This window comes from Zingiber officinale, chromosome 8B, assembly GCF_018446385.1.
Source record: "Zingiber officinale cultivar Zhangliang chromosome 8B, Zo_v1.1, whole genome shotgun sequence".
Classification (NCBI taxonomy): Eukaryota; Viridiplantae; Streptophyta; class Magnoliopsida; order Zingiberales; family Zingiberaceae; genus Zingiber; species Zingiber officinale.
In genome coordinates this window covers 29,227,330-29,481,069 of record NC_056001.1, presented here as the reverse complement: position 1 = coordinate 29,481,069, position 253,740 = coordinate 29,227,330, and the positions used below count along the sequence as shown (strand labels likewise).

Genomic DNA, 253,740 nt, shown 5'->3' with positions numbered 1-253,740 from the left:
CTCGGTCCAACCGACCTACTAGGTCTTCCTGTCTCTCGGTTGATTCAACCTACTAGAACTTCCTTGCCTCTCACTCCAATTGACTTACTATGTCTTCTTTGCTTAGTCACACAATTAGAGTCTCTCTACCTGGCGTCTGGTCCTCTTGATTCGGACACGGGAACCCCTACTTCCTTTGATCGAGGTCAATATTATACTCACATTGCTCGATTTTATCATTACTTTTGTGCACAGTCAGCAATTAGACCTTCTGGCAGTGACATGCTATTGTTCACTTTGGACCTAAGCCCTCGTGACTTTATTTTTGGGCTCTACCTAAAAGGTCTTATATCAATAGAGATATCTTCCTTTTTTAAACTCATCATCTTTTCTATGTGCTTCCAATATGAGATTTTATTTGTAACCTACAATCCCAATAATCTATCGTGTATTATGAATGTGAATGTTGATGTGAATGTGAATGTTATTGAATGTATCGTTGAATGTAAATAGGATAAAATCTCTCAAATAGGAGAGGTGTTGTTAAAATTTTACTGAAAATTAGTGACAAAATTTATTTTTGCTGCTAAATTATCATAAATTAGTGACGCAAATAAATTTTCAGCGGTTAATTTAGCGACAGAATATTTACTTTTGTCACTAATTTAGCGACAGAAAATATTATTCTGTCGCTAAAATAATGGCAATAATTTTATTTCCATCACTAAATCAGTGACGGGAATAAATATTCCGTTGCTAATGTTAGTGATAGACTTTTATTTCCTTTGCTAATATTAGTAATGGAGATTAAATTCCATCACTATATTTAGCGATAGACCTTTAATATCGTCGCTAATTTTTACTGCAGAAATTAAATTGTCTCTAAATGATGTCACTGATCAAAATAATTATGACTTAAATTTTCGATCGTTAATCGTTATTCTCTCTGTAGTATTCGATTGTCTCAAGTGAGTCTTGTGTGAGAATCGAATCCTTGTTATTCAAGAGAAATGCTCAGTCTCTTACTACCACACCATGCCCTGGGGTAGCATATCTTTTTTATTGGAATCATTATAAAGACGTTTAATTTTCATTTAATATTATTAAAAGAATATCCCCTCTCATTAATATATATTTTACTTTTTGAAATTGTTTCATTTTTTATACTGCTGTAATAGTTACTAGATCATAGCTATTATGTAATTATAGCCATTATGATCATGTAACTACTACATAATTGTAGTCATTATGATTTTTGTAATTGCTAACAACTATATAATTATAATGGCTATGAGACAATACTATATATGTTAACCGATGTTTATAAAAAACAAAGTATCAGCTATGATTTATAGCTATTATAATATAATTGAGACCAATATCAAGTATTGTTGATAAGAGATAAAGTGTTTATATTATGATAGTTATATAAGTGTCACATAGTGTTATTAGTATTGATAAAATAGTATTGTCACAATATAATATTGACAAATATTGATCAGAGATTAAATGTAGCAGCTATGTACTATAATTGCTAAAACACAACATTATTAGTATTAGTTAAAATTGAGGTGGCTATAATAAATTGAAGTGGCTATATTATAACAATTATAAAATCGTAGTTATTATAATTATATACACTTATGGATTGTAACTGATATAATTATGTAGTAACTGCAAATTCATACCTACTATAATAATGCTAAAAGTAAAGGTAGTTTTAGAAAAAAAAATACTGACGCAAAATAAAATGTTCTCATAAATGAAAGAGGAGCAACATTTTAACAATTCCTATAAAAAAAAAATGCTCTTTTGATTTTTTTTGCCCAAATATTTTTAACAATCCTAATGTATTTGAACCACAATGGGCAGTCTAATCAAGCAAACTTGACCATAACAGTATAATATGGACGGTAAGTGAGCTACCTCTGAGGATGGATGGAGTATACTTTGTGATTTCTTTTCAATTTATATAATCTGGAGGTGGACTATGAGGACAACTAATTAAAGTGAACATAATCATCTTTTATTATAAAAGAAAATGGATGGAGCAAGAGATAAACAGTCAACTTAGAACGTTAACTACTTGAAAGAGCGACCTTGGAGTTTGATGGCCTTGTCTCACTATTAATGTATGAGAGACATAGAAATGTGCTTATGGACCATTGCTCCTACTCAATCTGACCTATGGTCAGTATTGAATATGTGTTCAGGATTAGAGACTTGATTGAGTTTGTTTAATCATGATGGTACCTCACTTTACATTTAGATACTATGAAGTTTTGATTGATTGATTAAAATATGATGACCTAAAGGCGGGCAACTCTATCTCTCGATCGTTTTCAGATATGCTATTCATGTTGACTCAACAATAGTACTTAAGATTCTTTGCCGACAAGATTGCATTGAATCAATGATTATCTCTAGCTCGTTCATACGATCTATCAACCGTAAACTTTATCCTCCATCCAACTGCCTATCAAACGAGTTCATAAACACCTATTATAGAGACAAAGACCCTTTTACCTTTTTTCCAAAAGCCAATTAGGCACCCACCCATCTCGCTTTCTTGATGCTAGATTTTCCTTCGATTGTTATCTTCATAAAAGGATTTCGATGTCTCATCAACTATTGAATCGCTAATAAATTGATGAATAGATTCCAAGTAAGACGATATTCTTCCTATAAGGATTATAAGTTCACAAATAAGCATGTATGCATCATTAAACAAACCTAACTAAAATGAGAAATTACGTTGGGTTTCAATCCATGTCCTAAGTCGCGACAAAAACCCTACCAAACACAAGCAACAAGTTAGATGGATAGATAGATAACGATAAGAGATAAGAGATTCTCGACTCAATTAATTCATTACATGACTTCATGGTTTCTAAACTAGAGATTGATTGAATTGGAAAGATAAAGAAAAATGATGGAGGGATAATATATACAAATATATAAAATCGAAATTAGAGATTAGTAGGGTCCATAGGGTGAAGTCTATTCATATGAAACAAAACTGACCTAATACCAATTTATTATATATTATAAAAAATATATATTAATTAACAAAGTTAAATTGTGTAAGATAGAAAGAATAATTTATTTGCCTATTTAAGTTGCATTGTGACATTTGTTTAGGATGCTTATATTCTAAGTTAAATTGTGTTACATTGTCATCATTATCCCAAACATAAGGTCCTATACAACCCTAATATTTCTTCAATCAAACGAGCATCAAAATTAAAAGGATGTTTCATTTTTTTTATTTATTATCAAAAAAATGTCCCATCCCACATTAGTCTATTTTTTATTTTTTAAATATTCTGTTTTTTTTTATATTATTGTAGTAACTATGATCCATAATTGTTATAATTATATAGTTATAGATCGTATGTGCTATGAATGTATAACAGTTAGATCTTGTAATTGATGTAATATAATATGATCAATATTGATCAGAAATGAAGTGTGTTTATTGTAATAGTTTCAATTCATAGCTATTATAATATAATATTGATTAGAAATGAAGTATTCATATTGTAAAAAAAATTGATAAATCAAATAACACTGAATCTCATACGACTAGCAGCGTGAATTATTCATATTGTAGCATGATTAAATTATAACTACTATAATATATATATATATATATATATATATATATATATATATATATATATATATATATATATATATATATATATATATATATATATATATATATAGATAGATAGATAGATAGATATAGATATACACCGTTGATATCTTTCACAACGCACGTGGATGCCTCTCACACACGGAGGCACTTCCAATGATCGGGGCGCACCTCCCCGCATGAGAGACACCCACGCACGTTGCACACACGCATTATGCACGTGTATTGGGCAGGGTAACATGAGGATATATATATACACGAAATATTTATGCTCTGAACCATGGCATGTGGACGTCGTTCGTGCCGGTACCATTTTCATTTTTTTATTTGTTTGATTTTTTTGGTTATATATATTTTTTTATTTATTTAGAGATTTAAATATATAACATAGTTTAATATTTTACTGGATTACCCTGTATTACAAAACGAATTATATATAACCTGTGGATTCAATCAGATGGGGTTCGGGGCATCTGGAATTGATCAAAACACCCGTGGATGACATGACCCAGGTACCTGGACTCATTTAGTAATTTTTTTAATTTTATTTTAGAGTATATTATATGTATTTAGGGTTCAAAATTTTAAAATTTAAGGGGGCGTTTGGTTTAGAGGTTTTAGGAATGAGGGAATGAATTCATTCCCAAACCTTGTATTTGGTTGATGGGAATGAAATCAAGATTTTGAAATGAAATCCAAAAATTTGGGTATGGATGAAACCCACCCCCTCCCTTGGGTTTTGATGGAATGAGAATAAAAATTAAGTTTGGACGAAAATACCCTTAGTATATTTGCTCAATTTTTCTTTCATTTCACTCTTTTTTCTTGTTCTCTCTCATCATACTTTCTTTCTCCTCATTCTATCATCATATTTTCTCTCTCAACATACTTTCTCTCTCCTCATTCTCTCTCATCACACATTCTCTATCATTTTCTCTCTATATTCTCTCTCATCACACACTCTCTCTCATTATTTTCTCTCTCTTCATTCTTTCCTAATTTTTAATCATATTTCCTCTCTCATCATATTTTCTCTCTCATCATATTTTCTCTCTCCTCAATCTCTCTTATGAGGTGTTGCCACCAATAAGGTCTGGGGTTGAGTTATAATGTTCAAGATAAATAATTTTATGTGCTCATGAGGTATAATATATGTATTTAGGAGATTTTGGATTTAAGATTTAAGGAATTTTTTATTTTTAAGAATTAAAAAAATCGAGGCCCATGGATTAAATCCAGGCGCCTCGATCAAGTTTTTTTTAATCATTTTTTAAAATAAAAAAATGAATAGGGACGCCTAGATTAATTTCAGACACCTAAAAAATTTGTTACGGACCATTCCGTATTGAACGGTTGGTAGCATCAATACATTACATTACATTATATATATATATATTATTTTTTATTTAGTTTTTGTAATTTAAAATAAAATTTTCTTTATAAAAATTTTAGGAGTATTTTCGTCTCAAAGTATAAATATCGAAGAATATTTTTGGCTAAAAAATTTCGTTAATCCCAGAATCAAGAAAAACCTTACTTTCCTAAGGTTTTTCGATTCCAAGTTATATGCCCCTTTTACCTATGTATTAGGTACGAATTATTACTTGGAAATCATCGATTATCTAAACTATAAACAGAATTTTCTTTAATCATCTTTTTGATAGATAATCAAGATTATCAAGGATAATCTCAATCAAATACATCTTAGTATTTAGGAATTGGGTTATAATATTAAAATAAAATACAAATTGATTTTTTTTTAAGATTTACATGAGGTATACAAGATAAGGTCTAGGATAACAAAAACTATATATGCCAACTTCTAATGATCTTATCATTATCATTATTGTAGGTATGTATTATTTCACTTCCTCATTATTGTTACAATTCTCTTGATAAAATTCTATCTTGTTTTTTCTCTAGCTTTTAATATATATCTATATATCTTTATTGAGGAAAGCTTTAAAAAAAAAAAAATTGAAGCAACGCCTGTCGCGGACGAGGTGGGGGCAGATCTTCTAGTCCATAAATTACGGACCAGGGGATAGTCCACTACATGTGGACCTTTGATTTGAATAAACCCCACTTATTTAAAGATGGGGTCCATTCAAATCAAAGGTCCAGATCAGTGGACCATCCCCTAATTTATAATTTGCGGACCAAGAGATCTCTGCTGGGTCCGCATGCTACGGTCCGCAGCATGTATTTGCTGTATATATATTACAATAATGATACTTTATAATTTATATCATGGAGCAATAACGTCATCGAGTTATCCTTCTGGCCCAAATAAGAAATAACGTAACATGTGGATCATGCCATTGCTTAGTTGTATTAACAATTATAGACAAAATACTGTCATCGGATTATGATGCCCTAATAGAGTATTTTTTTTTTTTTATTTCTTAGAGCATCTTTATCACTATTATAATACCTATTATTTCATCACCAAAAGTATGGAGTTTATTGTTATATATATATATATATATATATATATATATATTATTTATATTTTTTAATATTAATATGGATTATTTATTATCTTAACGTCCATTCAATTCTTTTAAAATTATATCATATTAAATAATTATATTTTAAAATATTTAAATTATTATTATTATTTTTAATAATAATATTATTAAAAAAAATAAATTTACTACTTTGGAAAGAAATTAAAATGTTTAGGGTTTAAAAAAAATATATAAATAAGAAAAGATAAGAGAGGGGCGTTCATCCCTCTGAACACCCCCCTCTTTATAATGTTCAAAATGTGAAACCGTTACATCAGCGGCCTCTCTAGAGCCGGTCCCACGGATATGGATGGAGGTAAATGTAGATACATAACTGAAAGCGCATAGTCGGGATGCTAACCCCAGGCAATAACATCCCGAGGATCGAACCCTGGACCTTTCAGCCACGAAACCATGCGCCCCTAGTTGTGCTACGCCCTGGGGACAAATAATGTTTAGTTACTATGAAGTGAGGTGTTAAATGAGTATTTTAATAACTATTTAATATCTCATTATAGATGATCTTAATTATTTAAGAATTAAAATTTAACTTTTATGAATTAATTTTTTTTTAATGGATGATTAATTTAAATGTTAGAATGATGAATCATCTATCATGAATCAGATTTATTTTGATGATCAATTCAAAATTCTTATAGAGATATACCTGTCGGATATAAAATAGAGAAAATACTAATAAAAGTGTTTTTTAATTCTAAAATACATTAAAAAGAGATATTTTCATTGACTGCGAATTTAAGAGTTTTTTTTTTTTTTTTCAAAAAAGTCATTGGGCGGAGGTAAATCTAAATATAGATCTCTTGCCCAAAAACCTAGGAACAACAAGATTCGCCTGTGGGTCCCACCTCCGTCTTTTGCGTCAACCTTTTGCTAAAATGAGTGCCACCGCCGGAAACTGGACGGAAATGTAGGGGTGTCAATTCGGGTGGGTCGGGTCGGGTTGGGTCGGGTTGGATTTTTTTTTATTTTTTTTAACCCAACCCGAACCCGACCCGAACCCGACTTCAACCCAAAACACCTAAACCCGAACCCGAACCCGACCAACCCGATCAACCCGAACCCGACCCATATAACCCGAAAATCCGATTCAAAACGACTTTTTTGGGATATTTTCCCTATAATTCTTCACTTTTATCTCAATACTCCATCATTATCATACAAACATGATATTAATATACATAAAAACATCTAAATTTTTAAAATAAAATTTGATTTAACCCCAAAAAACCCCACAAAACCCTATATTTAAGTCAACCCGGGTCAACCCGAACCCGACCCGACCCAACCCGAAAATATTTAACCCTCCAACCCTCCAACCCGAACCCGACCCGAACCCGAAAATGCCCAACCCGAACCTGATTTTTTTCGGGTCGACTCGGGTTGGGTCGTCGGGTCGGGTTCATTTTTGACACCCCTACGGAAATGGTTCTACTAAAAAATATCATATTATTTTAACCTTTTTAGTTATTTATTTTTTATAATCAGATTTTATCCTATTAATTTTGAGAGCACATGATCTGCCCTTTTGATTCATCAATTAAAATTTTAATCATAGTTTATACATAGTGGTCGACCTTCATAATATTCGTCCATTCAAATTCATCTGATCCTCTTATTTTACCACTTTAGTGAGAACATATTTTAACCTCTTTAATTATATGATAAGGTCATGTATATTATCTTATTGTAACTCTAAAATTAATAGTTTATTTTGTTGCACACAAATAATTTTTTGTCGGAAATTTTAAGAACTTAGCTAAATTTAAAATTACACAGAATTTAAATTCAATTTACAGTTGAGTTGACCTGAGCAGATGATCTCAGACTGCTAGCAGGGGCTGATTTTTATCCAAGTTCCAACCTCAGAGTGACTGAGTGAGCAGAGCGTCCAAGCAGTGAGGCCGGTCAGACGAGGTAGACAGGCCGAGCAGGAGTGGCCGGTCGGACGAGGCAGACAGGTCGAGCAGTGCAGACAGACTTGGCTGTCAGAGAGGTCGGCCGGGTCGAGTAGACAGGCTGGTCGGGTGAAGCAGGCCGACCGAAACAGACAGGTCGGGTGAAGATCTCGAGCGGGCAGAGAAGTATGTCGGTCAGACAAAGAGAACGATCGGGCGAGCTGACCGAGGTCTGCGAGTCGCAGTTTCCTTGAAACAAATTTGTCCACCTCCGGCTGTGCTTTGAGGCTTACAAAAGTCGTCTGTTTCCCAGGATATCCGACCAAGTACTGGTGGTCACGGCGAGCTGAGTGGTACTCGAGCAGGAGTTGCACGACAGATGAGGAGGAAGAAAAATGGAGAGCTTTGCTTTTCTTGCTATATCTTCTGCCTATGATCCGAGCCTCCTTATATAGGAGCTAGAGTTAATGATCTTTTCATTGCCTGATCCGGTATTCGTGTGCGCAGGTCACATTCACATACAGGTTCACACACAAGTCAACTTGGTTCAGTGTAAATCTGGACTCTAAATTTGTACCTCCCCCTTACACACCCACGCATGAGAGAGAGTCTCTCCCTATGCATTTGTTCATAACCTCAATGTATGTGAATCAATATTAACCAATAAAATTATTTTGAAACTTCCAATGTGAAACTAAAATCTCATTCACAATAAAACCTCTTTCCTTTTCTATTTCTTCTCGATTCGACCATTCACTTATTCAACATATTTACCATGAAGCATGGTGGTAGAGGGAAAAAAACTAATCGAAGAAAGGAAATGAAAGAAAATAAAAAAAAAAATAGAAACAAAAGAGAATTAGAGAAATGAAAACACAGAAGGAGAGAAAAGAAATTAAAATGAGAATGATAGATGAGTCTCCTGATGGTTTGGTTTGTGCACATACACGGTCACTGTAAGTTTGCAAACGGTCGTGATCATAATTACATCTACATCAATTTTCTTATACAAAGTATATAATTTAGAATAAAAAATTATTTTATTAAATTTAAATATTTATTTTTTACTAAACCATATATTTTTTTCTTTATTTTTTCTCTTTACTTTATGATGTTTAAGGAATGAAGTCCTTTTTTAAATTTAAAAAAACATTATTCATAAATATAAAATTTTATTAATGAATAGGATAATTAATGTAAAAAATTTTTAGCTACTCATTTTAAAATTTTAAATAGAATAACTAATATGAATACTTCGACGGTAAGCTCGTGACCATGATTCACAACTATATATATCGGGGCCTCAACCCCGCTAAAGAGCAACTTGTGATTGTAAATTTCCTGTTCATAGTAGTTGGTTATTTTAATATATATTTGTTTAATAATTAAAATATCCAACTTTTGGAATCATCCTGATGGGAGTTTATAAAAATAGTTTGCTCTATTCCTCATGAGTTTATAAAAATATTAAATAATATTAAAAATTATGATATCTTTAATTTGATGAATATATTATAAGATTATTATTATTTAAGAATTTAATGATGCATTAATAAACTTTAGTGATAGAATGTTTGGTCTAAAACTATATATATTTTTTAAAAATCGATCAAACTGTGAGGACGTTCAAAAATACTCAACATAAATCTAATAAATCGATTTTTTAATCTAATAAATCGATCATCAGATAAATTTTAAAAACACAAGTGAATCCTAACACGACACACCAGTGTCATCAGTAATTCAAACTGTGAGGACGTTCAAAAATACTCAACATAAGATTTGAACCCTCACTATATTGAAAATCATCATGGTAGTTTTCCACTGCACTGTACCCCGAAAGGTACCCTAGCCTGAAATGGATTAGGGATTGCGGAGGAGGGATCGGGAGGATATAAAATCATATGGGCCATATTGACATAAGGCTGATGTCACGTAATTTTCTTTACAATGAGCCAATAAGGAAGCAGCACATGAAGTCACAGGCCATCCTTCTCTCTCTTTCGTCCTAATCGACCCGGTCCATGGAAGAGGAGGCGTTCGCCGTCGCCACCGCCGCCTCTGCTTGCTTGGACGGCCTCTTTGTCGAGAGCGGCGCAATCGGAGGCGGAAACGGAGGTGTTGCTAAATGGCGACCCCCACCGGGTCGTCTTCTGAAGGGGCATCAACCTCCGGAAGAGGTCTCCGGCGATGCAACATCGTCGGTGTCCAGCGACGAGCCGCCGTCGGTCAGCGGCGTGGAATTGGCCGACGACACAGCGTAAGTAATTAATTAATTTATTCTAGTAAATTAATCGAGAAGGGATCTCATTGTACATAAGTGAAACATGCGGGGTAAAATGTAAACTTAATTTGTATTGCAATAATAAACACCTCTTTGTTAATTATTTGAAAAAAAAGGAATTCTTCTTCTTTTTGATTCTTTAGATATAAAGAATTTGAATTTAGATTTATACACAATTAATTACGCGTATTTTTTGTTTATAAAAACTTGTTGATCTAGGACATTCAATGTGAAATATATTTTTCTTGTGTTCTTTAGGAAAAATGAAAGTAGTAAAAAGGAAAGGAAGCAAACATGCCGACAACCTAGAGTTGCATTCATGACCAAAAGTGAGATAGATCACCTTGAAGATGGATATCGATGGAGGAAATACGGGCAAAAAGCCATTAAGAATAGCCCATTCCCAAGGTCAATTTTATTAATTAATCCTCTGAAATTTAAAGTTAATGATTCATTTATCATGATTTATAAGATATAATTAACTTTTTTTGTAGAAGTTACTATCGATGCACAAATACTAAATGCCAAGTGAAGAAAAGAGTGGAGCGGTCGTATGAAGACCCTAGCATTGTCATTACCACATACGAGGGCCAACATTGCCACTACACTATCTCTTACCCTCGTCCTATCTTCGCCGCACTTCACCTTCACAACGCAATAACTCATCATCATTTCGATCCACCATTGGCCTTATCATCGCCTCGCGTGTTTCCCCCATCATTGCAATTCTATCATGACAATCATTGTTCAGATCAAGCAATCGAACAAACCCAATTCCATGAAGCTTCATTGAATTCGACCTCCATTGATGAAGGTCTATTGGGGGATATCGTGCCATCCACCTTGAGGAATAGATGAGCAAAGGATTACACTTCGGTATGTATTTATTTGTATTTGTATCATCAACTTCTAATATAGTTTGGCTAGTTAATGTATATGGTTAAGATATTATATGTCATATGTGTTTTAAGGAATAATGATGAAGTTTTCGTTTTTATATTTAATTTCTGATTATTGATTTTATATAAATATTTTCTAAACTAATAAGTACAATCTTTGCAGGTCAGGATATGATGAACTCAAAATTATAGAAATTAACTAGTTAATTAGCATTTGTTGTTTATGTGTTAACACAATATATTGGCTGCGTTTAATCTTAGCAAAAACTAATTGTATCTGGATTTCTTCTAATTTTCTTTTAGTTGTTGATTTTACTATGCTACTTTTGATGAGTTTTGTTGTAAATTTTTGTTCCTAATAGATTAGAATGATGACTTCTCGACGCACAACTATGAACGTCGTAGCCATTTTTCGTAAGTCTTAATTTGCCTTGCCCTTCGGATACTACAATAAAATTGGATAGACTTGTATGACTTGCATTGCCAAGAAAGGATCTTTAGTTCACACAACTAAGTGGCCAGATTGTCGTCAAAGTCTACTCTATTTAAGTGTGTGGTTTCGATAGACACTGTTTGTGAAGATGAAGAAACATGTTACACAAATAGAGAGGGAAGTTGTTGGTTGTGAATTCGCAATTGAACTCCAAGTGCCAATAAGCCTTGTTTGTCATGTGCATCATTCCAACATTTAGTTACAAAATGGAGATCGATTGAGGGATAGATTCCGCTTACTTGGATCAGCATCTAATAAACTCTTTCGAAGAGCACCACATGAGATTGAGAAGGATTGATACTTAGCCAGACCATAACTTATCCTGGATTCGATTCAGTACTCTGAAACTCATGAAAATATATGATAGCTCCCAATAGAAGCAGTTGTATCAATCTGATCCAATTCTGTATTGAAGTGAGATCTTTTCTGCATTGGCTCCAAGTTGCAATATTTTGAGTTGAAGTTCTGAATTACTTGTCGGTGGTGTATGAGCTTCCAGGGTGCTCCAATGCTGAGGTTGACGAATGACACCATACATTCTATAGATCTATTTGTTTAATTCACACCATTCCGTATGATTCTAGTCCTTCCAAGTAATCACATCCTATGATACTTTGTTGATTCGAAGAATTGTAAGTGATGCCTCAGTTTGCAAAGTTCCCGCAAGTCTTCCATGATAAAGCAAGCATCAATCTCACAAAGGTCTTGCTGTGCCAAAAATGAATTTGCCTCCGTGAAATATGCTGAAACAGCATAAACGGCGCTGATGTTAAATCTTTCAACCTGAAAATTCTGAAGACAGTGAGTTTAATCAAGGATTAATCAACACACAGAGTATTACAGAAATTTTACAACTGTCACGTTGATGAATTTTATACCAATAGCGAAAAACATTCATTTCAGCTCAATTGAAAACGAAACAACTCAACTCTAGAAAAACTTCATACAAAATCAGAATTAAATTCATGTCAATCAGATGAAATACTGCCCGCCTTGGTACACAACTTTACATGATGAACTTCCATTGTTTCTCGAAAGAGATCAAGCATCATCAATGAACTAGCCATAATCTGTTTGTATCACAGGCTCAAGTAATAGGAAAACATGCCATCACTAGCAATGTGCACTACTGATATGAATCAGAATCGTAAGCATGTCATGAACTGAAGACTTCAGCTGTATAAACAAACAAGCAATTTCAACAACATCCCACATGGGCCTTTAAATCTGTATGTTTCATGCTCCTGATATGTGAAATTTGCACAGTCCTTCACTTTGATCTTTTTAGTTACCACGCATATCAATATAGCGCAATTGTGTTCATTTCCAATTTTTTTATACGTGGAAGAAGTAACTAAAAGATCAGTGATGGTAGAGAGCAACACATAAGAACAAGTGAAACAATTTTTTTTTCCAAAACACACACACACAAATATAATCAATGAAATACAAGAAACTTACCAGTTACCTCTTTGCTCTCTTAGATTCAAGTCTTGATTGGAGTAGCTTTCTAATAATGAGCATATAATTCTGAAATCTAAGGATAGCCATACAGTACTTCTTCAAGTATTCCCACTCGAACTTTTTTCTCATGAAACTTCAAATTGTTTTACTTGGTCCTTTCAGCCAAACCAGCATCTTTGACTATAATCTAAAAACCAAGAACAAGATCAACCAAAGAATGGTTGTATTATTTATTGGCAACTAATTGTCATTCTAGGCCAATTTTGATCTCGTTGTGAAAAGAAGTGTATAAATAGATGCTATCCAAATGCTTATCCTTGTTTGAATCAAGATATTAGAAGCTGTGGGGATTACAGAACAAACTTTAGACAGGACTTTTCTACCAGAAATCCCCACAGGAGCAATTTCCACCATTAAAATGGTGAAACCGATTCGTGTCTCGAGCAATGATTTCCCTACCAGTGATCTTTGAAACTATTTTAAGAAACGAATGACAATCGCCACAAACTCTAAGATTCTTGTATATCCTGATTGGGATTCCACTGGGCAACTCAATAAGCCCAAAACCAAGTGCCAATCTCTCACTGTGATATCTTAATAACTTCTCCTTTTGATCTGCCTCAACATCATGAAGATCATATTTAACCTCAAGTTTGTATTCTAGCCGATCAATCTCATTCCTAAGGTCCTCGAGTTTAGCATAAACCTCGGCTATTCTTGGATGGTGGTTCTCCCCAACGATGAATATGTGAACCTTTCCTTTAGCATTTATCCAACTCTTCCCTATTTCCTTTTTTGCACTGCTATCCTTCAAAAGCTTCCGGGCTGTGGAAACTCCTCCCCATTGTTTGTTCGCAGCATATATGTTAGAAAGCAAAACAAGATTTGCTGCGTTATCAGGTTCAAGCTCAAAAAGATGCTGAGCAGCGACTCTTCCCAATTCAATATTACCATGCACACGACATGAATTAAGCAGGGATCCCCACATGGATGGAATAGCCCTGAATGGCATACTACTAATCAATTCCCAAGCTTCATTAATCTTCCCAGCCCGGCCAAGAACATCGACCATGCAAGAATAGTGAAGGGCATTAGGTCGAACTGCATTACCTTTCAACAAAAGATCAAAATAGCCACGGCCATTTTTGACTAAACCCATGTGACTGCACGCAGACAGAACAGATATATAAGTAACTTCATTCGGCTGCAGGCCTAGTTGCTGCATTTTCTCAAACAGTATCATGGCTTCACAAGGTCGGGCATGTTTGGAAAATCCTGTTATCATCGCATTCCACAGTATGATATTCTTTTCTTCAATATGACCAAATACTAAGTAGGCATCGCTTATGCAACCACATTTTGAGTAGAAATCGATGAGAGAGCTAGCCACAAAGAGGTTAGAGCCAAAACCAGCTCTAACTACAATTGCATGGAGCTGTGTTCCTTCTGTAATTGCTGCAAGACTAGCACATGCACAAAGCACGGCAGAAAGTGTGAACTTTGTCAACTGCACTCCCTTCTTAACAGAGAAACCAAAAAACGAAATCGCTTCCTCGAAAAGACTATTCTGCACATAGCCTGCAACCATAGAACTCCATGTGACAGATGATCTGTTGGTCATTGCATTGAAAACAAACTGGGCGTCACGGATCATCCCGCACTTAGCATAGACATCAACCACTGCAGTGCAGACATACACATTGGAATCCATGGCAACTTTAAGGGCCAAAGCATGCAACTGTTGGCTTTCTGCAATAGCAGAACTAGCAGCACAGGCGCAAATCACACTCGATAATGTGAACTCACTCGGCAACGTGCCTTCTCGACGCATCTGCAAGAAAACGTTGAGAGCCTCTGTGCCCTCTCCCTGTTGGGAATGGGCGGCAATCATGGTATTCCAAGTGACCATACTTCGTTGGGGCATCCTATCAAACACCTGACGAGCCATATCGACGATACCACATTTGGAGTAAAAGTTGATCAAAATGTTGCAAGTAAGAACATCTACGAGCAAACCAGATTGAAGTGCTAAACCATGACAACACTTGCCTTCTCTGATCAGTCGATCCCTTGCGCATATTTGAAGGAGTCGCTGGATGTTGGAGGATCCGCCGAAGTAGCCGCTGCTGCAGGAAACTATTCCCAATCCCTTGCTTGAGGTTTCTGGTAAAAATCCAGTTTTGGGGAGAAACCCATGGAATTTAGGGTTGATAGATCGCAATCTCCAGCGTTTGGAGATCAGCATTCTCGCTCTCTGCCTTTGCGGTGGATTAGCATTACATCGAATTGTAAATTGTAATTAGAGAAAGTTTCACTTTGCTCCTCTAAATATTTCAGGAATTATATTTTACCCTCAAGCCCAAATCATAATTAAGTTTAAATTTAAATAAAAAATTAGTGGTAAAAAGGGCGAAAAAACAACATCAACATCAAGCCTCATACTATATATGCATCATAATAATTGCCTAGGACATATCTAAGTATAGCTAAGAAAAAAAATACAAGAATTTTTTAAATTAATTGATTAAGGTAAGAGTGCTAACTGAAATTACAATTCTTCGAATTAGTAATTAATTTATTAACTAAGATATTTTTTTTACTTGATAATAATAACTTTATTCATTTTTAAAATTTAAATTTAAAGTACTGATCATGTCATCTATATTTGAATTAGATCTTCCTTTTAATATCATCAAACTTTATCCTTTAACATATCATCATCTATATTTAATTTAATTTAATTTTTTTTTATTATTATTAATTAATTTTTTTATCTTCGTATTTTTTTTTAAATATTTCTCATAATTTAACATTATCTAACTAGAGTATTAATTGACTATTTAAATATATATTTGTACCATCTTAATATTCTTATTTTTTATCATATTCATTTTGTATATTACACTTTCATTTTCACATTCTTATTTTCGTAACTTTCAGCTTGAGTCAGAACTCTCTCTCTATATTATAAAAAAATCTTAATAAAAAAGATGTTTATAAAATAAAAAATTAAAATAAGAGAGTTTTTTTTATATATTCAAGGCTAAATTGTTCAAACAAAATTTAAATAATTTGGTAAACTATAAATTGAAAGAAACGAAATAATAAACCGGAATGTAATTAACCTTTCCATCAGCATTTAATGGTTAAATAAACCGATAATGCAATCATTATGGTGCTAATTATTTGTTTGCTATTTATTGCAACCAGCGCCCACTATGAGAAAAACTAGCCGTTGTGCCTTCCCCTCTCCCTAATCCATCAACGTTCGAGTTCCAAATCCCCACTTTATACCTCTTCCTCCTCCTCTTCGATCCTTATCTGCCCGCGATCGATTGAATTCTGAGTGAGAAATCGCGGTCATGGCGACCTCCGCAAGGCGATCCCAAGCTCCCAGACGCCAAGAAGCTGGATTCCGGAAGCTCTCGGAGAACGTCGACCCCAATCTCCTACTATCCACACCTCGCCGGAGACCGTCTTCGAGGTCGCCAGCAACGAAGCCGGCGAAGCAGATCGAGTTGACCCCGAAAAGAGAGGCCTTTGTCACTCCGAAAAAAAAGAGCTTTTTGACTCCGCAGAAGGGTTTGGAACCGAAAAGGTGCCCTGAGGAAGAGGAAAGAAGGGGAAATGTGGAGAGGAGAATCGGTGGCGAGGTGGAGGAGAAAAGCTCGGAAGGAAGCTCGAAGGCGAACGCCATGAGGCGATTGATACTGGAGGAGGCCATGAGCAGCCTGCCGGCGCACGGGGCTGGGCGGGTTATGTACCTGGTGAAGACTTTCGAGAGGCTGCTCTCAATTCACAGGGAATCTGAGGGGGAGAGCCGTGGAGGAGAAGAAGACACGAGAAAGGTGAAGAATTGGGCTTTGCCCGGCATGGACTTTCGACCCAAAGCCAAGGCCAGTGGATTCTCCCCTTCGCCCGTTTCATGTTCAGCGGAATGCATAACTGGAGATTGCCCAGAAGAAGGTTCTTCCGAGGATAGCAGGTCAGTACAATATTATGAAATCTTAATTGTCCCGATAGCTTTAAGGCTGTGGAAGATCATGCAACTTCAGTACAGATATGGAGCTTATGCTGTTAAAAAAGAGCAAACTTATACTTTAGTTTTGATGTGTAAAAAACTTCTGCAATTGCATAAGATTTCATGGCATATCTGAAGTAGAAAAATTGTACTTGTACATGCTCTAACAATTTTGTTCTTGTAGATTGAGCAGTGGAAGCAATCGATCTGATGAAGGGAAAAGGAACATGCCAAATGTATTCAACATTGCTTCATTCCTCTTCGATATTGCTTTGTTCTATATGAATCTTATTGCATACTATGCTTCTTTTATGTAATTTTCATACTTTTTATAGATGCTGAGGTTGAGCTAATTGATGTTCTCGTAAATTTCCATCTTTATGTTGCAGAGCAATGGTTCGTCAAGAAGAAGCTGGAATAAGAGGCTCAAAGTGAAAACCCCCCTGCCTTTCAAGTTGAGGACAGAGGTACGTAGAACTAGTCCTTCGTGGGGTTCGTTCATTTATAAGGTTAGTAGAATACAATGAATGCTACTTTCTTAAGTTCCCACCTGTATGAAGCATAACCGAGTTCCTTGACAAGTAGATACAACTCTAAGTGAAGGATACGATACATGATAAAGTTTTCGCAAGTATTCCATATGCTGAAGGGCACTATGTTTTTTGTGATTTGGCATTTGTCTACAAGCAACACACTGTATTTGATTGTCATAAATATACTGGCATGCTTCGTACAATTCAATTTAGTGAACAATCTTCTGTTCTAAAATATATAGGACCCTTCTTGTGTGAAAGAATGTCATTAATCATCTGTAGTTGGTTTTCCTTTACATCTGTTGGATATGCACGAATCACACATCATTTAGGCAAATGGATAACCTTGTTACAAACTTACAAATTTGATCAACCAAGAAGTAGGATAGCTCTTGTTCGGATGAATATGATATTTTATAGATGAGAGTAGATCGAAGTACATTGTGGTCTAAGTAAGACTAATCTTTACTATGATGTTACTGAATGTTCATCGTGCAACGTGTGACCTGTTGCTGATATTGCTGCCCGAAACAACACGGAGAAATCAGTTTCCCTCCTGACAAATATAAAAACTTTCCAATTTTTAATCCTGAACTGAGATGGGTCGCAACCGTTCCAAATTCTATAGTGAAAACAATATATTTAGTGCTTCCTCAATTTTACCCCTCATTTGTTAGTTCAGTGTTTGATTTTATTTTTTTTCTCCGTATAACCTTGCAGCAGAGGGGAAGGTACAAGGAAGAGCAGTTCTTCAAGAAAGTGAAGGAAATGCTCATGGAAGAGGAGAAAAAACGCATACACATTGCACAAGGGCTCCCTTGGACTACTGAAGAACCCGAGGTGCGAAATTTCTTATTTGTTTTTCCATTCCCCTTAAGCGAAATTTCTCAAACTTGGAAGGCCATAACTTAGTTGTTCTGCCATGAGTTTGATTGTATCCTAAATGTGAAATTTACTTTACTTTCATTTCTTAGTTCTCCTCAATTGATGTTTTGTTTTGATGAGATTGAATTTAAAACTGACCAAGTTTTCATGTAATGTAGATTCCAGTAAAACCTCCAATAAAGGAACCAACAGAACCACTTGATCTTATCCTCCACAGCGATGTGCGTGCTGTAGACCGTGCTGAGTTTGATCTCCATGTAAGTTCACTGCTGCACAATAGAAACAACAGTTGATCGGTAATTTTTTTTCTGTTGCATAGAGCTAATTGTGGGTTGTTAATCACTTTGTCAGATTGCTGAGCGCATGAGCTTCCTTGATCAAATCAAAATGGAGAGAGAAAGGCTCCTTAAGGTTTACATAAAATGGAAATTTTATCTTTTGCAATTTGATTTTCTTGATAATTAAATTTAAAGCTGTCTGTTTAGCTGCAAGAAGACGAAGAAATAAGACAACTTCGAAAAGAACTTGTTCCAAAAGCTCAACCCATGCCTTACTTTGACCGCCCTTTCACCCCCAAGAAGTAAGTATCCATCACTTGGCTTTCAAAATATGCACTCAGCACTGATATTTTACTATTTTGATCATTCAATTTTTAATTATATCTTGTTTGTTTGCACCGCTAAAGATCATCGAAAGCACGGACAATACCGAAGGAGCCAAGATTCCAAATTCACCGGCTGAAGGAACCTTGAAAGAATTCAAACCTGTTCTCACATTCGCTTCAAAATTGGTAGTAATTATTGTTTGTATAGGTCTCAGAAACAATTGGAGTTTCCAATTGCTGTTGGAAAGGGTAGGAAAATGTCTTCATTAATGAATTTTATTAACAATTTTCTAGTATTATGATATTGTTGTTTCATGAAAGATGTAATCAACCTCAAATATTAAAGTTGAATATAGATATTATTCTACGACCTTCAATTTTCTTAGATCTTTTGTATGTTTTAAAAAGTAAATGGTTTTTTTTTTTTGAAGAATCATGGAAAAAGACTTGACATGAATCTAATAAAAGGGTTATAAATGAACTAAATATTTATAAATTTGATATTTATTTTGATAAGAATTTATTTATGTTTGCTCAGTATTTAAATGAATAAACTTCAATAATGTATTAAATTAAATGAATAAGTTTAATCATATTCAATTTGTTAATGTATAAACATTGTTTTGTGATTATCAAATTTGTAAAATAGATAAAGAAACTATTGAAATAAATAAATAAGTTTATAATATCAATTCCACTAATCAACTAAACAAATTTTAAAATATAAAAATTTTAAACAATAAAAAAAATTTGTATTGAGAACTCGATAATAAATAAATAAATCAATGGAATATATTAAAAATGGTCCAAGAACCTATAAGCTCATAAAAAGGAGTTAATTACCTCGACATACGAGGTAAACTCCTCTAACCACCCATAAAACAAACACACAAACAAGTATACCGACACACTGACACAAGTTATCCACGGCTACTTACAGACCTCGACATACGAGGTAAACTCCTCTAACCACCCATAAACAAAAATATACATAAACAAGTATACCGACACACTGACACAAGTTATCCATGGCTACTCACTTTCAACGCTGGTCCACAAAGCAATATACATATATTTGGATCTTGCAAAGCATCCTATCAACATCCGGAGCTATCCTCTCATAGCGACATCTTTTTGTGATTAACACCTTTGTAGTGCTGCCCAAGGGTCTAAAATAGCACTTTTACCGAACGAATCTCATAATTGATCGCTATCTATTGTTTCACCTTGTTCCATAGAGCACAAATGATAGAGCACTAAAAAAACAAATGATAGAGCACTAAAAAAAACAAGTAGTCGTTTGACTTATCATGTTGTCGACAAAGTAAGGAACCTCAAGCACTCTAAACAAATTAAGCTACAATTAAACTTGGACCAACCTCAAGAGCATAACAAAGAAACCAAATCAAACTTTTTTTTACAACTGGGCATCCGGATTTTATAAGCCAACTAATCTTGAAATAGATGATCCGACCCCAAATTCCACCTACTAGGTAATAAATCTAGGAAGCGAGGTAGCTCACATCCAGCTTTACAAGTAGTTCAATTATCATCAATGTACCCTAAGTGGAAATTAAATTCTAATTGTTTGGGAAATGCATCTTAACTCTTGCCACCACACCAAACCTTGTGATAGAAATTAAATCAAACTCGAACAATATTTAAACAATTTGATTCATTTTAGATTTGATTAATAATAAGTGAGGTTCGATTATTAACAAGTGAGTCGTGTGTTAGAAAATTTGTACAAGACCATGTAAATAAGCAAATAAGGTGCCACTAAGATTTATTGCAATCTAACAGAAATTCTTTGAAGTATATCATACATTTCTCTCAATAAGACATTGTCCAAAACCAAAACAGTTTAAATCAATCCAAACCATCATCTACTGACGTTTGGTAAACACAAAAGTTATACTAAATCCTGAAGTAAAAAGTTTCTTAATTGGAAGAGTTCCAATAAAGTAGTAACTAGACACGGCCAGCCACTTGATCGAGATCCCGCTGTCCCTGAGAAGTGATTTTTCTTCCACTGCAGTAGATAAAAGAACACATTAAGATGATAGAACTCGACCCCACGATAATAATATTGAAAAGGAACTAGCAATTTGTTAAACTAGCAAACTCATTGTTTAGGCTCACAATACAATTCAAGAAGGCTCTAACTTCTATATAAGACAGCTAAAATGTGCCATGAGAAGACAGACATGAAAATGCTTACCCTTTAGGATGGATCTCAATGATATTCATCACTTGCAGTTGCTGCAATATGTGGCGGGCGATTGCCCCACTGCTCTTGCAGAAATGCGGCGGGCGACTTCCATTCCTCTTCCGGCCTCCATAAATTTTCTGAAAGCCACCTACTCCAATGCCCTGCCTTAAGTAAATTTTGCGGGCCATTGAAGCTGTGAGAAAAGATAAAGGGTGAGACTGGAATGTATGACAACTAAGCTTCCCACTAGAAAGGCAAATCGTATAGATGTAGTCGTGTTCATGTTACCTGCTCTGATATAGTACCAGTCTGGGTCATAAGGAGCAAGCTCCTTGAACCTCCCAGTTTTTACAATATCAGTCCACTCGGGAAGCTCAATCTATCGAGGAATCAAGACAGAAATAACATTAGCAAGAACATTATATGGGTGGAAATAAGAGTGAAATGAAATAAAAAGAACAATTTTTTTTGAGAAATTAATTCCATCATTTCCTCTATTTTACTTCTTCAGTTCTTCTTAAAGTGGGAAATAAGATACATGCATTCAATAGACACAAAACAGCAAATACTTATCCTCTCGATAAGATAATAACTCTTTTCTTTTTTCCTCTTCAGTTAAACTATTTCATCTACTTTCTAACTCCTCCACTTCAAGTAGACACAAGGAAAACATTAAAAGAAAATAACAGTATCCTGGACCTCATATCAATATCTATCTATTTGTATAATAAAAAAGAACAGGTTTTCTAGTATTCGAGTAATGGAATATATATCTTAAAGATGGAGCCTAAGAAATTACTTGAAACCAAATTACGAATTACCTGGATATTCTGAGGGAAGGTGAAGTTGATTAAAGTAATCAAATAGTGTAAAAGCATCTTCACCTCATATTTAATCATTATTATCATCAATTCTTTGATCCCCTGGCAATATCTATCTATTTTTTAAAACACTGACAATTTTTTGATCGCCCTCTAGACCTTAAACTTTCCAATCCAATAGATTTAATAAGTATAGAACCTATTGATCTCCTTTAAACATGTTAAAAACGTCTCAACCTTTGCTTCTGTCAATTTACCACTTAAAACTCCAATTTTTGAGTCATTTCTTGTTTCAATCAGATCGTAGGAAATCCTATTCTCACATTAAACCGACCAGAAGAAAATAATTACATAAGCATATAAAATGGACAGAATTATGATTGACAAATTCTGAAAACATAAATCAGCATCCAGGCAACTAGGAATCAAACACAAAAAAGTCGCAGCATTGGCAAAGATTTATCCACCGTATAACAAAATCAAAATCATCGAAGAATAATATCTGAAACTCGATCAATATATAGAAAAGAACCACAAAAAAGGATCTTTGAAGTAGATTAACAAAGCAAAAGGAAATTGGACCGAACCTTGCCAGATCTCTTGAGATGGGCGGAGTAGGCCTTGACGAACTCGTGAGGCGAGACATCCTTCACGGTCTTAGCCACCTGGTTCTCCATGCCGCTGTTCAGTCTCACCTCCTCTTCCGCCGCTACTTCGTTAACAAATCAGGAACAAACCTAGGGTTTCTAGAGCGGAAACAAGGGATTCATTTATATAGAAAGCAACGTATCCATTTCACTTGAATGGATTCGGATTCTTGCCATGAGAATTCGGATCCGGATCCTATTAACTACCGTTTGGATTCAATCATTCAATCATATACAAAAGGTATATAGAAGTCCTTTTTTTTATTTTTAAATTGGAATCGAGTCAAATAAATTAAATAGTTAAAATTTAAATAATAATAATATTTTTTTTCAAAATAAATTGAATTGAATCGATTTCATCAATTAATTTGATTTAATTATTCTTTTACTCATTTGGTTATAGGGGTATGAAAAATTCAGTTAAATTAATCCAACAAATTTAATTTAAAAATTTATTTTGATTATTTCAGTAATTTATTTTTTTTTTCAAAATATCTATTTTTTCTATTAATTCTGTTCAATTTTTATTTTAAATTTTCTTATTCAATTAAATCGAATAAACTAAAATACATAAAATTAAACCAAAAAAATTCCTATAATAAAATCATAGTTAAAAAATAAAATAAATTTAATTTTGATTAAATCCATCAATGGTAAAAAAATAGTTAATTTGATTTTTTATTGAATTAATCGATATTTTATTAGTTTGATTTGTTCAATTTTTACTAAAAATTTTGATCAGTTCAATTAATTTGAAAAAAAAATAATTTATTTAATTTGGTTTAATTCAATTTTAACTATGACGAAACTTAATGATGAAATTCAGAGAAAAAATGAGGAATATAATTTTCTATATGTAATGAATATAATTTTCTATATGTATATTACATATGAACGTTTTCATTTATACACATTTACATATGTTAATTAAGGGAGAGATCCATCCTAGGATGTAGCGTAGACGATGGACGTATGACATCTCTAGCGTAATGACGAGGGGTAGATTCTCAGGAACTGATGGCTTGAGGTTTACCTCACCATGTGCCTATGGCCTGTGTACATGCATTTACCTCTTTCCATATCCATGGGATACTAGGATGCCGCTAAAGTAGCGGATCTACTTTTTTTCATTATTAAGGAATTGTCCGCAGAGGAATCGTACAGCGAAGAACCAAAGCACACCAACTATCTTGCATTGATAGCGTACGAACCAGACTCTAAGAGCAAATCAGAAGACGGGTCCGAACCCGGATCTAGCCACGAGTCCACACTCATTTCCAAAGGTTCTGATGAGATACATCTTAGTTTAAGCAAAAAGTTTTTTAAGATCATTGCATGTTTAAATAAGAAATTAACTAACTCTGAAAATAAAATAAATGAACTAACAAAAGAAAATAAAATGCTTAATGAACTATTAAAATCAAATTCAACGACTGAGCTGATTCAACCTGAAATCCCAACTCAAGTTGCAAAACTTGAGGAGGACAATTTCAGATTAAAAAGTGAAATAGTCGAACTAAAAGAATTACTAGAGAAATTCATAACAAGATCTAAGTATCTTGACGTGATACTTGGATCACAAAGAGTTGTGTGCAACAAGTCTAGACTAGGATACAAGTCTAGCTCAACCAACAAAATCTTTATATCCCTAGTAAACCAAAATAAAAATCAAATTAAAACTTGGGTTCTAAAAGCGTGCTTAACCACGCGAGTAGGACTCAACCAATACTACGTATCTAAAAAAAAATATACTATTTAAAACCAAATAAACAAATTAACTCAAACTCAAATCCAATGAAGCCACATAAAGCAAATTAAACTAAGCCTAGATCAAGGAAAAACAAAATTAAGCCAAACTCAAATTATAATCAAGTCTATTATAATAAACAACACAAATCAAAACTTAAAATCTAAATCTAAAAAATAGTTGGCACTTCCAAAAATAACAACTTACCCAGATGGGTAATTAGAACTAGTCTAAAAAGGGACAAAAGTTTAACTTGACCAATAGTACTAGTGAAGTTTTGGATGATAGTAAGTTAGGAAAACTCTGTCTATGCATGTCTAGAAAGATATGACTTCGACCTGGTGCATTTGACTTAGTGGAACTAACTGAAGCTACCCCTTACGGATTCTAACTAATTAGACCAAGTTTTTTGTATTAAGTTCAGTGGATAGGACTATTTGAAAACCCTCGAAAGCATGATTACTCTAATGATGTCTAGGTGACTCACCATAGCCCAGAAGTTTATCAAAGAATGTCTATTTGTTGAACCCAAAGCTAAACTTGAAACTAACACAAAGTTAAACTAAATACTGAAATTAAGCTTAATTCATCTCACAAAATCATAGGATTCCTTGATTAAAAATATACATCGGATGATATGGCTAAGACATAAAATTATAATTAAATTAAAATTCAAATTCAAATTAAAAATTCAAATTCAAATTAAATTAAAATTTAAATCAAATTAAAATTCAAATTAAAACTTAAAATTAAATTCAAATTAAAAAAAATGCGCAGACGCCTACCAAAGGCGCCTCCGATCCCATCGGAGGCGCCCTCGGGAGGGCGGGAATATTCCCGCCCAAACTGACTGAAGGTGCCTTCAGTCGGTTGAAGGCGCCTTCCATAAGACATAGAAGGCGCCTTCAACACTTCAACCTGGTGTTGAAGGTGCCTTCGATCCAACTTTTTCCAGCGAACAAAGTCGTGCTCTGCTCACGATTTTGGACACAACAAGGCACCTTCCAGTCGCTTTCTCTTGCGATCTTTCATCTCCAAACCTCAAAAATGCCTCCTAGATATACCTTAACTCAATATATCTTATCAATACTTAGTTTACACATATTTTCTTTATAAATTTGTGTTAATATGCTTGTTTAAAATTAGAAAAAGATGGCATGTTGCCCTTAGCCCTAGTAATGCTCCATCTGATGATGCTAGGTTTCCCTCTGAGCGGCTTAGGCTAGATTTTCTTAAGCATACATATGTTACACTAAAATCTAGATACCTAAATAGAACTTTCTTCACCCAGTACTGTGCTCCTATTAGAGAGGTTATAGATTACTACCAGTTGGGTAAGTTAGTTGACTACAGTCATTCAGTAAACCTAGATTTGTGTGTCTAGTTCTATAATAATTTAATTAAGATAGATGACCTGACCTATTCCACCAGAGTTGTGGAAAGGATTTTCACTTTTCTCCCACTTGTTATATGATAGTTTAGGACTTAGGAGATCCGCATATCCATTTTTGTGCTACCCTAGTAGGGATCTGCCATTGGCGAGCCCTACTCCCACATTACATTAGATACTATCTACATGTATTTTTTGGGGAGGAGAAACTATCTATAGTGATAGACTTTAGGTCACACTCTCTTAAGATCTAGGAGTATATCCTATATAGAGTCTGACCACATGTATTTTGTCGATCACATCTCGTGAAGTAGCGATGATGCGACCCTCCCACTCCTTCTTTTTGTATGCCCTTTGCCATCGTCTAGACATTGATATTACATTACATATGTTTCATAATGTCATTCATGCGTCCAGTCTCGCCACTAGGTTACAGATTCATATGCCCTATTGTCACATACTGACATACATATTCTCGACCATAGGGGTAGATATAACCCAGGGTACGACCACCTCCCTTAGTGCATATGACAAGATCGGGCAGCGTCAGTTTGCATTAGTACATATACACATCACTGCTCAAGGGGGACTAGCCTGGAGAGTGGGACCGCAGTCAGATATACCAGGCGAGGATGAGGACGAGTTACCCTATGAGAAGATGCTAGCATTCACGGTCGAGGAGCTCTTTGGATATCCTTTGACTCCGACGCAGCCCTCAACCTCGACCCAGCCCTCGACCTCGCTATCTGTCGAGGAACAACTGGCTCAACTCAAGGAGTCCTCCGCACAGTTACGGCAGTCAGTCTCGAATGGTTTAGCGCTATTCGGGGAGAGATGACTACCAGCTTCTCCACTCTCCGGGAGGAGATTACCACCAATTTTCAGCAGATCTTGCGGACTGTGCGCGCACCTGAGCAGCTTCCACTTGCTGACGATGGTCAGATTTGATTATGTTTTTATACACTAAGTAGCTAACTTTACATATATATATATATATATATATATATATATATATATATATATATATATATATATATATATATAGCTACTTTTTTCAAAATTATTTTCAAATGATTTACAAATTTTAAGGAAATATCCTTACCTATATTTTTATAAAAATTTCTATTTTCTTAGCATTTCAAAAATTAATTTTAGCCTTAGTCTAGATCAAATCCATAGAAAGTATGTTCCTATAGATTTAGGACTTGAGCATCTCACAAACACATTAAAACTATCTTGATTGTGTATTTCAAAACTTAGAACGGCGTGAGATGCATAAGCATATTGCCTAGACTTCAGATGCTTATATCAGTGTATCAACGCAAGTCTGGGCGTAAAATATCAAATTCATAGTGATCAGATTATGCCATCCACTATTAGTCAAACATTAACTGGATACAATCACTTAACCTGACTAACCAAGTGAACACTTCTATCCTCTAATAGTTAGTTAGTAACTAACGATTAGACACTTAAGGATAATTTCTAGTTGATTAGATTATTTTCAATTAATATTAGGTTCAGGGGAGGATATTTTAAAACGACTTTCAAAATATTTATTTTATTTAAACATACTTATATTTTAAAAAAAACTCTTTTTCAAAATGCTTAATTTTTTAAAATCATGTTTAAAGTTGTCTCATGTTTAAAGCATTTGAAAAATGTTTTTTAAACCTTTTTTTTTAAGAGTACTTTGAAAATCTAGAATACTTTGAAACTTATTTTGTAAATTTTTTTAACAACTATTTTTAGTTGTATAAAAGTTAGATTTCAAAAACTTTCCTTGGACGAACTTCTAACAATTTTTTATTTGAAAAATAAGTCTTTTGCAAATTTAATTTTTCAAATGATTTGAAAAAGTTTAAATTTCTTAAACTCCCCCGATAAATACTTACTCTCCTTACTTTACTTAGCATTGCTTTACTTATGTTTTTTGATGAATGTCAAAAGAGGAGGGTTAGCGATTAAATTAGTAAACAAAAGAAATTAGAATAACTTAAACTCTAAAAAAATTAGGAGAACAAAACTAATTGTCTCAAACTTTTTTTTTGCTTCTCCTAATTTTTTTTTTTGCTTACTTTGCATAGTTTTTTTTCCTAACTTAACTCAGGTTGTCATTGCATAAAAAAGGGGGAGATTGTTTGTGCAGTTTGCACTAACAATCTAACTAAGATTTTGATGAATGACAAAATAAGTTAAGTTAGGTATTGTTGTGATCTAACCACTTTACCAAGTGTACAGGAGTTAACCAGATATGTCAACGGGCCGACCAGATATCTGACACAAAGTCCAGATAGGTCAACAGACCGACTAGATATCTGGCAAGAAGTCCAGCTAGGTCAACGGGTCGACCGGATAGTTGGTGCAAAGTTCAGCTAGGTGAACGAGTTGACCAGATAGTTGGTGCAAAGTCTAACTAGGTCAATGGGTCGATCGGATAGCTGGTATGAAGTCCAGATAAATTAACGGGCTGATCAGATATCTGGCAAGAAGTCTAGTTGGGTCTGCGAACCGGACAACTGGTAAAACGATAAGTAAAGGTAAGTTACTAGAGAAGAGTGACTAAGTGAGGACACGTCTCGATCGAGGGGACAGTAGGCGTCGATCCAGGTTAGGTCCATTTCGAATCCCTAATCTGACACCTTGACTAGTTTTTGGTTCTGGGAGGATAGAAACTAATTACTACCACTTATTATTGTGCTAACTTTATTTTGTAGGGTAGATGTTTTGTCACGCCCCCAGAAGAGTCCCTGTCCGAGAAAATTTCGGCAGCGTCTCCCCTGTACGGCGGACAATCAAAATTTTCTACAAGCACTAAATACTCAGCCACAGGCGGCTGGAATAATAACAGTAATGAAAATCAATCACCACGCAGTTTATATATATATATTCAGCCTCTGGCTGACACAACCACGCAGTAATAATACTCTGACTCGAAATCAACCCTACTCAACTACACTCGTAAAGCCCAAATCCGATTTTTTTCTTACCTCTTCTGCCGTTCAGGCAGGCATGTAGTAGAGTAAATCCAAATCATACGAAAAGTTCATCCAACGGAAAGATTCCATACAATATCCATATGTAAGTCCAAAACAAAACTAAAATAATGTCTGATAGCGAAAAGCTAAAATGAAACAACTCAAAAACCAGCAGCGGAGTAGCACTACGTGCAGTGGGGACTAGCGACTGGAACTCCCTCCTGACAGCATCAACCTGAAAATAACAACAATGGAGGCGGGGTGAGTCCAACACTCAGCAGGTACAGTTGATATGCAAAGTAAAGAAATAACACCTAACACTAATCATGCGTACAGTCTCCTGATATAAGAAAGATATAAATATGCATCTGAAGTAAACAGGAGAATGCTGTACTAACCAGGTCCTGAGTATAAGGTCAAACAGTCCGAGTGGTATAGGAATCCTGTATGCATGTCAAACATAGGTATCCAAACAATATGCAGCATATAAATGCAGCAACCACAAACACAAACAATAAATGCATCATGCATATGATGCCAATGATGCGTCCTGGTCACCCCTGACGCCAGTCGATCATCTCATACAAACGTGAGGCCGAGTGGGTAGGGCTGTGACAACCGTGCACTCTGTCGTCACTACTCCTGATGAGTGACCGAGTGGACGGGATGCTGTCGGAGTACACCTATCCTCCTACCCCAAATCATAGATGGGGGAGCGCAATGCTCTCAACTCCCGGTACTCAAAGACGGGGAGGAATCCCTGCCGGATAACACGTTGTGTCACACTACCCATGAGCGGACCAACGGTGCCTATGTAAAATACCGGCAAAATCGACGACTAATGATGAGGGAATGTTCCATAATCTGGTAGCGATGTTTCAAGAATAATGGAGTGGACTATCGCACAGCATGCAATCATGCAAATGATGCATGGCAATAACCATATAAACATCCTGACCTAATCCATATATATATAAATGTGCACCCTAGGTCAAAGAATCATATCAAATCAAGGTACACAGAAGGTATAAAAACCTAGGTCCTGAACATGGTCAAGCATGGCATATCACTACCCCTATAAGCATATATAAACAGGTAAATATACGAGATGCAAAACCAATCAATCAATCAAGCATGTAAGATTTGGGTAGTGATTAACCGAAAACAGATAAGAAACACAATTAATGCAACATGTTAATTTAATTACTAAGCATATCAAATGACATAAGTCAAAAGTACCCGCCTCCGAAAATAGAAAGGTCCAATCCGATATCGAGATACTCGTCTCGCGACCAGTCCTGTAATAACCACATTTAATTTAGCTACATACATATCACATAGCTAAAGAAAATTCCTTATTTACCAGAACCCTAATTCGTTCCACTATAAAATTTGATTTAGGTCTAAACCTAAATCAACTTAAACTCTTCCAAATACGAACCTGATACCAGAACAAATTTATACACCTTACCTCTAAACAAACCATTAGATAGAAATCCAAAAACCTAAATCCAAGTACTCATGAACATAATTACTACACCTTACCTCTTCCTCACAGCCCCTCTTCTGATGATCCTCTGCCAAGACCGTTGCTACTGGCAACCAGGTGAATCGCTGGACCAAAGCACACCACAAGCAAACCGGATCAAAAATAAAAATCCTTGCACCTACTAAATTTCCAACCAAGCAAAACCTCACCGTGGACTTGATCAATGGCAAAGAGCACTAGGGCACAACACAGTGGAGGAGGCCGACACAAAGGAGATCGGCAAAGGCTCAACTGCTAGGGCTGAGGAAAGCTTCGGCCTCTGTGGTCGGCGTCGGCTCTATGGTCGGCGTCGGCTCTGTGGTGGCGTCGGGTACGCACGGCTAGGGCACTGGTGGCCGGTGCTAGGGCTGTGGAAGAGGGGGAAACGAACGGTGCTCGGCGTCAGCGCCGGTGGGCAGAGAGCAGGCGGTCAAGCGGCGGTGCTAGGGCTCCGGCAGAGGAGAGGAGGAAAGGGAGAAGAAGTGGCCGGCGTTTTTGTGCTCTCGGAGAGGAGGAATCCGCCGGCCGGCGGTTAGGGCAGAGAGGAGGAAAATCGGCGGCGTCGGGGAGAAGGGCTCGGGCTCGCGGAAGAGGAAAAGAAACGAAGGAATAAAAATAAGGAAAAAGAAAAAGAAAAGAAAAAGAAAAATAAAACTTTTCCTCATTTAAATAGGATAGTCTAAACAGGCTTTTCCGGGCCCCGTTTTTATCCCCGTGAACTTATCCGTACGAGCTCCGAAAAATTCCCAAAAATTTCGAAAAATTCCCTTAATCATATTCGTCTATTTCCGGTATTTTACATGTTTTGTTATTAGACTTACACATTTTACAAGGCAAAAAGGAGGAAAAGCCTTCGGATGAACAGTGTCCGAAGATGCCTTCAAGTAGTGCCCGAAGATGACGTCGGAGTAGATAACACACAATACTTGGTGTTTGGAGCAGATAACGCATAGAATTTGCAAGATAAAATTTATCTCATTGGAGGCGCCTTCAACACCTATGGAATGCGCCTTCCATGCTCTTTATAAGCCTACTCGCCCAAAGTTTCATCAACAATACATTTACGAGCTACTACGCATTTGTCTGAGCTTCCGACTACTCTTACTTCCTGATCCTACTCTAGAAAGTCTGTTTGCCTACGAACTACACTTCTGGGACATCCAAATCATCTCCGGCAGACCGACAACAACACACTGAGCTCTCTAATTTGTTGGTAACCTTTTATTAGTGTTGCATTCTTAATTCTACTGCTTTAAAAGGGAAGTGTAGGCTGTTACACTGTCCCCACTCTTGTACTCAATTCCCTCTTGCGGAGGTACCGAAAGAGGCTTTTAGTGGATTACCCATTGATAGGTCCGCGGAACCTGGGTCTTGGAGTAGGAGTCATTGAAGGCTCTGAACCAAGTAAACTGCTTGTGTTCTCTCTGTGCTCTTTATTTTCGTCCGCCTATTTCTTTTTCTGCTCCGTATATTGAGTTCTTAAAAAAGAAAAACACCAATTTTTCAAAATCACGTGGCCCCCCCCCCCCCCCCCCCCCAACTCCTCTCACATGTGTCTCAATCCAACAGGTTTGTGATGGAAGGTTTAGAAAAGTCAGTTCAAACAACCGACCAATCTTACGCCCTGCTCCAAGGATCTTGCCCATCTATGGATCATGCACATTACAATCATTACTCAAAATGATAACTTAAAGCCAAGGTTACATAATTGTTCAATAGATATTAGATTAAGGGATGATTTTGGAACAATAAAAGTATCAGGTAAAGACAAAGTAGCGGTTTGAGTAGTGTCTATACTTTGAACATGTAATGTAGTATTATCAACGGTGTGAGAAATATGTGAAATAGATGGACTTCTAGAAGACGTAAAAATAGAGGATTTAGAAGTCATATGATTGCAATAACCATAATCAAAGAACCATGAGATAGAAGTACCTGAAGTAACATTTAGGGTAGGGGAAGATACAGTACCATATGGTTGGAGATGTTGGAGAAGTGACTGAAGGTCTTTAAAGAAGAATTCTGGGGAGGTACTCTCTATTGAACTATCCGTGGCAATAGCAGCAGCAGAAGAATAAGATACAGGGTGAAAAACCTTGGATGATTGACCTTGTGCGGCATTTTTGTAGATCAATTTTCTGCATTCAGAAATATGATGTCCAGGCTTTTTGCAATAATTACAGGAGCCTCAGTATGATTTTTTTGATAGAATGCTGAGGTGTCTGAACAACCAAGATAGTGTCAACTGAAGATACACACTTTTCTAAGTGTAAAGCATGTAAATGAGTCTCTTCGATGATTAACTCCTTAATTACAGTGTTGAGGTTTGGCAAGGATCCTCGATGAAAAAGAGAACTTCTAATAGACTCAAAGTCATCTCGGAGAGTCATCAACAAGTGCCAGATATCTTGATGATCACGAAGATTGTTATAGATGGTAACTGCGTTAGTACTTGGCCATACAAGATCACCAAGTGCAATATGATTCCAGATTTCTTGTAATTTTGAGACATAGTTATGACTTGTTTGTTCTAGTCGTTGCTGCATTTGATGAAGTTTCCATATAGCTAAAATTGGTTGACAACATCAGATGCAGAATACCGCTTCTTTAAGAAATTTCATACCTCTTGAGCAATATCAAAATGTCAAAAGTCGAGCTTAATTCCCTTAGCATAAGTATTTTGAAGCCAAGTCAAAATTTGGTGGTTCATGCCATCCCAAGTGACCAGACGCTCTGTAAACATATATTCTGCTTTATCTAGCTTTTGTGTGGGTTTAGGTATTTTACCTGTAACAATGTGCCAAAAAAGTCTTCCTTTACGCAACTACACATTTCTTCAGCCCACAAATCGTAGTTTGTTCCATCAAATGCAATATTAATAGGATGGGGGGTGTATTAAGAAAGTTTAGAAGCTTCCATTGAAGTAATAAGCACACAGCGAAGATCGGCATAAGGGGAAGAGACCAAGACGATCATTAGAGAAGACTACTGACGAAGGGAGCAATGTTAAGAGCAACCCTCAACCAACTTCCAATACATGGTTGTCACGTAAGACGAATAATATTTTGGATAAAAGAAAGAAGCAGGTAGAAAAGAGAAGAGGGTTGTTCAAATCTTTGTCTTGTTATTGGTGTGAGAAAACGTTGCTTGAAAAAAAGAGGGCATCAGTGACTGAATTTTAATGCTCTGATACCATGACGAAACTTAATGATGAAACTCAGAGAGAAATGAGAAATATATTTTTTTTATGTATATTACATATGAGCGTCTTCATTTATACATATTTACACATATTAATTAAGGAAGAGATCCTTAATTAATTATAGTTGACTACAATTATAATTTATTTCCATATATACACTCATGTTAATTAAGGAATGTTGGGATCTAGCACCCTAAACATGCGAAAGCGCAGTGAAAAAATTACTAGATCCTCTATCCAGCAGATCCATGCGAAGGGAAGAAACATTTTCTGATAATAATCTATACTAAGCTACATGATAGGATTATACCTTTGTTGCATGCCCTTCGCAATCCCGACAGCAACCTTTCTTTAGATGCAGATCTCAGTGCGTTCAAGCGTCCGTGCCTCTACGGTATCCACACGAACAAGTCTTGTCTTTGCTTGTCTCACAAACAAAGCAAGATGGAGAAGAAATCACAAGGTTGTGCTAGCAACCAGAATGGTGATTTCGGCCAAGAAGAGGAAGGAGGAAGAAGAAGAATGCCAAGAGTCTCAACACATGAAAACTTTAGAAAACTTATGAAAAATATCATCCAAAATGATATTTATAATCATCCCATGGTATACCAAGAGTCTTCACCCTTTCATCTTCTAATCTAATGGCTCAAAATTAACCATTCAATCCAATGGTTCAATTTTGACCATTCAACTTCCTTGGTGAACTCAAGTTCACCCAATGAGTCCAACCCATTGATTCTTAAGCAACTCGACTCAGTCCAACAATTGAATCCCTTTGAGTCTAACTCAATGAGTCAAATTCGGATTACACTTAATCCATTGATTCATCACATGAACCCATCTCCATATCAACTTGTTCTTTGTGTGTGACCCTATAGGTTCTCGTAACGTTGGCAATATACTCAAATCAACATTTGCGATACATAGACAATGAGTGACATATAGCAAGACATCATTGCGACCCAAGTGACGAGAAAGTCTAGATCCGACCTAACATGTCCGTGGCTATTATCTTGTATGACTTGGTCCCTCTATCCTTGATATCTAGATTGATCAATGAGGCATAGACTGTGTCATCCTCTTATCAATCTTTGTGTTTCTTGATCTCCAAGTAGACACACTTAATCAAATAAGCTCAATATCTCATATTGACTTATTTTACGCATGACCATGGTTTCTTGTGTCCTACTAATCAAGGGGCCCACAGATATCGCTTCCATCATATGGAAGTGATAGATCCCATCTACATCACTCAGATCCCTACGCATAATTCATTGCATACCCAGTGATCGACTTTATAGTCCACCCTGTTTCGGGTGACGTTTGACGATACAAAAGTATACAACTCCTTATGTAAGGAACCGTAGTGACTTCAGGTCTAAGGAATATTCATACCAATAGTCACATGAGAATATTTATGACACTCATACGACGATCCATGAAACATTCTCATGGCGGGTCATTCAGTATATATTCTCTAATATATACCTATGTGCCAACCTGATATCTCATATCCATGACTTGTGAGATCAAGTCATCCGTTGACCTACATGCTAGTCTCAACGCATTAATATTGTCCTTGTATATTAATGCTCAACTAGGGATAATTAAGAGCAATGTTCTCTATAATATCTCACTACCAATTCAACTAATTGATGTATTGTAGATAAGAATCTACTACCCAAGGACATTATTATATTAATTCAATCGGCATTGAACTAAAATAAATATAATAACCAATTTTACCTTTTATTAATAATGATATATGATACAAAATGAGCCATCTATAATCATCTCATAATTAGTACTAGGGCTAATACTAACAAGAAAGAGATCCTTAATTAATTATGATTGATTACAATCATAATCTATTTCCATTATACATTAATAAACCAAATACTCACCTAAGCACGATCTATAGGACAGACCTAACTTGAATAACTAAATTTACAAACATTTTAAAAATAAAATAATAAATATATAAATATATAAATATATAGAGATTTATAAAAATAAAATATATATATTAATTTTCTTTTCTTTTATTATTTTATTTAAAAAATTTTAAAAAAAAACTCAAACAAGTTTGCGCTATGTTGACCACTGGGAGTGAGTTAAGGTCGGTTACAATACAAAAGTTTGATTTTTTTTTTTTCAAAAAAAATATTAGCTAATTTTGTTTAATTAGTTTCATCTTAATTTTAAAAGTTCAAATTTGATTAAATTCCTAATTGTTAGGACATTCTAGGAGCTAGAGGGAGGGGGGTTGATTAACTCCGTCCGCTTCATCGATAATGATTTACAATAAAAGACTCGAAGCAAACGCTAACGCCTTAATTTTCTTGGTATCCACTTCAACTAGGCGACTAATCCAAGAATCCGGCCCTCTTACACATCCATTATGAAATAACTCCTTTTCGAAAATACTACGGAGGTGGAGAAACCTTGTACAAACTCTCAACAAGAATGTAATACCAACAAGAAGTAAACACAAGAATATAAATAGAAAATCTCTTCTTGCTTGATCTCTTGTAGCTTGTAAACACCTCTTGAACCTTGGAAGTATATCAACACTTGTCTCTAAGAAGCTTCAAGAACTAGCGACAATGGCGGAGATGATATCAGAGAGAAAGGTTGCAAAGAGATGTGGCAAAAATGCCATTTATCTCCGCACTTTAGGGTTACCAATTGATTGGGCTTGATCCCAATTGATTGACACGTCAAATTCCCATTCAAACCTATGCAATGGCTCTTTTCTTCTATTCTCAATCGATTACTCAACTTCAATCAATCACCTGATTGATTAAGAAGGCCACTTTTTGTCACAAGTTTCTCCTCCCAATCGATTATATAATTGATTCAGAAACTCACTATTTGTCGAGAAGAAACACTCTCAATTGATCACATGATCAATTGATAGCTTCAATCAATCACCTAATCGATTCAGAAGCTCATTGTTCACTCACAAACTCTTCCAATTGATTACCCAATATATTGGAGAAGATCTTGATCAATTACTCAATCAATCAAGACACTTTCTGCACTTTTCTTCATTAACCAATCAATTACCTAATCGATTGAGCCCCTAATCGATTGATAAGTAGTAAAATGTGTAGAGCTCTAAATGAGCTCCGTTTTGCATTCGAGATGACATCATTCTGATATCCGAGTCAAAAATTATAACATTCAAAAGTTTGCTACGTCGGAATTTCCTTATTTCATACCAACTCCCTGTTAGACTTACAATTGCCAAGTGTTCGATCAACCTTTAACTAACTTGGACTTTCTCTTTGCAAACTCTCCATTATACTTTCGATCATTAAGTGTGGTTTTCCTTGTCTCACTTGGATATTCCTCTTGCCTAACCATAGTTAGACTTTAGCTTGCCAACGTGCGGTTCTCCATGACCCACTTGGACTTCCAAACACCTGGTGTCCAATCAGCCTTTGACTTACTTGGATTTTTCAATACTTAACTTCACTCATCAGGACTTTTTACCATATAAATTCACTCATTAGAATTTCCTCACTGCCAAGCTTCACTTACTAGGACTTTATAATTGTCTGACTTCATTTGAATTTTTCATCTATCTGACTTTACTCACCAAGACTTTTCACTGCTCGACTCCACTCATCGGGACTTTCCACACTAAGTATCCAGTCAACATTGATCCACTTAATTTTTTTCTTCTGTTTCTTCTGCCAACTATCCTATTGGTTTTGTCCTTACCTAACTTCCAGTTATGATTTTCCCAGTCAAGTATCCAATCAACCTTGACCTACTTGACAATTCTTTCACTTCAAAACTGATCAACCATTGACCAGAGGAGACTTGCATAAACATTCTCCCTAATAGACAATTGCACCTGCAATCTTCATATATTGTCAAACATCAAAATTCAAACTTGATCAAAACTAGTTAACTTTTACACAGGGACAATTGCACTAATAATCTCCTCCTTTTTGTGTTTTGACAATACATTTAAGTTAGACTCATCCAATAACCCCAACTTCTTTTTCATGTAAAAGCATGAATGAGGGTTTTCTATGTTCTCCCCCTTAACATGAGGGTTTCACATTCTCCCCCTTTAAATATGAAGAATTTCCTAACTTAAACCCACATTCTCCTCTTTTGGCACACATCAAAAATCTTTTCTCAAGATTTATCCCACTTGTTGTTCACAACTTCATTTATTATTCACAGCATCACAATGAATGCCCCATACCCTTCATTGTCTTTCAATGCTCATCCTTGAACACTCAAAATAATAAAGATTCTCAACCTTCCATTGTTTCCTTATTCCAAAAATAAAATTTAAATAATGTCTTTAAGGAGAAACTTTCCCTTAAAACATGCATCAAACTTCTATCATTGTACCAACAATGACTTGGGATTCCTAATTCTTTAGGCAACCTAAAATTTAAAGTTTTGAGATTCAAAATTCAACTTTAAAACTAAACCTCCTCCTAAACTTCAAGTTAGTCCCTTTTACCCATTCATTTCATGTTATCATTAAGAAAACTATCTTGAAATACTTATAAATATATTTTAGAGGGTTAGGGATAATTAACACGACTGAATGTGTCTTTATAGACTAAAATTAGATCATCTAAACCAAAAAATAGTCTTCCTAATCGATTGATTTCAACTACCAATCGATTCCGGCATGTTTTAATCGATTGAAGTTGGGTTTCAATTGATTACTGTCACCTTAATCAATCAGCTGATCAATCAAGAGGGCTTCTGCTCGTCAAAATCCCATTATCAATCGATCACTTGATATATTAACATATCTCAATCGATCACCTGATTAATTGGAGTTTCTGAATTCTGAATTTCAATTTCAGATTCAATTTCAGAAATTTATAAATAATTATACGATTATCGAAAAATTATAAAATTTTATATAGACATTACTTATGTTATATAATATCATGAAAAAATAGTTTTCTATGAAAATAACTTTCATTTTCAAAGATTGATACAGGATTAGAAATTATTAAAAAACTTTAATGTTTCACTCTATTTATATCTAACTAATCAATATTAATTCCTATCAAAAGATGGACTTGACCAAGGCTTTCCAAAATGATTTTGAAATAATTTTCAAAATATAATTTACAACCATGTTCCTTAGGCTAAATGTACATGACTTATACACTAGTTTTCTCAATGATTGGATAACACATAATATATGTATTTTGATGAAACTGAAACTCAAAAAGATGCATTAAATCAATAATTTGATTTTTGTTCATTCTTCTAGCATCTCACTTGTATCTAATGTGTATCCAAATGCATATAAGTCAACTTATAAAAAAATGTAGATCCGCTACATTAACGACCCCCCTAGTGTCGGCCCCACGGATATGGAGGGAGGTATATGCAGGTACATAGGCGTCAGGCGCATGGTGGGGGTAAACCTCAGGTCATCAGTTCCTGAGAATCGACCCCTGACCATTACGCCAGAGATGTCATGCACCTACCATTTGTACTACGCCCTGGGGCACATATAAGTCAACTTATAGTTCTTGTGAGATGTGGATATTGCTTTTTGCTAATCTAAGAGATCATACATTTCTAACTAGGCATTTTAAGTTTTGATCATTCACCTAGGATATCACTAGATAATAAATGTCACTGTCTTTAATTACAAGAAATTAAAATAGTACATGATAATGATTGTGACATATACTGCATGCATATTTCTCAAATAAATTCTAAGAATAAATCCTAGATCTATCATAAGTGACATGGTGCATGTATGAATGCGTCAAAATATCATGACAAGATTCATGTGTGATATGATGACATGTCATGAGATAGGGCATACAAAGCATGGCAACTTTAGCAAAAAAAAAAAGAAAATTATACCTATATTATCTATCTAAGTGTCTCTATCTTTAATTTATTTGCTAAGTCAAAAATAATCCTAGATTACCCTCATCTCCCAAGAAAATACAAAAAAATATCAACTTGGTATTTTTTTTTTTATCTTATTTGTGTCAATTTTAATTAAGTTCAAATCTTTAAATTTTGACATATTTTACTCTTCCAAAGAGTAAACATTAACTTCTCATTTTCAAGGTGTAACAATACCTTAAAAATGTCCTCAAAGTGCCAACTTCATCAATGGTTGGGTTAACTGCCCTTTCAATTAGAGTTGATACTCTCTAAACCCATTTATGGTGTAGATAACACAGTTTTAGGAACCCAAAATTTATTAATGCTCCTTGGGTGTGCTAGGTACTCGCTAGACATAACTTCTTTAGTTGCCTTTCTAATGACCATCTTAGGTTTTTTTAGAAGTCTTGGTCACACAAGTCTCCTTAAGGTCAATTCTAGGGATAACTTCCCTTGTTACCTTCTTAGCGACTTTTTTAAGCTTCTCAAAAGCCTTAGTCACATTGGTCTTTTCAAGGTTACTTATAGGGATAACTTTCCTTGTCACCTTGATTTGACTGCTAGACCTAAGATTAGTTCCATAACTATATGGAACTACTCTATGGTATGAAACCACATCCTTCTTAGTTTAAGGTTTATATCCCAAACCTCTATGGCCCCATTGAATGTCTCTTGTTTATTTCTTCTGAAATTTTAACCATTTGACCTTATAAAGACATTTTCCATTCTTTTAAAGTTCTTTTCTAATTTATCAAGCATTGACCTCAAGACTTGATTTTCCATCCTTAAATCCTTAGATTTGGATTTTTCTTGATTGCATTGGATACTTTTATTTTTAAGCCTATATCTAAAGTCCTTAGAATTTTTGCCTTGATTATTTTATACTTTCCTATCATTAGGTGAGATAGTTCTAGCATGATATGATACATATTTTTTCTTAATTCTATTGTGCTTCATATTTTTATGATAAATAGCATTAAAATGATAAAAATTATTTCTAACATGCTTCTTATCATGATTAATATAAGTATCATTAACTAGTGGTACATTAATTTTTTTTTGGAAGCTCCCTCTTGATCTAAGCTTCCTTCTTGATTCTCGACCGAAATCTTCTTCCTTAGACATTGATTCTGGTAATGTCCCTTTTGATTGCAAAGAAAACATATAATATGCTCCTTGCCTTTGCACACCAAGGCTTGTGTCTTCTTTGACTTCTTCTTAGCTTTGGATGCCACTTGGCCCTTCTTCTTGGTCAACTTTGGACATTTACTCTTATAGTACCCATTTTTCCTACACTCAAAGCAAATAATATTATTTTTATCTTTACAAATTAAAATTTTTATACCTTTTCTTGTAGGGGAGGGACTTAATTCTTCACCAATCGATCCGAAAATTGAAGCTTCTTCTTGTTTCGCTGTTGATGGTCTATGCTCCCCCTCAATCCTTGAGATAGATGCCTCTTCAATTTCTTCCTCAGATGTTGAGCATTTCTTAACCACTAAATCCTCATGTACATAAAACAAAGAGTATTCTTATTTACCTTTATCTTTACACTCTCTTGAGGATGGATCTTCTTCAATTTCTTTTTCTTTGGATGTTGAATATTTCTCAACTTTTGAATCTTCTTCTTCTTAATCTAATGAGTCTCCCTCTTTGGATTTGTCTTGATTTGGTACAATGGAGGAATCTTCATGAATCTTTGCCAATTTTCTCTAAAGCTCCTTGGCATCTTCATACTCTCCAATTTTTCTCAAGATGTTAATTGACAATAAATTGACCAATAATTTGATTATTTTGTCATTGGTCTCACATCTTTAAATTTGTTCCTCGCTCCATTTGCTCTTCTTGAGAATCTTTCCTTTGTCATTTGTTGAAGCTTGAAAGCCCTCCATTAGAGCAAACCATTGCTCAATCTCCATCATCAAAAAATTTTCGATCCTTAATTTCCATAGATCAAAGCTTGCCGATATGAATGGTGGCGGGGCTCTAGTATTATATCCGAGTCCATCTCAGAAATCCATTTTGAAGTTAAGCTCTCTAGATAAATTCTTTGACTTGTTGGCTTTAGGACTTTAACTTCTTCTTCTTCCTCTAGCTCGTTATCCTTTCAAGCGATGAGTTGGGTGAAGAGCAGACTCGCTCTAATACCACTTGTTAGGACACTTTGGGAGCTAGAGGGGGTTAATTAACTCTGTTCGCTTCATCGATTATGATTTACAACAAAAAACTCGAAGCAAACGCAAATGCCTTGATTTACTTGGTGTCCACCTCAACGAACTGACTAATCCAAGGATCCGGCTCTCTCACACATCCACTATGAAATAACTCATCGGAAATACTCCGGAGGTAAAGAAACCTCGTATAAGCTCTAAACATGAATACAATACAAATAAGAAGTAAATACAATAATACAAATGGGAAACCTCTTCTTGCTTGATCTGCTTGATCTCTTGTAGCTTAGCTTGTAAACACCTCTTGAACCTTAGAAGTGTAGTAACAATGGCCTCTAAGAAGCTTTAAGAACTGACGACAATGGCGGAGATGATATCGGAGAGAAAGGTTGCAAAGAGTTGGGCGAAAACACCCTTTATCTGCGCACTTTAGGGTTCCCAATCGATTGGGCTTAATTCCAATCGATTGCCACGTCAAATTCCCGTTTAAACCTGTGTAATGACTCTTTTCTTCTTCTCTAAATCGATTAGCCAATCGATTACTCGGCTTCAATCGATTACCTGATCGATTAAGAAGCTCACTGTTTGTCGCGAGTTTCTCCTCCTAATCGATTACTTAATCGATTGGGAAACTCATTGTTCGCCGTGAAGAAATACTCTCAATCGATCACATGATCGATTAACAGCTTCAATCGATCATCTAATCGATTTAAAAGCTCACTGATCAATTACTCAATCGATCAAGACACTTTTTGCACTATTCTTCGTCAACCAATCGATTACCTGATCGATTGCGTCCCCTAATCAATTGCCTGATCAATTGGTAAGTAGTAAAATATGTAGAACTCTAAACGAGCTTCATTCCGTATTTGAGATCATCTCATCTAATATCCGACTAAAAAGTTATGACCTTTGAAAGTTTGCTACATCGAAACTTTCTCGTTTCATATTAACTCCCTATTGGACTTACGACTGGCAAATGTCTAGTCAACTTTTGACCCACTTGGACTTTCTCTTTGCAAACTCCTTGTTGGACTTTCGATCACCAAATGCGGTTCTCCTTGATTCACTTGGATATTCCTCTTGCTTAACTGCAATTAAGACTTTACCTTACCAACGTGTGGTCTTCCATGATCCACTTGGACTTCCAAACACCAGGTGTCCGGTCAACCTTTGACCCACCTGGATTTTCCAATGTCTGGCTTCACTCACCAAGACTTTTCACCACCTAACTTCACTCACTAGGATTTCCTCACTGCCTAACTTCACTTACTAGGATTTCCTAATTGTCTGGCTTCACTCACCAGGACTTTTCATTGTCCGACTTCACTCACCGGGATTTTTCATACCAAATATCCGGTCAACATGAGTCACTTGGTTTTTCTTCTTTTGCCAACCATCCTATTGGTCTTACAATTGTCTAACCTCCAATTAGAACTTTTACAACTAAGTATCTAGTTAATTTTGACCTACTTAATTACTGTCTCACTTCAAAATTGATCAACCTTTGACAAAAGGAGACTTATTCTAATATTTTTTCAAATGAACAATTACACTTATAATCTTCATATATTATTAAACATCAAAATTTAAACTTAGCTAAACTTGTCAACTTTAACCCAGATAATCATACCCACGCTAATTTGTAAATCACGTCCACCGCACATGCATCGAAGAGCAGTTGATCAATCCATTGCTTGATTGATCAATAATAATCTATTTAATTAATTAGTTCAATTCTTAATTGATTGTTTAGTTTTACCTAGCTAGATCAACCTGCTTTAACACTAAACCTAGTTAGCTAGGGACAAAATTAGGATTTCCATGGCGGATTAAGGGCTTAGTTTATATAGAAAGCAATACATGCGCTTATAAATCCTTAATTATCCAATTCACTGTTGCTTATAAATACTAGAATCATATTTTTTTTTAATGTCGAGTAACATTGATTATTTACAATATAATAAATGCTGTTTGATTTAATTATTTTTTAAAATTTGAAATGAAGATCAGACAGAATAAATCAAACTATTAGAAATTTTAAAAATAAAAATAAAAATAAATTTTCAAATAAATTGAATTGTTCCAAATTCTATCGGTCAATTAATTTGATTTAGCCTTGATCTTTTGCTTACTCAGACCTAAGTCCCAATTTGAATACCTAAATATACAAACATTTTAAAATAAAATAGTAAATAAATAAATAATATTTTAAAATAAAATAGTAAATAAACAAATATCAATTTATAAAAAACACATAAATATTTTTTAAAATTTCTAATATTATATTTTTATTGTTATTTTTTAAAAATAAAAATAAAATGAGATAAGTCAGCTATGCCTGATCCAATTATCAACCAACTTTAACACTAAAATTTATCAACTTTAAAAACAATGACCGTCTAAATGTAACACTTTTCAATTTAAGCCAACGATCAGTAAAAAATTTTAATAGAACAAAATTGATTACCTCTAAAATTAATCTATTCAAATAACTGGATATAAAATTATAATTTATTCTAATGATCAATGAATCGATTACCTCTAAAATTAATCTATTAAAAAAACTGAATACAAAGTTACAATTTACTCTCATGGTAAATAAAAAACTATTATAAGACAGAATCAATTACCTCTCGAATTAATCTATTCTATGAATTGGATACAAAATTGAGACAAACTAATCTAAAATACAAAATTATAACAAACTAGGCCACGCAGAGCTTATTGACTTTAGTCCGAATTAAAAAATGAGCTTAAATTTTTTAACAAGCTCATAAAAATATTCTCAACCTTAATTTAGTATGCAACTGAGTAAAAACAAACAGAAAATAAAATCATAATAAGCATTTAGATAATTTATCCATAAATTATTCATAAACTTTACTCATGAATACTAATTTTGAGCTTGCTATTTTTTTATAATTTAAACTTTAAAATAAATATAAATAAATTTGATTTCTTTTTTCATGAATGATTGTCATTAATGGTTTCACCACCACAGATAACTGGATGCAGACTGATACATTGCATATAGAGAAATAAGAACAAATAAAAAGCTGAACTGAAACAAGCAGCAAGATGTGGAAAGTATCAGATGCAATTGCCTAACTGCCATGCTACAAAAACAACTGCCAACAGAAACTGAGCAGATGATCCTATGTGCTTATCACAAAAACTCCGACAGAAAGGCTTACATGCATTGTAAGTGATCCCTATAAAGCATCCAAAAAACCATCCTAGCAATATCCCGTAGGAGCCCTAGCGAGCAACTGTAAAGAAAGTTGCATTTCGCACAAAATTTCACAAAACCTAAATGAGCAGAGATAGGCTTCCGGGTACCATTCTTATCCTGATAAAGTGTACAACCAGGCTAGGGATATCCTGAAGTGGCCCCAGAGAAAGAGTAGAGCGAAGAGATAGGGGCACGTTGCAGCCTGCTTGACACAATTGGATCTTTGCATCCTGATGCTGGGAGGCTGATAGATTGTTTGTTGATTGTTTGCTCTGGAATCAGACTGATCACTCCCTCTCCCACTCCCACAACTGCAGATGCAATGGTAGTTGCTTGGTGGGTGAGCGCAATCGCCTTTTGCCCAGTGGTAGTCGCTTGGTAAGAGAGGGTTGGCTGGCATTGTCTCACGAGCCTGGAATTGGGAAATGAAAAGTTTGGTTGAGCACCAAGATAAATTCAGATACCATCATTAGATTATGATTTTGTAATATGTTAGGCAACAACAAAAACAACAAACCACTTATTTGGAGCCAACTATATTATTAGAAATATTTTGAGATCCAATTTCTTAACACTCCTAACTATACGACACCTTCCTCCTGAATAATAAATCTATGATGCCTAACTGTTGTGCTCTCTATAAATTCAAACCTGAGTCTTTTTCTAATTACACTTCCATCAACGATTCCTTGTGGATAAATACACATGGAGAATTAACTTAGATATAACTTGTTAATGCAAAAAATAAAAAGGAGGCTTAGGTTGACCTCTTAATGTCAATCTTCAAAAATAAATTCTAAATATTCCAAAGAAAAAGCAATGAACGAAGCAGAGATTCCCATTAAATATTATGAATGCTAACTACAATCCTCTAAATAAATCATTACTTTCAACACCTACTTTGATTGGCCATTTCAATCAAACCCAAGAACCTATAATTTATAAGAAAGGCCACACCTACATTTCAATATCATACAGGAAGAAAACACTTGTTGCAAAATTGGGATAAATCCGATATAATCAACAAAATGTGAAACAAAACATATAAATATCCAACAAATTTCAGGAAACAGCTGATAATTGCATTACCGTTCGCAAGTATGGTTTTGAGGATAGCAAGCCCAAGAAGCCTCTGTTTGAAATGGACCGGCTGCAGGTGTTATGGAATGACCATTATAAGAATCTTTTGCATCAACTTCACGAATACATCCCAAATCCACAGGTGCTGAATGTCGCAGATGACCTGACCTAAATGGTTTCTCTGGGAGTACTTCACGAGGCAGATGAGCAAACCTATATGGGTCATCAGACTTGTATGAATTCTCAGGTGGCAAATGAGGATTCTTGCATTGTTTATGATCTAACCTATACAAATCCTGGGGTGGTAAATGAGGATTCTTACATTGTTTATGATCTATCCTATATGAATCCTCAAGTGGCAAACGAGTTGCACGTGGTAAACGAGTTGCACGTGGTACATAATTTAACCTATATGAATCCTCAGGTGTCAAACGAGGAGTTGCATGTAGCCCATGATCTAACCTATATGAACCTTCAAGTGCCAAACAAGGAGTTGCATGTGGTCCATGATCTAACCTATATGAATTCTCAAGTGGCAAACGAGTAGTTGCATGTAGTACATGGTCTGACCTATTATGATCCTCGGATGGCAAACGAGGAGTTGCTTGTGGTACATGGTGTAACCTATATGGTTCCTCAAGTGACAAAAGAGCAGTTGCATGTGGTGCATGGTCTGATCTATATGGATCCTTGGGTGGCAAATGAGGAGCTGAATATGACACATGGCCTGACCTATATGAATCTTCTTTGGGTGGCAAATGAAGAGCTGCATCTGGCACATGCCCTGATCTATATCGATCCTTAGGAGTTGAATGAGTGGGACGGTGACGACAATCCTCAACATATTGAAGAGGTGGTGATGTATGTCTCAAGGGTGAATGAGCTGAATAATGATGATCCTCAATATAATTTTCAGGTGGAGGTGCCTGTCTCGGAGACGAATTACATGAATGACGATGATCCTCAACATATCGAAGAGGCGGTGATGTATGTCTCAAGGGTGAATGAGCTGAATAATGATGATTCTCAATATATTTTCGAGGTGGAGGTGCCTGTCTCAGAGACGAATAACATGAATGACGATGATCCTCAACATATGTAAGAGGTGGAGTCATCTGTCTAAATGTATCCTCCTTTACAGGATGGAACAGTGAGAACAATTTACTTACCTGCATTTTGGTTTATATGACATAAAGATGAAAAATAAAAAATTCTATTGAAATCATAGGCACTAAAGGTTACACAAGGCCAAAAGTTTGCAGTACCTGTTTTGAATTAAGCTCTGGAGTGAATTTTCCCTTCGAGTAATAGTTTTCTTGAATAGCATGTTTAAATGATGTCTCCGGAAGTGGTAAACAATCCATATAAACCTTGAATTTCACCTGTTCCAGACAAGAAAATAAGCAATAGACTTGTACTCATAAGATAGATGGTGAAGCATCTGAATTAACATTTTTGATAGAGCTCATAAACTTTACTTGACATATCTAAGCTATAGTGCAAAACAAAAGACAAAAAAAAAGCCTTGTTCTGGCAAGATTAAGGCTAGGATTTCCAAATCCTTGAGAATGTTCATTTGTTCAACAGCCTCAGGGATTATCCCAATGAGTATAAAGCAACAAACCAAGTGATTCAGCACTAGATCAATAGTCACAAAGAGAAATCAACCAAGACATTTTGTTCTACAAAAATGAGCTAACATAGGGGATTAAGTTTGTTTTTTTTAAAAAAAAAATCAGCCCAAAACTCAACATCATATCAGACAAATTCTCACAAAATTTATGTAAAATCAATGTTTGTTGTTGTATGTTGCTTTCTGAGATTTTCATTTACATTGTTGTCTACCTTTTTGCGTCTATTATCATTTTTTTCTAAAATAAATGTGTGTCTAAATTTTTTTCAAATCTATCATCTATAGCTCTGATACGATATCAAAATAATAATAATGATGATTGACCAAATTGCAAAGAAAATGATAATAAGCAAGATTTCTGTATACGATTTTGCTTGCAACATCCATATGCTAAACAGAGTAGTAGGCCCATAAAAAAAGCATCTTCAACAAGCTAGAGAATAAAAACATCAAGAACAAATGCATTAGCAACTCCAACCAGATTAGTTACCTGGGCTGGAAAGGCACCTCCGAAGGCCTTCCGCGACAGGTCCATCCCTCCATGGCAGATGGCCTTGTAAACCCCATAAAGAAGCTTGAGATCGAAGTCAAACAAGAACAACTTTGTGCCTGGCTTGATATTCTCGACGGCCTTTTGTCTACCCGAGGGAAGCCCGAAAATATGGGACCGAAAGCACTCAGGTTTCGTCTCGCCACTGCACATGAAGATGAATCCAGAGAGATCCTCATGGTGCTCCATGTTCTTTCTAAGGCACTTCACCCTGCTGTTTCCAGCGGAAGAAGTCGCCACTACGTCCGCCAGCGCAGATGTAGATCTACTCCACCTCCGTTTGTCCCCATTCCTTCTTTCCTGCTTTAACTTCTTCGAAGAGGTCAAGAATGCAACTCTCCTCTGTTGATCCTGCTTCTCCACCCGCAGTTTAACCATCTGATAAGAAGCAAAATCAGTAACAGCAAATCGAAAGCCAGGTGAGAGAAGCACAAGGCAAACCAGTAGAGGAGCGGCAAGGATCGCCGGAGATAACTAAAACCCTAATTGGATTCGCGGCGACGGGTCAGTTCGTGAAATAGACTGAACGTCGAAGCGCACGAACGGATAGGAATGGGCCGAGATCAGCGGAGTCGTCAGACGGACCACGTGTTCCAAGCATGAATCCAGATTATCTTGATTGTGATTACGAGAAGAGAAAAGGGTAACTCTGCAAAAACCCTTATTTTGAAAAAAAAAAAACAAATAAATTTACTTTTCTTTTATACGAAACTTCAAAAATACTATTTTCAGCACAAATTGCAACGGAAATCTGATAATTAGATATTTATAAATATTTAAATATCTGATTATACTTGCTAAATGAAATTGTGAATAATAAAATTATAACAGTTCACTACAAAGGATGATTGCTAAAAGATGAACTCATCAACTCAAAATCAAATAGCAAAAAAAAAAAAATACAAGGTTCTCTTTTTATGTAAATAATAAGAAAGATATATATAGTTTTAAAAATTTTTCTAAGTAACATGTTCACCTATAATTTGATTTCTAAGATACCATTGTGTGTTCCACCCTACAACTGTTTTGTATAAAATAATACCATTTTAGAATTATTTTATACAAAATAATATTAGTGTTTTGTATAAAATAATACCATTTTAGAATTATTTTATACAAAATAATATTAGAACTATAGATGATCTTATAATCACAAATTCAAATTATAAAAAGAATATTTCACAATATAAAATAAAACTATGATCTTGTATGAAGGCGATGGAAACAACGCGCTGGGTAGGCAGCTCTGAAATTGACTGAAAGAAAACTTTGAACTATAGAAAAGGTTGATGAGCTAGAACATAAGGGGCTCTAGGTATCTTCTTCCTTTTTGTACACACCAAAAAGAAAGTCAACAGAACGTTAGTGCAAAAATCAGGGAATGAGTCTCTGGCGCAGACACTTCGACGCTTAAGTCAGTAAGGTGGCCAAGCGAAAAGTGGAGAACATGAACAGTAGATGCTAATACGTAATTAAGCGTACTAAAACATAAAGCATACATTGCCAACGTAGAGAGCCCTCTTTTTATATCACCACTTATAACCTCGACAATAATAAGACAACAAGGAATATTCGTTGCCAGAAAATGTTGGACAATAGAAAGTGTACAATTCTTCTCCAAGGAATATTCTGTTATATGTATATGAATAATTTTTGTAACATTCACAATAATGATAGGAGCTATACAGTCATCCTCATAAGAAGGTTCTATTGCAGGTATGTGTCAGACAATGGCGTAGCTAGGATTTTCACTCAGGAGGGGCAAAGCGACAGAGTCGTCGAATGATGACGGTGATGCTGGCAACAAACAACGGTATTGGCTAAGCGAAAGAAATCAATTAAGTAAATTTCACCTCAATTAAAAGGTATTTTTTTTATGGAGCATCGGCGAAGCGACGACGTTACAATGACCATGCAACAAATGACAGTAAAGATGGTAGTAATCAGTATCCGGTGATAGCGACTTGGGCTATAACGGCAGCGACATGTCGCGAAAGATTTTGTGGGTAAAATTAGAGTTAGAAAAAAGAATATGAAAGAAATTATAGGAAGAAAAAAAAATGAAAAGAGGAAAATAAAAGTTCGGGATTAGAGGAGGAAGAATAAAAACAGATAAAGAAAAAAATTGACTTGGGAAAAGAGGAAAATGGGTTAGGTTGAAAGAGTTTTAATTGGATTTTTTTGCTAAAAAGACGAGTGATCCGGTAGTAAGAAGGGGCCCCCGCCCCGAGTGAGGGCGATGACACGTGAGAGGTCAACGGTCAACGCCGTGAGTATTCGACCGAACGGACGTGTGTGTGTCCGATTCTGTATTACAGCTCGGTCTGTAGCCGAGCTTTTGATGCTCAGAAAACTCAAGCATGACTCTTGCAGGAAGGAATGAGGGCCGAGCGGCCCCCCGCTCGGTCGAACGGGGAATGCAACCTCAGCCCGGCAGACATGGCTTCTTCGCTCAACGAGACGGAACCAGGACAGTTGGATGATCGGCTGAGCGGACATCACGCTCGACCCGACCTGTTAGCTAGAGTCCTAGAGCCAATCATTTGATGATTGTATTTTGGACTTGTTGTATTATATTCTATATAAATAAAGGCATTTGGTTTTTGGTTATTATACTTACTTGTATTGGTGCCAAATAAACTAAGTATAATAACGTCCTTGAGTAGAAGATTCTCACCTATATCAATCGGTTAGTTGAACCGATAGTGAGATGATATAGGGAACACTACTCTTAATCATTCCTAGTCGAGTATTAACATTCAGGGACAATGTTAATGCAATAAGACTAGCATGTAGGTCAACTCGATGACTTGATCTCACAAGTCATGGATATAGAGATATCAAGTTGACACATGGGTATGCATTAGAGAATGTATACTGAATGACCCGCCATAAGAAAGTATCATGGATCGTTATATGAGTGTCATATACTTTCTCATGTGGCTATTAGTATGACTACTAGTCCTTAGACCTGAAGTCACCATGGTTCCCTACATAAGGAGTTATGTACTTTGGTTTTGTCAAACGTCACCCGTAACTGGGTGGACCATAAAGGCGATTACTGGGTATGTAATAAATTATGCGGAGGGATGTGAGTGATGTAGATGAGATCTATCCCCCCTATATGACGGGAGAGACATCGGTATTCTTGATAGAGTGAGACCACGAAGTGCATGGCCATGCCCAAATGAGTCAATATAGGATATTGAGCTCATTTGATTGAGTGAGTCTACTTGGAGTTCAAGATTTAGATTGATTAGAGGATGACACGGTCTATGCCTCACATTGATCAATCTAGATGTCTAGGATAGAAGGACACTTGTCATATATTGTGAGGAGTCACAATTAGTAGTCACAAGGTGATGTTGGATCTCAACATTCTTGTAACTTGGGTAGTAATGATGTATTGCTAGATACCGCTCATTACTTATGTTTCTAAATGAGTTTAGGGGCATTGCCAACGTTACAAGAACCTATTGGGTCACACACAAAGAATAAGTGGATGGAGATTAGGTTCATATGATGAACCAAGAGGATTAGATTCATTTGATGAATCAAATTGGATTAAGAGTAATCCTAATTGGGCTAATTGAGTTGGACTCAAGTTGATTCATGTGTTCAATGAGTCTAATTTAGATTATGACTCACTGAATCAATTTAATTAAATGAATTAGATTCATTATATTAAATTGGCTTGAATTAAATGGTTCGATTAGATCAACCATGAGAGAGATTAAGTCAAGTTTGACTTGACTTGAGAGGGAGATGAAGAGTCAAGTTTGACTTGACTTTATGCCACCTCATTGGTGAGTTGGCATTAAGTGGACCAATGATGATACTCCACATCATCATGATTACTTTAGTGAAGTGCCACCTCATGGGAGTTACCAAGAGTTGTGACTCTTGGTATCCCATGGAGGTTACAAACCACTTAATTAGATGAAAAGAGTTTCATTTTGCAAGTGTAACTCTCATTCAAGTGATCTTCCTCCTCCTAATCTCTCTTCTTGCTCCTTCTCTTCTCTTGGTCGTGGGTTTCAATCAAGGGAGAAGGTGTGTGAGTTGTGTTCCAAGAGAATAAGGGAAAGTGAAGGTAACAAAGGAGGATACTACTAGTGAGTGTATAAGATTCCTTTTTGCTTTCTCTCTTTTCTCTTTTTTAAATCCTACCCGAGAGCCCAAGAAGTGCTAACACACTTGTGGTGCTCTCTTCTCCATCCTTGAGTGTTAGAGAACACTTCTTGTTCGTGTGGATATCACTAGAGAGTTGTCTACGTTGACAACTTCGAGATCCGGCGTACCTTGGACTTGCGGGATTTGCGAGGGCACGCATCGAAGGTATAACATGTTTTTCCTTTGTAGATCTACTGTAGATCATAGTTTGAAACTCGTACTCGTATTTTCGAAAGTTTTCTTCGCTCTGATACCACTGTTAGGTTTTTCGGGGTTTCAGTGGCATGGGTGATTCGGGGTTTCCGCAACGCGAAAAGCGATTTTCGTGGCTTGAAAAACCCAACAGTGGTATCAGAGCCACGTGCGAAGGCATGTATGAGTTTGTTTTTGATTTTTTATGAAAAAATAGCTTCTGTGATTTTCTGTAAATTTAGGTTTTTTATAGTTTTTTATAGGTAATTTTCTCGTAGAAGTGAAGCATAAGTGTTTCGGCACTTGTAGGCTTCCGCTACCGGGAAGATTTTTCCAAAACGGCTTGGTTTCGCCCCAAATATTTTTGGGACAGCGGGCTAAGGCGCTGTTAGATCGCAAAGGAACCCTCGCGATGGTTAGATCGCGGGTAGGGGCGCTGCCCCTGGCCCCGCAAGGGGATTCGCGTTAAACGGAACCGCCGGGAAATTGAACTTGTAAAAATTGTAAAAATTATAGAAAAATTATAGAAAATTATAGAAATATATAATTTTGAATTATATATTATTTTTGTGATAGTCATGACCCAAAGACCCAAATTGGATTTGGAAATGTGTTGTAATTCATAATACGGCCTACGTGCCGTTATGTGATGTGCGTGCTGTATTTATTTTATTTTATTTTCACGACCTACGCGTCGTGCCTTTCTCTTATATTCTAGTTGTAAATTAGATTTAGACTCGAATGTAACTCGAGTTTCAAAATTGTAATGTAATTTTTGAAGTGGTGGAAGGTCCACACGAGACGGAGTTACGAGGAGGCGCGAGCAACACAAGGTGGTCAAACGAAGAAGTTTGAGAAGCTGTTGACCTTAGGTTGACCATCCAATCTTCTCATTGGCTTGAGAAGATCGTAGTAGGGCCATGACATAATCACAAAATTATTTGATTAATTATTTAATTAATTGTTTTGTGTGTATGTGATACATGCTAGTTAATTAAGTAATTAATTAGTGCCTTGCGATTATATTAGATCTAAATCGTGCACATGATGCACCCCACGATTAGATTAGATCTAAATCAAGTATTTGATACGCATCATCATTTAGATTAGATCTAAAACGCGTCAACTCGTAATGCCTACCATGCCGTGATACCTACCACTACCTCGATCGCATGTTGTTGTTGAATCTGCCAAAGCAGAGCAACACATACTATCTTGGTAGGGTACGGAGGGACAATCTTGGTCCCGCCTATCAACGCATGGGTGAGTACAACTCAATTAGATTGAGTATTCCTAGTTAACTCGGTTGGATCGAGTATAACTATAGGCATTCTTCCAACGGTTGGAAAGATAGGTCAAAATCACATATATATTAACTCTCGGGCGTATTAGCCAAAGCTAACTCGAGTTTTAATATAAATGCGGATTTTGATCCTATAAACAAGAGTTGCATAGAGATGTAATTGGTAATCGTTACCTACCGATCATACTAAGTCTTGGGCGTATTAGCCAAAGCTAACTCAAGGGTTAGTATGATGTGGATCTTGTCCCACATGAATTATAGAATTCAGTGGGAGCATCATTTAGTTAAAGGCCTAATTAAATGATTTAAAGAATATGATATTTATTTCTACACTTATTTCTGTTGTAGAATTTCCATGACGTCAAACACGAACAACTTCTCTCTGCGTTCTGTCCTTAAGAAGGACAAACTCAACGGAGCAAATTTCCTGGACTGGTACAGGAACCTGAGAATAGTTCTCACCCAAGAACGTAAACTGTACGTTCTGGAGCAGCCCATTCCGGAGGCTCCTCTTGCCACTGCCACGCGAGCAGACTGAGATGCTTACAAGAAGCATCAAGATGACGCATTAGATGTGTCCTGTCTTATGCTCGCGACCATGAACTCTGAGCTTCAGAAGCAACATGAGTTGATGGGCGCTTACGATATGGTTGAACATCTTTGTCACCTATATCAAGGACAAGCGAGGCACTGGAAGAGGAACTCCAAAGAATACCTGGAAGATCTTACGAAGAAGAGAAATAAGATTTCTACTTCAGGTATACATGTTATAGAAGTCAACCTCTCTATTTCTTCATCGTGGGTATTAGATACCGGATGTGCTTCGCACATTTGTACTAATGTACAAGCGCTGAGAAATAGCAGGGCATTGACGAAGGGTGAGGTAGACCTACGAGTAGGCAATGGAGCACGGGTTGCTGCTATTGCTGTAGGAACTTACTATCTATCTCTGCCTTCTGGGCTTGTACTAGAATTAGATGATTATTGTTGTTATGTGCCTTCTTTAACTAAGAACATTATATCTGTTTCTTGTTTGGATAAGAAAGGTTTTTCGTTTATAATAAAGAACAAATGTTATTCCGTCTATTTAAACGATATGTTCTATTGTAGTGCACCTCTGATGAACGAACTCTATATTCTAGACCTTGAGAGCCCTATCTATAACATAAATACCAAGAGGTTCAAGTCAAATGACCTGAACAAAACCTATCTCTGGCACTGTCGCTTAGGTCATATAAATGACAAGCGCTTATCCCAGCTCCATAAGGATGGTTTGCTGGACTCATTTGATTTAGAATCATATGAGATATGTGAGTCATGCCTACGAGGCAAGATGACCAAAACTCCCTTTAGTGGGCACAGCGAAAGAGCGACTGATTTGTTAGGACTCATACATAGTGATGTATGTGGCCCTTTCAATATCGCTGCTAGAGGCGGTTATAGGTACTTCATCACGTTTACTGATGACTTCAGTAGATATGGTTATGTGTACTTGATGACATGTAAGTCAGAATCCTTTGAAAAGTTCAAAGAATTCAAGAATGAAGTACAGAACCAGCTTGGCAAGAGTATTAAGATTCTTCGATCCGATCGAGGTGGAGAATACCTTAGCCATGAGTTTCGTGATTATCTAGCAGAGTGTGGGATCCTATCCCAACTCACTCCTCCTGGAACACCACAGTGGAATGGTGTATCCGAAAGGAGGAATCGTACCCTATTAGATATGGTGCGATCTATGATGAGTCACACAGATCTTCCGACATACCTTTGGGGTTATGCTCTAGACACGATAGCTTTTATACTCAACCGAGTTCCATCCAAGGCCGTGATAAAGACACCATATAGGATATGGACTGGGAGAGATGCCCAGGTGTCTTTTATGAGGATTTGGGGTTGTGAGGCTTACGTTAGACGTCAAGTCTCAGACAATTTAGGGTCCAAATCCGACAAGTGCTACTTTATTGGATATCCCAAGGAAACTAAGGGATATTACTTCTATATTCCCAATCAGCACAAGGTAGTTGTGGCAAAGACTGGGGTCTTTCTAGAAAGGGACTTTGTTTCTAGAAAGACTAGTGGGAACGCGTTCGATCTTGAAGAAGTTCAAGATGCGAACAATAGCACTGATGCCTTGATGGAAATTGAACTGGAACCACAAAGTGTTGTGGATGATGATGTTCCACAAAGAGTTAAGGAACAACAACCAGTTCAAGTAGACATACCTCTTCGCAGGTCTGATAGGGTATGTCGTCAGCCTGAGAGATACTCATTTCTCTTGTCTAACCATGATGACGTTATGCTCATAGAGGATGAGCCTACCACCTATCAGGAAGCTGTGATGAGACCAGATTCCGAGAAATGGCTAGAAGCCATGAGATTCCAGATGGAATCCATGTACACCAACCAAGTATGGACTTTGGTTGATCCACCTGAAGGGGTAAAACCCATTGGGTGCAAGTGGGTCTTTAAGAGAAAGTCTGACATGGATGGACTTATCTATAAGGGTCGCTTGGTAGCTAAAGGTTTCAAGCAGATTCATGGTATTGACTATGATGAAACCTTTTCTCCAGTAGCGATGTTTAAGTCCATTCGGATCATGCTTGCTATTGCAGCCTACCATGACTATGAGATATGACAGATGGATGTCAAAACCGCGTTTCTGAATGGAAACCTACTCGAGGATGTGTACATGACACAACCTGAGGGTTTTGTAGATCCACAGCATACTAGCAGAGTATGCAAGCTGCATAGGTCCATTTATGGACTAAAGCAAGCTTCTCGGAGCTGGAATATTCGATTCGATGATGCAATCAAACAGTTTGGTTTCATCAAAAACGAAGATGAACCTTGTGTCTACAAGAAGGTTGTAGGGGACATAGTTGTCTTCCTCATATTGTATGTGGATGACATACTGCTCATTGGGAAGGACATCCCTATGCTTCAGTCTGTCAAGACCTGGCTAGGGAGTTGCTTCTCAATGAATGACTTAGGTGAGGCATCTCGCATTCTAGGGATACAGATCTATAGAGATAGATCTAAGAGATTGCTTGGCCTAAGTCAAAGTACATACATTGACAAGGTACTCATTCGGTTTGCCATGCAGAACTCCAAGAAGAGATTTCTGCCGATGTCACATGGCATGAGTCTTTCGAAGACTCAAGGTCCCTCTTCTAGAGAGGAGAGAGACCGCATGGATCAGATCCCTTATGCCTCAGCCATAGGATCGATCATATACGCTATGCTATGTACTCGACCTGATGTCTCATATGCTTTGAGCATGACGAGCAGATACCAGTCAGATCCAGGTGAAAGTCACTGGATAGCGGTCAAGAATATTCTTAAGTACTTAAGAAGGACTAAAGAATATTTCTTGATATATGGAGGCAATGATGAGCTAGCTGTAAAGGGTTACAGTGATGCTAGCTTCCAGACCGACCAGGATGACTATAGATCGTAGTCGGGATTTGTGTTTTGCATTAATGGTGGTGTTGTGAGCTGGAAGAGTTCGAAGCAGGACACAGTAGCTGATTCTACAACAGAGGCCGAGTACATTGCTGCATCAGAGGCAGCAAAGGAGGCAGTTTGGATTCGCAAGTTCATCACTGAACTTGGGGTGGTTCCTAGCATTGCTGACCCTATTGAACTCTATTGTGACAACAATGGAGCTATAGCACAGGCGAAGGAACCTCGCTCACACCAGCGGACCAAACACATACTACGACGCTTCCATCTCATTCGAGAGATCATCGAGAGAGGAAATGTGAAGATTTGCAGAGTACCTACAGAGGCTAACATCGTAGATCCCTTGACCAAGGCTTTAGCACAGAGGAAGCATGATGGTCACACTAGGTCATTGGGGCTTAGAGCCTACACTGATTCACACTAGTGCTAGTGGGAGATTGTTAGCTAGAGCCCTAGAGCCCTAGAGCCAATCATTTGATGATTATATTTTGGACTTGTTGTATCATATTCTATATAAATAAAGGCATTTGGTTTTTGGTTATTATACTTACTTGTATTGGTGCCAAATAAACTAAGTATAATAACGTCCTTGAGTAGAAGATTCTCACCTATATCAATCGGTTAGTTGAACCGATAGTTAGATGATATAGGGAACACTACTCTTAATCATTCCTAGTCAAGTATTAACATTCAAGGACAATGTTAATGCAATAAGACTAGCATGTAGGTCAACTCGATGACTTGATCTCACAAGTCATGGATATAGAGATATCAAGTTGACACATGGGTATGCATTAGAGAATGTATACTGAATGACCCGTCATAAGAAAGTATCATGGATCGTTATATGAGTGTCATATACTTTCTCATGTGGCTATTAGTATGACTACTAGTCCTTAGACCTGAAGTCACCATGGTTCCCTACATAAGGAGTTATGTACTTTGGTTTCGTCAAACGTCACCCGTAACTGGGTGGACCATAAAGGCGATTACTGGGTATGTAACAAATTATGCGGAGGGATGTGAGTGATGTAGATGGGATCTATCCCTCCTATATGACGGGAGAGACATCGGTATTCTTGATAGAGTGAGACCACGAAGTGCATGGCTATGCCCAAATGAGTCAATATAGGATATTGAGCTCATTTGATTAAGTGAGTCTACTTGGAGTTCAAGATTTAGATTGATTAGAGGATGACACGGTCTATGCCTCACATTGATCAATCTAGATGTCTAGGATAGAAGGACACTTGTCATATATTGTGAGGAGTCACAATTAGTAGTCACAAGGTGATGTTGGATCTCAACATTCTTGTAACTTGGGTAGTAATGATGTATTGCTAGATACCGCTCATTACTTATGTTTCTAAATGAGTTTAGGGGCATTGCCAATGTTACAAGAACCTATTGGGTCATACACAAAGAACAAGTGGATGGAGATTAGGTTCATATGATGAACCAAGAGGATTAGATTCATTTGATGAATCAAATTGGATTAAGAGTAATCCTAATTGGGCTAATTGAGTTGGACTCAAGTTGATTCATGTGTTCAATGAGTCTAATTTAGATTATGACTCATTGAATCAATTTAATTAAATGAATTAGATTCATTATATTAAATTGGCTTGAATTAAATGGTTAGATTAGATCAACCATGAGAGAGATTAAGTCAAGTTTGACTTGACTTGAGAGGAAGATGAAGAGTCAAGTTTGACTTGACTTTATGCCACTTCATTGGTGAGTTGGCATTAAGTGGACCAATGATGATACTCCACATCATCATGGTTACTTAAGTGAAGTGCCACCTCATGGGAGTTACCAAGAGTTGTGACTCTTGGTATCCCATGGAGGTTACAAACTACTTAATTAGATGAAAAAAGTTTCATTTTGCAAGTGTAACTCTCATTCAAGTGATCTTCCTCCTCCTAAGCTCTCTTCTTGCTCCTTCTCTTCTCTTGGTCATGGGTTTCAAGCAAGGGAGAAGGTGTGTGAGTTGTGTTCCAAGAGAATAAGGGAAAGTGAAGGTAACAAAGGAGGATACTACTAGTGAGTGTATAAGATTCCTTTTTGCTTTCTCTCTTTTCTCTCTTTTAAATCCTACCCGAGAGCCCAAGAAGTGCTAGCACACTTGTGGTGCTCTCTTCTCCATCCTTGAGTGTTAGAGAACACTTCTTGTTCGTGTGGATATCACTAGAGAGTTGTCTACGTTGACAACTTCGAGATCCGGCGTACCTTGGACTTACGGGATTTGCGAGGGCACGCATCGAAGGTATAAAATATTTTTCCTTTGTAGATCTACTGTAGATCATAGTTTGAAACTCGTACTCGTATTTTCGAAAGTTTTCTTCACACGGATCCAATGGCTAGGGGGTTTCGGGGTTTCCGCGATGCGAAAAAGCGGTTTTCGCGGCCCGAAAAACCCAACACGGCCATGATAACAGCTAGCAGTTGACTGGCCGAGCGGCTACCCCGCTTGGCCCGATAGCAGACAAAAGGAGCAGCTGGGAATATCTTCCTAGGGATTAGTGCCACCGACAGGCTGCGTGGCGGGCAACATGGTTAGGCAGAGAATCGTATAGTGGAAGTTTTCACTATCACGTAAGGGATATGCTCGGGCTATTAAGGTATGACGTTAGGCACACTTTTCTGACACGTCCATTACAGGTATGCTTTGAGGAACGTACATGCCTCGGGGAGCATGCACACGCCTTACCTTTGGGAAGCCCTATATAAGAACCCCTAGACTTCGACGGAGGTATGGACACATCTCTAATGTAGCTATAGTTGCTCTACATTCTGCTCCTTGTTTTCTTACCGTCGAGATCTGACTTGAGCGTCGGAGGGCCATCGTCGGGAAACCCCTCCTTGGCTCGGCGCTGTGTTTGCAGGTCCACGTTAGCGGAAGATCCGCGCTTTGAGGAGTCTTCATCCAGTCAGCGGGAGCGTCATCCCCAGCATCCACCTCTTCGTCTCGGACAGGATCAAATTTGGCGTCATCTGTGGGAACGCACCTGAATCTGAGCCAAATAGATGGAAAAAGCTGGAAGTCAGCACACTGTGATGCTCTCTCAAGAGGAGCTCGACGTGCTCATACAAGCGCGAGCACCCAAGATAATAGAGCAACAACAGAAGACGCTAGCCGATCAACTGGCGCAACAAGCAACCTCAGCATCTGGAGGTCGAGCGACGCACGAAGACCGGTCGGAACAACTCTCCATATAGGGCCAAAACAAGGGTCCGACCGACACTTAAGTAGAGGCGCTGCCCGCCCCGATTCCATTCCATCGGGTCTTGTTCCAGACGCCATCTGAAATCGCGCAAGCGAATCGAGACCGGTCTTCATCAGACGAAGCTCCCGCTCGGGATGCGAGAAAGGGCAAAGCGCCCCGAGCTGACTCATCCCCCGAGCGGATCAACCGCCAATTCTCCGTAGTAATTCTACAGGATTCTCTGCCAAGGCACTACGCACCCTTGGCGATCGGCGAATACAATGGGTCGACTGATCCGGACAACCACCTCAGTAAGTTCGATAATGCCGCAACCCTTCATCAATACACAGATGGAGTTAAGTGCCGAGTCTTCCTCACTACGTTATCTGGCTTGGCACAACGTTGGTTTCGAAGATTGTCGGACGGGTCGATTCAGAGCTTCAAGGACTTTCGAACGGCATTCCTCCACCACTTCGTGAGCAGCAGGCGCTATCAGAAGACTAGCGTCAATCTGTTCTCTATGAAGCAAGGGCCGAGAGAGACTCTACGGGACTACATTCAACGCTTTAACCAGGCGGCCATGGACATCCCCACGGTCTTGTCTGAAACTATGATGCATGCCTTCACCCAAGGACTCATTGACGGGGACTTCTTCCGCTCTCTCATCAGGAAGCCACCCGCGATTACGACCATATGCTGAAGAAGGCCATCAAGTATATCAACGTGGAGGAAGTTTAGGCGGCCCGAAGGAAAGAAGCGCCATCAGAACCATCGGTGCACGCCGAACGAAGGCTGCCGATTAGGCACCAGCCTCCGAAAGGGCCCCGAGCCGATGTGATACGACCGCATCAGGAAGCAAGGCCACACGCCGTCCAACACGTGGCTACCGAACGACCAAGGCCCAAGGGAAAGGTATGGACTCCTATGTTCTGTACCTTCCATCAATCGGCAACCCACGACACCCGCGACTGTCATGGAGTCCCTGCGGTCGCTCAGCCAACTCCCAGGAGTTATCGCCGTCGTTCGCCTTCCCCCGAGCTACGATATAGGCAGCCGAGTGTCGGACGGTCAGAGGAGACCAGGCGGTTACTAGAGTGGCAGCATCATCATCGAGCAAGGAGTGACGACCACACCCAAGCCTCACACGAGCGAGTCAAGCACTCCGCTCGGGAGGAGGAGAATCGAAGCAACGCCACTCGGGGTAAGATCAACATCATAACTGGTGGACCAACCAACGGAGACTCCAACCGAACCCAAAAGTCATATGCTCGGCGATTGGAGATCCATGCTGTAGGATGCAGCCAAGAGAGGGCGAGCGGGCCCGAAATTAGCTTTGGCTCTAGGGATCTTGATAGGATTGAAGTGCCGCACGACGACACCCTCATCATCCGTGCGGTAATTACCAACTACACTATTCATCGCATATTTATTGACACAGGGAGCTCGGTCAACATCATCTTCAAGAAGGCCTTCGACCAGCTCCAGATCGACCGGGCCGAATTGCTACCGATGATGACCCCTTTGTATGGGTTCACCATCAATGAGGTCTAGCCAATCGGTCAGACAAGGTTGGTCATATCACTCAGAGAGGAGCTGCTCCGGAGGACCAAGACTACCACCTTCATCATCGTGGACGCCCGTCAGCATATAACGTCATTCTGGGCCAGCCGACCCTCAACGAATTTTAGGCGGTAGTCTCTACCTATTGCCAGAAGATCAAGTTCCCCGTGGAGGATTGGGTCGGGGAAGTCAAAGGAGATCAACTGGTTGCTCGGCGCTGCTACGTCGAGATGGTGAAGGCGGAGGCTAAGTCCGCTCAGAAAGTTCCTCGACTCGAGGTAAACGTCATAACCGAGAAACCTCCTACTTTAGTTTATGAAGAGAAAGAAGAGGTGCAGATACACCCGGTCGGTCGAAGGTAGCGACCTTCGTAGCGTCTGACCTACAACATGAGCAGAAGGCCAAACTGATTAGATGCCTTCAGCAAAATCATGATGTCTTCGCCTGGTCCACACATGAACTACCCAGCATTCCCCCGAGCATAGCGCAGCACGAGCTTCACGTCCGACCGGACGCCAGGCCGGTGAAGCAGAGGAAAAGGGACTTCAGTGTCGAGCAGAATTAGATCATCCGAGCTGAGGTAGAGAAGCTATTGGAAGCCGACCACATCCGAGAGGTCCAGTTCCCGAGCTGGCTCGCGAATGTGGTGCTGGTCTCGAAGCCTGACAACAAGTGGAGGGTTTGCATCGACTTTCGAGACCTCAACAAGGCCTGCCCAAAGGACTTCTACTCACTGCCGAGGATAGACCAGATGGTGGACTCCACAGCTAGGTGCGAGCTGATATGCATACTGGACGCATATCAGGGGTATCATCAAGTGCCGCTCGCCCGGGAGGATCAGGAGAAGGTGAGCTTCATCACGGCAGACGACACCTACTGTTACAACGTGATACCGTTCGGGCTAAAGAATGCCGGGGCTAGCTACCAGCGGCTCATGAATAAGGTGTTCCGAGAGCAGATCAGACGAAACATGGAGGTATATGTCGACGACATACTCATCAAGTCCCTCCGAGCTGTCGATCTCTGTGCAGATATAGAGGAAACTTGCCAGATGCTCCATGCATACGGAATCAAGATGAACCTGAGCAAGTGTCTGTTCAGCGCAAAGGGTGGAAAATTCATCGGCTATATCGTCATCGAGCGGGGCATCGAGGCGAACCCTAGTAAGGTGAGGGCCCTGCAAGATATGCCGCCACCAAGGAATTTGAAGGAAGCTCAGTGCCTCACCTGTCGGATAACTGCCTTATCTCGGTTCATCTCCAAGTCTGCCGATCGGAGCCTTCCTTTCTTCAAGATACTACGCTGAGCTACCAAGTTCCAATGGGATGAAGAGTGCGACCGGGCGTTTGAAGAACTAAAAGCATATATGAATTCCTTGCCTGTGTTGGCTAAGCCAACTGCCGACGAGCCGCTTCGCATTTATTTGTCCTCGACCGAGCACGATGTCGGCTCGGCGTTGGTGCGACAGAATGACGAGGAACAACCAGTGTATTTCCTGAGCCATATTTTAAAAGATACTAAATCCTACTACACTGGTCTTGAGAATCTTGCCTTTGCTTTGGTGCTCACCGCTCGGAGGCTTCGTCCATATTTCCTCGTGCATACAATCGTAGTGATGACCAACAGCCCTCTGGGAAGAGTCATCCTCAATCCAGAGGCGTCCGGGCAGCTGATCAAGTGGACAACGGAGCTTAGTGAATTTGACATACAGTATCAGCCCCGAACAGCCATCAAGGCACAATCCTTGGCAGACTTTGTCACTAAAGTACAGAATCTTGAGCCAAAAGTCACTTGGAGGATATATGTGGACGGATAGTCCACTCAGCAAGGAAGCGGAGTCGGTGTACTACTGATCTCCCCCTAAGAAGAACAGATGCATCTGTCCGTTCGTCTAGAATATCGGGCAACCAACAACGAGGCCGAATATGAGGCACTCATAGCAGGCCTACAGGCCGCTCGGCATGCCAGAGCGATCAAGGTCTTGATTCACTCGGATTCCTAGTTAGCCGCTCAGCAACTCACTGGGACATTCGAGATAAGCAACACTCGACTCAAGCTCTATGCTGAGGCCTTTGAAAAGCTAAAGGCCAACTTCCGGGAGGTGGTTATTCAGAAGATATCCTGAGCAGAAAATCAATTGCGGACGAGATGGCTAAGCTAGCCAGCTCCATATCACCGATTGTTATATCACAGCCGATCGAGCAGGTATCTCTGGTGGCGCACATCGACCGAATGGAAGGACTCACCTTCCTAAACGATTAGAGGATAGCGCTGATAGAGTTCCCGTGATCAGAAACTATGCCGTCTGATCGGGAGGAAGCCCACCTATTGAGAAGGAGGGTAGGAAGATTCACGCTGATTGGAGATCAATTGTACAAGAAAGCTTTTTCCCGACCCCTGCTCAAATGCGTCGGGCCAAAGGACATCGACTACATTCTACGGGAGGTACATCAAGGAACTTACGGAGCACACCCAGGCAGTCCGTCATTAGCCAAAAAGATATTGCTGGCCGGATATTTTTGGCCAACCCTCCAAGCAGACGCCGCTTGGACAGTGTCCACCTGCTTATCCTGCCAGAAGTACCATAGCCTCTCACACCGACCCACGGAGGAGATGAAGGCGGCCGTAGTATCCTACCTGTTCAACCAGTGGGGCGTGGATATAGTGGGGCCCTTTCCCATGGCGAACGGCCAACGAAAGTTCCTGCTCGTTGCAGTAGACTACTTCTCCAAATAGGTCGAGGTCGAGCCGCTCGCGAGAATAACCAAGCAGATGGTTAAGAAATTCATCTGGTAACACATCATATGTCGATTCGGAGTCCCACGTTAGCTCATCTCCGACAACGGAAGACAGTTCGCCGGACAACATCTCAGAGAATGGTGCGAGGGGTACGGGATTCAGCAGGCTTTCACCTCCGTAGCATATCCCCAGAGCAATGGACATGCTGAAGTCGCCAATTGGGAGATTCTGTGAATTCTTCGAGTTCGGCTCGACCATGTCGGAGGCAGCTGGGCAGACGAGCTTCCTGGCATGCTATGGGCAATCCACACGACTCCAAAGGAGGGGGCGAGAGTGCCCCCGTTCCACTTGGTTTATGGAGGAGAATCAGTCGCCCCTGTTGAAGTCGGAATTGAATCCGATCATGTGCAACAGTATAGCGAGGACAACGCCGTGCGAAGACTCCTGGATCTGGACTTGGTGGACGAGGCACGCACCAAAGCAGCTGTCCAGCTAATGGCCTACCGATAGAGGATGCACCAGAACTACAACAGGAGGGTAATACCTAGATCTTTTCAGGTCGGCAACTTTGTATGGAAGAAAGTGAAGCCAGTCGGCGACATCACCAAGCTGGAGGCTCCTTGGGCAGGACCCTTCAAGGTCGTGGAAAAGCTCTGGTCGGGCGCTTATTACCTAGAGGACGAGGACGGGCGGAGGCTAGAGCGTCCGTGGAGTGCAAACCACCTCCAGCCGTACCGAGCTGGATGAAAGGTGCGCTGATGTAATTAATGCCATGTTATCTCCGTTTTTTCTACGTCCTTCGGCTGCAAGATTAAAATCAAAAGCAAGCGTTCACAAAGTTATTGCCGAGCGGCCAGCCCACTTTGAAGACTGTCGTGCGGTGACGTTAAACCCCCGAGTCGAAGCGGCGACTATAAAAACCTCGCCCTGAAGACCGTCGAGCGGCGACATTAAACCCCGAGTCGAAGTGGCGACTATAAAAACCCTGCCTTGAAGACCGTCATGCGACGACGTTAAACCCCAGAGTCGAGGCGGCAACTATAAAAATTCCGCCTTGAAGACCGTCAAGCAGCGACGTTAAACCCTAGAGTCGAAGTTGCGACTATAAAAACCCCACCTTGAAGACCGTCGAGCGGCGACGTTAAACCCCAGAGTCGAAGCGGAGACTATAAAAACCCCGCCTTAAAGACCGTCGAGTGGTGACGTTAAACCTCAGAGTCGGAGCTGCGACTATAAAAACCCCGCCTTGAAGATTATCGAGCGACGACGTTAAACCCTAGAGTCGAGTGGTGACCATAAACCCAAGAGTTGAGCGACAACTCTAGACGCGGGCCCGAAAGAGAGATGAGCAAGTATAAAATCGAAGGTCAATCGGCGACCCCAGGGTTAGAAGATGACCACTGCGAATGTAGCAGTGATCAAAATGCAAAGTGTGTAATCCGCCTGAGCCTATACAATCAAATACTGGCGAGAGAATAGGCAAACAGGGGAAACTAGAAAAGGAATTCATTAACAAGCCAAAAGCCTCGCCGAGCGGCAGGCATACATATATAACTTCAAAAAAGTTTCATACATATCGGAGCCCTCACACACACAAAATCATTCCAAGTAATCGAAGATCTCGTCGGGGATGGTAGTGATAAGCTCGGCGCAGTCCAAGGCGGGGATAACCATAGCTTCAGGGAGGTGACCTTTAGCCTTCAAATATGTGACCATCGCAGTGATGGCTAGATCGAACGCACTAACGAGCCGCTTGCATGCCTTTTCAACAAATTGCTCCGAGAGGATGTAGTTTTGCCTCATGACAGCAAAACGGCTCAGCTCGACATCTTGATACTCTTTGAGAGCGGCACGAGAGGCTTCAAGGGCGTCTTGCAAGGTCTTCAAGTCCGCCCGGAGAGTGGTCACCTCCACCGATCGGTCGCTCTACTAGGCATCCAGAAGATCTGCCAACTCCTTGACTCTCTGCTCTAGGGCCCGAGCCTCCACGTTCTTCGCATCCAGGTCGGCAATGACCCTATTCTTTATGGTTGCGGCCAACTCGAGCTTATGGTTATATGACCGGACTTGTTCCTCAAGCCGACCCATCATTATCTGTCGATCAGATGAGGTTTTCCGCTCGCCCTCCAGGAGTTTCTTGATTTTGGCCAGGTCGGCCTAAAGCTTGGCATATGATGGCCCTCGGGAGGGGGTTCCACCAGAAATTTTGAGCTTTTTAAGCTCCTCCTCCAACAGCACCAGGCAGTTGCTCACCGCCACGCTCTCCACCCAAGACTACAGCCGAGCGGAGAATGTCAACACCGAGTTAGAGAAAAAAAGGATAAAACATGAATAAATAGAAATCTTACTCCGGTAGCCATCTGCCTATGGTTGTTACCCAGCAGACCGGGAGGCATGGTCACGACGCGTACTCGAGCGTCCTCCCATACCTTGGCGAGTGGAACGCGAATAGTTATCTGATGTTCCGGGGTTGTCGGTCAATCAACCTGCGATAGATATTCTTTCATCGAGAGATGCAAAATCACCTTTATTGACCGTCGTTCGCTCGGGGTAGATTGAGCGGACGCCAAAGGGCCCGAGGACTGGCCGGCCGAAGCAGAGTGGATGCCGGATCACAAAACTCTTCGGCGAGCGGTGGACAGAGAGCTGATAGTCTGAACGGCGAGAGGTTCGGATGGCAGCTTGAACTGAGAAGGAGTTCAATCAGAAGATATCGCCTCAGTTTCGGGAGCTACCGGAGGAACGCCTATTTGTTCGGACGCATGCACGGCTGAAGCGGCTGAGCGGGAGGATGTGCCCGTTCGGCGACGTTTGCGACCTACCAGCGAAAGCTCGTCACCGGAAGACTCAGACCCCTCGATCCGAGCAATTTGCTGTGCCCCGGAAGGTGCGGTCTCCCCCGCCGCTTCAATGTGGGAAGTCTGAGCGGTGGACCCCTCGCCAGCAGTTGGAGCTGCTTCACTCTCACCCTCGTGCGAATCGACTGGCGTGAGGCCGAGCTGCTCTATCTCCTTAGCTGCAGCTGCCTTGACATCGGCAACCTTGAGCTTCATTAGGTCGAGCACTACCGATTTCATCATAGTGTCAGCTGCAAAAGAAAAAAGGAAAATCAGTTAGATCCAAAGAGAAAAGCAAGGGGAAATTCCTTACCAATGCCGCTCGGGAGACTAGTTCGGATCGGGCTCAACCTGAACATGTACAGGACGCCTTCTGGCAACAGCTTGTGGATGTCGAATTTCAGGCCGACAAGCATGTTGGCCGCATGAAGGTACTCCAGCCGAGTCTTATACCTCTTCAGCTCGGGCGGAGGTGGCAGGGTGGTCTGCCATTGGGTTCGAAAGTGTGGCAGCCCGGGAAGACACAAGTAGAAAAAATAATCCTTCCAGTGCTTATTGGAGGAAGACATTTTATCGAAAAAGACTAAGTTAATCCGAGACTGAAAAAGGAAGGTGCCCAGCTCGGACTATTTGGGGTAGTAAAAGTAATGGAAAATCTGAGGCTTAAGGGGGGTGTTGTGCACTTTGAATAGCACGACCACGCCACATAACAGGCGGGAAGAGTTGGGAACAAGCTGGGCGAGCGAGACTCGGAAATAGTTGCAAACCTCGGTGATGAACGGATGGATGGAAAACTAGAGACCGACCATGAACTGGTCTCAGAAGAAACAAATAGTGCCGGTCGGCGGGTTGTGTGGCCGATCGGACGGACCGGCCAAGACAATCTCGTGGTCGAACGGGATGTCGAAAGCGTTAATAAGGTGCGTCGCGTCACCCGCATCAAACCTGGTCTCCATGGTGGTATACTAGAGACCAGGGACGGGGTCGACTGACTGGGAGGAACTGGTCATGATCGGTAAACAAAGGAGAAGAAGAATTCGCTAAAGAGATCACCAGAAAAACAGAGAGCAGGATAGACAAGAGGTTCACCGGACAAAATGGCAGAACGCCGGAAAATGCTAAAGGGCGAGAAAGGAAGAGGAAGGAACAGAAGTGGAAGCTTACAGGAAAGGGAAGCACTGGAGTAGACAGTCGGGGATCGCCGGAGCACTGAACACGGACAGTCGCCAAAGCACACGAACACGAAGGCAGCAACAATGAAACAGAAGTAGGCGTAGCGGCTTTATACAGATTGGGCTCAGCTGAGCGGAGCCGTCCGATCTAGGTCACGAGAATTGACGCACGCATCCAACCGTCGAATTTAAACCGCCGCACGTCACATTACCTCTAATGCGCCGATCGCATGATGACGGCGATGGCACCACGTGGCATTCACCTACAGGGGCACATTTAATGAGCTCCATTACCGGGCATGGCCACGTGCTTGGTTTATTGACGATGATTTGCACAAATTCTGAGGAAATCCGGATGATGTCAACTTTGACTGCCCGCGGACCAGGACCTGGAGCGGTGAATTTTGCATAAGTACCGACATATGCTTCGCCGAGCGATGACAGGGAGCCAATCGAACCCTCTTCAGCAGCACGACCGAGCGGCCAGCAGAGCACTAGACTAATTTCGTCTAGTCAATTGGACTTTCAACCTCCTTCGACTAGACTTGAAGGGAAGACATGTGATTCGGTAGTAAGAAGGGGCCCCCGCCCCGAGTGAGGGCGATGACACGTGAGAGGTCAAAGTCAGCGGTCAACGATCAACGCCGTGAGTATCCGACCGAGCGGACGTGTGTGTGTCTGATTCTGCATTACAGCTCGGTCTGAGGCCGAGCTTCTGACACTCAGAAAACTCAAGCATGGCTCTTGCAGGAAGGAATAAGGGTCGAGCGGCCCCCCATTCGCCCGAACGGGGAACGCAACCTCAACCCGGCAGACATGGCTTCTTAGCTCAGCGAGATGGAACCAGGACAGTTGGATGATCGGCCGACCGGACATCACGCTCGACTCGGCCATGATAACAGTTAGCAGTTGATTGGCCGAGCGGCTACCCCGCTTGGGCCGATAGTAAACAAAAGGAGCAACTGGGAATATCTTCCTAGGGATTAGTGCCACCGACAGGCTGCGTGGCGGGCGACATGGTCAGATAGAGAATCGTACAGTGGAAGTTTCCACTGTCACGTCAGGGATATGCTCGGGCTATTGAGGTATGACATCAGACACGCTTTTTTGACACGTCCATTACAGGTATGCTTTGAGGAACGTGCATGCCTCAGGGAGTGCGCGTACGCCTTTGGGGAGCCTAATATAAGGACCCCTAGACTTCGACGGAGGTATGAACACATCTCTACTGTAGCTATAGTTGCTCTACATTCTGCTCCTTATTTTCTTACCATCGGGATCTGACTTGAGCGTCGGAGGGCCATCGCCGGGAAACCCCTCCCCGGCTCGGCGCTGTGTTTGCAAGTCCACGTCAGCGGAAGATCCACGCTTTGGGAGTCTTCATCCAACCATGCTTTGAGGAGTCTTTATTCAGTCAGTGGGAGCGTCATCCCCAACATCCACCTCTTCGTTTAGGACAGGATCAACGAGAAAGTTTCAAAATTTATGACTATTTTTTTTTAAATTTTTTTCTCACCGTATTAGTATTTTCCTTGAATTTCAGAGGGTGCGACCGCACCCCCTGAATCTTATATAGCTACGCCCCTGGTGTCAGATATCAAAACATTCCCTGGTGAATAACTGTTATTCTCTGACATATTATTACAATTCCATGACAATATTGTCTCCGGGAGATAGCCCGGCCAGACCTTTAGCCTACCGAGGTAGCCCGATCGGATCTATGTCTGACCAGGCTTATAATTATAATTGTCTTATGCATTTACCTTGAGCACATATATATAAAACATGAACAGAGTCTTGTAAACCTGGCCGACCTCATGTGATAGGAGATTTGTACCTTTGAACGAGAGTTGAATCCTATAAATCCGACTAGGCATAGGGCTGGTCGGCTATATGCCCGTAGACTCTGATGCCGAAGATCTGATAATTAATGAGGCACCAAGTCTCGTAGGTTTAGCCAACACTAGGACCGACCGACCGTTTGATTGGAAACTAACTCTCAAGGAAAAGGGAGCTCTACCCCATAAGTTCGACCAACCATACATCCGACCGAGTATATGAATGCTCAATCGGTGATATGCTGAGTGTTACCTTATCCCGCTGAGTATTCTGGCAATAACAGATAGCTGAGAACTGGGGGACCATGCCCTATAAGACTGAACAACCCTTGTGGCGGCCGGCTATATGCTAGGAGATCGATTTTGTAATGCTAAATAACTGCATGCTGAGTGCCTTGGCTATTATAAGTTCGACCAAATCTTAGTTCGTCTAGTTATATGTTAAGAGACTGCCTTTGAAGGGTGAGCTATCTGGTATACTCAACCAACACATTAAGGTCGATCGAGTTTATTCTGTATATCTAGGTAATGAGTGGAGAGACAAATCCCTTAAGTTCGACCGGCGTTAGGGCAATCGATCATATATTGAGACTTATGATTAACAAATGGGAAGTCAGGTCCCTCAAATCCGACTGGCTCTAAGGCCGATCGACTCCATGTTAGGTACCTTGATATTGAGAAGTGTAGTCTCTTAAGTCCATCTAGCTATTATGTCCGACCAGCTCTTAAGTCCGACTGGCTCCATATTGAAGGCCTTAGCGGTGAGGGTGACTTGTTCAACTGTATACGCTCTGACCCTAATGTTGATACAGTCTGACCTGGCTGTTGTTTTGATGTTGACACTGATTTAAGTTTGTATCAGATATTAATTAATGATCAAGGTTGATCATGTGGAAAGGAAAAGTCCAAGTACGGATACTTGGCACGCGAAGTCGGAGAGGGCTCGGTAGCTCGTTCTCTGGACTAGGTCAGAGAGGGCTCGGTAGCTCGTTCTCTGGACCGGACGAAGTCGGAGAGGGTGATAAACCCTAATTTTGTCGTGAAATGGGTATCAAATAATTTCACCGAATCCCTTTCTACACTAATGTAGTATAGGATAACTCGGATCGTCTCTCTCAAGGAATGTAAAGGGTAGAATGATAGTCTTAGGATCAATTATTGTTGGCTTGGGGTTTTCTGGATAAATTGAAGATTTCAGAATTGACTTTTGAACAAAGAGAAGAAGAAAGGACCTAAAACTATGCTACATTTGTAAATTCAACTCATGGAAATTAACAAACAAAGAAGCTAACTAATCTAAACTACTGCATTGAAAGAAATGACAAACAAGAACAACCTAATGCAACAATTAAGCAATTCTAAATTGTGTAGAATCAAGAATCAAGAACAGTGGCCTTAACCGAAGGTTTCAAAGCAATAGCAAGGAAATTTGAATCAACTATGCATTGATCAACTACAACAAAATAACAATTCAATCAAAGATAAGGAAACTAATTAAACTAGGAAACCCTAGCTTGGATCTGATGTGTATCGGAGGAAGAACTCAGTGATGAAGATGAGATAAATTCGGCTGGAAATGGATCAAGATCAGAGGAAAAGAAGAAGCAAACACTTATGATGGTTCAGATGCGTGCGGAGTTTCAGGGAAGAAAGATCGCCGGCCAGAAGACACAAGAATCGGCTGAGACCGCCAGATTCTTCACCTTCTCTGCTTCTTCTTTCTCGCACAAAGTCGCGGCAACAATTGCAGCCAGATCTGAAACAGGAGGATAAAATGGCATCGCCGGTTGCTGAAGGATGGATCTCAGTTAGAGGAAGGGTCACCCTTGACCTCGTAGATCACCGGCGGTGGAAGATCGGAAGCTCTTGAGAAGGATCCCCTCCTCTGTTCTTCACGTGAGAAGTTGATACTGTAGCTAATTGACCAAGGAAAAGGCGTTGTAGCTTCTCCCTTTTAAACCAGATCTGAGATTTGAATGGACGGACAAGATTTCTCCGAGTATAATCCAACGGTGAGATTTGATCTAAATCTGATCCAAAGACTCAGATCTTCATCAAGGGTCCTGATCTACTCTCTCCTAGATCGGATGGACCAAATCTTTAATGGATGGCTTAGATCTCTCTTAATCTTGAATGGACGATCCAGATTACTCCAGAGCTTGATCTCTTCATGTAAGCTTGGATTCGTGTTCAATCTGGTTTGGTCAACCTCGGATCCATGATCCCTTGATGCCTACAAAGAATATAACCAAATATTAGTATCAAATACCACAAATATGATATAATTTACAATTAAGTCCATAAATGACTCTAACTCATGAAACATGGTGTAAACATGACTTTAACATATGAAAAGATTAAAATGTATGCCTATATGGATCAAAATATCATGACAAAATGATAATTATCAAATTCCTCCACACTTATTCTTGCACGTCCCGGGCAAGTAAACAAAACAAAGAAACTACTAAAAAACATCTCCACAATAATTCCCTAGCAATACCTAGAAAATAATTAAAGGAATTTAACTAAGACCATCTAAAGATCACAAACAATCATGAATTCAATCCAAACAATAATCAGTATGTATGGTAGTTTCAATCCAATTGAAAAATTGAGCAAATTTCAACCTCACAAGGTATTTACCTATTCTAGCCCTCACACTCAAAACATGTGTATAAATGGAGCTCAACTCAATGTCACTCACGACACTTCACTACCATAAGCTTGCTTATTTTCTTATTCTCTACCACTATAAAACATTGCATACATGAATAAAAAGGATTTATCAACAAGAATTGAAATGGAAGCAAAAAGAGCAATTGAAGTGGATGAAATAGACAAAAGAAAAGAATTTTCATGAAGAAAATGAGAAGATAAGAGTATTGGAGGAATATACTTGATGAGTTGATCATTTTGATGTGAAAAGAGATGTAAACCATTTGTTTTCATCAATTCAAAATACCAAGCTAACCTCCCCTTCAATTTGATGACAATCCAAAATTCTTGATACTCTTTCTTCACATTTGATACACTCTTTTGATGTGCCATTTTTTTAATTTTTTTCTCTCACTATTTTTCCACTTAAATTCCAGCATTTGGAAGCTCAAAAATAATCTCAAATCATGAAGAATAATTCCCTCCCCCACACTTAAAACATTGTCCGTCTCGGACAATGAAACACACATCACACATTCAACAATTTGATACTTTCCTTGTCATTCCCTTTGTCTTCCTTCATTCTGCAGATTTTATCATGCATTAAATCCCAGATTCAGCATTGCCATTTGTAATATTAACTTAGCTTACAAGCTCAAAGAATTACAGCTTCCAAATGATTCATGGCTTTAGAAACAAATTCGGATTCATATTTCAAGTAGTTCCACATTTTGTTTAATGTAGAAGTTAGTGAACTCCTAAATTCAGCCTTTACAATATCATGAATTACAGAATCTCTGAATTCCAACTTCCTAAGCACTTTCAGCTGGAATTAAATTTTGAACAATCATTTTTGACTTCAAAAGATTATAAATTCTGACTTCAGAACAATACAGCAGCTTCCTGCTCATTGATCAGGAAATCCAAAAGTTTGGAGTGGACTTAATAAAAATTGGGCATTATTAGAAATTAAATCCACTAAAACTACATGCCCTGTTCCATGGAAATCTTCATACAAAGAATTTCAGAAATGGTTGGCACATAACACATGTAAATTCTTGCTCCTGATCAGAACAGAATTTATGTTTTTCAAACTTCAGAAATTCTGAATTTTTCTTCTCTGATTTCACTTTCTTTTCACTACACTCTTCATTGACCCAATTGGCAAATAAACTCATGTTGTATTAGTAGAAAACCAACTTTGATTCAATGTAACAATAACAGCCAATTAGCTTAGAATTCTCAGTTTGTTTCAGCAGCACAAAAACTTGCTCCTGACCAGCAATTAGGTTGAAAATATCCACTTCTTTAACTAACAGTTTTTTATAAGCAACAGAATAAGCAATTGAAGTTCCTGATAATTTTCTCTCTATAAACATTTCTTACTTCTTGATAATTTCTCCTATTGTTTTAAAGTTGACCACCTTTTATTTCCTGATTTCAGAAAATCCAGATTCAGTCATTCAGGATGCAAACTCAGCAAACATCTTGCATCACAGAATTCAGCAACACTCAGCAAAGCTGCTACCACTTCAACTAATTCTACAACTTATGTACCAGTAACAAAATCTAAAAGAATTTAAGCTGCCGGCTAATCAATTTCTGAAACAGAATTTCAGAACTCAGAACTCAGATTCAAAACTGTATTCTGCACTACTTCTCTATTTCTGTTCCTGTTATTACTGAGGTTTTCTTCAGTAAATTCCATTTTCTGCAAGTTTCTGCATTCTTCCAAGTTTCTGAATTTATAACCTCAAATAACACCTGACCCATAACAATGTATCTCAGCCACTCAAAATCAGAAATTTACAGATCAGATTTTTAACTCAGAGGGTAAACAATCAGCAACCCAAATGGGAGCATCACAACAATGTTCCTGGCAATTACACCCACTAACTGAGTGAAATTGACACTAGTAGATAATCACGGATTGCTAAGAGCTTTCCAAGCAAATCAGTACTAAATTGGATACACAGATTTTCTTCTCAGAAATCAGATCTATCCATGGTTGTTACCACCATCTAAGTTACTCCTTTCCCTGATATCATTTCTGAACTTTTGATACTACACTCATTAAAAATTATCTAAATTTTTGCACCTCACAGAATACTGCATTACAGATTTGTACACCCATTTGTTTTCTGAAATCAGCTTCTGGAAATTTTCCAGGTCTTCATCACAAGGAATTTCGGAAGAAAAGAATACCAAATGACATTGAAATGTCCAATGCTTAAATCACATGTTTCACTGTATTGAAATTCCCGAATTCAGGAACAAATTCAAAAAGAATTGACACTGATTTCATGAATTCTGATTAAATGCTTCAGTTTAAGAACTTGGAACTTGGCAACAAATTTCCAAATTCAATGTATCAAGTTAAAACGTGCCATTTCAGATCTCAACTTAATGAATTTGCAGAAATTACAAAGTATAAGATAGACATGCAGCTCTCAGTGAGGTTTCCAAATTTGATAGTCTTCATTATCTTCCATTCCTGCACAGCAGACTACTGATTTCAACTTTGTATCAATCTGTCACGTTTAGTTACACAAAACTTCAATACTTCTTTCATTTTGTCTCTTAAGACTCTTCACAATGCATAACCTAAAACTTCCAAGTTTCTACAGTTTCTGCTCATTACAATTTCCTTCTCAAATTGGCATAAAAAATGTCAGCATAATTTCTGCAGAATCTGCATTTTCCAGGTTGCTGTTTCTACACTTAACATCAATTGCCACTGCTATGCTTCTCCTTCTCTTGATGCTACTTTTGAATCTTTGATACCTTTGTTTAGTTTCAAAGTGCTGCACGCTAATGCAATTATTGTCTATTTGCTTCTTGTACCAGAATTCCAGAACAGTTGCAGAATTCAGGATTCCTGATTCAACAGCAGATTTCAGAGATCAACTTTTATGAATTTAGTATCAGAATTTAGATTCTTGAATTTGATTCGTTTTGCAGCACCAGTAACTTGGTAGTGGAAGATTCTTTTGGATTTAATTTCTGATTAGCAACCTGCAAACAACTTGATATGCCACAATTTCTTCAAGTGATTTCCTTTTAATGAATTTTCCTGCATTTCAGTTCTGGATATGCTTCATTGTAAGAGAGACTATGAACCCATCACAGATACTAGGCTCCCTTTGAATATTAGACTAGCTCTTTCATTAAAAATAAGAGTAGAGGACTAATTCCAGCTTCAAATTCAGCACCAAAATTCAGTAAGTCAGCCTCACAAGCTCAATTTATAGCTCATACAATTATTTAGATACTGATTCAATTCTGAGCAACTGTTACATCAAGCTTCCATTCCATTAAAGCAATAAATCCAATTATTTTTGTTCTCTGAATCCAGAATTTAAGGTAATTTCAATACTACCAAGCTACAGTTCACAACCTTCCTTTTGAATTCGTACAAAGATCACACAAGAACATTTGCTTCATGAAACCTTAGGAATTATGATGCTCAAGATCAATTCAAAGAATAATTTCCAGAACTTGCAACTAACCTTTGATATAAGCAGAGATTCCACACTTAAAACTTCTCATCCATCCAAGGCAATCTAACTCATCAAGTATTCTTCCAAAACTCTCAATAAAAGAATGACAAGCAAAGATTATTAAGAATTAAAATGCTAGATGAGAATGTATAAAGAAAATTGTGAAGAAAGGAATTGGAAAGTATGAAGGGGAACAAAATTGACAAAATCCTCAATTCCCATGCACACAAATGCTATTGTGACTTTGAAAAGAAACTAAGCAAGTTCTAGAGTTTCAATTGCCATGAGTGCATGTCACACAAAATAAAGTAATGAAGTATAGGCTAAGGGTGGTCCTCTCTAGGTAATTTCATGCAATCATGCCTAATTGATCAAATTGGAATCCACCACCAAATTAACCAATATCATGCAAGAAAAGCATCCAATCATGTCAAATGACCCTAATTGATGATCAAATTTAAGAAGCTTTTACCATCTTAAAAGTATAACTAGAAAAATTTCATGGAGAATTTTATTTAAAATGAAATGCTATGTAGACTAAACAACATGCAAAGTATAGAAGCAAAATGCAAATGTAAGGTATGAAACTAAAGAAAGGTATAGAGCAAAAATATAAAAGCAAGGAACAAACTCCCCTTAATTCCGGGTGGTTGCAAACGATTAAGAATTAGAATCCACGCCGGTATTGAAATGGTTCTTGCCGGTGGTTGGAGTCGGTTAAGGTACAAAATCCACTTTGGAAGTGGAATATTGTGTATTGAGGTCAAGACCTCTCCTCCCACCATATGCTCCTTGAAAATTTGCCCCGGAGGCTGAAGACGGTTCAATTTAAGCATCTACTCCGGAAGCTTATAAAGATGGAAAGTAGACATCCCTCGCAAGCATATAAGGTAAGAAAAAGATGTAACAATATTAGTCCCTATAAAGCATGTATCAAGAAATGTATCACATCCAATAAAGTCAATTAATGGTACCTCTATGAAATTTTCTAATAAATCACAAGGAATACTAACCTTGTCATGTTGGAAGGTACCTGGAGGTTCTGGAATGGTGACTATGACCTCCTCATCATGAGATAATAGCTCAGACTCTAGCTCAGGTGGTGTATCTAAGGGAAGTGATTCTTGAGGCTCTGCTTCCACAGCATAAGTCCCTACACTCTCATCATCAACATCTGGTTCAGGTGATTCTTGGGGTATTGCTTCCAATATGCAATCCCCTACACTTACATCATCATCTACATCAGTACCTACATCATCAATAACATCTGCAACAACAATATCAATAGAATTAGAATTCCTTACAACTACAGAATCATAACAAGAAATACTAGAGGAGTCCTGTGAAGTAATAAAATCAAGATCGGGTCTGTCAAAAACACTAAAATCCCTCTGCTCAGACACCTCTACATCTGTAGGGAAGGTCTCATTAACTCTTAAGGTAACCGGTTGTCCATTTCTAAATTGCTGAGGATTGGCTGCCATGGTTTCCAAAAGTTTCATGGCTTCATCAGGAGTTTTATCAATCAAGGGCCCTCCACTAGCTTTATCCACCATGTACAAATCAAACGGCAACAATCCATCATAAAAATGTAAGATAAGCATTTGATCGCTGATTTGATGTTGAGGACAACTGGAGTAAAGTTTCTTGAATCTCTTCCAATATTCATGCAATGTCTCCTCCTCGAATTATTGAATACCACGAATCTTTTTCCGCATAGCTATATAATGATTCTGAACTCTCTGTGGGCTTCGATATGCTGGATATGAGTCAGTAAACTGACTATGTGCAACCTCAGACCTAAAATTTGATTGATCCACAGGTGGGTAGTACTGATGTTCAAGCTGATAGAACCAAGTCTGAGGCTGATAGTACTGATAATATGGATCCATGGTCAAAAAAATTTCCTGCTCTTACACTGAAACACTAGCAAATAAAATCAGAAGACACAAGAGCATATAATATCAAACACATGGATATATGAACATGAAAGCAATTGAAACAATTTTTTTAAATTTTTATGTAAAAAGAAAAAGAAACAATCCCAAGGTATCAAACACCACTACATTCCCCGGCAACGGCGCCAATTTGATAAACCCTAATTTTGTCGTGAAATGGGTATCAAATAATTTCACCGAATCCCTTTCTACACTAATGCAGTATAGGATAACTCGGATCGTCTCTCTCAAGGAATGTAAAGGGTAGAATGATAGTCTTAGGATCAATTATTGTTGGCTTGGGGTTTTCTGGATAAATTGAAGATTTCAGAATTGACTTTTGAACAAAGAGAAGAAGAAATGACCTAAAACTATGCTACATTTGTAAATTCAACTCATGGAAATTAACAAACAAAGAAGCTAACTAATCTAAACTACTGCATTGAAAGAAATGGCAAACAAGAACAACCTAATGCAACAATTAAGCAATTCTAATTTGTGTAGAATCAAGAATCAAGAACAGTGGCCTTAACCGAAGGTTTCAAAGCAATAGCAAGGAAATTTGAATCAACTATGCATTGATCAACTACAACAAAATAACAATTCAATCAAAGATAAGGAAACTAATTAAACTAGGAAACCCTAGCTTGGATCTGATGTGTATCGGAGGAAGAACTCAGTGATGAAGATGAGATAAATTCGGCTGGAAATGGATCAAGATCAGAGGAAAAGAAGAAGCAAACACTTATGATGGTTCAGATGCGTGCGGAGTTTCAGGGAAGAAAGATCGCCGGCCAGAAGACACAAGAATTGGCTGAGACCGCCAGATTCTTCACCTTCTCTGCTTCTTCTTTCTCGCACGAAGTCGCGGCAACAGTTGCAGCCAGATCTGAAACAGGAGGATAAAATGGCATCGCCGGTTGCTGAAGGATGGATCTCAGTTAGAGGAAGGGTCGCCCTTGACCTCGTAGATCACCGGCGGTGGAAGATCGGAAGCTCTTGAGAAGGATCCCCTCCTCTGTTCTTCACGCGAGAAGTTGATACTGTAGCTAATTGACCAAGGAAAAGGCGCTGTAGCTTCTCCCTTTTAAACCAGATCTGAGATTTGAATGGACGGACAAGATTTCTCTGAGTATAATCCAACGGTGAGATTTGATCTAAATCTGATCCAAAGACTCAGATCTTCATCAAGGGTCCTGATCTACTCTCTCCTAGCTCGGATGGACCAAATCTTCAATGGATGGCTTAGATCTCTCTTAATCTTGAATGGACGATCCAGATTACTCCAGAGCTTGATCTCTTCATGTAAGCTTGGATTCGTGTTCAATCTGGTTTGGTCAACCTCGGATCCATGATCCCTTGATGCCTACAAAGAATATAACCAAATATTAGCATCAAATACCACAAATATGATATAATTTGCAATTAGGTCCATAAATGACTCTAACTCATGAAACATGGTGTAAACATGACTTTAACATATGAAAAGATTAAAATGTATGCCTATATGGATCAAAATATCATGACAAAATGATAATTATCAGAGGGCTCGGTAGCTCGTTCTCCGGACTAGGTCAGAGAGGGCTCGGTAGCTCGTTCTTCGGACTAGGTCAGAGAGGGCTCGGTAGCTCGTTCTCTGGACCGGACGAAGTCGGAGAGGGCTCGGCAGCTCGTTCTCCGGACTAGGTCAGAGAGGGCTTGGTAGCTCGTTCTCTGGACCAGGAAGACCTTAGGGTTTAGGGTTGGAAGGCTCTAAAACTAACACAGGGACATTGGATCGGTCTGTTGACCGATCCAGTAATACTCTGGTTGTCTGGATCGGTCGACAGACCGATCCAGTGATACCTTAGGTATCTGATCGGTCTGTGGACCGATCAGAAACCACACAGAAGCTTTCTGTGGGTTATCTGATCGGTCTGTGGACCGATCAGTTACCACACAGAAGACTTCTGTGGGCTATCTGATCTGTCTGGTGATCGATCAGGAACAAGCGACGAAGACTCAGAACCGTAAGGGGACCGGTCTGTGGACCGATCCACACACAGGCTGATCGGTCCACAGACCGATCAGAGTCTTCCCAGACCGATCAGGATGAGTCCTGATCGGTCCAGAGAGCTATGGATCGGTCTGTTGACCGATCCACAACATGTCGTTTGTTTCTGCTGCTTCTATGATATTTCTGATTCACTTCTGATTCACCTGATCAAAACATCTGCTGTGAGATTTTTAAGTTACAGGTTGCAGGTATCGTGCCATTGGTTAATTTCAAATGAAGCTCCATCAGAAGAATAAGAACAAGTGCCCTTTATGCTGCATTTCACTGCAAGTGATGCATTTCGAGCTTCAACGTTCACTGGCCGCGATCAGTTGGACTCTTGCTCATTGGTTCGAGCTAGGAGACACCAGTGAAGACCATGGATGGTATTGGTGTGGGTTCAGAGAACCAGATGAGAAGGAAGAGTGATTGGCGACGCCTGAGTTGGTTGTAGTGATTCGACAGAGGTGACAGTGATTCGGGACAGTGAGAAAGCAGAATAAGAAGAAGGAAGAAGAGAGGTTTGAAAATGTTCTGGAAAAACTCTCTCTATCGATCAAGCAAGAGGTTGTGTGTTGTTGAGCTCTTGGCTGAAGACTTCCTTCTGTCTTTGCGTGCGTTTTGCTTCGTGGCTGTAAGTTTCATTCATTCAATCCTTTAGCCACTGAACTCTGTAAGTCATTGTGCTTTATTTTCAAATCTATTCTGTGACTTTTGTTGAGAGGTTACTCCACCGAGAAGGAGAAATACTTAGCCGGAATTTGTCCAGGGTGTGATCTACCGAAAGATCAAGGGATCGTCCACCTTACGGACACGCCGAGGAGTAGGGGCAAGTTATCCCCAAACCTCGTACATCGTTTTGTTAGTGGTGATTGTTTTCCTTCCTTGCATCATTTTTCTTTTTGTTTATTTCCGCTGTGCTAACAAAGTTTTGTGAGAAAATTGATTGAGTTTTAGAGGAGGCTATTCACACCCCCCCCTCTCTAGCCATCCGAAGGTCCTAACAAGTGGTATCAGAGCGAGGCGCTCTTCATCCGGATTAACACCCTAAAGAGCAAGAAGATGACTATGAAGGAAGGTTTTAGCACCAATCGTCCACCCTACTTCGACGGAGCGGACTTCCAATATTGGAAGAGCCGTATGGAGTATTATCTCAAGACCGATATCTCCATGTGGTTCTCAGTCAAGGAAGGATTCACACCTCCGAAGGACGAAGAAGGTAAGGAACTAGAATCGTCGAGGTGGTCCGCCGAGCAAACTCGCAAAGGACAAGCCGATGCCAAGGCGGTGGTCACCCTACAATGTGGGATAGCCAAATATCAACTTGTCAAGGTAGGTCCGTTTGTGAGTGCAAAGGATTTGTGGAACAAGCTCATCGAGCTCCAAGAAGGAACCCGAGACTCTCGGATCGCCAAGAGAGACTTGTTCCTAAACCAACTACAAAATCTCACCATGAAGGAGAGCGAAACGGTAAGTGAACTACACGGAAGGTTCAAAGAGATCATCAATGGTCTTCATTCCGTAGATGAACGCGTAGAGAATCGCGATCTCGTAAGGTACGCTCTCAAAGCCTTTCCGAGGAATGCCTTGTGGTCATCTATGGTAGATGCCTACAAGGTCTCCAAGGACCTTTCAATTGTTAAGTTAGATGAATTCTTTTGTGAAATGGAACTTCATGAATTTGCTAACAAGGGTCAAAAAGAGAAAGGTATTGCTTTAGTTGCAGGAGAAAAGAGCAAGGATGGAAGAAGGAAGAAAGAAAAGAAGAAGGAGAAAGAAATTCCTACATCCTCATCCTCCTCCGAGTCCGATGATGAAGGCGGATCATCATCAAGCGAGATGGTCAACTTTGTGAGAAGAATCATGAGAAGGAGCCGGAGATACAAAGGGAAAGGTAAGTCTATTGATCAAAATATTGATAAGACTAACGTTACATGTTATGAGTGTAGCAAGAAAGGACACTATCGGAGCGAGTGTCCAAAACTCAAGAAGAAGGAAGAAAGGACCAAGAAGAAGAAAGCTCTCAAAGCTTCTTGGGATGAATCCTCCTCAAGCTCATCGGAGGAAGAGAAGGAGAAAACCACTCGTCAATTAGCACTCATGGCAAGGGAGGAATCGGAGTCCGGAAGTGATACATCAGCCGCGGCTTCATCATCTTCGGATGATGAAGAAGTAACTTCTCCACATTTAGAAAAATGCTATAAAACTATTGCACATTTATCAACTTTGCTTAAGAAATCAAAAACTGAAATCAAATTATTAAAAGAAGAAGTAGAACACTTGAAGACTCTTAGGGAAGATGAGGTTGATGACCTTCATCAAGAGCTTCTTGAGGATGAAAACAAAGCTCTAAAGAGTGAAGTTGAGAAACTCAAGAAAATGCTTGAGAAATTCTCAACTAGCTCTAAGACCTTAGATATGATTCTAAATGCCCAAAGGGTGGTCTACAACAAGGCTGGATTATGATATCAACCTAAGGAGTCTAGTTTCATTTCCTTAGTGTCTAGAACCCAATTTCATAGATCACATGCTTCTAGGGTTCATGAGACTAGGATGGGTGTGACCAAGGCATGGGTTCCTAGGTCTTTCATTGTAGATGCATTAGGTCCCAAGATTTGGGTACCTAAAACATCTATCTTTCGTGTCTTGTAGGCTTTTGTCAAGGGGGAGCATCTATCAACTTGGTTTGTTGATAGTGGATGCTCCAAGCATATGACCGGGGACAAGTTACTCTTTACTACCCTTCAAAACAAAAATAGAGGTAATGTGTCTTTTGGTAATAATGGTAGTCTTAAGGTTATAGGAGTTGGAGATATTCAAATATCCGAATGTCTTCAAATCAAAAATGTCCTTCTAGTCAAGGGGATGACTTTTAATCTCCTAAGTGTCAGCCAATTGTGTGATACGGGTTACACAATTGAGTTTCATTTAAGTCAATGTCTGGTCAAACACATTGACACACTTGACACGGTACTAGTAGGCACAAAGGTAGACAACATTTATCAAGTATCTTTTAAAAGTGCTACTAATGGCTCTGCTAAGTGTTTCATGTCAAAAGAAAAAGAATCATGGCTATGGCATAGAAGATTGGCCCACGTAAACATGAAGAATATTCGAAAGCTGGCCAACAGAGGATTAGTGCGAGACTTACCAAGCATCAAGTATCAAAAGACAAAATTATGTGATGCGTGTCAAAAGGGTAAGGAAACAAAAGCGGCTCATAAAGGTAAAAGTGTTGTAAGTACATCTACTGCTTTAGATTTATTGCACATGGATTTGTTTGATTGCAGTAATGTTATTTCATTGAATGGGAGTAGATACTGTTTAGTGATCATTGATGATTTTACTAGATATACATGGACCTTCTTTTTAAAAAATAAGGATCAAACCATAGATGTTTTTGTTTCTTTTTGTAGAAGAACCGAAAATGAAAAATCAACAACAATTAAAACAATTAGAAGTGATCATGGTGGAGAATTTCAAAACCATAGATTTTTAGAATTTTGTCAAGAAAAAGGATATAGACATGAGTTCTCTACTCCAAGGACCCCACAACAAAATGAGGTTGTGGAGAGAAAAAACTGAGTCTTGCAAGAGGCTGCACGAAGCATGCTTAATGAGTACTCATTACCGAGCTACTTATGGGCTGAAGCGGTAAATACCGCTTGCTATGTGCAAAACCGAGTCTTGATACATAGGTTTTTAGGAAAGACTCCCCATGAACTTTGGTTTAGGAAACCCCCTACAATTAAACATCTTAGGGTGTTTGGTTGTAAGGTGTTTATCTTGAACACCAAGGATCATCTTGGAAAGTTCACGGCTAAGGCTGACGAAGGGGTACTAGTCGGGTACTCTCTCACCAGCAAAGCCTATCGAGTCTACAACAATAGGACTAAATTGATTGAAGAGTCCTCGGATGTAGCATTTGAAGAAATCCCTAAATCAAATGATCAATCAAGGGATGAAGGAGAAATTCAATTTGAACTTAGAAATCTAAGTTTAAATGATCAAAACATAGAGAGAGTCGAAGTTGACTCCGATGACGATGAGCAAAGGCAAGAGAGAGCTCAGTCTGATCATTCACCTGATACTGAGCCCTTGCCTGTGTCTAGTGAGATCACTCATGAGGCACCGCCAACACCAAGGCGATCTAGGATAGCCTCTAGTCATCCCCAAGACCAGATTGTGGGAGACATTCAACAAGGGGTTAGGACTAGGTCATTCTTTAGAAATGAGTCTAATGAGGTCGCCTTGATCTCAGAAATCGAACCAAAATTAGTTGATGAGGCATTGCACGATCCTGATTGGATCATAGCTATGCAAGATGAGTTAGGTCAATTTGAAAGGAGCCAAGTGTGGGACTTAGTTCCTAGACCTAAGAAGACCACCATTATTGGAACCAAATGGGTCTTCAAAAATAAGTTAAACCAAAAGGGAGAAGTCGTAAGAAACAAGGCAAGACTTGTAGCCAAGGGCTATAGTCAAGTCGAAGGCCTCGATTATGATGAGACTTATGCTCCCGTGGCTTGATTAGAGTCCATTCGTTTAATGCTAGCTTTTGCTGCACATAGAGGCTTCAAGCTCTATCAAATGGACGTTAAATCGACCTTCTTAAATGGTTTCATTAAAGAAGAGGTCTATGTTGAACAACCACCGGGGTTTGTGAATACCGAAGCTCCAAATCACGTGTACAAGCTCAAGAAAGCTCTTTATGGGCTTAAACAAGCACCTCGAGCATGGTACGAAAGGTTGTCAACTTACTTATTAGAAAAGGGTTTTGTAAGAGGTCAAATAGACCCAACACTATTTCTGCGTAGAGATGGTGAAAACATATTTGTAGCCCAGGTGTATGTCGATGACATAATTTGTGGCTCAAATAACAAGGACTATTTGAATGAATTTATCACTCACATGGAAAGTGAGTTTGAAATGAGTCTGGTGGGAGAATTGACATTCTTCCTTGGACTTGAAATCAAACAAACTCGAGATGACATTTATGTCCATCAAACAAAATACACTCAAGAGATGCTCAAGAAATTCAAAATGAGTGACTCTAAGGAAGTATCCACTCCAATGGCGACAAACACTCGCCTTGACAATGATGAGAATGGAAAACCAGTTGATCTAATGCAATATAGAAGCATGATCGGTAGTCTTCTATATCTCACAGCTAGTCGACCAGACATACTTTTTGCTATGGGCATGTGCGCTAGATATCAAATCTGTGCCAAGGAATCTTATTTAATTACAGTTAAGAGAATTCTGAGATACCTTAAGGGCACAATTAGAGTAGGTCTATGGTACCCTCGTACAGAGTCTTTTGACTTGATAGGTTATACCGACTCCGATTATGCTGGGTGCAAATTGGATCGGAAAAGCACTAGTGGAGGTTGCCAATTTTTAGGTTCATCATTGGTTAGTTGGTCAAGTCGGAAGCAACATTGTGTTGCTCTCTCCACGACCGAGGCTGAATACATTGCCATGGGAGATAGTGTATCACAATTGTTGTGGATGATCCACACTCTAGAAGATTATGGGCTTTCGTATAAGGGAGTGCAAGTGTTGTGTGACAACATCAGCATAATAAACCTAACGAAAAATCCAGTCCATCATTCAAGGACCAAACACATTGAAGTGCGCCATCACTTCATTAGAGATCACGTAGCTAGGGGAGACATTGCACTCACATATGTTGAGTCAAAGTCAAACCTAGCCGATATTTTCACCAAACCTCTTCCGGAAAATGAATTTAGTCATTTGAGGAGAGAATTGGGAATGCGTTTGGCTCAATAAACCATTGGGACCCATCATGATCAATAAGGACAATTAACACAGCAAGAGAAATTGGGAAATTAATTTGGGCAACTTGGGGACATCTCACACAAACTATAAGGTTTAACAAATTGTTTTTGTTTGCTAGAAATGGGGTGAGATGCGAGGATCAGCCGAATTATTCAAAATGTATCATGCATCCCTTGAATAATTAGGTTGAAGAGACATAAATTGAGTATGGGAAAGACCATTACATAATTCATGTGTATTTGGTTCCTAGATCTTACTCATATATTCCAACCAAGGAAACTTGGTTGGACCTTTACCTAGAAAGTATGTAACGTTGGTTAATGGACTGTTTGATACATTTGAATGATACTTTTCATGATTTTGATTGAAACTAGGACAAGTCCTTGAAAGAATGATAGCAAGTTGGTTATATTTTGACAAACTTGAAACTGAACATAACAAAGGTCGAAAATTTCAGTTTTCAGGCCTTAAGTTGTTTGTATTCTAAATGTCTGAAACTTTCGGGCAATAAACAATTTCAGACCATAATCTTTAGGAAATAGTTATGCATATAGATTCTTCAGGTTCTAGGTACTGAACTTGGAAGTTTTCCTGGAGAAACTTCTACGAATTATCGAACATCTCTACGAATTTCAGTTACTGAAATTACTGGAGAAATTTAAGTATCAGACACTGATTGGTCTACGGACCGATCTCTCCACCCTTCTGTGTGTAATCTGATCGGTCCAGGGACCGGTTAAGTTTATTTTGTACGCCAAGAAGAGTCATCTGATCGGTCCGGGGACCGATCAGGTCAGCCTGGCACGCAGAGCCCGCTACTGATCATTCTCTGATCGGTCTACAGACCGATCAGGAAGTTCCCTGATCGGTCCAGGGACCGATCAGTGACTACTGATCGTCTCCTGATCGGTCTACATACCGATCAGGAGGCTCCCGGATCGGTCCAGAGACCGATCAGGAGGCTCCTGATGTCTCCTGATCGGACAGCCGTCCGATCATTTCATCATCTGTACACCCATCAGTAAACCCTTAAATCTTCCCGATCCTTTCTTTTCCCGTTTCACGCGGAAGCCCTAGCCGACTCTTCCTTACTCCTCACTTCTTCTCCTCTCTTTGCACGCCGGAACCCTAGCCAAAGCTCTAGCCATCCGAAGCTCTAGCCATCCCAGCAGCCACACGATACTTCAATGGCACCAAGGTAACTCCTTACTTCTCTAGAACTTGGCATTTCGGTTTCATTTCTCACCATATCTGTGCTTTTTGGTGTTGGTGGCTCCGGTGCTCACTTACTTGACCCATTATATCACATTGTTACACCTTAGGAAGAAACCAGTGGGTGAGGGGAACTCTAAGTCACCTGAGAAGTCTAAGTCTAAGGCTCCCTCTCGACCTCAACCATCTGTCTCCGGGAGATTTTCAAACCACTAGTTTGAGGAAGATTTTAGACAAAGAACCTTTAAATTACTCCCTTGTAGGTCTGTGAATCGAAAATTCATGGACGAATTTTGTCCAACTGTGTCAGAAATCATTGCCTACTACAAACTTGATACACTTGTCTATTTAGAACGAGATATCAACTATGACTTAGTATCGGAGTTTTATAACAATCTTCATCAAACTAATGATGTAAGTTATAAAACAAAAGTTGCTAAGCGGACTCTTGATTTCAGTTTCTCAGCCTTCTTTGACTATCTAGGTTGCCGGAGGTGTTCCGAAAATGTCTTTTCGATATATCCTGACCTACCAGACCCCCTACCCTCACCTTTTGATGTTACACCTAACTCCGTCTATGAGTATTTCTTCAGACAACCTAGACCGGGTGGGCTAGATGAATTAGATGTTGATTTTCCTACTTTTGCAGCCTTGAGATTATCTCCTCAAGATTACATTCTTTTTAAAATTGTCACGAACTGCCTTCTGCCTATCACATCTAAACCATTGTCTGAGATCCGACCATATCATTGCCTGATGCTTTATGGATTACGTCGGCGTCTCGACTTTGACATCATGTCCAACATCTACTCTTCGATCATCTCCTATAGCGAGCCAAACAGCTTCACGGTTTATATGCCTAATGGGCATATAATTACAGATTGGCTCGAGACCCTTCAGATTGATGTTTCCAAGGGTAGAATAGTCAAGATGGTCAGGCAGGATTGCAGACTTGGGAAGCGGGCATTTTCCAAGTCTGGCATCATAGGACAGGATGGGGACGTTCGGTGGAAGGATGGGAGAGCACTAGGTGAGTTACCACGGGGACCTCCACGACAGGTTGCTGCTGCTGCTGCTCCTCTTGCTGACGATGGAGAGGCAGACCCTGATCTACGCTGGCAGATCGCCGAGCTGGAGAGTCGCTTTGATCGGCACGATGAGCTGTTGGTTGTTGAGCTCCACGGGCTGCGTGTCCGGATTGACCAGCGCTATGATGAGTTACGCAGTCAGCAGTTGGCGACACATCAGGCGATCATGGGATGGATGGCCAGATACCCACCTCCGTAGGATTTCCCAGGCTATCCATCCTCGAGCAGCGGCATGCCACCTCAGGGACCCACTCCTCCCATTGATGATGCTGATGCTCCTCATGATGAGGAGGCTGACTGATACACATTCTTCTTTGATGTCATTTTGACCGTCTATGTTTTGGATGTTGTTTGTTGGATATTTATGTCTGACCTGGATACTTGCTGATTACATCTATTTATGCTGTTCATTTTCTTGTTTTTCTTTATGTTTCACTTCCTATTGGCTATTAATGTGCTGTTCGTATGCCATGTCTTGTATGTCTCTTATCTCTTTATTACTGTCTTATAATACACTTAGAGGGCACTTTCGGTGGATTAAGAGAAAGACAGTATGGGTTAAGGGGGAGTCCGTTAACGTCTTCTTACCTAATTCGCACCTTTTCGGTGTTTGACAAAGGGGGAGAAGATAACTAAGTTTAGAGATAAATGGAAGTTTGGCTTGAGGGGGAGGGCCTTGATTCTCCTATCCTTACATGGTGTTGTATCTGTCTTAGGGGGAGGATCTTGATTCCCCTAAAATTAGGGAAATATGAACATTTCTGATCTAAACTTAAATCGTGTTGTCAAACAACAAAAAGGGGGAGATTGTTGATACAGTCTGACCTGGCTGTTGTTTTGATGTTGACACTGATTTAAGTTTGTATCAGATATTAATTAATGATCAAGGTTGATCATATGGAAAGGAAAAGTCCAAGTACGGATACTTGGCACGCGAAGTCGGAGAGGGCTCGGTAGCTCGTTCTCTGGACTAGGTCAGAGAGGGCTCGGTAGCTCGTTCTATGGACCGGACGAAGTCGGAGAGGGCTCGGTAGCTCGTTCTCCGGACTAGGTCAGAGAGGGCTCGGTAGCTCGTTCTCTGGACCGGACGAAGTCGGAGAGGGTTCAGTAGCTCATTCTCCGGACTAGGTCAGAGAGGGCTCGGTAGCTCGTTCTCTGGACCGGACGAAGTCGGAGAGGGCTCGGCAACTCGTTCTCCGGACTAGGTCAGAGAGGGCTTGGTAGCTCGTTCTCTGGACCAGGAAGACGTTAGGGTTTAGGGCTGGAAGGCTCTAAAACTAACACAGGGACATTGGATCGGTCTGTTGACCGATCCAGTGATACCTTAGGTATCTGATCGGTCTGTGGACCGATCAGAAACCACACAGAAGCTTTCTGTGGGTTATCTGATCGGTCTGTGGACCGATCAGTTACCACACAGAAGACTTCTGTGGGCTATCTGATCTGTCTGGTGATCGATCATAAACAAGCGACGAAGACTCAGAACCGTAAGGGGACCGGTCTGTGGACCGATCCACACACAGGCTGATCGGTCCACAGACCGATCAGAGTCTTCCCAGACCGATCAGGATGAGTCCTGATCGGTCCAGAGAGCTATGGATCAGTCTGTTGACCGATCCACAACATGTCGTTTGTTTCTGCTGCTTCTCTGATATTTCTGATTCACTTCTGATTCACCTGATCAAATCATCTGCTGTGAGATTTTTAAGTTACAGGTTGTAGGTATCGTGCCATTGGTTAATTTCAAATGAAGCTCCATCAGAAGAGTAAGAACAAGTGCCCTTTATGCTGTATTTCACTGTAAGTGATGCATTTCGAGCTTCAACGTTCACTGGCCGCGATCAGTTGGACTCTTGCTCATTGGTTCGAGCTAGGAGATACCAGTGAAGACCATGGATGGTATTGGTGTGGGTTCAGAGAACCAGATGAGAAGGAAGAGTGATTGGCGACGCCTGAGTTGGTTGCAGTGATTCAACAGAGGTGACAGTGATTCGGGACAATGAGAAAGCAGAATAAGAAGAAGGAAGAAGAGAGGTTTGAAAATGTTCTGGAAAAACTCTCTCTGTCGATCAAGCAAGAGGCTGTGTGTTGTTGAGCTCTTGGCTGAAGACTTCCTTCTGTCTTTGCGTACGTTTTGCTTCATGGCTGTAAGTTTCATTCGTTCAATCCTTTAGCCACTGAACTCTGTAAATCATTGTGCTTTATTTTCAAATCTATTCTGTGACTTTTGTGGAGAGGTTACTCCACCGAGAAGGAGAAATACTTAGCCGGAATTTGTCCGGGGTGTGATCTACCGAAAGATCAAGGGATCGTCCACTTTACGGACACGCCGAGGAGTAGGGGCAAGTTATCCCCGAACCTCGTACATCGTTTTGTTAGTGGTGATTGTTTTCCTTCCTTGCATCAGTTTTCTTTTTGTTTATTTCCGTTGTGCTAACAAAGTTTTGTGAGAAAATTGATTGAGTTTTAGAGGAGGCTATTCACACCCCCCCTCTCTAGCCATCCGAAGGTCCTAACACCTAATTGCCATATCACCTTGATTTTAACTGCCACCTTGCCTTGACTTTGACCATCACCTCACATTCACTTTGACTGCCACATCACCTCTGGGCCTACTTATAACATATCACATCACTAGCTTCTCCTTCAAGTCTAGTTGAAGGAGGTTTGTAGATGATAGACTAGACCCAAGTCTTATTTCCTCCAAGTCACCCCTATGATTTATAAATCATCAGTGAATTTTGGATGGTTTCCCAAAAGACCTTTTTAGTAAGTTTTACTAATTTTATATAGTTATTTCTATGTATTGAGCCCTATGAGGAGAGGGCATAGAAGCCAATTGTATACATATATTGACAATCATTAAATCGTACTTGATCTTTTGTATGTTTGCACAATTTGTTGCCAACTCCTTTGTGCTTGTAAAATAAACTCCGAGTGAACATCACTTAATAAGAAATTTCCAATACCTCGAAGATCCAAAATTTAAACGTGTAAGTGACTCTATTTATATTTCAATCGGATAGAATAATTTGACCAGGCAATATAAGAATCTAGAATATAGGCACGAGAGCAAACTCTCTTATAACCCGATCGAATGGCTCGAGAGTTTGGAATATAGATATGAAAGCAAGCTTGCTTATAACTGAGCTAAAAGGGTCAAGAGTTTGGAAAGAGACGCGAGAGCAAGCTCGCTTATAACCTGATTGAATGGTTTGGGAGTTTGGAATATAGACGCGAGAGCAAGCTCGCTTATAATCTGATTAAATGACTTGGGAGTAAAGAATAGAGGCACGAGAGCACGCTCGCTTATAACCCCGTCGGACTGCTCAGGAGTCTGGAATATAGGCACAAGAACATGCTCGCTTATAACCTGGCTGGACGACTCAAGAGTTTGGGATATAGGCGCGAGAGCACGCTCGCTTATAACCCGGTCGAATGGCTCGGGAGTCTGGGACAAAGGCACGAGAGCACGCTCGCTTATAACCTGACCGAATAGCTTGAGAGTCTGGAATAGAAGCTGAAGAGCAAGCTCGCTTATAACCCAGCCGAACGACTCAAGAGTTTGGAATAGAGACACTAGAGCAAGCTCACTTGTAACTCGACCAAATGACTCGGGAGTTTAGAATAGAGGTGAGAGAGCAAGCTCACTTATAACTCGGCCAAATGACTCAGGAATTTGGAATATAATAGAGACACCAGAGAAATCTCACTTATAACCTGACCGAATAGATCGGGAGTCTGGAATAGAGGTGCAAGAGCAAGTTTGCTTATAACTCTATCGAATGACTCGGGAGTCTAGAATAGAGACGCGTGAACAAGCTCACTTATAATCCGGTCAAATGGCTCGGGAGTCTAGAATAGAGGCACGAGAGCAAGTTCACTTATAACCTTGTCAAATAGCTCAAGAGTTTGGAATAGAGACGCAAGAGAAAGCTTACTTATAACTCGACTGAATGACTCAGGAGTCTGGAATAGAGAAGCGAGAGCAAGCTCACTTATAACCCGACTGAACAGCTTGAGAGTTTGGAATAGAGGCATGAGAGCAAACTTGCTTATAACCCGGATGAACGACTCAGGAGTCTAGAATAGAGGCGCGAGAGCAGGCTCGCTTATAACCCGGTCGGACGACTTAGGAGCCTAAGACACGGGCACGAGAGCACACTCATTTATAACCCGACCGAACGACTCAGGAGTATGGAATAGAGACACGAGAGCAAGCTCGCTTATAACCCGGTCGAATGTCTCGGGAGTCTAGAATAGAGGCGTGAGAGCAAGCTCGCTTATAACCCGACCGAACAGCTAAAGAGTCTGGAGCATAAGTGTGAGAGCACTCTCGCTTATAACCTGGATAGATGGCTTGGGAGTCCGGTGTAAGTACCACGTGATAGTTTTGGTGTAATTAACCAAGTCAAGTTAGGTTCTGCTATATTTGATCCATGTGTCTAGGTGTGCAGGAACTTAGAAGTACAAGAACTTGAGCGAAAGACACAGCTAGTGAGAAGGATGACACGGAAAAAAGTCTATAGGGTCAGTGCGTCCAGAGAATGAGATGCCGCAGAAGAGTATGCTGGAGGATGAGAAGGAAGCGCGCTACATTTATGAGGGATGAGAAGTCAGAGCAGAAGATTGATTGAGGAGAAAGTCAGAAGATGGGTTTAGATGAGCCCAATTCTGATTGGCCGAGATCACCCAAGCGACCGAAGAAGGCACCAGACTAGTTAGCGAAGGCTGACTGATCCGGGCACCCGGATATGGTCTAGGCGCTCAGACCTCCAGGGTGCCCAAATGGGCACCTCAACTCTGCAGATCAACTTGGTGCCTGAATGAGCAACTATTCGAGAGCCTAGAGATGGATAAAATTTTATCACTTGGCAGTTATGTAGCTGTTGCGTGGAGATAGAGTTTTGCCATGTTGGAGACGCCCGAAGAGGGTCCAAGTGCCTGGATCGTGCTACGTCAGTAAACATTCAAATTCAACCACTGGCTATAAATAAAGCCCTGGTCTTCATCATTTCGGGTAATACACTTTTGTACTTCGAAATCTATTTTGTTTTCCATTTCTGAGCTTCATTTTCATGTACAAGGCTTCTCCGCCTCTGATGTTTTGTTTGAGAAGGAGATCTTCATAGTGAGCCTACTTTCCTTGGAGTAACAATCTCCTGATTGCAAACCAAGTAAAATTATCTATCTCGTACTCTTTTAATTCTATTATATTTTTGTTAAGTGTGTAATTATTTAAGAGCAATAGTTTGAGAAAGGTATACTTATTTTTTATTGTGTAGGGCAATTCACCCCTCTCTTACTGGCCACAAGAGACCTACAATTAGTATCAGAGCCCAACTGCTTCAGAAGGACTAACGACAGACTGAAGCACAGAAGACGATGGCCGAAACAAGCATCCACTCGCTGAAGTTCGAGGGATACTTCGTTCACTGGAAAAGAAAATAGTGGTATATTGCAAAACTAATTTCGATATCTTTCTAATTTTAAAAAATAATTTCACAGTACCTACCAACAACAATGACGAGTTAAAGAAAGAAGAAAACTGGACAAAGAAGGAACAAGTCAAATTTGTGGCCAGCGAAAAAGTAGAATTCGATCTACTAAGTGTGCTGTCACTATAAGAAGTCAACAGGATCAGAGTCTACAAATCTACAAATGATCTCTGGAAAAATTTCTTGGAGCTTCACGAAGGATTCTCATAAGCCAAGCTCGCAAAAAGAGATTTATTTTGGAATCAATTGACAAATATTCTATTGAAGGAAGGTGAAACAGTCCCTCAACTACACGTCAAGCTAAAGGAGTTAATTACCGAACTCACAAATCTCGAAAAAAAGGTAACCAACCTAGATTCGCTAAGGTATGTGCTTAACGCTTTTCCAAGAACACCAGAATGGTCAACTCTAGTAGATGCATATTATACATCTCTATGGATTTAAAGGTAAGTAATCTAGAAGACTTATTCTCTACATTTGAAATTCATGAATCTAGGTATGTAGATGTAAAGAAGGAGGCAAATCAAAACATTGCCTTAAAGGTAAAAATAGATGAATCAGATTCTGAAACATCCCTCAACGATGATGAAATGACATTTATTGTAAGATTTTTTTTTTAAAAAAATAGGTCTAATAAATTCAATCAAGTGCATGCCAAGAAAAGAAAAATAAAAGTGAAATGCTATTACTACAATGAAGAAGGCACATCAAAGACAACTGCCCAAAACTGAAAAACAAGAACAAGGAAAAAAAGACCAACCCAGAAAAAGTACAATAATCTAAAGGCGACGTGGGACGAAACGTCGTTAGAGTCAGAGATTGAAGCCCATGTTGGACTTGCGCAAATGTCAAGTCACCTAGAAGATGATGAAGCAAGCTCATTTAAAATGAGCTTCGAGATCATTGATGAAGGGGGAGCAACGTTAAAAGGAAGCAACACTATAGGGGAGTATCAGATAACGAGATCGACAATGTAAGTCAAGTACAATCTCTACCTCCTGACCAGTTATACAAGTTTATTAAAATACTATCTAAAAATTCTTGTCAATTAGAAATGATAATAAAATATTATTAAATGAAAATAAAGTGCTAAAAGGAACCTTAGCAAAATCTCGTCGACTAGAAGTCGACAAAAAAATAAAAAAAAATAAAAAATTAAAAGAACAAATAGAAAATTTAAAGAATTCTGCATATTCAAATTTTGTTACTTCAAATTTTAGAAATTATCAAGAACTAAATTGACATTTTAAATATCAGCCAAATTAGAAAATTGTCACGAAAATATGTTCTTAAAAAATTTCTGATATAGGAACCTATATTGGGTTTGAAAATCATGCTTAAATTAAAATCTTTATGCATGTCTTATTTTTATTTTTTTAAAATAATTTTTGCTTAAATAGTCTAATATATTTTAAATAAATTGTTTCATATAATTTTTGTTTAAAATTAATTAGATCTTAATTTTTCTGAAAAAAAGGATTTTATTATTTATCAGTAGAAAATTTTAAAATTTTTTTGACTATTATATTATTTTTTATAATTTTTTAAAGAAAAATAATTTTTTTAATTTAAAATTATTTTACAAAGTTATTTTCGAAAATTTTATTCTTTTATAATAAAATATTATGTACTCTATTAAAAACAATTTTTTCAATTTTTTTTTTTGACCATTATTGAATTTTCTATAATTTTTATCAAAATACTAACTTTTAATATTAAAAATTCTCGAACATTCAATTTTTGATAATTTATTTTTTCTATAAAAATACTTGCTATTTTACATTCTCAAAAAAAAATTTCATAATTTTTTGAACTTAGAAACTATTTTTAAGTATTTTTAAAAAATATACATTTTTCTAGAGAAAATAATTTTTTACTACTTATATGACTTTCATTGTTTTGTGAAAATTTTATCACTATTTTGTATATACCTATTTAATAGTTACAAAAAATTTTAAAATTTTTTAACAAATAAAAATAATTTGGAAATTATTTTTTCTAAAACTGGTTTATAAATCACAAAATTTAGATTTTCGAAATATAAACTTTATAATTTTTATAAATATTAATCACGATCTTTTTATCCCTTAGAATTTGTTTCAAATTTATTTTCAAAGGATACCCCTATTTTTAATATGATCAAAGGGGAGAATTATAAATTAAGTGTAGAAGGAGGTACATTTTGATTTTGCATTGCATAACATATTTATTAATTGCAAATTATTTACTCGTTATTTTACTATTTTTTGTTTTGTTTACCCTAACTTAATTTAGATTGCTCACATCAAAAAGGAGGAGATTATAAGTACCCTGTGGTAGTTTTGGTGTGATCAGTCAAGTCAAGTTAGGTCTTGTTGTGTTTAATCTTTGTGTTTAAGTGTGCAGGAACTTAGGAGCACAAGAAGTCGAGCGAAAGATACAGCTAGCGAGAAGAATGTGTAGGATTGAAAAGCACTAGAGAGAAGGGGGGTGAATAGCGCTCGTGGCTAATTCGTTCATTTCGTAAATACGTAGCGGAATATAAAAGTAAACTAAAAGCAATCGCTAACACTTTTGGTTACTTGGTTCAGAGCTTGTGTCGACTCCTACTCCAAGGTCCGCGATCGCTGATCACTTTTGGTGGGCAATCACTATAAGCTCGAAAATCTTTACAAGATTAATTACAAGTACTGAACTTAAAAAGATTATACCGACAATAAAATATTATGGAAGTAGTTGTCGATTGTCGGAACAACAACTGAGCGTCGGTGAGTCGTTTCGGCGTAGAGCGCAGCTTCGACGATTGCTTGTAGAATTGTTTTTATCCTGCTTCTGCTCGAACTAGGCTTAAATAGCTCGTTGAGGGCGCCTCCAACCTCCATAGGAGGCGCCTTCAGCCAGGATTATCCCCTTTTCCGCGGTGCCGATAAGCTTCGTTGCCTAGGCTGCTTATCCACCCAAAGGCGCCTCCAAGCTCCATGGAGGGCGCCCTCCATCCAGCGTCCAATGCGCTTTCCATCTCCTTAGAAGGCGCCTTCGCTCCTTGCTGCGAGGCTTTTATCCAAGGCACCCGAGGCGCCTCCAAGCTCTATGGAGAGCATCTCGGGTACTGTTCATCTAAAGCTTCCCTTGGACAACTTCATTCTTGCAAGACATATTAGTCCACAAACAAAGTATACCCCGTAAAACCAATTTAGCATAATAAAATACAAATAATATAAGTATTTGATAGTCATCGGATTGTCTAGTTCTGACTTCGAATTTGCCTCCGAAAACCCTAGGTCGAATCGACGCCTACTGCTCCCTCACCGGAGAACGCGTCCTCACCTACTCCACTTAGGAGAGTTTACCTGTTGCCAGACCGGTCCTCCAGACTGACTGGACTTTTGCTCAGCGTCCGAGACTCCCGGTCTTCATGCTGGACGTCCGCTCCACGACCCGTCTAGACTTCCATCCAGTTCACAACACCAGGATTTCAACCTAGAGTCCCCGACTCTAGGATTTTGTCCGAAGCTCTCGACCCGCCAAGACTTTTCGCCTAGGGTTACCACCCCCTAGGACCTAGGGTTATCACCCCTAGGATTTTTCACTTGCCTAACCATAGCTAGGACTTTTGCCTAAGAACACTTAGGACTTTCTTACAAGCTCATTCAAACTTGTTAGATCACAAGACAACTTAACTTTGGACCCTATGACATAATCAAAACCTAGGTTCGATAGTCGGATGCTTCCCGCACCACCAATTTCCCCCTTTTTGATTATGGTAACACGGTTCAAAGTTAAGTAAAACATAAATAAAGTTTGCAAAAAACTCCCTTATGCTCCCCCTTTCATAAAAGTTATGTTTAAATTCTTAACTTTGATTTTCTCTCCCCCTTTGACATAAATAAAAAATAATACTAAGTAGAGAGAGGGTAGTTTTACATATAAAGATAGAAAAAAATATTTATTCTATTTAACTTTAAGCTTCCCCTGAAGGGTAACACTTAAAAAACTTAGTTAATTTTTAAGCGTTTGAAAGTGAGTCAATCTTTTTTTTGTAAAAAAAAAAATTTAGCTAAACTTAGCTTTTGAAAATAAATGCTTTGAAACATATTTAGCTAATTTAAAAATGCTTTGAAAATACTTAGCTTTTTTCAAAAAATAACTTAGCTAAATTTTAGCTTTGAAAATAATTATTTTGTCAAGTACTTAGCTTTCAAAAGAAGTTGATAAGAACTTAGCTTTAATACTTAGCTTTATAAAGGTTTTGAAAAAGGCTTTCTTAAAAGTACTCAGTTTAAAAAGAATTTTGATTAAAGTTTAGTTTAAAAAATTTGATAGAAATTAAGTTAAGTACTTAGCTTTTTTTTAAAAAAAAAAGTTGATAAAAACTTAGTTAAGTACATATCTTAAAAAGTTTTTGATAAAAATACTTTTGACTTTAAAAATATTGTGATAAAAACTTCAGCTTTAAAAAAAAACTTTAGCTTTTTTTTATAAATATTTTGATAAACACTTAGCTAAGAATATTTTGATAAAACTTAGCTTTTTAAAAAAAAATTGATAAAAATACTTAGCTAAGTAAATGAATTCTTTGAAAAATAATTAAAAATATTTTATCCAAAACTTAGTTTTTTTCAAAAATAATTTATTTTTCTTTTCAAAAATAGTTTGAACTTCCTCTTTTAGATAAGTTTATCTTTAGAAAACAATGTTTTAACAAAATAAAAATGAATGTCTTAACCTTTCTTTCACTCCCCCTTAATTAATTTCAAAAACAAATGAATGCTTTTTAGGGTATCCTAGAGTCCAAGCATGTAAAATAAACATAAAAGTTATTACTTATTTTTCATCTCACCCATTCTAGGTTATCAAGCATGTTCAGCTTATGAGTATGTGTGAGACGGAGTTAAGTTTATTTTAATTTTATCAATATTTAAAAATATTGAGATTTTAAAATATAAGTTTGAATTTTCAATGAGTTTAAATTTTAGATTTTAAAATATGAGTTTAATTAGATTTAAACATTTGATAATAATTAAAATTTTGAAGATTTTGAAAATATATTGAAAATTAATTATAAACTTACATATTAATTATGATTTGAAAATTAATAATCAAATAATTAAGATTTTAAAAATTTATTATGATTTTAAAATTAATTATTATTTTGAAATTAATTATGATTTTATAAATAATTATGATATTAAGTAAGATTTTGAAATTAATTATAATTTTATAAATAATTATGATTTTGAAATTAATTATGATAACTTAATTGAATTAATTTTAATTAATTTGGATTTGGTTAACTATTTTAAACCTAGGTCCATCTCACTCTTTTCTAAATTATCAATCAGGAAATCTTATAGTTGTTTTTGTGAGATGGTTAATTTCATCTTCAATTTAGATTACAATCTAAAGATTGATTTATATTTGAGTTAGACTCAGGTTTTTATAATTAGTTAATTAAATATTTATTTCGATGATTGGCTTCCAGGCTGTGGCGAGACACTAAATCTTCTTGGGTATGAGATCATCCACTACTTCTAAACAGAGTCTTTCAAAGAAATTAAATATTTAATTTCCTTACAGTAACTCCTAGGTTTAACTAGCCAAGTGTAAATTAAGCCTAGGTCCTTATTTAGCCTAGTCTAAGCATGTATAATAATGGCAGTAAAGTAAGCATCAAACAAATTTATTTATCAATAAAGATGGTCTTTCTATTGGCTCCCCCTGGATCATAGTCTCGATAGATCTATCAAGGTAGTGGATTTGATCCTTGAGGATCAAATATTGACCAAGTCCAACTTGATTAATCAAGTTTGACTTGGGGACCCATGCTTGAACTAATTTTCTATTTGATCAATTTAATAATGATAAGTAGGATCTAAATATTTGTTTGACCTTGAATCCAAGCCCAGTTCGGTTGTACACGACCCTTTGTTTTCCAAGAAACATATCAAGATTCTTGGAACCCAAAGTGAACCATTCCAATGAGTCCTTGAGTTCTTTGACTTGAGTTTTCAAATTAGAATTTTCTTCCTGAACTTGCTCAGTCAAAGAACTTAGGTTAGTCTCCTCCTTAAGGATTGTTATCTCCTTTTGGAGTGACTTGACTCGGGCATTGGATTTGGCCAATTTCTTTAATAAATATGAAACTAAATTTTATAAATCATCTACGTTAGTACCAGAAATTAAAGAGATTATAATGTGATTAGGTCATTCGGAAATGGATACGGATCCGTGGCTTCTCTCGGACTCGGTTTACGATTCACTCTCGATATCAGACTCGGACAATGTGATTAAACACAACAAGACCTAACTGAACTTAGTTGACCACATCAAAACTACCCCCGGGTACTTACAATCTCCCCCTTTTGATGTGCATCAACCCAAATTCAAGTTAGGAAAAAAATATAATAAAATAAAAGTGATAACAAATTGCTTGCAAAATAATAATAATAAAAAAAATAAAACTTCTAAATCTTCTAAATCCTAACTCCCCTTGAACTTATACTTATTTCTCTCCATTTGATCACATCAAAAAAATAAAAAAAAGATAGTTAAAACTTTGGAAAAAGTAAAGTAACTGTTAAAAAATTTTCAACATTTTTCTAGGGGTACATAACAACGATAATATTTTTCAAAAATAAACATAAAAATTGAGACAATTTCTATCCTAATAATTAAGAATAATTGGAGTTTAGTCTAAAGATGATTTTGGAACCCAATATAGGTTTCTACCTACTGAATTTACTAAAAATTTAGAAGGTGTATAATTTTTAATTTTTTTTAATTTGTCCCTGATGATTTCTAATGTACCAATTAACTCTACCATTATTTTTTAATGCTGATTTCCGAAAGATATTCGAATTCAAATATGCTTTGTCATTTTCTAGTTTTTCTATTTGTGCTTTCAATTTTTTATTTTTTATTTTTAGATTATCAAACATATCTAAGGGGCATGACTTTGCTAAGTTTAATTTTAACCTAGCATTATCTTTTTCTAATTGTACTAAGTTCTTTGAAAGTATTTTAATAAATTAAAAAGACTATTTGGGAGATAGTGCACGTACCTCACTTACCTCGTATTCTAATGCTCCTCCTTCATCGTTGCTTTCCTCTGATGATCCTCCCTCTTCATCAATGCTCATTTCTGAGTTGTTTTCATCTTCTCCTTAGTGGTCTACTATTAGAGCTAGCCCAGCGTAAGCTTCAATCTTGGACTCAGAGGACGATGATTTATCTCATTTGGCCTTTAGATTCTTATGCTTTGATCTTGTTGGTCTTTTGCTCTTGTCATTCTTTCTTTAGTTCTGGACAATCTTCTTTGATGTGCCCTCCTCCTTGGCAATTGTAGCATTGAACATTTCTTTTGCTCCGAAAGTGCTTCTTTGCCTGTGGTTTATTAAATTTATTAGATTTAATGAATTTACTAAATTTTCTTACCATTAGAGTCGCTTCGTCTTCATCAATTGACGCTTCGGAGTCTAGATCGTCCATTCTTACCTTCAAGGTAATGTTCTGACTAGGCTCCCTTTTCATCTCTGCACATCTAGATTCATGAAGTTCAAAGGTGGAAAAAAGATTTTCTAATGAATTAACTTTGAGGTCTTTAGATATATAAAAAAAAATTTAACAATAGAGGTCCACTCGGGAGTCCTAGAAAATGCATTTAAAGCGTACCTTAATGAATCTCGATTCATTACCTTTTCTCCGAAATTTGTCAGTCTGGTGATGATTTCTTTGATCCTTAATGCAGATGTGCAACTATTTCGCTTTCTTCCATTCGAAGGTTCGTCAGTTGGTTCTGGATCAAGTCCCGTCTCGCGAGCTTTGCTTCAGAAGTTCCTTCGTGTAGCTCCAGGAACTTCTCCTAAAGTTCCTTTGCTGATTCGTAATCTCCAATCCAATTTTCTTCCTGGGGTGGAAGTACGCTGAGTAGGTGGAACTCGGCTCGTCCGTTCGCTACGAAGTCTGCTTGTTCCTTCTTTGTCCATTGGTATTGTTCCTTTACATTTCCTTTGGGTCTTTGGGACTACAAAACTATATTTAATTATCAAAATAATTTCAAATTTAATTTTTAAAAATACCTCCATGAATTTCTTCCATAACACGAATTCTCCCTCGAACTTCGGCGAGTACATACTCGGTCCGGCCATCGTCTCGGTACTTCATTCGGCAGTTAGTCCTTCTGAGGCGTTCTGACTCTGATACCACTTGTTGGTGTAGCGGGGCCGGTAAGAGAAGATGAATTGCCTACAAAGAAAAATTACCCCTTCTTGTTCTTTTGATTTGATTAGTAGCATAATAAAAATAACAATAATAACAGAAATAACAATTTAAAAAGAGTAGGTAAAAGACATGAGTTTTACTCGGTTACAACCTAGATGGTTGTTAATCCAAGGTATTGAAAAGCACTAGAAGATCTCCTTCGTTGAAGGCGGAGAAGTCTTTTACACACGTTAACAGCTCAAGAATGACTAGAAAAGTTAATATAGAAGTTGTCGTATTTTTCCTAGGTCCAGGGTCTTTTTATAGCCCTTGGAAAAACTTATCTGAGGCTGGAAGGTGCCCTCAATAGGGTGGAAGGCGCCTCCAACGTGACAAATTCTATCCATGCGAAGATAAAGTTTATCTTCGCAAATGGTGGTTGTTTGCCCAGTCTAAGGTGCATTCAAGGGGTTGAAGGTGCTTCCATAGAGGCGCGAAGGCGCCTTCCTTAGTTCCTCCTGAAAGGTGCGAGGGCGCCTTCAATACCATTGAAGACGCCTTCAGCAACTGCTACCGAGCTCCAAATTTCTCCTTTGGTTCTTCCACCACTCTGCTCACTTGGATGATTTTGGCCATCCGGAATAGGGCTTACCCAAACCCATTTTCCAACCTTCTCGAGTAGGCCTCCTCCCCGGCTTCTCATCCCTTGAACGCCGCGCACGTCCTTCTCGTCCACCGGTGTACTCTTCTGTAGCACCTTGTCCCTCGAATGCACCGAGCCTGTCGGCTCCTTTCCCATGACAACCTTCTCGGTAGCTATATTTTCCACTCGACTTCTTGTGTTCCTAAGTTCCTGCACACTTAGACACAAGCATTAAACACAATAAGATCTAACTGAACTTAGTTAGAGCATGCTCGCTTATAACTCAGTCAAACAGCTCGGGAGTCTAGGACATGATACGAGAGCACACTTGCTTATAATTCAGCTGGATGACTTAAGAATCTACAATCGGAAGGCTCAGGAGTGTGAGACATGGCTCGAGAGCATGCTTGCTTATAACCCAACCGAACGGCTTAAGAGTCTGGGATATGGTGTGAGAGTATGCTCGCTTATAACCTGGTCGAATGGCTCGGGAGTCTGAGACATGGTGCGAGAGTATGCTCACTTATAACCTGGTCGAACGGCTCAGGAGTCTGAGACATGGCGTGAGAGCATGCTCACTTATAATTCGGCCAAACGGCTTGGGAGTCTAGGGCATAGGCATGAGAGCACGCTCTCTTATAACTCGACCGAAAGGCTCGTGAGTCTAGGATATGACACGAGAGCATTCTCGCTTATAACCTGGTCGAATGGCTTGGGAGTCTGGGATATGGCGCGAAAGCATGCTCGCTTATAACCTCGCCAAACGACTCGAGAGTCTGGAATATAGCATGAGAGCATACTTGCTTATAACCCGACCGAACGGCTTGGGAGTTTGGGACATGACGTGAGAACATGCTCGCTTATAACCTGATCGAAAGTTTCTAGAGTCTGAGATATGGCGCGAGAGCATGCTAACTTATAACCCGATCGAACATCTCAGGAGTATGGGACAGAGGTGCAAGAGCAGACTCGCTTAAAACCCAGCCGAATGGCTCAAAAATCTAGAATAAAGGTGCGAGAGTAAGCTCATTTATAACCTGACCGGACAACTTGAAAGTCTGGAATATGGGGCTTTTTGAAATAATTTTGCCCGTATTTTCATTAAGTGCAAGTTTTTCACATGCGACATTAATATATTATAGGCGTACTCTTAAGTCCTGTAAGACTGCAGATGATTTGCACTCCAAGGCCACTCTAACTTCTTTCTATCTACATCCTAGAGGTAATAGTTGTTGGTACCCCAAGGTGGTTTTGATGTGATAAAACAAATTAAGTTAAGTCCTAATGTGTTTAACCCTGTGTTTAAGTGTACAGGAACTTAGGAGCACAGGAAGTCGAGCAAAAGAAGTAGCTAGCGAGAAAGACGACACGGGAGAGAGCCAATGGGCACGGTGCGTCTGAGGGACGAGGTGCTGCAGAAGAGTACACCGGCGGACGAGAATGGAGAATGCAGTGTTTCCGAGGGATGAGAAGCCAGAGCAGAAGATTGCTCGAGGAGCAAAAGACGCAACTGCCCGAGGGACGAAAAGCTGTGGAAGAGTACGCTGGCGGACGAGAAGGAAGCACGCAACGATTCCAAGGGACGAGAAGCCGGAGCGGAAGCTTGCTCGAGGAGAATGTCGAAAGTTGAATTTGGGTGAGCCCTATTCCAGATGGCTGAAATCACCCAAGCGAATGGAGCCGGAGCGGAAGACCAGGACCGAAGCAAGCAGAGTCGAAGCTGGAGGCCTGGAGCGAAAGTCAACAAAAGGTTGACTTTCACCTTTGGGGTGCTCGGAACCATTTCGGGCGTCCGGAGTAGTTCGAGGCGCCCAGAATCATTCCGAGCACCCGGAGTAGTCCGAGGCGCTCGAAACCATTCAGGGGTGCCCGGAGTAGTCCGGGGCGCCCGAAACCCTTCCAAGCGCCCGAAACCCAAGTTTTAGCCAAACTCAACGTGGTGTGTATTGTTGCATCAGGGATAAAGTTTTATCTCATTCCAAGCGTCTGGAACCCTTCCAGGAGCCCCGAATAGGGCTATATAAGCAGTCCTACTCCCAGAAGTTAAATAATAACGAAAAATAGTGAAACAACACTTGTAGACACTTTCTGTTTTAGCTTTCTATTTTTGTGTTGTCATTGCTGTAAAGAGGCTTCTCCGCCTGAAGGAGAAATTAGTATGCTTTACTTCCTTGGATTAACAACCTCTCCAGTTGTAACCAAGTAAATTCTCGGTGCCTCTGTCTTTTAGTTTCTTTATCCTTCTTTTGCAAGTGTTCTTTTAATTAAGTTATTTGTTCGAGAAAGGTCTGTTTGCTTGATTTGTGCAGGGAGTATTCACCCTCCTCTAGCTGGTCGCCAAGGGTCCCAATAAGTGGTATCAGAGCCAGGACGTTTCAGGAGGACTAATTACCAAACGAAGCACATGAGATAGCCGGACCAAGCATCTACCCACCAAAGTTCGAGAGGGAGTTCACGAACTAGAAAAAGAGAATGGAGGTATTTTTTAAAATAGATTCCGATTTAGTATTAATAATGAAATTTGATTTTGAAGTACCCGAAGGCAAGGAAGAGTATCAATGGACGAAGAAGGAACAAGTCGACTTCGTGACAAACGACAAAGTAGAGTTTCATCCGCTGAGCGTCCTACAGCCATGAGAATTTAACCGGATCGGAGCTTACCAGTCCACCAAGGAGCTCTAGGAAAAATTCCTAGAACTTCACGAAGGAACCTCAGAGGCGAAACTTGCAAGACGGGACTTACTTCGCAATCAGCTCACCAACCTTCGATTTGAAGAAGACGAAACCATTGCACACCTTCACTCGAGGATTAAGGAGCTCATCACCAGACTTTTGAATCTCAGAGAAAAGGTAAGCAACCGAGATTCATAAGGTACGCTCTTAATGCATTCCCTAGAAATACGAAATATGCATCATTAGTATATGCCTACTATATCTCTAAGGATTTAGAATTTGCTATCTTAGAAGAGTTATTTTCAACTTTTAAAGCCCATGAATAGAGATGTGCAGATACAAAGAAGGAGCCGAAGCACAACATTGCCTTTAAGGCAATGATGGACGAATGAGATTCAGAATCCTCTCTTGATGACAACGAAACAATAATGATGGTAAGATAATTTAAAAAATTATTTAAATCTAGAAAAGCTAGCCATCTACAGTGTAGAAAGAAAAGAACAATCAGATGCTACCACTGCAATGAAGAAGGGCACATTAAAAATAACTGCCTTAAGTTAAAGACCAAGGACAAGGACAAAGGAAAGAACAAGAAGCATGTCCAATCTAATAAGTACAAGATGCTAAAGGCGACGTGAGACGAAACGTCGTCCGAATCAGAGATTGAAGCTTTCTTCGGACTTGCGTTAATGGCAAGCCATCAAGAAAACGAAAGCGAAGCAAACTCGTCCAAAATGAGCATCAAAAGCATCAATGAAGGGGGAGCTATATCGGATGAAAGCAACAGTTCAGGGGGAGCTACGGATGATGGGATCAAAAAGGTAAGTCAGGTACGATCTCTGCCTCTCGATAAATTATTCAAGTTTATTAAATTTTTATCAAAAGATTGTTGTAAGCTAGAAAAAGAAAACCAAGAGTTAAAATCAATTCTAGCCAAATCTTGTCCATTAGAAGAATTTGATAAAATAAAATTAAAAAATGATAATTTGTAAAAAGAAATAAAATACTTAAAAAATCATGCATGCTCACATAATTAAAAAATTAGGAAATATAATAACTTAAATTGGTATTTTAATTACCACAAGGGATAAATTAGGAAAATTTCTCAGAAATATATTTCTAAAAGATTTTTAATCAATCCAGTTGGAAGGAACCTATATTGGGTTCCAAAATCATTCTTGGATTTAAAAAAACTTTAAAGTTAGGGCTTTCAGAGATTAGATTAAATATTTGATTTCCTTAAGGGGCTTTGTCTAGAAAATTGTTGTTGCTCCAATAACCAAGAAGGCCTAGTGTCTCGCCACAACCTAGAAGCCAATTAATGAAATAAAATATTTAATTGTCTAACTGATAAAGCATTTAATTGTAATTAATGCTTTAAATAGTTACTCAAGTATTTTTTTACTTAGAATTTTTTTTTTTGTAAAACTTAAAGATTCTAAAATTATTACAAATTTTTTTAAGTGATATCAAAATTATTTTTAAAGTTTTTAAAAACTTGATAAGTTTTTTGAAATGTTGGACAAACAGAGTTTTTTCTAAAACTAAAAACTTTTTTATTTTTGAAAAGTTACCCTTAGATTTTTTTTTGGTACTCCGTTTTTTATGAGATCAAAGAGGGAGAAAGGAAGATTAAGTCTAGGGGGAGGTAGCTTAATTCTTTTTTTCACTTTTTTGCACTTTATTATAAAATTTATTATTTTTACTTTATGTTGATTTACCCTAACTTAACTTGGGTTGCTCACATCAAAAAGGGAGAGATTTTTGATACCCCAAGGTAGTTATGATGTGATTAAACAAGTTAAGTTAGGTCCTGTTGTGTTTAACCCTATGTCTAAGTGTGCAGGAACTTAGGAGCACAGAAAGTCGAGCAAAAGACGTAGTTAGCTAGAAGGACGGCATGAGAGAGAGCTGATGGGTTTGATGCGTCTGAAGGACGAGGTACTGTGGAAGAGTACACCGACATACGAGAAGAGAGCGTGCGGTGTTTCCAAGGGATGAGAAGCCGGAGCGAAAGATTGTTCGAGGAGCAAAAAAACGTAGCTATCTGAGGGACGAAAAGCTATGGAAGAGTATGCTGGCGAACGAGAAAGAAGCATGTGGCGATTTTGAGGGACGAGAAGCCGGAACGGAAGCTTGCTCGAGGAGAATGCCGGAAGTTGGGTTTGGGTGAGCCCTATTCCGGATGGCCGAAATCACCCAAGTGAGCGGAGCCAGAGCAGAAGACCTGGACCGAAGCAAGCAAATCTGAAGCTGGAGGCTCGGAGCGAAAGTCAACAAAAGGTTGACTTTCACCTTCGGGGCGCCCGAAGCAGTCCGGGGCACCTGGAACCCTTCCGGGCGCCCAGAACCCAAGCTTTAGCCAAACTCAACGTGGCGTATACCATTGCATCAGGGATAAAGTTTTATCCAATTCCAGATCCTGGAACCCTTCCAAGTGCCCCGAGTAGGGCTATATAAGCAACCCTGCTCCCAGAAGCTAAACAACAACAAAAAATAGTGAAACAACACTTATAAACACTTTCTGTTTCTGTGTTGTCATTGTTGTAAAGAAGCTTCTCCACTTGAAGGAGAAATTAATGCGCTTTACTTCCTTGGATTAACAACTTCCCTGGTTGTAACCGAGTAAATTCTCGGTGCCTCTGTCTTTTAGTTTCTTTATCCTTCTTATGCAAGTGTTTTTTTAATTAAGTTATTTGTTCGAGAAAGATCTATTTGTTTGATCTATGCAGGGGCTATTAACCCCCCCTCTAGCCGGCCGCCAAGGGTTCTAACAATAGGAGCCCGAGGCAAGCTTTTTCCCTACCTTGTATGATCTGCCCTACTGTGGCTCTAGTTTGTTGACATCGTTGACCAACTTGATCTACTTCCAGACCAAGTCTCCCATCTGAAAAAAATCTTGGAATAACTCTTTTATTCAAGGTTCGTCTCATTCTTTAGCGGTATGCCATTAGCTGCGCCATCGCTTTATTTTTGACTTCTATCATATCAAGCTCCATACGACGTCGACTGGCATTGCCTTCGACATATAGCTGCTTTAGATCGGACTTCACACTAACCTTTACAAGGCAATTGCTTCACCACTATAGACAAGATTAAAAGGAGTTATACCTGGTGCTGCTTATGGAGTGGTGCGGTATACCCATGTAAATCAGTATCGTGGTGGTTCACGAATGATGTTAACTTCCATCTACTACTTTTCCGGGCAGCACTGACCTCGGTCTTGATGATATCCCCATAGCACTTCCATGCTATCAGCTGATTTCCTTTAACTTCCCCCACCTGGTCATCCATGGGGAATTTTATTTTTTAGTAGAAAGCTGAAACAACTATCCAAAATTCATTAGGGCTAGCTGGCCCAAAATGACATTATATACTGAGGGTGTGTCCACCACAATAAAAGTTAATTGACGCGTTCTCATTAAGGGCTCTCCCTTAAGGATGTGACCATCTTAATCTGGTTGAGCAGTTGAACCTCGTTACCTGTGAAGCTGTATAGTGGTGTCATCATGGATTGGAGCTGGCTCTCATCAATCTATAGCTGCTCAAATGCCTTCTTAAAGATGATATTGACTAAGTTGCCTATGTCAACAAGGGTATGGTGTATATTACAATTGGCAATAACAGCTTTAACTATTAAGCGTCATCATGGGACACTTCTACTCCCTCCAAATCCTTGGTCCGAGACTAATCTCGGGCCCTTATGCTTGCTCCCTGCTACAACTGACAACATGGATCTCCAATTGACGGGTGATGTGAATAAATATTATGATCGTTTATATATGTTTTAACATACATTCACTTGCTTTATGCGTATGTATTCTTTGCATGATCGTCTCTTTTATCATATACTCATCATGAATACTCTTTTGTTCAGAGATCTGCTCTTTGTTTGGTTTTGTGTTGACAGGGATAACTTTAGGAGAAAAAACAGCGATTGTCGACGCACTGGAACGAGGCAGAGAACACGGTCGTGCAACCTCGCATGGTCGTGTGGCCAAACAGAGAAAGAACAGTGCACGGTCGTGTAAATCTTGCATGGCTGTGCGACTAAACAGAGATGGACTCGTGCATGGAAGTGCAAACCTGCATGACCGTGCCCCCCACGACAACAACCAAGCAATGCACGGTCGTGCAATCCTACAAGGTCGTGTCCCAGAAGCAAGGCTCCAAATCCACACGGTCGTGCCAATTGGCACGGGTGTGCAGCGCGGCCAGAAGTAAAAAAGGGCACAGTCGTGCCACATCCACACGGTCGTGTTGCGGCGTCGTGCCCTAGCCTATAAATAGGGTTTTAACCCTTCTCCTCGTGGGGGAAGCGAGCCGTCAAAGGGAGAATTGCCTTGGTGGCATTCCACGTCGTCCAGGACCTCCGTCCAGCGATCCTTCATCACCACATCAACTCCGAAAGCAAAGGATTGGATCCGAAGATCACTCGTGGTCGTTGGATAAGAATCCTTTCTCTTTCTCTCTTCTTGTTTGAGGATTCTATGCTTGATTACATTATGTCTTCGGGTTTTTCTCCGGCGTCTATAGAGTAGATTTCTTGTTCTAAGATTAGGGAGCAGTTGTGGATTGGTTTTGATGTAAGACTCGTATTTATGCCTTTATTCATTGGATGATTTCGCTTGCTTTGTTTCAATTACTATGCATGAGATTTGTTGCGTATTAATTGATTGTGTAGGAATTGCTAACCTCGTAGAGAGAGTATCTTAGGTCGTATACCCAAGGAGCCCTAGTGACAGGGGTAACCCGTTCATGGACATCTAGGGTATCTCCTTGAAAGGAGAGATAACTCCTCCACAAAGAAGTGAGAGACCAAACCAAACCCTTATTTCTATCCTTCATGACACCAATTAGAGTTGTGTTATTGTGATCTACCGAGGTACCCTAGTGACAGGGGTTAACCGTAACAGAATTTCACAGGGATCTTCTCTATTTAGTGCTTAAGGATGGTTGCTTTAGCTTCCGGCGAATGTATGTTGATGGGCAATGAGTAAAGGATAGAACATGATACATCAATACCACCATAATGAAACCGAACTCCTAGAACTCTTCATAAATCAAGTTAATTACTCTCTTCACTAGTTCTCATTTTCGCTTCCCAATCTCTTTTCTTTAGCTAACTTACAACCATCAGTAGTTTAGCTAATCCTAAGTGAACCATTGCTAGTGCTTATAATCAGTCCTCGTGGGATCGATAATCTTTATTACTGACGACGAATCCGTGCACTTGTGAAATCGTAACAAGTTTTTGACGTCATTGTTGGAGACTAAGTTGCCTCTGTTAACAAAGGTATGGTGTATATTACAATTGGCTATAACAGCTTTAACTATTAAGCGTCATCATGGGATACTTCTACTCCCTCCAAATCCTTGGACTCGAAACTAATCTCGGACCCTTATGCTTGCTCCCGGCTACAGCTAACAACATGGATCTCCAATTGACGGGCGTGTGATTTTCTCGCTCAGTTGGAATCTCCACCAGTCGGGCCTCCCTCAATCATACCAATATCCCCCCAAGTGGCATTATTATGGTTTTCCTCTTGCCGCATCAGGGGATGCTCTTGGTGCACTCAGGCGGGGGCCTGTACCCAGTTCTCTTGTTGCTGGGGCGTTCTTTGGTGCCACTCAATGCCCTGGTATTCCCTTTAGGGAGGACCATTCGGCCATTGGTAGCGTCGACAGTTAGGAGATGACGAACGATGGCGGAACCCTTGGTTGGACACCTAATGCTTCTCCTGATTGTAGTGATAACAATCTTGAGTGTTGTGCGTCTCTGCCCGATGATATGTATACAATTTTGGAGCCTATTTAGAGGGTTCAAGGAATCACATCCACTCAACCTCCACATGCTGGACAGCTTGCGGCCGTGGCTCACGCTATTGTGTTGGGGCCTTGCCTGGGGACCCTTGTGAGAAAGAGGAATGGGAGCTCGCCGCTCTAGAGTAAACACCAAAGTGGGTGTGGGGATCTCCTTCTTCTGAGCTGATTGGGCCTCTTTTACATTAATATACTTGGTCGCTTGGCCAAGAAGATGATTAAAGTCTCTTAGGGGCTTCTTAATCAGGGAGCGAAAAAACTCATTATCTATGAGCCCCTTAGAGAAGGAGCTCACTAGAATCTCAAGGGTGGCTGAGGGGGCATTCATGACTACTTGGTTGAACTTTTTGATGTAGGCCCTAAATGTCTCCTTGGGTCCCTACTTGAGTGGAAACAAGCTTAATGTAATTTTGTGGTACCTGCGACGACTAGCGAAGTAGTAAAAGAAAGTCGTGTGAAAATCCTTGAAGCAGCAAATGGATTCAACAAGAAGCCGATTAAACCATCTATATGCCGAGCCAGAGAATGTGGTGAGGAACACTCAACACTTTATATCATCCGTGTATTGGTGAAGGATGGATGCGTTCTCGAACTTGAGGAGGTGGTCTCTTGGGTCAGTCGCCCCTCCATATTCACCTATAGTCAGGGGTCTAAAGTGGTTGAGTAGTTTATCCTCCAATACTTCTTGCGAGAATGACATACTGATCTATTTAGGAGAGCCACTAGGGACCCGAACTTTTCCCTTTCGTGGATCTCAAATGGGGGCATCTCCTGAAGATGATACTTGGGGCCTCTCTTCTGAGACCATTTCATCGAACGGGGTGCGGGACAAGGCTCGGTGATATGCAACCGGGGAAGGTGGCACGGGCGAAAGGTTGACGGGATGAGTGGATGGTTGTACTTAACCAGTCGTTGGTGGAGGAGGAACCGGTTGGAACCTCGTTGGGCCTTCCACTCAGATCCCCCACTCAGCTTGAGGGTCCATCATGGATGCAGCCAAGTCATGCAGTACAGGAGTTGCGGCTGCTACTTGTTGTTGATGTGCTAACTTCTGTGCTCAAGCAGCTAACAATATCTCGAAATCTTCTTGCGACAAGGTGATGGTAGTAAATCGTCTAACTTTTTTCATTTTCGCACTTCAGATTTAAGTGGAGTTCCCATAAACAGTACCAAATTTGATTTTGTCTGAAGACGGTACAGATAGAACGTTGGGCATGGGGCTATGGAGTTGATTGGGAGAAGACTTCAAACTAGAGAAAGGCTGATGAGCTAGAGCAAAAAGGGGCTCTAGGTATCTTCTTCCTTTCTGCTCACACTAAAAAGAGAGCCAATATAACGTTAGAGCGGGAACTAGGGAAGGGACCGAAAGGGTCCTTGGCATAGATACTTCGACGCTCAAGTCAGTAAGGTGGTCGAGCGAAAAGTGGAGAAGATGAATAATAGATGGTAATGCGTAATTAAGAATACTAAAACGTAAAGCATACATTGCCAACGAAGAGAACCCCCTTTTATATCACATCTTATAACCTCCGCAATAATGAGCCGATAAGGAATATTCATTACCAGAAGATATCTGATAATGGAAAGTGTGCAGTCTTCCTCTAAGGAATCTTCTATTATATGTATATAAATAGTTTCTTGTAACTTCTGCAGTAATGATAGGAGTTGTATAACCATCCTCATAAGAAGGTTCTGTTGTAGGTATGTGTCGGATATCAGAATATATATTTCCTCGTAAATAGCTATTATTCTTTGGCAGATTGTTGTAATTTTCTGACAATGTTGTTCTAGAAGGTAGCCTAGCCAGACCTTTAGTCGTCCGAGGTCCCAACCGGATCTATGTCCGACCAAGCTTATAATGGGAATTGTCTTATGTGTTTGCCTTGAGCACATATATATGAAACAGGAACAAAGCCTTGTAAACCCGCCGACCTCATGTGATAGGAGTTCTGTACCTTTGAATGAGGAGTTGAATCCCATAAATCTGATCGAACATAGGGTCGGTCGGCTATATGCACGTAGACTCTGATGCTAAAAATCTTATAAGTAATGAGGAGTCAAGTCTCATAAATCCAACCAGTACTAGGACCGACCAACCATATGATGGGAGACTAACTCTCGAGAAAAAGGGAGCTCGACCCCATAAGTCCAACCGGCCATACATATAACCAAGTATATGAATGCCTGACCAACGTTATGAATGTTCGACCAGCAATATGTGAGTGTTACCTTATCCTGTTGAGTTTTCTGGTAGTAACAGAGAGCTGAGAAATGGGGGACTATGCTCCGTAAGACCGAATAACCCTTGTGATGATCGACTATATGCTAGGAGATATTGTGATGCTCAATGACTGTATGCTGAGTGCCTTGGCTATTTTAAGTCTAACTTGATCTTAGTCTGTCTGGTTATATATTGAGAGACTACCTTTTAAAGGGTGAGCTGTCCGATATACCTGATCGACGTATTAAGATCTGCTAGATTTATTATGTATACTAGTGTGGTCGTACACACGCGTTGCGTGTGTAATATAATAATATATAAATTATTTGGGTCTTTGAAAATCCGAATTATTTGGATTTTCTAATGTGTCAGACTCATGCAATAGTGGCTAGAAAATCTGCAATAGTGGCTAGAAAATCCCAGTAACAAACTATTGTAACTGGCTTCCTTGCAAAAAATTATTTTAATTTAATATTATACTTGTCTTAGTAAAAAAAACTAAGAAAAGTATATTTTTTAACATCGTCGGCCTAAAATATTTATAGAAGCTTCTTTGATCATAGTGTTTTCAATTCTAAGATATGAGACTAAAGAGAATTATATTTTTTTTATATAAAACAACCAGAGAAAATTAATGATGAGAAAAATTCATAATAATACGCTGTAGCTGAGTCTCGAACTCTAGATCACTGATTGTTTCGCTTGTGGAATTACTAATAAACCTTGGAATTATTTTTAGTGTAAATAGAAAAAGGACATTAACGTAAATGCATTTTAGGCTTTACCAAAGTTAGTTAGTAAAGGGGGGAGATTTTTAATAAAATAGTAAGATATAGGTAATGAGTAGAGTGACAAATTCCTTAAATCCGACTTGCATTAGGGTCGATCGATCATATACTGAGACTTATGCTTAACAAATGGAAAGTCAGGTCCCTTGAATTCGACCAGCTCTAAAGTCGATCGACTCTATGTTAGGTACCCTGATACTAAGGAGTGCAGTCTCTTAAGTCCAAGCTATTAAATCCAACCGGTTCTTAAGTTTGATCAGCTCCATATTGAAGGCTTTAGCAACGATAATGACTTGTTCAGCTATATATGCTCCGACCCTAATTGCCATATTATCATATTATTTTGACTTTAACCGTCATCTCACCTCTACTTATAGCATACCACATCAATCTATAATAGACTTCATATAATCCCATCCTTCTCTGAAACCCAATTTCACAGACCGAACAATCCTTTTTTATAAAATATCATCCTCTTTGAGCTGCTTTGACTAAAACTTCTTCAAAATGAAGCAATTTTTATAACTTGAGTCAAAATTGCTCCAAGATGAAGCTATCTTGGAGCCGTTTTAAATCGCGACCTTACCTTCCACCCAATTTCAACCTCATTGTATCCGACGACACCCTCTTTGTCTCTGCAGCATTTGCAGCTACCAAGTTCGTGTCGAGCTTCTAGAAATCCAATTACAATTTCAATTCTGCTCGTTGAAGAATTTCTATCAGTTTACAGAAATAAGCATCTTGTTGTAGAGGCTTTGCATGAGTCAAGAATTCAGTTTACAGAACCAGGTTGATGGATTCGTTTTGCCTCATTGGATTTGAATTTCTTTCCAGAATCTGACCGACCAATCGCCGCCACAGGTGACGAAGGCGGCCTCAGTCGGCGAGTGGTCGATCCAACGCGGAGAGCCTGAGTGATTCGATGGCCACATCGCCACCTTCTCGGCGGTGAGAGCATCCCAAATGACAACCTGGATGGAAGTTCACCTTAGCAAAATTCAGCATATGAGATGCAGCATGAGCAAACTCACCTCATTGTTTGGCTCGTCGATGGATAGAACAAACTCTTCGGTATCGTTGAATACAGCCTGCGATCGCAACCAAAGTTTCGATAGCACATGACAATGCACTAAGATAATAAGGAAACTCTACGATTTGAGCTAGTTGAGTAAGGTTTTCCAAATATTGCTTTTAACTAGTGGCATGTGAAAGTAGAAAGAGTCGCGAGTTTCGAAAAACACCAGGATGATCGACCAACCTGACAACGCTGTTGTTTATGTACTGCTCCCAAGTATTGCTTAACGAGTCTTCCCGTTCCAACTTCCCACAATTTAACGGTAGAGTCCTTGCCACAAGAGAGGATGAACCTGGAAGACAAATCATTATCATACATTACAACATAAGCGTGTATGGATCATCCAATTTCAGATAAGGCTGGCACAAGAACTTCAAATGATATTCAAGGTTGTGCAATGTCTCGTCTAGTCGCCAGCCATCAAGAGGTGACGATTAGTTATATCTTGGTCTACTAATCCAATGCCACCACTTCCACAGATTGTTTTTTGTTGTTGTTGTTATTTACGAAACTTTTGCGAGAAGTAAATTTAACATATAGATCAAAATTCTGTACCTTTGGTCTTTGGTGAAACTCGCACTAGTCGCCTCCATTGATCCATGCGCACTGACTATGGGGCGAATACATTGTGCAGTGACTCCATCCCACACACCAAGAGAACCATCTTTCGATGCCGTCACATACATGCTGCCGGTCGATGAGTACCTCACCTACAAAATGTAGATTTGATTCAGGCTAAGGGAAACTGCCGTTGCGTTAGATGACTCGAGCCAGAAACAACATGCCTGGTTGATGGCGGCAATATTATTCGGGTCATGGGCATTTGCAGTTAAGTAACACTTGAAAGTATTGATATCGTACAAATGGGGAATTGGATGATCAGTCCCTGCAGAATGAGAATGAACACACACCATTATCGTGAATATTAACAACATATGATCGAGTGTGGCATCGAATGATCAATCCCTGTAGAATGAGAATACACACAGCTATCGTAAAATATTAACAAACGATCGGTAAAAAAAAAAAAAGGACAGCCCGATGCACGAAGCTCCCGCCGTGCGGGGTCCCGGGGAAAGATCCATTCTACGCAGCCTTATCCTGCTTTTTACAAGAGGCTATTTCCAGGATTTGAACCCGTGACCTTTTGGTCACAAACGATCGATAAAATTTGTAGATTATATAAAAGAAAAACTTGGGCTTCCGGCTAGAGGGGAGGTGACAGACGGCTAAAACTATACGCAAAACATAACTAGATCGAATGATTAATTTGAGTGTGTGAGACGATATCTTATCAGAGATAGCTGAAGCAAATACAACGCACGTAAAACAATAAAAATGAATAATGCTAACACAGGGTTTAACATGCTTCGGAGGCTTCTACTCCACAACTCTTTTCACATCGATGTGATCCCAAGGGAGAACAAAAGTGAGAACATCAAGAGTAGTAGAGAGCAAAACAAATCATACGTCTCTGCTAGGATGTAAATAAGAACAAGGGCAAAAGTAGGGTTACCACAAGAGCTTGAAACTTGAAAGATTTTGAAGCCTTAAATGAAGCCAAGTTCTTGAAGATGAGCATGAAAATAGAAAGAGGCGAAACTAGCCAGAGATGTTCAGGTAGTCATCTAGCAGAGATTATATGCATGCGAAGTAAACAACAAACAATCACATGATATTATACAAAAGTAATTAAACGAAAAGTTCAATAATTTAAAAGTTAAAACAGAAACAAACCTGCCAAAAGATATTCGCCGGAAGGATGAAAAGAAACAGATCTCACATTGTGAGTATCCTGTGTGCACAATCAAATAGAAAAGGCTTGATTCATGTCAACCAAATGCAATTTGAATTGTTTGAAAAAAGAATAAGAAAAAGACCAACAGAACCTGGATAACTCTGACAGCTCTCCTTGCAACTGTCTTAGAGAAATCAAAAAATCTGAAATGGGCTATGAAAGTTCATCAGTATATAAATAAAATCAAGAAATCCCCATAAGATGAGTAATCAAAACAATTATCTACGCGGGGCATAAAAGAGGTCAGAGAATTCTACTTTGATAAAGAAGTGGAACACATAAGATGGCAAGACTTGCAGTCAATTCTTACGATTTTGATTTGATTGCTCAAAGTTTTGATGGGAATCCAATCTCTCAACATCAACAAAGGGACTTAGAAGATAATAAAACAAGAGCAAAAATGATAAAATATTGTTCATTGTCAAATGCTTGAAAACAGAAGTGTGTATAGTGATATGGAATAAAGTTGCTTTAGAGCAGCTGTTATGTAGACATGAGTTTGAACGTTGGGTCCTTGGAAAAAGCATAAAACTTATTGATTGAGAATGAAGCCATCAGTATGTTACAGCCTTAAATAATAGAGTTCAATAATAGCAGGACAAGATCCATGCAAGCCAGGCCGAATAGTTGAGACTCATGATTAATTTGCTACCATATACGGCAACTCAAAAAACATGGTTTACAGAGTCAAAGCAGCATCATATAACTGGAGAGAGGCATTGGCAATTTGCTGATCAATAAGTGAACTCTAAACTGAAAATAGGGTTTCAATTTAAATGTGATAGTAAGAAAACACGTCAGAGAAGTTAATTAAAATGCATTGAGAAAATTGAGATAAATGCTTGTGGTTACTGGAACAATTAAATAAATAATGTTTTAAACACACATTAAATAATTAGTAGTCCAATCGACACTCCAGAAAATAATGTGCAGCTATTGAATGTGTCAAAAGAGAAATACGAGGTAGATAAAGGTAAGTACAATAAGATCAACAGGGCACTTACTAAATTAATAGTGTGACCAGAGATTAATTGTGAACAAAATTGGTTGCTCCTAAATTGATAAGCATAGGCAGAACCAAATGGTGGAATGAGGAAAAAAATTAAGGTTAGAAGAGGAATGCAAATTACTGAACTGAATCATTTGCGTGATAGCAGGATAAAATTCATCTAAACTCTTTGATGAATGGAATAATTTTAAGACACCCACAATGACTTTACAATTAAAAGGACTAGTGCAGGAAGGCTTTGGTACACCAAGTACATTCAATAGCACAAGATATCAACACACTGCAGTGAATTCATGTACACACAAAAAAAGGCAAAAAAAAAAAAAACACATACTTGATTGTGTTGTCCTTTGCCCCTGAGATTAGTATAGCATTCTGTGGATGGAAATCCAGATCATTGATTGGCTGCAAAGCATCAACAGGATTGAAAATATGTAAAGAAGACACACACAAGGAAAAATGTTCCCATCATATTATTTTCCTACAGGCCCAAGATATTCAGCAAATCTTAATTTTGTATCTATATCATCTTATTGAGCATAATTTTGTAATTAATAATAAAAGAATTAGTAATAAAAGAATTAATAGCTACAAGTGTGCCATTCAAAGAAACTCGATGCCATAACATTTAACATGTAATTACACCAGAAACTAATGCACTATGACAGATGAGGTTACTTGTGAATGATCGTAGAACGTCCGAATCACAGGCCTCACAGGACCATCCCTGGCATCTGTAAGCATGCTTTGCTTCGTTTTTGAAACCTATAGTAAGTACAACTATACGAATTCAGAAAACAGAATAAGGCCACCATTAACACAAGCCAAAAAGAAGATATAGATGAAATATTGAGGGCAGAGGGAGACCTCAAATAACTTAATGGATGTGTCTGAACTTCCAGTTGCCACAAATCGCCCATCACGACTAAATCTCGCACATCTGGCTACATTCTGCAGGAGATACATTGCATATCTTTCTAAAATTGATTTGCATTTAGTATCAGTCTTTGAATCAAATTTCTAACCAAGCTGAACAAAAAAATGTGCATACATGTGAATGAATATGTTTACAGGAATGAGAAAAATTATTATTATAGCCAAGAATTCCCTATGGAGTTGCACCACGGTATGAGCCAAGAATATGATGGTTGAAACAATAAGGCTGTCTATAAAGAGTCGAAGACATCTCAAATGAAATATATTGCAGAATGACAAAAATAATAAAGTTTGAAGTGGTTTGTATGGGAAAGTTTCAAAGATTTATCGAGGAAAAAAATGACTAAGATTGTGTGTTCCTGTACAATTAAGATTAGGTCTAGACCACATATACATAAGCTAATGGAGGTTGAATCAAAGGATACTGACAAGGAAAAACACTATTGTAAATAGAAGCAAGGGAAAGTTACTTCATGTGCACTAGCCCTCATTTCAAGAAAATTCTGAGAAGTGATTCTTTAAGACACCCTATGATAAAATACAAAATAAAGGATGATTTAGTGTAAGATTAATTTCATTATTGGAGGTACAGGGGAAAAAGCAAAGTTGAAGAGGTAGGTAACCATTCTTTATTCTTGTTCAAACTACTATCTTCTATAATCAAATATATGAGAGCCAAACATCCCTTTTCTTGATTTTGTTCAATGTTTTAGACGTATGCAACTATAAGAAACTAGTGAATGGATAATATGGAAGTAGTATAATATTATAAATTAATTGAAAAATGTTTGTGATGAATTATCATTGATACCTTATGATCCGAAACATGTTTTGTTTCATGCTTTGGAAAAGTCTTGGATGAACCCTTTGTGTTGTGCATGATACTAAATAAACACAAACAGGAATATCAAAGATCAGTCTCGTACACATCATTCCACATGATAGAAAATTCAATATCAAGAGTTACAGTTGCAAGTGGCCAAGAAAGAAAATACTAAATTAATTTGTTCATATACAAATAAACTGCCATTACATTTCACCATCACATGTAAATGTCACAAACAAGGCAAAGCATTGTAAGTGTTACTCGCCTGAAATCTATGGCATTGCTTCCAAGAGGCAGTGAGCCATGTGCAGCCGGTATCCCTGATGCAGAATTGAGTAGAGAAGAAAACGAAACCCCCCTCGAAACTTCCTCCCTCTCCACTGCAAGACCCTGTGGACGCATCAGAGTTTGAAAGCTACAAGTTTGTTAAGCAAAGCATGATGAACTATATAAACCGTACCTTGGCTACAAGTTCAAAAAGCCTATTTGGAGGCACGTCCGTGTTCAAAGGAATCATGGTGGCTGAAGCAGCTGCAGCTGCAGCCTGGCACACAAGTTGAAACCTTTTACCAAAAACAGGATTCAAGGAGGTAATCCGGGAAGATGGGAGGCGATTTACCTGATTAAGGTTGTTGTCCCGAAGATGGGCGACGATCAGCTCATTGATCTGGCGGAAGAGCTTGCCTTCCTGAAGGGTCTGCTCCAGGCTAGCCTCCATTCACCTCGAAATGCTAAAGAAACAAAGAAAAAGGGGATATCTTCCAAATCGAAGCTTCCCACAGTCTGAGAAGCTCAACTGTAGTCTAAAACTTCAATCTTTTGCCACCCACGAATAGCTATGAAGCTGGAGCCCTAAAACACCAGCGATGAGGCCGCAACACGAATTCTTTCAGTTGCACATTTGCATGATCGATCTAAATGCTAAAGATTAGATCAACTATTGATTCCATTCTGCTAGAATCTCCCCCTTTCTAAAACCCTAGTATTGTACGATACCGACGCCGAAAGCCGCCAGGACCAGGTAATCCAAGCTTCCAAATTTTCATTTTCGTCCTGTAAATTTTATTTTTTCTATTTTTGGAAGATAATAATATTATTTTCAATATCATATAAATTTTAATTTTTGCCCTTTTATTTAGAAAATTATCCGCTAAAGGAATTTTTTTTACCAAAAATAAAATAGAATGTAAAAGTTCCTTCTGCCAAAGCTTCAATGGAGGAGGGTTTGCTTACTGCCTCGGCGGGACGAGGATGATGAGGGCCACTGCAGGACGGGCGTCGATCTTCTCCACAACGGAGGAGCTGCGGAGGGCGGCCGATCGCGATTCCTCGACTCGGTGGCGTGGAGATAGGTTGGCTTCGGCGAGAGGCGGCGCGGTGGTGCCGCTTGCCGTCTGCCGCCGTACCGCCTCCGTCGAGGTCAGGTACCGGACGGGGAGCGCCGCCGTATCAGGTCTCCCTCTCTTTCTCTGTCTCCCCCGTGTGTCGGATTTTGATGCATCGGATCGGGTGAGCTTCGACCCGACTGATCCGTTTAGGGTAAATACTTGAATAGTGTCCACTGACCATTGTCGGGCCTCCACCAACCTCATCGAGATCTAGATCCATCCCTGTCTCTGCTCCCTCATCCCCTCGATCTAACTGCGACGCTCTGTCGGTCCTCTTTGATTCCGTTGCTGCGAGTTCAATTCGATGAGATAGCACACTCATTGGCGTTCTTTCCTTCTGTTTCGGTGGATATTCTTTCAATAATTTTACTTCCCAAGAATTTGATGGCTAAGAATGGGAACTTTCTTCTTTCACGAATTTTATAGCCATTGTAGTTTACAATAACATGGAAGAGCTTTTTCTTTCTTTATCTTTGGTCTTTTGGTTTATCTGATGTAGCTTAAAGCTATCATTTTTGTCTTTTGGATCCATTTTGGCTGATTTTTCTCGTCTTTTCCCATCCTTTTTTTTTTTTGTTTGTTAGAATGTGTTCCATTTTTTTAGCCGATATGAAATAGATCAATGATTTCTGTAGGTTTTTATCATCTCTGCCATACAGAACTAGTTGGAGTTTATGGCTCAACCTCACAATTAGCCTCTCTTGATGAACGTTTTGAATAATATGAATTCATTGTTGAATCTACTTTCTTAACTAGTCATTATATCTTTACGCTCGGGGTGAACCGTGGATCTCTTATGGTGGATTACCCCTCTTGGCATGGAAATGTTTAGGCATTTGCATTCTCTCTTCAGGCATGGGCTCATAGGCTTTGTCCATTCAAATAGTCAGATAGGTACTTTATATATAAGAGACACTCTTAATTTTTGTTAACTAGAGCTTACAGATTATCTCTCTTTGGTTAAAAGCTTTTGTCTTTGGTTAAAGCTATCATTGTTGTCTATAGGTTCTATTTTGGCTGATTTTTCTCGTCTTTTCCCGTCCTTGTCTGCGTCAAAGTTGCAGTTTTTCTTTATTTATTTGTTAGAATGTGTTCCATTTTTTTACCCGATATGAAATAGATCTCTGATTTCGGCATCTTTGTTTATCATCTCTGCCATACAGAACAAGTTGGAGATTATGGCTCAACCTCACAATTAGCTTCTCCTGATGAACATTTTGAACGACATGAATACATTGTTGAATCTACTTTCTTAACTAGTCATTAGATCTTTATGCTCAGCGGTGGACCATGGATCTCGTTTGATGGTGGATTACCCCTCTTGGCATGGAAATGTTTAGGCATTTGCATTCTCTCTTCAGACATCGTCTCATAGGCTTTGTCCATTCGAATAGTCAGATAGATACTTTATATATAAGACACACTCCTCTTAATTTTTGTTAACTAGAGCTCAGATTATCTGTCTTTGGTTAAAGCTTTTGTCTTTGGTTAAAACTATCATTGTTGTCTATAGGTTCTATTTTGGCTGATTTTTCTCGTCTTTTGCCATCCTTTTCTGTGTCAAAGTTGTAGTTTTTCTTTATTTTGTTTGTTAGAATGGGTTCCATTTTTTTAGCCGATATGAAATAGATCTCTGATTTCTGCACCTTTTTTTATCGTCTCTGCCATACAGAACAAGTTGGAGTTTATGGCACCACCTCACAATTAGCTTCTCCTGATGAACATTTTGAACGATATGAATACACTGTTGAATCTACTTTCTTAACTAGTCATTAGATCTTTATGTTTGGCGGTGGACTGTGGATCTCGTTTGATGGTGGATTACCCTTCTTGGCATTGAAATGTTTAGGCATTTGCATTCTCTCTTCAGGCATCGGCTCATAGGCTTTGTCCATTCAAATAGTCAGATAGGTATTCTTAATTTTTGTTAATTAGAGCTCACAGATTAGCTCTTTTCGGTTACAGCTTTTGTCTTTTGCTATGTTGCAGGATTGGACTTTAGAACCTCGAGATCCACCGACTTTTGCTGGAAGCTATGTTCCAATTTCCATTCTTCTCCAGAATGTTATGTTCATTCTCCAGAACAAGAAGTAGTGATTGCTCTAGGAAGCAATGTCGGCGACAGAGTCCACAATTTCAATGAGGCCCTGGGAATGATGAAGAAATCGGGCATAAGTATTACAAGACATGGGTGTTTATATGAGTCGGAGCCTGCTTATGTGACTGACCAGCCATTTTTTCTGAATTCTGCTATTAGAGGTACAACCAAGCTTGGACCTCATGACTTGTTGAAAGTTCTTAAACAGATCGAGAAAGATTTGGGACGGAAAGATGGAATACGGTATGGTCCGAGGCCAATCGACTTAGACATTCTTTTCTACGGGAAATACAAAATTGAGTCTGAGTACCTTACAGTGCCACATGAGCGAATATTTGAAAGGCCTTTTGTTGTGGCTCCTCTTCTCGACCTATTAGGATCATCTATCGACAATGATAACGTGGCATGTTGGCATTCTTTCTCAGGACAAAAGGATGGACTATTTGAATCATGGGAAAAACAAGGTGGTGAACCATTGATCGGTAGCAAAGGATTGAAAAGGGTTTTGCCAATTGGAAATTCGGTATGGGATTGGTCAAGGAAAACACACGTGATGGGTGTTATAAATTTGACGCCTGATAGTTTTAGCGACGGAGGAAAGTATCTAGAGCTCAAAGCTGCAGTTTCACAGGTCAGGTTGTTAATCTCAGAAGGGGCAGATATTATTGATATCGGAGCTCAATCTACACGTCCTAATGCAAGTCGGCTTTCTGCCGATGAAGAACTTCAGAGGCTTATCCCGATATTAGATGTAGTTACTAAAATGCCCGAGATGGAAGGGAAGCTATTATCGGTGGATACCTTCTATTCTCAAGTTGCATTCGAAGCAGTAAATAAAGGAGCCCATATTGTCAATGATGTCTCCGGCGGACAACTCGATCCTGAAATTCTCAAGGTAGTAGGAGATCTTGGGGTTCCTTATATTGTTATGCATATGAGAGGCGATCCATTAACCATGCAAAGTCAGGAAAATTTACAGTATCATGATGTTTGTGGGGAAGTTGCTTCCGAACTATACGGTCGGCTGCATGAAGCAGAATTGGCAGGTATTCCGATATGGAGAATCATAATAGACCCGGGCATTGGCTTCTCGAAGGATACACAGCAAAACTTAAACATAATCACAGGTCTTCCTTCGATCCGGAGAGAACTCAGAAAGAAAAGTTTGGCCGCTTCACATTTGCCGATCTTGTTTGGACCATCTAGAAAAGGATTTTTAGGCGAGATATGCAACCGTAAGAATCCCATCGAGAGAGATCCTGCTACCATTGCTGCTGTAACAGCAGGAGTTTTGGGAGGCGCAAATATAGTCAGAGTGCATAACGTCGGCTATTGTTTGGATGCTGCAAAGGTCTGTGATGCATTGCTTGGACAACAAAGTTAATGGGCAAGCATAAGATGAAACAGTGACATGCTTGAGGCTCTACAAATAAAATAGTCTTTGGCTGCTATCTCTCGTCGACGTTCATCTCTGGTCTCTATGTTTCTTTACTCTTGTTGTTGTTGTAGTTCTGTTTTCTCATCAGACTATACTGGAGAGATGCTAGAAAAGTTTGTCTAACTCACAGGATTGTTGAAGTCTTGAACAGCTCGGTAACCACAAAAGCAAAAATTGCATGTTGGGCTAAATAAATGGCAAAAAGTAAAAGGTCGCTTCAGTTTTTTTTCCAGAATTATCAAAGGGACGTATTTTTTTTTTTTTTTTGAATTAAAGGGACGTCATACCTCACTAATAAACAACGATAATTATTCAATTGTCATTTAATATATTATTCCAATATTATTAGATCATGTCATCTAGTCTCATCAGTTAATTATATGAATAATAAAAATCTGTGTTATATTAGAGTTTCATTTGATGAAGTCATCATTTTAATAATCTCTGCAGGTAGTCTTACACTCCTTGAAGAACATTTACCCTATAGTAGAGGCCTTTTATACAAAGAAAAAAAAATGATTAACTAGGTAATGTCAAATTTGAGATGGTCGATTCGGTCTTATGAAAGTTTTTTATCGGTCATCATGATAATTCGAGAAGTACTCGCAACGTACATTTTAGGAGTCCTGCATCCTTTAATTACGTGTCTCATTTGGAGGAAAAATTTCTATAAATTTATTATAACTGGGACTCGAAACACGAGTACTTTTTATACAAAGAAGATTAGACATTCAGTAAAATATTTAGCCTCCATAAAAAAATTGATCCATTTATTAAAGTAATTATTCATATAAAACTAACTGCACCTAAATTGTAACTAAATCTTATAGTAATTATGATTTCATAATTATTATAATATAAATATTATTGAATAATATAAATTTTTATTAAAAAATTATGAAACAGATATAATCTTATAATTACAATAACATAAATATTATTGAATAGCTATAAAGCAGATATTATTGAATATGTTAAATCTATTCGACACTATATTTAATGTGTTGATATGAAATAATTATGTGTGTGATATGAAATAATTATATAAAAATAGTGTAATAAAGAATCGTTGAGTCGGTACCTGAGGATTAAACATAAATATAAACAAAGGACACACGTTTTGATGCTTTTTGAAAAAAAAAATGTCCTTTTCATTTTTACCTTAAATAAATAGTATTTACCTTCTTATGCTGGCTGAAGTTTGCTTCATCTCTAAAGTCGCATTTGGTTTACTCTAAGAATAAGAATGGATATGAGTTTAAGTGTTATTTTTAAAAATAATATTTAGTTAGTTAAATATTTTTAATTAGAATGAATTTAAAATTTTTTTTTTACTCTTAAAGAAAAATAAAAGAAAAAATTATAGATGAGAGAAAGTTAAATGTGAGAAAAAAAGTATAATGAGAGAGAAAGTATGATGAAAAAAAAAATGAAAAGAGAGAAAGTATAGTGAGAAAAAATGAGGAGAGAGAGCGTGATAGAAGAGATTAAGGAGAGAAAAAGATGAGAGAGAAAGTGTGTTGAGAAAAAATGAAGACGTTAAAGTGTAATAAAAGAAAATGAGAAGAAATTGAGGAGAGAAAAAGTACAATGAGAGAGAAAGTGTGCTGAGAAAAAATGAAGACGGGAAAGTGTAATAAAAGAAAATGAGAAGAGATTGAGGAGAGAAAAAGTATGATGAGAGAGAAAGTGTGATGGGAAAAATAAAGAGAGAGAAAGTGTAATGAGAAAAAAAATAAAGAGAGAGAGTATGACAGGAGAGATTGATGAGAGAGAAAGTATGATGAAAAAATGAGAAGAGAGTGTGTAATGGGAGAGAAATTGTAATGAAAGAAAAAGTGTGATGGAAAAGAATAAAGAGAGAAAAAATGAGGAAAGAAAGTGTGTGATGGGAGAATATAGGGAGAAAATGATAGAGAATGTGTAATTACATTGAGAGAGAAAGTATGATGAGAGAGTGAGGAGGGAGAAAGTATGGTAAAAAAGAATAAAGAGAGAGAAAGTGAAATCAAAGAAAAAATAAACAAATATATTAAGAGTATTTTTATCCAAAACTTAATTTTTATTCTCATTTTTATCAAAACCCAAGGAAAGAGATAAGTTTCATCAATACCCAAGTTTTTAGATTTCATTTCTAAATTTTGATTCCATTCCTATCAACTAAACATAAAATTTAAGAATAAATTCATTTCCTCATTTCTAAACCCCTAAATCAAACGCCACCTAAATTATATTCATGTATTCAGGTCCATTCTTCTTCAATTATTTTCTTCACAGTGTGATATAACAACAACCTTATGGATAACTTTTCGGGATACTTCTTCCTGCTGCTGCAGGTAAACCAATTTTCAGACTTTCTCAGATTTTTCAGCAATTATAATTTGTGAATCATGTGCTTTCCATTTCAAGTGTTCATGTGAACTTTAGTGTTCACATCCACTTAAGAATCAACATAATCTTTACAATGGTTGGAATTAATATTCCTTTCAAAAAATGAATCACATGAGCACCACTCTTGCTAGAACTTGAACTAAGTCGTTGACTATCTCCTTCATGTTGGCTCTAGAATAATTTGACGGGGACGCTGGGACGAACATATTTATCTTTTACCATCATGAACTAAACCGTTGATTACCTTTGAACTATGATACAACACTAAGAGGTGAGAATGAGACGGACTTTTAAGCAATAAAGATTTAAATCTGACTCAAATATATTATGTCTAAAAAGTTTTAAAAAATTATGATACTAAATGTCAATCAAGTCTGATATGCACTTTCGGATTTATCCGGAGGATCAATAAATTTTTTTAATAAACTTAAATTGATTATCTACATAATTAATCAGATTATAAGAACCACATAATTAATTAAAAAAAAACTAAGCTGCTGATAGAAACTTAAGTTGAAGCCCTACCGTAAGTCATTTATAAAATAATACTACTACCTTTGATATAAAAATCTAATTTTAGTATAATTTGTTGATTTTTCTAAACTTCCTATCCACCAACTTGATTCATTTATTAAATAAGAGTACATTTTATAATATTAATATACGTTATATTTGGGTAAAAAAATAAAAAGTCAAAATAGTTCTCTATTATATTTTTTATTCTTGAATCACTAAAAAAACAATGAATTAGGGGGACAAATAATTTTTATCCCAAATCATAACAAATTTAGCAATAAAAAAAAAATTCATCCCAAATTAATAATGAATTTTACAACCAAACCAAATAATTGTGTTCCATAAAATTTCATCGCACATTTCATTGTAGTTTGGCAACGAAATTTATTTTTTGTTCCAACTTCGATGACAAATAAAATATTTATTGGCTATTTTGCGATGAAAATGAGATTCGTTTCAAATTTTGCGATGCATATTTTGCGACAAAAAAAAATTGTCACAAAAACTTAAGATTTTAATGAACACAAATATGAGATACATTCAGGTCAAATTTGGAATAAATCCAGGTATTCGTTCCTAAATATGGGACGAATTCAAGATTCGTCCTCAAATTTGGGATGAATCTAAGATTCGTTCTCAAATCTGTGACGAATCCAAGATTCGTTCACAAATCTGTGATGAATCCAAGATTCGTCTCCAAATCTAGGACGAATCTAAGATTCGTCCTAGATTTCAAAAAATAAAAAAATAAAAGAAAAATCAATCGAAAGCCATAAATATCGATCTAAAGATGTCAGAATTTAATGAAACAAGTTTCTATGGATTTCTAATTTTCTCCTGATCAAAAATATGTCCTCATTCATAATTTTAACTTAATATATTGAGTGTGGTAATTTTTTAACATGAATATGACCTAATTCATGTTAAAAAATCACCACACTCAACATATTAGGCCAAAATTATGGATGAGGACATATTTATGATTAGGAGAAAATTAGAAACTGATAAAAATATATTTCATGGAATTCTGACATCTCTAGGTCAATATTTAGGGCTTCCGATTGATTTTTCTTTTATGTTCTTATTTTTTAGAATCTAGGACAAATCCACAGATTCATCACTAAATCTTGGACAAATCCAAGGATTCATCCCAAAATCTAGGACGAATCCAGGGTTCATCCTAGAAGTAAAAACAATAAATAAATAAGAATAAATCAAAAGCCCTAAACATCAACCTAGAGTTGTCAGAATTCCATGAAATAAGTTTCTATCAGTTTCTAATTTTCTCCTGATCATAAATATGTCCTCATCCATAATTTTGACCTAATATGTTGAGTGTGGTGAATTTTTTAACTTGAATATGACCTAATTCATGTTAAAAAAATCACCACACTCAATATATTAAGTTAAAATTATGGATAAGATATATTTATGATCAAGAGAAAATTAGAAACTCATAGAAACTTATTTCATGAAATTCTGACATCTCTAGGTCGATATTTAGTGAAACATATATAGTTTACTATTAATTAAGTATGTTAATGTTCAACGCATGTTTGGATATTATTAGTGCGGTTCGCACTAATGGTCTAACCCGGATTTTGATGAATGATAAGTAAGTTAAGTTAGGTTCCGTCGTGATCTAACAACTTGATTGAGTGTGCAGGAAATCCAGCTAGGTCAACTGGACAACTGGATAGCTGGTACGAAATCCAGCTAGGTCGACAGGCCAACCAGATAGTTGGTACGAAATCCAGCAAGGTCGACGGGTGACCGGATAGCTGGTATGAAATCTAGCTAGGTCGACGGACCGACCAGATAGTTGGTACGAAGTCCAGTTAGGTCAACGGGCCGACCTGATAGTTGGCACGAAACCTAGACAGGTTGACGGGCTAACCAGATATCTGGCAAACTGGTAAGTTAAGATCGATTGAAGGGACAATGAGTGTCGATTCAATTTAGGTCCATTTGGGATCCCTAAGCTGGGACCTTGACTAGTTCCTGGTCCTGGAAGGACAGGAACTAATTATTACTCTGTATTATTATTAAATTGCCCTAATACTTATTTTGCAGGGTATTTTTGGACTAACATTATTTTGCAGGGCAAAAGAAGAAAAGAAGAAAATTGCCTTCGGATGAACAGTGTCCAAAGGCGCCTTCAAGCAGTGAAGGCGCCTTCGTACTGTTCATAAAAGGCGCCTTCCATGACTATGGAAGGTGCCTTCCACAGGATAAAATTTTGGTGTCGCAACGGATAAGTCCCGGACTGTTCAGGATCAAATTTGCCTCATTGAAGGTGCCTTCCATGCTCTATTTAAGGTTGCTCGCCCAAAGCTTCTTCAACAACTGCTACACGAGCTACCACTCATCCGATTAAACTTCCGACTACTCCAAGCTTATGCTACGACTCTGTTGCAAAGCTGCTGCACCTGACGACAGCTCCAAGAACTTTCGATCAAGGCTAGCAGCCTGACATCGACACGAGCGCTCCCACTTCGATCTCCAAAGTGTCAGTAAATTTTTTGTGAAATTAAATACTGCAAAAGGACAAGTGTAGGGTGTTGCACTTGTTCTAACTTTCCCTGTACTTCGATTCCCTCTTTTGAAGGTATAGGAAGAGGTTTATAGTGAATTATCTATCGATAGGTCCGTGGGACCTGAGTCTTGGAGTAGGAGTCGTCGAAAGCTCCCAACCAAGTAACCCGATTGTGTTCCTCTCGTGCCTGCTTTTCGTGTTTTTCTTTTCCACTGTGTTCGCACTCTGATTTTAAAACAAAGAAAAGAGAATTTTTGAAAACCATGTGATTCACCCCCTTCACGTGCATAATAGATCCAATAAGTGGTATCATAGATGGTTTTGCTCTGATTTGGTGCAACCACCAATCAAGCTGAGGGAATTGCCATTTTTTTTTCTATCTGAATTGGTAAAACTTTACCTATTCAGATAATTGTTTTCGTTCGGTTTTAATTTGAGATCAGTGCAACACCTCTCAAATTTTTCTATATTTTATTTATCTCAAACATTGTTAATTCAAAACCAAGTCTTGGTATCTCGTTTTAGTTTTTCTTTCTATAGTTGTGAAATAACACAACTTGAAGGGTACAACACCGTTCGTCCTCCCCTATTCAATGGTGACGACTTCCCTTACTGGAAGAAGCGGATGGAGGTGTACCTAAAGACCGACTTCGACCAGTGGTTCAACATCACCAGAGGCTACAAAGCTCCCGTTGACAACGCCAGAATTACAATGGACCTGGAACATTGGAATCCGGAAATGAAGAAAAAAGCGCAAATCGACTTCAAAGCTCTCAACACAATTCAGTGTGAGCTAACGAAAGAAGAGCTGAATCACGTCGGCCCACATGAAAACGCAAAGGAACTTTGGGACAAGCTCATAGAACTGCATGAGGGAACCAACGATGCTAAGGTAACAAAGAGATATTTATTTTTAAATAAATTATTTAATGTCAAAATATAGGAAAGTGAGACTGCCAGTCAGCTGCATGTGAGGATAAAGGATATTCTCAACGGACTCCACACAATCAGCCACCAATTAGAGAACCGGGATATGATAAGGTATGCCTTAAACACATTTCCTCGAAATGCACTATGGGCATCCATCATGGATGCCTTTAAGATTTTGATGAACTTGTCAAAGTTAAAATTAGATGAATTATTCTGTGAACTAGAACTGCACGAATAGATTAACGCCAAATCCGAGAAAGGTCTTGCTCTTATTAAAGGGTCATCAAAAGACAAGTCCAAATCCAAACCGGAACCTAAGGTCAAGTCTGACCCAGACACAAATGATGAACACCTAGTGAACTTGGTAAGAAAAATATTCACCAGGAGAAAGAAGAATTTCAACAAAAAGGACTTGCAGAAAATCAACTTCACCTCCAACTCCAACAACAAGAACGTAACCTGCTTCAGATGCAACAAGAAGGGGCACTACAAGATCGACTGTCCGAATTTGAAAGAGAAGAAGGCTCTTAAAGTAACATGGGACGAATCGTCAGGGGAAGATTCAGACAACGAAGAAATGAAGCATTCCAACTACCTCACACTAATGGCGTACCAACCAGAATCGAAAAGTGAATTAGAAGACAGGCCCGAGCCCAAGTCGAGCCACGAGTCCATACTCGTGTTCGAAGGTATCGATGAGGTATACTTTAGTTTAAATAAAAAATTCTTTAAAATTATTGCATGATTAAATAGGAAATTAAGTACTTATGAAAATTAAATAAACAAACTAACAAAAGATAATGATAAACTTAATGAACAATTAAAATTGAACTCAACAATTGAATCAATTCAAATTGAAATCCTAACTCAAATTGCAAAACTTGAGGAGGATAATTTCATATTGAAAAATGAAACAGCTAAACTAAAGGAATTACTTGACAAATTTACAACTAGATCCAAGTATCTTAACATGATACTTGGTTCACAAAGAGTTATGTACAACAAGTCCAGACTCGGATATAAGCCCAGCTCAACCAACAAATCTTTTATATCTTTAGTTAACCAAAATAAAAATCAAAGTAAAGCATCGATTCTGAATGCGTGTCTAACCACACAAGTAGAACTCAATCAATATTACATACATAAAGATAAAATTTATTATATAAATCATAATAAATCATCTCCCTTAAACTCTAAAGTTAAATATTCAAAAATAAATACAAAACAAAAGAAAAACCTTAAGTTATTCAAACCTAACTTAAACAAATACAATATAAGCAAAAATTATAATCAAGTATACTATAATTATAAAAGTAATCGACACAAACTCAAAATGTTCAATAATTCAGGGGGAGGCTCCAAATTAGTTGGCACCTCCAAAATAATAACTTACCCGACAGGGTAATTAGGACTAGCTAAAATAGGGACAACAGTTTAACTTGACAAAAGTACTGATGAAGTTTTAAATGATAGTAGATTAGGAAAACTATGTCTATGCATGTTTAGGAAGATATGACTTCGACCCGATGCATTTGACTTAGGCTGCGTTTGGTAGCCTGTAATCTACCTTGTAATGTAATCCAGATTACATTACAAAGTCGATTATTTTGTTTGGTTTGATTTAAAACTTGTAATGTAATGTAATCTGGATTACAAAAGGTAGTGAATATTTGTATCCTGGATTACAAAGCAAATGCTATGTAATCCGATTACATTACGAGGTCATTGTTTCACCAAAGTTGAAATGCCGAATATACCCCTAGTCTGTTGTCGACTGCCGCCCGCCACCGGTCGCCGACCTTCATCGCCGGTCACCGGCCGCCGCCGGTCGCCGGCCGTAGCCGGTCGCCGACCGTCGCCGGTCGCTGGCAATCGGCCACCACTGTCGCTGCCAATCGTCGGCCGCCGATCGCCGTCCGCCACCGTTGCCCGCTGGTCGTCGCCCGCCGTCGCCCATCGCTGCCGATTGGCGAAGACGGTGGCCTGCTGCAGCGATCGACGGTGGCGGCGGTAGCTGGTTGCCGATGGCTGCCGCAAACTCCGACAGAGGTGTGGCGATCGCCGATAGAGGTCACAGAATATTTTTGTCATTTTATAATAATATGAATTACATTCCTTATAAAAAATAATGGATACCAAACAAAAGAATGTAATCACCTTTGTAATCAAAGATTACATACATTACATTACCAAACGTAGTAATGTAATCAAGATTACATTACAAATTTGATTACATTACAAGCTAGATTACATTACACGCAACCAAACGTAGCCTAGTGGAATTAACTGAAGCTACCCCTTACAGGTCCTAACTAATTAGACTAAGGTTTTGTATTAAGTTCAGTGGATAGGACTATTTGGAAAACCTCGAAGACATAGTTACTCTAATGATGTCCAAGTGACTCACCATAGCCAAGAAGTTTATCTAAAGAATGTCTGTTTGTTAAACTTAAAGTTAAACCTGAATCTAACACAAAGTTAAACCCAACCCTGAAAATAAACTTAATTCATCTCATAAAATTATACGATTTCCTGATTGAAAAGGTAGATCGGGTGAGATTCCAAAAGATTTAAAATTAAAAATTAAATTTTAAAATTAAAAATGGAAATTAAACTTAAAAATTAAAAATAAAAATTAAACTTAAAAAATAAATTTTAAATTAAATTTAAAAATTAAAATTAAAATTAAACTTAAAAATTAAATTTAAAATTAAACTAAAAAATTAAAATTCAAAATTAAACTTAAAATTTTAAAATTAAATTAAAATTTAAAATTTAAAATTAAATTAAAATTTAAAATTTAAAATTAAACTTAAACTTAAAAATTAAATTTTAAAATTAAAATAAAAAATTAAACTTAAAAATTAAATTTTAAAAATAAAATAAAAAATTAAACTTAAAAATTAAATTTTAAAAATAAAAAAATAAAAATTAAACTTAAAAAATAAAAATAAATAATAAAATTTTAAAAAATAAATTAAAATCATAAATTAAACTTAAAATTAAAAAATTAAAATTAAAATTAAAATTAAACTCAAAATTTAACTTAACCATAAAATTAAACTCAAGATTTTAAAAAAATCCTAAAGGTGCCTCCGACACCATCGGAGGCAGCCTCAGGAGAAGCGGGAAAATTCCTGCCTAAGCGGTGGAAGGCACCTTCCATGAAACTTTAAGGCGCCTTCGATCGTTTTTTCTCTCAGCGAACAGAATTGAATTCTGTTCACAAATTCGACATCAACAAGGCGCCTTCCAGCCCGATTTTCTGAACAACTTCATCCTCAAAGTCCCGAAAATGCCTCCTAGGTATACCCTACCTCAATATGTATCTTCAATACTTAGTTTATATGCATTTTTCTTGTCTATTTATGCCTATATGTGTATCAAATTAGGAAAAGACGACATGTTGCCCCTAGCACTAATAATGCTCCATCTGATGATGCTAGGTTTCCCACCAAGCGGCTTAGGCTAGATTTCATTAAGCATATATATGTTCCATTAAAATCTAGGTAGTTGAATAGGACATTTTTTACCCAGTATTACACCCATATTACACTAGTCATTGAGGATTACTAGTTAGAAAAACTGGTTTACTATAGTTATGCAGTAAATCTTGATTTATGTGCTCAGTTCTATAATAACTTAGAACCGATAGATGACCTGACCTACTCCACCAGAATTAGTGGAAAGGATTTTCACTTTTCCCCTACTTTATTATATACTGGCCTAGGACTCAGGACATCTGCATGTCCATTTTTGTATTACCCTAGTAGGGATCTACCATTTGGTGAGCCCTACTCCCATATTACATTAGATACTATCTATATGTATTTTTTTGGAAAGGAGAGAGTACTTACAATGACTGACTTTAGGTCACTCTCTCTCAGGGTCCAGACTATATCCTATATTGAGTCTTGACTACATTATATATATATATATATATGACCCAGGGGAGGATTACTTCCCTTAGTGCATATTACGAGTTTGGTCAACGTCAGCTAGCATTAGCACATATAGACATCACCGCTTAGGGGGCTCTAGCTTGGAGAGGTGCGCCTCAACCAGCCGTACCAGTCGAGGCCGAGGAGGAGTTTCCACCATTTATTCTAGCCGAGGGAGAGGAGTGGCCAGAGTTTATAGCTGAGGAGATGTTTGGGTATGCTCCGACTTCGAACCAGCGTTCAACCTCAACCCAGCCCTGGACTTCTCTATCTTTCGAGGATCGACTTGCTCGACTTGAAAAGTCCTTCGCTCAGTTTCAGTAGTCAGTCTCGGATGGTTTCAGCACACTCCGGGGGGAGATGACCACTGGATTTACTTCCCTCCGAGACGACATGACCACCAGATTTAAACAGATTCTTTAGGCTCTGTGTGCTCCTGAGTGACCCTTACCACCACCTGCTGGCGATGATCAGATCTGATCGTGTTACATACATTATTATGCATTGTATATGACTTGACTCACTATTTTTAGTTAGTTGTTCTTCAGTCTAATTGTTAAAACTAGGAATGTGTTTCATAGATTAGATCAATATTTTCAATATTATTTTCAACATTTCCAAATTCTAGGGCAAAATTCTTTACTTATTTTTTAAAATTCCCTTATTTTTAGAATTTTCAAAATCAATTTTAGTCTTATCTTAGATTGAACCCATAGAAAGCATTCTCCTATAGATTTAAGACTTGAGCATCTCACCAGCACATTAGGGTTATCTTGTTTGTGTATTCCATTCCAAACTTAGAAAGGGGTGAGATGCATAGATAGCTTGCCTAGACTTAAGATGCTTATATCAGTGCATCAACATAAGTTTGGGCGTTAAATACCATATCTACAACAATCAGGTTAGTCAAACACTAACTGGATACAAAGACCTAACCTGAATAACCAAGTGAACACTGCTAACTTCTGATAGTTAATTAGTAACTAATGGTTGCACAGTTAAGGATAATTTATAGCTGATTAGATTATTTTAAAGAAATCTCAAGTTCAGGGGGAGGAAAAATAAATCAGCAAAATTTTGAAAACATTCCATTAAAAAAATCTATTTTAAAATTATTACATGTCTTGAAAAATTATTTTAAAAATTATCTCAAACAATTTTTAATGTTGCAACATTTAGTATTTTAACTTTTATCTTGGAGAACTTTAACCTTAGATTTTTTAAAGTTTTTTTAGGGAGAACTCAGTATTTTCAAAAAAAATTTGGAAAACTTTAAAGTTTCTAAAGTTAGTAGTTTTTAAAAGTATTTTTCAACCTTATTTATCTTGTGAAGATACTAATATCCAGTGTTTTAAAATTTATTCTGGAAAATATCTTTAAAATCTTTTGCTTTACAAAATGTCTTGAAATACTTTGAAAAAGTTTTTGAAAATGTTCTTTTCAAAATTTATTTTTATAATTTTTAAATAAGGTGTTTTCTTTATCATTTTTTCAAAAACGCTAAATGATTTCAAAACTATCCTTGAACATATATGTTGTCAAATATTTTTGAAATTTTTTTTTAGGTTATATCCTCCCTCAAAGTAGTCTTGAGACATATTGTCAAAAAATATTTTCTTACTTTTCCTAGATATTTTTTTTCTGTCTATTTATGTTTTTTGATGAATGTCAAAGAGGGGGGGTTAAAGGGTTAAGTTGAAACAAATCGAAATACGAATAACTTAAACCAAATCATGTGTCTATTCATACTTGCATTTTTCTCCCTAACATAATCCAAATTGTCATTGCATCAAAAAGGGGGAGATTATTGGTGCGATTTACACTAATGGTCTAATCCAAGTTTTGATGAATGGCAAGTAAGTTAAGTTAGGCTCTGCCATGATCTAACCACTTGATTGAGTGTGCAGGAAATTCAGCTAAGTCAACGGGTCAACTGGATAGTTGGTACGAAATCCAGTTAGGTCGATGGGCCGATCGGATAGCTAGTATGAAATCCAGCTAGGTCGACGGATCGACTGAATAGCTGGTACGAAGTTCAATTAGGCCAACGGGTCGATTGGATAATTGGCACGAAGTCCAGACATGTCGACGGGCTGACCAGATGTCTGACAAACTGGTAAGTTAAGGTAAGTCACTAGAGGAGAGTGACCAAGTGAGGACGCATCTCGGTTGAAGGGACAGTAGACATCGGTCTAATTTAGGTCTATTTGGGATCCCTAAGATGAGACCTTGACTAGTTCTTGATCCTGAAAGGATAAAAACTAATTACTGCTCTGTATTATTATTAAATTGTCCTATTACTTGTTTTGCAAGGTATTTTTGGACAACATTATTTTCCAATGCAAAAGAAGAAAAGAAGAAAAAAAGAAAATTTCCTTCAGATGAATAGTGTTCGAAGGTCCCTTCAAGCAGCTAAGGCGCCTTCGTACTATTCATAGAAGACGTCTTCGATGGCTATGGAAGGCGCCTTCGTACTGTTCATAGAAGGCGTCTTTCATGGCTATAGAAGGTGTCTTCCACAAGATAAAATTTTGGTGTCATAGTGGATAAGTCCCAGACTATTCGGGATCAAACTTGCCTCATTGGAGGCACCTTCCATGGCTATGGAAGGCGCCTTCCATGCTCTTTTTAAGGCTGCTCTCCCAAAGCCTCTTCAACAACTGCTATACGAGCTACCGTGCATCCGATTGAACTTCCGACTGCTCCAGGCTTCTGCTACGACTCTGCTGCAATGCTGTTACGCCCGACGACTACTCCAAGAACTTCTGATCCTGACTGGCAGATCGACATCGACACGAGCGCTCCCACTTCGATCTCTAAAGTGTCAATAAATTTTTTATGTAATTAAATACTGTAAAAGGACAAGTGCAGTGTGTTGCACTTATTCTAACTTTCCCTGTACTTTGATTCTCTCTTCTGAAGGTACTGGAAGAGGTTTATAATGAATTACCCATCAATAGGTCCGCGGGATAGAGTAGAAGTCGTCGAAGGCTCAAAACCAAGTAAACCGATTGTGTTCCTCTCGTGCTTGCTTTTATGTTTTTCTTTTCTGCTATGCTCACACTCTGATTTTAAAAAGAAGAAAAGAGAATTTTTGAAAACCACGCGATTCACCCCCCCCCCCCCTCTCTCACGTACGTAATTATCCAACAGATATTTGTCTGAAACTTAAAAAATGGAGCTATAGAGATGTCGGATTCCATGAAATAGTTTCTATGGGTTTTAAATTTTCTCCTGATCATGAATATATCCTCATCCATAATTTTGACCAAATATGTTGAGTGTGATGAATTTTTAACATGAATGAGGTCATATTCATGTTAAAAAATTACCACACTCAATATGTTAGATTAAAATTATGGATAAGGACATACTTATGATCAGGAGAAAATTAGGAACCCATAAAAACTTGTTTCATGAAATTCTAACATCTCTAGGTAAATATTTAGGGTTTCCGAATAATTTTTCTTTTATTTTCTTATTTTTTTTGAAATTTGGGACGAATCCAAGATTCGTCCCAAAAGTAAAAATAAATAAATAAATATAAATGAATCGGAGACCCTAAATATGGACTTAGAGATGTTAGAATTTTATGAAATAAGTTTCTATGGATTCATATTTTTCTTTTGATCATAAAAATATCCTCATCCAGAATTTTAACCTAATATATTGAGTGTGGTGATTTTTTAACTTGAATATGACCTAATTCATGTTAAAAAAATCACCACACTCAATATATTAGGTTAAAATTATGGATGAAGATATATTTATGACTAGGAGAAAATTAGAAACCCATATAAACTTATTTTATGAAATTCTAACATTTCTCGGTCGATATTTAGTAAAACACATATAGTTTGCTATTAATTAAGTATGTTAATGTTTAATGCATATTTGGATATTTGTCTAAAACTTAAAATATGGTGCTAGAGATGTCGAAATTCCATGAAATAAGTTTATATGGGTTTCTAATTTTCTCCTGATCATAAATATATCTTCATTCATAATTTTGACCTAATATGTTTAGTGTGGTGATTTTATAACATGAATTAGGTCATATTCATGTTAAAAAATCACTACAGTCAATATGTTAGGTTAAAATTATGGATGAGGACATATTTATGACCAGGAGAAAATTAGAATTCCATAAAAACTTATTTCATAAAATTCTAACATATCTAGGTCGACATTAGACCTTCCGATTGATTTTTCTGTTATTTTCTTATTTTTTGAAATCTGGGATGAATCTTGGATTCATCCCAGATTTGGGGGCGAATCCCTGGATTCATCACTAAATTTGGGACAAATCCAAGGATTCGTCCTAAAATCTGGGACAAATCCAGGATTCATACCAAAATCTGGGACGAATCCAGGATTCGTCCCAGAAGTAAAAAAAATAAAATAAATAAATAAAACAATCGAAAGTGCTAAATATGGACCTAGAGATGTCGCAATTTCATGAAACAAGTTTTTATGGGTTTGTATTTTTTTTCCCTGATCATAAAATATCATCCACAATTTTAACCTAATATATTGAGTGTGGTGCTTTTTTAACTTGAATATGACCTAATTCATGTTAAAAAAATTACCACACTCAATATATTAGGTTAAAATTATGGATGAAGATATATTTATGATCAGGAGAAAATTTAAAACCCGTAGAAACTTATTTTATAAAATTTCAACATATCTAGGTTGATATTTAGTGAAACATATATAGTTTATTATTAACTAACAACGCATGTTTGGATATCTATCTGAAACTTAAAATATGGAGCTAGAGATATCAGTAACACACTTAAACTTAATGCATCAAACCAAAACTCAAGAACAATTATTATTAGCCTTGGGAAAAAGACATCTACAACTTATGGCTATTTATTTAAAAAAGACAAAACCACTGGCACTTAATCTCATGAATCCAGCTGAATCCTCTGCTACTTCTAAACCATATGAAGTATGCTTACCTGAAAGTACCATAAAAATAATGGATTATGGTCAAGGATATCCACCTAGAACTAGAATAGTACCATACAGTAATAATAACCCCTTAGTTAGAACTATAGGAAAAAGAAGAGCACCTGAAATAATATTTTTTTTTGGCAAAGATGCAGTATTACTTAATATAACTGAATGTGATCTTCAGTTATATGACACATACTTAGAACAGTGGATAATCTCTGTTAAAAGAGATAATAAAGCAAAACATGAAATGGACATAGAAACAGGAGAAGCTATTATCTGACTAGGAGAAAACTACTTAGGAGATGTAGCTAGAGCAGCTTGGGAAGATTTAAAGAATCATTTCCCAGAAGAAGTAACTCGTATTGCCTCACAAGGCAATAACATTCTGAATTTTTGTTATGCTATACATAGACTTTTAACTACCTGGGATGCTATTACCGGACTTGATATTAGGCAAAAAGAAGCAATGAGAGACTTAGAACAACTCCAATTATTTAATTGAAACTACATTAAACCCTTTTGTAATGACTTTTTAGCTCTCACAGTAGTCTCTGGCAATTATTGTAACCTAGCTCTAGGGGAAAGACTATTTAGTAAACTACCAGGAGAATTAGGTAAAGAAATCTATAAATCCTGGACAGACTTATAAGTTCTAGCCTTATATGACAACATAGGTGTACGAATACAACATATAATAACTACACTGAAGACGAAATGCACTTATATTCAAATTCAAAAATAACTTAAGAACCAATAATATGGGTTATGTAGTCAAATATATACGCCTCAACAATATGGTGGTCAACAAACACAAACAAGATACAAAAATCGCCAAAAATAGAGGAATAGATTGCTAGCTCCCATACCAAAATTTACTCCTAAAAAAACTTATTATATCCGCAAAAGTAAAGAAAGAAAACCCTACTTAAATAAAGAAAAACATGTGCGGCGCTTCAAACCTAAGAAAACTTACTCGAACACAATCACTTGCTTTGCCTATCATAAACCTAGACATCTATCTTCTGCTTGTCCTAACAGAAAAAATTTGTATAGCCGAGAAGTTGAAGTCGTAGGTAATATAAATTTAGATTTAATCGAGGTCCAATCCGATATTTCCAGTACTTTTTCTATTTATTCAATACTCTCTATACTGAACTTACAAAATATACCCAACACCTCCCAAAAAGACTATTCTTTAATTAACTCCTTTTTAGATCCTACATCTTACTCTAGTACTGATGAGGAGGATCCATTCTCTGATCCACTATTCGAGTAAACTTTAAATGATTTTCAACATTTTACCCTTATGTATCATCATTTTATCCCTCAAAATCTAACTGATTTATGGTCAAACCAAAGAACCTATTCTCATGACTAGATACTAAAAGAAAGCTCTGATAATATACCTTATTTTACTTGTGGATATTATCCTTCTATTCTCCAAAGAGGTACTTGTAAACTCTACAAGAAATAATGCTGTAATTTTTGCCTCAATACTCTTTTTCAAATCAACATCCCACAAACACATACAGTGAGACGAAATACTAGAAATACTTTATTAGAATCACGGGTTTCTATTTTAGAAACTAGATTAAATTTATTAGAAATAAAACTTGCTCTTCTTAAAGACGGACCATATCCACCCTCTACATAGCCAAGCCCTTCTTCCTATTTGCAAGACCCCTATCAGGATAAGGGAAAAACCCTCTTATTCTAGATGAACCAACCAATTCTGAGTTTGTGTTTATTCAAACCCCTAGCATCTGTAATATAGGCCTCCCTATTGATATTCGAGTACAATGTACCCTCAATATCCAGGGCTATGAACTTACTTTACATGCGTTTTTAGATAGTGGCGCTACTACGTCCACTATTAATGAAGGATTACTTACGTCATTCATTCCCTCCACTTTAATTAAAACCACCAATACGCCTTTGTTAAACACCTAGTTTGACGGTCAACAACTTAGCTGTCATAACTTTGTTAAAAACGTTCATATTCTTTTTTATACCAATTGTGGCATTTTTCGCTCTCCACTTACTTTGCCTTAACTTTAGACCAGACTCATGCCTCATAAATCCATTCCTCTTATTCTTGGCCTCAATTTTCTTATTAGGCATGATCATGCCCTTTTACTCATTAAGGACTATGCTCTTTTTCTTTCTACCCCTATTATTTCACCTATTTTATTTGCATATCCTTCTGAGGTCTGTGCTGGTAAGCGTAGTGGTAGCCCTCCTGCTGAATGTGAAAACCCTACTTCTTCTACTTCTTCCTCTTGCCTCTTCCCTAAACCTTACCCCAAGAAACCAACTGTTAAGCTCTCCTAACAGGAAAACTAGTAAGACTTGGAGAAAGTCCAACTCTTTCTTTCTCCTCTGACCTGAGTGAATTTAGCTATACTGACCTTTATCCTGTAGCTTATAAAGATGTCTTTACTACATATTATCAAAATTGTCTTAAACCCTCATACTTAAACACCTTACTACTCAAGATACTTTAGATGTAGTTATCTCTAGACTTGAAAAACTAGAGGTTATAGGAGAAAATCCAACCAAATACTGGGGAAAGATAAAACGTATTGTAAACTAAATATCATCAACCTAAACTTAACCATTAAAGCACAAGATTTAAAATACATTAATTGGGAAATGGAAGAATGCAAAATGCATATTACCCAACTTTTGTCACTTAAGGCATACTCTGACTCTAGACACCGAAGTCCTGCTTTTATTGTAAATAAAAGTGCAGAACAAAAACGAGATCAATCTAGGATGATATTCAATTATAAACGCCTTAATGACAATTGTCATGAAGACGGATATAAAATTCCGGATAAGGATCAACTACTTAACAAAATTCAGAAATCAAAATGGTACTCTAAATTTGATATGAAATCTGAGTTTTTGCAAGTCAGAATACATCCTGAATCAATCCCCTAGACAGTTTTTTCCTATCCAAGATATTTTGAATAATTAGTCATGCCTTTTGGACTTAACATAGTACCTCAGATTTTTTAGAGAAAAATGGATAATATTCTTATACCCGTGACTTCCTTTATTTGTATATATATTGATGATATTCTAATTTTCTCTTGTACCAAAGAAGAATTTTTTTATATATAAAAAAGGAAGTGCTTGTTGAATTGAGTCATGGTGGAGTTTGAATATTTGGAAGAGAGAGATGGTGGCGGGGGAGGTGGGAAGGAAGGAAGAGAGTGGCGGTGTGTCTGAGCTAGTTATCGAATGTAACACAACTGGAGATCTCTGCACAAGACTTCCATTGGAACCCTCCTCTCAGAAGTTTTAGTTAACAAGATATATGTTTATAGATGCACTGATATTACAAGTAAATGTTCCTAGGACCCCAAATATTTTGTACATGTGGCACTCCTCGTTCATCTGATCATGTGAGTTTATCTGATAGGCAAACCAGATGATAAGACCGTGTACCTTCAGGTTAATTGAGCAAAACTTGGACACCTATATTATCAAAAAAAAAAAAAAAGTTTCGAACAAGAAGCACAACTTTCATATTCAAATTTTATCGTACAAAAACTAAACAAAGTCAGGATGAAGCACAATGCTGCAATGCAGTCTGGAGAGTCTAATGGAAAATTGTAAGAGCCCACAGTTATCACACAAATATAGGCAGAATTGCATGAGGAAATCTGATGCAAAAGAGCAAGCAACAGAAGTACACTGACAACCAACCATTACATGCACTGATATGCTCATTCTCATAGTACACGAGAAACATTCGGGTAATTGGCGAATTGCGAGCTAGAGGAACATTAGATCTCTCGGGAATTAACAGTGCCAGTAGGGGCATAAGATCCAGATGAAGTATTTCTCAGCGAACAAGAAATGACACTTTACGAAGAAAATGTTGGTCTCGTCAGTCCAACTGCAAAGATAGTGTGCATGGGACTCCATGAAAGGCATCAGGTTCCATCTAAATTACGTGATGACTCTGACTCACGGATGACAATGATAATGTGTTGGGTTTCATCTAGATTCCATAACGATATCCTCTTCGACTATCACATTGTCTTCAATCACAGCAAGCAGGACAGCATTCAGCATCAATTTGCCTGCATCAGGAAAGTCTTTGTGCTGTTTGAGAATGTCTTCCACTGACAAAGAAGAGTCCCCAAAATTTGGCGATTCTGAATCCACTTTCTGCAAAGGCAGTACTTCGTCAAAACTACCACCATAAATCAGTGATTCAGGTCCATAACATCTCTGCGAAGCTTTGTATAGCACTGTTTCTCTCAGTGACTCCATGGTAACTTCATCACTACAACCGACAGTTGATGCCAGAATAAGAGTCCAGTTTTCTTGGTCCACGGCAGCCCGCCAACATTTCTCCAAAAGGCTTTTGTTGGAGTTTCGAAATGATGAACTTGTCCAAGCAAAAACGTCAAACGCTTTTAAACATAGTTCTTTACTCCCTTCTTTTAAACAAATTTCGATCAGTTCTCCAGGAAGAAGAGGCCTATCGACGTCATTTACATCTACACCATCTGATAAATAGCTAATGATTTCTTCCTGCAGAAAATACAAATAAAAAGGTAAAAACCCATAAAACAAGAACAGATACCCAACATTAAATCAGTTCCAAATGCGCCTGGATCATAAACTCAGAAACAATGCGCCTAAGACAAACTGAGCCTCAAGTTTGAAATGAATTGAAAGACAGAATTGAGTAATATAACGAAACCAGGGCTCACAAAAAAAAAAACGCTCAGATAATTAGAAGGTTCAAAAGTCAGAAGCAATATTGAGAACTACAATTGTGAGAATTGTTTTTGATAGACAGCAAAGAGTAATGCACCTGCAATTTTAAAATTTGCAAATCAGCCTCTATCCGTCTGGCCTTCATCTCAAAATACATATCCTTCCCTATCAACACAGAAGACACTGCTCAAATTACAAGAACAAAAAATTTCTTTAAAATTTTATGAAAAATATGAACTACCTAAAACTGTAAGAGAAAAAACATAAAAGCTACTTATGAGAGCAAATATAGAAGAGGTAGTCAACTCCTTTTCCTTTACAATATTAGGGTTTAGGTATACTAAACAATTTGAACATTTAGGTTAAAGAGTCCACTCCTCTTTAACCTTGTGTGAAGCGAAAAAGATTTTTTTTCACAAACAATCGTAAGTCACAGTCGCAATGGAGAATATGAAGAGAGAAATCAGTCACAAATTTGCTCATACAAACTTTTTTGATCAATATATCAACCTGATAGCACCAAATATTGGGGTTGATAAAGTCTAGGCTAGAAACTAGACTTCTGCCCTGTTGGCCAGGTGTTTGCTCCTAACGACCCGACCTGACTTGAGTCGATCCGGAAAAAATCAAATTCGGATTGGGGGTTTTCGGATTCGGGTCTAGTTCGGATTGAAGGGTCTTTGAATTGGAGATTTTTGGGTCAGGTTCGGGTTGATCCGAATTTAGGTTTTAGTGGATTTTGTCGGGGTTAAGTCAAATTTTATTTTGAAAATTAAGATGTTTTTATGTATATCAATATCAATGTTAGTATAATAATAATGAAGTATTGAGATAAAAATGAAGAATTATAAGGAAAATAGCAAAAAAAAAAAATCATTTTTAATCGGGTTATTCTGGTCGGGTTCGGATTTAAGGGTTTTGGATTATATTCAGGTTTGGGTCAGGTTGAGATTTTTTATAAAAAAAAAATTTTCAACCCGACCCATCCGAATTGGCACCCCTATTTGCTCCCTTATAAAGGTTTAAAGGGTTCAAACCTTTCCAATAGCATCTCACTTAAAATAAAAGTCTAGATTTTTTCAGAATATTTTACAAAGGCATAGAAATTAGAAATATGGGGAAAATGCAAATCGGATATTAACTCCGACTTCCAAGCATATGATGAAATTTGCAATATTTGTTCCTTATTGGTAAGCATAAATTCTAACTTCAACTGTCAAGTGTTCTACTACTTTAGTGTGAATTTCCATGAAGATTTTGTTGCCAATACCATAGATCAATTTCAGAGTTTAGACCAAGGTATCAAAGAAAGCAGCTAGAGTCCAAAAAAAAAAAGACCTAAAAAACATTATTAAATTTCATGTCTACAACTGAAAATCCTGCCAGCCTATGCCCATTGGTCCCATAAAACACGACCTACAGATGCAATCAAAACAGTATTAATGACATCAAAAACCTTTTCCACAGATTTGGCAAGATGAAAGCCAATTGAATGGCTAGACTTGGCAAGTTTCACCACACAGCAAAGGATGATATAGCTAGTGTTACTAGTCTCTAAAAACCAATGACACGTCAATAAATGTCAAGTATACAGATGAATTTTCTTTTAGATGAATCACCGTATCAAAATGAAATCTGAGTCAATTTTGAATGTTGATTATCATAATTTGATTTAGTGCATATGGATCATCAGATGTTTTGCTTGAGTAACACTACATCATGATAGATTAATTGGACTAATAGCAATTTATGAACAAGTGGCAAGAAATTTACTCTTCGATTTTGAGTTTGTGAGGAATATAATTTAAGGACTAATATAGGCTTCTTTCTGTTAAATAAGGTTGAAGAGTGAGGGACTAAACCTGCAGCTGCAGCAATTTTGGAAAGATTAAGTAGACGTCTTCTGTCAGCAAGTGACAGGAACCTCTTTGTTTCAGTTGGTGATTCTTCAGCTGTTGGGTGCAAACTATCATCTGGGGATAGAGCAACCGCATGAAGAGTTTCTGAAGCTGCTGAAAATTGGTTCAGAAATATCTCATGCAGCCACAGTAGATCCTTATGTTCCTTCAAAAAAATAGTTAACTCATCTTGGAATTCTTCTCCGAGCCTCAAAAGCTTAGAGAACTGTTGGCTTGTCAGCAGCTGCTTAAAGACAAAATAGCTGAACCCTCCTTTTGGCCCAACACTCTCATGCTGCATAATTTACATAAAGAATAAGAAAGCATAAATCACCTAAAAGAATACACACAAACTGTAGCCAATGAACCCCCAAATGAATAGGGCAGTGAAAATAAATGCATTCTGATTCAAGATTATCTTCCCACCAAATTCCATTACCTAATAAAACACATTCTAAATATTTCAAGCATAGCAGATGTAAGAGAATGCAAAAGAACGATTCCTACAAGCACAAGCATATTGAAAGATTCATAGACATGCATAAGGTATTCATGGCAATAGAAAAGTCTGTTTCTGTGTCCATACCATAAGGCTCCGGAGAAGTCTGGTATCACTAAGGTCATAACATAGTTGCCACAATGTTTGGTAAGCTTCATGTCTCTTTGCAATCAAGAGTAGAGGTTCAGTGACTTCTCTAAATATGGCTTCCTTTCTGTCAAGATCATCAACGCCTATGTGTGTCTCCTGAAGAAAAACATATAAACAATTAGTAACATCCACAACTAGAAGGGATTTATTATAGGTAATGTTAATTTGTAAACATAAGACTCGAATAGGAGAAAATTTTAACAGATTAATAGCATTTATAACTTGGAAATCTACGACAGGTAAGATTAATTTGTGATCAAATTTGCAAGACATTGATGAAGAGTGAAGAGTATTAGTAAGTATGAGAGTTCACAAAGTTGCAAGACTAGTAAACTTTATGTTAGAATGTATTATTATGAACCCAAGTCTCCAAGACATCAGCCTACCAAGAAATCTCCATTACAGTCCCTTATACCTCACTCTGGAGATAGTGTGCCATGAGAAATCTCAAGTCATGATGCCATCTCACTAAGGCATGTAAGTATCATGTGAATATGTGCATAATATGTGATTCAAACTAATTTTCAGTCATAGCTCTCAGCTTGCGAGTGATACTTAGTTCTCATTCCCAGTCCTCTACTACCAAGACATTCTCATGTCAACAAAAAGAGTTTTGAACCTCTGATTTACTACATATAATATTCTGGTTTTACATCATGTCAAACTTTCCATTATAATGACCATGGTGGCAACATGGAGAATATGCACCACCCTTTTAGTTATTTAAAAAAATACAAAGAATATGTCCACTCATAAGTAATGCATCATCTTATTTATTTCTTTCAATAACTTCTGTCTTAAAACTTATGGTTGCTATTTTCTGGTTGTGAAAAATATCTGTACCATTGACATGGAGGAATTACTATGATATATGACTACAACAACAACAACCAAGCTTTATCCTACTAAGTGGGGTCGGCTATATGGATCCTTTTACACTATTGAGCTCTCTATCTCCTTCTATATCATCATCTATATTTAAATAAATTTTATTTTATTTTATTGTTGCTAACCAAGTCTTTTTTAGTCTTCCGCTTCCTCGTTTGATAAATGTGTTTGTCATAGTTTCACATCCCCTAACTGCAGCATTTATTGACCATCGAAGTATATGACCATACCATCTTAAATGTGTCTCTCGGAGTTTCCTCTCAATAAATGCAACACCGACTTTCTCTCTATTGCTCTCATTTCTTATTGTCTATTCTCGTATGTCCACACATCCACTTTAACATCCTATCTCTACAACTCTCATCTTCTACTCATGTACTCGAGCCATAACCTAACATTCAGCTCCATATAACATAGCAAGTCTAATTACAGTTTTATAGAATTCTCTTTTAAATTTTAGAAATACTTTATGGTCACATAAAACACCCGAAGCTCTCCATTTCAACCATCCTGCTTGTATTCTATGTAAGACATCTCTCAATCCCTTCATTGTTTTACAAAAATGATCCTAAATATTTAAAACTCTCAGTTTCAGACAACTCGTCATCTCATATCTTAACAATTGTCTCATTACGTCTAATATTGCTAAACTTAAATTTCATATATTCTGTCTTTATTCTACTAAGCATAATATCTTTTTCTTCTAGTGTTTCCCGCCAAGATTCTAGTTTAGTATTAACTTTTTCACGTGTTTCATCTACCAAAACAATATCATCTACAAACAACATGCCCCATGGTACTGTGTGTAATGAATTCGTCCATAACTAGTGTAAAAAAATAGGAACTTAGAGCCGATCCTTGATGTAACTCTTGCATATTTAGCACTACTTGGAGATGTAGTAGTCCTTACCGAGACATTACAGTCGAACCCTGTAACACATTCCTTCCAGGGAATAACCTAGCATTAGCACAATAGTTTAATGGATTCATTCATTGAACATTTGTCATAGTTTCAAGCTGACAACCTAACGCAACCCTCCTTTATTCGGGCTTGGGACTAGCCATGCCTGGTTTGTGCGGAGTTATGATATGACTATGACTACAAGAGCTTATAATGCTGGCTCGTATTTCTGACTCCATCTGATAATCAGTTTGTTAAGAAGATTAAAACCTCAAAAACAATATACATTGAGTCTTTGTAGTATCTAAAGAACTAGTAATATCATATTCATTGGAGAGACAAAACTTAGTCAAAACCAAACCCTAATAGAATAGGGGTGTCCACAGCCTTTACTCAAAAAGTAACTGGGACAAAATCAATTACAGATATTCATTGATCGGGTAGGAGGATAGCCTCTTTTTGTTAGCAGAGCGGTCTGATATTAGCTGGCAGTATAATAGGAATACTCTCTCCAAGAATTTCTCTAGTTATCCATTAAGTATGCTTATTGCAAGATCAGGGTATGCAGAAGTAGAAATCCAAGTTAAGAAGCCCTCCTTTTCCAGGATGTGCTACTTCAGAAATATTATAAATAAATAGTAAGCAAGCAAACTCACAAGCAAGAAGATATTTTCTATGATCTTCACTTGATTTTCTTTGTATGGGTTTGATTGTGCCGTTCTTGCTTGTGCTTGGAACTCCTAGATGGGTTTACAATTACATGGCCGGGGAATTTTTTTTTTAAAAAAAAGGATAAGGAAGTTTTAAGCACCTTATGAAATAATAGAAACTATGAAAAATTACATTCACATGCTAGGAAATGAATTACGAAAGTGCAGAAGAAGTGCATACAAACACCACCAGAACTTACCAGACACTTCAATTGGGTTAATCTTTTAGCTAGCTCATAGAGACAAGCAAGAAGCTCATCTCTCCTGCTACAGTACTCAACTATTAGAGATTGGTGTTCTTCTCCAAGTTCAATTTTAGCCGTAATTGCACTGATATAAGACTCCAACAATACATCAGTGAGTCTTTCTAACTGGGACCACATTTCTGACACCACAGGCATATCAATAGCTTCCACCTCTTTTAGGAGCTGCATAATAGAATATGCTATTTTCCAGAGGCCTGACCGAACTACATGCTGGCAGTTCCAGGGTGTTAATCCTTCAAGAGAAGGATACCAGTTTTTGTGCTCGTCTCTGTAGTGCATAGCAGCATGAATCAAAGTTGTGCAGGCATTCGATACTTCACAAGCACGTTGCACCTGTATACTGAATGGTTGATCTCTACCCACTATGTACTCAACATGTTGAGATAAGCAATAAAATAGCTCTTCTATATCAGATATTTTAGTGTAAAATACTTCCATATTATCACGATCCATAAGAAGAACAGTATTCCTTCGTGCTTTCTCACCAACTAACTGAATCAGAGTCCAAAGAGAACCAGATGCTTCTACATGGGATGGTGAATCATACAAGTGTTTTCGACTCTGACCAAGAATATTTTGTAATTCCCTTAATTGAATCATACTAAAAAGCTTTTCACCATGTTCCATAATAATTAGCGTTGAAGATCCTACGAGGAAGAAAAGGATGAATTTAGTGAAGGATGAATTTAGTGACAGCAATGTGCAGAAAAGAGGGAAACAAAGCATGAAGCTGCCTCAAACATGAATGTGATAACAGTTCCACTGCTATTCCCATAGCAAGGTTAAATAAGATATAATGATTCACAAAGCATTAGCAATGAATAAACAATCTTACTTCCATTAATTTTTAACTTTTTTCCTAATGAAGAACTTATCGTATGGTGAGAATAAGAACAATGAAAGTCAAACTGCACAACCAGAACTCTAACTCACTAAAAATAGCCCAGAGAAACCAATGGTGTAAATATGATAGAGTTGAATAATCAAGTCCATTTCTATGCACAATTGCTTTTGGAAAAAAAAAACAAAAAAAAAAAACTAGGCTGACTGAGAAATCAGACTCATTTTGGCTCTTGTGAATAAGAATTTGTTAATCTATTTTGGCATGTAATCTTGCAAAGATTTATAATTGTAACTAACTCTAAAGATAAGCTTTCTAATCAACTTTCCGGCTTTACATCAAGACATGTTTACATATGCTAGTTGACTAAAGCTTTTACTGCAACTTTCATAAGGTGTGTTTTTCTCCCTTCATGTTTTAATTGCTAAGCCTTCAGATAATTTAGCTTCTCCAAAATATTCGTTTTCTCCTTCAAACATTGGAGATTCTCTCTGATTAATTTGCGAACAATTAGGTTATTGTGTAATATAGCTAGCATCAGATACTTGGATCAGAACTCTTCTTACTGGGATTTAATTGGACTAATAACAGAAAGTGGAAGTATCAGAATAATTTGCTTGAAATTGTTCCAATTGAATTTCATTCCTGAACTTCAATATTAAAAGGTATCTAAATGATAAGAATTATGCAACCAAAGACATTGGACAGCTTGACAAGGTCAAAGAAAAGTGGCTTTCCTTGTGCACATGTAAAAGATTAAACAGTTAAGGATGTTATCTTTCAAAAAGGGCATTCAAATTTGGTATCACTCAAACGACCTCAACAAGATCCCATTATAAGTTCAAATATGTAGAATATGGAATTACTAAGCATTAAATTAATATAAGAAAATACAGTTAAATTTAGAACTGAATCTGCGACATATGATTATTAATCATTAAAGAGGGACATCAAATCATATGGAAATTTCTAAGAAGCATCTGCTAGGAAATAGTTGTAATGCTACACATTAAATAATACTTCTTATAGCACATCTGATAATTATTTTCCATGTTCAAAAGAACTTTACATGTCAAATTTCAAGGATTAGTGTCGGTTTACGAAAAACAATATGCACAGTCCCAGAAAGGACCAAAAAATCATACATATCTAATGAATTATTGAAGGTTGAATTTTCTTCACAGATTGAAAAGAAGCTATTGTGTTACATAAGTTAGTGAGTACGAATCCACAGACAGGAACAAATGAATACAACTAAGTGGCTTCATACCACATACACATGTAATATCTAAAAATAGTTTGCAAGGTCTAAGCATGTGGCATTCAACAAAGAGCATGTTAGAACTTACAGGCAGATGCTGAATGGCTAAATATGACAGATATAGTCAAAACTCAGAGAACATTCATTAATAAGGCATTAGACTTACTCTGCTTACTAGATAGTTCTTGATGACACTTGGTCAAAGTGAGAAAATGGAGATACTTCTGATGCTTCTGCTGCTTATCCAAAAGAAGTGATGACACAACAGATGAAGCCACAAATTCAGCTCCTCGGGTTGTTGTCCAGTGTTTAGCTAATGTATCAATAATAGATTTGCTTATGCGAGTAAAAACATTTGTTTCATCTTCTTTTAAAAATGCTCCTTTTTCTCTGAGATTGTCAAGTATGTCTTCAACTTCACCAGATGAAAGAAATTCATGAAAAAGACGACCTAGTAGTGCTTCAGCTTCTTCATCCTGAGCAGTTTTTGCAACTAAAGCCGCTTGTTGTCTATCACTGGGACCCCACCCTTCATAACTATGCTTTTTAGCGACGGTGTTGCCTCTGGTTCCCTGGCTTCTTTTTTCTTCATCTACAACCCTTTCATTAGAACTCCCCTTCCGAGATAAACTTCGTTCCGGAGGATCAACGGCGCCAAGTAGAATAGCCTTTTCAGGTATTGCCCAAACTCCTGCCTTTTCAGTTAAGACAATCCATGCCCCTTCATCATTGTCCTCTCCAGATGGAAAAACAGAAGCGTCAAGAACTTTCCCACCATCATAGGGTAAATCGAACTGGAACAGCCGAGTGGATCCTCTCCAATAACTGGTAACAGTTGCAGTTCCATCTCCAGCTAATATTACCACAGAACCAGATGGTTTGCCACCAACACGTATCCTTGTAGAAAATAGATATGCCTCGTCCTCAACTCGTGCTTTAGGAATTACCACTTGGAGAGCTTTCTTCTCTAGAATTCTCTCATTTGTAAACGAGCTGTTCTTTATAGAGAAACCCAGGCTATATTGCATTAATAGAAGAGAATACTGTATATAATTTGAGCTGCTTACTCGATCTTTACAAGAAGTAGCAACAAGAATTGTAAATTCTTTCCCACGGTCATCTAATTGCATATCCAGAAGCCAAATCTGCTTTTGTCCTGCTAGATCCTTTTTAATACCCAACTGACTATCATTACCAACAATTTCATGACTCCATATCTTTTGAACATTTATGCTAGGTGCGAGAACAATATTCCAATATTGAATCTCATGGTCTGTCAACACAAAGAACCGTAGACCTGATTCACCTGAGAAAGCATGTTGTGGATCCCAGACTAAAGACCTGGCATTTACAGGAGAGCTATTAAAATTACTGTTTAAAATATTTAATGAAATCATTTCCTGGTGGATTCCAGATAGTGAAAATTTGAACAGCCATAAACCTCCTGTTGCTTGACAAGCTAGAGCAAGACATTCTTGAGAATTACCAGGTATTGCAGTAGCAATGATGGAGTTAAATCTTTCTAGTCCCATTGATCTATCACTCTCTTCTAATGGTTGAGTAGCTAAGCTAACCATTGGAGAATGCGAACTTTCAGAGTAGATGTCAGACCAGTATGCCAAGGCTCCAGTTTGTCTGTTATAAAGGATGATACCAGCAGAATTACACTGCTCAAATAATTTTCTGGATGAAATGTCCCAATTGACAACACAAACCAACCAACTTCTACCAGGTTTATCCATGACATTGAAGTTCATATCTGCGACTGTAGATGGGATCTTAAGCACAATACAATTTTTGGGAACAGCAGCATCAGACAAATAGCTCCATATAAAGAGTTGGGTGCCGCATATCATCCAGGAAAGAGATGTTCCTTTATCAATACCACCAGCAAGACAGCTGTTATCTGCAATGAAGAAAACAAGTTTAATTTGTAAGGAGATCTCACAACTTGTAGCAAATGGATGATATATCAAAAATAAAACCAGAATTGAAAACTAAGTTACCGAAACCCTTTTGCAGAACATGGGCTTGTGCATTACGTACAACCTGAGGAAATTCTCCCACATAAACTGGTTCAATTTGTTTGGATGTATCTGTCCTATTTGCTTCTTTTACACTTTGAAATCTAGGTGATGAAGAAGGAGATATTAGCTGCTATACTTTGCTGAAAAAGGACAGTTAGCAGGACCAACGTCTCAGCAGTGAATCCAAAGTATGCATATGAATTCTGACTAACAAAATAAAAAGTGACACGAGGTAGATGCAAAGCACATGCAAAAGTAAAATTTGCAAAATAACAATCAAGTCAAACTCATATAATACCTTTACAAAAATTAAAATACATGTCCAAAAATAAATATAAATTCATTTCACTTCTTTAACAAAATGAGTAGTTAAGAGTATCATAGAAGTGAGCAGAAAACAAAACACGGCAAAAAAATTTCCAAACACTACCTTATAGAATGGATGGATATGTCACTTTAAGGCTTCCTAACAGGAAATAAATTTTGACTATTTATGCCTATCAGACTCTGACCAATTGCCTCTTACATCAGTTTTTTCACATCTCTAATCAATTGTTCCACTTAGGCATTGAGATATGTTCATTTGAATACTGGTGCTACCTGACAAGGTTTTCCAAGATGAAATTCAAATTGATGAAGTAATGTTCATCAGAACTTTTATGCTGGGAAATCAGGCTCATGACATTTGACAATCTTTCATAAATAGGAACTTTTTTGTATTAGAATAAATATTTAAATAAAGCAAGACTATGACCACTTCAAAGAGAACACATAATAAGAACCTTGCAGTGAGTCGATGTCCAACCAATCAGTAATTGTCACTTGAAAAAAGGTTCTTGAAATCAAATCTCAAGATTTCAGTACTCGTAATCCTGGAGGATCTTATGTGATTGTCAACCAACCTGGATGTGCAAAAAATGTGTGAATTAAGATAATATCATTTGACCACTTAGGTTAGATCCTCCAGCTAATAAATAAAGCCAAACTAATTTTTTATGTTTAAGATACAAAAATATCATCACGCACACTTTCTTTTGTGAAAAGTTTCCCAGGTTAGTGTCAAACTATGATCCAATAGAACACATTACTGACATCTTTTCTCTTTCTGAAACACAATCTCCTGGAGTCAATGACTCTCTTGAGGTAGCATCTCAGTGAACTGATTTCTAAGCTTACTCAACACCCCACACTCAATCACCTCCAAATAACAACACTTTTGTGTCCTCCCCCTGTACTTTCCCACATTTCTCCAATTGAACAAAAAGAATAACCAATTGCCACAAAACAACCTCAATCTGAACAACTGTATAGGAAGAAAAGGAGATAATACAACTAACTGGTGAGATAAATAAGTACTTAGTTTCATATCCTTTCCTATCCAAAAAATCATGCGTGGGTGACAATTATCATCATCCGCCCGTCAAGAAGCCCTCATTTCAAACAAGATAAATGACCACGCCGAGGAAGATCTACAGTAGCTCGAGATCCGGGATGAGACGTAGAAGATGACTCGGAGCGAGGGAATACCTGGCGAGTACGGAGAGGCGAGAGGACCAGGGTGCGGGCGTGCCGGTTAACGGTCGGCCGGGGACGGAGGGGGCGATGAGGGAATGGCGGGCATCTTCGATCGGGGTAGACGGGGAGTCCTGCTGGTTCCGTCCCTTCTGAGAGGTGACGCCGGCGAGATGCGGCTTCCTCGCCGCGGGGGAGAACATCGCCGGGCAGCGAGGGTTCAGTGATGAACGCAAAGGTTTTTGCCTCCGGAGATGTCGAAACGGGAAGCTATAAAGTGGGTAGTAGACGAACCGGACCGGTAGGCAAGTGGCAGTCCGCTCAGTTGAACCGGACCGGTTTTGGGAGGCAGGAGTGGAGCAAATTTAAGAGTAAAATAGCGAGAGCAAAAATATTCATCTTGACCATCCAAATCCTTGATTTTAGTTTTCCACCCAACTCAAGTATTTAAAAAAATTAAAATAGTCATAAATATTCACGAATTTAGGTAAAAATTAAACGACACCCCTAATTATTCAAATCTAAAAAAAAGGTCCATTATTAAAAAAAAAGTTAAAAAGCTAGTGCAGCGTATTATTTTAATATAAAAAAAAAAACGATTTTATTTAAAAAAATTATACGTAGAAGTTTTTTTATATCAAAAAACTATTTTTAATTCAATTTTATAGTGATTTTTACTTAATCTATTTAACTTTAAGAAATTTTAACTCGTAACTTGTACAACAAGGCCCAATGAGAAATATATTGAAGAACTCGTTGAATGATTCTGATAATTAGAGACGCCTTTTTATTTTTTGCCTCACAAATTTTAAGGTAGATACCTATTTATAATCTAACATAAATATTTAAATAATTTTTAAAAAAAATATTTATATTCTCATCTATAACAAGTCGATAATATCTGTAATTTCTGTAAAATAATCTCAGAGTTTAATTATGAGATTAAATTATTACAATAGCAAATATTCAAACACTAGCCATTTAGGTTTGCAAAAACAAACTCACAATTCAGTTGCTATAGCAGTTTTAGTCATCCGCCAACCCGATACAAGTTCTCATTTTTTTGTCGAGCAAGTCTGTAACAACACATCGAGCATTTAAGAATTTTGGAGCAGCAAAAAGTGTTCATGCGAGCATCCAAGATAGCACGATGGTGAGAATATTGGACTGGGTAGAATAAGAGTCCCGGTTAGCTCGAGCAGAATACAACACCTCAGCTGTTTGAAGCATTATGAATCAGAAGATTAAACTGGCCCAAGCTCCAATGAATGCAAAGCCACCAAACGGTGCGAGAAAAGAGTATTGTCTATCTTCGAGATATGCTGTCGCGTAGCACCTAAACAAACAACAAGCGCATGAAGCATGAATCAAATAGAAAGAAGCATCATTTCAATGGCAAGAACTCATGTCAACGAAGTAAAGGTTCAGAGAGTTGAGTTTAACGGAGAATACATGGTAATTCACTTGTGCAGAAGATTAATGAGGTAAACATCTTTCCCTTATGGATATAAACTGCTAATCTAATGATTTGTTTGCTAATTAGCATTTATGTTGATCAATTTGCAAATAGAAATTCTCGATCCACAAACAAGGAACTAAAGTTGAAAATGAAGCAAAGCATGTCTAAATTACAATTTAAGAACATCCATTAGCCCATCTCAAGTTGCCATTTGATGTTTGTTTTGTTTTTTTTTGAACTCCCAAGTTTGCATCTCCGATAGTTAATGCTCTTCTATAAAATTAACACATACAACTGTAATATCTCAAGCTTCATTTAAACGGCTTCCTTTACCATCCTTGATTGCTTTGTTTGCTAAATCATATCAATGGCCCAAAATTATAACAACAAGGATAAACTAAAATATGAAAAGAAATATGATCATAATATTGAGCTTTAGAACATCCATTATTCCATCTCAAGTTGCCATTTGATGTTTGTTTTTGTTTTTTCCCCATAGCATAGGAATAACTCCACACAAAAACTATTTGTCGCTACCCAACCTAATGGGCCAATTGATACATCAACTATTGGCCAAAATGCATAAGCTCAAGTTAATTGAAGCAAATTCATTTAGGACTAGTAAACCCTTTTTAATTAGTCCACAATTTCTTATATGGATTTACATTAGGGTAACACCAGATGATACAAGTCATAGCAAGGTGAAAATCGGATAGGCAAAATGAAATTCTTAACATAGACATAGTTTTCTAGGTCAAGAAAACAATTTTGTAATCAGTTATATAATTCAGGATACCTTTGAACGCCCAATTTTCCATCTCCTATGAAATTAACACATACAACTAGAACATCTCAAGCTTCATTTAAACTACTTCCTTTACCATCCTAAATTGCTTTGTTTGCTCAGCAGAAACCATATCGATGGATTAAATTTCCAAAAAAAACAAAAAATAAACTATGGTTTTGAAAAGAAATATGATCATAATATTGAGCTTTAAACTCAATCCATTCAATGAATATAATACAACGGAACCACATTTACAAGGGGATGAACCTAAAACGGATTGAGTCAAGGAAAATAACTCACGATCCAGAGAACGCCAGGATACCAGCAGTCAGAAGCCCTCCGAACTGCACAATGCAAAAGGAAGAAAAGGGAAAATTGTGCCGCTGGAACCGGAATGTTAAATAAGTTGATCATCCAAATCAATAGAGGACTCACGATGTTGGGGTGTTTGGCGACCGGAGCTCCGACCAAGGCAGCGGTGTGGACCAAGTGGTAGAGAGAAGCAGTGCGCCAAACCTTTAAAAAAAAAACAGTAACACAAACGAAACATGGAGACGTAGTTGGGGAAAATCTAACCCTAGCAATTTTCGAACAAATTGGCCAAATAGGGACGTGCGATGAAGAACCTCTTTGAAAGTTTCGTCTTTTGGCCGGAAGCCATGCGATCCGTAGGTCCCGAGGCCGAGAGCAGCGACCCCTGATCCGGTTGGGGAAAAAAAGGTACCAGAGAAATCACGGATCAGATTAGGAGAAACGAAGAGAACGAATCGAGGGCAGGCGACGACGGTGATGAGGAGATACGTACCGGAAATTGCAGCGACCTTGTGCCAAATCATGGGATTCATCTCGTCGGCGTCGGCGGCGGCGGCGGCGAGCGGATCCCAGAGAGAAGTAAATAAATGAATAAATCGAAACACAGTGAGGTTCTCCTTATAATTTTAATAAATATTGAGGCCTTACTGTAAAATATAGGGATCCTATTGAAATTTCTAAACTCAGCTGGTCTTTCTATAAATGAGACTTCGCCCTAAACTACCCAGATTTCTGCCGAGTCTTCTCGTCTCCCGACTGCTTGCCGACGCCGCCGGGATTTTCCAGTTCCTTCCCGTCTTTGGATTTCGCTGCTGGCGTCGTCGGGGTTTGCTCATTCCTTGGCGTCTTCCCATCGCCGCTCCTCCTCGCCACCGCCCAGCGATAAGGCCTGATCTCGCCGGATTTCACCAAAGGTATGCCTTTTGCTATTATGTTCCGATTTCAATCAGAGTTTAGTTTCTGGTTTAAGGTCGTTGTGCTCCGATTGGGTTGAAGTCACTGTGCATCAACCATGCATGTCGCCATCCGTTCCTCTATCCCTAGATTCGTGGACGGGTGGCTCTGTCTTCCATTTCTGCCCTAGTCTCCGGCAATTCCTAATTCATCTGTGTTAATGCTTGGCTGCAATGAAGCAAATTCGACAGGGAACTGGATTTAAATTGTTGGTTCTGCAAACGAAGCCGAATTTTAGGGTGTTCAAACTTGTTTAATAAGGTAATTGAACCAAGTTTAAAATGAATCAAGCCTTTGAAATACTTGTGCAAACTTAACTTGGTTTATTTTTTATGGGCTTGAGCTTGTTTGAATCCTGACTTGAACTTGATTCGTTTAAATGTTATCGAGCTCTCAATTCAAACTTGGTTTGAGTTTGAAGTTTGATTTGTTTAGATGTTATCAAGCTCTCAATTTAAGCTTGTTTGATTGTTTAAAACTTTTAGTTATTTGATTGATTATTAAGCTTGATAATTCAAACTTATTTATTTATTTTATTTTATTATTTATTTAGTATATTGATAAGAGTTTTATTAATGAATATGATTCGTGAATATTATTCACAAACGTTGTTCATAAACATTGTAACGAGCTAAACACATATGTGTTCAAACTTATTTATTTAGTTATATAGAGCTCAACTATTTGTCGACTTTTGAAAACCAATCTCAAATGGTTTTATTTGTTTAGTAATTCGTTGTTTCATTCTTTGTGGCTCCAAATTGGTAATTTTATTACATAAAGAGTTGTCATTCATGATGCCACTTGTTAACAGTGTTATAATATATGTCCATCGATTTAATACTGATATCTCATGCATACAATATCTAGTTTATCATGTCATATTTGTCAGTAGCATGATGGGAATCTGTCAAACTTCAGATTTTTGCTTGACACTGTGATGCGTTACCTATTTGATGATATATCCAGTTTTCAAAGAGACCGGTAGATGGTCTGGAATCACGAACGTAACATACTGGACATATTTTGATGAGCACAGTGTAGCCAAGATCCATTCTAAAACCTTAGCGAAGATGAAGCCAAGGAGATAATGCTTTGGCGTAACACTGTTTGTGTGCTTGCCATCCCTGTAAAACCCCTTGCATTGTTTATCATAGCAGTGAGCCCGAGCACCAATTCTGAACATTCAACCACAACTTGTATTGTACCGATGACTTCCTCTTTGTTACATACAAACTGCAGCGTCTTCTACTTACCTGTGTAAGACCGAATTCTGCCCCTGGATTTCTTTTCCTGAAGACCGACTAAAAAACCACCACTTTGTCGCCATGTACAACTTGTGCTCCATCTATTCTATGAATAGCTTCAAAGATTTTCTCAATATCATTAGAAAGAGTTTTCTATGGTATATAGTTTGAAAAACACTAGGGTTATTACTTTTGGTCTCATCAATTTTATTCTGTTCGATATCACTTTAAAGAATTTTGTTTTAGACTTTTAACTCTAATGAAAAAAGGTTCTTGAAATCAGATCTCAAGATTTCAGTACTCGTAATCCTGGAGGATCTTATGTGATTGTCAACCAACCTGGATGTGCAAAAAATGTGTGAATTAAGATAATATCATTTGACCACTTAGGTTAGATCCTCCAGCTAATAAATAAAGCCAAACTAATTTTTTATGTTTAAGATACAAAAATATCATCACGCACACTTTCTTTTGTGAAAATTTTCCCAGGTTGAGTGTCAAACTATGATCCAATAGAACAAATTACTGACATCTTCTCTTTCTGAAACACAATCTCCTGGAGCCAATGACTCTCTTGAGGTAGCATCTCAGTGAACTGATTTCTAAGCTTACTCAACACCCCACACTCAATCACCTCCAAATAACAACACTTTTATGTCCTCCCCCTGTACTTTCCCACATTTCTCCAATTGAACAAAAAGAAAAACCAATTGCTACAAAACAACCTCAATCTGAACAACTGTATAGGAAGAAAAGGAGATAATACAACTAACTGGTGAGATAAATAAGTACTTAGTTTCATATCCTTTCCTATCCAAAAAATCATGCGTGGGTGACAATTATCATCATCCTCCCGTCAAGAAGCCCTCATTTCAAACAAGATAAATGACCACGCCGAGGAAGATCTACAGTAGCTCGAGATCTGGGATGAGACATAGAAGATGACTCGGAGCGAGGGAATACTTGGCGAGTACGGAGAGGCGAGGGGACCAGGTTGTGGGCGTGCCGGTTAACGGGCGGCCGGGGAACTGAGGGGGCGATGAGGGAGTGGTGGGCATCTTCGATCAGGGTAGACGGGGAGTCCTGCTGGTTCCGTCCTTTCTGAGAGGTTTTGGGAGGCAGGAGTGGAGCAAATTCAAGAGTAAAATAGCGAGAGACCATCTAAATCCTTGATTTTAGTTTTCCAACCAACTCAAGTATTTAAAAAATTAAAATAGTCATAAATATTCACGAATTTAGGTAAAAATTAAACGACACCCCTAATTATTCAAATCTAAAAAAAAGGTCCATTATTAAAAAAAATTAAAAAGCTAGTGCAGCGTATTATTTTAATATTTAAAAAAAATCGATTTTATTTTAAAAAATTATACGTAGAAGTATTTTTATATCAAAAAACTATTTTTAATTCAATTTTATAGTGATTTTTACTTAAGCTATTTAACTTTAAGAAATTTTAACTCGTAACTTGTACAACAAGGCCCAATGAGAAATATATTGAAGAACTCGTTGGATAATTAGAGACGCCTTTTTAATTTTTGCCTTACAAATTTTAAGGTAGATACCTATTTATAAGCCAACATAAATATTTAAATAATTTAAAAATAAAAAATATTTATATTCTTATCTATAACACGTCGATAGTATCTGTAATTTCTGTAAAATAATCTCAGAGTTTAATTATGAGATTAAATTATTACAATAGCAAATATTCAAGCACTAGCCATTTAGGTTTGCAAAAACAAACTCACAATTCAGTTAATGGCAGAAAGAACGATGCAGTTCAGTTGCTATATAGCAGTTTTAGTCATCCGACAACCCGATACAAGTTCACATTTTTTTGTCGAGCAAGTCTGTAACAACACATCGAGCATTTAAGAATTTTGGAGCAACAAAAAGTGTTCATGTGAGCATCCAAGATAGCACGATGGTGAGAAGATTGGACTGGGTAGAATAAGAGTCCCGGTTAGCTCGAGCAGAATACAATACCTCAGCTGTTGAAAAAAATAATAAAAAAAAAAATAAACTTGTAAAAAATCGAATCAGATAATAATTGAATAATGAAATTTAATAAGTTAATAGTCTTAATGAAATTTTTAGAATTTTTTTAACAGAATTTTTAAAAAAATTTAATTTTTTTTTAAATTTAATTGAAGTTTGTATGGCGTAATTTAAGAAAATGAGTCTATTGGGTCGGAAAAAATCTGTTTGGAATATCAATTTATATAGGAGTTTATTGGATTAAAAAGACCTAAGTTTTCTATTAAAACCTAAAAACCTAAGTTTTTATTCTCCCCTAATCTCTCAGTCTCTCCGCCGAATTCCTTTCCTTTCCCCGTGCCTTAAGCCCGACGACGCTTCTTCCCTCTCGTCGCGACGCCGCTTCTTCCCCCAAAACCTCGCCTCGCGACGCCGCCCTCTCCATCCTTCCTGCCCTCTCTCGAGTTCTCGGACGCCTCCGGCCTTTCCTCCTCACGCGGACAGCACAGCGGCAATCATTCTCCCTTGCACGAGTATTGCGGACCATAGTCGCCGATCCTCTTCTCCCCAAGCCACCGCCGTTTTCTTCGAGCCACAGCCGCCTGCCCTCCTCCACACGTGAGCAACACAGCGTCGCCGTCCTTGTCCCCGACGCTGACCGCAGTGAGCCCCAGCTCCACCGGCATCCTTCTCTGGCCACGACGAGAGCTAGCCAGCAAGTACACAGTTCGTAGGTGCGTTAAGTCTGCATCGAAGATGTTTTCATTATACCCTATAGCCTCTGAAATGCTGGGTTGCTTTTGGATGGTGAATTCAATTCGTTGTTGTGAGGCTTCGCTGAGTTTCTTATTTTGGATTTTGGATTTCTATCGAATTTATGTGGTTAGGTGCGATTCCTATTGCTACGTTGTGTCTTCATGATGATTTAGATTGTATCTTCGGCAGATTTAGAAGTTGGGGATGTGGATTTGATGTTAGGCTCGGTTTCTCTTGCTAGCAGAATTTCTAGAACAGAATTTGGGATTGGTTATTACTTGTTTGCATTCTCTGATTTTTCTGTGAATGTAAATGTAGATTAGTTTCGAAGAGTCAGCCTCCAATGTTGCCACAGAAGAGGCCACATCCTGACTCCAAATCTAAACCTCCACCACTCCCAGAAGCTGAACAAAAAATCTACACATCGATCAAGAGCAAACAAAGCATGGGGATTTGGACAGCGGACATCAAAAGAGAAACAGGTCTTCCTAACACTGTTGTCACCAAGGCCCTCAAGTCACTCCAGAACAAAAACCTTATAAAAGATGTCGTCAATGTTCACAACAGAGCTAAAAAGATGTTCATGGCTGTGGAGTTTGAACCATCAAGGGAAATATCTGGTGGTTCATGGTACACCGATGGAAAACTCGATACAGAGCTCATCAACGCTTTGAAGAGAGTTTGCTTGAGGTATATTGCGGAGCACAAAGTCACAACAATGGAAGAAATATCGAGGTCCATAGAGGCCTCAAGAGTGCTGAACGTGCCATGTAGCATGCAGCAGTTGCTTGAGATCGTTCGTACCTTGGTTCTTGACAAAGAGATTGAGGAATTTAGGAGCAAGGGTGCAGGAGAATTCGCGCGTGTGCCATCAGGTAAGACTTGCTATAGGATCTCAAGGGGAAAAGTGGGAACTGAAGCTGGTTACTTGGCTTCAGTTCCTTGCGGAGTGTGCCCGAGAATAAGCGAATGCACACCCGATGGGGTTATATCACCCAAGACATGTGTGTACTACAATAAATGGCTCAATCTGGACTTCTAGATGTTCCCTGTCATTCAAACTTCCTTTCCTTAGGGTCGCAATGACTACAGAAAGCTGCTGCAGCAGCTGAGGATTTTTTTTTTTGGGTTCGATTGCCAACTAGATATTAACCTTGCTTGTAATTATTGTTTATTTTGCAACAAGTTAAGATCTACTTGTCAGTTATGTTCAATCAATGGAAGAAAAAGTGAGCACAAATCAAGAAGGTAAGTCCTCTCATTCACATGGTTTGATGGGGTCATCTGAACGAACTGTGATGGATTGGTCCCCGATGATTGTCTGGTAAAATGGATGTTGAAGATTCTGAGAATGGCACTATTTTGTGCGTCGAAGTTGAGCAATGATCAATCTTCATGAGCTGTTTGGTCGAGTCAATTGATAAAAAAGAGTGACAGTAACTAACCTAGGCAATTCTGCAGGACTGGAGCAAATCTTTCAACTCTATAAGAATGAGAGCTACAATGTTATATTTACAATTATAATGCACCATTTACAAGTTTGCTTGTTTACTAAGATGCAGTTTCTATGATACAAAATGGATGAGGAAATTAGATTTGAAAAGAGAATCGATAAGAGTGTGACAGCAACTTCCTACAAGGAAGAAACTCAGGTCAAGCTGTGCCGGTTATCAATCTCTCTTGTTGGTCCAGTTTCTTTATTTTGAGAACGCCTACAAGGACTTGCAATCCGAAGAAGGCACACAGAATGTATGCTGCTGTAGCAGGCATCTGCATTCAGAAACTTGTTTAGAAGGATGGAAGAAAAGAAATCAGCAGTCGCTTGTAACAGTTGGAGTGATCAAAGCTAATACCCGAACGCAATTGAAATGCAACATTGTCGCAAGGTTTACTAAACTTCCCGCTGCAATAGCCTGTCATTGGCACATTGTGATTTCAGTGTAAGCCCAGACACAGCGAAACATGAAATGAAACCAAAAAGGAACATTTAAATTACTAACGGCATTCAGTTGCATAATGAAAATTAACAGTCATAGGAATAGGTGTTAGAAATAGAGCAGCTTCTGAAAGAAAGCATCAATTTTATGCAAGTTTGTACCTAATCCAATGTTATGGTATCGTATTCAGTTCAACGAGACTATTCTGTTCGTGAGGATCTTTAAATGGCATGTCTTGTGAGACATCAATACTGAAAGTTTTAGAGGATGAATAATTCAACTGAATTGCATTTCTGCTATGCCAGTTTCAAATAGTTCGGACTAAGTGGATCCCTAGGACTGGAATAGCATTATAAAGATCAACTGACATGTTGATTGATGCAATCGTTTAAATTATTAAAAATAACAGCACATCTTAAGCAAACTTAACATCTTGCTATCAATTTGTTGATAATGGTGAAAAGGCATTCTCTGTCTCAAATTTATTTTATCTGTAATTAATTGAAAAGAAAGCTTACATTTCCAATGGTTTTCTGTACGGCAGCAACTCTCTTAAATGCTCTCTCAGATTCCAAAGTTCGCACCCGAAGCTTGAGGTCACCTTGTTCCTGTTAGATATTGTTTAAAGTAAACCTTCAAACTGAGAATTAACACGAGGGGACGAGATATAAAAATGCAATATCAAAACATTATGGTTACCAATTTTTCAATTATTTGAGCCAATTTTTCCACTCGATCAGCTTGTCTGAACAAGTTGGAGAATGCACTTGACTGTCTGTCCCATCTTTTCCTGATGTCCTATGAAATTAAACATGTAATTAGCTCAACTGTTAAATTCATGCCCAGATATGCACCAATGAATTCTAAGATAATACTGAAACAAGCTTGCCTTAACAATTACTTCAACACCAGCTTCTCGGAACTTGAGCAATTCTAAGGCATATCTGGTAATAGAGAAGGAAAAAAAATCAGATCTCAGTGATGACAAAAATCGACTAGTGTATTATCAAGATAATTTTAAGAATCACACTCACGGCTTGGCAATCTCAGTAATGTCAAATCTAGGGTCAAGGCCTTTTCCTATTCCATCCAGTACTGCAAAATTAGGAGTCACACAATTCAATAAGTTTGCATAAAGGAAGACAGCCATATGAAAACATATTTCATGATTAAAACACCTGAAAATGCTCGAACAACAAAAGTAAAAGTTGCTGGAAAACGGAAAGGTTGATCAGCAGCAATGGCCAGAAGATCCTCCCCTGATGATTAAAGCAAATTTCAGCATGAAGAGTTCGGTTGGTAAGTAGGCAATCAAAACTGAAGATTCAGAATTCATGGAATACAAACATAAAGTAGTAGATAAAGTTTCAACCTCCATGATACAAAAATTAAAAGGTCTTATTTCTCTACCTATTGCTGCTAGCCTTTGTTTCTTCTTTTCAAATCTTTCTTCTTTAGACAATTGTTTTTTGAATCCAAGTTCTGCAGTGGCCATTTCCCTCTCTTTCCTTTGGGCTACAAGGCGCTCTTCAAAACTACCATATAGAAAGTTTTAAAAAATGATGAGCTGCAAGGGGACTTAATACAAAGTTTAATTTACATGAAATTTCCTCTACCTCACCTATTAAGAAAGAACTGAGCTGTTCGCCTGACAGCTGTCATGTCGCCAGTGGGAACAAGAACTCCCATTTGAATCATTGCTTGAAGCACCTGCTTGCAATATATTTTCATAATCAAGAATAAAATGGCAATTGAATTATATAATAGATATTGCTAAGAAAAATGAAATGACTATAAAGATTTCAACACTAGCATGTAAATAGTATAGCAGCTAGCTACTCTGGTACGTCCATTACGTAAGAAAAGAAAGTTACATGAGAAAGAGATGAAAATATCACAAAATTGTTATGAGATATATTTTTTGTTTACCTTCTCATCACCGTAAAGAAATGAAATTACGAAAACAGCTCACACGAAAACAAAAATTTGCTAGCCAAATATTGAAGAAGGTGGTGCCTATAAGAAACTTGCAGTGTTTTCTTTCAGAGAGACAAGTGTTCATAATTGAATCAAAAGAAATCAAACTCAAGAATAAGCAGTAGTTTTTAGTGTATCAAGATTATAATAGATTTGCAATTAAATGAGTAATAGATAGGACAGAAGTTCACAAGATACTGACCCGGTCTGGATCTTTCTCATAAACACCATAGAATACTTCAAGTAGCCCTTCCCTAATATTAGAGCTAATGCTGCAATACCATCAGAATGAAAACTCTTAGTCCATGCAAAAAGTGATCCAATATTTTAAAGAGAAAGCAGAAACTAGGAACAGGGGCTTAAGACACAACCTTCCCATCATACCAAAGTCATAAAATATAAGCCTTCCACCATTCACATCATCCACCGCAATATTCCCAGGGTGCTGCAATTGGAAAAGTATTTGCATAAATCAACTATAATGGACATCAAGTCAGTAACATTCTGAAGGCTTATTCACGTTAGTAGCTTCTAGCATCTAGATGATGGTCAACTATTTTTTTAAAGGTGACATGCAATTTCCGCAAAGCCTACCGGGTCGGCATGAAAAAACCCATGGGACAATGTCTGTTCAAGATAAGACTCAACAGCAAAGCGACCCAACCTGTAGAGAATAGCAACATGAAACAAATAAAAGACCATTAAAATAAAATCAAAAAGGCATAGATATTCTATACTTCTGAAAACAATCAGTTTGCAGTACCTTTTCCTATCAACACCTAACTGATCTAATTGCCTTATCCGGTTTATCTTTATTCCTGGAACATATTCCATTGTGAGTACCTGCAACAGAATTACATATTGTTTGATTGACAAAACCAACTTAATAGGCTTCTATGAAATTTAATGCACTCAAAGAAATTAGGAAGTAGATATGAACCTGCGGCGTGGTGTATTCCCAGTATATATTAGGCACCTTCACGTAATCCATGTCCTTGAAGTTTTTAGAAAATTTTTCAGCATTTGCTGCTTCTTTAGTGTAATCTATTTCCTAAGAAAGCATGCAAGACATATAAGCAAGTCTCTCAAACAATATGATATTTAGCACAAAGAGTCAAGAGTCATAGAAAGAGAAACAGCTCGTAATTTGCATCGATGAACTATTAGGCAATGTCCAACAAATGGTCAGTGCTGGTCCAAGCATTAATTTGCTCCTTTGTTTCACTATTTGATACAATTCCAGTGAATATTTGGCAGCTTGTGGAGTTGCAAATCATATCATGCCGGATCAACTAGGATCATGCTTATCCAATTTAAGGAAATGGTATTGTGAAGAACATTGTTCCAAAGAAAAAAAAGATAAGGCCCAACACACGAGACTCCCACTAACATGAGGTCTTAGTATATGGTAGAAATCCTTTATCCAATGGAACTCGCATGGAAAAGAAATGGTGTCTGGCACACCTTATTAAATGCTAAGTCAATCACACCAACAGTGAACTAACTCTATACACTTGTACACCATAGAATACCCGAGTTATTGACAGTCATATGATTAAGCACTTGTTGAATACCACAAGCCAAATAATCATTGTAATACCCTAATACAGAAAAAGAAGGAAAATGTGATCATGGAGCAGGAAGACAATGAAAAGCAGATATATATTTTCACATTCCTCTCATACTTGATCTGTTTTTGTAAATTGACCTCCAACTTTTCAAAATTATCATTTTCCTCCTAGAGTTTATGAAGCATTTTCAGTTTATCTCCCAAGCTTAAAGTAAAAGTAAGTCAATTAAATTTCAGATCCACATGACAGCCATGTGGTGGCCACATCATGACATAAGGCAGAAACTAAATCAATTTTTAAAGGTACAAGGGTAAGGGGCATTACCTAAAGTGATTTTGCAAATATCAAAAAGAAGAGAAGAAAGGTGAAGTTTTCATCAAAAATATAATTTTACTCATTAAACTTAATACAAAATTGCAAAAACTTCAATTACTATAAAAATAGTAAGTTGTTAAAAAACAAGAAAAAAATAATAATTAAAGTTTAACAACAAAATGTTAAAACAAATATTGAAAAAAAAAACTTGCAGTAGTTCAATGATAAAATTTTTAATATTTTTTCATTAATAATAAGGTAATAAAATACAAATACTGCTAATCGAAAATGATTAGCTGTAGCCATAATCCATGATAAATGAGACTGAAAAAGAATGAATTTAAACAAAAGATAAATATTAACAATGATATAAGTTTTATGTTATGAAGAGTTTAATAGCTGGATAAACTTCACATAGTTGCCCTCCAAATAATGAAACTCATGGCTTGTTGCATATAATAGTGAAGGGGCATGAACCAAGAAGACCTTCTGCTGTGCTCCTGGACAACGTTGGCTTATTGGTTGAACACCCATCCAGTTGGAAAATGTTCTCAACAACACCAAAATTGATATTGGGATAAAAAAAAAGTTGATATTGAACATTTTGGTCGGATTTGCATTGGTAGATTAGGAACTAACATGACACTACAATAAGAACATTTTAAATTAATAAAATTACAAAAATAGTTTAAAATATATTAGAAAATAAAAAGTTGAAAAACAGAAATTGGCTATGCCTTCATATTGTAAAATTATTAATAAGGAGAAAATTCAAGTGAATAAAAATGTAGCATTAATCCAACAATAAAAAAAAATGGGTAAAACTAACAAAATACTAACCTGGTAAAGGACATTGGCACACTCATCATAGATTGCAACCCAGTCTCTCTTGGCACCATCTGATTTGGGATCCACCTTCTGAAGATATTCAGCAATAACCTACAACAATAGAAACAAAGTTGCAGATGAATGGCCTTCTCCAACTGCCGGAGAACATCTCTTCTCCAAAAACTCATAACTAGAGAGAAGAAAGACAGCGCATCCATTGACTGCCACAAATCATACTACTAAAGTCGAGACATAGCACACTTTGCATGGAAAAAAAAACACGAGAACAGGATGATATCCAACATGATTTAAAAATATGTTGATATCTTCAACTCTATCGTTCACACGTGTAGAAAAAGCAACAAATACCTATTGTTGAATACTTCCAAAGATTCCCTTGATTGTAAGGATCATGATTGATTTGGATTCCCTTAATTATAGGGATTGAGATTGATCTTGATTGTATTCACTTGATTGTAAAGATTGAGATTGATTTTTTCTTTTCCCTCCTTATGTATATAAATATCTACATGTAAACAGATTAATATGAATATAGAGAGATTTTTTCCTTCTCTTCTACATGGTATCAGAGCAAGGTTAACCCTTCTCTAACCTAGTTTTTCTTCTCCTTTCTCTGCCGCCACTACCAGAAACCCTAATACTGCTGAACCGCCAATTGTTGCGTCACTACCCGCCCTCTCCTTTCGGCCTCATCTAATCTATTTGATCTCACACATTGGAATAAGCAGCAGATTGAAACTTCTTGATCAACCGACTGCTTGATCTCAGGTGTTGCTGGATCACCCGAGAGGGAATCAACCAGTGCGGTTCTAATCTATTGCTACTCAGGTTTCTGTTTTTAAATTTCTCCTACGATGACGTCTTCAGATTCTAAACCTAATTTGGTTACCACTATCAAATTGAATGGAACCAACTATCTCCTATGGTCGCATTCGTTTGAACTATTCCTGGGTTCTCAAAAGAAGAAGGATCATATTCTGTCCGTCCCTCCTGACTCTAAAGATCCGAAATATTCAGATTGGATTTCAGACTACTATTCTATTATGGCTCGGCTTCCCAACAGTATGGAGGAGTTCGTGAGCACTATGTTATGTTAGTGGGAATTACCAAAGAGATGTGGGATGCTTTACGTGTCATGTATTCAAATGACAATAATGTTTCACGAGTCTTCGAATTATATGAAACTCTTCTCTCTTTGTCGAGAAGGTCAATTTGTTCGTAACTATTTTGCTACTCTTAATAGGGTTGCCGATGAAATTCTGTTATATCATCCTCTCTCTTGTGATGCTCAGACTCGAAAGAATCAGTGGGAGGAATTTTTAGCCACAAAGTTCCTATCCGATTTAGATTATACTATCACCGATTTGGGATATTCAGCTGGCAAGTGATAACATTCCCACGTTATCGAATGCTATATCTCGGGTTCTTCGTGTGACCATGGGTCGTCCTGATGTCTATTTTTCTTCATCTTCCGACACTTCGGCTATGGTTGATCGCGGTCAGGGGGTTCTTTCGAGGTCGTAGTTGCAGTCATGGTCATGGTCGTGGAACTGAAACCACCACGAAAGGTCGTTCGTGTGTTCACTGTGGTCGATCCAACCATGCCTCCAAGAAGTGTTAAGCGAAGTTTAGTATACCTAACTAGGTAAATAATACGTCTACCGAACTATCGACTCCATCACCGGACATTGGCAATCACGGTAACATGATCACATACTGATTATGAGAAATTGATTTGCTCTTCTGCGAGCATTCCCTCTGCTGCCTCATCCTCTACGGTTGTATTTGTTGTGTCTCATGATATGTCTTGGATGATGGATTTCAATGTTTCTACTCATATTACTAGTGTTTTCTCTTCTTCTTTTGTTTCCTCATCTTTATCCTCCGTCCGTCTAGCCAATGATATCTATTCTCCAATTACGGGAATAGGTGTTGTCAAACCTAATGCAAATATCACTCTTGATAATATTCTCTTTGCACCTAAATTCCCTATTAGTTTATTGTTCATAAGCCAACTAACAACAACTCACAACTGTTCTATATTTTTTTATCCATCCTATTGTATTTTCCCCGGCACTCTAAGCAATTGTATCTCCTTATCAGTGGCATTGTCATCTAGGTCAGCCATCTCTTCCACTCTTAAAAGTTTGGTTCTTGTTCAGTCTACTGATTTTCGGTACGAGTCCTGTGAGTTCAGCAAACACCATCGTACTTCTTTTCCTTCTAGAATTGATAAGCATAGTTCTTTTGCATTTGAACTTGTTCATTGTGATGTTTGGGGACCTAGTAGAATTGAGTCTAGAGGGGGCTTTTAGCATTTTATAATTTTTGTTGATGATTATTCTCGCATGAGTAGTTATATTTACTAAAAAATAGGAGTGAGGTTTCTGAGGTGTTAACATCATTTTATAATAAAATAAAAATCCAATATTCTGTTAGCTAATGCATGGTTTGCAAAATCACGATCCGGAAACCCAAAATGGATCCAGGATCGTTCAGAATCGAGTTTTGTAGTAGGATCGCAGCAGGATCGATAGGATTGTAGGATCGGAACAGAATCGGTAGGATCGGAGCAGAATTGAAGCAGGATCGGTGGAAGCTTTGAGAGGTCATAACTTTTGACTCTGATTGAACTGCGGGGCCTATAATATATCATATCAAAGATCGTTCAGAGATCTTTAATAAATTTCAAAGTTTATCCTTAACCACCCTATTTCAAAACCAAAAAAATATCATTTAAATCCTTTTCGGATGCCCAGAAGATTTAATCTTTTTTTATTATCTTTATTTCTTCTTGTTAAGGTTTTAAATTATTTAAACATATATTTAATTATTTTTGAGTTAGTTTTTTATCAATAATATTTTGTCATTTCTTTTCCCCAAAATGATGAGTTTTTGGATGCTTATTGTCTAGTATTGTGTGATATTAACCCGTCTTTAGAAGATTATTTCCGGCGTATATATTTGAATCAAAGGATTCAATATCTTTTGTTTTGTACGTTAGATGCTTTGTTGGCCTTTAATTGGATCATTTTATAAACCAAGGAAATATTTTTGGCATTGAATATGTTATTATTATTTTTTTAATTAAAACTTTATATTCTTTCATTTTATGATATGAAAATATAAATATTATTACTATGCTAGAATGGTAGTTAAATTAATAGTTAATTTAAATTTGTGCGTGTAGTAATGTAATCTGAGGTGGTGAGTGTAAATGATTGTATATATATAAAATTAGTGATCTTTTATATGTAAATGAGTTTTTTAGGTATTTTTTTCTTAATTATTAATCATGTATGATAGGATTTTAAGGGTTTTGGTAAGATCGTATGATTCTACGATCCGATCCCGATCGATCCGATCCTGATCCTAAATCGATTCTGCGTAGAATCGCGATTCTACAAACTATGGTCTTATGTATTCTTCATACCAATAATGCACTTGAATTCACTCAGAAGGTTGTGTCACATTCTGTGATTCTCAGCATAATTCATCAACCTCTTGCTCATACACTTCCCAAAAAAAAGGTGTTGTTGAACGCAAACACTGTCATATTTCAGATATAGCTCGTACTCTTCTTTGTCACATGCATGTTCCTAAGTTTTTGTGGGGTGATGTTCTCACATTCTGCTTTCTCATAAATAGGTGTCGTCTACCGTGTTACATGGGGGTATCTCTTTCTCTTGTCTTCATCCTAATAAATATCTTTTCTCGGTGTCTCTTCACGTATTTGGTTATGTTTTCTTTGTTCATAATTTTACTCTTGGCTTGGATAAATTATCTCACCGCTCTATTAAATGTATCCTACTTGGATATTCTCGCACACAAAAAGGATATCGTTATCTTGACTCACTCACAAAACACAGTTAATCTTTTTTTTTTTTTAGTCCCAACCATACTTTTCTCCACGTCTGGATCAAACACATGATACATTAGCATCTCCTCCATTACCTATCCCAACATCCATATCTCCCACTACATATGCTATGTCTAGTAGACCATTGTAGGTATACACACGGCGTGCTCGGCCAAAACCAAATTTATGTCCCTCACCTCCTCTTCCGACAACTCCTGATTCTCCTCGCCCCTCTAATATTGATCTGCCTATTGCTCTTCGTAAAGGTATTCGGTTTTGCACTACCCATCCTTTATCTAATCATATCTTGTTTAATTACCTTGGTCCTGTGTTCCGTGCTTTTGCTATTTCTCTATCATCTATAGAAGTTTCAACTTTCTACTCTAAAGCTTATCAACACTCGGCTTGGCAAACTACAATGGAGGAGGAAATGTTTACCCTTATCTCTCATGGTACGTTGGAGTCGTTGGCTGCACCACCTTCTGTTGATATAGTTGTCCATCGTTGGGTGTTTACTTTGAAATTAAAGCTAACAGTACTATTGATTTATACAAAACTTGTATGGTGGTCAAAGGATTTACACGAACTTACGGTGTTGACTACTTTGAGACATTCTCTCCTACTGTCCGCCTGAATTCTATTAGAGATAAGTTCTCCTGTCAATCAATCTTGGTCACTAGAGGTGAAGAATGCGTTCCTTTATGGCGATTTGCATGAGACCGTTTTTATAGAGTAACCTCCAGGGTATTTGCTATGGGGAGAATGATATTTATGGTCTTAAACAAAACCTCATAGCCTGGTTTGATAAATTCAATAATATAATCGGAGTTGTTGGCTTCAAACAGTGCAAATCTGATCATTCTGTGTTTGTACGATAGAGCACGAATGAGATTATTATTCTTATTATTTATGTTGATGATATCCTAATATTCGGGAGTGATATATGTCGGATAGACGAAACTAGTAAGTATTTGTAGCAACACTTTATGATGAGGGATATGGGAAGTCCTAAGTATTTCTTGGGAATTGAACAAATCTGGAGTTTTATTATGCCAACGGAAGTATGCTACAGATTTACTCAAAGAAACTAGATTGCTTTGAATGAAGTCGGTTGATACGCCTATGGATATCAATTCAAGTGTTTGGGATGATAATGGAGAATTCTTTAAGGATAAGGCAAAATATAGACGACTTATTGGAAACTCATATTACTTAACAATAACGAGACCTAACATCTCTTTTGCAGTTGGAATAGTCAGTCGTTTATCGATAAGTCGAAGCAAGTTCACTAGGATGCCGCTATTAGGATTCTTAAGTACATTATGAAATCTCTAAGAAAAGGGTTGTCATTTAAGAGAAATGGATACCTAAAGATCGAAGCTTATTTTGATGTCGACTATGTTGGATCTAAGACCAAAAAATGGTCCACTTTTGGATATTGCACTTATGTAGAGGGAAATCTAGTGATATGGCGAAGTAAAAAATAGACTGTTATTGCTAGGTTGACTGCCGAAGCTGAGTATAGAGTCATGGCTGACACTGTAACCAAGATGTTATGGCTAAAGAATTTGCTTGAAGAATTAGAGTTCACCTACAATGAACCTCTTCGTGCTATTCACATTGCCAGTAACTCGATTTTTCATGAGAGGACTAAGCATTTTGAGGTTGACTGCCACTTTATTCGCGAGTGTGTAATGAGCCAGAAAATTACTACTCCATTCACATCATCATCCAACCAAGTCGCCAATGTCTTCACTAAAGCATTAGGTGGAGAACAATTAACTTTGTGACAAACTAGATATGATTGACATATATGCTCCAACTTGAGGGCAGTGTTGAATACTTCCGAAGATTCCTTTGATTGTAGGGATTGAGATTGATATTGATTGCATTCCCTTGATTATAGGGATTGAGATTGATTTTTTATTTTCCCTCTTTATGTATATAAATACCTACATATAAGCAGATTACTATGAATACAGAGAGATTTTTTCCGTCTCTTCTACACCTATAAATTAATAATTTATACCACAGAAATTGATGTTTCTCGGGGAAAGTTCACCTAGCTTTGTGCAACACGTGACACGAAATATGACAACAGATGACAATTACCAAAAACAAGTTATATTCCGGTAAAAAGTAGTAAGTGTTGTCCTTTTTAAGTATTGTAGCAATTAAATCCAGTTCCCATAGATTTCTCAAATACACGCTGGCATTTCTACCAGTTACAAAAAGAGAAACAAATGGAAGAACTTCTGTGATTATTATTGTCACGCTGACATTTCTAGCATTTCTTACAAGAGAGAAACAAATGGAAAAACTTCTGTCATTATTATTGTCTATATTGAATATGCAGGGAAACATTCTTGAAGCAGGAAAAAAACCTAAAAGGCCAAAGCCCTACTACAACTCTCAATTTCCATAATAAAAAAGACTTACTGCATGGACAACATATGAGGCTAAGAATATGATTGGTATTTTCCTCACGAGTAAAACAAGTTCTGAGAGAACAATGGAAAGCAATTATGATCAGTGCAGGTAGATTACCAGCAGTATTGAACTACAATGGCATTCTAGTCTATGTAATTTTAAAGTCAGACCATCTAAAAGGCAATATGACTTTGAGAACCCATATGGTGAATTATTGAATAGAAATGATCATTGCCAGCCTAGATCTAGCATATTTTACAGTTACACATCATAAAAATTGATTCATAAGTTTCAGAGATCTTAGAGAGGATGAGATGGACTAATTTAATAAAATAATTAGTAAAGAATTGCATAAGAAGTAAAATACAAATTTGAACAATTGAAAAAGGACTAACCCTCAAATTCTTTAGATCAATATCAAATAGATCCTTGAGGCCTGGCCTTTGTACTTTAATCACAACTTCTTGGCCCTTCAATTTTGCACGATGCACCTGACCTAAAAATGCAACAAGCAAACAACCGATTAAAGATTTATTTATTTTTTTAACAAACTAACTCTTTAAGTTCCACAACCAATTAAATGGAAACTGATTACCAAGACTTGCAGCTGCTATTGGTTCATAATCAAATTGGTCAAAAATATCATCCAAAGGAGCTCCAAGTTCCTCTTCAACAATTGAGATAGCAGTTGCTGAAGGGAATGGAGGGACCTGATCCTGTTAAAAATAAGTTTGTAATACATATTTAGTATAAAGGAAATCTCATGAAATTTGGCATAGTTTTTATTTTTATAAAAAAAAAAACTATTATCATATCCCTCAAAAAAAAGTAAGATATAATTTCATTATTCCGAGTAAAGGGGATCAATTACACAAATTTTATAATCTGTCCAAAATCATATATATGACGGCAGTTTATCTTTAAAAACTCCATTAAACTAGAAAATCTAAAATCTTACCTGAAGTTCAGATAGTTGATCAACATATTCTTGTGGAAGAATATCCACCCTTGTAGAAAATTGTTGCCCTACTTTGATGAATGTGGGACCCAATCTGAGAATACCCTCCTTTAGCCACTTAGCAAGGGCTTTTCGCCTCAAAACTTTTTTCCCCTCTGTCATTCCTCCTGCATATTGCCAATGTATGTTTTAAAACACAATAGACATCTCAACTGAATAACCTAATAACTCTTAAGAAACATGATCCTTGTTTCTCTAACTCTTCAGTCCATAGTATAAAATGCCAATATGTGCTGATCGGCACAGGCGGAATTTACCATTCCGCCTGCCGACTAACACAGCACATAGCATGGAACCGTGAGACCTCTTTTTTTTTTCTCCGAGGAAGAACCATTTATATATATTTGAACAAATCTTTAGCCAAAACAGCAAAGTCATAGATTCTATACACCATGACAAACAACCAAAGTAGAAAGGCAAATACATGATTACAAGAAAAACATTGCAAATATGGGTCACATTTAAGGAGTACTATATGTTTTTTAAGAACTACTTAAATTTGGCCTGTATTTTTTTTTATCATTCTCTAAAAAAAGTTTTCTGAAAAAGAATGCATAACTCGAATATAAATTAAAAATCCAGCATAAAAACATTTAAGCATGCTGTCAGAACCAAATACACATATGCACCAAGTTAAAAGGGACTAACTATGCAACCATAATAGTATAGATAATATGTGCATGACATAATCTTGTGGTGTGATATTAAGCGTAGTATCATTCCAACATACAGCTAATACATAAGAACAATGATAGTATACACACCAATGTGTAATGATAAGAGATTCAGATACTTAGATTTAGCTTACACCCAAAGAGTCAAATCTCATCTATTACATCAAAAGAATCTACTATCATGAAAATATATATTCTCAAATTATTTATTCTAAACAAGAATTCAAGAAACACACCTCGATAAGAGAACTTCTGGTTGTTGAGCCAAGACTTGAAAATAAATGCAAAAACAAAACCCCATATCTCCAAAGTTCGTTGTATAGTAGAATAAGTTTTAAACCTATTCCAGCGCCCCCCAGGAGAAACAGAGACCTGCAAGAATGGGAAAAAAAACATCAGAGGAATAAAAAGAATTCAAGAACACTGAAAATTATAAGATTGATCAGGTGGAAGATAGTCAAGCTGTTAGGATTCAGTGGTTCATTTCCTGCTTGAAAGATAATCACCAAAGAGGTCCAAAAGTAATGAGAGAAATCGAAGATTTTTATTTGGGATTGTAAAAGGTCCTGCAAACCAATCAGATTTGTGATTACTTCAATGATGATAAAATTGTAGTCATAATAGTGTTAGCAGTTAGCACCAATATCATCAGGCACCTTACAAAGCAAGCATTCATATTAAGCTTGGTCATGATAAACACTAGGATCTTTTCTAAAAAAGGAAACTATAGGATAAGCTGAGTGATTCAGTCATAACATAGGGCAGATTTAAAATGGTTGCCAATGAAATAATAATGGATGGTCAGAATTACTTTATTTGTTGAAATGATACTTCCAACAACATCAAAAAAGAGCAACATTGTCCTTCAAAATAATTTATCTTCAAATTCACATATCAACATGTTTACCATTTTATTTATTTTCCATCTGATTTCAAAAAATGATTGCTACTATTTCACGAGAAGGCCACGGTTAGGTGGCTCAAAAGTGTAGGAATTATTGGAAATGAAGTTTCTTTTTTTTTTTTTACAAACGAATAGTAGTGATAAGTAAATATAAATACTTGAATGTTTGGAAATGAAGAGGTTTCTATCCTTCATTACACTGATGCCTAGGTGCCACCCTCAATTCCCCATTTTGCAATTATGAGATACCAAAACTTGATCAACAATACCAAAGAGGTTCATACCTGTGGCTGTTCCTCTCCCTTCTTGAACCACGCATCCTCCTTTCCAATCTCCTCAACTCTCTTTTTCCTCTTCGTTTCCTGAGAACCCCCATCCACTTCTGCATCGGTTGCACCGTTCCCAGTTCCGTAACTCACCAAACTCCCATTGCTCGAGCCGTTACCATTCAGTATTACCTCTACGCCGGAATTCTGTCTCCCGTCAACCACCTCCGCGTACTCTAACCCGCCTCCGTGGCCATTCCCGTTTCCCAGGTACCGATCCAGGTCGCTGGGGATGTCGGCTACGGCGACTCTATCTTCTGAAGCCGACCGCGCCGCGAATCGGAAGATAGGGCACCGGAAACTGAGCTTCCGGAACGGGTGGTACCTGACGGGAGGAAGAGGGGGGAGACGGCTGGCTACCTCCGGACGGAGGAACAGGATTTCCGGGAGTAAAGGAGGCGAGAAGCAAACCGACATGGGTAGATATCGGCGATCGGCGACGGCGGCTGCGGCGGAAGACCCGAAGGGAGGGCGAAGTGGAGTGGAGCCGAGCGAAAGAGAGGCGAGTGGAAAAGACTGATGCAGAGGCAGAGGCAGAGGCAGAGGCAGAGAGAGAAGAAGTTGGCGGATGGCCACGTGGCAGGATGGACGAGGGATCGTCGATTCTGACGTGGCGAGCAACCATTTGTTCCTGGACGAGACGGGAGATGTCGTTTGGATTTTTGAAAAAACTCAATGGCAACTCAAATTGATACCCTCCCGACTGGCCAAACAAAACAGCGGGCCTCACTTAAAGCGAGACGTCAGAATCGTGGGTAGGAAACCGGAACATACTGACTTGGCAACGAGCGATAAAAAAAAAAAGAGAGAAGGCTCGTGGGGTCAGCGTGGGGTCTACCTCTCACTTGTGGTTCAAATAAAAGTGCTAAATACCTAAATTTAATATATATTTTAATATTTTCATGCAAATTTTCCCCAAAAATAATACAGTCACTTGTTAATGTTATTTTTTAAAAAAATTAACAACTATTTAAAAATCGTGTTTTAAAAAACAGTTTTGAATTTATTCCATATTTTTAACGTTAAATAGTTAATAACTGTCGATCAAATATCCGGCACGTGTCCCATTCCATCCTCTCCCTCTCCGCTTCCGCCATCCGCCAATTTCACTTCGGCTCCAGTCGTCGGATCTGGAAACTCCACGGAATTATCCGCTTTCAATGGCCTCGCCGCTCCTCTTTTGGCCGCCTCCGCTCTCGGCGGCCCGGCTGAGGGTTTTCTCTGCGAGAGGCAGTGACCTGCTGCTTGTTCGACGGGTTGCCGTTTCCTCTCGCGTCCCGATCCTCTGTGAACCCAAACGGGTGCCGATACTTGGGGGCGGAGACGGCGTGAAGCATCTCGCTTCTACCATCGCCTCCACAGCGTGCTTCTTTAGTGCTGACGACGAGCAGAGGCCCGCATCTTCCGGGGATGAGCAGGTATCGTCTCCCCCCTCCCGTTAGTGGATTCGAATTTGATTGAGGTTTCTGAGGTTAGAATGTTGTGGGAATTTCACTTTGCAGTTCGGATTTTTACCCTTTCTTGCAGAATGGGTCGATTTTGTAAATTGAATAGGGTTTAGGATTTCTGGGAGTAGATATCTTAACACTTTTTTTCGATCCTGCGTGTTTAAAAATGATACGATCTTCTGCAAAAAAGAGTCATTTTTTAACCGTTCCATGAGATTTGTCAAGCTGAAATAGTCTTCTATCCTATGCATTCCCCATAAAACTCTTTAGTTTGCACAGGTTTCAGAGGTGAAATGGCGAGTCCTCCATCGGTGGGATGTGCCTTGGAGCTGGTCGACTATTACACTTACTATATTGGCATGCGGACTGAGGTATATACCTTTATAGCATTTGTTTTGTGGCTTTTGCTAGTTTTCATCTACGTTTCAGTTCTTTTAAATTTCTGGATCTTTTGGTAAAATTGACTTTGAAGTTATTGGATAGTCATAATTCTTTGTTCTCTTGAGCCTTGAGTCCTTTGTGAACTTAAAATTCTTGTAAGATGTGATCATGTAATTAAGACTGACTCATGAGATAAAGTTACTGACAAATATGTTTTGATTTTTTTTCTTCTACTTGTCTCCACCAGTTGAAATAACTTGTGATTGTTTCATAATTACCAACTCATTGAAACTGAAAATTTTCCAGACAGCGTTCTCCTTACAGGGTCGTTAGAGGCATCACTTCTTCCATATTTTGGTTTGGAAGGCAGGGAAATTAGTTTGGATCAGAAAGCAGAATTGTTGTTTGCTGGCCAACTGTATGTGTTGATATCCTCAATCTCTGGAGACGTTTCTTTGGTATCTGTTAGAGTTCTGCATCTTGAAATGATTTTTATTCTTCAAATATTAATTGGACAGATCTGTAACAGCCGTTGTGCTAGGGGTGATTTTTGGCATCACCAAGAGCTTTGAGCCACTTCCAAATGATCTGTTTCGCTATAGTGAGTTCTTGTGCATCTTTTGTCTCTTGCCATTGTACTTGATCTAAGATCTACATCTCTACAGTACATATAAATAGCTTCACAATACTTCTATGTGGATCACATTGCAAGAGAACACAAGCAATTTGACATTTTCTAAAAAGGAAAAAAGCAAACTTCTATGAGACATTGCTTGGAATAATACGCAAAATTCTTTATGGATTTTTTTTTTTTGTCTTTGTTCTTACCACGTTTGGAATAATACTGCAAGTATTTCTTGCATATAACTCATGTAACTGCTCTTTCAACATATGCCACCAACTAACATGATTACTGTAGGAAGCACACCTCTTATTACATGCATCACAGTATGGCACTACTTGTTGTTTGTGTTTTCAGGCGAGCAGCATGCAAAATTATTCTCCAATAAATAGACAACAATGAAAGAAGAAATTGAAAGATGCTTTTGAACATCATTTGCTGATGGATATGTTATTAAATTCTCAGATCTTACCAAACCATTTGATCTACGGGATGGCTGGCTCCTCTGGGCAGGTATTGGTCTCCTAGGTGCACTAATTGCTATCGCTCTCACTGGTACGACCCTGAGTATATTTCATGGTGAAAACCCACAAAGAGAGGTTAGATATTATTGTCTATGATCATATGTTTGGATGGTTAAATGAAATCATTTCTATTATCTGCTTTAGTTTTTCCTAACTTTTATAGTATTTAATTTACTTCCATAATGGTCAGGAATTTTCATTCCAATTGCAAGTTGTCATAAATAGTTCAACCTAGTATTAGCTGCAGAAATGCTATGGGGAATTTTATTGGCTATAAGAAATCTATTATTTTCTCAAAATTGATTCAAGCTACAAAAGTTCATAAAGAATGTCGATTGATTGTGAAACAGTTTCTTGGATTATGCACCTAAATAGCCAAATAGTAGGCATGGAATGAACCATACCATACTCAACATGAGCAATATACACATAAAAGGCTTGGCAATCAGCCTTGCATATGAGCTAACTGTGCACCAGTTAAGCAGGCTCATTTGCTTGGTGTTTCAGTTTGAATCAACCCATTCATTTCTGAGCTAGAATAGGTTGCGTGCAGCTCGTCCCGTTTAAGACTTCTACTAAGTGGTGCTACAAAGAGTTTTCTTTTCATCCTTTGTGTTCCAAATTGTCGTTATTCCATGCACTAGAAAATGCAACCACATACAAAATTCTACTCTTAAAAATGAAGATTTTCTTATAGATTTCTTTCTAGTGTCAATTTTGGTAAAAGGAAACATGACTTGATTTGTTCCTTCACACGGTTCTTTTCTCATGTTTCTCTGCTTTTCTTAGTTAAACTTGTTCTTTTTCTTTCTACTTGTGGATTAGGATAATTATATGTTTCCATTTTGGTCTGAATTTTGCAAAATCTTGGTAATACTTAGGTAGCAAGCTTACAAATTGTCTTGCAACAGTAAGGCTCATATTATAAGTGTCCACAACATATGTTGGAACCAAGGTTGTCAAATTGAGGTTCATATCTATAAGCATTTTTGTGAATTATTGAATCATAAATCATATTGGATCGTGGATTGTTATTTTGTGGACTATTGATGATGGGTAAGTTGGAATTATTCACAACATATGTTGGAACCAAGGTTGTCAAATTGAGGTTCATATCTATAAGCATTTTTGTGAATTATTGAATCATAAATCATATTGGATCGTGGATTGTTATTTTGTGGACTATTGATGATGGGTAAGTTGGAATTATTCAAAGTATTGGAAATTTTTTTGAAAAAGTAACGTTTTGGGAATAAACTGAAAGTCTCCATTGATATTGGTTTTACACTTGAATTCTCAACAAATTATTTTAATCTATTGTCTTAACTCTTAACCTCCATTTATATATACTCTTTCGTTTATAATCTCTCAGCCACACGATTTACATGTTATTTCATAATGATTTTAGAGATTCTGAATTTATTGCATAATTTGGTAGCAAACTGATGCCTTAATTCGCTTATTGCCACTGATTGGTTCTTCAGGTGTCAGGTATTGTTTCTTGTAGTTTATTTCTTAACTAAAGATTAAAAAAAATTATAAAAAATCTAAAAAAAAAAGTTAAAGGATAAAATGACTAACTATTTGAAATCCATTTTGGCAGCACTGCATTTCTTGTGGCCACTACTGGGATTTTAGCCCCAGTTCTTGAGGAAACTATCTTCAGGGGATTTCTTATGGTGTCGCTAACTAAATAGTATATTTCCTGTCCTGCAATTTCCTCTGCTCATTTGCTTGTTAATTCCAATTCCCAACATAACTATGTTGATTACCTGTTTATGTAGGAATCTGTTACTTATATATGTTATTATCATTTAGCTGTTTAGTTGTCAATAAAATAGATGCATCATTTCCCTTCATTTATTTCTACATATATTTTTAAGATTTTGTATGGCTTAGTTTGATTTCGCACGAGGAAATTTGATTTGAGCTTTAAATTGATTCATTGTTGGACAGCATTCTGAAGAGTCAACTATAGTTTTATTACTCAAATCTCATGTCATGCTCCTATCATAGATCTGTGCATTAGCCCTAGATGTAAAACTGAATATGATCTTTTGAACTAGAGAATTATCGAGACTTAATCTGATATAAATCAGTAAGGATCAGATGGTGTTCTGACTTGATTTGACTTACTACTGCTTTAACGTACTAATGCTTAGAGTTCTTTATGACACAATTTCAGTTGAGAAATTTGCAACATCGAAAACCACTTTAGAAATTTGATTTGTAGATAGAGATAATTGCACGTTCTAATTCTTTGGAAGCATCTATTGCTGTATGTTTTGAGTTGAAATGGTCTCACAACCAAAGAGACCGAAAAGTAAAGAAAAGTGAAGTTTGGGAAAGGATAACTAGATAAACAGAAACTTGATCACAAACTAAAAAGTTCGTTTACTAGTTGCCTTCCTAGAACATACTCTAATTCATCCAGTTTGAATATTTCATTTCCTTTTTATGCAGCTTGCCAACACCAGCTTCTGTGCTTATAACTGCTGCAATATTTGCCATTGCTCATCTCACACCAGGAGAATTTCCTCAGCTGTTTGTTTTAGGTAGTAATTTTGACTCAAGTTGTTCAGTTCTACAAAAGAAAGATGGCAAAACATCTATCAAACCCAACACATTACTTAAACACTTGGATCGACAAGTTAATCTTGGAACTACTTGAGCAATAAAAAGCTTTGATAAACTTTTTGTTCACAAGGTATGGACAAACCTTGTGAGATTTTTGTTAATCTTAATTAACTGTAAGAAACTTCCAATAACATTTTACAAACTCACCATATTACGGGAAGATTGGTGTCTTGCTCTAAGCATATTAGAACAAAGTAGGAATAGGTTTAGTTATCAGTTTAATAGACGAACTTAAGGTTCTTTGACATTCTTTGGTCATAATAAATGTTTTTTTATGTTCTGTGGCTTTGAACAGGGACTGCTTTGGGGTTTTCATATGCTCAAACTCATAATCTACTAACACCTATCACAATACATGCACTATGGAACTCCGGAGTCATCTTATTGCTCACATTCCTTCAGGTATTTCAGCATATGTGATTTAGTTTCTTTGTTTTTTTGCTCAACTTTCTCTTTTCTCATTCATGCTGAAATATTTTGTTGGTGTTATGTTCACTCCTTTTGAGATCTTGCCATTGGGGGTGTAATTTCCGATCTTAGGTATTGGCAAAACTCACATGGACACATTCTTTTAGCATCTATCTGTCTCTTGGAAAATGCTTTTTCAAGTGAAAGTTATTTTTTTCCATGAGTTCCAATTCTCTGTCCATTCACTTCGATCAACATGACTAGCTTCCACAAAGCACAAAGAGGACAAGAAAAACACTTTCCTTGTATCATTATAACCAAATTTGAAAAATAGTTGATCTTTTAATAATAAAAAATCTTGAAAAATGTTATGCACAAGGACAACATTCTGCACAAATTAATTTTTCTTAAACAGACCTTAGCCTAGACTCAAATTTTGAATAGTTTAAGCAATTTTTTTTTACTTGTGTTGTTTGTATAGTAATAATTTAATATTGTGTGTAGTGTTAACACATTTCTTGTTGAGTACAGATTCAAGGATACGATATAAGGGAACTGCTACAACCATCCTGAAGCATAATTCATGTGTCTGGATTTCACCAAATTAATTTAAGGGATAGATAGTGTCAAAAGACGACCTTCCATTTGGAATTTAAAGTTTGATTTTTTTTTTTTATTACTCTCATTTTTGTCACTGCACTATATCCGTGAGGCCAATATATAGCCCAAACTATGGTGTAACTGCAAGGTCTTCTTATAATCTCCCTTACACTAACGGTTCAATTCTCAATTACGGAACACTACATGACATTTTCCTCTAATGGAATAACAAATTTGAGATATTAGATTGTTCTATCGCGAGCACTTCCGAATTTACCCTCAATGAAAACTTCTATAGACTGGACTGGTCCGAAAAATTGGATATCTCATGCTAGCTTAAAAGAAGAAAATAAACCTATTCTTTGGTTGGGAATTCAACAGCACCATTCCGGTATCAATAACAACACTACACAAGCTCGAGGAACCTCATGGAAAAACATAGCAAAAAAGATTATATTCACAACAGAAAGGTAGGCGACAACGCTGATTTTGGAAGCAATGCATGTTCCAATAAACTGCATCATACACAAGATACAAACATAGGTGTATAAAATTTTATATCTTGTATTCTAAAGTTTAGACGCTTTTTGAACAAGGAGCAGCTAGTTCACACAGCCATTTTTGTTGGTGCGATATGATATTGGTAGATTTTCTTTAGAAGTGAACTGTAACTAAACTGAGCTTAGCCCAGGCACAGTGTATGATTTGTGGAGTAATTAAATTTTACAATTATTGACAAATAAAGAAGAAATCTCCATCAGGATAAATAGGAGAAGCATCAGGTGACCAACAAAATGCATCTTCACAAGCTGAAACTCGATGTGGAGTAGACAGAAAAAATCAATTTGGTAGGAATTCATATATAGGAAGATACACCGTATTGTGTGATGCATCGTCACTGATGATTCACTATTTTTGTGGAGATTCTACAATCACAGCAATGGCGGAACAAATCTGTAGTTTGGAAGTGTTTGCTCAAATATATGACCAATTCTCAGCAACTTCTCCTGCAATACCAAAGTTGATTTAGAGGTTATATGTTCTCTTATACTCAACGACCAGTTTATCTAGTATTTCGTTGAAAAAAAAGAGGTCCACAGAAAGGCGTTCCTATAGAAAGCATGAGATGAAGGTGCACTTGAGGATATGATGATGTAATAATAACTGCAGATAAGATTTAGTCGGTCCCAAAAAGTTGAGGTTAATATGAGGTTAACAGGTTTTTGAGAACATCCGTATGGTTATGCTTCTTACCTCACTGAAGGAAGAGCCAATCATCTGAAGGCCGACAGGAAGACCTGCACTTCCACCTTCAACGAACCCACATGGCACGACTAGCGCAGGGAGCCCAGCCAAGTTAACATTCACCTGCATGAAAAAGTACACTGCTCGCAAAAGGGAAAGGGCATGATGGTGTTTAACAGAGAACAAAGAGGGAGAAAGAGCTTGTTATCTCAATGAATTGGTAGAAATAAACATAAATTGGTCATCTGGATAGACTAGTAGTAAGACTAAAACAAAGCAATTGTCTGAGCCTAACAAAAACTCATGCCTAATCTCAGTGTCTAGTTTCGATTTAAATATAGTGGTTTGAGATGATGTGGCCGTGTCAGCAGTCACACAGGCAGGAATATAAAAAATTAACAGGGTATCAAGAATCGGCAAAATTCCTTCCACTAACTAAACTTCAAGCTACATTGGATTGTTTTTCCCAAAAAGAGGTTTAAGCTAAATTTTTTTTAAAATGTACGGCTAAATCTGAGATTTAAAAAATTGATTTTTTTTCATAACCTTGGCAACAGTTGTTGGAATGTAAACAAACTAGTAAATTTATAAGGGCAGGTACATGGACTTATCCCAAATATGTGGTACAACCAAAAACAAGATAAGTGCCTACAACTTTATGCAAATTTGGTAGCATGAGAAATGACTATGGCATCATAGATAATTCAAAGTAGGTATTGTGGACCTCATCCAGCTTGATATTAGACATCTACTCCGAAAAGTAACATGCCATTGGCTCATATGAGATCTTTCATAAGTCACTCTAAACACTTGAAAATTTTATATGTTTATTATGAAATTTACTGATATATACTTTACATCCTCTGACACTAAATGGTGAACAAACAGAACTGCAATTTTCTCTGTATTGCCAAATAAAAATGACAATGAACATAAAGATATCCGACTAAAGAAATACTCGTGAGGATAAAGTGTAATATATGGAGTTGTAATAGTATCATCCATATTGAGACAAGAATGTTTAAATTGAACATATGTAACTAATGAGAATCAAGATTCATACTGTCATGATGTCGCCTGCATACATAGCCAGAGGATCATTGACCTTTTCTCCTATAAAAGTTGCATATGATGAGCTAGGGCATAAAACAGTTAGCAAGTAGCAGAAATTATCAAACAACTTACCAATTTTATAAGCAGGTGATGGTACTGCTGGTGAGACAAGAATATCCATTTTCTCCAATGCATCCTTGAAACTTTTCCGAATCAATGTCCTCACCTATATGGCATACAAAAATATTTTTTTTCGCTATGATCATTCGAAATCTTTATAAGGATGAAAGCAGAAGTTTTTATGTACCTGCTGAGCACGCTTGTAATATGCATCATAGTATCCGGCAGAGAGTGCATATGTTCCCATCAAAATTCTCATTTTTACCTACATAAATATGGAAATTGTTCAAATTTTCAATAACATGAACCCATATACACAATAGGAGATGAGCCTCCAAGTTAAACCGCCACGTGAAAGACCCTGTGATAATATTGGTTTTTGTAAGAAAGCTTTGGCATGCGAGATCCTCACTTGAGTTCAGTCAAGACTAAGCTATAAATATTTTCTGTAAAAAAAGAAATACTAGTGCAAAAAGACCCTTTTTTTCTTAATGCCAAGAACTGTTTAAACTTCGTTCTGTTTGCTATAATGGGCATTGGAGGAACTGGACTGCATAGCTTAAGAAAAAATAATATTTTGTAAATTCGATAAAGTCTGTAAATTGTAATGCATTAATGGTTATAATTAATCAAACCATATTTTTAAGAAAAGGATTACAGAATTGATGATAGATAAATGTAGAAAGAAAACATTTGATGAGTTTAGGCTGATTGAAGCGGCACTTGATTTTTTGAAAAGCCATATATTGCCTTGGTCATTTTGGTCCAACTCTACCATCTGAATTGACATTAACTTTCGAAATTATTCCTTCCAACATCAAGATTTGATAAATTTTACAGCATACCCAAACTTTCACCCAAATCAAACCAAGGAAGGGTGTGTGTTATATAGGCTTTAGACAAAGCGAATTGTCTTCCAAGGAAAATCCATGAAGAGAAACATGATTCCCTCTCATTGGACTTATGTGAACACGTCAAGAAACTTGACAGTTCACATGACAAGTGAGTTCAAACATCAACATAAATAGGCTGTGTTGGTGACAAATATTTAGGATTAGCTACATGAATCTTATCTCCCATTGAATTTCATTCGAGCTAAATAAGTGGATGTCAAAGTCTAATGAAACTGTTGCCATTTTTAATTTGGGCATAGGACTAGAACTGTGGTTAAACCTTATAGCCTTTGAACCATCAATCAATACATAGTATAATAATGTTCTTATATGTATAACTCTAAGCTAGTCCTTTAACCCTTGAATAGGTATAAGAATTCATAGTTCTTCACTAACAGTTTCTTTATAAGGCAAATTTACTTTGAATATCATCGTTGAATTCAGAGATTATCATATTGCATAAGCTTTAAGAAGTAAACTACCATATATTAAGAGTAAGCAATTGAATAGTATCTTGTTGGATGAGACAAGAAAAAAACAGTCATGTACCTCAGGTCCCAATCCATCAGCTCGGGAGTCTCCATATAATGAGTTTAACTCATCAACTGTAGCTCGATTCCCATATCTGATATATATTTTCTAGAGTTGTGATCTGGAGAAGTATAAGAACACTTGGGGTGATATAAAAAGTAATATAAGAAAAGAATCACCTTACACCATCATAGCGTGACAAATTTGAGGAAGCTTCAGAAGACGCTAAGACGTAGTAAGCTGGAAGCCCAAGAGAAAACGAGGGCAGTGATACCTGCAATAGAATACTCACAAGAGCATTTATGCTAATACTGAAGTCTCTAGTATATAGCTTGAAATGTGATTACATAAACTATATCAGTACTGAAATGAAGATATGAAATATTCGTAGTAGAATGGAAAATTAATCAAACAGGAGCAACCTCTGTTATTGTAGCCCCTAGTTCTTCCAAGTGTAAAGCAGCGGCTTTGATTGAGGAGATCACTCCCACGTCAACACCATCACCAATAGTCTCCCTAATCATGCCAACTTTTAGTCCTTTCAAAGGTGTAGACTCAAAGTGATCAGTTGACATCAGAAAAGATGCATAGTCAGGAACTTCCTGTCAAGCAGATGAAAAGGTAATGAGTTAAAAATAGCAAGCATGATAACAATGATTAGTTATTACATTATCGAGCAATAGCAAAACACTTGTGATTTTCTGTTTTTTCTGAAAAATCAAGAAAAAAAATGCCAAAAGAACGTCAGTTAGGAAGAATAAAGACTAGGAAAGTTTCTAAAGCTCACATGTGTGCTACTAGTTGAATCAAATCTGTCATGACCAGACACCACATTTAGAACAATGGCAGAATCAATGACTGAAGCTCCAAAGCATCCAATGACATCCAAAGATGACGCATATGCCATGAGTCCAAATCGGGAGACACGCCCATAAGTTGGTTTGAGCCCAACAACACCACAGAATGATGCTGGCTGCCTCACACTACCACCAGTATCACTTCCTAAAGACACGACACACTGCTTAGCTGAAACAGCAGAGGCAGAACCCCCTGATGATCCTCCAGGCACACGTGAGATGTCCCAAGGGTTTGCTGTGACCTATGAGAAAAAGGATGATCACAGCAACATAAATGCATAAAATATTGTTAATTCCTGAACAAATATGAAAAAATCAATTTGTATCCCAGCAAATCTTAATAGGATCAAAACATGACCTGCTGATTTAAACAGTGTTTATTGATCATTCTAGAAAGCCTTTTCGTGAGTTTGGAACCACCTAAGATGGCAATTAAAAAAGAAGTCCAATGCCATCGGAGATTTGCGAGGCAGGACCTATGCATTGTACCTAACCATACAGTATTTTACTTACACTACAAAAGAAATAATAATAACAATAACTATTGAGAGTATCATTTTTGTTGCATGTATTGGCTGTCGCATAAAGTGGTTCTGCTCTCACTTTTTGTACAAGTTGTGATTCTAAGAAAAATATCTATTCTACAATGATATACAAATCTTTAAGATTTTGACAGATGAAAAGGTTCTAACAAGAATTAGTCACTCATTTGAGAAGGCGTATTTTTAATCAAATACTCAGAAAGATTAGCAATTAATCCACACAAGTTACAGCCTATTCATAGTTAGATTCGAAGATATTACAATATAAATTTCCCAATTTAATGTGTCATATAAATTGAAGGAAACACACTATTTTTACACTCACAAGTCACAACACATTTTTTAAGCGAATTTTTAGAGGCCTGGTGGGTAACTTTGACGCCAATATGTCCAGAAAATAATCCAAATACACATATTGCAAAGATTTCACTTCATCTTTGATCCTCGACTAGATGCAATGACACATCATCAACACTAACATAGATATACAAACATCTATCCGATTGAGCCACATGGGATTATGTGGACTCTACATTTAGCCCAAGAGCTAAATCACTCTATTCTAATCTTGCTCAGGCCATATGCAGGAACAAACATCACACAGGCAGCCCACCCAAGTAAAAAGTGTGAACCAGTAATTTCACACTACTGTAAGGACATTTTAGGGGAGAAGACAAGAATTTCAGTTCATGTAGGATTCCGAGATTTCCTAGGCAGAGAGTAGGTCAATTTAGGTTAAGCAGAAGCAAAGCAGACACCAAATTAAACTGAATGGTATGTTTTCATCTCTTTTCTTGTTTGCTCCATGTCCATAGCTTAAAAAGACCAGCTCCAGTTTTTTATCAACAAATATCTGACTCTAGCTAGTAACTATAACAAACACTTGAAAACTGAAATAACAGAAAGTTTCTATTGTATGCCTTTATCAGCACACTCGGAGTGAATTTGCTTCCAATTCATCTGGAGAATTGCTTCTTGTTATGAAACTAAACATTTATTAGACAATTTATATCAGTTTATAGTTTGAATAGGACAAAAATATGACAAGTGAAGCAGCATGATTTTTTCCTATTAACGACGCATTTCTTAAATGTACGTGACACATTTTGCATCAGTGGTTTTAGTTTATGACCACAAAATGCAAAGTGCACCAACTAAAAGGAGTTCTTATTCGCTTGAAGAACACGGGAAAGAACGTAGTAGTAATGAGAAAAGAACGTTAACCTGAAAGCCCGAGCCTTCAGTTGTGCTCCCCATCCCGAATTCATCCATATTCGTCTTCCCGATTATGATAGCTCCAGCCTCCTTCAACTTCCTCACCGCCGTGGCGTCAAAAGGTGGTCGATATCCCTCCAAAATCCTCGACCCACCAGTCGACGGCATGCCCGCAGTACAAATATTATCCTTCACTCCGACAAGAACCCCAGCCAGAGGCCCCAAGTCCTTCCCGGACGCCACCAGCCTATCCACCTCCTCCGCCTCCCGCATCGTCGTCTCCGACACATGGAGGAAGCTACGGATATGCGGCTCTGTGCGGCGGAGGCGATCGAGGTACTCTCCCGCGACGTCGGCCGCGGTCCTCCGACGGGAAAGGAGGGACTCGCGGATGGAGAGGATGTGGGAGGAGGGAGGCGTCGTAGTGAGGTCGGTGGGGGCTATCTGGGGGTCGGAGGAGAGAGCGGAGACGGCGGAGCAGTGAAAGCGGCGGCGTACTGAGGAATTGTGCGAGAGGGGGAGACGAGTTTGAGGGGAAATGTGGAAGGGGAGACGGCAATGGCAGAGGAGCAGGCTGCTAGGGCTTCGAACGGGAGGCGGCGGCATCGTCGCCCTCTCGCTCTCTCACACTGTCGCGCTTCGAGACAGGATGAGGAAGGAAGGCATGTTGCGGGTGGGTTGGCGGGTCCCGTTTAATCGATCCGACCCGAATCAGATTCATTTATAATTTTTTTAATTGAATAAATTTAAAGATTTATACTGCGTCACATATAATTAAATATATGATAAATATATGGGACGATATAATTCATTTAGCAAACTTAAACCAATTTCAAATACAAATAATAAATTAATTGTATACACATATAATGCAAATCAATATAATCTCACTTAAGGATCTCCAATGCAAACTTTTTTTAAAAAAAAAAAGCGAACAAAAAAAATTTTAAGAGGTGCGAGGCAAGCTTTGGGAAAGTTTGATTTTTCCAACGTACTGAGATGAAGTTATTAATTATTGAAAAAATAATATTAGATAGTTAATAGTTTAAATAATTAAAATATTTTATTTCATGAATGGTAAAAAGTTATACTCTTTTCTTTTAAAAATAAATATAATATATTTGATAAGTTAAAAAATATATATAAATAACTATAATTAAATTAAAATTCATAAGTTAATTAAATATTAAATATAAATTAAAAATTATAAGTTAATTAATTTATTAATTAAAAATTTAAATAAATTAAATTAAATATAATAATTAATTAAAATATTAAATAAAAATTATATAGAGATATTAAATTAAAAATTAATAAACAAAGATATGTCATTTATAAGGTAGGACTAAAAAAGTTATATATAGAGATATTTTGATTTGGAGAGAATGGTTCCTCTTCTATTTTTAATGTGGTATTGATATGACATATTAGAAATTATAAAAACAAATATGAAGTGATTTAACTATTGGAGATCATTTCTATGGGTATATATATATAACATTTTTATCTTGGGTACCCAAAAAATTCATGGTGATTTTTTTTACTCCTGTCTGTGCTAATAAAATTTTACCTTTAAGAATTTAAGGATTAAATTATAGTATTAAATAAAAAAAATTAAATCGAAAAAAAATTAGGTGCTAATGAAATGTGCATCATAAAAAAAAGAAATTGTTTGTGCTCATGTAAATGCCGGCGATGGATGTACGACATATCATTCCTACATATATATACATCTGGATGCATGACTGAGACATGGGGTGTTGTCACATGAGGTCTTGGGATCGAAACTCGACGTGACCGAACATAACCTCCCCCATGTTTTGACCATTTACACTAATGGCTAATAACCATCCGTGATTTACCTCCTCCGTGTTGACCTAGGGACGGGTTGACGGGGACGCTGAGGGCGAGCGAATCACCTTTTACCACATGAATACATGACTGAGTGGACAATGCCAACATAGTGTGGTCCCCACCCACTCAGTCACTCACCTCAAGTATGGACGTATATATATATATATATATATATATATTGCACATCGTTTATATGCACCTATGGGCAATTGAGTGGATTCTCAAGTGCCCCGAGTCAATTTCAAACACTTAAGGCGCTCGAAAATGATCTAAGCACTTGAAATTTCACTCAGTCGTCCACAGGCACGCAAAAACAAGGTATGCATTATATACACAGAGAGATTTCATATGGTGTCCAACCCAAAAAACTATTTCTTTCTCCATTTTTGCTACCAAGAGCAATCTCTATAGAATCTTTTGATCTCCTAAATAATGGGAATGAAATAAAACTAAAAACTCGGAGGAAAAGGGACCAATATATTGGATGCGAAACTCAACTATAGATTTCTTAGTAAATACACAGGGGGATCACCTATGATACATGATCATAAATCAGAAAACTAACATGTGGATCGATCTAAGTCTATTAGTTGACACAACTATCCCGAATTAAATAATATTTCAAATAATTGGGACAAATTTAATTTGGCAATGATGATGATATATCGAACCGATGCAGAATTATTGTTTGACCAGGGTCAGTATGTAACGGCCTCTCTCCAAGTCGTATATTATCTTCAACTTCGGTCTCATGCATCGTAAGAGAAACCATGCTGCGAAGGTTAGTAAGATGGAGGCAACAATTGTAGAGAGCCATGGTGATGATTCATTGCGGACAACTGCAGTGATACGATCGGATGTCTCAATCTTTGGCTGTAAAGCTTGTCTGACTATGAAAGCACCCAATGCCCAATCAAGGGGTACATTACCGACCTGCTTTGCGAATACAATCCTGCTTCGTAGAGAAGATATAATTAGAAGCAAGTTGGTATAGACTGCTGAAATAGATCAATCAAATAGTAAAATATGAATTTTACGGAGAAAAGCCTTAGCTAAGTTCTTAGCCATAAGAAAATCGATGGGTAGGTAAACTTAAGCCAAAAGAGGATGATAATTACTTAAAATTAGTAGATACTAAGCAATGGGCACAGCAAGTACCTTCTATCATCCAAATCAATTTCAAGAGTATCGTTCAGTAGGGCCAAAATATATGCCGAAGAAAAGCAAAACTTTGAGAGATCTTCCTTCTGATAAGTATTGTATTCATTTATGATTTGTGACCAATCTTCACTGCAGTACTTTTCTCCAGCTGATATCAAATCAGAAAGTGACGATGTCTCTCCAAGGCCAAAGAACTATCAAATACAACTCGTCAAATAACAATTGGTATCATAAAAAAGGATGGAAACGATCTGCTACTGATAACTGTGCTATCCTGGAAATTATCATCATATCATGCAAGTACAACTCTATTTCAGGAGGACTTTCTATATATTGATTCATGGAAATTACTAGTAAGTATACCTAAACAGTTTACTCAGTCAGCTTATTGCCTTCCATTCTATTAAAAAAAGGAGAAACTTGTAGGCAGATAATGGCTTGTGAACTAAATATAGAAAATGAGATATTTTGCCAAGAATCACATGTGATTTTCGGCTAATGACACCAAAATTATGTCCTAAATGCATCTCTCAGCATTAACAATTCAAGTGTGAATCTCCATTTCCCAAAATGAAGTTAGCTCCTGTTGAATGATATTTGTAATAAGGTGAAAGTGCAAGTGTTTATGCTTAAGACCTAATCTACATTTAACATATGAGTTAAGGTGTAAGTGTTTCTACGTAAGGCCTAATCTACTTATTAATAAATGAGTCGAGGAGTAGATTTACACTATCCATTTTTCTGCAATCTATCTTTTCTCTCTCTAAAACACTGCTTTTTTAGGTCATACGAGTTGTCAAAAATATAAACATCGTAAATTTACATGTTGAGTATGGGATAGGTGAATTATATTGATATGTGGCCTGACCATATGTGAAAGGGTAGTATTAAAAGCATCTAGTAGTTTGAGTTTTTGAGATAAATGGCCTCGCAAGTTCCAATTAACATATACCAGTTTTTTTGGTTGCCGTCTCTCTATTATTGTTATTGTAGATAAATTCTAGATTGACTTCTAAAAGACAGGAAACTGAAACTTAACTCACCTTTGAAGTGTAGAAGAAATTCTCAGTTGCAAAAAATCTACCTTCGAGAATAGGTATAAATTTAAGTCCCAACCGGCAGTATTGATCCAAGCATTTCTCTGCAGAGCATAAAAAGATAAGACTTTTTTCCCCATAATATCTACTGCACATGCATGTACAGAAACAGGCCGTATCAAATAACTAGTAGTTCAAGAAAAATATAATCACTGGCACAGGTCAGTATGGTTTCTTAAGTATAGATTTCTTTAAATAACAGTGAATTGAAGAATGATTAGCATTTTCTTCAATGTAAGAAAGTAAACAGATGGTGAGATAAAGAGACCAGAATATTGCTTTATGCTTTGACATCTTTGAATACAGCGCATGTGAATTCTTAAAATCAAATCAGGGCGAGTTCTATGACAAGGTAGAGAATCCATTGTTTGCAGACCCTATTTATCTTTTATTAAAAAAACATGAGATTTCTAAAGGGAAAAAAAACAGATTTAACTTTATCATGGCAGCAGCTTTCACATAGTTTTTTTTACATGAACTGCAATAATTTAATTTGTTTTCTTTTTTTTAATCATCACAGAATGTAAAGTAGATTCTTCCCCTTCTGAGGCTACACGATAACCACATGCGCTGGAATATCAACAACAAGCCACAAGATTCAGCTTTCAACTACTTAAGATCAATTATTTGGAATACCATGAACTTATTCTTCAAAAGAAAATCAGTTATGCTAAACAAAAAGAAAAAATTGCCTAGTATGAAGGTGCATTTATTGTTTGAATTCAGGAATACATGAAAGCTATCCCGGTAAATGTAGTAAACTCGAGAAAAATATTTTTTGAATAATACAAGCATATTTGGGCATGATGCTTGAAATAGCTAAGAAAAGGAGTATAATATTAGAAGTATATTAAAACTTTTCTTAGAAGGTAGAATAGGAATACAATGTTTTATTCAATTATGCAAAGGATTGACTGTCATGAGTTCCCCTTCCTTGGAGGACTTTTGCTATGACATATTTGCAGAATCAAAAATGAGGTGGTGATAAAATAGCATGGATTCTGATTATTTCAAACATATGTTCTTGGGTATTATTTCTAATACAGAGACTAATATTTCTTATATCCCACTGTGTAAGGAAGTATCTCGATGATCTGACTGAGGTAACTATTCGGACTAATGGAAAATATTTAGGTTAAAAATGTAAAAGGAAAAATGAAAAAATAGGCCATAAGTTAATAATGAAAATATTCTTTAGGAGTAGAAGTGACTAGCTACCATTTTCCTTCGCTAAAAGCTTCAGTGCAGCCATTCTACATTTGGAGAAGTTACCATTAGCATGGGAAGATCTAAATTTGGACTTTGCATGAATAAGGCCAGAAGAAAACGTTTGTGATTCTATTTCATGCACATATCCTCTAGGAGTACATGGATCCACATAGATTCCTTCCTGTGAAAAATCTGCAGCTGCAACAAAGAACAAGTGTCGAGTGGATTAACTATTAGGAAAACAATAAGGGCATCTCCAACTGAGGTTTTCCGGCCTTTTTAGATTTCTCTTTCCTATGTACCATCAAAAATTAAGAAGCTGGGTCCGATTTTGCTAACCCAGCTTCTTAGTCTCTTTCTTCATATTTGGTGGGGGCCACAAAAAAGGCCAAAAGCCCTCCCCACTGTTGGAGATGCCAAAAGAAGCTATAGACACAATTTATGTAAGCCTAATGTAAGACTTACATTAAACAGAAAGAAAATGTGATGAAAGACTGAATTGTTTACTCAACATTTAGGAAGTGCATGAAGAGTACACTGCAGAATGTTAGAAAGGAAATGCAAACTAAGCGACCAATAACTTGCAAATAAATGTCTAGTCATCCTCTTCCTTCAAACTTCTCCATTGAAATGCAAGACAGTAAATCTTTGAAATACAAGGAACTTAAGGTGATAGATGCTAAAACCAGATTTACCAAGTATTTAATCTATAATATGAAAGATTGTTTCAAAAATCTACAAAGAAATTACTTCTTATTAAATCCACAACAAGTACCAGAACTGAAAAAACCTTCGTGCATTCTCTATCATTCTACTTAATAGGTCATATCTTGATGGAAGCTTCAAAGTTCTTCCTAGCATGGCTTCATTCAAGTAACATAAGATGAAGAACAAAACAAAAAATTATGTCCTTGGCTAAATGCACATACCTCCTATCTCAATGCTCTAATCTAGTAGCATAAATCTCAGTTTATATATATAATGTGATAGTGAATCATAGTTCACCAAATTTTGTATTAGAAAGAGTTGGAGGCTACAATCATCAACTGTAAATTTAGGCAATCCACTGTGAAGTGAAGCTTTCTACTAAGTGTTGGTAAAAACCTTCGAAGTTGTTGCCATGGTCCTAGGTACGAAATCTGCCATCACCAAAATATATTTCCAATTTTCCATATATTTAAAAAAAAAAAACCACTGTCACTACACAAACAAAACCAAATTCTGAACAAAGGTATATTGTCCCTAGAGGCAAGTAACAAGAGAGACTTGAATAAGAAGTACACAACCACATCAGCACCAATTAGAATGGCCTACATGAAGGGGAAAAAAAATCAAAAGTTAAGCACAAACTCTAGTTAAGTTTTTAACATTTGATCTATGGACTCTGCAATTTATGAAGCCAATTACAAACTAATTGAGCACCAGTAAGAGTTAAATACTGATGAACTTACATGAATTTAGGTCTCTTGAGCTAAGCAATTCATGAAGCATGTCATAAGCCACATTCTGCAGAATAACAATAGTTAGCTCCCTATTTATAAGGCATGAATAAAATAGGATGTTTTACTTAACATTAAACTGAGGGATAGGAAGATAAGGTTGAAGCATAAGATTTGATTCTTCGAGCAAAATCATACAGAAAGTTTGAGCATAAGATGGATAAATATCACTGAAGTATGGCCACCATGCTTAATGGCAGAGTGTAACATGATTTAATAGAAACAATCATGAATTAATCGTTACTGTGTTGGCAACATAAACAACATCAGATGCCCATTAGCAGAACCCACAAAGACAATGATTACTTAATATTAATAATGAACTAGTTGCTGAAATAATTCCTGTTCAACAATTCTTTCTAATACTTGGGAAACTTCTAATGATAATGACATACAGCGGTAATTAGCTTTCATAGTGCAGCACAGCCAGGCTACTGATATCAGCAGCACCATCAAGTGCCAGACTTAAGTGTAAAATGTCAGGTTGGATGAAAAGACAAGTCTTACCTAGAAAACCAAATAATCTTTTAATGATTATTTTCTCATTTCCATCTTCAAAATGCAAAGCAATGGTGATTCTCTGGTTTCTCATGATCATCTACATTGTGTGCTTTAAGATTATCTACATTATCTTCCTAATAAAAGTAGCTACAATTATTCTTAAAAGAGGAAAGGAGGAAGTTGCAGGGAATGGTTCAGATCTCTTGCCCAAGAAAGTGCCATGTGCAACTGGAACAGCTCTTCCTCATATGCAAAGTTCACATTCTGTAGATTTATTTCATGGCATAACTAATAATACAATAATATAATGGATTCAAAAGGACTTGTCTTCTTTATAGTTTTAAATTATAAAATGTGCATTTGTCAGCATGAAGAAATAATCTTAGAATAACTTAATAAAGGACAGACTACATAGTTATGAGTAGTAAAGGCAAATCTGAATTTTTAAGGAAAGTCACCTGACCAAGATTGAGAAAGCTGTGGCTGTACAGGTTATAAGTGATTTTCCCAATGGTAAGTAAATGAGAGAACTCTGAGACCAAGGGCACACTCGAAACAAAAGTTATCTGAAACAGATAATCAGGGCATTAGAAAATAGTAAGTCATCAAACTGAATATAATCTAATTCGGTACCCTACATACTGGTGCATAACTTAGTCGGTGGCAATGATAGGGTCATCCATTCATATGACTGAACCAATATTACAAAAAGAAACTTATTTTTTAGGTAAATAAATATTGTTTTCTCTTCATAGCTTCCACTAATAACTATTTTTTCATGATCAAGACAATCATGTCACTTGTTATTTCTCAGTAACAAAACAAGGCACTTCTAGACAAATATTAGTCACAAGTACCAAGATATATGGAAGCATAACTAGTTACTTGTTTGAAAAGTGAATAAATAATCAAAATTCTTAAAACTAACACAAACTGTTGCCACTGGAATAAATCTTTAGTGGAAGATATTTAAACATCTTATGAAATGGAGAGATGAGACCTGAGCTGAAGCCCCTCCAAGTTCAAATATCCCAGTAGTAATCTTAGGATCAGCTCCTAGAGTACCCAGGGCATAGTTAGCTGCAACCCATGCATAGATGCCTTCATCACTGCCTGTAAAAAGATAATTAAAATAAATGTACCATGATAAAAAAAATTGGAGGTTAACTTCTCAATATATAAGTGAGCTCTGTAAACATTATGGCTGTCAGAAAGGGTACAATGTTAATATTATCAATTAAAATCTAAGCCTTAAGATAACAAATATCATGATCAATTAATCTTTTGCCAAAAAGCTTACATTTAAGTAATAGTGTACAGATGTACTTAGGAAATATTGGTACCATGCTGACCCCATGCCATTAATTAAGAACTGATGAAGATTTTCCAAATTATGTATTAGAGATCAATCACAGAATTTAGATTTGCATGTTATACAAATTTTACTTCCCTGTAAGCAAATATACATAATCAACCATGCAGATGCAACTTTTTCTAACAATAATACCTTATAATGTATTGCTATGCAGTAGAAAATAGGCATGTGTTGGTTTACCACATCTGATAGTATGCATCGCCATTAGATGGTTGGACAAAATGTACACTCAGGGATGAAAAGGTTTATATAATGCATATATACGTGGAGACCATATTATTTTAATATTCAGTTTGCTTATCCAATCCAACCCCTTATCATGTTTAAGCCAACTAATATCTACCAAACCCACAACTAAAAGTTGGGCTTTTTTCTGTAGCAATGACAATGGAAGGCCCTATGATCTTATTTCCTTTTCCTTGCGACTCCTTGTTGAGGAAAAAAAATTAATGCAGCTTATGTGTCCCAGTAAAAGAAAGACTGAAGCTCATAGCCAGATTTAGTTCCCTAAAAACATAGAATTACTAATAACAGGTGTATTATATCTGACTACTGTACTCAATTAATCCCAATGAACCTGAAAGGAACAATTATAATAGGAATTTAAGTATCTATATTCAAAGAAGCATTGTTCGAATTAATACAGTATGAAAATTCAAAGAAGCAAACAAAATTCACCTGCCTGAAATCACAGATGCCCAATCGTCCTGGAATCTGAAAGCAGAAGATCGGAAGACCTTCCTGCAAGACTCCAGTATCCTATTCACTACCGAAGCATCCAGCAACCTCAAACCTGCCGTCGCCATCAGCCTTACTTCGGTATCTTCCCACACTTCTGGCGGAACTTTAACCTTAGCAAACTCCAGCAGTTCCGCCAGAGACTTCCCAGCGGTATCCGGATTCGACGAGTAAGAGGAGAGGCCCGGGGAGACTTTCATAGACGCCGAAAGGCCCGTATCAAGGGCAGGCAACGATCCCCACCCGCTCCTGTACGCGAAAACGTGGATCCGAGACCCAGTACTGCCGCCATCAACGACGATCGAGTATTTGGGGCGATTGAGGCCTCTCGAGGCTACGAAGAGGCAGAGAAGCACGGCAGCGAGGGCGGAGCCGACTAGGGCGGCGCGGCGGCGAGGGCGGCGATGCTTGGGGAGGATGGAAAAGCGGGAAGAGGAGGAGGGGGGACGGAGCTGGTGGGGCTTGAAGGCGATCATCGCGCACGATGTCTCGGGTGCGTGTACGGGTCCGACTTCCGACGGTCGGACATTCGATCGTCGCATCAATGCGGCCGCAAAAGAACCAGGGTTTTCAGATCGGTGTGGCTTCTATTTACAGAACGGCCGCTTCCGCTTCAGCCGCCGCCGTTATTCCTCGCCGGAGAATCTCCGCCCGCGGCGGAGGCTAAGAGGAACACGGCGGAGAAGGATTGTTGCGTTCGGATGGCCCCCTGGTAACCGAAGTTGGGGCGTTAGTATTGAGAAATGGACGTACAGGATTAGCAATTAGAAAGGAATCTTTCGATCGAACGGTCGTAGATGGCCTTTTATCGGCGTAGGTTCGATGTGGCAAGATAAAAGGGATCGGTTACAAGGCTTAGCGACCGACCTTTTCCATATATAGATTAATTAAAAAAGATGTATTAATCTAATTACTTGTTAACTCATTTAACTTCTATTAACCATGAATAAATAAATAATATTTTTGGTTCTTTAACATAAAGTTAATAATAAGTCAGATATATTGTTTTTGATAGGATAAAAGTAATTGTTTGAGACAATAATTGTCTCTTACATGCTATTATTTTTAATAAAATTCCTTCTATTTTATATTTTATTTTAAAACCATATTTATTCCAACGATATTATCTAAAGGATATAGTAATTAATTTTAATCAAATTATTAAAATTATTATTCATTAAGTATTTTTATATAAAATATTTTTTTATTAACTTAATTAAAAGTATTTAAATCACTTCAATTTCATTAAAATTGCTTAAATATTATTATAAATGATCCCTATAACAATGTTGATTAAGTTCGAGCACTTGCCTAATCTGTAGCCCATCATGAATTCAGTGGACTAGGATTTCCCAACTCTTTAAATGGATCGGTCTATCTAGCATACTAGATTAATGTTGCCTATCCCAATATGAGTCAGTTTGTTTTGCAACTATCCGTTTAAGTTATACCGTAATAATTTTATTATTATTTTAAAAGAGTAATATGATGTACGAAATTTTTGTCAATATGAGATTCTGAAAACTAGTGTATTATATACCGTCTTATCTTATATTATAAGAAATTATTTTCATAATTCAATAAAATCTAGATATTAAACTTTTATAATCCAATTAATCTCGAAGGTGACATATCCAATCCTATTGAAATTTCTCATCATTAGATTATATATTTATTTGTTTATAATTTTTAGGGTAATTTGAACTTTTTTTTTTTAATAGAGTTTAAGGTTTCTTAACTTAACTATATAAGACCTTATACTCTTTATTTATAAGTATCAGTTTTAGATTCAATAATATAGTTAGTTTTTTTTTCTTTCTCTTAATTTCTACATGGTATCAAAGTGGTTCTCCTTCTCTGACATAATTTTTTCTACTATCCCTTGTTATTGCTTTCTGTTGTCACTGTCGTCTCCTACTATTATTATTGATTTCAGCGCTGACATCTATTTTCTGTCGATTTCGACGTCAACGTCTTGTCCTACTGATTTCGACGTCTCTAAAGCCCTGTTTTCTTGTAGTGCTTCTTCTTCTTGGTGGTCGGCGGCTTGAATAAAAGGAAGAAGAGGAACACAAGAAAGAAGAGGAAGGAGAGGAAGAAGAAGAAGAAGAAGATTAGAAGGTACCCCATCCTAGAGACTCCTTTTTTTGGCCGGTGGTTTTGGAAGAGAAGAGAAGGAGGGTAGTTTGTTCTTAGTAAATCGTCACTCACACGACGTCCATGAAGAGGAGAGGAATACGACAGAAGATCAAGAGGTCTTTAGCTACAAAGAAAAGGTACAACTAGTTCTTTAATTCCGCTGCGTATCTAGTTTCATTTTTCTTTATATCGATTTTGCGTATCGATTTTGAATACCAACACAGGAGGCCAGCGATCTTGTATTTCGATCAAGGTGCGCTTTGATCATTCAAGAACTTGCTTGATTGATCGAACACATCTTTGATCGAACGTGCGGGTTACTAGGAAGAATTTTATTCTTGTACAATTTTTTTTGTACAGGGAAATTAAAACAGAACGGAATTCCAGTGCCCTTCAAATACATGCAGGTACACAGGTCATAGGCGCATGGTGGGGTAAATCTTAGGTCGTCAATTCCTGAGAATCGACCTCTGACCATTATGCCAGAGATGTCATGCGTCCACCGTCTGTGGGGACCCTCTCCTATTCCTACAAAAGGGGGTTCAAGATATTATGTTTCATTTATTGATGATTGCACTTGTTACTCTTGGGTTTATCTTATGAAACCTAGGTATGATTATCTTATCATTTTCAACAACTTCAGAGCTCTTGTAAAAACTAAACATTCTAGTGTCATAAAGTGTTTTCGCTGTGATTTAGGGGGCGAATACACTTTGAATCATTTTTCACAGTTACTTGCTTCTGATGATACTATTCATCAAACCTCGTGTACAGATACTCCTGAACATAATGGTGTGATTGAACAAAAACATAGACATCTTATTGAAATAGCCCGTTCATTTTTATTGTCTGCCAGTGTTCCTAGTACCTTTTGAAGGGAAGCAATCCTTACCACTGCTCATGTGATTAATAGAATTCCAACCTCACACAATGAAGGCTTGTCACCTTTTGAAAAATTGTATGAGCATGCTCCTCTCTACTCCTCTTTGCGTGTCTTTGGTTATACTTGTTTCATCCTTCGTCCACATGTCGAGCGTAATAAATTAGCCTCTCAGTCTGCTTTTTGTGTCTTTCTGAGTTATGGTGTTAGTCAAAAAGGATATTGTTGTTTTGATCTCGTTAGTAAAAAATTATGTCTCTCGTCATATTGTGTTTCTTGAACATATTCCATTCTTTTCTATTTCTGCTAATTCGCATAATATGACAAAAGTCAGATCTATTTTGCATTGGTCCTTTTCAATACCGACACTGAGGAAGCTTCACCCATAGCTCCTACTAGTAGCCCAACTGAATCTGGTACTTTGATTCCCGAGATATCCACTCCACATACTCCTCCTTCTGCCACTACCCAATCATCTCCTGAGATTACGGATGATCCTTCTCTCCATCGTCGTTAATCCACTCGTGTTCGTAAGTCTACTAAACTACCAGATTTTGCTTACTCCGGTAATTCTTATTCTTTTGCTTCATTTGTTGCATCATTCATTATCTTTCTGAGTCCGTATCCTATAAAGAAGTTGTTTCTAACCCGCTTTGGCAGAGTGATATGACTGAGAAACTAATTACTTTGCATCAAAGTCATACATGAAATTTGGTTCCATTGGCACCAGGAAAACATACTATTGGTTCTCGTTGGATATATAAGATCAAAACTAAATCTAATGGATCTATCGAATGATACAAAGCTCGTCTTGTTACTAAAGGTTATTCTCAAGAGTATGACATGGATAATGAGGAAACATTTGCTCCTATTGCAAAAATAATGACTATTCGTACTCTAATTATTGTTGCTTCTGTTCGTCGATGGAGAATATCTCAGATGGATGTCAAGAATGCATTTCTAAATGGTGATTTTTATGAAGAAGTTTATATGACACCTCCTCCTGGTATTTCATACCAACCTGGTGAAATTTGCAAGCTTCGTAAAGCGCTTTATGGTCTCAAACAAGCACCTCGTGCTTAGTTTGAGAAGTTTTCTACAGTGATATCCTAGTAATCATGATTCAACATTGTTGTCAGATGTACGAGTGCAGGTCGTATACTTTTATCATTATATTTTGATGACATGATTATTACTAGTGATGATTCTGATGGAATTACATTCTTGAAGTTTGAGTTGACTCATTGTTTTGCTATGAAAGACTTGGCTATACTCCACTACTTTCTGGACATTGAGGTTGTTTATTCCCCGAAATGTTATCCTTTATCTCAGTCAAAGTATATATCTGATCTGTTTGAGTGTGCTCGTCTTACTGATAATAGAGTTATTGATACTCCTATTGAGACTAATGCTCGATATTCTCTATCTGATGGCTTACCTTTGTCGAATCCTAGTTTGTACAGAACTATTATTGGAAGCTTGGTTTATCTCACCGTGACTTGTATAGATATTGCGTATGCTGTTTATGTGGTTAGTTAATTTATCGCTACACCAACTATAGTTCATTGGGTTGTTGTTCTTCGTATTCTTAGATATCTTCGGGGCACTCAATTTCAAAGCCTTTTATTTCCTTCTACTTCATCTCTTGAGTTGTGTGCATACTCTTGTTGAAATGTATACTAAAAGTCTAGCTTTTTGTATAAACATTTACTTAGAAATAAGAATCATATTGGTCAAATATCTACATTTATAAGTTAAGTATAGTTATTCGATTAATTTATATTGTAGATAACATGGTGTGTGGTGTCACACACAGAAGATCATGTTATTAATTCCTTATAAATATAAACAGTAGCTCATGACTGAGATGGAAAGGAACAAATCATTGGAATAGTCGTAGTGTAATTAGGTATTAGTTTATCTTGACTGATAAATTACACTAGTACACTCTGAGTGAATTGAGCAGGACCATTTAAGGTAAGTTCTTTTTATACTGACTTAATAAAAGAACAAGACCTTAGTTATTATGGAAGTGTGTTCTCTTAATCCTAATATAATAACAAGTACATATATTTAGTATTTATTTCTTTGACTTATCAAAGGGTGAGATTTAGCTCGATAAATCAATAGGCCCGATAAGTTGGGAAATGATATTACTTATAGTGTGTGTTGTTGATTATAGAAGGAATCTGTGTCCTAGTTATCTAGGTTGATAATGTCCCCAAGAGGAGCTCATAAGGATTGTCATCTTAAACCCTGCAGGTGGACTTAGTCCGACATGACGATAAGGTTGAGTGGTACTACTCTTGGACTAAGATATTAATTAAAGAGAGTTGTCAGTAACTCATTTAATTAGTGGACATTCGACATCTTAAACATAGGGAGATTAACACACTCATGATAAGAAGATGCCCAAAATGTAATTTGGGATTGGTGTGGTAGTTCAATAATAATTCTTTAGTGGAATGAATTATTATTGATGAAATTAAGTTGGGTGTTCGGGGCGAACACGGGAAGCTTAATTTCATCGGGAGACTAAAACCAATTCCTCTTCTCTGTCCCTATCGTAGCCTCTTGTATATAGAGAATTATACCCACCTTCCTACCTATCCTAATGGGGTCGGCCAAGCTAGCTTGGAGTTCAAGCTAGGGCCGACCAAGACCAATAGGATGAGCCAAGTAGGTGGTCGGCCAATGCTTGGAGCCCAAGCATAAGTGACCGGCCCTAATCAAATTAAAAGGGTTTTAATTTTTAAAATTTTTCTTACGTGGATTCCATGGTTTTAAAAGAGAGTTTAAAATTTAAATCTTTCCTTTTTATACCTTTCTACAAAAGATTAAGAAAAAATATGATATCTTTCCTTATTTGTAGATTGAAAGGAAGATTTTAATTTTGAGAAAACTTTCCTTTTTATAACCATGTTCATGATTTAAAAGAGAGTTTTAAAATTATAAATTTTTCCTTTTATAAGTTTCTACAAAGGATTAAGAAAAGATTTGATATCTTTCCTTATTTGTAGATTGAAAGGAGATTTTAATTTTAAAGATAACTTTTCTTTTTGGAAATCATCCACATGTTTAAAAGAAAGATTTTAATTTATAAAATTTCCTTTTATAACCAACCATGAAGGGAAAAATTAACAAAGAAATTTTTATTTAAAATTTCCGGAGATAAATTAGGAAGTTTTAATTCTTGTGTTATTAAAACTTTCCTTAGCTTGTTTGGAGCTATGAGGTGGCCGACCATTATGATTAAGAAAAGGAAATTGGTTTTAATCAATTAAATTTTCCTTTTCATGGCAAAGAAAATAAGGAAGGTTTTATTTAAATTTTCCTTATTTGTCAAGACTAAGGATTATAAAAGAGGGAGTAGGGGTGCCTTCATGGGTGCTAACTCTATTCTATTTTCCTCCCTCTCTTCCTTGTTGGTGGCCGGCCCTAGCCATTGCTCTTCTCCTCCTCTTCTTCTTTAGTGGCCGGTTTCATCCCTCTCTTGGAGCTCTTGTTGGTGGCCGGTTCAAGTTAGGAGAAAAAGGAGATAAAGGAGGTTTTTGTTTCTAGCATCCCTTGGAGCTTAGTGGTGGTGGCCGAACCTCTACATCCTTGGAGGAGCTTTGGTGGCCGAAACTTGGTGAAGAAGAAAGAAGGGCTTGGGTGGTTCTCATCTCGGTAGATCGTTGCTCACACAACGTCCTAGATAAGAAGAGGAATACGGTAGAAGATCAAGAGGTCGTTGCATACAAAGAAAGGTATAACTAGTAATTATTTTCCGCATCATACTAGTTTTCCTTTGTATGAATTCCAAACACGAGACATATGATTCTAGAGTTTCGAATTTGTGATTCGAGTTTGTGTTTTTTTTTATTTTTCGAATTTGTGATTCGATTGTTCCTTTTGGTTAAACCTAGAGTTATATAAGGAAATTAAATATTAGATTTCATTGAAAGGCTTTGTCTAGGAAGTGGTGGTTGCTCTCATATCCAAGAAGGCCTAGTGCCTCACCATGTTTAACCTGGAAGCCGATTTCTTAAATTAATATTTAATTAAATTTATAACATAGGTGGATTTGGATCAATAATATTAAGCATCGTTTGCGATCCAAATCTAAACCATTAAGAACAGATAAGTTAAATTTGGAATCAATAATGTTAAGTTCCATTTGCGATTCCTAATTTAATTTCTAAAGAACACAATAGGTTGTTTAGGAAAGGTTAGACACTTGTACAAAAATTTTTTACAGTGGAACCCGTACGATCTTCCTAGGACCAACCAACAACTCTGATGCGGATTGAGCTGGTGATCCTACGGATCGCAAATCTACCACTGCTTCTGCATTTTTCTTAGTGATTCCCTCATTTCTTAGAAGAGTAAAAGGCAAGATGTTATTTCTAGATCTTCCACAGAAGCTAAGTATCGTGCCATGATCTCAACTGCTTGTGAAATAGTTTGTTTGTGTTAGTTGCTTGCGGATATGGGTGTCTCTCTTCATTAACCTACTTAGTTATATTGTAATAATCAGAGTGTTATTCAAATTACACACAATTCAGTTTTTCATGAGCGGATGAATCATATTGAAATTGATTCTCACTTACTCGTCACGATCTTCATATTGACACCATCACATTGTCTTTTGTTCCTTCAAAGCTATAGATTGTTGATATGTTTACCAAAGCACATTCCGTTTCACATTTTTATTTCTTATCTGGCAAACTTTCAATACTTCTAGCTGTAACAACGTGAGTTTAGGGGGGGATGTTAGATTATATATTTATTTGTTTATAGTTTTTAGGGCAATTTGGACTTTTTTCCTTTTTTTTTATAGAGTATAGAGTTTCTTAACTTAACTATATAAGAACTTATACTCTGTATTTCTAAGTATTAATTTTAGATTCAATAATATGATTAGTTATTTTTCTTTCTTTTAATTTCTACACTCATCATCCATTAGAGTAAATCATGAAATGCAAATGGATCCTAGTGGACGGTCCAGAGGCACAAAATTTTCAAACTTCGCAGTGTAATGTGCCTTGAGTGAGATTTGAATTCTCGTTGCATACGAAGTCCATCCCATCTTTAACCATCATACTATAGCCTTAAGGTTGTATTTTTAATTCATTATTTTAGTAATATATATATATATATATATATACAGATTTGATATGTTGGACGACGCTTTGTGCGCGACCGTGAGTGACGCGCAGACTTAGCGTTGCAAGCTCGGTTTCCCTACAAATAAAATATTCCTTTTATTCTCTCTCCCCTTCGGGCCTCTGTTCAAAACTTCAGCGTCGGAAATTACCCAAATTAAAATCTCCCTCCTCACTCTCTCTCTCTCCCATTTGTAACCTCCGTCTCCGTCGTCCGGCCGACCTCGCGAGTAAAAATCGAGAAAGTTTAATATTAAAATTTCCCTCATCGCTCTCTCTCCCTCGCTCGCTCCCTCCTTCAACGTCCTCCATCGTCCCTCATCCCTTGCGCTCCCGGTGGGAAAGTTTCTCCGGCATCTTCAATCACACAGTTGCTGTGTTAATCCACACCGTTATTGCATACAAAAATTTGTAAAGGCGCTAGCTGAAATAATTGTATAAAGATGCACCGCGCCTTTGCTTCGCTTCTAAACGTTGCATCAACTACTTCGTAGGAAACCGTCCTTATAGCATCTGACTTGGATTGGTCGTCATAGAAGGTCCGAAGGATTTATGTAACAACCGCCTGCAGCCACTTGGACTTTCCTTTGCTGCTACATGGTGTAACAGCTACATGGAGAGGTAGCTGCTACAACGTGTAGCAGTTAACTCTCCGTGTAGCTGCAACACCTTGTAGCAGCTAACTTGGTAAGTCGTGTTTCTAGCAGCCCTATTTTCTAGCAGAGATTAACCCAGTAACCATAGTTTTCATATTGTGTATATTAACTTGATTAAAAATTATTTTCCCAGTCTTACAGTGTCATGCTTTGTTTTGCTGCTACAGATTGATTGTAGATGTATATATATTTGCTTTAAAATTATTTAAAATTATTTAAAATTATTTATGCTGCTGATGCGCCCTTGGTTTGCTTTGCTGATACACGTTGAAGCAACTACCTCGACTAATAACTTGCTACACCTGTTTGTAGTTGTATATCATCTTGCTTAAAAATGATAAAAAGTTATTTGCGATGTTGCAACGCCTTTGCTTTGGTTTGCTACCACGTGTTGTAGCAGCTAATTCGACTAATAACTGCTATACATTGTAGCATTTACCTCTACATATAGCCGCCACAACTTGTTGCAGCTAAATCGGTAAGTCCTTTTTTTAGTAGCCATATTTTTGTAAAAAAATTAACCCTAAAAATATTTAATTGTCGTCTCCCTATTTAAACTTGCTAAAAAATGATTATAAATTATTTCCTCTATTGCAGCGCCTTTGCTTTGGTTTGCTGCGACGCGTTGTAGCAGCTACTTCGACTAATAACTGCTACACCTTGTAGCTGCTACCTCTATATGTAGCTACCAAAACCTGTGGCAGCTAAATCCATAAGTCCTCTTTTTAGTAGCCATATTTTTGTTCAAAGATTATCAACTTGCAAATAAAATGATTTAAAATAATTTCTGCTGCTATAACGCATTCAGTTTGCTTTGCTGCTATACGTTGAGGAAACTACTTCGACTAATAACTACTACAACTTGTAGCAGCTACCTCTACATGTAGCTACAACAAGCTGTGACAACTAAATCTATAAGTCCTTTTTTTAGTAGTCATATTTTTTGTACAAATATTATCAACTTGCAAAAAAAAAATATTTAAAATTATTTATGCTGCCTGAGCGCCTTCAGTTTGCTTTGCTGCTACACGTTGAAGAAGCTACTTCGACTAATGACTACTACACCTTGTAACAGCTATCTCTACATGTAGCTGCAATAACCTGTGGCAGCTAACTCGGGAGGTTAGCTGCTATAACGATCTAACAGCTCTTTCTTCGTTTACGCTCCAACAAAATGTTATTCTGTATTTTCAACCAATAATAGTTAATAGCAATATCTGGTTTTTATTAAGATCAATTAAATGAGGTTCTACACGTGGTAGAAGCAACTGTAGCACATTGAAAAAGTTAGTCTTCAGAAGCTGCTACACGTTGTAACAGTGTGATTGCCCAAATAACCTTTTCTACCCAAATACCTTTTTTCAATTATTGTGCTAATATATATACTGTGCAATTATATTTTTACCCTCATAGGCCAAAGTTTTAACCCCTAAACTCGCTGTGTGATAAATATTTCGAAGGAATTTCTTTGAGAGTACATCAGTGCCCCACGGAGTATTCATCAGTCAACCTCACCGCGACGACTTGTTTCTCATCCAAAGCTTCGCCTCCATCGTGAGTATTGTCTTAGGGTTTATCATTCAAAGCTTCACCTACTTTGATAGTTTGAATTTTTAGGATTTTGATCCATCTCCTAGCTGCTACAATGGGGTTTAATGTTTTTAGGTCACTATTCAATGAGGGTTTACTTTAAGGGAACCAAGAGGTTAAAAAAATTATTTATCTTTGATTTCGCAGCTCCTGTCGTTGAACTGCTACAAAATGATAGAACATGGTTAAACCCTACAGTGTTGATTGGCTTCTCACTATTGTAGCAGCTACTTGACACTAACTGCTACAACGTGTAGAGTATTCATGCTTAGCAGCAACAAGTCACAATGAACTATAGGAGAAATTATAGACATTGTAATGTATTAGATTATGATTTAAAAATAAGAGTGTCAGGTATCATAGTATGGGTGAAAATCAATTGCATTACAGTGAACGCAATTGAGTATCACTAAGATCTTACGTATTTTTTGGTATACAGAACTAAATGGCGAGCCAAAGAACTATTGCTTCCCGTGCATATCGCAAGAAAGTGTATTGGAAAAGTAACTACCCTCACTTCATGGGGTTTATATCATCACTCCACATAATCGATCGACAAATGGATATTGTATTTCTTTGTTACTGTTTTATTTACTACTACTAGCAGTATATCTAGATTACCAGTACAATCACTAATAGATTACGTAGATGATTTTACTAATTTAGGTAGGTATAATTGGTGTAAGGTTGTATATGACTATATCAGCCCACAACTGGGAGCCATTGGTCCGATGCTTTCACAGAGGCCAAAACCAGAGGGCCTTGCAGGAAATCAAGCTCCCATGCTCAGAGGGTTCGCACATCTTCTTGCTGTAAGTCCCTAAATATAATGATAGTCTCATAAGATTTATGCAAAGAGTATCATATTTAAACAATGTTTATTGTATTGTAGGTCTGGATGTGTGAACATGTCAGAATAATGGATCTTTATAGACAGCATGCCCTTTCAAGAATATACAGATAGAAGTGGTCAGGCTCCCGCGTTGAGACAATAAAGTCTAGGATCGCTGAATTACCTCCTGCAAAAATAATTGTTGATTTAAGTCTATCGGACCTAGAGACACACCTGCTCTCAAATGATTCCCTAGAAGATTTTATAGAGTATATTGATCAACAAATTGCAGAGAGGTTTTTACAATTAGCTTGGGAGGGTAATTGTGAACAAATTCCTGAGCAATTTACTGAAGAGGCAGCGGATGCTCAGGAAATTCCCCACCATGTTCCTGCACAGGCATCCGAAGCTCTGGAAAAGGCTGGACAAGTTCCTGAGCCATTTACTGTAGAATTTGTTAAGGAGAAAGAGGCTTGTACAAAATGTCAAGACAAGGAGGTCGAAAATTCTCGATTAGAGTCTGTGGTTGAGGGCAAGAACTAGATCATTGCCCAGATGGAGCGCAAAATTAGTGAGTTAATTGAGGAGAATAAAAAATGTGTTTGTGATGCAGAAACTTCATTAGCTTCCAAGGATAAAATAATAGATAAGAAGAACAGAATTATATAGCTAAAAGAGCAAATTATTACAGAGCAAGATATAAAAATTAAAGATCTTCAAAGTTAGATGCTTACGAAGGTTATTGACCCATTACCTGTCAATCGGCCATTAACCAGGACAAAGACTTATGCTACAAAGAGAAGGACACCAACAACTGCCAAAGAGATTAAGGGAGTGCCCTTGGCCAAAAGGAGTAAAAGAGTAACTTTTTAAGATGAGCATGAGTCAGAGATGGCCAAGGGCAAAGGAGAGGCATTTGTTGTGCCTCTTGTTAAAGTACAAGAAGGTCATAAACCATCTACTGTTGTGGCTGCCACATCTTCATCAAATAAACTATTGAATACGCTTGCCAAACAAAAATCCAAAATACTTAAGGTACGGTTTTGGTTGGTTAAATGTGTTATCTTTTAGTCTTAATTCACATATTACTGACACTGGAAAGTTGTCTCTATGTATTTTTTCAGCAAGCGAAGTCATATTTTTTTAAAAAATAAAGATGATGTGGTGGCAGAGGCATTGTTGAAATTGAGCCAGCTAAAGTGAGTTGGAAGTTTCTTGAGTTATACACTTACTAAAATGCAAATATATGATGGATTAAGAATGTATAATTTTATTGGGAATACAAGGTTAAATGACTTTGGCATTATCTGCTTATTTAATAGTGAAACAAACATTTCATTTTGTTGAATCAAATCAACCATGTCTAATATAAAAGTTGTTATAACACATATAATTTATGTAACAGCTTTAATTGTAGCAACAATAGGGAGTGTTGATGTAAACCAAATTATTGGACATGTATTATTTTTGGTTTTTGTAGGGCTACGACAAAGCCAATATGGTCCAACGGAATGATTGTTGGTTGCTACTCGGAAAACCTAGAGGTTCCACTGTACAAAAATTTTATACAAAGGTCTGAACCTTTTCCTAGCTACCATGTGTTCTTTTAAATTAAATTTTGGATCGCCTGCGGAACTTAACACGTTTGATCCAAAACTTAATCTATTTTTTCTTTTAGGTTTTGACTTGGATCTCCTGCGGAACTTAACACGTTTGATCCAAATCACCTAAGTTATTAATTCCATTAAATATTAATTTCCAAAATTGGTTCCCAGTACTGACGTGGCGAGGCACATGACTTTCTTGGATATGGGAGCAACCACCACCGACTAGACAAAACCTTTTAAGGAAAGCTAATATTTAATTTCCTAAAATAACTTTAGGTCAACCGAAAAGAACAATCAAATCACAAGGAAAAGAAAAACAAAAGAACACTATATCGAAAACAAATTCGAAACACTAGAATCATATGCCTCTTGTATTTAGTATTATTTCCAAAAATAACTAGTATGATGCGGAAAGAAAAATTACTAGTTATACCTTTTAGAAAGACCTCTTGATCTTCTACTGTATTCCTCTTCTAACCTCGGACGTTGTGTGGGCAACGATCTTCCAAGATGAGAACCACCTAGGCACCTTCTTCCTTCTTCCTTCAAGTTTCGGCCAAGCACAAGAACTTCCAAAGGATGAAGAATTTTCCACCAACCAAGCTCCAAGGGATGCATGCTTTCTCTCCTTCTTCTCCTTCCTTGATCCGACCACATCCTCCAAGCTCCAAGAGATGATAGATTTCGGCCACAACAAGAGGAGAGAAGAGAAAGGAAAGGGTCGGCCACCACACCAAGGAAAAGAGGGAGAAAAATAGAATAGAGTCCTTAGCATTGAAGCCTCCTCTACCCCTCTTTTATAATCCTTGGTCTTGGCAAATAAGAAAAATTTAATAAAAACTTCCTTAATTCTTTTGCCATTGAAAAGGAAAATTTATTTAATTAAAACAATTTTCTCTTTTCAAATTACAATGGCCGACCATAACAAATAATATCTCCAAGCAAATAAAATTTTAAACACCAATTAAAACTTCCTTATTTGCTTCCGGAAATTTATAAAAATTTCTCCAATAATTTTATCCCTTCATGATTGGTTTATAAAAAGGAAATTTAATAAATTAAAATATTTCTTTTAAACATGTGGATAAAAAGAAAGTTATCTCTATAAATTAAAATCTCTTTTAATCTACAAATAAGGAAAGATATCAAATCTTTTCTTAATCTTTTGTAGAAACTTATAAAAGAGAATATTTAATTTTAAACTCTCTTTTAAATCATGAAATGGTTAAAAAGGAAAGTTTTCTTAAAATTTAAAATCCTCCTTTAATCAACAAATAAGGAAAGATTTCAAATTTTAAACTCTCTTTTAAACATGTAGATGATTTACAAATAAGGAAAGTTTTTACCAAAAATTAAAACCATCCTTTTAAATTACAAATAAGGAAAGAGATTAATCTCTTCTCTTAATCTTTTGTAGAAAGCTATAAAAGGAAATTTTTAATTTTTAAACTCTCTTTTAAAATCATGATATCCACATAAGAAATACTTTTAATAAAAAATCCTCTTTAATATTCTAGTGGCCGACCACCTAAGCTTGGGACCCAAGCTTTGGCCGGCCACCTACATGGCTCATCCACTTGGTCTTGGCTGGCCCTAGCTTGGGTTCCAAGCTAGCTTGGCCAGCCCCATTGGTTGGGTAAGAAGGTGGGTATGCGGTGGGTATAAATCTCTATATACTAGAGGCTACGATAGGGACCGAGAGGAGGAATTGGTTTTGGTCTCCCGATAAAATTAAGCATCCCGTGCTCGCCCCGAACACACAACTTAATTTTATCAATAATAATTCATTCCACTAGAGAACTATTATTGAACTACCGCACCAATCCCAAATTACATTTTGGGCTCCTTCTTATCATAAGTGTGTTAGTCTCCCTGTGTTTAAGATAACAAATGTCCACTAATTAAGTAAGTTACTAACAACTCACTTAATTAATATCTAGCTCCAAGAGTAGTACCACTCAACTTCATCATCATGTCGGACTAAGTCCACCTGAAGGGTTTAACATGACAATCCTTATGAACTCCTCTTGGGGACATTCTCAACCTAGATTATTAGGACACAGTTTCCTTCTATAATCAACAACACACACTATAAGTGATATCATTTCCCAACTTATCGGGCTTATTGATTCATCGAACTAAATCTCACCCATTGATAAATTAAAGAAATAAATATCAAATATATGTGCTTGTTATTATATTAGGATTAAGAGCACACACTTCCATAATAACTGAGGTCTTTGTTCCTTTATAAAGTCAGTATAAAAGAAACGACCTCTAATGGTCCTACTCAATACACTCTTAGTGTACTAGTGTAATTATATAGTTAAGATAAACTAACACCTAATTACACTACAACCTTCCAATGGTTTGTTCCTTTCCATCATGGTCGTGAGCTACTGTTTATAATTTATAAGGTACTGATAACATGATCTTCTGTGTGTGACACCACACACCATGTTATCTACAATATAAATTAATTGAACAACTACATTTATCACAAATGTAGACATTTGACTAATGTGATTCTTATTTATAGATAAATGTTTTATACCAAAAGCTAGGCTTTTAGTATACATTCTAACAATGATATCATTGGATTTGTCATCTTTCCTATGTATTTTTTATTAGACTGTCTTCAGAGATGGTGATTACATAAATGCATATTTTGCAATAATTGCAGAGGAAGCCAAATCTCCCGGCAGACCTTATTGGCCATCTATATTTTGTCCTGCTGGTTTTGATGTAAGTATAACACCAACTCCTCCTATCTAGTTTTTTATTCTCAATATATGCCTCCACCAATGTTTGTCTGCATACACAGGATTTGTTTGCAATGACAACATATGAGGCATTTAACCTATCAGCAAGCACTGACACTGACAAGCCACTCAGGTATATATTCTGTCCATTAAATAATACAAATGATCACTGGCACCTACTGATCATAGATCTCCAAGAAGCTCAATATTTGCATTATAACTCACTTGGATCCTCAGAGCTATACACATCTAAGTTTCAAAAGTTTGTAAGTAACTTCCATGTTGAGTAAATTATAATTTATTGGATGTATGTGTGTATTGGTTACAAACTTCAAACTCGTGCAGGTTGATTTTTTTAAAAATATGGACCCATCTTATTATAAAATGTGGTATCCAGGGCTACATTCCTTAATATCAAGAGACTTTGAGGTATCTACGATCCTGGGTCCAACACAAGTAAAATCGTAAGTACATATGTTTATTCATAATTTTTATACATCCCCATATTTCTGCTAACAATTATAATATTAACAGTATGAAATCAACTTTATCTTTCAGGTTAGATTGTGTAATTTTTGTGATGTGATACACTGAGAGTTTAATGTACCGAAGGCCAACAGAATTTGGACAAGCTAAAATGAGAGAATTTATTTTTCATGTTGGTTATAAAATTTTTAGTAGCAAACACTGGATTAATGACAAGGTGAGGGTGTCGTATTGATACACTGATTGTAAAGGTAGTGTAAATCCCATAAAAATAGGCTAGGTGGTGTAAACTTATGTGTAATACTAGTGTCAATGCCTTGCGGAGCTAATACAGGGTATAACAACTAAAGATTATATATATTAAATGTGGCAAAATACAATTGTATATTTTTATGAATGGAAGTAGCTGCTACAACGTGTAGCAGCTAATCGTGAGAAGCTTCTACAAATTGTAGATGCTAATCCGCACTAACTGCTATAGAGTGTAGCATCTACTATTGAGATGATGCTGTAATTTATAGGAGATCACTTTCATACTTTATTTTGATAAATTATAATTATATTTCACCACCCCATCCGGTTGCCTTTAATGCGGTATATGGAAATGATGGTAAAAAAAAACTGCTACAACATTGTTATATATATTAACTTGGTAAAAAAATGTGAAATTATTTTAATCAGCAATAGCTACTACAACGTTGTAGCATGCACTGCACTATTTGCCGCACATTATAGCAGGCAGCTACATCATAAAGTATACCACTAGAATAACTGCTACACGTTGTAGCAGCTAATCCTAAGTATCTGCTACAACGTGTAGCACCTTACCGCCAGTATAACTGGCACACGTTGTAGCAGCTAGTCTTTTGTTGCTTCTATGTGTCCTTTCAGCATCTTTTGCTAGACGATGGCTTAGCTAGTCAGTGTTATCGAAATGTAGGCAGAAGATGCTACATGGTGTAGTAGGTATTGCAACACATTGTTGCATTCACATCTACTTATTCAAAGATGCTACAACGTGTAGCAAATTCTAAAGAGTAGCTGCTACACTGTGTAGCAGTTACTAGAGATTAGCTACTACACATTTGCTACGAAACTCCAGACACATAGCTCCCACATTGTGTAGCAGTTACTGCGGACTAGCAGCTACAAGGTGTATCAGCTACTGTAGCACAGTGTAGCATTAGCATCTAGTTTACCGATGATGCTACCATATGTAGCAACTCCTAATGAGTATAATTAGATTTGGTATTACTAGGTGTTAACATCTTCGCCTTAGCAGATCACGTCTCCGAATTAGCTGCTACAATGTTTATCAGCTAATCCTCACTAATTCCTATATAGTGTAGCAGCTAATATTCAGTAGCTGCTACACCGTGTAGTAGTTACTATTGATAAGATGGTATAATTTGTAGCAGCTAATCCGCACTAACTGCTACCGTGTGTTGCAGCTACTATTTAGAAAATGCTACAATTTATAGCAGCTAAGCCGCACTAACTGCTACAGAGTGTAGCAGCTACTCTTGAGAAGCTACTACAATTTGTAACATATCAGTTTATTACTGTATCTTGAAAAAGTATAATTATTTATGACCGTCCCCTTTGGTTGCATTTAATGTGTTATCTGGAAATGATGGTTCAGTTGCTACATGGATATATCAGCTACGACACTCTAGCTACTAAAATGTGGACTGCATGTTCGTTATTCGTGACTTCGTGTGTTTGTTCAGGACTCATGAGCCCACTTTAATTTACCACATTATGATATCCAACAAATCTAAGAAACAAAATAGGAACAATCTATTTATTGTAAATAATGCAGAGATTACATTGTCTGCTCTAATATTGTCAACACAACAAAATGATATGTGTCTGTCCATTAGACCGTAATTGTAATATTGAATATAGTGAAGATAGTAATATGAACCCCCTTGACCCCTCACATTGTTCTCTTTTGTTTTTCACCTGCCTTACGTCATTTCGTCGGCTATGAGAGAAGTGGGAGAAGTTCGTGGAGGCAAGAATCGTATGGTTATTCCATTAGGATTCCTCGGTGAACTCCCAAGGGTTTTCATTGCGAACATAGGATGTTGGGGAGATGATAGACCAGTTCATGAGCGGCCTAACCTTATCCACGTCATTTGGTCGAGGTTGGGAGAAGTTCGTCGTGACCAGAATCATATGGAGCCTACATGAGGATTCCTCAGTGCATGAAAGAAACACTTGAATATGTAGGATAGATGCAATGAAAGAACAAATGAAGGTGGTGTCAGGAAAATGACGTCAATCCAAGTAGAACTACTCATTTATCATTGGATTCATGAAAAGAGGCTCCCTGCCTCTGTTATATTGGAAAACAAAGGTGTTTAGTATTCATTATGGGAATAGTTGGATTGACGCGTCCACAGCTGTGCTTCTGACAAGGCCGATTTTTTAAGTCTTCAATGGTCATGATTTATAACAGTTATGAGTAGTCGTAGCTGTCATAAAAACAGCTATGAGTGGTCATTCTATGGACGTCACGGATGAATGAACCTGATGTGGTAGGTTACCATTAATCAATTGATGTGTCTATATAAATTTATTACTTTTTAAATTATATACTGGCCATCGAATTATTATATAGAGTTGAGCTTGTTAGTTGCATTACTAGTAATTGCTACACCTTGTAGCTGTTGGTGCGGTTAGCACTAACGGTTTAACTCAGGTTTTGATGAATGACAAATCAGGTTAAGTTAGGTTTGTTGTCTAACACTTTGATCGAGTGTGCAGGAGAAGTCCAGACAGGTCGATGGGCTGACCAGATGTCTGGCACGAAGCCCAGCTAGGTCGACGGGCTGACCGGATAGCTGGCACGAAGTCCAAGCGGGTCGACGGGCTGACCGGATGCTTAGGCACGAAGTCCAGCTAGGTCGATGGGCTGACCGGATAGCTGGCACGAAGTCCAGACGGGTCGACGGGCTGACCGGACGTCTGGCAGGTAAGTGAGGTAAGTCACTGGAGGGGAATGACTGCGAGGACGCGTTCCTGGGAAAGGAACATTAGGCGTCGATCCGGCTTAGATCCATTTCGGATATCTAAGTCGAGATCGTGACTAGATTCCGGTCTTGGAAAGACGGAATCTAAGTCATACTCTTTTTGCTAATTCATACTCACTTTGCTTATCTATAAAACTGTGCTGACAATCTGTGTTGCAGGGTATATTTGCCTCGGACTAACCTTTTCTTGCAGGAGAAGGACTTTCTGGAGAAGAGGGGTCCGGGCGCCCGGAGGCAAGTTTTATCCAAGCCGAGTCGTCGCCACGTGGAGTTCGCTGATTAGACTTGCCACGTCGCACCAGGGCGCCCGAAAGGGATCCAGGCACCCGGAGCAACATATAAAAGAAGCCCCAGGGGTGGAGCTTCAACATTAACTCAGAATCTACTGCTTGCTCTGCTGCTCTACGCTCTTGCGACGCCGCGAGGCTATTCCGACAAAGCGCTTTCTTAAGTCTAATTCTTCTTCTCTTGTCGGTATTTTATTTCTGTTAATTCCTGTACTTAATTATTTTGTAATCATCATTCGAATCGATAGTGATTGCCCATCGAAAGTACTCACGGAGTACGGGCCTTCGAGTAGGAGTCGTCACAGGCTCCGAACGAAGTAAATCCACTGTGTTCAATTTTCTTATTCCGCTGCATTTATACTCGCTGTTTTTCGAATCGATATTCACCCCCCCCTCTATCGACGTTTTACGATCCAACAAGTGGTATCAGAGCAGGTACCGCTCTGATTTGGTGCAACCACCAATCAAGCAAAGGGGAGTCGTTTTAAAGAAAAAAAATTATATATTGTTTGTCTTTTAAATAAAATCTTACGCCTTTCATTTTTTTTCCCTCTAAAACGGTTTTTGAAAAATACATCGCCATCTTTTCACCATTGTTTAGTATTTAAAAAATATTACATTTTCAAAATTTTGAAATAATATTTTTTTCAAATATTTTATTAATATCTTATTATTTTTTCCGAAAATAGTGAAATATTATTTTTTTTCAGCACTGCTAATCCAAGACCAAGTCTTGGGATTTTTTTTTTCTGTTTCTCTGTGTGCAAGAATAATGACTCTTCAAGAAGGACGGAACCCCCACGAACCACCACCATACGATCAAGATTTCAACTATTGGAAGCGATTAATGGAATGCTTCTTAGGAAGCGTAAACTTTGATTATTGGCTGATATTGAGAAAACCTTCTCAGAACTCAGAACTAAACACAAATGTAAGTAAAATCATTTGTAATATTTTACCTAACAATGTTTTATGCAGAGTAAAAAAGTACAAAGATGCACATGAGCTTTGGACCCAATTGATCAAACTTCACGAGGAGCCGATGGAGCTCGAGGATCAAGTAGAAATCGAATCCGAACTCGGGTTAGATCCAATCGAAAAGCCTACTGAATTAGGGGTTGCGCTCAAGGTTAGTGACATTTACCAAAATACCCCTGCTAATAGTAGTTTAAAAAATATGAGCATTGATATGGTTATTTATGAAAATATATGTGAAAATAATGTAGTTGACAATAATTACAAAAATACCCCTAAGATATTATCTAATAAAACAAATCCAATTAATTAAAAAAATTCAAACTTAACCTAAACAAATCTGAAAACTCAAATGATAGAGATGACAAGGTCAATATTGATCTAGATAAATTAATAAATTATTTAATAATCTAGACAATATTAATCTAGAAAATCCTATCCAAACTCAAGATAATTTAATTAATAAAAAAATAAATTTTAATGATAAGAATAATCTAATAAATTCCACAATTATATCAACTTAAAAAATAAAGAAAATATAAGAATAAAATCAAACACTTTGATAAAATCAAAACTAAATTTAACAAAATTAAAATTAAATGTTAAAAATAACATATTAAATAAAGATAATCTAAAAAATTCAAAATTAACAATTAATAAAAGGTTAAAAGATAAACCTTTAAGGAAATATAATTTAATTAATTCAAATTTAAAAATGAATAAAAACTTAAACTTTAAAAATAAGCTATTAAAGAAAGATAATTCAATTAACCTAATAAAAGTGAAATTGAAAGAAAATTTAAATATTAAATACATTCTCTTAAAGAAAGATAATTTGACTAATTTAATTAATTCAAAATTAAAAACTTGAATCTAAATTACAAATTAAACATTAAATTTTAACCAAAACTTAACTATAATAAACTCAGAACTAAAATCTAAATTAATGGCCAATAATTCAGGGGGAGGCTCCAGAATAGCTGGCACCTCCAAAACTAACCGACCCGACAAGGTAACCCTAACCAACCTACCCGAAAAGGGTAACCCCAACCAACCTACCCGACAGGGTAATTAGGACTAGTTAAAGAGGGTTCAAGTTTAACTTGAAAAATGGTACTGGTGAAGTTTTGGATGATAGTACGTTAGGGAAGCTTAGTCTATGCATGTCTAGGAAGATATGGCTTCGACCTGGTGCATCTGACTAAGTGGAACTAACCGAATCTACCCTTAATGAATCCTAACCAGTTAGACCAAGGTTTTGTACTAAGTCCAGTGGATAGGACTATTTGGAAAACCTCGAAGGCATGGTTACTTTAATGATGTCCGAGTGACTCACCATAGCCCAGAAGTTTATCCAGAGAACGCCTATTTGTTGAACCCAAAGCTAAACCTTAATCTAACACAAGTTAAAAACAAAAAAGTTGAACTTAATTCATCTCACAAAATTATAGGATTCCCTGATTGACAACATAGATCATGTGAGATGACTATTAAATTAAAATTAAATTAAAATTAAATTCTTTTTAACATAAAAATCTATTTTAAAAATTAAACTTAAATTTATTTTAAACTAAAAATTATTTTAACTTAAAAATTTATAATTTTAACTTAAAAATTTATTTTAACCTAAAAATTATTTTAACTTAAAAATTTATTTTAACCTAAAAATTATTTTAAATAAAAAATTTATTTTAACCTAAAAATTATTTTAACTTAATTATTTAAAAAAAACTTTTAAAAATCATTTTAAAAATTATTTTAAAAAATTATTTAAAAAAAAAACTTTTACAAAATCATTTTAAAAAAAAATTCTTTTCAAAATCATTTTAAAAATTCTTTAAAAAAAATTTATTTACAAACTTTTAAAAATCATTTTAAAAATTCTTTTAAAAATTATTTTAAAAACTTTTAAAACTTATTTTAAAAATTATTTTAAAAAAAAAACTTTTAAAAAATCATTTTAAAAATTCTTTTAAAAAAAAACTTTTACAAAATCATTTAAAAAAAAATCTTTTAAAAAATCTTTTAAAAACTTTTAAAACTTATTTTAAAAATTCTTTTTTAAAAAAAATTATTTAAAAAAAAACCTTTTAAAAAATCATTTAAAAATTATTTTCAAAAACATTTAAAAGTCATTTTTAAAATTCTTTTTAAAACTTTTAAAACTTATTTTAAAAATTCTTCAAAAAAAAATTATTTTAAACTTTTAAAAATCATTTTAAAAATTCTTTTAAAAATTATTTTAAAAATTTTTAAAACTTATTTTAAAAATTTTTAAAACTTATTTTAAAAAATTATTAAAAAATTTTTTTTTTTAAAATTCTTTTAAAATATATATATATATATATATATATTTAAAAAAAAACTTTTAAAAAATCATTTTAAAATTTCTTTTTAAAACTTTTAAAACTTATTTTAAAAATTCTTTAAAAACTATTTTAAAAAAAAAATTCATTTAAAAAATTAGTTAAAAACTCTTTTAAAAATTTATTTTAAAAAACTTTTAAAAATTATTTTAAACTCATTTAAAAATTATTTTAAAAAATGATTTAAAAACTCTTTTAAAATTATTTTAACATAAAAATTGTTTTAACTTAAAAATTAATTTTTTTATTTTAACTTAAAAAATATTTTTAAAATCATTTTAACTTAAAAATTATTTAAAAATTATTTTAACATAAAAATTATTTTAACTTAAAAATTATTTTAATATAAAAATTATTTTAATTAACTTAAAAATATTTTTAAAATTATTTTAACTTAAAAATTATTTCAAAAATTATTTTGAAAACTTTTAAAAATCATTTAAAAAAACTATTTTAAAAATCATTTAAAAACTATTTTAAAAATTATGTATCATTTTGAAAAATTCTTCTTATTTTTTCACTATAATAAAATTATGTTATCTTAAAAAAAAGTAATAATAATAAATCATTTCTATAGATTATTTTCACTTTAAAAATCATTATTTTGACTTTAAACTCATTTTTAATCTTAAACATCATTTTAACCTTAAAATTATTTTTTAATTTAACTTAACTGAAAATTAAATCTTAAATTAAAACTTAATATTGAAATTACAATTAAAATTAAAAATTTTAACTTAAACTTAAATTAACCACTAATATTAATTTAAATCTCAACTGAATCAAATGTATGTTAATTGACATAAAACATATTATAAAAATCATTTTAAAATCTTTTTAAATGCTGTTTTAGAAATCCCTTTAAAAAAAATTAAATAAATAATAATAATTAACACTTTCATTAACCAACTCAATCAAGTAATATGAAATTTAAATTATTTCACTAAGTATTAAATTATTAAATCAAGTAAAAACTAATCAATAAATTATTGATAATGCTTAACTGTTATTGAATTAATAAAATCTTATCTTATTTAACCTTAAACTAATGTTAAGCGCCTGAAATTAAAATTAATTAATAATTGAGTAATCAAATTCAAATAAACAGTTATACCAAGGATACAGAGATAATAATATAAGTGTTACTAAATTAGACAAATGTGTTAGGGCTTTGAAATTTAACACAACCAAATCTTAGTATTAACTTAAGGGGGAGATATTAAATTAAGGAGAGTAACCAATTCAGGGGGAAGTTTAATTTTTTCTTCCCCTAGAAAAATTAATAAATTAAAGGAGTATCAAATTCAGGGGGAGGTTTTTTTTAATCTCCTTAAGTGTTATTTTTTCTCTTTAAAATCTCTTTAGAAAATTCTACCCCAATTACTTTAAAAATCTTATATTAAAAATTCTTAGCAAATATTTTTAAAAGCTTTATTTTAGATATCAGGTTTAGGGAGAGGATTAAATCAACACTTAGCACCTAAATTATTTTCTCCACCTTAAACATAAAGTTTTTACAAACTTAGTCAGTATTGAAAAATAGATTTTTCTTCAAACTTAGTTTTGAAATCCTTAATCTTGAAAACTTATCCTTATAAACTTATTCTTGAAAACTAGTTTCTATAAAACTAAATTCTTCAATTTGATTTTATAAACTGCGGTTTTGAAAATTGAATCCTTTGCAAACTCAGTCTTGAAAAGTAAATTTATTCAAACTCAGTCTTGAAACTCTGATTTTGAAAACTCATGGTTGAAAAGTGTTTCAAAGTTGAAACGCATTTTGAAAATCTAAACCTTGAAATTTTGGTTTTAAAAACACATGTTTGAAAAGTGTTTTTAAAGTTGAAACTTACTTTGAAAATTTGATCTTAAAATTCTCTTTCTTAAGTTTTGCAAAGTCAATTTATTTTGCAAAAATTATCTTTCAAAATTACTCAAAATGTACTAAATACTAAGTTATGTTACTAAATTAGCTATTTTCAAAACTTAGTTATTTTACAAAAGTTAAGAAACGAAAGCTAAATTACTCCCCCATGTTAACCTAAATTTCCTACAGTTTTTTATGCATTATGTATTGTTGAATGGTTAATTTGTCTTCCTTATTTGATGAATGCCAAAGGGGGAGGGATAGGTGGTTAAGTTAGAAAAACAAAATAAAAACTAACTTAAACCTCATACTAGAACAAAATGTTTAAACTCTTTTTCGCATATTTTTTTTACTAACTTAACCAGGTTGTCATTCCATCAAAAAGGGGGAGATTGTTGGTGCGGTTAGCACTAACGGTTTAACTCAGGTTTTGATGAATGACAAATCAGGTTAAGTTAGGTTTGTTGTCTAACACTTTGATCGAGTGTGCAGGAGAAGTCCAGACAGGTCGACGGGCTGACCAGATGTCTGGCACGAAGCCCAGCTAGGTCGACGGGCTGACCGGATAGCTGGCACGAAGTCCAAGCGGGTCGACGGGCTGACCGGACGCTTAGGCACGAAGTCCAGCTAGGTCGACGGGCTGACCGGATAGCTGGCACGAAGTCCAGACGAGTCGACGGGCTGACCGGACGTCTGGCAGGTAAGTGAGGTAAGTCACTGGAGGGGAGTGACTGCGAGGACGCGTTCTCGGGAAAGGAACATTAGGCGTCGATCCGGCTTAGATCCATTTTGGATATCTAAGTCGAGATCGTGACTAGATTCCGGTCTCAGAAAGATGGAATCTAAGTCATACTCTTTTTGCTAATTCATACTCACTTTGCTTATCTATAAAACTGTGCTAACAATCTGTGTTGCAGGGTATATTTGCCTCGGACTAACCTTTTCTTGCAGGAGAAGGACTTTCTGGAGAAGAGGGGTCTGGGCGCCCGGAGGGGATCCGGGCGCCCGGAGGCAAGTTTTATCCAAGGCGAGTCATCGCCACGTGGAGTTCGTTGATTAGACTTGCCACGTCGCACCAGGGCGCCCGAAAGGGATCCAGGCGCCCGGAGCAGCATATAAAAGAAGCCCCAGGGGTGGAGCTTTAACATTAACTCAGAATCTACTACTTGCTCTGCTGCTCTACGCTCCTGCGACGCCGCAAGGCTATTCCTACAAAGCGCTTTCTTAAGTCTAATTCTTCGTCTCTTGTCGGTATTTTATTTCTGTTAATTCCTGTACTTAATTATTTTGTAATCATCATTCGAATTGATAGTGATTGCCCATCGAAAGTACTCACGGAGAACGGGCCTTCGAGTAGGAGTCGTCACAGGCTCCGAACGAAGTAAATCCACTGTGTTCAATTTTCTTATTCCGCTGCGTTTATACTCGTTGTTTTTCGAATCGATATTCACCCCCCCTCTATCGACGTTTCACGATCCAACAGTAGCAACTCACATCTCTACAGTAGTTGCTACTTTGTGAAACTCTAACTCCACACTAACTCCTACACCTTGTAGCAGCATGCCAGAATAGCTGCTACACGTTGAAGTAGCTAACGGTCGAAAAAAAATTTTCATACCACTTACCTTTTAGCAATTATTTTGCAAATATATATACTGTGCCACTACATTTTTACAATCATTGACCCTTCCAATAATATGCAGATGGAAGTGTTCTGTGTTGTTGCAGTTACTAACCAGTAACTGCTACAACTTCAACTTAAATAAAATTAATTTTCACCAACTCCTCCCGGCTCCCATTGCCTTAAATGTGTTATCTGAGAATGATATTTCAGTTCCTACAATGGTGTTTATATCTACCACAAAGTAGCTGCTCCAGCGTGGAGTTTCTGTGGTCGCGTGCTTGTTCAAGTATTCATTAGTCCACTTGAATTTACCACTTCATGATATGACGATATACTTACGAAATAAAATGGAAATAATATATGCAAAAATAAATTAATTCGGTATTTAAAAATATCTGGCAGTAGCTGCTACATAATGTAGTAGCTACTTAGTACTACGCTACAACAAGGTATAACATCCATACATTAACTTAATACATTTACCTAAGAAAATAATGTCAATACCTTTACATTTCGTTTGCATCGTCAGCTATATATTGAACACTGTTCAAAACCCCCATGATTGTTTACATTGCTCACATACAGACAATGTTATTTTCATATAGGCCAAGTTTCGTCCATATTCATCTCTATTCGGGAACACCCTTCACCAACGTACAGAGTGTTGTGAACACTAAACAGATTAGATTATTTTCCACGTGTCTCGCATCCTTTGGAAGTGGCTGGGAAAAATACTTCGAGGCGATCATCCTCTCTCTAATGCACTCCAGCGGCCTAACCTCATCAATATACACGCATCAGGGCTAGACGATGGTGTTTAGAATAAGGAACTACGTTTACGAGTATGGAAGCATAATCTAAACTGTGGAAGGCAACATGACTGCTTTGTCTTTCCCAATTTGGGAGCTTGATACACTTCATGGTGGCAAAATGAGATTATGATCACCCCTAGCGTCCCCGGCAACCCGTCCCAGGGCCAACACGGAAGAGGGGCTTGATACACTTGAAGATCTAGAGAGGATGACATGAAAGAAATTATGAAGGTGGTGGCAATAAAATGTGTACATTCCATGATTAAGCTACACAATTTTGTTTTTGACAATCAGGAATGGTGTGACCCTCTGTTATATAGGAAAAGAGTGGCACTATATTATTAAATATGATAATGGGTGTGGTCTGTTAAAGTGTATACTAAAAGTCTAGCTTTTTGTATAAACATATAAGAATTACATTGGTCAAATGTCTATATTTATACTAAGTGTAGTTGTCCATTTAGTTTATATTAAAGATAACATGGTGTAAGGAGACACACAGAAGTTCATGTTATCAGTTCCTTATAAATTATAAACAGTTGTTCACAACCAAGATGGAATGGGACAAACCATTGGAGTGGTTGTAGTGTAATTAAGTATTAGTTTATCTTGACTAATAAATTACACTAGTACACTATGAGTGTATTGAGCAGGACCATTTGAGATAGTATCTTTTTATACTGACTATATAAAAGAATAATACCTCTGTTATTATGTAAGTGTGTACTCTTAATCATGATATAATAACAAGCACATATACTTAATATTTATTTCTTTGATTTGTCAAAAGGTGTGATTTAGCTCATTAAATCAATAGGCCCGATAAATTGGGAAATGATATTATTTATATGGTGCATTGTTGATTATAGAATGAAAATGTGTCCTAGTAATCTAGGTTGATGATGCCCCCTTGAGGAGCTCATAAGGATTGTCATGTATGTTAGAGTGTATACTGAAAGTCTAAGCTTTTGTAAACATTTATTTTGAATAAAGAATCACATTTGGTCAAATTATCTACATTTGTAGTTGTTCAATTAATTTATATTGTAGATAACATAGTATGTGGTGTCACATACAGAAGATAATGTTATCAGTACCTTATAAATTATAAACAGTAGCTCACGACCAAAATGGAAAGGAACAAACCATTGGAAGGTCGTAGTGTAATTAGGTATTAGTTTATTTTAACTATATAATTACACTAGTACACTTAGAGTGTATTGAGTAGGACCATCAGAGGTCGTTTCTTTTATACTGACTTTATAAAGAAACAAGACCTCAGTTATTATGGAAGTGTGTGCTCTTAATCCTAATATAATAACAAGCACATATATTTGATATTTATTTTTTTAATTTATCAATGGGTGAGATTTAGTTCGATAAATCAATAAGCCCGATAAGTTGGGAAATGATATCACTTATAGTGTGTGTTGTTGATTATAGAAGGAAACTGTGTCCTAGTGATCAAGGTTGATAATGTCCCCAAGAGGAGCTCATAAGGATTGTCATGTTAAACCCTGCAGGTGGACTTAGTCCGACATGACGATAAGGTTGAGTGGTACTATTCTTAGACTAAGATATTAATTAAATGAGTTGTTAGTAACTCACTTAATTAGTGGACATTCGATATCTTAAACACAGGGAGACTAACACACTCATAATAAGAAGGAGCCCAAAAATGTAATTTGGGATTGGTGCGGTAGTTCAATAATAGTTCTTTAGTGGAATGAATTATTGTTGATAAAATTAAGTTGTGTGTTCGGGGCGAACACGGGATGGTTAATTTTATCGGGAGACCAAAACCAATTCCTCCTCTCGGTCCCTATCGTAGCCTCTTATTTATAGAGTACTATACCCACCTATACACACCTTCATACCCATGTTGTAGGGGCCGGCCAAGCTAGATTGAGGACCAAGCTAGGGCCGGCCAAACCTTGGTCCATGGGTGGTCGGCCCTAGCTTGAACCCAAGCTTAGGTGGTCGACCCTATTAAATTAGAAAAGAATTTTAATTTTAAAATTTTCTTATGTGGAAGATATAATTTATTAGAGAGATTAAAAATTAAAATATCTCTTTTATAAGTTTCTACAAAAGATTAAAGAAAGAGATTAAATCTCTTTCCTTATTTGTAGATTGGAAGGATATTTTATTTTTCTTTTTTATAAATTATTCACATGTTGAAAAATTAAAATTATAGAAATTTCTTTTTATCAACAATGAAGGGATTTTAAAGGGAAATTTTATTTTTTAAAATTTTCGAAGACAAATAAGGAATTTTAATTGTTGATTGAAAATTGCCTTGTTTGCTCTCCATGAGGTGGCCGACCATGACATGATCTATTAGGATATTTTGTTTAATTTTTATTAATTAATTCGCGTCAAGGAAAGTTAAGGAAATTTTATTGTAATTAAATTTCCTTATTTGCCAAAGCTAAGGATTATAAAAAAGGGGGTTTTGGGAGCCTTCAAGGTGAACAACCTCTATTATTTTTCTCCCTCTTTTCTTCCTTGGTGTGGCCGGCTCTTCCTTTTCTCTTCTCTCCATCCTTGTGGCCGAAACTCTCTTCCCTCTTGGAGATCAAGTGGTGGCCGGATTCTAGCTTGGAGAAGAAGGAGAGAAAGCTTGCATCCCTTGGAGCATTGGTGGTGGTTGAATCTCTTCGTCCTTGGAGGTGCTCTTGTTGTGGCCGAACCTTGCAAGGAGGAGAAGAAGGTGCTTTGGTGGTTTCTCATCTCGGAAGATCATTGCCCACACAACGTCCAAGGTTAGAAGAGGAATACGGTAGAAGACCTAGAGGTTTTTGCTTGCAAAAGAAAATGTATACTAGTATTTAATTTTCGCATCATACTAGTTTTATTTCTTTGTAAAAATACCAAATACAAAAGGCATGCGATTCTAGTTTTTCGAATTAGTTTCGATGTTGTGTTCTTTTATTTTTCTTTTCCTTGTGAATCTATTGTTCTTTTTGGTTAACCTAGAGTTATTTAAGGAAATTAAATATTAGCTTTCCTTAAAAGGCTTTGTCTAGGCGATGGTGGTTGTTCCCATATCTAAGAAGGCCATGCGCCTCGTCATGCAGTCCTGGAAGCCAATTTTAGAAATTAATATTTAATGGAATTAATAACCTAGGTGATTTGGATCAAACGTGTTAAGTTCCGCAGGAGATCCAAGTCTAAACCTAAAAGAACAAATAAATTAAACTTAGGATCAAACGTGTTAAGTTCCGCAGGCGATCCGAGTTTAATTTAAAAGAACACATGGTAGCTAGGAAAAGGTTCAGACCTTTGTCTAAAATTTTTGTACAGTGGAACCATTAGGTTTTCCGAGTAGCAACCAACAATGTAAACCCTGCAGGTGAACCTAGTCCGGCATGACAATGAAGTTGAGTGGTACTACTCTTGGAGCTAGATATTAATTAAGTGAGTTGTCAGTAATTCATTTAATTAATGGACATTCGATATCTTAAACACAGGGAGACTAACACCTTCATGATAAGGAGCCCATATAGTAATATGGGATTGACGTGGTAGTGCAATAATAACTCTTTAGTGGAATGAGATATTATTGATGAACTTGAGTTAGGTGTTCGGGGCGAACACGAGAAGTTCAAGCTCATCGGGAGACCAAAACAAATTCCTCCTCTCGGTTCCTATTGTAGCCTCTTATTTATAAAGTCTTATATCTACCAAACCCAACTTCTTACCCACCTTTAAGTGGTCGGTCAAGCCTAGCTTGGAGCCCAAGCTAGGGTTGGCCAAACCAAGGTTAGATGGGTTCAAGTTGTGGTCGGCCCTAGCTTAGAGCCCAAGCAAGGGTAGCCGACCACATTCACATTGAAAGAGAGTTTTAAAATTATAAATATTTCCTTTTATAGCTTTCTACAAAGGATTAAGAGAAAAGTTTGATATCTTTCCTTATTTGTAGTTAAAAGGAAGATTTTAATTTTTTTGATAAATTTTAAATCTTTACTTATGTGGAAGCCATGGTTTTAAAAGAGAGTTTTAAAATTATAAATCTTTCATTTTATAGCTTTCTACAAAGGATTAAGAGAAAGGTTTGATATCTTTCCTTATTTGTAGTTTAAAGGAAGATTTTAATTTTTGATAAAACTTTCCTTTTTGTAACCACCCACATGTTTTAAAAGAAAGATTTTAATTTATAAAACTTTCCTTTTATAACCAACCATGAAGGGATTTAAATAAAGAAATTTTTTAATTAAAATTTCTTACCGGAAACAATTAAGGAAGTTTTAATTTTTATTTAAAACTTTCCTTGTTTGGAGGACAAGGTAGGGGTCGGTCATTAAAGGTTTATAAGGAAGTTTTAATTAAATTTTCCTTCTTAGACATTGGCAAGGAATATAAGGAAGTTTTAATTATGTTTAAAACTTTCCTTATTTGCCAAGTCTCCAAGGAATATAAAAGAGAGGGTAGAGGTATCTCACCTCATAACAACACATCTATTATTCCTCTCCTCTCTTTTCCTTGGTGGTGGCTGGCCCTCTTCTCTTGCTCATCCTCTTCTCTTCTTCCTTGGACGCTGGCGGCATCACATCTCTTGGAGCTTTTGGTGGCCGGATCTTGCTTGAGGAAGAAGGAGAGAAAGGAGGTTTTGTTTCCTAGGATCCCTTGGAGCTTGGTGGTGGTGGCCGAAACTTAGAAGGAATAAGAAGGCTTGGGTGAATTCTCGTCTTGGTAGATCATCGCCCACATGACGTCCGAGATAAGAAGAGGAATACAATAGAAGATCAAGAGGTCTATAAGCTACATAAGGTATAACTAGTTATTAGTTTCTGCATCATAACTAGTGCATCCTTTTGTATAGATCTTGTAAAACCAAACACAAGAGGTAATTGATTTTAATTATCATTTTTGTTATCAATTTTCGTTTCGATTTCATGTTTCGATAATGTGTTTCTATTGAGGTCTCTATCGTTAAACCTTGTTTACTGTGAGAAGTTTAAATATCTGATTTCTTTGAAAGGCTTTGTCTAGGCAGTGGTGGATGATCTCATACCCAAGAATGCCTAGTACCTCGCCACATTTGACCTGGAAGCTGATATTTGAAATAGATATTTGATCAACTTCTGTAATATGATTTAACTTAGGAAGATCACATCGGTTGAACTTGAAGTAAGAATGTTAAGTTTCATTTTCAATTCAAGTTTAACTTCTAAAGGAAAAATTTGGATTAATAATGTTAAGCATCGTTTGCAATCTAAATTTAACTTTAGTAGAACACGTGGGTAGCTAGGATAGTTTTATGCTTGTACAAATTTTTGTACAAGGGAACTAGGACGGTATTCCGAGTAGCAACCAACATGGTCACGAGCCCATAGTTGTCCTTCTGACAAAGCAGCTTCATATTTTCAAACACGGGTTATGATTTATGACAGTTATGACTTGTCATATGGGTTATGGCTGTTATTGCTATGAGTGGTCATTTTATGGACGATGAGAGAGTAATGTACCAGATTTCCACTATATTTTTCTATCAATGATCTGAGATGTGGAGCCGAATGCCTCTCTCTATATTGTAGCAACTATGGATCAATAGCTACTACAACGTGAAGTAATATGTTGTAGCAGTTTCCGGCCCCGAACTGCTACAACATCAACCTAATCACCTGTTGTGTCAAAACACCACCAATGGATTCGTGAATACAATTAATCCCTTAGTAATCCAATCTCACAACCAAACGCTACCTTAGTGTATATAGAGTTATTAATACACAATGTAGCAGCTTCCCAAGAGTAGCTGTTACACTGTGTAGTAGTTACTTCGTATTAGCTGTTACATTGTGTATTAATAACTCAATGGTCAGTTATATAATTTAAATAGCGTGGTAATCTGAGTAGAATGTGCAACTGATTATTAGTGACTACACGTGTATCAGTTAGTGTGGATTAGCTGCTACACATTGTAGTAGCTACTTCGGGGACGTGATCGACTACAAAGTGTACCATCTACTGCGGATGCAGCAAACAAACCTTAATCTATAGATATAATGTTGGGACCGAAATATAGCTAGAGGGGGGGGGGGGGGGGGGGAATAGCTCGGCGCGATCTCGTGCTCTGGTTGCTTGTTTCTTCAAGATGATAGCAGTGGAAAATACAAGAAACAACACAACAATGCTAACTCTAGGGATTTACTTGGTATCCATCTCAAGAAGAGGTGACTAGTCCAAGGATCCACACACTCACGCACCCTCCACTATATAAACACTCCTTTTCGGTAACTATCGAAGGCGGAGAAGCCTTACAAGCTCTCAGTACAAGAAGAAAGGAAAGGGAAACAAAATACAATAAGATCTTATAAGTTTGCACAAGAAACCCTAACCCTAACTTCTTTCTTGCCTCTTGACTTGGACGTGCACCAGCACAAGCCTCCAAGAATCTTCAAGAATTGTCGGTGAGAACTCTGTGGAGAAGCTGTGAAATCGCTGGTGTCGCTGGAGAAGAAAGCCGAGAGTTTTGTCGACGAAATCGCATGCCAACGTCTTTATCCAGCGCCAACGGTCGAATCCCAGTCGATTGAATTGCTCCCAATCGATTGGGGAGGTTTTGGATCGATCAACCGATCGATCTAGAGCGTCTCTGTGCTCTTGGGAATTGTCTGGATCGATCAGCCGATCGATCCAGGGCTTATCGCGTGAAATCACAGCTCCCAATCAATCATCCGATCGATTGAAGGCTCTGAATCGATCAGCCAATCGATCGAGAGCCGTTCTGTGCGATTGCGAGCTTCTCCCAATCGATCAGCTAATCGATTGGGAGGAGGTTTGTCACGGGGACTCACCCAATCGATCAACAGATCGATTGGGCATGAGCCAATAGATCGGCTGATCAATCCTGCTCATGGTTTTTGCCCAAAACCAAGTCCAAAGTCCCCTAAACCAACATCCGGTCAACCATGACCTGTTGGTTCATCATGCCTAACATCCGGTCACCCCTGACCTGCTAGGACTCCCTTACCAAGTGTATGGTCAATCCCTTTGACCCACTTGGACTTTTCTCCTCGCGCCAAGTGTCCGGTCATCCTTGACCCACTTGGACTTATCTCCACCAGGTGTTCGATCAACCTTGATCCACTTGGATTTTCCTTGCCTGACTTCACTCACCAGGACTTCCCTTCTGCCTAGCTTCACTCACTAGGACTTCACATCTGCCTAGCTTCACTCACCAAGACTTTCCTTCTGCCTAGCTTCACTCACTAGGACTTCTCATCTGCCTGACTTCACTCACCGGGACTTTCCTTCTGCCTAACTTCACTCACTAGGACTTTCCTTCTGCCTAGCTTCACTCACTAGGACTTTCCTTCTGCCTAGCTTCACTCACTAGGACTTCTCATCTGCCTGGCTTCACTCACCAGGACTTTCCTTCTGCCTAGCTTCACTCACTAGGACTTTCACCTGGCTTCACTCACCAGGATTTTCCAGTCAAGTATCTAGTCAACCTGAACCTACTTGACTCTCCTTCACATTTAAACTGGTCAACCTTGACCAAAAGTGAATTGTACCAAACAATCTCCCCACATGAACAATTACACCTACAATCTCCATGTATTGTCTCCATGTATTTTCAAACATCGAAACCCAAACATCAAGACTCGAGCTTGAACCAATTTAAGCTCAGTCAACCAGGTCAACCTTGACCTAGATAATATTGCATCAACAATCTCCCCATTTTTGATGTTTGACAATACCTTCTTTAAGTTAGGATAATCTCATAGCCTCAAACTCCTTCATGCCAATATATGAATGAGGATTCCCTTCATTCTCCTCCTTTTCTAGAGGGTAAACTCCCTCTTAGATAATGAAGGCCTAACTTAAATCCTACATTCTCCCCCTATTGGCACACATAAAAAACTCTCCCCCTAAAGAGTTACCCAACGTTATTCACAACTTCACTCGTTGTTCACAACATAATAACGAAGGTCCCATACCCTTCATTATTCTTAACATGCTCATCCTTGAGCATATACCACTTAAACAAGGAAGAAATCCACTCTCCATTGTATTCAAATGTTCAACCTTGAGCATTTACGCTAAGGAAGGTTAACCACCTTCCAAGGTGTATGAAAGATAGATTTTTATGTTCTTAAAGAGTAACTCCCCCTAAGACATGCACGTAACTTCTATCATTGCACCAACAATGACTTGGAATCCCTAAACATATAGGAAACTCAAATTTAGAAGTTTTGAGGTTCATAAATTCAATAATGAAACCAACCCTCAACCTAAACCTCTACTTAGTCTTTCTTAACCAATCCATCCTTGTTCTCATCATGAAAACTCCCCCTAAAAGTATACAAACATATTCCACGGGGTTAGGAGTGGTTTTATAGACTAAAAATGTTGAAATCTAGCTTACCCAGCCAAAATCAGCATTTCCAATCGATTGGAGTTGGGTCCCAATCGATTGAACCTGCTTGAATCGATCCACTGATCAATTTATCTAGTATGCATCAATCGGTGGATCGATCCAGTGAGCTTCTGTTCGTGAGAAGCTCACTCTCAATCGATCGCCCGATCGATTGAGACCCTTCAATCGATCGGGTGATCGATTGAAGGTCTGAAGTTGCTGAAATTTCATTTCAGTCAACTTCAGGAATACCTAGAAAATTCTACAAAATTTCAATAATCATGAAAATTCATGTAGACATTATTTAGGGTATACTTTATCAAGGAAAAATAGTTTTCTATGAAAATACTTCTCATTTTCAAAGATTGACATAAATTTGAAAACTTGTAAAAACCTTAGTGTTTTCTTCAAGTTTGTGTTTAACTATTCAATGATGATCACTATCAAAGGATAATCTTCATCAAGGTTTTCCATAGGCATTTTAAAATCTTTTTCAAAACCAATATTCAACCATGTTTTTTGGGTTCAATGCACATGACTTGTACATTAGTTTTCCCAATGATTGGAAAACACATAACTAGTATTGTTTTGATGAACTTAAAACTCAAAAGAATACACTTAATCAACACCTTGAGTTTTGTTCATCACCCTAACATCTCACTTGTATCTAATGTGTACAAAACCACATACAAGTCACCTTATAGTTCTTTAGTGAGATGTAAACTTTGGTTTTGCCCTAATCTAGGGATCATGCATATCTATCTAGGCATTTTGAGGTTAGGAACATCCACCAAGGATGTTACTTGTTAATGAATATCATTTGTCCTTAGTTTGCAAAGAATTGAAATAATGCATGATGCGTTATGGCATACATCAAAGATAAATAATTTTTAAAAGAAAATTTCCTATAATTACATGATGTATGTATGACATGACATGATATTTTTGTGTTTTTCATAATAAGTCATGAGTGCAAGAATAAATATGATGTCATGACATATGATGGGTAAACAAAGCATGACAACTTAGCATAAATAAAATACCTACAATGACTATCTGAGTATCCTTAAACCTTAGCCAATTTAAAGTTTAAATCCTAGATTTGCCCATTACTTCCCAAGAAAATGTCAACACCTAAATTTGACATTTCTTTTGCTTTTATAAATTTTTGTGCCAATTTAAATTAAGTATATTCCTCAAATTTTGGCATATTTATCCTTCCAAACGGAGTAATCACTTTAAATTTTAGGCCCGGATTTGTTTTTAATTCCTTAAGAACATGCCAAAATCCCAACTTGGTAGTTCTTTACACTTGATTTCTTGTGCCAATCAAGACTATATCAACTTTCTCAAATTATGACACATTTTACTCTTTCCAAGAGTAAATGAAAGTTCACTTCATTTTCAAAGGTTAATAGTAACCTTGAAAATTGCTCTCCGAGTGTTAACTTCATCATGATTGGGTTAACTACCCTTTCAATTAGAGTTGATAATCTCTAACCCATCTAAGGTGTAGAGAAAATGCTCCTAGGAACCCAAAATCTATTGGTGCTCCTTGGATGCTCTAGGTACTCACTAGGGATAACTTCCCTACATACCTTCTTAGTGGCCTTGTTAGGCTTCTTAGAAGACTTGGTCACTTTTTCTAGATCAACTCTAGGGATTTCTTCCCTTGTGACCTGACTTTCTTAGACTTCTTAGAAGTCTTAGTCACATTTGTTGTTGCAAAAATACTTCTAGGGATAACTTCCTTTGTATTTTTGACTTGACTACTAGGCCTAGGGTTAGTTTCATAGCTATATGGAACCCTATGGTAAGAAATTACATCCTTATTAGCCTTAGGTTCTTAGGTTTGTATCCCAAACCTTTATGATCGTAGGATGACCCTTGTTTCTCTAAACCTAGGTTTTGAGTCTTGAACCCTTGTGTATCATTTGTGATTTTTCTAAGAGTCCTTTCTAAATTATCAGGTCTTGACCTTAAGACTTGATTTTCTATCCATAACTCCTTAACCTTAGATTTTTCATTTACACTTTGATTTTTCTTTTTCTTAGGCAAAAACCTAGAATCTTTAAAGTTATTGCCTAAATTTTTATCTACCTTCCTAACCTTAGGTTGAGTGGTTTAGCATGATAGGCTACATGTTTTTCCTTAATGCTATCATGCTTCCTATTTTTATGGTAAATAGCATTAAAATGATAAAAATTGGAACTAGTATGTCTTTTACCATAATTTAAGGGGATAGACTCAATAAACGATACCTTGCATTTTACCTTGGAGACTTCCCCTTGACTTGTGCTTCCTCCTTTAGCTTTGACCGCTTTCTTCCCTTTGGGACATTAACTCCGATAATGTCCCTTTTTATTGCAAGAAAAGCACACAATGTGATCCTTTCTCTTCTTTGTTCCGGGAGCGGTCTCCTTGGCTTTTGGTGTCATTTGGCCCTTTTTCTTGGCCAATTTAGGGCACTTGCTTTTGTAGTGCCCATGTTCCCTACATTCAAAACATATGATATGATCTTTATTTTTAAATGAAATATTTATACCTTCACATGTTGGGATGACACTTGATCCTCCATTTGATGTCTCTTGATTTTTGGAGGATCCATCATCTTCTTCTCCTTTTGACCCGGATATAGAAGCTTCTCCTTCTTCTTGATCCGGCGTCACCGAAAGTCGCTCCCCCTCAATCCTAGAGGTGGAGGCTTCTTCATCTTCATCTTGTATATGGAACAAAGAGTATGCTCCCTCTTTGCCCTTTTCATTGTATTCATTTGAAGATGAAGCTTCTTGGACTTCTTCTTCGGAAGTTGAGCATCTCTCAACTTCAGAGTCCTCCTCCTCTTGGTCTTACTCTAATGAGTCGCCCTCTTTGAATTTGTCTTGATTTTGTATAGTGGAGGGGTCTTCATGAAGCTTGGCCAATTTACTCCAAATCTCTTTGGCATATTCAAATTCTCCAATTTTCTCCAAGATGTTACTCGACAATAGATTGACCAAAAGCTTGATCACTTTGTCATTAGCCTCACACCTTTAGATTTATTCTTGGCTCCACTTGCTCCTCTTGAGAATTTTGCCCTTTGAATTCTTTGGAGCTTCGAAGCCTTCCATGAGAGCAAACCATTGCTTTATCTCCACCATCAAGAAATTTTCGATCCTTGATTTCCAAAGATCGAAGCTCATCATTGTGAATGGTGGAGGCACCTTTGTATCGAATCCAAGTCCATCAAAGAAGTTGAGCTTCCTGAATGAAGTCTTCGACTTGTAGAATTGCTCCAACTTCTTCACCCTCTAGCTTTTTGCCCCTTCCTGCGATGATTCCGGTGAAGAGTAACCTTGCTCTGATACCACTTGTTGGGACCGAAATATAGCTAGAGGGGGGGGCGGGGGTGGGGGGGGGGGGGGTGAATAGCTAGGCGCGATCTCGTGCTCGTCGTTGCTTGTTTCTTCAAGATAATAGCAGCGGAAAATACAAGAAACAACACAACAACGTTAACTCTAGGGATTTACTTAGTATCCATCTCAAGAAGAGGTGACTAGTCCAAGCATCCACACACTCACGCACCCTCCATTATGTAAACACTCCTTTTTGGTAACTACCGAAGGCGGAGAAGTCTTACAAGCTCTCAATACAAGAAGAAATGAAAGGGAAACAAAATACAATAAGATCTTACAAGTTTGCACAAGAAACCCTAACTTCTTCCTCGCCTCTTGACTTGGACGTGCACCAGCATAAGCCTCCAAGAATCTTCAAGAACTGGCGGTGAGAACTCTGTGGAGAAGCTGTGAAATCGCTGGTGTCGCTAGAGAAGAAAGCTGAGAGTTTTGTCGACAAAATCGCATGCCAACGTCTTTATCCAGCGCCAACGGTCAAATCCCAATTGATTGGATTTCTCCCAATCGATTGGGGAGGCTTTGGATTGATCGACCGATCGATCCAGAGCGCCTCTGTGCTCTTGGGAATTGCCTGGATCGATCAGCCGATCGATCCAGGGCTTATCGTGCGAAATCGCAGCTCCCAATCGATCATCCGATCGATTGAATGTCTGAATCGATCAACCGATCGATCCAGAGCCGCTCTGTGCGATTGCGAGCTTCTATTGGGAGGAGGCTTGTCGCGGGGACTCACCCAATCGATCAGCCGATCGATTGGGCATGAGCCAATCGATCGGCTGATCGATCCAGCTCATGGTTTTTGCCCAAAACCAAGTCTAAAGTCCCCTAAACCAACATCCGGTCAACCATGACCTGTTGGTTCATCATGCCTAGCATCCGATCACCCCCGACCTGCTAGGACTCCCTCACCAAGTGTCCGATCAATCCCTTTAACCCACTTGGACTTTTCTCCTCGTGCCAAGTGTCCGGTCATCCTTGACCCACTTGGACTTATCTCCACCAGGTGTCTGATCAACCTTGATCCACCTGGATTTCCCTTGCCTGACTTCACTCACCAGGACTTTCCTTCTGCCTAGCTTCACTCAGTAGGACTTCACATCTGCTTGGCTTCACTCACCAGGACTTTCCTTCTGCCTAGCTTCACTCACCAGGACTTCTCATCTGCCTGGCTTCACTCACCAGGACTTTCCTTCTGCCTAACTTCACTCACTAGGACTTCTCATCTGCCTGGCTTCACTCACCAGGACTTTCCTTTTACCTAGCTTCACTCACTAGGACTTTTCTTCTGCCTAGCTTCACTCACTAGGACTTCTCATCTGCTTGGCTTCACTCACCAGGACTTTCCTTCTGTCTAGCTTCATTCACTAGGACTTTCACCTGACTTCACTCACCAGGATTTTCCAAATTGCCTAGCTTCACTCGCTAGATCTTTCACCTGCCTTCACTCACCAGGACTTTCCATTCTCTGCCTAACATCCCAGTTAGGACTTTCACCTGACTTCACTCACCAGGATTTTCCAGTCAAGTATGCAGTTAACCTTAACCTACTTGACTCTCCTTCGCATCTAACTTGGTCAACCTTGACCAAAAGGGAATTGTACCAAGCAATCTCCCCACATGAACAATTGCATCTGCAATCTCCATGTATTGTCTCCATGTATTTTCAAACATCGAAACTCAAACATCAAGACTCAATTTTGAACCAATTCAAGCTCAGTCAACCAGGTCAACCTTGACCTAGAGAATATTGCACCAACATATAAATCCATGATCAATTATATTATTTGAAATTATTTTATTTATGGAGTTAACCAATCATTAATTGAGTGATCGCAGAAAGAGGGATGGTGATGAAAGGTAGTTTTGTAGAGAAATGATTTTCTAATAAAATATCTACTGCAATCGTTTCTGTCTCCAACAATGGCAGTAACTACCATGGTTAGCTGCTACAACGCTATAGCAGCTACTTGAAATATTAACTGCTACAATGCTGTAAAAGGCAAGAAAATTAACGACAAATTATGAATAAAATATTGTGAATAAAATTACATTTCAATTACATCATACGTTTAATATGAACACAGTGTTCAGAAACCCTAGGAGCGCTCACATTGATTTCACAGATTATGTCATTTTTGTATTGGTCGAGTTGCATCCACAGTAATCTCCAAGAAAGATCTCCCTTGATCAACGTACTCCGTGTTATGAACACAATACACCATGTCTTATTTTCTATGTCCCTCATGTCATGTGGTCGAGGATGGGAAAATCCGAGGACGAGAGAATCCTATGGTTACTCCATGAGGATTCCTCAGGGCATTGCAGAGGCCCTTCGTCGCGTACACATAATTTTAGGCAGAAGTTAGACCTTTGCATAAGCAACCGACCATCATACGCGTATGTTGATGGGAGCTAGACGATGATGTTCGCATTAAGGAAATACGTTTACGATTATGGAAGCATACTATAGAGCGTGGAAGGCTACTTGACTGCTTTGGCTTTCCCGATTTGGGAGCTTGATACACTTCAAGATTTATAGAGGATGACATGAAAGGAATGACGAAGGTGGTGCCGAGAAAATGTGGCTAATCCATGAATTTGCTACTCGTTTTCCTTTGTGACATTCATGAACGTTGCGATCCTCTGTTATATAGGAAATCAGGTGTAGTCACGAGCCCATAGTTGCCCTTCTGACAATGCAACATATTAGACAACTAGTCATGAGTCATGATTTATGACAGCTATGAGTAATCATTGGGTGATGACTGCTATGAGTGGTCATTTTAGGGGCAATGACTGCTATGAGTGGTTATTCTAGGGGCACTCAAGATTTATGCTGCACTGTACACTTCCTAAATACAACATGCTATTAAAGCAACTAGTACCCTTACCTGCTACAACATAGAGCAGATACATGGAAATTCTGCTGCTACAACGTGTAGCAGCTACTTGGATAGTAAACTGCTACAACGTATAGCAGCTACTTGGTAAGCCTATTTGGACTTGTGAGGTCGGCCGGACGACGGACGACGGACGACGGAGACAGAGGGAGCGAGAGTGGGAGAGCGGCGCGGGAGATTTTAATTTTAATTTGGGTAATTTCCCATGACGTGGTTTTGAACTGCATGCGGGAGGGAAGAGAGAATATATGGTATATTTTATTTGTAGGGAAATCGAGCTGGCAACGCCACGTCTGCGCGTCGCTCACGGTCGCGCACAAACCGTCGCCCAGCATATCAAATTTGTATATATATAATTTAGATATTTAAGTCTTTAAAAATCCTAGGGGTGCATTTGGTTGGGGATTATCCTTGGTAACCTTAGTTATCCATCCAAAGTTATCAACAAAAACTCTGTTTAGTTTAGGTAATCGATAATTCCTGAGTAATGTTCCATTCTCCACACGTCAATAAAAGGGGCATGCAACACGGAATCAGAAAACCTCGGAAAACTGAAGTTTTTTTTTATTCCAGAGTTAACGAATTTTTTGTACCTAAAATACCGTCAGATAAGAGAAAAATGTGAAAAAAAAGTCAAGAAAAAAATGAAAAAATAAAAAATAAAATAAAATAACTTTTAAAAAATAAAAACATACGTAAAAAATAAAAAAATGTAAAAATATAAATAATTAGAAAAATTGTGAAAATTGTGAAAATTAATAAAAAATAAAAAATAATAAAAAAACATAAAAAAATAGAAAATAGAAAAACATAAAAAACGTAAACAAATAATAAAAATGTACAAAAATAAAAAAGAAAAAACATTAAAAAATAAAAAAAAACATAAAAATAGGAAAAAAATAAAAAAAAAAATAAAAAACATAAAATAATGAAATAATGTAAAATTTTAAAAATAGAAAAAACAAAAAAAAAAAAAATAAAATAAAAACAATAAAATAAAATAAAAATATGTATAGTTAATTTGATAACAGAAGGTAATACATTAAAATACTAAAGTAGATTATTTATTAAATCTTTCAAATAAATAAATTTTTGTTGCATTATTTAAATTGGATCAAATAATATTTAATTATATTTTATTCCCCATAATTTTGATTTTATGATTATATGATAATCACATAATCAAAATTATATATAATAATTTGAATCAAATTACCCTAAAAATAATCAACTTAAAAAAAAAGGGCCGTGTCAAGTTTTCATAATGTCCTAGGTAAAAAAAATTTATTTAGACCTTTATTATTTTAAAAAAATGTTTCCTAAACTTTTTCATTTAGACTTGGGACCAATGACAGGTTTAAAAAATTTCTATAAAAATATTAATTTTAAAAAAGATTTTTATATAAAATTTTATTAAGTTTAGTATGATTTTTATTATTTCTTATGGAGTCCAGCCTTACTTTTACAAAACAAACTTATCATTTTGCCCCCAACACTATACAAGAAATCATTTAAAATTTTCCTAACAATGTTTGAGTTCATCCATAATTTACCATTTACACGTAACAATAAAGTATATCTTATCTTGTAATTCATTTTTATCCAAAGAAGTATCAATGTTTTCACTTTCTAGGATATCAAAAAATAATCAATAAATATCAAATTTTACTATGAATAATTTTAAATTAGATATTATGATTAATAAAAATCTAGAATTTGTAACACGGACGAGTAAATATTTATCATCATACGACAACTAAAATAATATTATACTTTAAAAGAATAACATTCTACTTTATTCCTAATACATGTTCTTCTTGAGGAAGAAGACATGACACATACAAAAAATCCTTTTAGCGATAAGTATTTTCGTCATTATCTGGTTATAGCGACGGTATTATGATGAAAATAAGTTATGTAAAATATTGCAACGTAGATAGTTTAGGCAACGGAATGTTAATTCTGTCACAAATTTATGATGGAAATATAAATTCCATCACTACAATTAGCAATGGAATTTATGTTTCCGTTACTAATATTAGGGATGGAATTTACATTTTCATCACTAATTCTGTCATTAATTAGCTAATTTCATCCGTGATTTAAAAAAGAAATAGCATTTGTAAATAAGAGTTGGTTCATAAATCTCTAGATTGAAAAAACAAAATCAGAGTGATCAATTGACAATAAAAAAAAACTAAGAGAAGTTTAAAGGAAGAATTTGTTGGGTTTATGTAGGCTTGAATTTCATCTTTTATGATGTGAACAAATACATAATACATGAGGAAAGACTCTCTCTCATGTATTTGAATGGAGAAGAGGTGAAAGAGAATAGAAGTTTCACGCGTGGGTGCGTATGGAGGTGCAAATTCAGGGTCTGGATTGTAGGATCGAAAAGAATTTAGATATCTCCACAATAGTATGATATTATCCACTTTGAGCCTAAGCCCTCATAATTTTGCTCTTGGCTCTACCAAAAAGGTCTTATACCAATGGAGATATCTTTCTCTTATAGACTCATGATCTTTCCCATGCATGTGTTTTTAATGTGGGACTATGTTTGCAACATTGCAACCCCAACATGGATTGCACTGAACCATGTTGACTCATATGCGGGCATGACCTGAGCATGCCGAATGCCGGACTGATCGGGACAAAATTTACCTAAGTGGAACAACTAACGTTAGCTACATATAATCTTTTTGCTGAAACAACACACAGGCAGAAGCTCTTCGCCTTCGTTCCCCTCCTCCTCTGGCGTGCAACTCTTGATCGGCGGAGTGCTCGTGATAACAGTCAGGTACCACTTAGTTTATCGTGACCACAAGTGGGAATCACGGTTACCCATTGTATCATAGGAAACAGATGAACCGAGAAAGCCTCGAAGCACAACCAGAGGTAAGGCAAATCTATTTTAAGGAAACTACATATTGCAAGCCTTGGTTCATCGTCCACCCTGTCGAATAGCTCGCTCGGTGAAATTCCTCTTGGCTGAATCTGTCGCTCAGTGAAATTTCGCTTAGCCTCTTCATTTGCTCGATCTCTTCGTTCGATCGGCTGTACACCTGTCCAACCTCTTCATTCGCTCAGTCCGATCGATCGCTCGACCCTTTGCTCGCTCGGCCGCTCAGTCTCATCTCGCTCGGTCATTCGCTCGACTGCCCGATCAGTTCGCTAGGACGCTCGGTCCGTTCGCTCGACTGCTCGCTCAGCTCTCTCGATTTGCTTGGCAGTAAGCTCCCCCGACCTCTCACTCGGTATGCTCGGCTACACGCTCGTCCGGTTGTAGCTCGCTTGATCTACTCTCTCGACACCGCTTGACCTATCTTCCTTTAGCCCGCCCTGCCTTCCATTGTAAGGCTAACTGCCCACTCGACTTGTTTGCCCGGTCGATCAAATTACTGCTTATCCGCCCGGCCCTTCAGTTCACTTAGACTTTGCTATTCGAACTCGTAACTCGATTTGCTCTCAGTAATTAGCAAAAACTAACCTCAACTGACAGCCTGAGATTATCAGATCAGGTCATTTCAATATATAAGTGAATTTAATTCGATGTATATAAATTCAATTAATTTTTAAATATCTCCGACAAATTATTTGTCTAACAAGAAATTTATATTATTGTTAAGGAGGCTGGTTTAAAGGTATCTAAGGGTTACTGAAATTAAAAAAAAATACAGGAATGAAATTAGCAATTTCTGAACTTGGAACTGAATTGCCTAAGGATCAATTGAAACAAAATTTGTTGGTTCAACTTACAGGTTGCAAAATTTAATATTATCCATGGTGGGAAAAGGAGAATACGTCTGCCCTCAGTATCTCTGCTAATTTGTCTTAGGACCAACATGAAGGAGATAAATCACAGACGGCGACTAGGCTTTGGAATAATGACTAGTATATAAGGGAGATATTTACCTCGGCTTTGATGAGATTTGAACCCCAGACCTCATGGTGACAATATCTCATGGGCTACCTACTAGATTGTCTCGAGAGGACATAATTTAACATTATCCATGGTGACAAAAGGCGAATACGCTCGCCCCCAGCGCCCCCGCCAATCCCGTCCCAAGGTCAATACGGAGGAGGTAAATCACGGGCGGCTACTAACCTTTGGAATAGTGACTAGCACATAATGGAGGCATTTACCTCGGCTTTGCCGAGATTCGAACTCCAGACTTCATGATGGTAATACCTCATGCACTAACCACTAGATACATCCGAAGGGACAATTTAACATTATCCAAAGGTGAATATGCTCGCCCCCAGCGCCCCCGCCAACCCGTCCCAGAGCCAACACGGAGGAGGTAAATCACGGGTGGCTACTAGCCTTTGGAATAGTGACTAGCACATAAGGGAGACATTTATCTCGACTTTCCCGAGATTCGAACCCCAGTCCTCATTGTGGCAACACCTCATGTGCTAACCACTAGACCCATCCATTGTGGCAAAAGGCGAATACGCTCGCCCCCAACGCCTCTGCCAACCCGTCTCAAGGCCAATACGGAAGAGGTAAATCACGGACGGCTACTAGCCTTTGGAATAGTGACTAGCACATAAGGGAGGTATTTACCTCAGCTTTGTCGAGATTCAAACCTCATATCTCATTGTGACAACACCTCATGTGTTAGCCACTAGACTCATCCAAAGGGACCAATACATTCAACCACTAGACCCATCCATGATGACAAGAGATAGTTGATAGGAAAATATCAAATTATCAACAATTAAATAACAATAACTAAAGGGAACCTAAAACAAAAAGGTAAAAGGACAATAAGACAATGCTAAAATAAATAAGCTCAGACATAAATTCATCGGAGATATCCAATGAAGAAAACACGGTCTTTCATAGGAAAAAAAGTAAGTCAAGGTCGGGTTCCGCGATGATCAATCCGACAAAAAAAAATCTCGAAATCTTGCTATTAATCAAAGATATATACCTGTGAAGAATGTCGCTAGGGTTCTTCGCGATCACGAGTCGGGAAAGCCGCGCCTTGGCGAGTGAGATGCCTTTGCGAGTGGAATGCCGCTATGGTTCTTCGCGGAAGGCCAGAGTAGGTTTCGTCAGATGATGATGACTTTACTAGGGTTTTGTGAGTTCGACATTCCACGATCGTGACTTCATGAAAAAATAAGTAGGTCTAATTGTCATTTAATAATTTTTTATGAATATTTTTTCTTAAATTGTAAATTTGGACAGAAAATTTAGTTAATCCCGAATCCAAAAAATCTCACTTTTCTGATTTTTCTATGCTCCCTACTTATCGAGCATGATGATAATCAAGGTGTCTTCATGGATGAATCTAGTGGTTAACCTATGAGATGTTATCATAATAAAATTTAAGGTTCGAATCTCGATAAAATTAAGATAAATATCTCTTTTATATATTAATTATTATTTTAAAAATTAATATTTATTTATAATTTATCTCTTCCGTGTGTAGGACAGGATAATCAAGGTTATAAGATAAACCGTAAAGCTGCGTGGGGCAGGATCATGTCGCGTTGCTGGTCAGTGTTCTAAAGAGTAGTACCTATACGTCTTTTTGCCACCATCACCTGGCGTCGCGACAAAATACACGGGCACCATCGCGTGGAAGCCCAAGTTGCTTCTAGCTTCCGCAGTGCGACACCGCACCGCTGATCCTCCACCTTCCTCCGCCGACGTGTCAGCACCAGGCCGCCGGTGTACACCTGTTCGCCGCCGCTGGCGACACACAACCTCCACGACAGTTGTGACGGAGCACCCGCACTGCTTTTATCTACACCATAGCAGTCGAGCAAGAGCGTACATTTTGCACTCGGCACCGAAGGTCAAGGAGCAAAGCCATGAAGGTGCATCGTCTTCATCAATCTCATTTTCCTTTTCCGTCAATTTAGTCGTTTCGCCTCGAACTTGAAGGTCCGCGAGACAAGGTCACATAGCCGCGCATCTTCGGAGGAAGGCAGGAATCTCGACAAAGGCAAGCAGAAAGAAGATAAAGATGCCGACCAACAACAACAGCAACTGCAACAACAAGCTTCTAAGAGCAAGAAGCCGAAGGTCGAGGGCGAGAACGGTGAGTCGGCGTCGAAGATCTCCCAGGAGTTTCAAGAATTTTGTAAGGCCACGAGGAAGCATCTCTCGATAGAGGAGATGCGCAGGATACTGGAAGCCAACGAGCAAGATGCTTTTGACTCTGAGGACGCCGTCGTGCCGAGATGGTACCATGCATCGAATGAACTGAGAATTCCCGAAGTTGAATTGAAATTTCTTTACTGATCGATTTGATATATCTGCAATTAATAGCCAAGACATGATGTTCTACGGAGCGCTGGAGAAATGCCCGATCTGCCAAGGGCAGATCGACAGAACCAGCAGCAACTACGAGTGCAGAGGAGCCTACAGCGAATGGACAAGCTGCACCTACACCACCATGAACGCGCCCCGCAAAGGTCAGCCCATAAAGATCCCCGACGAGATCAGCGACAACTCCATTAAGGAGGTGAGGATAAGTTTCACATGCATTGCTTGTTCAGTTCGGCGGACGAATTAAGATTTGCTCTAACCGGAGTTGCAGTGGATGAAGAGGCAAGAGTCGGCAGGTTATCCTCTCCGGGAATTGTCATCGGCCGACAAGCCTTTGGCCGGTTTTGTGATCTCACTGTCGGGGCGGCTTTCTCGAACACATGTAAAGAAGATTCCATTATGTCTTCTCTGATTCTTCGAATTCATTGGATTAACGCGAACAACTTGTTGATTCGATATAGCAAGCATATAGAGAAGAAATCCAGAAAAATGGGGGAAGAGTCTCTCACGATGTCAACGGTATGCGAAGCTCTACTCTCCCCTGCTCAAATGGCCATGAGCTAATCGTGCTGATTGTTGCTTTCCCTTCACAGAAATTCACTGTCTAGTCGTTTCGCCGGTGGAGCGCGAGAGAGGAGGCTCAGTTCGAGTAGCGGATGCGATGTGCCATTCCTAAACTCGCCTTTGATCAAGTTCGGTATCGGCTTTACGAGTTTGATTTGAATTTGGATTTCTACCGGTGTCTGAAACAGGGAAAGGGGAATTCCCGTGGTGACTGAGAAGTGGTTGATCGACAGCATCGAGAAGAAGCAGTGGCAATCGCTGGACGCCTACGACGTCTCCGATCTCGCGCCCGAAGGGAGGGGAGTTCCGTGGGACAAGATGGATCCTGGCGAAGAAGCCATTGAATCTTTGACAGCTGAAGTAGATGCTTTCGATCTTGATTTCTCTCCTCAAACGATAAACTAAAAAAAAGCAAACTTTGGATCTCCGTTTCGCAGATCAAGCTTCACGGCAAGCGATGCGTGCACAGCGACAGCAGATTGCGGGAGCAAGGAGGAACTGTGTTCGAAAAAGATGGCGTCGTTTATAGCTGCGCCTTCTCGCAATACGATCATGGACGCGGGAACAACGAGTAGCTTTCTTCCTCGTGGTGAATTGCCATTCGTGAAGCAGAAATTTCCATTTGATCGATCTCTTCTGTTGCAGATACTGCATTCTGCAACTGGTACAAGTTCCTGGCAAGAACGTGCATCTTTACTACAAGCAAGGGCGCGCCGGAGAAGACGCGATGGCGGACGAGAGCATCGAGGAGTGGAACAGCGTCGGCGATGCGGTGCGCGAATTCACCCGCCTCTTCGAGCTGTTCACCGGCAACGAGTGCGAGCCGTGGGAAAGGGAGAAGAAGTTCCAGAAGAAGAAACTCAAATTCTACCCCGTCGACATGGTTCTTCAACGCTTCAATTTCCGTAGAAAGAATTACTGTTCGCCGGCCGGCTATTAAGCCGCTTACTGATGCAGGGTGATGGCGTCGACGTGAGGCACGGAGGGCTCGGTCTTCGGCAGCTCGGCGTCTCCGTTGCTCACTGCGAGCTCGAGCCGCTCGTCGCAAACCTGATGAAGGTGCTCTGCAGCCAAGAGATCTACAGGTTGATCTATCAACTGCTCATCTTTCCATAATCTGCAATGAAGTTTAAATTGAGATTGAATCTGATGCAGATACGCATTGATGGAGATGGGATACGACTCCCCTCATCTTCCCATGGGAATGCTTACTGATCTCCACCTAAAGAGATGTAAGCTAGCCATTGACAATGTCGATGATTCTCCACTGCAGAACTGATTTGTCTGCGTCGTCTTTAGGTGAAGAAGAGCTGCTCAAATTCAGGGAGGAGATTGAGAAGGCTAGCACATCCGAATTCGAGGCCCGTCTTCTGTGGGATGATTTCAGCAGCAAGTGGTTCACGCTCATGCACTCGACGAGGCCGTTCGGGTTGAGGAGCTACCGGGATCTCGCCGATCATGTACTTCCTTTCTAGTCTCTGTCCTGGCATTGTAACACAGCTTGAGATCGGAGAATTTGCAGGTGGCGGCGGGGTTAGAAAGGATAAGGGACGTCAATGTTGCTTCTCGCCTTGTTGAAGATGCATCCGGCCACGCAACGGTCATCGATCCGCTTTCCGACAGATACAGGAAGCTCGGCTGCTCGATCACGCCGGTGGAGAGGGAAGAGGAAGCGTACAAGATGATCGTCAAGTATCTGGAGACCACTTACGAGCCGGTGAAGGTCGGCGACATGGTAAGTCTTTCCACATCCTAGAAGAGACTTTCTGGTGAACTTACGACCGTTGATGCCTCTTTGCAGGTTTACGGCGTGTCCGTGGAGAACATCTTCTCCATTCAGTCAAGCGCCGGTCCTTCCTACGAAGAGATCAAGAGATTGCCAAACAAGATTCTGTTATGGTGTGGTATGTTTACATCAATCTACAAGAAATTGGCTTGCTCGATGATCGATCAATGATCAAAGCGCTATCAATCTTCTTCGATCTTCAGGTACTAGAACTGCAAATTTGCTTAGGCACTTGCAGAGGGGATTGCTCCCGGCGGTGTGTCAAATTCCGGTACCCGGCTACATGGTAAGCCATAACTAGTGAATTCCGGTAATGCCGATATTGATCGTTTTCGACTCAACTCAACCAGTTCGGGAGAGCAATCGTGTGCTCGGATGCATCCGCGGAGGCTGCTAGATACGGGTACACCGCCGCCGACCGTCCGGAGGGCTTCTTGCTTTTGGGCATCGTCTCTCTCGGAGAAAGGATGATCGAGATCTCCACTGTGCCTGAAGTGAGTGCGAATAAGAAGCTGGAGGAGGAGGAGGAGAAGGTGAGCGTGAAAGGGCTAGGGAAGAAGCGGCCTGAGGAATCGGAACACTTCTGGTGGGACGCCGACGTGAAGGTTCCCTGCGGGCGGCTGGTGGAGTCGGAGCACAGAGACAGCCCGCTTGAGTACAACGAGTACGCCGTTTACGATCCGAAACAGGTGCGCAGAGAGCAGAGTCGCGCGGTGCGCGCGTGCATGGCTGGCCGCTGCGTTTGCTAAATTTGGTGCGTGGTTTTGCAGGTGTGCATGCGATTCGTGGTGGCGGTAAAGTACGAAGTGGTGGCGGCTGGTGCAGAAGGATGAGTCAGGTCTTGTTTAGTGTAGGACTTTTGAAATGAGAGGTCCATTTTGGTCAACTGTTTAGCGTCTGTAAAGCTGGCAATCTTGCTGTTGTATGGGCCCTTTTAGTTGTCTCTTTATGTCAGAGTCTAGTTGTGTTTTAATGGCAGAAAGCAATAACAATTCTAATTAATACTCATCTTTGTCTCTTAGTTGTGTTTTAGTGTTATGATTAATCATTTATTTTTCCTTTTTTTAAACCTAAAATACTTTCTTT

At 37.5% G+C, this 253,740-nt stretch overlaps 16 protein-coding genes across 39 annotated transcripts; 7 read left to right on the top strand and 9 right to left on the bottom strand.

Moving 5' to 3' along the window:
• Positions 1-9,991: 9,991 nt before the first annotated feature.
• On the top strand, positions 9,992-11,741 carry LOC122014884 (probable WRKY transcription factor 57). 3 transcript variants are annotated; one of them, XM_042571382.1, is made up of 4 exons: positions 9,992-10,323; positions 10,606-10,755; positions 10,842-11,223; positions 11,609-11,741. In XM_042571382.1, the coding sequence occupies exons 1-3, from the start codon at positions 10,088-10,090 to the stop codon at positions 11,203-11,205; spliced, it is 750 nt and encodes a 249-aa protein (XP_042427316.1). In that variant the 5' UTR covers positions 9,992-10,087; the 3' UTR covers positions 11,206-11,223; positions 11,609-11,741. The 3 variants fall into 3 exon arrangements, with proteins under 3 accessions (XP_042427316.1, XP_042427314.1, XP_042427315.1); XM_042571380.1 differs by lacking the exon at positions 11,609-11,741 and adding an exon at positions 11,410-11,573; XM_042571381.1 differs by lacking the exon at positions 11,609-11,741 and having other exon boundaries at positions 10,842-11,401.
• LOC122014881 (pentatricopeptide repeat-containing protein At5g04780, mitochondrial-like) lies at positions 11,703-15,484 on the bottom strand. 5 transcript variants are annotated; one of them, XM_042571377.1, is made up of 3 exons: positions 15,253-15,387; positions 13,201-15,139; positions 11,703-12,522 (listed from the first exon to the last, which is right to left on the bottom strand). In XM_042571377.1, exon 2 carries the CDS (start codon positions 15,125-15,127, stop codon positions 13,583-13,585), a length of 1,545 nt encoding a protein of 514 aa, XP_042427311.1. In that variant the 5' UTR covers positions 15,128-15,139; positions 15,253-15,387; the 3' UTR covers positions 11,703-12,522; positions 13,201-13,582. The 5 variants fall into 5 exon arrangements, with proteins under 5 accessions (XP_042427311.1, XP_042427308.1, XP_042427307.1 ...); XM_042571374.1 differs by having other exon boundaries at positions 11,703-12,531; positions 13,201-15,484; XM_042571373.1 differs by having other exon boundaries at positions 13,201-15,484.
• Positions 15,485-16,448: 964 nt separating this feature from the next.
• On the top strand, positions 16,449-19,623 carry LOC122014883 (targeting protein for Xklp2-like). The gene is made up of 8 exons (XM_042571378.1): positions 16,449-17,188; positions 17,409-17,460; positions 17,614-17,691; positions 18,478-18,597; positions 18,801-18,899; positions 18,994-19,053; positions 19,128-19,222; positions 19,328-19,623. The coding sequence occupies exons 1-8, from the start codon at positions 16,566-16,568 to the stop codon at positions 19,392-19,394; spliced, it is 1,194 nt and encodes a 397-aa protein (XP_042427312.1). The 5' UTR covers positions 16,449-16,565; the 3' UTR covers positions 19,395-19,623.
• Positions 19,624-21,007: 1,384 nt separating this feature from the next.
• On the bottom strand, positions 21,008-23,040 carry LOC122014885 (40S ribosomal protein S19-like). The gene is made up of 4 exons (XM_042571383.1): positions 22,867-23,040; positions 21,747-21,837; positions 21,468-21,651; positions 21,008-21,278 (listed from the first exon to the last, which is right to left on the bottom strand). Exons 1-4 carry the CDS (start codon positions 22,954-22,956, stop codon positions 21,218-21,220), a joined length of 426 nt encoding a protein of 141 aa, XP_042427317.1. The 5' UTR covers positions 22,957-23,040; the 3' UTR covers positions 21,008-21,217.
• Positions 23,041-44,928: 21,888 nt separating this feature from the next.
• Positions 44,929-48,961, bottom strand: LOC122015968. Its single transcript, XM_042573079.1, has 5 exons — positions 48,786-48,961; positions 48,285-48,722; positions 47,427-47,543; positions 46,171-47,330; positions 44,929-45,493 (listed from the first exon to the last, which is right to left on the bottom strand). The coding sequence occupies exons 2-5, from the start codon at positions 48,720-48,722 to the stop codon at positions 45,220-45,222; spliced, it is 1,989 nt and encodes a 662-aa protein (XP_042429013.1). The 5' UTR covers positions 48,786-48,961; the 3' UTR covers positions 44,929-45,219.
• A 66,410-nt stretch (positions 48,962-115,371) lies between these two features.
• Positions 115,372-121,905, bottom strand: LOC122016032 (cleavage stimulation factor subunit 50-like). Of its 3 annotated transcripts, none has more exons than XM_042573174.1 (15): positions 121,763-121,905; positions 121,149-121,381; positions 120,990-121,073; positions 120,795-120,919; positions 120,515-120,587; positions 119,635-119,718; positions 119,446-119,532; positions 119,102-119,172; positions 117,850-117,901; positions 117,698-117,755; positions 116,746-116,846; positions 116,516-116,670; positions 116,144-116,252; positions 115,917-115,973; positions 115,372-115,856 (listed from the first exon to the last, which is right to left on the bottom strand). In XM_042573174.1, exons 2-15 carry the CDS (start codon positions 121,245-121,247, stop codon positions 115,695-115,697), a joined length of 1,317 nt encoding a protein of 438 aa, XP_042429108.1. In that variant the 5' UTR covers positions 121,248-121,381; positions 121,763-121,905; the 3' UTR covers positions 115,372-115,694. The 3 variants fall into 3 exon arrangements, with proteins under 3 accessions (XP_042429108.1, XP_042429107.1, XP_042429109.1); XM_042573173.1 differs by having other exon boundaries at positions 121,149-121,582; positions 121,763-121,893; XM_042573175.1 differs by lacking the exon at positions 121,763-121,905 and having other exon boundaries at positions 120,795-120,909; positions 121,149-121,203.
• Positions 121,781-125,688, top strand: LOC122016031 (folate synthesis bifunctional protein, mitochondrial-like). 5 transcript variants are annotated; one of them, XM_042573171.1, is made up of 3 exons: positions 121,857-121,982; positions 123,590-123,828; positions 123,907-125,688. In XM_042573171.1, the coding sequence occupies exons 2-3, from the start codon at positions 123,759-123,761 to the stop codon at positions 125,397-125,399; spliced, it is 1,563 nt and encodes a 520-aa protein (XP_042429105.1). In that variant the 5' UTR covers positions 121,857-121,982; positions 123,590-123,758; the 3' UTR covers positions 125,400-125,688. The 5 variants fall into 5 exon arrangements, with proteins under 5 accessions (XP_042429101.1, XP_042429105.1, XP_042429104.1 ...); XM_042573170.1 differs by lacking the exon at positions 121,857-121,982 and adding an exon at positions 122,118-122,262; XM_042573172.1 differs by lacking the exon at positions 121,857-121,982 and adding an exon at positions 122,130-122,266 and having other exon boundaries at positions 123,694-123,828.
• An 18,553-nt stretch (positions 125,689-144,241) lies between these two features.
• LOC122014536 (nuclear pore complex protein NUP133-like) lies at positions 144,242-156,756 on the bottom strand. 5 transcript variants are annotated; one of them, XM_042570783.1, is made up of 9 exons: positions 156,441-156,686; positions 155,696-155,815; positions 154,893-155,014; positions 153,053-154,792; positions 150,719-151,431; positions 147,957-148,115; positions 147,335-147,665; positions 145,570-145,637; positions 144,242-145,283 (listed from the first exon to the last, which is right to left on the bottom strand). In XM_042570783.1, the coding sequence occupies exons 4-9, from the start codon at positions 154,740-154,742 to the stop codon at positions 144,741-144,743; spliced, it is 3,504 nt and encodes a 1,167-aa protein (XP_042426717.1). In that variant the 5' UTR covers positions 154,743-154,792; positions 154,893-155,014; positions 155,696-155,815; positions 156,441-156,686; the 3' UTR covers positions 144,242-144,740. The 5 variants fall into 5 exon arrangements, with proteins under 5 accessions (XP_042426717.1, XP_042426716.1, XP_042426713.1 ...); XM_042570782.1 differs by having other exon boundaries at positions 145,570-145,655; positions 156,441-156,571; XM_042570779.1 differs by lacking the exon at positions 155,696-155,815 and having other exon boundaries at positions 145,570-145,655; positions 156,441-156,756.
• A 576-nt stretch (positions 156,757-157,332) lies between these two features.
• LOC122014609 (transmembrane protein 256 homolog) lies at positions 157,333-159,612 on the bottom strand. Its single transcript, XM_042570936.1, has 5 exons — positions 159,477-159,612; positions 159,298-159,368; positions 159,107-159,187; positions 158,972-159,015; positions 157,333-157,761 (listed from the first exon to the last, which is right to left on the bottom strand). The coding sequence occupies exons 1-5, from the start codon at positions 159,514-159,516 to the stop codon at positions 157,662-157,664; spliced, it is 336 nt and encodes a 111-aa protein (XP_042426870.1). The 5' UTR covers positions 159,517-159,612; the 3' UTR covers positions 157,333-157,661.
• Positions 159,613-159,630: 18 nt separating this feature from the next.
• LOC122014610 lies at positions 159,631-161,309 on the top strand. Of its 4 annotated transcripts, XM_042570937.1 has the most exons (3): positions 159,631-159,897; positions 160,117-160,198; positions 160,907-161,309. In XM_042570937.1, the coding sequence occupies exons 1-3, from the start codon at positions 159,686-159,688 to the stop codon at positions 160,946-160,948; spliced, it is 336 nt and encodes a 111-aa protein (XP_042426871.1). In that variant the 5' UTR covers positions 159,631-159,685; the 3' UTR covers positions 160,949-161,309. The 4 variants fall into 4 exon arrangements, 1 of the variants encoding a protein (XP_042426871.1); XR_006120720.1 differs by lacking the exon at positions 160,117-160,198 and having other exon boundaries at positions 159,664-159,897; XR_006120721.1 differs by lacking the exon at positions 160,117-160,198 and having other exon boundaries at positions 159,664-159,897; positions 160,859-161,309.
• Positions 161,310-163,448: 2,139 nt separating this feature from the next.
• LOC122014608 (probable DNA-directed RNA polymerase III subunit RPC6) lies at positions 163,449-165,178 on the top strand. Of its 2 annotated transcripts, none has more exons than XM_042570934.1 (2): positions 163,449-163,895; positions 164,241-165,178. In XM_042570934.1, exon 2 carries the CDS (start codon positions 164,261-164,263, stop codon positions 164,957-164,959), a length of 699 nt encoding a protein of 232 aa, XP_042426868.1. In that variant the 5' UTR covers positions 163,449-163,895; positions 164,241-164,260; the 3' UTR covers positions 164,960-165,178. The 2 variants fall into 2 exon arrangements, with proteins under 2 accessions (XP_042426868.1, XP_042426867.1); XM_042570933.1 differs by having other exon boundaries at positions 163,450-163,895; positions 164,236-165,178.
• Positions 165,179-165,381: 203 nt separating this feature from the next.
• LOC122014607 (protein ACTIVITY OF BC1 COMPLEX KINASE 8, chloroplastic-like) lies at positions 165,382-180,300 on the bottom strand. Its single transcript, XM_042570932.1, has 20 exons — positions 179,736-180,300; positions 178,784-178,919; positions 177,814-177,980; positions 177,451-177,571; positions 177,251-177,351; positions 170,558-170,656; positions 168,772-168,882; positions 168,595-168,674; positions 168,426-168,495; positions 168,203-168,276; positions 168,034-168,103; positions 167,476-167,564; positions 167,265-167,389; positions 167,033-167,113; positions 166,889-166,949; positions 166,744-166,798; positions 166,554-166,652; positions 166,373-166,462; positions 165,771-165,830; positions 165,382-165,687 (listed from the first exon to the last, which is right to left on the bottom strand). Exons 1-20 carry the CDS (start codon positions 180,192-180,194, stop codon positions 165,571-165,573), a joined length of 2,265 nt encoding a protein of 754 aa, XP_042426866.1. The 5' UTR covers positions 180,195-180,300; the 3' UTR covers positions 165,382-165,570.
• A 536-nt stretch (positions 180,301-180,836) lies between these two features.
• LOC122014604 lies at positions 180,837-186,572 on the top strand. Of its 4 annotated transcripts, none has more exons than XM_042570931.1 (10): positions 180,837-181,195; positions 181,505-181,596; positions 181,917-182,024; positions 182,125-182,207; positions 182,694-182,827; positions 184,191-184,243; positions 184,356-184,448; positions 185,216-185,307; positions 185,685-185,791; positions 186,329-186,572. In XM_042570931.1, the coding sequence occupies exons 1-10, from the start codon at positions 180,938-180,940 to the stop codon at positions 186,368-186,370; spliced, it is 1,062 nt and encodes a 353-aa protein (XP_042426865.1). In that variant the 5' UTR covers positions 180,837-180,937; the 3' UTR covers positions 186,371-186,572. The 4 variants fall into 4 exon arrangements, 2 of the variants coding, with proteins under 2 accessions (XP_042426865.1, XP_042426864.1); XM_042570930.1 differs by having other exon boundaries at positions 181,496-181,596; XR_006120717.1 differs by having other exon boundaries at positions 181,147-181,195; positions 181,913-182,024; positions 182,694-184,243.
• A 369-nt stretch (positions 186,573-186,941) lies between these two features.
• On the bottom strand, positions 186,942-193,535 carry LOC122015598 (glutamyl-tRNA(Gln) amidotransferase subunit A, chloroplastic/mitochondrial-like). Its single transcript, XM_042572583.1, has 10 exons — positions 192,863-193,535; positions 191,027-191,338; positions 190,662-190,841; positions 190,419-190,513; positions 190,258-190,333; positions 189,003-189,080; positions 188,828-188,921; positions 188,706-188,755; positions 187,652-187,765; positions 186,942-187,404 (listed from the first exon to the last, which is right to left on the bottom strand). Exons 1-10 carry the CDS (start codon positions 193,457-193,459, stop codon positions 187,330-187,332), a joined length of 1,671 nt encoding a protein of 556 aa, XP_042428517.1. The 5' UTR covers positions 193,460-193,535; the 3' UTR covers positions 186,942-187,329.
• A 1,652-nt stretch (positions 193,536-195,187) lies between these two features.
• On the bottom strand, positions 195,188-203,003 carry LOC122015331 (probable apyrase 6). The gene is made up of 8 exons (XM_042572165.1): positions 202,228-203,003; positions 201,175-201,283; positions 200,633-200,740; positions 199,626-199,680; positions 198,184-198,372; positions 196,912-197,009; positions 195,866-196,062; positions 195,188-195,659 (listed from the first exon to the last, which is right to left on the bottom strand). Exons 1-8 carry the CDS (start codon positions 202,827-202,829, stop codon positions 195,389-195,391), a joined length of 1,629 nt encoding a protein of 542 aa, XP_042428099.1. The 5' UTR covers positions 202,830-203,003; the 3' UTR covers positions 195,188-195,388.
• A 46,690-nt stretch (positions 203,004-249,693) lies between these two features.
• LOC122016269 (protein ADP-ribosyltransferase PARP3-like) lies at positions 249,694-253,662 on the top strand. The gene is made up of 17 exons (XM_042573506.1): positions 249,694-249,850; positions 249,918-250,219; positions 250,305-250,500; positions 250,576-250,686; positions 250,766-250,823; positions 250,898-250,967; positions 251,057-251,228; positions 251,306-251,439; positions 251,514-251,751; positions 251,826-251,953; positions 252,024-252,100; positions 252,168-252,328; positions 252,391-252,603; positions 252,670-252,772; positions 252,858-252,940; positions 253,005-253,343; positions 253,425-253,662. Exons 1-17 carry the CDS (start codon positions 249,845-249,847, stop codon positions 253,485-253,487), a joined length of 2,454 nt encoding a protein of 817 aa, XP_042429440.1. The 5' UTR covers positions 249,694-249,844; the 3' UTR covers positions 253,488-253,662.
• The last annotated feature ends 78 nt before the right edge of the window (positions 253,663-253,740 follow it).

Bases quoted from the DNA above. Each gene is read 5' to 3' on its own strand.
- LOC122014610 (XM_042570937.1), top strand. From the start codon at position 159,686: ATGAGACTTCGCCCTAAACTACCCAGATTTCTGCCGAGTCTTCTCGTC. The intron at 159,898-160,116 runs GTATGCCTTTTG...GCTGCAATGAAG, and splicing joins CTCGCCGGATTTCACCAAAG to CAAATTCGACAGGGAACTGG. The intron at 160,199-160,906 runs GTAATTGAACCA...TGATATATCCAG, and splicing joins GTTCAAACTTGTTTAATAAG to TTTTCAAAGAGACCGGTAGA.
- LOC122014609 (XM_042570936.1), bottom strand. From the start codon at position 159,516: ATGAATCCCATGATTTGGCACAAGGTCGCTGCAATTTCCG. The intron at 159,369-159,476 runs GTACGTATCTCC...CAACCGGATCAG, and splicing joins CAAGGTCGCTGCAATTTCCG to GGGTCGCTGCTCTCGGCCTC. The intron at 157,762-158,971 runs GTGAGTTATTTT...TTGTTTGTTTAG, and splicing joins ATCCTGGCGTTCTCTGGATC to GTGCTACGCGACAGCATATC.
- LOC122016031 (XM_042573167.1), top strand. From the start codon at position 121,781: ATGATGAGGGCCACTGCAGGACGGGCGTCGATCTTCTCCACAACGGAG. The intron at 121,983-123,906 runs GTCTCCCTCTCT...GCTATGTTGCAG, and splicing joins GGGGAGCGCCGCCGTATCAG to GATTGGACTTTAGAACCTCG.
- LOC122016269 (XM_042573506.1), top strand. The intron at 250,968-251,056 runs GTGCCATTCCTA...TGTCTGAAACAG, and splicing joins GTTCGAGTAGCGGATGCGAT to GGAAAGGGGAATTCCCGTGG. The intron at 252,329-252,390 runs GTACTTCCTTTC...GAGAATTTGCAG, and splicing joins ACCGGGATCTCGCCGATCAT to GTGGCGGCGGGGTTAGAAAG.
- LOC122015598 (XM_042572583.1), bottom strand. From the start codon at position 193,459: ATGCCGCCGCCTCCCGTTCGAAGCCCTAGCAGCCTGCTCCTCTGCCAT. The intron at 191,339-192,862 runs GTTAACGTTCTT...TTTTTCTCATAG, and splicing joins CTGAAGGCTCGGGCTTTCAG to GTCACAGCAAACCCTTGGGA. The intron at 187,766-188,705 runs GTATGAATCTTG...TTTTTCATGCAG, and splicing joins ATGCAGGCGACATCATGACA to GTGAATGTTAACTTGGCTGG.
- LOC122015968 (XM_042573079.1), bottom strand. From the start codon at position 48,722: ATGGTTAAACTGCGGGTGGAGAAGCAGGATCAACAGAGGAGAGTTGCA. The intron at 47,544-48,284 runs GTAACTAATCTG...TGTCTGGAACAG, and splicing joins GAGGTGCCTTTCCAGCCCAG to GTGAAATTCAAGGTTTATAT. The intron at 47,331-47,426 runs GTACTGCAAACT...ACCAAAATGCAG, and splicing joins CAGAGCTTAATTCAAAACAG to GTAAGTAAATTGTTCTCACT.
- LOC122014885 (XM_042571383.1), bottom strand. From the start codon at position 22,956: ATGGAGAACCAGGTGGCTAAGACCGTGAAGGATGTCTCGCCTCACGAG. The intron at 21,838-22,866 runs GTTCGGTCCAAT...ATTCCTCGATAG, and splicing joins ATCTCAAGAGATCTGGCAAG to ATTGAGCTTCCCGAGTGGAC. The intron at 21,652-21,746 runs GTAACATGAACA...CTTTTCTCACAG, and splicing joins CTGGTACTATATCAGAGCAG to CTTCAATGGCCCGCAAAATT.
- LOC122014604 (XM_042570930.1), top strand. From the start codon at position 180,938: ATGGCCTCGCCGCTCCTCTTTTGGCCGCCTCCGCTCTCGGCGGCCCGG. The intron at 182,025-182,124 runs GTATGTGTTGAT...TTAATTGGACAG, and splicing joins TTGTTGTTTGCTGGCCAACT to ATCTGTAACAGCCGTTGTGC. The intron at 182,208-182,693 runs GTGAGTTCTTGT...TTAAATTCTCAG, and splicing joins AAATGATCTGTTTCGCTATA to ATCTTACCAAACCATTTGAT.
- LOC122014607 (XM_042570932.1), bottom strand. From the start codon at position 180,194: ATGTCGGTTTGCTTCTCGCCTCCTTTACTCCCGGAAATCCTGTTCCTC. The intron at 168,277-168,425 runs GTAGGCTTTGCG...TTCCAATTGCAG, and splicing joins GGTTTTTTCATGCCGACCCG to CACCCTGGGAATATTGCGGT. The intron at 168,104-168,202 runs GTTGTGTCTTAA...ATGGTATTGCAG, and splicing joins GACTTTGGTATGATGGGAAG to CATTAGCTCTAATATTAGGG.
- LOC122014883 (XM_042571378.1), top strand. From the start codon at position 16,566: ATGGCGACCTCCGCAAGGCGATCCCAAGCTCCCAGACGCCAAGAAGCT. The intron at 17,692-18,477 runs GTACGTAGAACT...ATAACCTTGCAG, and splicing joins CTTTCAAGTTGAGGACAGAG to CAGAGGGGAAGGTACAAGGA. The intron at 19,054-19,127 runs GTTTACATAAAA...CTGTCTGTTTAG, and splicing joins AGAGAGAAAGGCTCCTTAAG to CTGCAAGAAGACGAAGAAAT.
- LOC122014881 (XM_042571374.1), bottom strand. From the start codon at position 15,448: ATGCTGATCTCCAAACGCTGGAGATTGCGATCTATCAACCCTAAATTC.
- LOC122016032 (XM_042573174.1), bottom strand. From the start codon at position 121,247: ATGGAGGCTAGCCTGGAGCAGACCCTTCAGGAAGGCAAGCTCTTCCGC. The intron at 120,588-120,794 runs GCGAGTAACACT...GTGTTTATTTAG, and splicing joins AGCAATGCCATAGATTTCAG to TATCATGCACAACACAAAGG. The intron at 119,173-119,445 runs GTAACCTCATCT...GATGCTTTGCAG, and splicing joins CGTTCTACGATCATTCACAA to CCAATCAATGATCTGGATTT.
- LOC122014608 (XM_042570934.1), top strand. From the start codon at position 164,261: ATGTTGCCACAGAAGAGGCCACATCCTGACTCCAAATCTAAACCTCCA.
- LOC122015331 (XM_042572165.1), bottom strand. From the start codon at position 202,829: ATGCGACGATCGAATGTCCGACCGTCGGAAGTCGGACCCGTACACGCA. The intron at 201,284-202,227 runs GTGAATTTTGTT...TTTTACAGGCAG, and splicing joins GCATCTGTGATTTCAGGCAG to TGATGAAGGCATCTATGCAT. The intron at 196,063-196,911 runs GTGAGTTAAGTT...TGTATTTGATAG, and splicing joins ATTTCTTCTACACTTCAAAG to TTCTTTGGCCTTGGAGAGAC.
- LOC122014536 (XM_042570779.1), bottom strand. From the start codon at position 156,628: ATGTTCTCCCCCGCGGCGAGGAAGCCGCATCTCGCCGGCGTCACCTCT. The intron at 155,015-156,440 runs GTATTCCCTCGC...TTCATCACCTAG, and splicing joins CGCCTCTCCGTACTCGCCAG to ATTTCAAAGTGTAAAAGAAG. The intron at 145,656-147,334 runs GTTTAGTCCCTC...TAATTTGAGCAG, and splicing joins CAAAATTGCTGCAGCTGCAG to TGTCTTCTGTGTTGATAGGG.
- LOC122014884 (XM_042571382.1), top strand. From the start codon at position 10,088: ATGGAAGAGGAGGCGTTCGCCGTCGCCACCGCCGCCTCTGCTTGCTTG. The intron at 10,324-10,605 runs GTAAGTAATTAA...TGTGTTCTTTAG, and splicing joins GAATTGGCCGACGACACAGC to GAAAAATGAAAGTAGTAAAA. The intron at 10,756-10,841 runs GTCAATTTTATT...CTTTTTTTGTAG, and splicing joins AAGAATAGCCCATTCCCAAG to AAGTTACTATCGATGCACAA.